This window comes from Triturus cristatus, chromosome 4_2 (genome assembly GCF_964204655.1).
Source record: "Triturus cristatus chromosome 4_2, aTriCri1.1, whole genome shotgun sequence".
In the NCBI taxonomy this organism is placed as follows: domain Eukaryota; kingdom Metazoa; phylum Chordata; class Amphibia; order Caudata; family Salamandridae; genus Triturus; species Triturus cristatus.
The window spans coordinates 340,270,295-340,545,870 of NC_140586.1; the positions used below are offsets into that span (position 1 = coordinate 340,270,295).

Consider the following 275,576-nt stretch of genomic DNA (forward strand, 5'->3'; position numbering starts at 1 on the left):
TCCTGGGCATCACACCCAAGAGTTGAGATTGCGTGCCTTCTTTTATAATGTATCTACCCGTTTTAATTTTCATCCCACATTTTATAATGTATCTACCTGTTTTAATTTTTATCCCACATGTAGCCGAGACCTTAGACTGCGTTCTTTTTTCTTGTATAATGTATCCCCTATTTTACCCAAGTGGTCCCTCCCTTCCTAACGCTTTGTATTCCACCCGTAATCCTGTAAAGCGCTCTGATACCCTCACAGGTCTGGTTCGCGCTCTATAAAATAAATAATAAATAAATACATTTTCTGGTCTTCCTGCGCCTTGACGGGCTTTTCAAGCCGTTTGCCGCCAACACAGAAGTTTGAACTCCTACTGGGAAGTGGTGTCACTCTCAAAGGACAGAGACAAAAGGCCTGGGCAGAAAGAAGGCCACTTACACCTCTGCCCTCACAGGATGGCTAGCTAATGACACATCTGGGCAATGAGCCAGCCTCAAAGGCCACACTGCTTCTAATATGTACATGACTAGTCTTCAAGTGGAGACAAAGGTCCCCCTGCCCCACAGGCACTTGTGTGTGTGTGTGTGAGCAGGCGGGAAATTAGGCATTCAGGAGATGTACAACCCGGAAAGGCTAGGTACACCTTTAGGGCAGGTTAGTTGGTCTGTACAGCCGAGGATGGCTCGTGCCATCTTGCAAAGTCTCAAGAATAGTGGGTTTCGGGCAGTTTGGTGACATACACTGCCCGAATGTGGTCACCTCAGGGGCGGATTAGCCGTAGAGCTAGCTGTATCTGCACAAGGCAGGGCTCCACAAAGAAAAGACGTGAAGCTCGGCACTTATGGCATCCACCCTGCACCCCTAGATTATGACTTGTCACGGACCAGAGACCAGTTCCAAAAGGATAGTGACTCTCTCTGCAACAGAAAGACTTCACCAGGACTCCCTAGGACTAGCGGTACTAGTGCCCTGCAGTCGGCAGGCACAAACCACTCTTCCAGAGACCAAGAAGGACTGTCCGCCGGGCACCGTCAAGGACCGGTGTAGTGAAGCATTGGGAAGTAAAGAGTAGGAGAGTTGAATACTTCAAGTAATAGGTTTATTAGCCACAGCTGCTGCAGTCCCAGAGTAACTGTGAAACATGGAATCTTTCCACTGCAGCCTCACACAGTACATTCCAATGACATAGAACCATGTCATTGGAATGTATGCTAGATCACCACAATATCTCCCTTCTTTACAATAAATAAAACAGAAACATATTACATAGAATAACATAGCGTAAATACATCAATACATACATAAACATCTGATAATTAATACAAAAGAACATTAATCACGATATCTTAAAGGTTTGATAACATTCCGCCTGCTACTTCTACGCTCGAGTTCAGGATAAGATAAGCACTTGGATTCAGAAACAACAATGTCAGTAGAGGAAGATGAAGGAACATGAGAATGCAAAAACGGTTTGGGTGAAAGACAAGAATCATGTGAAAGAGCATCGTGACAATCCACCTTCACCACCCTTCCCCTATTCCACCATTCATTTTTGCTAGTTTTCACTGCATTCCTAGTCACAACCTCAATTCTGACAGCGGGTTTAAATTTAGACATTCCCTTGGGAACATGATTGGGGTCCTTGATGCGAACCCAGTCTCCTACACATAGTTTACTTTCAACAGGTCTAACTCTGTGGGTAGTGTCGTAATGATTTTTCATTTTACTTTGAAAAACTTCAACTTTTGGTCTCACAATTTTGTCCATATTTAACAAATGATCACTTTTGTGTTGACACTCTCTCAACCAAGCAGGGCACAACTTTGAGGCAGGTGGACGTCCTCGTAACAATTCAAATGGTGTGATACCTGTGACAGCATTTGGACAACATCTATGTGACCACAGCATTTCTTCAACAGAGTTGCAAACATCAAACTTGTTTTGAATTGCCCATTGTATACACTCAACTAATGTGCGATTCATTTTTTCTACCAGACCATTGGCTTGTGGGTGGTATAAAGCAACACATTTGTGTCTGATAGCATTGTTACTAAGGAAACTCTTCATTTCCTTAGAAACAAAATTGGACACCGTTGTCCGATACAATTTCTTTAGGAAAACCTTCCCTTAAAAACAGACTTTTCAAGAACTTGACAACGCTAACAGTATTAGGTTCTTCTACAAACTTCACTTCCCACCACTTGCTGTAGTAATCTACAACTACAATGGCAAATCTTAATTTCCGTGGAAGCGAACCAAAAGGACCTATAAAATCTATGGCGATCTTTGACCAAACTGTGTTAGGTAATTCAACAGGTTGTAATGGAACTACCTTTGTTTTAAGACCTTTGTCACTAGAAGCACAGATAACACATCCCCGCACACTTGCTACAATGGCAGAGTCCATTCTGGGCCACCAATAGCTATCTCTAATTTTCCTTTTGGTTATAGTTTGTCCCAGATTACCCTCGTGACCATAGGAAATAATCCTTTCCCTTAATGATACTGGTGGAATGAATTTATCCCCCCGTACAAGCATCCCCTTTTCTTCAATGGATAGTTCATCTGCCACTTTGAAATAAGGTTGTAAATTTTGAGGCAGATTTTTTTCTTTAGGCCACCCACTCATGACATACTCCCTGACACTATCCAGTTCCATATCTTTAGAAGATTCATCCAACCATTCACGTTCATTAAAAGTGGTGTCATAACAAATATTGATACATGCAATTAAACATTCTTCATCGTTTTCCTCACAATTTTCAGGATAATCAGTGAAACTTAGGGGTGAGCGAGATAAATAGTCTGCCCTTATGTTTTTACCGCCTGGAATGTATTCAATTGAGAAGTTATACTGTAGGAGTTTTGAGCTCAATCTTGCTATTCTAGGGGTTTGATCTTTGGTAACTGTCCCACTTAGAATGCTAACCAAAGGTTTGTGGTCAGTTTTTAGTACAAATTTCCTCCCCCAAATAAAACATTTAAATCTTTCAACCGCCCAACAACAACTCAAAAGTTCTTTTTCAATAACAGAGAAAAAAAATTCATTAGACCTCAATGACCTTGATGCAAACCCAAATGTTACTTCAGTTTTCCCTTTCATCTGAGCAATGGTAGCACCAAGACCGTCATTGCTGGCATCCACAGTAATAATGCATTCTTGTGAAGGTTCAAATGGTGCAAGGACTCCGGCGGAAATGATTTCCTTCTTCAACCCTTCAAACTCAGCTTGACATTTCTCTTCCCAAGAGAATTTTATGTCTTTCTTTAACAATTCCCTCAACTTTACAGTTTTCGCTGAAAAATTCGGAATGAATTTTGAATAAAATTCACAAAGCCCTAAAAAGGAGGCCACATTCTCTTTAGACTTAGGCGTAGGTGCTTTGGTGATAGCATCTACTAAGCCAGGTCTAGGTTCTACCCCTTTCTCCGAAATTACATGACCTAGCTATTCTATTGTAGTCTTTGAAAATTCACATTTACCCTGATTGGCCACAACTCCAAATTTTTATAATCTCTCTAATACATCACTCATACGTTTGTCATGACTACTCTGATCTTTTCCCGCTATTAAAATGTCGTCCTGGAAGGTCACTACCCCATCAATACCTTTCAGTACATTCTCCAACACACGTTGAAAAACAGCCGCAGCCGATGCGAGACCGAAAGGCATTCTCTTAAATTGGTAGGAACTCATAGGAGAAACAAAAGCTGTTAAATGGCGTGATGATTCCTCAAGTACCACTTGATGATACGCAGATGCTAGGTCAATTTTCGAAAATAACCTAGCACCTGAAAATGTACTTATGATGTCGTCAATCCTGGGCAAAGGGCGTGAGTCAACCCAAATTACTTTGTTGAGACTCCTTAAGTCGACACACACTCTCAATTGCCCATTTTTTTTCCTTGTGATAACCAATGGACTTAACCATAAAGATGATTCTATTGGTTCTATTACACCATCATCACACATTCTTTTAAGAATGTTTTCCAAGTCTTCACGTACACTGAATGGTACATTCCTCAATTTGTGTTTCACAGGAGTAACACCCTCTTGGACCTTAATCTTGTGTTTGAATCCATTAATTTTACCTAACTTGTCACCAAACACTGTAGGAAACTTCTCAACCCATTTGATATTATTTCACCTCCTGCAACAACCTCTCTATTTTCCTCACCATCAGTCACTAATGAAACTTGTACATCTCTCCCAGGTCTAAGCGGCATCCCAAAAAGACCTTGGTGATACCATCCCAGAATATTTCAACCTTTCTTAGCCACGTATACCTTTCCAAAGATGCTACGATCCTTGAATTTGAGTTGACACTCAAAATATCCTGACAATTCAATTTTTCTTCCATCATACGTGACTGGGTTCCTATCTGGAGGAAACAACATGCGTTTACCCCATACTTCATCATACAACTCATCAGTAATCATCGTCATTCTAGCACCAGAATCAATGAGAAGTCTAAGATCTTTGCCATCTACCTCAATGTGTTCATACGGATCTACACAATCAGACTCCTCATCTTGTACTACAACAATCATGTCTCTGACTCCTCTTGTACAATTTTGTTCTTCATCTGAACTGTCACATACATCTCCATCTTGCATTGCATTAATTCTGTCTCTAGGCGTCTGACAGACCTTTGCAAAATGTCCACTTTTGTTACACACTTTGCACTTCACATTTTTAGCAGGCCACGGTCTGCTGTTAGGTCCATGTCTATTATTACCACATCTAAAACAAATATTCTTTTATTGGAAAAAATTATTCTTTGACTCTTTTTTCTTTGAACATTTTTTTAAATTACTATTTTGTTTAGAAACTGTACTTTCATTCATATTTTCTTTTGCAAGTATGCTTTCTTTCACCACAGACACACCATTAGTTTCTTTGCGAGTGAGTTCTCCAAGTGCTTTCCGTGAAACCTCAATCCCCTTTACTATGTCAATTGTTTCAATCAGATTTGGGTTTCTCATGGTGAGGAGTTTTTCTTGTACCTTTTTATCCCAACAACGTACTACAATTTGATCCCGTATAAGCTGGTCTGTAAAGTTTTCAAATTCACACTCAGCAGCCAACATACGTAACACTGCTGCATATGTATCTATAGATTCATCCTGCAACTGCTCTCTTGTGAAAAACTTATGTCTGTTAACAATTAAACTGGGTTGAACGTCAAATTGTTTTTCCAATTTCTTAACAGCTAATTCGAATTCATCTAAATCTTCATGACCAAGGGGAGTGACATACGGTGGAAGATGTTCATAAATAGATTGACCCTCGAATCCTAAATTGTGTTCCAATAGGAATCTCTTACGTTCTGGTCGATATCTATTACCACCTATAGCTCCTAAATATTTTGTAAATGCCCTATACCAACTTCTCCAAGGCACAGGTGGATCTCCAGGAGTTTGGAGGAAAGGAGGTGGAGCACCAACATTTTGCATAGTTGCCATTGCGTTTACATTTTTTTTACAATATCACTATCCAATTTGTGAATCAGATATAGAATTTTCCTACATTACTAGATTAAAACAATTGAAATATTTCTTAAAATGAGAATAAGAATTATACCATTTAAAAATAACAAAAAATAAACCCAAAAAAAATATTGTTAAAAACCCCAACATGTGCACATCACGGACGTGCAATTTCTTCGCAAAATGTTCTTTAGTTAATTATGCACATTAGTAAATTTTTGTTGTGTTGCTTCCGACTTTTCGTGTTTTTCCTCCCTTCTTTTTTTTTTAATAAAAAAAAATATGGATATCCTTAAGTCTTTGAAGAAAAAAGAAAGAATTGAAAAGAGTAATAAAAAATTGTTCTTGTTATTTTTCTCTTTGTTGTTGAATTTATTATGAATTTAATATAACCAGTGTATGTCTTTGAGTCTCAAAGAAAGCAACTTCCTTTTTGCTTCCCTATTAAAGACCAGTCAGCATTCTAGTTGTTGAGAAGTTTAGGTTGGTCCTTCTTCTGTGTTCACTCTCTTTTTTTGTTTTTATTAGGTTTGGACCGGTAGAACAAGATGGACACGCTTTATTATGCCCAGGTTGGTGAAAGATAAAGTGAGTAATTCTTTCCTTCAATTACTCCCAAAACACAATTTTTTCGTGTTGTACTCGCGCGCACTGCAGACAGCTTTAATTAGGCTTCCGTGTTAGCCTTAACGCGCATGAACGATTACGTTTCCTTTAGTTACGAGGCTTTCAGGTTAAATCTTTCGTTCGCACCGAGAGTTGTTTACTTAGCGTTTCCCTTCACGCTTTAGTAACCTCTGACAAGGGGCTTGATTTATTGCCACTTAAAAAAGAACCGCTTTGGATTTCCCTTCACACTTTGGTGAATCTGGATAATGGGCTTGACACAAGCGCGCGGTTACATTGAGTGAAACGAAGCCAATCTCGTGCTTGTTTAAAAGTGGTGTCAGTCTTGTGCTTCTCTCGCTACTTTAAACAATGGCAGCCTCGCGCTAGGTTGGATGTACACGGATGAAATGTTTACTTTTAAACCACCAGTTAATGACTGCCTCGTGCTTGTTAAGTTTGTCGAATTACACGTTTTTGCTAATCTCTTCGTTTCTCATAAATAATTTATATTCAGATAGATACAACGCGATGATATTTAAATTGTCTCGCCTTGCCTGAGCGCTGTCTTGGATATTACACAGATACTCAAGAATGTCAATCGCATATAACAAAGAGAAAAAAATAATTACTCTTCAATTCCACAAAAACATGAATACTTCGACACTGTTTAAATGCGGCGAGTTAATTAGCTTGGTATACTTTAAAATAGCTTTAAGTCTTTGAAATAGCTTTAAGTCTTTGAGAGAGTCTTTAATTTCTTGGTTAGCTACGCTCCTGCGCTTAGTTGAAATTGAAAATCTTGCGCTTACTTGTCAAGTATAATTTCAAATATACAAGCCTGACTTTTCTGTTGGGTGCGATGTCTATTTCTCTGGACTGACTTCTTTTTTCAGATTTCTTCTTTAAATAAATGTTGCTTGATGCATGGATCCTTTGCTGTGGCTAAATCGTCGCCAAATTGTAGTGGAGTATTGGGAAGTAAAGAGTAGGAGAGTTGAATACTTCAAGTAATAGGTTTATTAGCCACAGCTGCTGCAGTCCCAGAGTAACTGTGAAACATGGGATCTTTCCACTGCAGCCTCACACAGTACATTCTACATTCCAATGACATAGCACCATGTCATTGGAATGTATGCTAGATCACCACAACTGACCCAAAAATAACCAGCCAGATGCCTGCTGGGAAGCGTAGTCCTGAACCGCCTCAAATCTCAGCCCTCTACAGTGTTCCTCTGCATCCTAGAAAAAGATTTGCTTAATCGCTGCACTTGCCGTGGTCAAGGATTGTTGGTGGTCTTACTGACTACTTTACTCGACACTCGAAGAAGAAAGAACGTCTGCTCCGTCGACCTTCTACTTCTGAGTTGTCGAGTACTTGCATCTCAAACCTGTCTGCATTGGCACTCCTGGTAAAGTCAGCCCTGCAGCTCTCGTTCAGTACCACGGATAGCCAGGTACACCTCTACACCTAAGACGCCTGAGCTAGGTATATCTGTTCTGCCTGGTGATTACTGATCCTGGGGCCCGCACAAAGCTTAACCTCCAAAGGGCTCTCCTAAACGTAATCAGCATCCTAGTGTGTTCTCCACCTAGCTGTGTCTCTGTAAAGTCTTCGCCTCAGGCATTCTTGGACAGGGAGAAATCCTCGGGGATTCCCACCCCCTTGACAAGGTGTTAATGATCCCTCGGGATCAGCGCGGTACAACAACCAGTGTGGCACACTTTGAGAGGTAGTCATGGACCGAGAAACTAAACATGCATATTTTTGGGGCGCGCTGGTTCACGTGCCTACCACTGAAAAGTGAAGTAGACAGGGGGACAATGTCAGCCGCAGCCATCGTACGTACTGGTCATTCTAAATAAAGAAAGATGTATAGGCCTGTTCAAACTTGCGCTGTTAACGGAAAGGCAGAAATAACGCACCAGACTTCAGGAAGGGTCTGCGTGTGTGCTGCTGCTGGCTCCCGTGGCAATACTCCATGGGAGTGAACTTTTCAGAAAAGATGGGACACGCACCCACCAGTAGCCATTTACAGGCTACCATTGTTAAAGGAAAGACACACAAGCCAATCCAAAGTGTGGGAGGAGTCAGACCCCACAAAGTACAGACAACAGATCGCCTTACAGCGCAAGTGCTGTAGGCTTGACCTAAAAAAAAGAGTTAACAAATAACAGATAAGCTATCTAAGCTTAACGAGACTGTACTTGGCTAGGGCTCCTCTGGAAAAAAACAGAAGTGATGTATTGCTGCCTAAACCAGTTATGAGGCAGCAAAGAAGACCAACACTGCACTGAACAAATGGTATGCAGCAGGCGGGAGCTACGTCCTTTGCTGCATACTACAGGTCTTGCAGACAACACGTGTGCTGCCTAGGCTCGACCTAATAATAACACTTATTTTCATATATATTTTCAAACAAAGAACTTCGTTCAGAGGCAAGTACTCTTTATCTTATAAATTATCAAAGTTTGGAGAATAGTTCACGGTTGTGCGCAATTGCGCACAATGGATTCCTATGGGAGGAAAAAGCAGAAATGCATATAAAATCTGGCAGACGGTTCTAGTGGTTCGCTTTCTGGGTTCGGAGTGGTAGCAAACTAAGGTCCAATGTTCTACTAGCCGTTCGTTGGGAGAGCACCAGATTTGGCCGGGAGCAGGGTGCTCAAGGCGTTGATAGCTGGCGCTATGAAGAATGTGGGGGGGGGGGCTCATAGAAACAGGCTGCAGAGGTGGACTTGTAGGCAGGTCCGAGAGCTCCCAAACAGGGGTTCAGGTCGCAAGGGCCTAAGCAGCACAGGAGCACAGCAGACGATTTGTTGTTACCCAGGCCGGGCGGTTGGGGTGCAGAGCAGGTAAGTCGGCTGGGCTCTGTGCGCAAAGGCAGTCTTCACAGTCAGGTGCAGACAGCTGGCTGGGATAAGTTCAGGACTGCTGAGCCACTCCTGGAGTGGTCTTAGGGGTACTGATGTCCCTTGACGGGTGCTTGCTTCCTGGATAGGTGGAGTCTTTGCGGTAGGTCTTGGTGCAGGGCGTCCGGTATCCTGGGGATTGGTACTTCACAGCTCCAGTAGGCCCTGGTGCCTCCACACTAGAGGGAGAGACAGATCTGACCTTTCAAAGCAAGAGTACCTCTTCCTGGTCGGCTTCTGAGTCGGTCGGGCGGTGAACGGCTAATTGGTGCCTGCAGACTGCTGAGGAGTAACTCCTCTACTCCAAGGGAGTTCTTGGCAATCGGCAAAGGTTGACGGACCTCTGGGGTTCTTAGAGGCCACACAACAGCAGGATGAGACAGTTCACCTTGATTGTTGAGTCTTGAAGAGGCAGGCAGGGGTTCACGCCAAAACTGTACAGCAGGGTCTCAGTTCTCGGGTTCAGCAGCTCTTCTTCTTTAGGTCCATTGAATCTGAAGTTCTAGGTCGAGGGGTGCCACCTAAATACTCAATTTAGGGTGTTAAGGGGAGCACCAGGTAGTAGCCAATTGGCTACCTACCTTAGGGTGACTACACCCTCCATATGACCACTTCCTATCAGAAGTAGGCATAACCCTGACCCTCATAAGCTAAATCTCTCCAACACAAGATAGAGGGTTCTAAAAAGTGGGCTCCACATCAGCTGCCCCACCTTAGGAATTGTGCTGGCTAGGTGTGGGTCACCTCCTAATCTAACTAATTTTCTTCCCTGTCCCGCCGAAAAGTGGGGCGAGGACATGGGGGTTGGCATCTTCCACTATCTGGTGAGGCCAGGGTCGCATTTCAAAGGCTGCCTGGCCTTCAAAGCTTCCCACCTTGGAAGGCAGTTCCTGCTTGGACGAGGTGTGAACACCTTTGACCACAGCAGGCTTTGTTCCCGGCATCTGAGAGCAAAGGCTTCCACCCCAGGAAGTCAGAAAAATGTCTGGTGGTGGCAGGCTGGCTGTGTGCCATGTCGACTCTTCAGCCTTATATGCACCAAGACACGCAGCCTGCAGTGGCAGTTTTCATGATCTTGGCAGGGAGGGGTCCTTAGGGTGGCATAATTTGTGCTGCAGCCCCAGTGGACCCTCTTCAGTCCCAATGCCCTAGGTACTAGGGGTACCATTTACTAGGGGCCTGAAGTTGTGCCAATCGTGGAACAATGGTAATATTTTGGAGCAAGAACTCTGGCACTGGGGAAATGGTTAGCAGGGACCCAGTGAACTTCAGTCGAAATCACATCAGGTAAAAGGTAAGGATGACCATGTCAAAAAGGGGCACTTTCCTACACCCCTACAGTGATCTTTCCATTTAAAGATTACTGTTAGTGAATGGCGGTCCATAAGTTAATATGGACTGGCTACCGAGTGACCCCGAGCTAGCCAGTTCCATTATGGTACCACTGAATTTATTTCTGTTTGGTATCAAACACTGTGCTTTTTCACCCCGACACGATTCTCGTGTTGAGGATGAACTGGTATATACCCAGGTGGTATCCTCAGAGGTTGCCACCAAGATGCCCCAGTCTTCCTGTGCCTTGGCGGGCTTTTCAAACTGTTTGCCAATGAGACAGAAGTCTGACCTCCTATTGGGAAGTGCCATCACAAATGCCTGGGCAAGAAGGTTGTCACACCTCCTGTTAGAAATTGGGGCCTCTAGTGGCAGTGGCTTGTACCCTGTCCAAGTAGGGACCCTTGCTTCTAGTCAGGGTAAGGAGATTACACAGCTAAGATAACCCCTACTCACCTCCTTGGTAGCTTGGCATGAGCAGTCAGGCTTATCTCAGAGACAATGTGCAAAGCATTTGAACATAACACACACAGTAACACAGTGAAAACAGTACAAATGGACACCACACCAGTTCAGAAAAATAAAGTACCTTTATCTAAACAAACAATACCAAAGCAACAAAAATTCAACATATATAAGTCAAAATATCACTTTTAAAAGAGTCAAAACAGTTCATTCCATATAAGACTAGGGAGCATCACTTTTTGTGCAAAGTACCTGAGATGCGTCAAATCACCAGATGAAAACAAGCACAAGGGAGGTGAGGCACGGGAAAGCACAGCGATGTGTCTGTTCCTTACTCGCAATGAAGGTATTGCATCGGTACCTTACTGCTACGCATAGGAGGTAATGCGTCGGTTCCTTACTGGAGAGGAGATGATACGTCAGTTTCATATTGCAAGGGGAGATGATGTGTCAGTTTCTTACTGAGCGAGGAGGTGATGCGTCGATTCTCCGGACATGTGTCCTCTGTTCCTTACTGAAGCCCGGCATCGATGTAGACTTGGCGCACAGGTGCGATGCATGGAAATCCAGACAAGCTGGAGGTCGATGTGGTGACAAAAAACAGGCGCTGAGTTGATTTCTTCAGCCGAGGTCCACGATGCGTCAATCTTCTCAGCCGCACAGCAAGGCCTGCGTCAGAGTAGATGCGGTGGTCATGGACTTCAGAGACCGGTGCACTGAACGGGTAGGCGCTGCGTCGATTTCTTTGGCCACACGGTGGCAGTGCATGGAAATTTCTCCAAATAGTGGGTTTGGGTATCTTGGTGACATACACCTCCTGGATGTGGTCCTCTCAGGGGCAGATTAGCTGCAGTACAAGTTGCCCATTGGCTACTAGCCTTCACACCACTGAACACTGTCTAAATCCAGGATTTAAGGAGCATTGCCGACACCAGAACTCAAGATCTGCTCTGAAAAAGGATAAAGAAGAGACCCGTATCTTCACAAATGCAAAAACAACAGTTGATGGACAGAATTCAGAACACTGTCATACATTCACCCCAGTACAGAGATCTGGGCCTAAATCCATCGTTTTTTTGTTCACCATGCCGTTCCAGTTTGAACCCAGCCATATGCAAATCAGTCTTGACCCTGTGCCTCATGTGTACAGTCCAGCCCGAACTGCCAAGCCAGGTCCTCCCTGGACTGGAAACAAGCAGTCTCTGGATTCAAGATAGCCTGGCTGATGAGTGTTATGAACCCGAAACCGGTCCAAGGATGCTTGTTTCCGGTCCAGAGAAGTCATGGATTGGCAGTTCGGGCTGGACTCTTCCCATGACGCACTGGGTCAGACTGATTTGCATATGGCCATGTCTGAACTGGGGTGGTGGAGTGAGCTAAAGAATGATGATAGATCAAACCCAGATCAGTTGACTGGGGTGAGTGTTTGATTTGCTCAAATGCTCCGTCCATCATCCCCTTTGGTATCGCTTTGTTGACCCAAAGTTGGCAGGGTATGCCCAGACGTGGGTCCCTTGCTCACTTTGCCACTGGATTCAAGAGAGCCTGGCTTATGAGGGTTATGAACCCGAAACCGGTCCCAGGATGCTTATTTCCGGTCCAGAGAAGACATGGCTTAGCAGTTCGGGCTGGACTGTTCCCATGAGGCACAGGGTCAGACTGATTTGCATATGGCCATGTCTGAACTGGGGTGGGGAGTGAGCTAAAGAATGATGATGGATTAAACCCAGATCAGTTGACTGGGGGTGAGCGTTTGATTTGCTTAAACGCTCCGTCCATCATCCCCTTTGGTATCGCCTTTGGTATCGCCGTATCTTCACAAGGCAGGACTTGACAAAGAAAAGGCGAGAAGCTCTGCACCTGTGCCAGCCCCCCTGAACCCGTTGGATTACAACTCTTCCCGGAACCAGAGACCAGTTCCAAGAGGAAGGTGAACCCTTCTGCAATAAAAAGACTTCACCAGAAAACGCTTAGGACTAGAGGTACTAGTCCCCTGCAGTCAGCAGGCACAAACAGCACTTCCAGAGACCAAGAAGGACTGTCTACTGGGCACCGTCAAGGACCAGCCTGAAAGTAACCAGCCAGGTGCCTTCTAGAAAGCGTACACTTGAACATCCCCGAGTCTCTGCCCTGTGAGAAGTTGGCCTGGTATATGCTGTCCACTAGTTATAGTGAGCACCTTGTACCAGTCCAAACAACCCTTATTGATGATAGGTTTAAAGACAACCTTTATTGAAAGCTATCCTAGTGGTAGCTGTGGAGAGCAGCCTTTCAGGCTAAGTCTTGAAGGAGTGTAAAGCAGCTTGGTTTACCAGATTATAACCTCTTGAATCACTAAATGAAAGAAGAACCACACAAGGTATATATAAAATATAGGTATTTATTTCTAAACACTCACTACTAATCTCTTTATGAGATTAGAGTCCATGATACACAATAATACGGTTCTAAAACGACAGTAAATAGCACATTATACAATGGGCCCTAGAGCGGACCAAACCATATATTAAGAAAGTGGTATAAGAACCACGACTTGACTAGACACAGTGCCTAGAGCACATAGAATTGCTGGGACCCCAAGGAACCACCCAAGGTAGTGACACAGGAGACCCACGGGGGAAGCGTGCAGTGTGAGAACACGGGCGCGAGCCCCATACTATTCTATGGTTAAGTTGCGGTTGGAATTTTAGAAGTTAAGGACACTTAGGAGAGGACTTTGAGCAAATCCCTTTAGACTTAGGGGGTTCTTGGGCCAGCACCCACGGGAGCACTGGAGTACTCGAGTTACCTCACCCAGGGAAGCTGGGTGCATAGGTGTCAAATGGTGTCGGGAATCGTCGTTGATTTAAATGGCGATGTACTGCAAAGTGCTGCTGCCGGGAAGGAGAAAAGTATCCAGTGTGATCCAAGCCTGGATCGAAGATCAGAAGAACCTGAAAGCAGAGGGGACAGAGTCTAGGTCACTTGCCAGTGACCAGGGGCACAATAGATGAATGCCCACCCATGTCGGGTGTTTCAGGTGCAAAGAGGTGAAGTTTGACTCTGCAGCCACGAGGACCAGGAGGTGTCAATGATGACCAGCAGCTGGATTCGAGCTGTCCCATGAAGGATGTTGAGTGCTGCGGTGTCGGTGCCCAGATTGGACCCAACAAGCCTTGGCAACAGCAACCCATGCAGGAAGAGAAAAGATGCTGTGGTGCAGACCAGCAAGGTCCTGGGAACTCCCCAAGTGATGGAGAGTCAGGGCATGTCTGGAGTAACCAGGTAAGCCAAGTTAAAGTTGCCTTCACAGGGACCCACCAGTTGACGGACCAGGGATCACGAAGGCACCTCGAGAGAAAGGGCCAGCTCTCGGAACACTCGTGGAGTGTAGGCGGGCAATCTTCAGTGCAAATGCTGCTCGGGTCAGGGCTACAAGTAACCCGAAGCTCAGCTGCAGGAGTCGTTGGAAAGCTGATGCTTCTGCAAAGTGATGCGGTGTCCAGGGGTTCGGGTTGCACAGTCGCCACGAGGGATACGGGCCTCAGACTTGCTGTGGACCCTGATCGACTTCTAAGACCATGGAATCCCACCTTCTGTGTTGCAAAATTCTTCGGAATCCAGCAGGAGCTTCGGAGATGCAAACCGGTCAGATGCGTCTTTGGTGCCTGCCTTGCAGGGGAGTAACACCTTTACTCCAAGGGAGATTCTTCAGTCATCTAGTTCAATGTAGATCGTCGAAGTTCCAGGATTCAGTATCAGAGTTTCGTCCAGGTGTAATCTAAAGTCCTGTAGCCAGGGGTTCCTATCTTATACCCAAGGAAGGGGTTGGACAAACTCTAGTGACCCACCTATGGGAGGGTCAGGAAAGAGGGGTGGCTACACCCATTTCCTTTGTCCAGTTTCGTTCCAGAGCAGGGGCTGGTAGCACCTGCAACCGGTTTGAGCTGGACTATGCACAGGGACACCAAATGTGTCCCCAGGGCTGACTTCAAAGCACTTTTGAAGTGCACCCACCCAGCCTCAATACACTAAAGCCTGTCTGGGAGGTGGTGACACCTCTCTGTGACAGGAAGCCTATTGTCCAGGCCTCCCCTGCCGGAGTTTTGTCCAGAAGCAGGAGGCCAGACTTGTGTCTGTGGCTGGTAGCATCCATTTTGTGATGCAAGGGCTCTGTTAGTTGGTACCGGGTATACCGGTGCTGTCATGTCTCTCCCTCTAGAAGGGTGGGATCATACTCCCACACCAGTAACTGGTGTGGGGGTATGATTCCAAGGTGTTTGACACCAAACTCGACATGTTTCCGTGCAGCCATCCCAAAGTTAGCATTTACAGTTTGGTTATAATGCACTTCAGAGTATATGGTTTGGCTGCTTCACAAACAACCCCGGAATAAAGGTTCCGAAGGCTGCAGAGGGGCTCTGCTCATGCATGGGCACTCTCTCACATAAAACCCAGCACCCTGCCTTCAGGATTGGTAAGGCCTGCCATAGGGGTGACTGATAGGTTTATATGTGCAGTGGTATGGAGAGATATAGTGAACCCATATCTCAGTAAGGGGTGCGTGCACCACCTTACCCAAGCTGCAGTAGCAGTCCTGTGGTGTCATTTTGGAAGGCTTCCCAGGGGTGGCATAATACATGCTTCATATTATACCACAACAAGGGCACCCAAGAAAGGTCGACCAGGGACCCTGGGAGAATTATTTAATCAACAACGGTCCCTCGAAAGTTTCAAGATACGAAGGAATGAATATAGACTTAATCAGTGCTATATTGAAGGGACTTGTTCAGCCGGACAGAGGTCAAATATTTACTTGTAAGTAGATAAACAAACATTAATACATTAGTACATAAAGTGGGACACAAGCCTGTGTCCTGTTGGAACAACAAGGAAATGCAAGACAAAACGAAGCAACAGAGGGCTCAGGCAAAGCACATGGTTTGTTGTGAGGAGCCAATAAATAATTACAAGGAAACAAATCACATAGAACACCTTTACATTTTCAAATGAGATATTTTTTAGGCATATAAGGTGTTATTAAAGTGTCGACGGCATTTCGATCCATTGGGGAAATACACGGATCATCATCAGGACAACAAGTATTATGCCTGTTGGATAGAGCCTGAATAACCTGGGGTAGAAGGAAGGGGAGACGGAAGGGGGGTACAAGTTTAAACATTTAAGTTAAGGCAGGGGAGATTAACTGACAACTTAAGCAGTGGTGAAGGAGACGTGCTTAGGTACTGTGGAGTGGATGACCAAGGACAGTGATATCTAAAGTGACATGGGAGAGTGTGCGCTTAAGGGAAGGCTTATTTGTGCAAAATTGTGGGGTAGAAGCATGCGATCCAGTCGACATGCACATACAGTCATAACGCGTAGAAACGAAAGCAATTCCAGGACGGTCGCGGCGCATTTTTAAAAAAACATACAAAAAATAATTTCGGGCGGGCCCCGTGTGCGTCATGAGTGGCACAATTACATTCGGTACGGTCAGTGCCCTTAATGCATAACAATCAACATATTTGAGGAATACCAAGTGGGTATAGGTTTCGATAAAATAGTAGAGGTGAAGGACAGAGTCAGAATTGTGAAGAAAAAGGATTTAAGACCTGAAACTAAATACGGGCTTACCGGTAAGTGGGAGGCGGGAGTGATAGTCCGGCACGGGGGAGTAACAGCGTGATGCAGCAGCTGTGACTGGGGAGGGATTGGATGGAAAGTGTAAGGGAGGACGCGGTCGAAGGCCGTTAGAAACAGTGCACGGAGGGTGGCAATACATTTGAAGGGAAACTCACCGAAGGTAGCGAGTTTGATCGGAGCCGCGGCAGCGTGCTCAATGGGACACAATTTTGCATAAATATGCCAACTGCAATCTGGCAATTTGCTACACCTCACATGCATGACGATAGCCTCGCAAGCATTTACTTCCTCTTAACCCACGAGGATTTTGGCACCAACTGCCTACCGCTATATGCTCTATTGCTAGTCGAATCAACTCCTTCCCTTAAGCGCATGTAGTATTTGGGGCAACGTCAATCATACCAGGAAACAAGCTGTTTAAATCCGTTGAGTTTAATCCATAGTAGTAATGTAGAATAAAGCACAAATGAAAAGCCCGCAGAGAAAGCAGCTGATCAGTCATCCACCCAACACCAACTGAACTACATCGAATACAATGACATATAAGGAATCTACAGTAAAGGTTCTAACCACTTAAAGCTACAGTGAATAAATACACTTACAGTATACCACACCCCCCCTTATACATAAACAAAAAAAAAACATCATAAATGAGTTTAATATAATACATAATCATGAAATTTGACTGGTAATTTGCAAACACGTTGGTCACGTGATGGTAAAATTGGTGAATTAGAAATGAGCGAATCTCTGTGAAAATCAGATGAAGAAGGCATAAAATTTGATTCAGCACCGACATTTTGAGTATTAACAGTATTAGACATGTGATAATCAGGCCTAAAATTGAAATGTGAATCAGTGACATCATATTTATTAGCATATACTTTGTTAAATATGTCATGCTGTTTGTCCGTGATCTTCACTACATTGTTTTTATTCCACCAACCTCTGCCTTCCAGAAGTACAGAAGACTTAGTTGCCCTGATGACCCGAACTGGAAGAGTGAATTTAGATTGACCTTTCTGTACTTTGTGAGGTTTCTTGATCAAAACCCAATCATTAAATTCGAGGATGGGAGTAGTGAATGCATGATGACTGTCATAAGCTTTCCTCTGAATAAGCTGTTTGTCATCTACTCTGTTTCTTACCACTTGCATATCTAATACAGCATTTCTCTTATTCTGTAAAGCTGAACCTGCAGCTAAACTGGAAAACCAATGTGGTATCAATTTGGATCTAGCTTCTCTGCCTCTCAAAGCCTTGAATGGTGTGACCCCAGTGGTTGAATGAGGAGTTGTTAGATAGCTCCAAACTTTCTCTTGCAAAAAAACACCCACATCAAGATTAGCTGCTAAAGCAGTTTGCACTCCTTCCTTTAGAAACCTGTTGGCCCTCTCCACTAGACCATTAGAAGAAGGGCTATACAAAGCAACTTGCCAATGTTTGATCTCATGGTCTTCCAAAAACTTAGAAACCTGATGTGAAAGAAAAGGTTGTCCATTATCTGTGACGACACATTTAGGAAACCCTTCAACTCTAAACAACCTTTGAAGAAAAGAAACAACCATGGAAGAATTAGCTGCACTAGTGAAAGAATAATATATCCACTTAGAATGATAATCAATTGCAACCAAGCGATATTTTTTGTCATCAGGTAACATTAATGGTCCTGAAAAATCCAATGCATTTTTCCCATGGGAACTCGGGAAATGGAACCGTTATTAACGGTTTCTTACTTGTCTTCCAGTGTTTATCGGAAACAACACAGTTTGAGCAGTTATCTATAAAGGTAGCTACTTATTTATCTATGCCTGGCCACCAATATACTTCTTTCAATTTCTTGCAAGTAGCAGAGATTCCTAGATGACCTTCGTGCCCGATTTTTATGATCCTATCCCTGAGTGAAACTGGAGGAACAAACAACCCATTCCTAATGCAAACCCCATTTTCAAAATATAACTCATCACTGACTTGTGCAAAGTGTCTCAACTCATCATCCAATTTTTTACTGCAAGGCCATTTGCTGTTATTAAACATTTCTACTTTCTTCAGAGTTTCGTCAGATGACATTGCAGAAACCCACTCATCTTGAGATATGCTCCCATTACAAGAATTAACAACATCCATCAACCCAACTACACAGTCTTTGTTTGTATCATCTTCACCATCACTGCAATCAGATAAAGGAATACAGGAAAGGCAATCAGCTCTAATGTTCTTACCTCCTTGAATATATTTTATTATGAGGTTGTACTCCTGTAGTTTTGAAAGTAATCTGACTAATCTTGCAGACGATTTACCTAGCCCTTTGCCAGAAAGCAATGAAACCAGCGGTTTGTGATCAGTAAACATTTTGCATTGGTTACCCCAAATATATGTTTTAAACTTTTGGACCGCCCAGACAATAGCAAGAGCTTCACGTTCTATTGTGCTATAGTTACACTCAGTGACAGTTAAGGCCCGTGAGGCAAAAGCAATAGTGGTCTCTCTACCATTGACCCATTGTCCAAACACTGCACCAAGTCCTCTTTGGCTTGCATCCACAGAAATAAAAGATTCAGCATTAGCGACGAAAGGGTGTAAAGCAGGAGCATCAATAACTAACATTTTGGTTTTCTGAAATGTCTCATTCAAATTGTCCGACCACTCAAATTTAGCACCCTTCTTGAGAAGACACCTCAACGGTTGGACAATTTGAGCGTAACCAGGTACAAATCTTGCGTAATATTCGCACAGCCCTAAAAATGACCTTAGAGAATCCTTATCATAAGGAGGAGGAGCATTGCGTATTGCTTCTGTATTACAAAAGTTTGGTTTTATGCCCTTTGATGATATTGTGTGGCCTAAATATTCAACTTCATTGACCAATAGTTTACACTTATTGGACTTCACAGTCATCCCTCTGTCACGCAGAATAAGAAATACCTCATTAAGTACCTTTATATGTTCTTCCTTGGTTTCAGTGTGCACTAATATGTCATCCTGAAAAGCTTGTACAAGGGGAATGTTTCCAAATAAATTGTCCATAAGTTTCTGGAATACGCTGGCCGCCGAAGCTAGACCAAATGGTAATCTTAGGTATTTGAAAGCCCCAAATGGAGTCACAAACGCAGTGAGAGCTTGGCAATTAGGGGTGAGTTGAATTTGGTGGTATGCGGAATGTAAATCAATGGTTGAGAAAAATTTAGACTGTCCAATGTTGGCTAACATTTCATGTATTAATGGTAGAGGATGACAATCAACTAGGATGTTATGGTTTAAAGATCTCAGGTCCACACATAATCTCAAGTCGCCATTTTTTTTCTTCCGTAAAACAACCGGAGAAACCCATTCCGAAGAGTCAATGGGTGAAATGATACCTTCAGATTGCAAATTATTGAGAAGAGATTTTAATTCATTTCTGATGCTGAGGGGTACTGGTCTAACTCTATGTGTAATGGGAATGGCATTCTTTTTAAGTACTATAGTATGTCCATAACCTTTAACAGTGCCTACAGAATTCTTGAAAACTTCAGGAAATGTCGTACTCAAATTTTCAACTATAGAATCAGGGAAGTCCACGGTTAAAATGTCTGGTGGCAAGTCACCTAAAACAATTGGTGGGTCTTGGCCAGGCCGTAAGAGAATCCCCAATAAAGCAAGGTCTTTCCATCCAATTATGTCTCTACCTTTGATGGCTATGTAAATTTTTGTTCTAATCAAACGGCCAAGACATTGTAGACAATCCCAGAAAAACCCAATGAGATCTATGTCTTGTTCACCGAATGCTTTGGGGTTAATGTCAGGGTTAATGAGTGGTTTGTTAGTGGACCAGTGTTTGTAAAACGTTGTATCTGCTAACATTGTGACTGGCGCTCCTGAGTCAGCCATGGCTAGTATAGTGTTACCATCAATGCAAATGTCAACCAGAGGCCTTTTTAAGGTTTTCCCCAGTGCTTCTGGAAGTTCAATGGTAACCACAATATTCGAGAAATCAGAGTTTAGATCTTGCATGTCTGAGGAATCTAAAGAAACTGTGGAAATATTGACTCTGTTGGAAGATGGATTGAATGAATTACCTCTACAGACACTTTGAAAATTACCAATTTTTTTGCACTTGGTGCATTTTTTGCTTATACCTGGACAACTAGGATTATTTCCAATATGGTTCCTAGAACCACAACGGTAACAAACTAACTGAGTTCTGAAAGGTTGATTAGTGTATTGTTTTTTCCGGTATGTCTGTTTAGTGTTCGTGTTAATGGCACAAAGTGCGTTATCCTCAGATACCATACTTACGTTAGTAGATTCTGTAGGAGGGGACCCATTTACATTTTGATTAATTTGACCGGATAGTACTTTAGATGTAACTATTGATCTCTCAATACTTTTGGTAACATCAATAGTTTCAGCTAAAGTTGGATTAGGAAAGGTGAGTAAGCGTTCTTGAACTTTTTTGGAGAAGCACCAAAAAACAAACTGGTCTCTGATATAAATATCTACATTAGGTCCAAAATCGCACTTTTCTGCTAGAACTCTCAGAGTCGCAATATAGTCTTCCACAGATTCTCCAGAGGACTGCTTGCACTTTGCAAAGTTAAATCGTTCCAATAGAACACTAGTAGCATCAGAGTACCGTTTGCTCATGCGCAATTTTGCTTCTATGAATACATTCCATACTGTATCTTCTGTCGCGGGAGACGGGTAGCGTGGAAGATTATCGAACACTCTGCGACCAGCTGTACCGAGATGATTTACTAGGAGAGCCAATTTCCTGGTAGGAGAATAACCATCAGCATCAATGGCGGTGAGATAATTCTCAAAATCTTTCAGCCATTCAGACCATTTCAATTCAGGCTTACCAGGCTTAATCAGAAAAGGTGCTGGCTGAATAACTCCCTGAATAGACGCCATGACAAAGCAAATTGAATATCAAGTAACAGCAAATTAATTAGTAAGAATAAACAAAATATAAATGAAATATAAGGTGAGTTGCTGACTTAAAGAATTAACACTTGAAATATTCCCAAATTTGAATGAACAAAATAGTACGTTGTGCATATGAAATAAAATGAAGTTGTCAGCGATCTGTTTGGACTCACTGTAATAGTTAAAGTAACACGAAGGTGTGCGAATCACCGAAACTGCTTCGCACAGCACAGAAATGGCATGAGGAGTAAAAATCCTGAAGAAACGGCGTTTTGACTGTATAGATGACGCTCTGCGCGCAAATAAGCTTGAGTAGTTAGACACTTCAAAGACGCCGCTTTGTTTGTACAGCTGAAAGTGATAATCCAATATGGCCGCCGCTGCGTGTGACGTAAGCGCGCTACGCGCAGAGCTTGCAGGGAAATCAATGTGAAGGCAGTTCTGGAACGAAGGATGATGGCGGAGTAGAGCGAGCTTGGAGTGCAGGATGTGGCAGGTAAGCGATTTTCAAATGAAGCCAGCGCACATCTCGCGCTATTGTTACAGCGTAATGAGTGGTTCCAATTAGATGTTCAAAGTAAAGGATAAATCACCAACCTGACTGGCAGACAAGCAAAAGTCGTAAATTCCTTAGAGGTGTGACGGTATCAGTCCACTCCGGTGGGCTATGCGAAATCAGCAATAAGCTTGCAGGAAATTGAACGAAACCCCACTCCTGGTACCAATTGTAGTATTTGGGGCAACGTCAATCATACCAGGAAACAAGCTGTTTAAATCCGCTGAGTTTAATCCATAGTAGTAATGTAGAATAAAGCACAAATGAAAAGCCCACAGAGAAAGCAGCTGATCAGTCATCCACCCAACAGCAACTGAACTACATCGAATACAATGACATATAAGGAATCTACAGTAAAGGTTCTAACCACTTAAAGCTACAGTGAAAAAATACACTTACAGTATACCACAGCGCACACTCTCCCTTTTCACTTTAGATATCACTGACCTTGGTCATCCACTCCACAGTACCTAAGCACGTCTCCTTCACCACTGCTTAAGTTGTCAGTTAATCTCCCCTGCTTTAACTTAAATGTTTAAACTTGTACCCCACTTCCTTCTCCCCTTCCTTCTACCCCAGGTTATTCAGGCTCTATCCAACAGGCATAATACTTGTTGTCCTGATGATGATCCGTGTATTTCCCCAATGGATCGAAATGCCGTCGACACTTTAATAACACCATATATGCCTAAAAAATATCTCATTTGAAAGTGTAATGGTGTTCTATGTGATTTGTTTCCTTGTAAGTATTTATTGGCTCCTCACAACAAACCATGTGCTTTGCCTGAGCCCTCTGTTGCTTCGTTTTGTCTTGCATTTCCTTGTTGTTCCAACAGGACACAGGCTTGTGTCCCACTTTATGTACTAATGTATTAATGTTTATTTATCTACTTACAAGTAAATATTTGACCTCTGTCCGGCTGGACAAGTCCCTTCAATATAGCACTGATTGAGTCTATATTCATTCCTTCGTATCTTGAAACTTTCGAGGGACCGTTGTTGTTTAAATAATACATGCTTCAGCCCCTGGTAGGCCTCTGGGGTACCTATGCCCGGGGTACATAGTATACCATATACTAGGGACCCCAGAATCTAAAGTACTGGTAATCAATTTAGAGAGGAAGCAGCTAGGCTGGGGTCCTGGTTAGCAGGGCCCCAGCCAGACTAAAGTCGAAAAACAGTGAAACATCAGCAAAAAGTGGGCATAACTATAAGAAGCAGATCCTACTCTCCTACATGCCCTCTACAGCGTTCCCCCGCCACCTGAAAGATGTGCTTCATTGCTGCACTTGCCATGGCCAAGGTTTGTTGGTGGTCTTGCTGACTACTTTGCTCGGCACTCCAAGAAGAGGGAATAGTCTGTTCCATGGACCTTTTACTTCTGTGGCGCACTTGTCAAGTACTTGCATCCCAAACTTGTCTGCGTTGGCTCGCCTGGTAAAGTCAGCCCTACAGCTCCCGCTCAGCACCACGGATAGCCAGGTACAACTCGGCACCTGAGACACCCGAGCTAGGTAGAGCTGTTATGCCTGGTGAGTCATGGTCCTGTGGCCCCTCCAAGCTTAACCTAAAGAGGACTCCTCTGAACCTAACCTGCAAGTGACCGAGTGTCACAAGAGTGTTTTTGACAGCTGCCACGGTTCCCCGTTCAGCACCAAGGAGAGCTAAGTCAACTCTGCAACTGGATTCCCTGGGCAATGTAAAATTGTCCTGACAGCCGAAGCTTGGTCTTAGGACCTGCAAGACCTGAACTCCAAGTGGGTTCCATGGAACTCACCCCGCAAGTGACTGAGTGTCACCTGAGATTTTCCCCATTGATGGCAATGGTAAAATTTGACAGTTCTGCAAAGTACTGAGTTTATGAACACTTTATAACCGATAATTCCGGTTATCCACGTTGTATTAGCTTCATTTTGGTGTCTATGTTTATGTAAAAATAAGCCATAGTTTTATAAATGGATATCGGATTTTTTTCAAGTTGTGTCAGTTACTTATCGTCCATGTTGGTACTCTGAGATGCTTAACCATGTTCCTCTAAGTAAGCCTGACTGCTCTTTGCCACTCTACCAGGATTGAGCTAAGGATTACTAGTGTGAATCCGAGGTCCACTTTTGGGTATTGTGTCAATATTACATGTTAAGGCTTCCCAGCAATACCACATAATATTTCCACCTTTCAAAAAATATAATGACAGGTTACACCATACCATACATACTATGCGATTACGGGTCACACCATACCACTCTACACCATACAATCACAGCCTAAAACATACCATACCGTACAATCACATACCATACTATGGCAAGCTATAGCATAATATATAATGACAGGCCGTACCCTACCATACTATGCAATACCATACCATACAATATCATGACAGGTTATACCATACCATTTGATATCACAACATACCATACCATACTATACAATTACAGGTCATACCATACTATACCATCACAGACCAAAACATACCATACTTTACAATCACATACTATAGCATACAATGATAAGTCATACTATACCATACCATATCATATTCAACAATGGCAGGCTGTACCATAGCATACTATGCAATGACAGGCCATTCCATACCATACTATACTATACAATACCAGCCCATACCACATCATACCATACTACACAATAACAGGCCATATCATAGCATACTATACAATAACAAGCCATACCATTCCATACTATACAATAACAAGCTAAGCCATACCATATCATATTGTACAGTGACAAACCATACCACATCATAAAATACCAGGTCATACCATGCCATACTATACAATGACAGGCCATACCAGACCATACTTTACAACATAACTAAATATTAATAACAAAGTCATTAAATCTTGCGTATGTAAGATCTATTGGCTTTGTCAGTGTCTGTTTTCACACTGTGATTTACAATTAATATATGTGTAAAGCATATTTGTGCACCTCATCACATGTAAAATAAATGAGATTTTATATTACTTGTACTTGCTTCTTATAACATAAATTAAAAAAATAAAGCAACCCCTATAGCCACTTTTTCTGACTGTAATGCAACCAACTAAAATCTCATAGTTGGATGAAAGTCCACAGTAGACTTCTTAAGCTGTTTTCACTTAGAACTTTTTATGCTGTTTTTATTTAGCGAAGTTAAATTAAGATTAGCAATTGCAAACTTTTTTTTAATAAATGATCTTCTTTCTCTACTATTATTTTTGCCCAACTCGTTACTTTTCATTATAAAGGTCACAACTCGTGCAGCTTTAGCGTAAGACGAACACCTATTTTTCTACTGGATTTCTTTCCGAAAATCATCTTTGTCGTTATAGTTAGTTGTTCCCTTCCCAATTGTGCCTTTTCTGTAGCCTATTCCTCTGTGATTCGATCTGAAGCTTACGTCAGCTATTTTTACTACTAGTACAATTAACAGTGCCCAAAGAAATTTCACTCATAACCTAATTTCCCCATGTTATCTGCTTTAGTGCTTCACTTTCTAGCTTGTTTCACTCCTCAGCAGACCAAAAGTATAGAAAAGACACAGGTTAATGTTCATTTCTCATATTTGATGCTGTATTCACCTTTTAACAACCAGTCACATCTCTTTCCTCAGAGCCATTTACTTTATCTTAGGATCAACTTTTCCTTTGGTTCAATACATTGATCAGAGCATTTTCAAGCAGCAACCACTCATTATCTAATTGTGTGCATTTCATTCTCTTATAACCCAGCAATAACCTTAATAAGAAGTGTAATTCTTCTACCGATGCTAATCCAAGCTCATCAGACTCTAATCCCCACATCATTATTAGAACTTTTGTTTTTCTAATTGACAATATTTGAGGAATCAGAAAACATTGCACCAACCCCTTATTGCAAGTGGACCCTTAATTCCGACTACACCGGTAACGACATCAGCATTATGAGATCCCCAGAAACACTGCAGATTGGTTTACATCCACCTGGAGATTTCATCTACTAGAATCCCCAAGTGATAGTCCAGGCCAAAACTGCCAGAGCAACTGAACCTGGAAATATCAAACCGCCTTTAATTCCTCAAGTCTTAGTAGACCATCAGGATCCAACTCATAATGGGTCACATCCCCCACTTTACTGGTACTCCTGGTTTTAGTACCTCGGTGGGTGGAGACATCAGCCCATTTCCAGAGCTGTAATGAGGGGATTAAGTCTTTAATGGTAATGGAAATATAAGCTTGATTTGACAGTTAAGTATGGGTGATATTATTTGTAATCACATTTCCTTACCTAGGAACAGGGGTGGGAGCACACCGCTTCACCTCCCAGCAAGGTTCACCCCTGGCATTATGGTAAATGCAGTCTCATGTTGTTTGCTTTGCTAAAATATTTACGAGTGTTTCGCCAGAGTTGGCGCAGATGGTGCTGATCTCTAGACACGTGTTTTTGGTTCTTTAACCGTCATCAGTAGAGATTACAGGCTTCAAATTTGGGGTTTGCTGAGTAGGCTCCCAAACATCACATTCCTTACCTAACTAAGCCTTTACCTGTAAATACGAACTAGTGACCAATTGTGAGCTGTGTTCCAGTCCTACCAGTCTCATGATGTCAGGAGGAATAAGTGGAACTCAAAAGACTAAGGGCCTCATTACTAAGTGCCCAGATATAGGGGTGTTAATTCCTCACCCTCAGAATTAATGATCCCGGAGGGCGTGTGTGAACTCAAGAGAATCCCCAGAGAATTGGGAATTACTGGGACAGTTGGTAATTCACGGTCTGATTCCGCTGAGAATTCCTCATTCTCTCCTGGAGCCGTCAGTTCCTTTCCGCAGTATTCCTGGAGGATACAGCTCTGGGCAACTACAAGTTTCCATGTGTCTCCAGGCCCGCAATGAAAGGCTGCACAAACTCTGGGCCCAAAAAACTCCAAGTCTGGAGACGCCGAACCTCTGGCCTTGTGCAGAACTGCAGGGACTGCAGGCAGCTGCTGCACCTGGTCTCTGCTCACCCACATACAGCAGCATGGGGGCAGGCAGAAAAGGCGACACACAGTGAAGCTAAAGAAGCCCTGCCCTCACCCACAGTAAAGTGCAACAAGCATTTGCACTGCAATAGGTCTCACATTTACGGGAGTTTGATCTATTGGCATTTACAATATCAATAGCTCAAACTGTTGCAAATGCGAGACCTATTGCATTGCAAATATTTTTTGTGTCAAAGCGCCCCATGCTGCGCTTTTGCGTTAATGGAGGCCACGGCCCTTCCTTTAGACAAGCCTCGTCTAAGGAAAGGGGCATGGCTGACATTAAAGTGAAACCGCGGCATTGGGGCGCTTTGACAAAAGAAGCATCTGTTTGTCAAGTAGAGAAACAAATGTTTTTTTTTTGTAATAGCACCCCATGCAGTGCTTTCACTTTAATAGCGGCCGCGCACCTTTCTTTAGACACGGCTTGTCTAAAGAAAGGGGTGTGGCCCCCATTAATGTGAAAGCACTGGATGGGCGCTAGTAAACAAACAAACAAATAAATAAATAAGTGCGGCCGCTATACTTAAAACGGACCGTGCTGCAAAAACCCCAAAAAGAAATGAGGCCACTATAGTTAAAGCGGACGGCCATTAGTAATTAAAATAAAAGCGGGCAGCGTGCTGCGACTTAGTGGGTGGAACAGGGGCAAATCATTGAACAAAATAGGTCTCACAGCCAAGATAAAGCAGACCTTGTAACAAGACAAGTACAAGGTCCAGTCGTTATGGGAGATTACAAACGCAGACAAGGAGAGACTAACAAGTCTATTCAGGAATGAAACGGAAGGATTTCGGAAGGAAGGTAACAGGAGCCAATTGAAAAGATGGGCGGGACGTGGGCTGAGCTTCAAGCCCCTACCTCAATACAGCATGCCTCGCAAAGAAGCACATGCGCTGCCCAGGCCTGACCTAAAAAGCGGGTAGTCAAAAGCAAAAGTCCCTTGTGTCCTAAATGGTCAGAATCCATTTTCTACAGTTATGTTACATCGTAATTGTGCACCATAGCGTTTACAAACTACCTGGCTTTCTAGCACCTTACCCTGACGACAGCCTGCGGTTATGACTCATCTACCAGAGTTTCATTCCTGCCCAACATTGGACTGAGTGGGCAGGTGATGTTGTTTGGGGTTTTTCTTGTGAGTGTTCCACAGTGGGGAGCCTTGTGGAACAGTTAGGGGTTTGGTTTTGAGACCCGTGGCCAAATCGGAATCAGCTCTGGCAGTGTTGTTTTGTCCCGACAATGACCGTGGGCTCTTCTAAAAAACCTAGGTGATTGCCTGTCAGAGCCCTTCTAGCACAGTGTTTGTGGAGGCGATCTTCTGCTACTCACAAGGGGTGTATTGGTCTTCATCTAGGCTCTGCTCGTAACATAGTGGCTTGGGTTACTGTTCTTATGCTGCCTTGTTGTTGGAAAAGGTCGACCCCTACTTTGCACTATTTCTGCTCGTTGGTGCACCCTCTCTGTGTTATTGTGTATTATGCTTACCAGGTCAATGTCGCTCAGTTGTGAGAATAGCTATATGTCCTCTGTATCCTTGTTGCCCTGTCCCCTTGTTTTTTCTGCCGCCCAAGAGTCATTCCCAAGGCCCCTATTCCCTAACCCTCGAAAGACTTTAAAAACTTTTAGTGTCCTTAATGCTGTAGGTCCCCGCCCCTGGGGATAGATGGAAGGACATAGACAGACAGGCACACAGAATAGTCAGGGAGGCAGATGGGTTGATAACTGCGGTCAACTTTCACAATGTTTTCTTTCTCCTCGCTTATAAACTGAAATCACAAAGGACTTTAACTTTAAATGTGTATGCGTCTAAACCCCCACCCACCTTTAAACCTCTCAACGACCTTAATGCACTCCTCATGTAATGTTGTGTAAATAATTTATAATCAGACTGCTTTTGTATTGTTTGAGGAACGCGCTTGAAGGCAAAAACCATGAAGTTAACTTCACTTGACTTTAAGTTTCAATTATTTACACAGTCCTTGGCAATTCTGTAAATCTTCATGTAAGTTATAGAATGCACTCTGTTATGTCATCAATCAATTACTTTACAATATGCTCATTTGGGAAAGGTTACTGCATGCACACTTGCTCATGCTGTGCCCAACAACGCGTTTCAAACGGTTCCAAAACAAATGGAGTGTGCATTACGGTCTGAACACGTCTCACAGCAAAGAAAGAAAGTGAAGAGGAATCCTGTTTCATCCAATGTGCCATATTTTGAATCCTTTTGTTCATCTATAATGTTCCCAAAAATCAATCACATCTTTATTCATTTTTCATCTTGAGAGTTTGTGAATCGCATATTTTTCTAATGCTGAAGACTTGCCTATCCAGGCCTCAATCACTTGCAGTGGGATTACGTAGCCCTAGGCAGCCTCATTCACTATTACCCTATGCTTTTCGGGCTACAAACAGCCCTTCCTCAGTGGTTAGCTGCAATGTTAAAAACAAGCATTTGACAATGCAATAGGTCTCGCATTTACTAGAGTTTGAGCAATTGGCATTGTAAATGGCAATGCGTTTTAATATATCTATGTATGTAATCACTATGGCTACAGAAATAAACAGACATTGTTTTAGGAAATAACGGACTAAGGTTTAAACGTGTCAGGCATACGCAATTAGTAAGCGTCATACATTAAAGCGCTTAAGCTAAAAATTAATGCTCAGCATAGTATAACGCCTAAGTGGCATTTTACGAATCCTGCTACTGCACCCAAACAGGTTACAGTAATAGCCGACCTACCAAAACAACGTAAACTTTATGTTTCTGTAATATGACTAGTGGCTATATACAACAATGCTATACTTTAGGACTAATTTAGCGCTATAGGAAATGGCCCAAAAAGCAAATACATTTTTAAACCATAAAATGCTACAAAGGTAACATAAATTTCCCCCCTACAACTACGGTACAAACTGAGCCCTATCGGCACCTCTTCTAAGAACCTGCCTGGACCCGGCCAACTTAAACTCCAAACTAAAGTGTAGTAGTAATAGTAGTTTAGCATATATAAAGCATAGGCAAATAATTTTCTCCCTAAAGTAACCACTGCTTAAAGTTTGCCCTTCTGTATCATTTTTATTTTCAAAAGCTTACTCGCCCGCTTGGAGCAGATTCAGTCTCCAACAGCCACTTACTAAAAAAACAAGCAAACCTGTTTTTAGAACACTCATGTTCCAAATTACCGGACCTCTTGTTAACATGAATCTCCCTCTCGCCTATCTAATAAGGCACTTGTACATAATGTGGACGGCACTGATACTTACACAAATTATTAATCCAATGCCAGGCAAATTACAAAATACAGAAGGCCTCTCAGTGGCTCTGCATCGCTGCAGCTCATATGACAGCCGAGTCAAATAAAATAGTCACCTATTATAATAGTAAAAAAATGCACAGCCTCATTAGACCCCGTTGCAGTACCTGCTTGGACCCGGCCCACTTAAAGCAGTAAGTAAAGTGTAATGCTAACAACAATTAAATATATAGAAAGCATACGCAAATTATAGTAGCTGTTCCCACATAAATAATTAACTGCCAAATAAAGCGTTACTGTATTAATAAAAAAACGGGCTAGTCATTACGGGCAAATTTCTAGCATAAGGCAAACGTTTCCGCCTTTGAAGTTTGCAGAAAGCTGGTTCTAGTCACAGCGCTACACGTAAGCTCAAAATCAGTGTTTAGCATATCTTACCACACAAGTGACATTTTGCTGCTACTGTTAGTACCGAACTAAACGAAAATTACATCTACAAAAAGCCATAACTATTGCCTTTATAAACGTTTATGAGCATATATATATGTGGTAAAAATAAATACATTGGCCTAAATGTAAATTAATAGTTACAGTGCTTTGTGTATATGCTAAATGTCGCTGGGCAAAAGACAAACAAAATAACAAACTAAAAAAATGTGTAGTGTACCTCAAGTTAACTTACAAATTATTTCCTAGGCGTAGAAAAGCCTAAAGTGTTCCGTCTGAAAACGTGGTTTTGGGGGGCCAAAAGCAGACCGAAAGTCTCCGATAGTGTGATGTTTGAGTGAAAATCGACACTTTAGAAAGGAAACGAGGGCAGGCTAATGAAGCGCTAAGAAGCAGAGAATGACAGAATAAAATCTACTCGTAGGCAGCATCTGTGGGATGCAAAACAAGCACAGCAAGCTGGTAAAGTTGTGTTCACACCAAAGCACGCCGGAAACAATCTAAAATAAAAACATGTAATATTCAGCTCACAAATGCTAATAATCACCCAACCGCTTTAGCAAAAATGTGTTAATACATTTTTTACAAACGTACCGAGTAAAGATTTTAATTATAAAAAAACAATATCTATTTGTCACAAATTAAGCTGTAGAATATAATTCAATGCATAAAATCCCCACCTCCCCCAGCACTAACAGCTTGTGGTGTAGTAAGCTGTTAAATATACATAGCGAGCCTTATTGCCACATATTTTGTTAACAGAAGCCTTGTGTGCACCCAAAAAAAAAACTAAGGTTTAAACATGTGTAAGGCACATGTAATAAATAAACGGCATAGATTAAAAAAATAATGCTAAAATTTAATGTTCACCATAGTGTACCGCCTATGTAGCATATTGCTACTCCTATTAGTGCATACAAACAGTTTAAAGTCATAGCCTAGCTTAAAAAAAACCCTAAACGGTTTGTTTTGTGGAATGTAACTACTGGGTATGTAAAACAGTGCAATACTTTAGGGCTACGTTAGCGCTATGTACAATCGATAAAATACCATTTTAAATTTAAAAACATAAAATGCTGCAAAGGTAATATATATTTATTTATTGACAGTGAAAAATACGAGCCTGATTGGCACCAGTTGCAGCACCTGCTTGGACCCGGTCCACTTCAATCCCTAAGTAAAGTGTAGTACTAATAATAATTCTTTATATACAAAACATAAACAACTAAAAGAAATGCGTTCAAAACACCAATAACACAAAAAAAATGTATAGCATACTGTGCCGACAAACTAGCATGTTTCTACTCCCGTCACCGCAGCCGTATATATAACAAAAATAACAAGTCAGAGTGATACTTATCTCTGAATATGGAATATAATGCGGGAGAGGGGCAGGAGCTCCGCCAGAATACAGGCAAAGGAACGTCTGCTTCCCTCACTCTAAAGGGGTGTGGAGGAGGGGAAGGGAGTGGGGAATGAGAGGAGGGAGGGCGAGTGAAGGTAGAGGTGGGGGTTGTGGGGAGAGAGAGAACAGAAAAACAGCAAGGCGAGAGAACGTGAAGGGGGATATAGGAGAAGAAAGGACGAGGTAGAAGAGAGACAGGCGAGAGTTCTGAAAACTGGAGAAAAAGAGCGCGGATGGAAGAAGAAAGTAAAGATGAAATGTGAGGGGAGAAAGGAAATATTTCTAAGGGGAAGAGGAGAGGACGAAATGTAATATGGAGAAAGGAAACGCGATAAATTAAAATAATAGAGAAAATAGACAAGAAACAGGTTGGAAAAAGAGGGCTGGTGACAGAAGGAAAAAACGACAGAAGGCAGAAAAGAGAGATGGAAACAGAAACAAAGATGTATAAAACAGAAATTAAAGGGAATTGAAAAAAAAATAATAGAACTTACTTCTTTGGCGAGGCGACAGGGCATTAAATGGGTGCCTGAAGCCCAGCAGCCGGAGACGTCGTGCTGCTGAGTGCGGAAGTAGCGCAGTGTGTGTGCTCATTATACTAGGGCTCAGCTGGAGGGAGCCTCGGGTCATTGCTAATTAGGGAACCTCGAGCGCACGTGAAGTTACTTTCTTGAAACAAGCCCGGCGGAGCGTGGCGCGCGCGCGCTTGGGGGTGGGGGAGCGGACCCTTTGAAGTGCTCCCAAAAGGTGGATTGCTTGGCGGCACGATGCGCGTGATTGTGCGCGTGCTAGCCATGCAATCCGCTTTTTGGGAGCACTTTTGAAACCCGTATTCTATAGTCTCGCTTTGCAATCGCTTTCGCGATAGCAAGGCGAGACCTAACAAGCATCAATGTGACATGTATTTACCAGCAGTCGTCTACTCAGCATATTGTTTTGAATCCTGTAAATCTGGCATGGGCCTGGTTCTCCTGGGCCTACATTGAACAACACTGTTCAATGCTTTCTGGTTTCTTGAGCAAATCTAGGTGCCATGTTATCCTATGACTCCAGAATATTTAATTTCTGAGTCAGACTTGTTCAGGCTTCACCAAGTGATTTTGTGCCAAAAGTCAACTCTTAAAGTGAAGCTGGATTTTAGGCATTGATATATTGTCTTATGGAACTCTATATTAATGGTTTTTATTGTTATCACAGCTTGCGCTCATCAATGGCTGTAAAAAAATCGTGATAGAATAAACAAAACATCCGTCTTTTAGTTTTTTAATCTGCATGCATTTTCCTGGGTCTATGTTTGAAATTTTTATTTTATGGAACCATTCATTCTTTAACCACATAAATGTTGTGCGGAGTTTCTTTTGTACCTTTAACATTCATTCTGTCAGGTGGAATAGTGGTTTCATTTAGCCTCCGTAGACGACATTTTAGTTGTCCTTCCAAATAATCCATTTATGGCAAACATCTCCCTGAAATAGAAACTTGTGCGAAAACTCGATTAAACTAATTAAGCAAGCAATTTCTCGAACTCTCTCGTCTTTTTCATGCAAAGTGTGAAGTCTTACCTGTACGAAAACAGGCAGGCAAAATACATTTCCGGGGCAAACGCTCACAAAATCAAATCAACAAAGAAAAAGTCATGAATCAGAACTCCCATTACTCAACTAATATGGCACCTCCAGATGAAGTGGAAAGCTGGCATGCGTAGCACTGTCCTCTAAGGTAAAAGAGGGTGGGCTCTATGTCCCTCAGGCACTTAGAAAACCAAATTCACAATTTTGGAAGTCTGCATGGATTTGAACATTCGTTCCATCTGAATATTGTGTTAGTCTATTCTTTTAGTTTTTTAAAATCAGTTTTTCACTTTTTTATGACCAGATATATCCTGTTGTGATTTCGCTTTTTTTTTTACATTTCGTAATGATCTTTGTTAACACAAATTAACAAATCAAATAATATATATTTGGATTCTTGCACATATTTTTATCCTCCAAATTACATACAACATGTATATCTTCCCTCTATTGGCAATCCATAATAATCACCTCTGGCGCTGTGCCCCCTTTCTTCCATTATATAATCGAATAAAATATACAAGATTATATTCCAGATTTCATGGTCACTTGGACAAATAAATACACTAAGGACATCCCTGTCTCGTACAACCTTAATTATTTTAATGAGCAAAGGTATCTGGATGCCTGAAAGGGCATAAGGTGAGATGCATGCTGTATGGCATTTAAAAATGTATAGTAACAACAAAACCAGAGAATGGAGGGTCCAAGGGACTGTATTTTAAAGACCTGCAAGGAGGGTGTCCCCTATTTACAACATATTATAGCACAAAGCCTCCCTGGGTCTGAACTCGCAAAGTGTGTATGGGGTAGCAAATTAAGAAGAGGTATCGACTCTCAGTAGAGGAGAAGAATCCCTTTAGGACGATTACCCTCACTCACCAAAGGTGACATGCTTCATCATTTGGGAATCTCTCAGTGGAAAAACCTAGTTCCACTGAGGGCTACAACCCCCTCACTGTGAGGGAGGAGCTCAGGGATGTTTTTAAAGTAGAAGCTGCTACACTCTCTGGGATCCTAAAGTCCCATGGTAAGTAAGGTAACATACAAAAAACGCAGCGCAAAATAAAATAAATGTGATTTTAAAACTCCCTAGTGAGGAGCAAATTGATCTAACTTTATTAGCTTGCTCCCACTGGCAGACATAAAAAGCAGTGCAACAGCAGTATGGAAATTAGCCGGATGTCCTTTGGCGAGAGAGGGTAATCGTCCTAAAGGGATTCTTCTCCTCTACTGAGAGTCAATACCTCTTCTTAATTTGCTACTCCATACACACTTTGCGAGTTCAGACCCAGGGAGGCTTTGTGCTATAATTTAAAAATGTATCTCATGAAACATAGGATGACCATGCCCTTCTCTTTCCCACCCTCCTAGACCGTTACACTTCTCCTACTCTTGATCCATACCTCTCCAACCTTGTGAGTGGCCTTGAGTTTTCCCAGTCCCTAGTCACAGGGCCAGCTATTTCATTTGTGCTCTTCATTCTTTTTTGGTCTAGCAGGAGAGCCATTGAACAAATAAGGTGACATTTGCCTGCATGTCAGACAGGCTGATATATACTCGTACCTTATCAACTCAAATCTAATATTGCAGGAAATTCTTTCTGGTGGGTACAGACGTGATACGATTCTATATTGGGGTCAATATTATAAAACCAAATTAATACCAATTTCTGTACATCATCTAGCAGTACATCTGCAATGTAAGACTATCATTGTTATTCTCATCTCCACATATAGACTTTCCTTGTGTTGTAGCCGTTAAGTCGATAAAGTGGATGAAATATTATTGCCATACTGTATAATGCATGTGATACAGCAGCTTTTTTGGCCCTCTTTAACTTTGACATGTCACTCGCAGGTCAGAAGACAGAAGCTAACAAGCATTTGCAATGCAACAGGTCTCGCATTTTTTTTTAGAGTTACAGCTATTGGTGCTGTAATGGAAATGTTTTTTTTTTTACTTATGTGACACAGCGCGTGAGTGCGAAAGTGAAAAGTAATATAATAATAATAATCCACATTTGTAAAGCGCAAACGATCACCCGTAAGGGTCTCTAGGCGCTGGGGGCCTTCGGGAAGATTAAGCAAGCTATTGCCCAGAGTCACATGATGCTGGGCTAATCTGCTGCCGGCACCGGAGATCGAACCGTGATCCCTAGATTCCGGAGTCAGTCGCACTGGCCGCGGCGCCACACCTCCTCCTCCTCCAAAGTGAGAGATGGTATCTAGAGAAACTGTTATTTTCGTACATAAAAGAGAGGTAGAGTGAAGAAAGAAAGAATGAGAGAGAGTGAAAGAGTTAGAGAAAGTTAGAGAGAGAGAGAGAGTGTTTAGAGGTAGGTTGTTAAAGTTGGAGAGAGAATTGTGCGGTAGAGTGAAGTGAGAGAAATAGATCGTGTGGTTGTGGGCAAATCTCATAATCTCCCTGTGTAAAACTTAACTTAAACTAATGTGACCTTGTGTAACGTAACTGGTCCTTATTTTTTCTATGACAGCACGGCAGCAAGAGGGGATGATTGTCAGCCTGTTCTGTAGCGCTTGTGCAGCATACATGCAAACACCGACTCCCCAATGACTATCACACATAATGTGTATTATGTATACCTTGAAATAGCCTGTTGTAAAGTAGCTTTACACCACGTCTGTGTGAGATGAACGGAAGATGTTGTTTGGAGTGGAATTATGTGGTTTGAATTGGAATTGTTAGTTGTGGAATTGTGTGGGGGTGGATTTGTGTGATGTGTAGAGTATTTGTATAGTGGAATTATGTGACATGGTGAATAGAAATGGATGAAAGCTGCACAGAATAGATAGAAAGGAAGATAGAGAGGGCTAGGCAGTTTGTGCAGGAAGTGGTGGATGAACTCTAGGTAGGGGAGCAGAAAGAGAGAAAGAAAGGGAGAGCAGGCCATAGATGCATGACGAGGGTAGGCAGAAGAGACCCTAAGAAATGTAGGAGAGTGTGGGTTTGAGGGAAGGGAATGTTCAAAAGGCACGGGAAAGAAATTGTGCTTAAAGATCTGAAGTGAACTAATATGAGAGTGGCGGGAAGAGTGCATGAGAGAACGAGAGAGAGAGGTGTGAGAGAGGGATGAGAAGAAGGGGCACCCAGAGGGTGGGGGAGGCGAGAGGTGGACTTTCGCACAGCATGAGGTGGTACAGGAAGGTAGCATGTGTGAGCAGGCAGTATAGAGAGGAGATAGGGAGTGTGAGGGAGCGATCAAGGGTTTCAGAGTTAAGAGAGGATAATATCTCCTATTGAAAATCCGATTATAAAGGTAACTGAAAACAAATTTGTGAGCCCTCCTATAACCTTTAAATAGGCTGGTTTTGCACCACATTTGGCAAACTTTAGGATATCTTCCTTTACATTGTTCCTGTAAATCTATCAAAGGACAGGACAGAAGGTTTGATAGGTTTGCTCTTGCCCACCGCTCAATCAGCACCAATTTCCTTGCGGTCTTTAGGGTTGAAAATGTGGGCTTTATTTTTGATAATGGCCTCAAACGGTTTCCTTATTTTTCCTTTCGGGTGCAATATCTCATTTTAGAGTAACTTCGAGATGTTTCTTTTGTAAATACGCTATGAAACGTCAAAGTGCATTTATTTGCAAACACGAAAAAACAAACCAATAGCACGTGATTACCCCTAGTTCTGTCAAGAGTTCTACTTTTAACATTGGTGAAAGGTTACAAAAAAACGTCCTTGTCATTGGGATATGTATATAGACAGCCTTCAGAACTGTTCCATCTGCCCTGGGGGTTCATTACTCACGGCAGGTCGGTTGTTAATAATTCACAGTGACTGTAACAGCAGACTCATAATGCTGCTTCAATCTCTTAACCTTCCTTTACAACTCTAAAAACGTGAAACTCTTCACTTGAAGCTGTTGGATCCAGAATAACTGCATTGCTAAATAAAGCTCACTGTTCTGTGGATTTTCCTAGTACGTACAGAATTGAAAGACGTAGACTATGCTAAAGAGGTGTACACATAAGCAAAGACTCTTTAAAACTGAGACAGTAAATATTTGTTTACTGAGAATTTGTATTTCAGCTTTCACTGCACAGACCTGAAAGGGTGCGGAGCGATGGGCCAATTAAAAATTCTAAATCACCGAGATAACTCAGTGAGCTAAGCACTCATTCCTGATATCTCGTGTAATCTGCAAGTCAAAAGAGAAACTGCTGACAGAGAACTCATCTTTTCACTCCTTTCCAATGTCAACGAACTGAGAACCATTAAATTGTGGGGGAAAAATATAGTTTTCATTGCTGAAAGCGGGGCATATTTCCCTTTAAACGCAGGGTGCTGATGTTGGTCCATCCCTTCCTTCCCCCTCTCACCCCTCACCTAGGGGCTGGGTAGATGATTCAGGTAAGAGGGGAGGAGGGAATCGGACCTGTGAATGAATATAAAATGTACACCCCCTCAATAAAAGCGCTATCTTATCAAAGGCCATAATCAGGGCAACTGAAATTATGCAATACTGGGGCTGCATCGGTTTCAGCATAATCATGGTTTTGCCACACAATTCATCATCTGCAGTGTAATTAGCACATTTCAACAGAAAAATAGTTTCTAGGTCAAACGTAACAAAAGTTTCTATACACTCTGTGACACATTCCCGAGCAGTGAAAGGCACTCCGCAAAGGTTGACTGGTCACTTTCTGTGGGTCATTTCTGTATTTGGGTGGGAAAGTGGTACCAATAAGGTGAAACCTTTGCCTAGATACTGTTAACATGTGTAAAAATTCCAAAATAAAAACATTATACTCACACAAATTGTGCCGCATCACGCTGCATAATTTGCCTGATCTTGCAGCATAATTTAGTTAACCATGCCACATAATTTGGTAGTCTCGTGCCACATAATTTCAGTGTCCCTTGCTAAAATGTACTTATCCTGTGCTGCAAGCCAGAGGAGGCTGTGTGTGCGGGGTTAGAGAGGCAATGTGGTTGAAATGAGTGAAGTCAGAAGCTAATGTTCTAACACAAGCAGTGTTTGTTATAGACGTTTTTAACTTACTCCAGTTTGTGCGTCTCTTTCAGACTTGTGCATGGGTTCTGTGACATCATGGCCCAAAATCCCGTTACGACAATTTGTGGGCAAATGTGTCTTATGATTTGCATACAATCTATTAATCATACACTTCACTGCCAGCAATGCCTTTTCGGGCATTCATGCTTCCGAGGTCGATTACACCTCAGTTTCATTGCTAACATAGGCAGCATGTGCTTTAAATTTACAGCCTTTAAATGCAGTTTCTGCCTTGTACTGTATAAAGAGTGTTATTGTTGTTATCAGCCTGGCATCCTCAAACTTATTCCCTCCCAGTAAAATTGTCTAGCTGCAATCAAAATGTTACTGGCTATGTGTAGGTTTTGCTAGTTCTGGGCAAGCGGAGGCTGCTGAGAAAACGAGCACCATTGAGCTGATGGTGGTATACAAAAACGCAATGCTCTCCACCACGCTATATAGGTACAGCTGGAGACCGGAGGGAGGAAGGGTTTCGCTTTTCTGTTTGTTTACCGAGGGGGTGGAGGGGGTGAGGAGGGGGTGAGGGGGGGGGGAGGGGCTAAGCTCGGCTCGTGTTGGGCTCCAGGCTCCAAGAGGACCTCGAGCTGAGACAGAGCCAGGCCTTCAAGGGCTCGCCCACCTGTAATGCACAATCTGTGTATTTCCACTGACGGACAGTGCTCTGTTTGAGAGGGGAGGGCAGATGATAAAAGTGACTTAGGCTTCTCTGATGGAGCAAAGTCCCTAGCTCTGTTTACCAGAGGTAGGACCGGTGTCAAACATACACATGAGCCGCCTTCCCACTGCTGGCTGCTCATCCTTCTGAAGTAGGTACAGGCAGGCCCCACCAGTGCCTTGTTCAAAGCTTGCATTGATTAATCTACCCTGCGAAAGGCACAAGCATGCGCTTTGTAGCTAAAGTTAAGGGGCAGGGGTGGGGGAGAGGATGACAACTGTAAACACATTGTAAATATAAAAGCGGGCGCTGCGCTATATATGTTTTAGCACAGCACCCGCTTTTATATTTACAATGCCAATGTGCTGTAATTATTAAAGTGGGCGCCGAGCTAATCTTAAATCCGTGCCCATGTTGTAATAATGAATGCAGGCGCTGTGCTATACATAATGCACAGCGCCTGTATATGTCAAAGCTATGAAGCGTCTGCTGTGGCCAAACTGTTACCTTGAAATAAAATAAGTAGTCCTCAAAGGAACTAATAAACAAGTACAGCGTAAGTAAACTGTACTTAATCGGTGCTGTATCGGTAGAAAAGGGAAATGAGTATCGGATCGCCAGCCAACAATAAGCCAGATAAGAACAACAATGCCAGAATTACCCAATGGGAGGCGGCAGGAGAAATTACCCTCTATATGCTGTTTACTACAGGTCTTGCGACAGCGCATGCGCTGTCTAGGTTCAACCTAAAAAACTGCAAAAGTAAGGATCCCATGCTCCAGCTATGGTATGAAAGAAAAGGGGGGGCAGCGAGGCTAAACACAAAGAGATATCAAAATGACAATTAATAGAGATAGTGCAAAGAAGGAAGAGAAGAAGGAAATAAAAACAGAAAGACACTAAACAGGATGGAAATAAGGCACAAAAGAAGTATAGTAAGCAGTAAGGAAAAACGCAAAGGAGCAATGAGAAGGAAAAAGAGCAAGGAACTAGGGAAAGAAGGATAGACGAAAGTAAGAATTGAAAGAAAGGCATCAAGAAGGAAGGAACAAATATTACAAAAGAAAGGTAGAATTATAGAAAGAAGGAAAGAACAATGGAAATAAAGAATGAGATAGAAGGACAAAAAACAATGAAATTAAGGAAAAAAGAGAAAGAAAAAAGGGAAAGGATGAAACAATGATAGGAAAAGAAAAAGATGAAAAGAATAGGCAAATGAAAAGCTGAAGAATAAGAACAGAAGAAAGACAACAAGCATTTACAATGCAATGGTCTCGGCATTGGTAAAGTTAGAGCTATTGGCATTGCTCATGACAATGCCGTTTCTTTCAATGTTTTAAAAACCAAAACAAACAAAAATAATGTCATGAGCAATGCCAATAGCTCTAACTTTACCAATGCCGAGACCATTGCATTGTAAATGCTTGTTTATGTAATAGAACCAGGGGATCTTTGACATGTCGTCTAATTGTAGACAATCTTTAAGAATTAGTCTTGAGAAAGATCGTGGACACCTCGCGCCATTGTAGTACCAAGGTGACCTATCATACACATATAGCTTGTCAGTGGGAGTGGAAACTTCTGCAGAGTGTGTCAGAAGAATGGCCCAGGCAACCTCAAGTGTCCGAGTGCTGCACAATGAGGCCTTTTACATATAAGGACACTTTGCATAAGGATTCTTGTGCACCTCAGAAACGTGGATCTGTGATGCAGGTTAGAAATGACGGTTCAAAGGAAGACGGGAAGAAAAAGAAAAGAAAAAAAAAAGGCACTAAGGAGCCAAATAATCAAAGCAGTCTCCAAGATGAATGGCTCAAGGCTCCGTCCTTGACCTTTCCACTGCATATGCAGACTTCCAGCCAAGTGATTGGCTGCTTGCCTCCCTTATCTTCCCGCTTCATGCAGCTCTTTGCCGCCTGCCAGTTTCAGAAACACCTCACGCCCAATCAGGCTTTCGGAGTCCCGCTCTATCCCAGCCAATCCCCGTCGCCTCATCTTTACGGCTGTCTGCAAGGCGAGCGCGGGGCAGTTGCCTGTCAACCTGCAATGCGTTCAGACGTCAGCACGCCCTGCTGATAACAAGCCGGCCCTGACAAACAAGCCTGCCTTTGTGAAATCTGTGAGCCCTCTTATCTCCCCGAGTCAGGCTCACGCGAACTGAAAGGGATTGTAAGCCCTTTGAGTCCAATGGGTGTTGCGCGCCTGCCTCAGGCCATATCAGCAGTGCAGTGCGTGGTGAATATTTCAAATACAGTGAGGTCCCACTGGGAGTGAATAAATGCCCGATCGAGCGGAATGCTAGCTAAAGTCCATTTTTGTACCCACAGACTTCTGCACAGCTCGCTGCACACCTCCCACTGCACAGCAGGCCACGGGGAGGGCGCTTAGGTCATCATGTACCCTCTTGCCTTGTCTGAGACTCAAAGTGTCAGAGCTGTGTGCTCCTGCTATGGGACAAGTAAAAGAGAACTGAACCCATCAAAGCAACACATTACACAGGCTAGCAGCTAGGCACGACTCAAGATCATTGGGGAGCGAGTGGAAAAATGGGAACCAGAGAGCAAGAGGCAAACAACACAACTAAACCTAGGCTCGGTGCTTGCATGAGTACAAATACCCCTATCGAATGATTCAGTTAAATACAAGCCTGACAGTCATTTAGTTTTATTCAACACAATATGGAGGAACTCGTGCCTTTGGCATAGTAGACACGTCTGAAGTCTTCTTCACATAGAACCAGTGCTTTAAATGGGCCTGTACTGTCCGGTACGGAGTACTGACACTTCTTCATTTTGAGAGGGAGAGTAACGGCACTTCTCAAGAGAAATGCAATTCTTTTTAATCGGAGAGTACCGGCAATTCTGAGAAACAAGCAGGTACTCTGGTACAAAGTACCTGCTCTTCTATTTTTCCATTTCAAGCACTGAGAACATAAGTATCAGTAGAAGTGGAAAGGAACCTGCTGCGATCCTGGTAACGCACGAACAAGACTGCAGAGAATTGCTCCAAAATCGAGACTCTACGTGGTTATTCAGTTGTGTCTTTTATTCTCTCTTCACTTCTCCTTTGGACCCCGATTCCACTGATTACATAAGGAGGGTCGGGTTCTATTCGTGTGGGTGAAACCCAGCTGTACTGCTGGTTTACACCTACAACAACATCCTTTGTCTTCAAATTGAAACAGCTCGGGCTGAGCGGTCAGGCTTTGGACAGGAACTCCAGCAGGGGCCAGTTTAGGCCGTGCTGGCCTTCTTCTGATAGGTGCAGCTTGAGTCAGTCAGTGGGCATAGGACTCACGTCTTAGCATGGCCTCACCACTGATTAACGACTCATTTGGGCAGCACTGATTGACACGTGGTTGGCCCCTTTCTGTAAGGGCACAGAAAAGTTACGTAAAATGTAAGAGAAAACAATAGCACCGCGTTGCCATTCGTTCCTCTATCTAGAGGAGAGAGCCACAAAACATAGGGACAACCAAAATGTAAAAAAAAAAAAGCTTCCAACACTTCTTGCTTGGTCTGGTACAGACGTCAACTACAAAGACGACGTATAGGTGCCTGTTCCGACCCTTGTAACCAGAGCCTTCATAAGAAATAAACTAGCAGAACATAACGTCAAAAATAACCTAACTACACCCAACCCAAATAAAACTAGCGCCAGTCTCCTCGTTATAATGCTGCAGACGAGGCGACACTTCAGTGACCTTTAACCTCGTACTTTATTTCGCTTTAGCACTCATTAACATAAGTGGGATCCCGTCTGCAGGAAGCTTACATACTATTGCTCAGCAGGCAGTCATGCCTATGACCAAATGATGTACGCGTTTGTTGCGAAGGTGGACGGGAAGATAATTTCTGCGTGGAAAACACAATTAAATTCTAGGACGAGGAGTGAAAGGGCGAGAGACACAAGGAGGGGAAAGAGAACGAAAAGCAGGAGAGGGGGGTTAGTGGAGGGAAGAAGTGGAAAGAAGAAGGCAGTGATGAGACGGATGGAGAGACCCAAGCAGGGGAGAGAGGCTGCAGAGTGAACCCGAGTGGAGAGGCACCCGGAGGTGGTGGGAGGGTGAGAAGATGCAGACATGGAAGGCAAGGCGAGAAAGACGGAAGGTGGGGGCCGAGGGAGGGTTCTAGACGGACGCCGGGACACCACCGCCTTCCTCCGAGGCCAAGCAGAAATGCCTCGGAGAAACGCAGCCTCGGTTTCGGATTCGGGGGCGTGTTTCTTTTTCTCTCCTCTTGCCATTGGCTGGAGGAGAGAAAAACACGCCCTGCGAAAAGCAACGAAAAAACACGCCCCCGATCCGAAAAGGACGGGGCTTCAACGGAGTGACTGGACCTCTTCTCCAGTGGCTGGCCAGCATTTAAGAGGCCAGCCAATGGAGAACAGGAGAGGAGAGGGGCGGGTGCAAGCCCCTCTTCTCAAAGTCACTCAAAGTCATTAAATCTCGGAGCGAGACTGCGCAAGCGCAGCCTTCGCAGCCGAGACCTAAAAATGGAAGTTGGAAGAAACTATGGGAAGAAGGCAAGAAAGTGAAATAAGAATAGAAAGAAGGATGGAAAGATGGAAAAGGAGAGAAGGAATGTAAGAAGAATTGATAGAAAGAATGAAGGAATAAAAGGACAATAGAAAGAATGTACAACCAAGAATGAACGAAAAATGACAAGAAAAAAGAAAAGAATGAATGTCAAAGAGATGGAAAGAAGAAAAGAGTGAACAAAGAATAAAAAGAATGATGTAAAAAGCGAATGAAAGAAAGAAACGTCAAGACTTCTAAAAGTGTACTTTTTGGTCACATTTCTTTAAAATCATGCTGTAAAAGAAATCAGTCAGAAGCATTTTTTTCACATGTTCATAGGCGGGAACAGCTCAAATGGCCTTCATAGGAAGGGTAAAGGATAGCTCACTTTGTTTGATCATTTAGTGCCATGTGGTTTATAGAGGGGGCCGGGATGCTTTATTTTTCTGACTACTCCTTAGGACCAAGACTACGATGCACTTATACGACGAACGGGACATCCGTCATCTTGTGGTGGAGTATCCTATTCACCAAACTCAAAATAAGGCCCACTCTCTGTTCCAATGCTTAACGTCAGAGTAAGATATGGAAAGGATGTGGCATTTTGTGTATGAGGTTGTCAGTCTCTTTCCAGAAACAATGTACTTGTTCGATAATCTATAATACTAGTTTTGTGACGCCATTTTAATAATTTCCTGAGTGCTGTACCAGCTTTTGTTTGCATTTAATTTGCAACGATTATTTGTTTGTTGGAGCTGGTAGAAAAGGTGTGCTGCCTTGTTTTAGCATAAAGGAAAATAAGTCTTCATAAAACAAGAATGTGGCTGAAACATAGATCCGTTGTACTACATGAGTCTACATGCATAGAAGCTGGTCTCATGTATGTTCTGAGTTTAGAATACTTTCATTTTAGAAGTTTTTTTCGACATTTTCCGATTCGACATGCGATGTTTTATACCTTTTATTGTTATCTCTGATTAATACAATAAATATTATACTGATAGATCCGTTTTTTAGAAGCTATACACCATGTGAGACTGAGTCCTGAGCTACCTGAGGTCATGGGACCCGTGGCAAAGTTAAATCGAACTTCGTCCCACTACAATAAAGGGTTACTTACCAGCAAGTGACAGCAGAGACCTTTGTAACAGGGAGACCGGTGGCGATTGGACCTGCAGTGGACTCCTCTGGTGAACCATGGGAAATCGAGTCCTTAAACGACCCCGAACACTCAAGGACCAAAGGGGTGGCCCCAGAAAGACTTACCGGATCTCTTCAGCAACCTGTATCCCCAGCATCAGGACCACTTCTTTGCTGGACAACGATAATGTATAGAAATACAGTGGAGATCCTGAGTCTGCTGGGCCCGACTGGTAACTGCCTCCCTAGACCCAAGTGCTCCCTGTGACTAGCTCCCACTGAGGCCCACCCAAGAGAGTACTAGTTGCTGTTCTGGACAATTGGCTCAAAATCAGTAAGCCACTCGGAATGATCGCATTTTAAGGATTGAATGACAATAATTTACTTTAAGGAAAAAAACATATTTCTGGTTCCCCCTAATAGATTTAATAGATTTTTGTTGTTTTGGTGTCAATTTAAAGATAGAAATATACCCTATTTTTAGGTCTGGCATTAGCCAAGACCTTTTTGATTTTACAAAAATATGTATAATATACTTCCATATAGGGGCTTTCAACCACCTCGCTTCATCCATTGGTTTGCCGTTGTATCATTCACATTTTGCTTCCGACCATTGAGGCATACAGCAGGGGGCAATGGTTCAGCCTATTTAAGCCACTGGTTAACTTCACTTTGGGGTGAGTGCATTTTGCTCTTTCAGAAAGAGCACATCCGCACACAAGCTTGTTCATTTCAGTGCCAGTGTTTTTGTTTTTACTATATACTTACTTTAGTGTTGTCTTTGTGGTTAGAGGCTAAAGTGATAGAAGGATGCTACTGATGTGAAGACAGGGCACATTCCATTTTTATCAGATCCCATTCTCCTACCAATGCCTTTGTAAATTCCTTGTGGAGTGTTTTGCTTTTCTTGCTGCTGCTTTCGCATAGCATACCGTATTGTGTCCATTTAAAACTGTTCTGTATTAAGTTATCCTCTTTTTCCTTTTTTCCTCTCGCTCTCCTTTCTTCACTTGTTTTCCTAATTTATTTCCTTATTTCTGTCCTTCTTTCATTCTCTTTTTTCTTGCCTTCTTTCATTCTCTTCCCATCTTTCTACTTTTCTTTCTTTCATTATTTCCTTTCATTCATTCTTTTGTCTTTCATTATTGCCTTTTCATAACTTCTTTTCTTATTTCTTTTTTCTTATTTCTTCCCTTTTTTCATAATCTCCTTCCTTCCCTCATGTTTGTTTCTTTGTTTCTATCCTTCTCGTTCATTTTCTTTCACTTTCCTTCTTTCTTTACTTCTCTTTCCCTATTTTTCTCTTTCCTTCCTTCACTTCTTTATTTCCTTCTCTGTATTTCCATCTCTTTCCTTCTCTCTTTTCTCCCTTTTTCTTTCTCCCTTTTTTCTCTTTTCCCTTTTTCTTTCTCCATCCTTCTTTCTCCTTCCTTCTCTATCATTCTTTCTTGCTTGTCTTTTTACTTTCTTCCTTTCCTTCTTTTCGCTCTTTCATTAATTCTTTATTTCTCAAAGGTCCGAGACTTGCAGCCAATACCAGATTGATTTACTTTTTTCTTTTAGGAGTGTGTTAGCCAAGACCTTTTGATTTGACTAAGATTATACGTATATCATAGTTACTTATAGGGGCTTCGGCAAGTGTCATTCACATTTTTCTTCCATCCACTCCAGCATGCATTAAGGGGCAATGTTTCAGCCCACTTCAGTCATTGGCTCATTTCACTGCAAGTTATGGAATGCTGTCCTTTGACAAGGAACACATCCACACACAAAGTAGTTCCCTTCAGTGCCAGAGAGCACAGTGGCAATGTGTGTTTGAGACCAAAACACAAAAAACATTTTCTGCCTGCAGCAAATGTTTTTTTTTTTTGTAGCTTGAGGAGGGCCCGGCCTATTTCCAAACAATAAGGTTTTGCAAAACACTATGACAAAGCAAAAAAAATATTGGCAGACCTATTGTCTTTGCCAATGCTGGTTTTAAATTGGTGCTGGATTTTTATTGTGTTGTTTTTTTTATTTACTGACTGTTTTGATAATTCTAAATGCTTTACATTTGTTCCTTTGATTAGCCTGACAGCTCTGTGCCGCAGCTACCCAATGCTGAGCTAAGTATTTTATTAGAGAACATAACTGGATCTGATAGAGATTGAGACATTACATGGTGAGGTCCCACAGTCGCATCACATAATAATTAACTTTTCTACATATAAATAATTATTTGTGTTTCTTTAGTGCAGTGTTCAAAGGAGAAACCTTAGTTGGAAACAGTTTTGCATCTTAGTGAAAGAAAATATAAGGATTTCACACCTGCCCTCCGGCAGACAAATAAAAGGTAAATTGTATGTTATTGTTCTGTGTAAACAAAACAGTTCTTTTTCAAGCTCTATAGGAAGCAAGAAATGTCTTTAGGACTTGATAACCTTTTCCAACTAACAGTAAAGTCATACAGCCAAAAAAGATGACATTCATGGTAAAAGAAGGCAAACTCTAGGTCCTTGTGTGATAAAGCTAGTATCCGTCAAGTGCTTCTAAACAGAAACACATTTAAAATACTTCACACTGTTTCCAGCTCAAAATAATATTTTTAAATACTATAACACATTCCAAACATATTATAAAGCAAATAACATCAGCTAAATGGCACTCCAACAGATGAAACTCCACCACACATCAGACAATACTCTGCTGTATACGCCCCCCACCAGCTTCTCTGCCATACATTTTTGTACACTGAGTGGCAGAAAGCCAGCCTTTTAAATAATGAATCATTCCCTACTTAGTTACTACATGCAGCAACTTACTACAATCATTGTATTTGGAAATTGCATTTTTATATAGATTACCACTCTTGACAAGGTGTTGTAGCGCTTTGCGACGAGTAGCCTGCTACTTAGGACCCAAGATTAGAGTGTAATAGTTAGTAGATTTGTAACAAATGTTTTTTGTATTTTTTTCCTTTTGTGCATTAGTTGCATTAGGTTTGCGTTCTTGATTTCTTTATTGTTTAGTTGAGTTTAAAGAAGCAATAGAATGAGGGTGAATAGATTTGAAAGGAGAAGTAGTAAGTTGTTTTTGTATGTAGCAGTGAGGGTGCTTGTTAGTTGAGTGCCTTAATTAAACAAGCATTAAAAAAGCAATAGGTCTCGCCTTTCATTAAGTTAAAGCCATTTGCTTTGCTATGCAATACCATTAGCAAAGCAAATAGCTTTAACTTAATCAAAGGCGGGACCTATTGCATTTTCAATGCTTTTCTTTTTTTTTTTGTAACTTCAACAATCCAGGCATTACTGTCCCTGAGGTGTCTGTTTTTTGCTATCTTGCCAATCAATACAATCTTTAATTTGGGTACAAAAACTATAATAGATGCAGTACAACAATAAACAAATCATCTAAAATATACCCAAATGAATATGAGCAAGCACTGGACACAAAAAATCAGTCATCAATTTTAAAATGTCATTCTTTCATTATTGCTTTTATCTGATACTTATAGCCTAAGACACAAAAGATGCAAACTGGGAAACCAACTTCAGTTGAATGCAAATGATGTGAAAATAAGAGAGCTGGTCTGCAGGGTCTCAAAAAGGCTTTATTCAGCATGGGTCGAATTATACATTGTTAAACGGCGTGGTCCTGCTGTGAGATTTCGCACCACCGCATTGAAACAGAGCGCCACACTACCCGAGATTGGACTTCTTGGGGCTACAATTTATGTTTAGGGCATGGGCTGCAGCCGCTGACAGACCAGTCACATTCGGTCCGTTTTGGCTTTGAGAATTATGACGGGTAAAAGTGGAAGGTTTGGGCGAGGCTGGAAGACTGCAAATTCATACGAGTTCGTAAAGAACATTGCAAAGCCTACTGAAGGGTGAACAATATTGAAAATAAAAGTCAACTAGAGGGTGATAAAATGTAGCAATTGAAAATGATGCCATGAAAGTAAAATAAAATAGAAGTGACCACCAGGACCATCATGCCATTTGTGAGCAAGGGCTGACTGGAAGAAGAATGGGATTTCCACAAGCATAGTTAAGACGGTGGGAGGGAGGGAAAGCGAAAGAGGAGGGATGAGACAAAAGTTGAAGGGAGCATTTTCTCCATACTGTGTTGCATTGTAAGTATAGTTTTTTTTTTTTAAACTTTGAGTTTTGCTTATATACAGCCAGAGTAATTAGTACAAAACTGAATGAAACCAGTGCAGCATATTCAGAAGTGGTACACAGCATGTCAACACTCATTAACGAGGCACATAGCAGAGTACACGTAATTCTTGCTCGTTCCCACATACACCATAGTCCACGTAAAAGTCCAAAGGCTGGTAGTCTGTACCACAGACACGGATCGTTCATCGAGGCACACAAGCGCAGACAGTAATTAAATTCAGAAAAGAGGTTACGGAAAGCTACCTCCATCCCCGGCAACCCCCACGCCCATCCAAACAGGGTACAAAGAGCAACATTATCCTTAGATGATCATAGTCACATCCCCATATCATACTCCCAGACCATGAACGAGACCAGAGGGCTCTGAGTCTAAAACCTAGCCATTATCATGCAACGCGCAACACTGCATTTTATGTGGAGGTCTCAGAGGTGTGTAGCAGGAGATATTGTTTAAGTGGTCCCCATACGTCCTTGGGTCTGGAGCTACGGGGCAACGTTTCTGTGTATATGGAGCTCTGGTCCTGACTGTATATCATATCTGCCAGCCATTCCTTAAATTTGGGGGCACGTCCCCTACCCCATCTGCACGCCACTCTCCGTTTCGCCAACAAGAGCGCAAGCGCAACATACCGACGACACGCCTGCGGTAGCTGCTCAGTGTATCCCAGAAGTGCCACAAGTGGACTACATTCCACGACACCAGACGTCATCTGCGTGAGAGCTTCAAAAATTTTGTGCCAATAGTCCAAGACTCTGGGGCAGTCCCATGCAAGGTGCATGAAACCAGCCTCCGGGCTACCACAGCGGTCACAGCTGTCGCTGTCACGTAGCTTGAGTCGATATAATTTTACAGGTGTACAATAGATGCGATGGATGTACCGAAAATGGATAATCCGCAATCTACAGCAGGCCGAAATGCACGCAACTTGCCTACAACAATAACCCCATTGCTCCGGAGACAGGTCCAATCCCAGATCAATGGACCAATGGTGCAATGCGGCATGCGCAGGTTCTGGCTGAAGAGTACGGACCGTGTGATATAACGTAGAGACCATATGCCTAGGGCTATCGGCAGATAACATACGATGGAGCGGCATCAATGAGTCTGGTTCCTTGGGAAAATCCGGGAGAACACTCCGCAACCCCTGTTGGAGCCGCAAATATAAAAAGGTGTCTAACGGAGAGGGGGTCATCTGTCGGAAAAACTGATCACTCGATCTAAATCTGCCCTGTATAAAAAGATCCCCCCCAAGTGTCAATCTACATTGTAAGTATAGTTGTCATGTGGGGAAGAGCCAACTCTTAACTAATTTTCTGAAGCTAAGATGATGGTCAGAAAATCTTATGTTTGTGGGTAGCGAATTCCATAGTTAGACTACATGAAGAGAGAAATATGTTCCACCCATGTTTTCTTTTCTTCTATGTAGGACTTTTGAGGCGGTGGGCCATTCTCGAGCATAGGTTTCTTTTTTGGATGTATTTTTTTGTTTTTCTTCCTGATGAAGAGTGGTCCTTTGTCATGTATTGCTTTGTGAGTGATACAAAGCAGCTTGAAGGTGGATCTTCTGGAAACTGGTAACCAGTATAGGGCCCTCAATGCAAGTAAGATGAGTACTTGTGGCTTTATTTGTAGAAGTCTAGCTGCAGCATTTTGAATTTTCTGTATTCTTCTGCGTGTCCAGTGATGTGCGTGACATTGGGACCAAGCGGTTGTGGGTCCCAAGGCCAGTGAGGATAGTTGCGATATGTGTCATTTTAGGTTTTTCAAACCATCTGTTGAGGTCACAAAATATGCATGGATTTGAGTATATTGTAAGGAAGTTAGAGATTGTGTCTAGCAAGGTGACTGGCAATTTTGGACTACTATGTGGCGGTCTGTAGAGAAAGACAAAGTAACATGAAAAGGTTGGTGTATGGTTGCATCCGACAAGGACAGCCTCACAACCTTATAAAGAAACATCCTAAGCTTTGGTGAGATTTAGTTCTTTAAATATGACGACTAAGTCACCTCCTCTTTTGCTTACGAAATTTTGTGTTACTGTATGATATCCTTGTGGAACAGCTTCACACAATACTGGCGACATTTACCCCAGCCAAGATTCAGTTATGAAACGTAAGTCATATTCTTTCAATAGGTCAAATACGTAGTACTTGTTTTATGAAATGGAATGATTTTCAGTAGGCAGTCTATAGAATCTATTTTGTAGGTGGTGTGAGGTTGTGCTGCATGAGAGTGAGCATTGTCTTTTGAAGGTGTGGGTGGTGTGTTATTGTTGGTGGTATTAGCTATGGGAGGACCGAGAAAGAGATGTTTTTATTAATTATCTTTCTCCAAAAGGCTTGTAAGACCTTTCTTTGGTCTCGTTGTGTTGGTGGTATTGAGTCTGCTTGAAATTGAGGGGTTGAGCTCATAGTTATATTTGAAAGTTGGGCTTGTTTTACAATAGACAAGGGGATGAGAGGTTATGAAAAGTGTTGTGGAGTTGCTTTCTTTTGCATCGGATGAAGGTAGAAAGCATATTTGTCAGGGGTTGAGGAGGAGCATGAAGGTAATGTTGTAAGGCAATGAATTCAGAAATGTATAGCAGACTTGTGAATGAGTGTTGTGTGTTTTTGGACTGAGCGATTGGGTTAAATGTGTGTTATTTATGCTGTTATTCATAGAAGCAAGTATATGAGTAGGTATGTTGGGACAGTGGGGAGTTTTTAAATGTGTGAAATTTTGATACGATACATTTTGTACATTTGTTTGTTTTTGTGGGGAAATATTTGGTATTTTGGTAGTGACTTGAGTGTAGGATTTTAGTGTGAAGGACTGGTGAGTTGTATATGTTGAAGGGGATGGGATTGTGTGTGAGAGTAGAGTCTCTGTAGTGTAAGAATGGTAAAATATTTGTTTTGAAAGCTGGTTGTAGGAGGAGTAGGGGGATGATTTTCCCTTATTGGTGGAAGGAAGTGTTGAAGGAGTGTGAGATGAAGAGGATGGTTGTGAGGTAAAGCAGTAAGATAGATGGCTGAAGAAAGTGTTCAGAGGGGTGGCAAGGGCAATGCAGGGAGTAGTGAAAGTGTTTTGTTTGGAAGGGTGGGAGTTTATCAGATTAAATGTGTGTGTGTTTTATTGGTATACAAGCAAAATGTGCATTTGGTTGTACTGCAGTACAGAGTAGCGGTTTGTGTAGGAGTATGTGAATGTAGGGTCAGAAGGATATCTATGTGTGTGTTCTACAACTGGTTAGTATGGTGATTAAATAGAGTGTGGGTTGAACTTGTTTGTTGGTAGAGAGTGGTCTGTGTGAGCTTGTGTGCGTGGCTGTTTCCTGGAATGTGGTTGTATATTGTGAAATGTGCAGCATCTCTGTCCCTCAACCCTAACCGGCCCAAACAGGCAAGTGTTGTATATTGATTCTTCATGTAATATGTCTGACAGTGGTCATTAGCCCTTCCTTAGTGTTCTTACCTCCTTAGCCTCCCAGAATACCTGTGAGTGTTCTAACTTGTACACTCTGTAAAGCACGGAGGCGTATGTTGAGCTGTTCATCTTCAACTTGAAGCAGAAAATGTTAGTGGACGGAAACAGATTTGAGAGAATGGACTGTCTTTTCCTGTTTTTGTCTGTTTAGGGGGTGTAGGTAGTGGTGATGCCCATTAGTTGTTTTGAGTGTTGTGTCTCACTTCCCACTTCACTTTTACACTCTTTGCCTTCAAACTATAAATAGTTCAAGACGTCGTAGACCTCCTATCTTTCTTAATGATTATTCTTGTTGTCTCCCATACTTTAAGCTTAATTTTTATGATTTGTTTATTTATTTCTTTTTTCTGTAAAGGAGGAAGATATGTTGTATATTGATTTTTCATGTAATATGTCTGACAGTGGTCATTAGCCCTTCCTTAGTGTTCTTACCTCCTTAGCCTCCCAGAATACCTGTGAGTGTTCTAACTTGTACCTGAGTGTTCTACTCTTGCCAGTTGATGGTCTGGTCAGCTGGCGAGGTGTGCACTCAGCTGGGCCTTGAATAAACCTACATATAACTTAACTAGAAGTATCCTGTCATTTACTTACAACAGCAAGCTCTTGTCCTCTCTGTCCTTATGCATCACGCCCGACTGAGACACCCTGGTTAGAGGTCTTGTAATGGCTGTTGGGGAGGTCATCTGACCCTTTCACAGCCTCTTTGGCTCAGCTGCAGGCCCAGCTAAGTGTTGCCTAGTAACCAGCAAGCGAGAGATAGCTTTTTAAGAAACCTGTGCCCCCTAAAACGTCTCACCACTCCACCAAACATAGGACGTCTCCCTCGTCGAATCCAAATGCTGCTGGGCTTCCATTCATGGCCTGGCGAACTGAGTCATCTTAATGTCATACTGAATCCAAATGGCAACACACTGTCCCACCAGCCTCCATAATCCACCAAATGAGTACGTCCCAAACCAGATTAGTTGACGGTGTGCTGACAGTGACTCCTGGAGAGAGCCAGGAAAGGCAACACACCATGCTGGGAAGCATGATGGCACCACAAAAAACATCTATCCAAAACAAAATCCCTAAATCTGCAAGATGCTCTGCTGGCACACTTGGTGCAATCCATAAATCTGCCATCGTTCTCAGCAGTCAAACTACCTGCGCGCCATAGTTCCCAAAGTCCAAATCATGGACATATGCTCTCTAAATATAGTGAGACCCATTGGCTATTAGAAACCTCTTTTTTTTTTTTTACAAATAATAGCAAAGTCGAAAGGTCAGCTTAACAACTCAAAGCTGATGTCCAACATTGGAAGGCTCTTCCTCTTACACTCTTGGGGCAGGCAGCTCTTTATAAGATGATGGCACTCCCCCGCTTCCTATATGCACTACAGAACACACCACAACCTGTCCCGCCTCAGTATTTTACCTCCATTGAGTCTGAGGTGTGTAATCTGCTATGGAACGATGGTCCTCCCCGAATCGCACTGGCCAAGCTAACCAAGAGCTGGTATGATGGTGGAATTGCTCTGCCGGCTATCAGGTCTTATTGTTGGGTTTCACAACCGATTGTTCTCAATCATTGGATGCACCAACCCATTACTGATCCGGCATACAGAACGGACAGGCACAATATGCTGCCTGGCACTTATTTAAGAGCGCTATATGGCGGATCAAAACTAGAACCCAAATTACCCCAACCACTGTCTCCATCTGGCACTCGGCCCTCGGCTGGAGGGGCAGACTTACACAAGCGACACCAATGTTTGATCCCTGTTTCCCGAGTCTGCTTTGGCGTCAGCCCGGGTTTGATAAATGGGACTTGATTGGATTGTGAAAGGTGGGCAATATATGGGTACGGGGTACAATAATGCCTTTCAGTGACCTGCAGCGGAAATTTGACTTGCATGAGAACAAAACTTTCCGCTATCTTCAGGTGCATATTGCACTGTCTAAGGTGCTCTCCAAGGGGGACGTATTGCCAGTGTCCTCCCCTTTGGAGGACTGGCTCTTGCATGACTACCTTCTGGACAAGGCCATCCCTCTAACCTATTGTAAACTCCTTTAATAACTCACCTGACCTTTTTGTCAAAATCCGTGCAAAATGGTGTTCAGATGTGGGTGAAATTGATTATGAGGACTGGAGGGAGGCCCTTTCCTCACCTCGTGAGGTTGCGATTCGGTCCCGGTTCAAATTAATCCAACTTAAGTTGCTACATAGGACCTATTATACGAGCTCTGTCTTGGTTAAAATGGGTCTTCTGAATTCGCCTGTCTGTCCGCAGAGCTGTGGCCAGGTGGGCTCTTATCTGCATCAATGGTGGGAGTGCCCGATTCTCTAGAGGTACTGGGGGGTGATTATCACCGCTTTATCCCATGTCTGTGGGAAAGATATTGAAATTACTCCGAGATTCTTGATTCTCTTGAATATTTGGGAGGCCACTGATCTATTTAGGCCTGAGCGATTGTGAGTCTCCCTGGGGTGCATGGAGGCTAAACGTAACATCGCCAGAACTTGGAAAGGTGGAACTGAATTGAAATGCTCAGATTGGGATTCTGATATGGATTGGTGCATGCAGGCTGAGAGAGCAGTGTACGAAAACAGGGGTTGCCCGGGTAAGTGGACCAAAATCTGGGCCCCATTAAATTAAAGTATAGGATGGTTGTGCACCCCTTTGGGGATACCTCTCCGTTTGAGGTTGACAATGAACCACTGTAATCTTGTGCTCTTTGACCACAGTCCTAATGGAGACACCCGGTTTTAAGCTCTTGTAAAATGTGCCCCTTATGTACTGTGTAGGACTCGTTATTGGCCACATTTGATTTTATCCTTATTGTATATTTTCACGACTGCATTTGGTATTTGTGTTGATGTGTGTGTGTGATATTATTTGTTTTGATTTTCTCAATAAAAAGATTTCCCCCCCACCAAAAAAAACAGGGGGGGGGGGCAGGGGAATAAGGGTAGCAACATCCAAGACTGCTTAACAGGTCGCAAGGAGTGGGGTCTTCAGCAAAGAACGGTCTTGTTTCCCTGGTCCATGATTTAACATAAGTAATTAAAAAATAAATACATTTAAAAATCCGACACCCAATCCTAACCAAGCAATTTATGTGCAATGCCGTGATCCACAAACGTGGGCAACATTTTTCTGGGTTGGCAGAGCCTATTTATAGTTACACTCTAACCCCCTCCAACTGACAAAAAGGAGGGGCATAGGTGTGATAGCAAAGAACCCAAAATGCACACAGAAACACAGGGAAATCTATGCACACAACGCTGACCTCCACCCCTTATTCTGTTACATTTCTCTTTGTCAAAAATCTGCAACATTACTCTTTTACAAACACTACCAACTTTCCAAAGTTGGCTTCTGACAAGAAAATGGCTTTAACAATGAAATATGGAATAATTTCAGGCATCTCTACCTCAGTTTTCAAGGCAAGCTCCCTGGCGTAAGTTGCGCAGCTGATCGGAAAGGTGTCATGTAGCACGACAATCCTGCTAATCTATTGATAGACCTGCCCAGGGGTATAAGAGACACTAAATATCTGGGGGGATAAGGATAACCTTTTGGACTTTCCAGTGACCCTATACAAATCGCCCAATTGTCCGAGAGTCCTACGCTCCATTAAGTGAATAAAGTTGCATAGTTTTGTAGTGAAACATTAATAAAGGCAGGCATGTAGTCACAGTTTGAAAGTATGCTTTAATTGTTATTTACTTTCACAAAGTAATTAGGCTAAATGTGAAAAAACATATTTTTCAATCTTACATCTTCATGCACCAAGCAAACAAGGGTGGGATGAAAAAAAAGTAAGAATAAACTGAATGCTCTTCATGACATTCCTAAACCTCAAAATGCAATTGGACGAATATTGGAGTGTTTTGGAGACAGGCTGCAAGCACACACCGCTATAAGAGCAGAGAAATGTCTTCTTTCTAAAAGTGGCATATCTAAAATAGTAATATGAAACCCAACCTTAGCAGTAAAGAGGATTTATCATTACCATTCCAAAGTTATAAAATATAACACAGCTACTCCTTTCTAACCAGGAATTGCAGCTTAAAAGAGTGTATTAAGGAATTTCCAATGTTAATCTATGAGAGGAGTAGGGCAGTAATGAAAAATAAATGTAGGTGTTTTTCACTACAAGCACATGCAAAACTTAAAAATCATTCATTCATGAACTTTATTTCGGCCACGAGGGCCATAAAAGCAACAATACATTACAGCAATGCAAGTAAAAAAAAAAGATAAAAGATAAAAAGAAAAAAAAAACAAGTCAAAAAGCAGAACACGTTTTAACCACCAAAATGAAATAGAATAGTTAGGTTGAAATATTCGAATAATTAACAATTGGTGGAAAATTTCCTGCGCTGCAACCATACAGCATTTAGAAAACGTGATACTGCGAAGACAATTGGGGGGTGGGTGTCATATTTTAAAACTCGCAGGGCATTAGCACAGTCTCTGAAGCCAAGATTTCTGCAGATAGGCTTTACCCAGCGTTTCCTATGGGAAAGGTACGTTGGGCAAAAGAAGAACACATGGTTTTCGTCCTCCAGTTTGTAGCCACATGCTGGACATGAAGTGTTTTTGTTAGTGTCCCATCTAGAAGTGAAAGACCTAATTGGTAGGGTGCCCATTCTTAATTGGACATATAACTTCCTAGCAACAGGGGGGAAAATCAAATCCAGAAAAAACTCCCTCCCGTAGTTCGGTTTAATCTGAAGAAACTGGGCAGTCAACCTACCTAATTTTGAATTCATGTGCAAGCATGATAAATGAAAATGTCTAAACTGTTCGGCCAAGTTGGTTTTTGAAACAGCCAGACAAGAACTTTCTGGAGTGTCCCAGAGTTCCTGGTAGCCAATATTGGCACAAGTGTGCCTAACATAGATTAACCAGGGAATATTTATATTTTTGATTGTAGGCCAGAGCCCCAAAAATTCATTTCTATAGGTTTCCAGGTCCGGATTGGACCAAAGTCTCTTCCAATAGTAAACAGGCCGCACAGCCACCACCTCTTCAATGGGGAGCAGACCCAGGTCGAACCTAATAGGGACCAGCGGAGAACTAGAGGGTAGGCTCAACAAGTTCCTTATAAAGGAGTTTACGACCCTTGATAAGCTGTCGATTTTGGAGTGGCCCCAAAGTTCCGCTCCATAGATTGAAGCAGCTCTGGCCTGGGTTTTGAAAATTTCTACCACTGGTGCAGCTGGTTTAAAGACCGAACCTTTGAACAATCTAGCCATACCTCCTGTGGTTTGGGTCAGCTAAAGAGTGGAGTTGACAACCTGACCACCCCATCCCAGATCTTCTTGGAGTGTAATCCCCAAGTAACCAAACGTTTTCACCCGTTCAAGGGGGATACCATTCAATACTGGGTTGGGGCGAGTGTGTTTGGGAGGGTTAAGAATCATAAATTTCGTTTTGGCTAAGTTGATCTCAAGGCCCCTATCACTGCAAAAGTCTACAAAGCCATCTAAAATACGCTGGATTCCCATGTGGGTGCGTGACAACAACAAGGTGTCGTCAGCAAACATTAGGGCTGGTACCTTGCCCGAGGCCAACCTAGGGACATCAGTATCTTTTATGGCTAGGAGATGTTTTATGAGCCCATTAATATATAGGCAGAACAACGTGGGCGCTAGCACACATCCTTGTCGGACTCCTCGATTGACAAGGAAGCGTTCGGAGAGTTCGCCATGCTTTCCACATCTAACCTGGGCGAAATTGCCCTTGTGAAGACTCTTCAGAACATCTAGGAGATAGGTGGGAACATTAAGCGTTTGCAGGACTGCCCAGAGCTTTTCTCTCGGGACCAGATCAAATGCTGATCTTAGATCAACGAAAATGAGGTAGAGGCTGCCACCCTCCACACTCACAGACTTCCAGTATATGACCTGGAGACGTTAGATCTGGTCGAGGGTTGAAATACCCTTCCTGAAGCCAGCCTGTAAGGTGCTTAAAATGTTGTTTGCTTCTTCCCAAGCCTGTAGTCTGTCCAAGATTATACGCCCGAATAGCTTTTGGGTCGTGTCAATTAGGCTTATCGGGCGATAATTCGAGGGCTGTAAAGGACAGCCTTTTTTGTGAATTGGCACTATCTCAGCGCCTCGCCAGGTTACTGGTGGTTCTGCGCCGAGTAAGATGGAATTGAACAGGACACATAGATATGGTGCCCATATCATGGGTTCAGACCTGAAAAGGTCACCTGGGATTTTGTCCAAACCCGGCGCTTTGTTCGGTATGAGCATGCGGATGGCATTTTCAACCTCTTTGATCTTAATTGTATGGGTGTACTGAGCACAACAAGCTATGTTAGGGAGAGAATCAGTTAAAAAGGGTGGGTCACAGTTCGTTACAGAATATAAACCCCCAAAATGCCCTTCCCATACTGCAGGAGCTATGTTAGAACCAGTGATGGTATTAGGATCTTTCTTGCCATTGCTAACAATGGCCCAAAAGGTCTTAAAATCCTTATTCTGTAATGCTATTCTTAGCTCCTCCCACTTATCAACTTCCCAGGACTTCCTTGCCCTGTCGATCAGTTGTTTGTACTGGGCTCGAAATAGTTTAGTCCTAAGTTTATCCTTGGCTTTAATTGCCAATATCAATTCAGCTTTTAATTTCCTACACTCGGGGGTGTACCAAGATTGTTTATTGGCCACATGAGTCTTAGGGGCCTCTGCCCGGGAGAAAACATCAAAAAGTTGAATGGATAGCTGGGTATGGATATTAACAGGACTAGATACGCTCTCAGTAGAAGAGCAATTTAACACAACTCCGGCCATTTCATGAAGACAGGGCAATGCCAATCTATAAGTTTCTGCCAGTTTCTCAGGGCACACAAGAATGCTGGACCATCTAACTCTACGTCTGTTATTGTGCAGAATTAAGGGTTGCGGAGATGGAAGCACCACAGTGCCATTAGTTAAGAGACCCCAGCTACCTGATTTTAATTTCATAGTGAGGGCGTTGTGGTCGCTATCATCGCGGGCGACCACCCTGAAATCTAGCACCTTGTCCCAAGATACTATATCGATCAGGATATAATCCAAAATCGACAGTTGTTCAACTCTATTGAAGGTAGTTTGTCCGGGCTGATCAGATTTGAATCTGCCATTGCAAGCCCTCAGGGATAAGGAAAGGGTAAGAGAGAGAATTTGTAGCACTAGTGGGGTCCAGGCTTTGACCATAGGAATCATAGGCTCAGGGATATTCGAATGTGTATCTTCCGCCACAGGGTCATTTTGATCTATCAGACTGAGTGGCTCATATTGACAATTAAAGTCGCCACCTACTATGACAGAATATTCAGGATCTAGGGTCAGGATAAAATAATTCAAAGCTGTAATGACCTTAGATTCTCTACCACCTGGGGAGGGTCTTGAGTAAACATTCAAAAGAACTAGATGTTCATTCCCAGGCAGGTCTAATAGAACACATAGGATATCGTCACAGCCCGTTTGAAGTTGCCTGGCTGTAGCACCCAGGTAAGTTGCAACCCATGTGCTGAGACCTCCAGAAGGTCTCCCCCTACCACTAGATAGAGCAAGAATGTCAAAAGAAGCGAACCCCTCCCGTTGGTGATTTTCCAAAGCCCAAGTCTCTTGCAGTAGACAGATATCGAAGGTGTCCATAAAATTACCCCACTCTTCGCAGATCTGTTTATTCTTTAAGCCCGCTACATTCCAAGAAATAAAGTTGATATCGATCTTGGGCTCTCGTTTAGTAGAAAGGACACTTGGGAGGGTACATTCCCTGTCTAGATTTACCCGGACATGTTCATGTTCCAACCCCCCCGGCAGTGGTAGAATGGGAAGATCTTCCAAAGGTGTAGTAAAACATCCCGTAGATTTGGCTACCTTGGAGTTAGGTGTGAACAGGGGGAAAGATGGCTCAAACCTGAGATGGTTGAGCCCCCTGGCTACCTTATTGTTGTATAACCCATTCTGGGCTCCAGTCAAGGTGGTAGAAACACTGGGGTCCAAGCGTCAGTCCACCTGATCTAAAACACTATAGCTGTTGAAATGATGGAAAGTTTCAAGAGTAGGTGGGCAAAATTGAGTATTAAACTTGGGTTTCATTGAATCGGTGGGGAGGGAAACCCACCTCGGCCCTTCCTGGACCAGTCACCCAGCCCCTCCCAAGAGCTTCACAGCCTACTAAAGGTGGACCCGGGTAGAAATATGTGAGTGGAAGGGCTTTGATAGATGTTTCAGAGCAGCAAAAGGTACATGACTGCGTATTACAGATATAACTGACTGTTCTAGAATTTCTGAAATTGATTACAATGCAGTCTCCCTGTACATCTTTAGTTCTATGACCCACCCAATCTAGCCGTCTTACGAAAAGGCTTTCGCTCCTGCATCTATTGGGAAGGGGTTTGTGACGATTCAGCCAGTGAATACACTTATTTTTAAGCTTACTTAAGTCCTCCTTTATACCCTTGTCTAAGGTAGGAACCCCAGAGAGAACCACCACATAAGGAACTGATTCAGGGGGGAGGTCCAAACAAGTTAGCTTGTGTGTTGCTTGAGTGTCAGTGTTTGGGTGACTAAGGGTATTTTGTGGTGCGTTATGAATGCTCAGATCAACAGGTGAATTTGTGGTGGCAAGATTTCCCTTGCTCGGAGCATTCTCGGTTACAGATAGTAAGGTTGGGCCATCAGGTGCTATTTGGGCAGTGGTTCCTGGCCTATCACACTGCAGGGTGGAATGAACTACTACTTCTAGCCTTGGGTTAGGTGGTTTGAGTGCAAAGGCAATTGGTCCGGCTGAGTTTTTAGCAGAGAGAGAAAAATTAGTGTTAGTGCCCTCCCACCTACTAGGCTCAGTGACCCCCAAGGCACCGGCAAACCATAGTTCAAAAGCGGAGAGCTTTTTTTCAATTAGATCAAGTCTATTACACATTGGGAGGCATATGGCAGTAAATAGCTGCTCCAACTTAGTCCAGAATTCTCCTCCAAGATCCGTACCCAGGTCACACTCAGTACTTTGCGTCGCCAGATTGACAGATTCTGTATTAACTGCGCAGTCTAAAACTCCGGGTTTAAGCCGCTTAGAATATTTCGATCTTTTGTTAGGCGGAACTGTGCCACTCCGCTTACGTCTAGCAGTCTGCTTTATCAAAGTAGCATTAGAAGCTTCCAAGCGGATTGGTAGGCCAGATCCAGTTATCCCCACAGAGGTTACAGGAAGAGTTGGAGCTTGATCAGTAGACTCTTCAAGCTCGGTAAAGCTGTTGGTATTATGGATCACAGCTGAAGATATAGATAGGCTGTCATGGGAATTTACAATATGCGCTTGGCTGGAAGTGCGATGGTTAGTTGGTGACTGCACTGTAGCAATGTTCCCCAGTGAGGACCGTTTGGTAAAGATTTGGTCCAAAGAGAGCCTTTTTTCAGTTAGCTCAATTTCCCTCTGTAACACAGAGCTGGCCCTGGTGATAAAGTTATCTAGTGTGCCAACAACTCCTGAACCAGTAAGGGACTTCCTCCCCTTCCCCACACCTCCAGTTGCCATAGCCAAAACACCAGTGATATTGACGGACAGCAAGAGCAGTAATTCTAGGAGCCCAGCAGACCGGTGTTTCAAAGGCAACACAGGCAACCAGTGACTTGATGTAGCAAATGTAGATCCACATACCCTAGGGGCCGAGAGTTATGCCCCGTCCCGTCCTCTACCGTGCTCGGACGGGCTCAGACGGGCCCGCCCTTTGCCCGGGCTTCGCGCCGGGCTTCGTTCCGCGCGCGTACCGCTAGCGCGAATGATGTGGGCAGTATATATTTGATAAACCTCGGCAGTGGGAGTGGCTGGGAAGAGGACCCAGCTGCGCCGATGGTGCTCCGGGAGCTGGTCCTCGCAGTCCCGCCCTCCTCAGGATACAATGGCTATGTCCGGCGTGAAGGCAGCAAGCAGCAGTCAGGGCACACAAAGTTCTGCTGTAAATGGGTGTTTATAACTCCGAGCGGCTCCCGTGAAGCGGGGGCCGCGAGTCGCTGCACTGGTCAGGGGGAGTGGCTGGGAAGAGGACCCAGCTGCGCCGATGGTGCTCCGGGCGCTGGGGGAGCTGGTCCTCGCAGTCCCGCCCTCCTCAGGATACAATGGCTATGTCCGGCGTGAAGGCAGCAAGCAGCAGTCAGGGCACACACTTAACTTAAAAATACATCTCCTACCTTTTAGTAACTTAGCACCCTGCCCGATGGGCTATCTAGAGCCTACTTTAGGGGTGACTTATGTGAAATAAAAGGGAAGTTTAAAGGCTTGACAAGAGGATTTTAATGCCATGTCGACATGGCAGTAAAACTGCATACAGCCTCTGCAGTGGCAGGCAAGAGACATGTTTAAAGGGCTACTTGTGTGGGTGCAACAATCAGCGCTGCAGGCCCACTAGTAGCATTTAATTTACAGGCCTGTGGTGTATGGTATACCACTGTACAAGGTACTTACAAGTACATTAAATATGCAATTGTGTATATACCAATGTTAACATGTTTAGAGGAGAAGCACATGCAGCTTAGCATTGGTCAGCAGTGGTAAAGTGCTCAGAGTCCTAAGGCCAACAAAAAGAATCAGCAAAAAGAGGAGGTAAGCAGGCAAAAAGTTTGGGGGAAGACCACCCTAAGCCTGGCAGGTCTAATAGTTTGGTATAGGAATCTGTGTGTCTGTTTGAATATTGAAGTCAGTCGGATCCCTTTTGGAAGCCCTTGGTTTATCAGGGCACAAGAAGGAGAGCGAGAATAATTTCTCAAACACTGGAAGTTATCGCCTGCATTCCTGTGACTGGAGGGTGGAGAAATCCTTAATGTATCACAAAGTATACAACACAATACAGAAAATGTTATTGTCTAATCTATGAGAAGCGTTATTGCACATGGATGATATGAGTGTAGAGTGCACTCAAACTGCATTATCTTGCACAAAAATATAAGAAGTCCTATATGATAAATTTGCAATTAGAATTGGCCTCTTGTGGTATGCTCGCAAAAATGAGATGTACAGGGTTTGTGTGGAAGAGAGATGCTTACCAATGTAAAAAATCCTGCTGCGCGAGACACATGAGATGCTCAGAGTATAGGTATAGTGACATCTGCAAAATGTGGTGTGTGGGCAAAGCTCAGATATGAGGTGTTTGTGATGAACACCAGAAACAGTGTTGGTGCACGAAGCTTATAAAAGAATACAGTGAGTGGAAGGCCAATCCGTGATGCCCTTAAACCCCTCCCAAATAATAAATACAAACAATCTGGGAGGAAAGAATCACTTTCCAACATTGCAGCGCAGGAATATTCAGTGAATGAAAGAGCAAGGCAAAAATGCGGGCCTGGTAGCAGGGCATTGTTAGGAGTAGAGACAGACAGCACAAAAAAGTTGACTGTTAAAAAAAAAAAAAAAAATGCCCACTGAGGTCTGAAGATAATGCTACATTGTGAAGTGTTTTAGCAACACCCAACACGATGCTGGTATAACTTTAATTACTGGGTTCAGTGTGCTGAAATGTGAGATTGTGATTTTTTGAAGTGATGTCAATAAAACAAGTTCCCCTGCTTTTATTAATAACACTCGCTAGTTAAAACACAGTGAAACAGCAACACTGAACTATCAATCCACCCACTCACAGTTATATGGCCTTCACCTTTCTACCTGCAAGCAGCCATCCATGCTATCCTGCTTAGCTTACAGCCCCAAACATCCATCCACGCACACCCAGTCTTTATCTACCGTCACCCATGCATATATTTACAAAAACAACACATGCACCCACAACCAAGCGTTCAACTATCCCTCAATTACACTGTTTTCAGTTTCTATTTTTGGTAAATTCTGGTGGGTTTTTTTCAGTGTTTTCAAGTGATTTCAATACCTAAAAAAAAAACAGTGGTTATCAGTGGTTACACATTTTCACGCCATTAAAAACAACAGAAACAGTGTTTTTCCGGTGTTTATGGAACGTTTGGTTTTTATTATTGCTTGCTTTCTGCACTGATAGTGCATGGTATATAGACCATGTACGTACAGTGTATATGAAGTCAAAGTACATTTTTGCACATCAAACCTATTGTAGTGCACCATACAATACTTCTTCAGGGAGTCTTTGGTCATGCGTGCTCGCTCTTTTGTTCCCATGTAAACTTTTTTTATGTGAAAAGGCCCCCTCAGCATTGGCACTTGAGACGGGCAAGGCCAAAACAGCCAGTACACAATTTTCTAACTATGGCCGCTGACATAGCTTTCCATGCCAATACTGGTGCACTTGAAGATCGCAATTCTCTGGGCAGGTCATGGTCAGGTTGCTTTGAACTGGGCGCTTATGCCCTCAGAGTGACTGAAGAGGTCAGAAATGAAGCAGCACTTTTGAAACTATGAAGAAGACTCCCCTTTATGGAAGGAATCTAGAACTTGTACAGAGTACCACAGTGAGCTTTCATTGACTTCAAATACCACGGTTGGTGAAGGTACATTTCTTTGCATCATTGCAAGCCATTTCTCATACATTGTAAAATAAAAGTTCCTGAATCGCTCTTCAACACTGCTTTGCTTACCAAGTGGCAAGCACTCTTAACATGGAACATTTTGAATTGCAAGTCACTAAAGGTGTTGCCCAGCCTACTCTCAAGGTGATGTTTCACATATACACCAATTATGCCGAACACTTGGCAGACAAGGGTGTTTTCAAACTCTAGTTTTTTATTATGTCTACTACAGCAGATATGTTTTCCTGTAAAGATCTAAGAATGCATTAGAGTGTACTTTTTTCACACCACTATCAATATGCGACCAAAGAGCCTCACATTTCTTGCCTTTGGCATCATCACTCAGCAAAAATTCTGTAAACGGTTGGCACATGGATAATATAGCAATCACACCTCTAGGACTGAGAATGACCAGCTAATGACACATTTGGGATGACACTTTCTTTGATGGCATGGAAAGCACAAAATGAAAAATATTTGTGTTTTAGTTCCAACGCATAACAAAACGGTGCACCAGAATGGACTGAAAAGTCAATAGCATTCTTCATTCACTCTAATGATTGTAAAGATGCTTTCAGCATGCCATCTAGCAAGTGGCAAGGATCTCTCAGAGGGAAGCACTTCAGCTCAGGTATCGATTTTGACAAGTCATCACTAGGCGTGGGCGGAGTACTCCGCTCCGCCAGTGGTGTCTGCAGAGATTTCACAACTCCGCTGAGAACGCGGAGTAGGGAAAAAATCTCCAACTTTGCAGCGTAGCGGAGCTAGCCAGCACCCCCCCCCCACTAAATTGGACCCCGCCTACACCCTACATGAATTCAGATACTAGTACAACATAATTTAAAAAGAATAAGACGCCGTAATAAGGTAGGTTACTTTTACTCTTTTAAAATTATGTTGTACTAGTATTTTAATTTATGCGGGGTGAAAGAGGGTGGCAGAACGGAGCGGAGTTCCACGGAGTTTCACCCCAACTCTGTGGAACTCTGCGTAGCTGCACTCCGCAAGCCCTGCCCGAGGTTAGTCATCATACAAATTTTTTATATACGTAGCTGAATCACTGGAAACATGAACACTATAACTCGAATCTTTGTTGAACTTGGAAAGAACCTTCTTGCAACAGCATTCCAACTGACAGGGCCTTCCATGTTTTCCAAATGTCTGGTGTCATGTTTTCACCACTATCCCAGATGCTTGGTGATAGCACTCTTTTCACATATACTTGTTAATATAACTTGCATTGAATGTTTAAAGCGGAGATGTTGGCAATTCATCTACTATAAATACGGACTTACTAGGAACTGGGGCTGATGCATCAAGGGTTTTTACCCATTTTTTGTGGGTAAATGATGCCACATATTGGGAAAGATTCTTATGAAACCAGCCATTTTACGTATCAGTGAAAGAATCAAATGCAGCCAAAATATAAAATGTTTTTGATATTTCCTGATTCACACAGTTTATAAAATAATTAAACAAGACCTAAAACATTCTTCTAAACCCTGCATCTTTAGACCAAAGACCACACAATTGAAAAAGCAAAAGGAAGAAGAAACAATTTTTTAGTGACATCCCCAAACAACAAAACTCAAGCAGAATAAAGTTAGCCCAGTTTACCTTGCTGCTAGCTTGTATAACAAAGTTACATTGGATTAGCCCCTTCAGGAAGAAAATACATGACTCTTTCACTCTCCTTTCCTTTCTTTGAATGGCATTTAGTTTGTGGTTGTGCAGGTGTTTTTTTCAGTGTTTATATGTTTACACAGGTGAGGGCTATTTCCCTTTTGATGGGGTTTTATCAGTTATTATAGGTTTAAACCTAAAACCAGACAGCCTACCTATACACGATTGAATGCACCCACAGCCATCAAACCATCTATGCGTCCAGGTATACAGCAACCAATCCATCCATCCATCCATCCAACATTCACCTGTGCCTGCAAAAATCCATATGTCTGTTGTATGACTGTGCAAGTGATTTCTATGGGTGGTGAAAGCATATGTGCCTCTTTGTATTGTATGAATTTTATAGGTGAATTTTTTTGATATTGCAGCATCCAAACATCACAAAACTACCAGTCACTACAAAAAAGGACACATGCAGTGAAAATAAGCCAGATCTATTATCTTTGTCTGTGATGTAATTGTAGGTGTTCTGTAGATCTCACATGGATGTGACATTCCCACCCTGTGGACTGCAATGCTATATTAATCCTATCTTACTGCAAATTGATCTCTGAGCCTCACCAACAAATTACATAGGAAGTAAAGTCATTTAAGAACAGCCTTGGTATGGCTCAGTAAGCAAACAGTTAAAAAAGTAAAACAGTAGAAGCAATCCAGTAGACAAGATAAGACATCCATCCCTCTATGCCGATGAGGTCTTGTTGTTTGTCACATGTCCAAGTTGGCCGATTGTAGATGTAAACCCATGACAAGTTCTGACAATGCTCGGGGTTCAAGATAAACTGGCAAACGCCTGTGGGGTTCAGGACACAAGAGTGGCTAGACAGACTCCATTACTAGGAGATTGAGTGTCAGAAAAGGTGGGTTTAGTTACTTGGGTATCGATCTACCAAGATACAAGGCCTCTTTTGTATCTAAAAACCTGGGAGGGACTGTGATTAAATTTAAGAGGAAGTAAAGCACTGGCAGAAACAGTTGCTGTCAGTACCAGGGAAAGCAGCGCTATTGAAAATTATTTCCTTACTGCGCTTCCAGTATATCACACAAAACCTCAATACTACCTGTCGGACTTCTTTTTCAAACTAGAGGGGGAACTGAGGCACCTACTATTGGATAGGACAAGCACATGCATAATAATCTCAACCCTGTACAGATCACCCTTCACAGGTGGTATCACACTCCCAAATATTCAATACTGCTATTGCCCCTCAGCTTTTAAGGAGCAGGTCAACCTGGCATTTGAAATGGAGGAAATGGAAGAGGAGTAATTTGTAGAACCATGGCTGAACAAACTCCCTTCAGTTACCAGAGCTGTGGTACAAGTATGGAAGATGGCTTTAACAACTCTGGGATTACGTAATATTAGAACTCGAAAGATGCCACTGTAGATGGGAGGTGGCAACCCTGAAGGGCTTCAGAAATTGCGACACAACAGGCATAAGTGAACTGGGCAATATAATAGGCGCAGACAGTAATTTGAGCACCTCCACAAAAATAAGTCACATCCAAGAAACAATAATAGGCTTGGGTAGAGCTGCAGGAACAAAACACTAGACGAAAAAAAGGTTCCAAAAATTGGCCCTAGGAGTAAAGCTGGGCAAAGGAGTGATTTCATTGACTTATCAAACACTTATCAATAACACTTCTGAAAACCTGCAACATCTTAGAGACAAGTGGGCGAGAGAAGTCTAAGAATCAGAAGATGAGGATTGGTATAAAGCACTTCAACACCCAAGGGAGGGTACGATTACATTTAATTTCAGGCTCATTCAGCTCAAAATATTGTAAATACTGTAGCATCCTCCTAATCATGAAGGGCCTTGCGTCAAACTATTGATCGTCTTAAAAGCACAGAAGAGATGGGGAACCATCAAATATGGGCACTGGGAATTTTGCTGCAAGGGAAAAGTCAGAAATTGAGAGAAGCCGTACAACTCACACCTAACCAGATTGCACTGGTTTTATCAGGGAAGACTAGGCTTTCTAAACACAAAGCAATGTTCTGCTCTCTGGAGAATATGGAGAAAGGAGAAATTATGAAACACTAGGGAGCTCAAACAGCAGCCACGCTCGAACAGTGGCAGAAGGAATGGATAGTTGCACAGAAGCAAAAAAAACGATTTATGAGGAAAGCGGTTGCCTGCAAAAGTTCCCAAAAATATGGGCCCACTGGAGAGATCAAATGGGACTGATGAACGACGTACAGTCAAAGACCTGAACACAATTCCCAGTAGACCAGACCTACATACGTGAGAGAGGGGAGGAAACAAGCACTGGGAGATAGTCTAGATTTACATATGCCACTTTTGGACACTAGAATGTGCGTTAAACTGTGATGTCGAAATGTTTTGAGAGCAATACAATAAAAAAAATTAGAACAGTCAAAATTGCATTGCCAGAAGATACACATTTCACTGTGAGATAGGTTTAGGAGGCTCAAGTTGAGAGAAATTGTTTTGATAAGCTGACTGATTGCAAAACAGAAATATTTATAGACAATATATAAATTGTCCTTTGTCATTTTACGGGTAATTATCCCAGACAACCACCAGACAAACCACTGTCTGTGGCATATATTCTTAAAATGTACGCAGGTAAACCAGACCACCACTCCCTCCCAGACAAGATCCGAGTACTCCTGAGCCGAATCCCTGATGTTGAGAAAGCACGACTGCTCCTTCCTGCGGACAGTTGAAACAACATTTTGTCTACTGAGCACTGCAGATCAGTTAAAAAAAACCCTGAGGAAACTTATACATTGTTCCTGCGTTATTCACCCAGGATACAATTTTTTTCTGCCCATGGGTAAGGTCAGTGACATGCACCTTTACGTATATTGGGGGTTGCTTAGTCCCCAGTAAAACACAAAGGTATAAATTAACTATAATTCGGGCAGTGGAGCAAGAAACTCTTGTACTCGATGGACAACCTCCAGTTCAATTTTCTATCCACAGATAACGGCCTATGGGTAAATTTCATATGTGTAATATTTAAATAATTACATTTTAGGAAATGCATCTTTTTGTATGATCAACTACAAAGCTTTGGCCTGATGCTGCTGGTTTTTCGACTCTGAATGCATTAGGTTCTGCCTACCAGGCCTCAATGCCAGTGCTCTGACCCTTAAAACATATGTCTGACTGGCTTACCCACAATTGGCATGCTAACGTAATCATAAGTCTCTAGTATATGGTATGAGGAGTACCTAGGGCCTGTAAGTTAAGGTGTCCCTTGTGGACTACAGCACTTATTGTGACACCATTGGTGTGACAAAGTAAAACACTACTCCCAGCCTGCCACTGCAGACTGGTAGAGAAGTTTATGAATGGTCAACTTGACTTTGCCATTCAAAGTAATGGCAAAGCCCAAACCTCCTAACGCCTCAACACTCTCTGCCACTGCACCTCACCTCCCTCCATGGTAGGGCTTTTTACTTGCACTCACTGCTCATTCACCTGCAACCCACCCACAAATACTGCATCCACCACCAAACACATCACCCCAGCACACACATGCAGCTCACATGCATCCCGCTCAACACACAATTGCTCAACAAACATGCCACTGAGATATGGGACCTCATCACTGCCCTCTCACCAGACATCGTCTTTCTCACTGAAAAATTGCTCATCCTTTTGTTGGCCCTCGACATTGCCACAGTGACACCAGAGGGAAACAAGATCACACACCAGGACAGCATCAACAAACCCGTAGGAGGGATCACCATCATCGACAAGGAAACCATCCAGTGCACCACCACAACAAACAATGTCACCCCAACGTTAGAATACCTCAATTTCAAACTCCAAACCAACGGAATATCCACCATCAGGGGCACCCTCACACCTCTGAGACCCCGCCCCAGTTTGGGCAACAGCATTGCAGGCTTCATTGCCCCCCTTGCCCCAGACTCAAATGACTTCATCTTCTAAATCTTATACAATAACATGTGGACCCCTATACATGAAATCCAGGCATTTTAGCATGGGGGGAGGGTGGGAGACTGGAAGCATGCTTAGTACAACCAACGTTTTTAATTATCTGGGGATTACTTTTAGTTCCAACTTAAGATGGAAGGCACATTTCCAAATGAAATCCCAAAAGATAGGAAGAAACACAGAAGCCATTTTCTGTTTTTGAAGGATACTGAACTAAAAACCATTGCCAGAGATGATTATTTAAAACAAAATGCATTTCAGCCGCTATTTATGAATATTGGGTATTATAACTCAGACACTCTCCAGCATATCAAAAACGGCTTTGCACATAAGCTGCCCCCAAAAATGTAGCAAATTTAATTTGTCATGTCGAAGTGGGCCTTTCATTTTAAGAGTACCAAATAAAATTGGATCCACTTTTGCTCTGGCTGAGATGTTGGCTAAATCTTGAGGCGGGTTGGACAAGACAGTGTATAACTGATTGATTGCCTCTCCAACACATATCTAAGATACCATGGCTGGCATATGTAAAAACATGCTTCGACAATTTAGGCCTCCAGGACATGTTAACTGAACCATCTCTAATTAACGTCCATGCAAAAGTCACTGTGAAGTAACACTTCCAGGAATTTTGTGACAATGAAAGATTATGCAAGATGTTGATTTTGAGACTGTGGAAACTTGCATCCTCATTGTTGTCGTACTTTAATATTCGGGACCGCGTAGGGGACAGGGCCCTACCCCTGTCTATCTTGGTATTAGCGAACCGCAAATGGTAAATGCGGCATGTACGAGTGCTTTATATATCGTTCTAGCTATGAATGCACTGTGTACACGTTATTCAGCTTCACTACGCGGGTTCCATTTTGGAAGCAGTGGCCATCTTGTCATTGCCCTCACATAGGCTATAATGGAGTAAATACGGGCCTCACAGTACATGGGCTTTCCCTCTGACTTCTCTGTGACCTGGGCAGCTGGCTCTGCTGCCCCAGGCCAAACCGGTCTCACGAGCTCCCCTTCCTCCGTCCACCTGTGATTAGCATCAGGGCTTGACCCGTCATAAAACCCCTTCATTCTACACAATCCCCCGGCTAATCTCTTCCACACCTGCTTGTTCCTGCTTTATGACTTGTTTCCCAAAACAGGAGATGCTCATGTTTATTGGGGGGTCTATTTACATCAAATGTGGGATCTGAACCTTACTGTGTAAATCATTGTGGGCTGGCCGAACTGGAATGTGGGATGGTCATCATGACTCTGCTTTTTCGTTTGTAATGTATACTTATAATGGCCATATCGTAAACCAAGGAATGTGTGCCTGGAGCATGATATTTTGTACTTAAGGAGAAGTCCGTTCCTATGATTTTCAGCAGTCTCCTGAGAACATACACGCTGTTGTACTTCTAGGATACCTGTAATTGGTCTGCAGCCAATAAACGAATCTTTGACTTCACCCAGAAGACTCTGTGTTTCTGTAGGTCTGGAACAGGGTGAACCCAGAAGTCATAGGGTGTGTGCCCCTGCACCGCTGGGTCTAAAATACCCAGTACTTCAGTTTGGCGCCCAACTCGGGACGATTTCAGCGGTACCAGTCCAAGCCAGAGGTTCGTGAGGAGCTTCGTGTGGAAATTCCGGAGGAAGGCCGCCACTTCATCGACCCCTGCATGTCGACGTGGTCCGAAAGTCTTTTCTGCGAGGTTCTCCGCGTCCCGACGGCTACGAAGGACTGCTGCCCTGATTAATCGACCTGTTTTGGACCCTTGACGAGTTTTGAGAGAGCGAAACAATCGAGAGAGTCTTCTGGTGACGCCATCGATCAGCAATATTCAGTTAAGTATAAGTGGAGCGTCTCCTATTTGTTTTTGGTATCCTTCGGGATCGTTTGATTTGGTAATTTGGTACTTTGGAGTTTGCAAACGCCAAAACCAGAGGACTCGTGTATTCACGAGGCTATCGTAATCGATAATCCTTTGATGTTTGGATCTAGACTAGTGAGCGAAGATGCCTGGTTCTGGAATATTTGGTAGATTATCCTGTTTGGGTTGTGGAAAAGATTTCCAGCTAGAGGAATCATGTTCAGTTCCTCCGGTTGGAACTCCAACTTATGAGCTCTATGTAAAACATGGCGTAGGCCCCATTGCATATAACGAAGTGTGGATCCACTACACCAGGAAAGATGGTGTTTTAAAATGGCCCCAAAATGGTAGTTTTGATACCGATATTTTAGATAATTTGGAAATTAAATTGTTTAAGAAGAAAGCCCGGCCGGCGATGTTTGACTCTTTCCGCTTATGGCGAAAGGAAGCCAAACAAAAGGAAATTAAGTTAGCGAAAAGGAATAAGAGAGAGAGAGGTATGTCAGTAATGCAAGCAGCTGTACAATTTAAAGACAATGAAGAGGAGCAAATGAATGAGCAATTGCACAGGCAGCATAAGTTAGGGATTGACAAATGTTACCCAGCTTTACCACATTCTAAGCAGAATGAGTCCGAAGAAAAGGAGAAAGATCCCCTGATGTCACATTTGTTGAGTTCGCCACCCCCGTATGCTCAAACTGCCACGGCGCCTCCCCAGCTTGTAAATATGCCGCCTCCAGTGCATATACTGCAAGCCTTGCCGCAACCGCCAGTTGCTTTGCAGCCAGTTCCTATTCCTGTAGCGCAGCCCTCTCAAGCGCCGCCAGTTGTGCTTCCAACTGCCCCCGCACTTCCTGCGACTTTGCCTAATTCAGCAACTGCCTCCCCCAACACTCTTCCTTCCACCACTCCAGTACCCGTCTCTACATCCTCTTTTCTTCCCTCTGTTTTTCCCCCTGTTCTCGCCTCAGCTTCTCCTTCAGCGCGACAGCGCTTAGCTAATGTGGTTACTACATTAATGTCTCCTCTCTTCGAGTCATCTGGTGCGACTCCTGGTTTACAGCGTAAGCAGTTGCGCAGCCAATTGCCTAACCCCGATGAGAAAAAGGTAATAGATAACATGGCGCGTAGATGGATCGTTTTTCCTTCACTGTATAATGTGGAATCAGTAGTCAACGTTTTCCATCAATGGGATGCCCCAAAACAGAGATATGTGTTTGAGAAAATGTGCGAAATTCTCTGTGAAGAATTGGAGGATAGTGGTAAAAATCCGAACCCGCAGGAGTTGTGTAGAGTGAGGTTCGATTTTGGAACTGGTATAATTGTGGACCGCGAAGTAGATAAAGCAGTTGCGGTTGTATTGTCCTTTAGGAATGATGATTGCCAACAGTCATTGTTTGAACAAGAGGTCCTTGTGGGGAAAAAGGCAAAAGCGCGCCAATACCCTATGAGAGAAGTTCCCCCGGTATGGAAGGAAGCGGTTGCAGCTGCCGGTGGTAACCCCGCTGTGGCAGCGCATTTCCAGCGTGTTTGGGTGCATGTTCCATGGAAGCGCTCTGAGGTGTTAGCGCTTAAGCAGTCCTTGCCTGATCCCCGTAAAAACCCAGCAGGTTATTATAAAGAGTTGTCACAGACGGCAGGGTCATGCATTATGAATCTGGCCGACATAGACATGTTGTTTGGTAATGTTGTTCCACAGCCTCTATGGGGATCAATTCGTAATGTAGATCACAATGCAGAACTAGGGGATACATGGGCTAACATTGTTGCTGCTGATGCTAGACAAACTGGTGGCGCGAAACCAGAACCTTTAGTAGCTGAACTGCCTGGTAGAATCATCACGTATTTGAAGACAATAATGCCTGCGATGCGCGTAAATTGGGACAAGTTATCTGCATGCAAGCAGAAGAAAGATGAGACAGTGTCAGACTTCTTTACTAGGTTTGAAGAAACGTTTATTGACCACAGTGGGCAGGATATGAGTACTGAGGGTGGCCAACGGCTGTTTGTGGATAAGTTTGTGCAGAATTTACTTCCTGACCTGTGTAAAAAGTTAAAAGATTCAGAAAGTTCTTGGGCTGTTTCTTCTTCAGCGCAAATACTGGCTACTGCACAGTATTATGAAAATAGAGATAAGGACGAGAAAGATAGAACAGAAAAGAAAACAAAGGAACTAAAGACAAAGGTCCTTTTACAGCAGGCCTATCCGCCACGTGGAGGTCAGAATAATTATAGGCAACCCCAAGGTGTCTATCACCAACCCCAACAGTTTCAGAACAATCAGCAAATGAATGGGTATTACCAACCACGTGTCCCTGTAGGTCCCAACCAATGTTCATACTGCAAAGAGGAAGGTCATTTTAAATACAGTTGCCCTAAATTAATGCAGCGGAACGGTAATGCGTATGGCGCAAGAGGAAGGGGTGGTCAGCAAGCTCCTAGAGGCAGAGGGCGTGGAAGTGTTCCTCAGAACGCGCGTCCTCTGCCGCCTCAAAATACCATCAATAGCTTTGATCAGCAAGCTAACGCGATTAGTAATACGGCCCAGTATTATAATAATGATTATTATGCAGAGGACGGTGATGCAGAGAATAATGATTACTAGGACAGCCGTAGACAGAGAGAGGGAGTTGTTTCAGTGCCAGTGGATCAGAGTGGACCGTATGTTGAGGTGACTACAGCAAATGTAACGGAGCCTTTTCTGCTAGACACTGGTGCTGCAAAGAGTTCAATCATGCATTCAAAACTCCCTGGCGCACCTTTGTCTGGCGATATAAATGTTTCAGTAGGTTTTTCTGGCGCCCCGGTTAGGAACCCGATTTCCAGTCCCATGTCACTTTCTGTTGGACCTTGCGAGCTGAAAGCACCCCTGATTCTGACAACAGGTTGTGGTGAGAATTTGCTAGGATTAGATTTGTTGAAAAGATTGCACGCTACACTGTACTGTTCTCCTTCAGGAGTACAACTTACATTAGGTAAGAAAGTGATTTCCCCAATGTACTTGTCTAAAAACACAATGCCACCTGAATTGTCATCCCTTCCGGATGCCCTTTGGGCTACTGGTCCCAATGATGTGGGCCTCTTGGAGATACCGCCATATGTGGTGACTTTAAAGGCTAATGTCAGACTGCCACGTATTCCCCAGTACAAGATCTCTAATGAAGGGCAGAAAGCATTGTTAGACATTGTCAGCGACTTGATTAATAAGGGTGTGATAGAAGAGACAAGAGGCAACGTTTGCAATAGCCCGATTTTACCTGTCTTAAAACGAACGGACCCTTCACAGCCACCTGTTTACAGATTTGTGATTGATCTTAGAGAGGTTAATAAGATTGTTGTGCCACAGTTTCCGGTTGTCCCCGATATAACTGCCTTGTTAACGATGATTCCAGCCTCTGCTGCATGGTTTTCAGTGATCGATTTAAAGAATGCTTTCTTTAGTATCCCAATTGCAGAAGAGAGCAGGGACATTTTTGGTTTTAGTCTGGGAGGCCGAAGCTTCCGCTTCAAACGCGCTCCCCAGGGCTACTGTGAGAGTCCATCCATATACAGTCAAGCTTTGAAAGCTCAGCTTGATGCACTTGTTTTACCTAGTGGCGCTATTCTGATTCAGTACGTGGACGATTTACTGATCGCCGCGGATACTGAAAAGATTTGTAAAGAAGCCACATTGTCACCGTTGCGCCATTTATCCGTTTTCCATCACAAAGTGTCTCTCTCTAAGCTGCAATATTGTCGACATGAAGTGACTTACTTAGGTCATCTCTTATCGAAGGAGGGAAGGAAACTGACCCCAGAAAGAATTCAAGCCATTGCACAGTTGAGTGTGCCAAGAACACAGAGAGAAGTACGTGCTTTCTTGGGCATCACTTCATACTGTAGGCATTGGATACCAAGTTTTTCCTTGTTGGCAAAACCTTTGGTAGCCTTAACATGCAAAGACACACCGAATCCTATCCCATGGTCTGAAGAGTGCCAGAAAAGTTTTGTGGAATTGCGTAATGCATTATGTTCAGCACCTGTGTTGGGTACCCCCGACTACAGTAAGCCTTTTACATTGTATGTTCACGAGAAAGATGGATGTGCGTTGTCAGTGTTAACACAGCCTTTTGGCGACAGACCGCGCCCATGCGCATATTTTTCATCTACCTTGGACCCTGTAGCGAGGGCATTGCCAAGCTGTCTGAGAGCGACAGCTGCTGCAGCGATGTCTATCCGACAATCTGCTGGTTTGGTAATGGACAACACATTGATTGTTATGGTTCCACACGCTGTAGACACATTATTAAATAGGACCAAGACACAACACTTGACTAGTGCGCGGCTATCAGGTTATGAACTTACACTGTTAGCTAATCACATACACATAAAGAGATGCAATACGCTGAATCCAGCTACATTGTTGCCAATTCCAGCAGATTCAGATGAGATTGAGCAACATGATTGTCTGTTCAGAACGGAAGAAGAGACGAAAGGGAGAGTAGATCTAAAAGATACTCCCCTGACTGAGTGTGATGGCACTTTATGGGTGGATGGGTCATGTTTCAAGCTCCCTAATGGTGACACGACTGCTGCATATGCTATCACGACTTTGCACACGGTTGTGGAAACTGCACGTGTGCCACATAATTCGGCCCAAGCAGCGGAATTAATCGCCCTCACGAGAGCATGTGTGTTGTCTGAAGGAATGAGAGTGAACATATACACAGATAGCCAGTACGCCTTTGGCGTGGCTCATAATTTTGGGCGACTGTGGAAAGAGCGTGGGTTCCTGACGTCACATGGAGCTAAAATTCAGAATGGCAAGCTGGTAAATGATCTCCTTGAGTCACTGACCCTACCGTTGCAAGTTGCGATCATGAAATGCAGTGCGCACAGGAAAGTTACAGATGATGTTGGACGTGGGAATGCGTTTGCTGATGAGACCACGAAAGAAACGGCACAGAATGTGAAGACTAGAATGTATGTTGCAGGCCCTGCAAGATGGGTTATTGATGTTGGGATGTGTGAAAACACAATAGAGAGTGTGAAGTCGCTTCAAGCTGAAGCCACAGAGGAAGAGTTAAGCAAGTGGAGAGAAAGTATGGGTAAGTTGGATGAGAATGGTTGCTGGATTGATCTGACAGAACATAAGCGATGGTTATTGCCTGATGCATATGTACTTCCAGTGGTTACTATGGCACATGGAATGGCACATATTAGTACGAAAGGTATTTGTAAGTTGTTGGCTCCAGTATGGCAGAATGCTGGGATTCCCAAGTGTGCAGAGAATGTGGTCAAGAATTGCATAGTATGCTTGAAGTACAACCCTGGTAGGGGAACCCCAACTCCGGCTGGTCACTTTGCACCCCCATCATGTCCATTTGAAGTTTTGCAGCTGGACTTTATTCACATGGAAAGATGCAACAACCTGAAATATGTATTGGTGGTTGTTTGTGCTTTCTCAAAATGGATAGAGGCTTATCCTCTGAAAGATAACACTGCCCTATCCACAGCCAAAGCCCTTGTGAAGGAATTTTTCCCTAGGTTTGGGATGCCAAGAATGGTGTGGTGTGATAACGGAAGTGAGTTTGTGGGTAAAGTGATGAAGAATGTATGTGAAGGGCTAGGGATAAAGCAGAAGTTCCATGCTGCAAATCACCCCCAATCAGCTGGATTAGTAGAGCGCTACAATGGAGCCTTAAAGCTCAAGCTGGCCAAAATCCAGGCGAGCACCGGTCTTAAATGGCCTGACGCTCTGCCTCTAGCACTCCTGTCCACCAGAATGACCATACACTCACGAGTGGGGCTTAGCCCTTATGAGGTCGTCTTTGGCCGCCCGGCTAATGTATGGGGCGTGCCAAGACCGGCGAAATTTAGTGAGATAGAACATCCAGTACTGCTCGATTACCTGTATGATTTGACTGTTAAACTGCGTGTTTTGCACCAACAGGTACATGATACTCTTCCCCAAGCTTCTGAACCTCCTGGACACCCTATCAACCCTGGTACGTGGGTGCTAGTCCGAAATTTTCAGCGCAAAAGCAACGACGAGCCTCGCTGGATCGGCCCTCATCTTGTTCTTCTTTCGACAAGATCAGCAGTGCGAGTGAAAGGGAAGAAGCACTGGATTCATGGTACCCACTGCAAAGTAGTCCCCTTGCCTCTGCCATATGACCAGTGGGTCAAGGAGGGTATCGCCGACTCTGAGACAGACACTGTACCTCGTTCTGTACCATTCAGTGACGCACGCATAAAAGGCACAGTTTCAGACCAAGAGAGTGACAATATTCTACAGGAAGCTGTGCCACCATCAAATCGACTGGACACCACTGAGCCTGAACTTTTGTTTCAAGACCAAACAGCACCTGGCCGTCTCCGCTATAATTTGAGACCTAGGCCCATGGACAAATAAAGATTTCCTTACGATTTCCCTTTTGACATTTTTTGCTCTCCCATCTGAAGGACTTTCTTGATTTTTGTTTTTCGAACCACCATCCGGGTTCTGCCGCAGGGTCGCGGTGCCAAGACTTTGGGGTACAGGCCGAAGACGCTAGGTCAACGGTTCTGGTTGGTCTAGGGCGTTTCCCTGGACTGACAGGCGTGCCCCTCAGCAGAAGAAACTCATCCACCGCGAGCGGCCCGAGTAGAGGATGGAGTTTTTTAAGATGGAGAGACCGATTGAGGAAATGAACTCTAACGCAAGGATGTGTAGAATTGTAAAAAGTAAATGTTTTGTCTTTTTGTGTCTTTTTATACTGTGTAGTATCATAATGTTTATTGTAGGATTTGTGTTTTTCTCCGCTCAAAAGCCCATTGCACCCACTGAACAGCCTATATCTCCTTCTACTGCCTCCTCTCACTCTTTTCACCCTTTGCCTGAGCATGAACAGACCAGATGATCAGAGTTTGTAAATAACTCATTTATCCAGCTCTTGCACCAGCACCAACTAGTAATGAATACGACCAATTGCTGGGTGTGTGGGTTAATGCCACATACCATTAACAAGGGTATTCCCTACCTGGTGCTGCCGTACAGTTACAATGGATCGTCATGGGCATTCCAAACCATGTTTCTCTATGCTCTAGATACATACTCCCCTCGCCAACCGCGTTCCATCAGACCTATCACCAATAATAAGGCTTTGATGAAAGGAGTTGCCGATATGAGTAGGGATATCGATGCATACTCATCCATTCCCAAAGAAGAGTTGAGACCTTATGTAGGATGGAACGCGACGGGGTATAGTATTAGTCTGGGTGAAAGACAGCGAAAAATCTCATCTCCAATCTGGGTCGTACCCCACATGGGTCGGTTCTGCTTACAGGGTAATGGTCAGAATCCTAGAGCTCAACTGGGAAGAAGTGACTGTACCGAAACGTACACCTTCCCGTCACAGTTTTCCCCTGCGTTTTTGGCTGCCAAGGGCACATATTTCATCTGTCATGACCGAGCATATACATGGCTGCCCCCTGATTTCTCGGGCACATGTTATATTGCGAACTTGCTACCGCCGACATTTACTGCTGCCTCTGACTATCACAAGACCAGAGTTGTGAGAGGTGTGATTAGTAAAGAGGACACTGCCGGTCAGGAAGCAGGAGATTTCTTCTTGGGTTTCCTGCCGTTTTGGGGACCTATGGTCAATAGTAGGAACCTGAGACAACTGACTCGTGTGGTTGAATCCACTGTCAATGTAACGGCTGGTGCCCTTAGTAATCTGACAGCTGAGCTCCAAGCGGATCACCTTATGACTTTGCAGAACCGCATGGTTCTAGACGTTAGTCTTGCAGACCGCGGTGGGGTATGCAAGGTCATCCAATCCAGTTGCTGCATTTTCATACCAGATAATGCTCCAACAGTGTATCAAGCCATCTCCAAACTCCATAAAATATCTGAAGCCATACACGTGGATAAGGGAGATTGGTCACTGGTGGGGTGGTTCTGGGAATTGATATCTGCCTGGGGTTGGAAAGTTCTGATGGTCATTGGAATGATCTTAGCCATTCTTTTCCTGTTCTGTCTGTGTATACAGTGTGCTCCTGCGATATGTGGTCTCTGTGCTACCTTATGTGTAAGGAAACCTGTATCAAGGGACGAGCTAAGTAATAGGATGATGCTACAGCAACATCTCCATGACTTTGTGAACATTGACCTAGACTCGGATTAAGATGAGTATAGTGATTGCCTATGTAAGGGCAAAAGGAGGGTCTGTCGTACTTTAATATTCAGGACCGCGTAGGGGACAGGGCCCTACCCCTGTCTATCTTGGTATTAGCGAACCGCAAATGGTAAATGCGGCATGTACGAGTGCTTTATATATCGTTCTAGCTATGAATGCACTGTGTACACGTTATTCAGCTTCACTACGCGGGTTCCATTTTGGAAGCAGTGGCCATCTTGTCATTGCCCTCACATAGGCTATAATGGAGTAAATACGGGCCTCACAGTACATGGGCTTTCCCTCTGACTTCTCTGTGACCTGGGCAGCTGGCTCTGCTGCCCCAGGCCAAACCGGTCTCACGAGCTCCCCTTCCTCCGTCCACCTGTGATTAGCATCAGGGCTTGACCCGTCATAAAACCCCTTCATTCTACACAATCCCCCGGCTAATCTCTTCCACACCTGCTTGTTCCTGCTTTATGACTTGTTTCCCAAAACAGGAGATGCTCATGTTTATTGGGGGGTCTATTTACATCAAATGTGGGATCTGAACCTTACTGTGTAAATCATTGTGGGCTGGCCGAACTGGAATGTGGGATGGTCATCATGACTCTGCTTTTTCGTTTGTAATGTATACTTATAATGGCCATATCGTAAACCAAGGAATGTGTGCCTGGAGCATGATATTTTGTACTTAAGGAGAAGTCCGTTCCTATGATTTTCAGCAGTCTCCTGAGAACATACACGCTGTTGTACTTCTAGGATACCTGTAATTGGTCTGCAGCCAATAAACGAATCTTTGACTTCACCCAGAAGACTCTGTGTTTCTGTAGGTCTGGAACAGGGTGAACCCAGAAGTCATAGGGTGTGTGCCCCTGCACCGCTGGGTCTAAAATACCCAGTACTTCATTGTGACAGTTGAAAACCTTGAACCATACTTGTGCTGGCTAAAACACCCTTTTAATTGCTTTTAAATGTAATCTTATACATTTTAAAGTGGCTTTCCCCATTCAATGTACTTGGAAATACGATTTGCCACCATGTCATTGTAATCATGTATGTAAACAATGCACATTTCATTTTATTCTGTTTTGCCGCCTGTATGCAAGCCCCAGATCCATTTTCCTAAAATCTTTACTGTGCCAAGTTGGTTGTAAAAAATATATGCTCACTATGGAGTTTTTACAAATGCTACCCTCTTTCGAGATATGCACTGGAACCTGAACTATATAAAGGGTGCTCTGAAAATAAGAAACCGTTATGAACAGCTTAATTCCTAACAGATCTTCTAGCTCTTTGCGCCGGGCTTTACCGTTCTGCTTTTAAAATTTTAATGGAATTGAGTTTAAAATTATTTTGATATTTTATTGGCTATGTTTCACGTATGTATGTATTTTATCAATGCACACTTTTCTGGCATTTTAAGTGTTGAAAAAAAATAATTTGTATTATGACTAGTAATCTTCGTAACTTCCAAGTTGATTTATTTATAACACCCACCAGCTGTACATCTATTCCTGCTGGCTCCGTGAACAACGAACAGACCGACCTTTTCTCTTCCGTCCGTTCCTGTATTGACACGCCGGGTTCTTTGGTGGGTGTTCCTTCATCAATCGTCGCCAGTATTAGGACTAGTAATCTTCGTAACTTCCAGGTTGATTTATTTATAACACCCACCAGCTGTACATCTATTCCTGCTGGCTCCGTGAACATAACCGTCTCATCTCTCCAGTACATTCTTATTGATGTCATCACATTCTCAATGCTTAAAGGGGAAGTTACAACAATTTGATTGATTGAATCTTTCTCAGCGACCTAAACTCCCACCTTGACCACCCCAGCGACCACAACACCACCAACCTCTTCAAAATCATGAACAACTTGGCCTCACCCAACTCGTCAACGAACCCACTCACATTGCAGGACATACACTAGACCCCATCTTCACCTCTAGCAAACAAGTCAAATACAGCCATGTCACGGACCTCACCTGGACACTTAACCATCTCCAACCCCCACACCTCCACCACCATGACTTCCAAAACCACCCACTGCAGCTAGAGCAAAGTCACACAGACCCAATGTACCGACACCCTCAACACATACCAGACACTGCAACAAACCTTGATCAGAATGTCAAGAACTTTAAAACCTTGATAACCAACAGTTCGACCACATCGCCCCATCAATGCCAAAATGCACATCAGATCCACCACACCAAGCAATCAAGATGGTACACTGAATAACTAAAAACAGCAAAACACGACGACTGCAAATAACTAGAGAAGATGGCAGGCAAGCAAAAACACCCTTGAGAGGACCGCCTACAAATCATCCCTCAGCCACCACCACAGAATGATGAGAGGAAGAAGCATCCTACCGATCGGATCAACGCCAGCTCCAACCACAGCAAAGAACCTTTCAAGATGGTTAGGGAGTTCTCCAACCGCACGGTCACAGAAACCAGCATAACCCCCTCTCAAGAACTTTACGACAACCTGACCAATTCTTTCCACCAGATCAACACCATCTACAGAAACTTTGATCCTCAGCCCACGCCAACAGACCACCCCCCCCTCACCACCTCTTGCTCTGACCACATGGAACCTGCTCACCCCCTGGACCCTGCCACCACCATGAGCACCGTCCACTCAGGAACTCACATGGACCCCTGCCCACACCACATCTTCAATCTCGGAAACCACATAATCAACCACAAACTCACCACTCTATTCAATACCTCTTACCACACTCACTTTCCATGAAGACTGTAAACACACCATGGTCAAGCCACTATTCAAGCAGCCATCAGCCAACACCAGCAAATTCAAAAACTACAGCTCCAACTTCCTGCTCCCCTTACCGGCCAAAGTCCTGGAGAAAGCCATCAACAGGTATCTCACAAGACACCTGGAACAGTACCACCTCCTCGACACCTCTGTGTCTGGATTCTGCAGCAACCATAGCACCAAGATCACCCTGTAGATGACATAAGAAACCTCCTCGATCGAGGAGAGACGGCCGCACTCATCCTCATCGACCTCTCCACGGCCTTTGGTATTGTATCTCACCACACACTGTTCACAAGACTACACAAAATTGGAATTCAAGAGAAACCCACCCATATGGATCACCTCGTTCCTCACCGGAAGAATTCAAAATGTCCGCCTGAACCCTTTCAATCCCAAATCCAAAGATATCTGTGGCATTCCCAAAGGATCATCCCTCAGGCCCACCCTCTAACATCTACATGCCACCACTGGCAAACAGTCAGATCCCACAGACTCATCATCATATCCTACGATGATGACACCCAACTCATCCTCTCCCTCTCCAACGACACCACCACCACCATAACCAAGTGCCTCAGATGCATGAGGAGCATTGCGATGTGGAACAAAGACAAATATCTGAAGCTTAACTCTGACAAAAATTAAGTGCTCATCTTCAGCAACATAGCCTCAGCTTGGAACGACGTTTGGTGGCCCACAGATCTAGGAACCTCAGCCACTCCTGCGGAACATGCTAGAAACCTCATCATCATCCTAGACAGTCAGCTGACCATGAGATCCCAGATCAACACAGTTTACTCTGCGTGCTTCTTCACCCTACGTATGTTACGAAGAATCTTCAAGTGGCTCCCCCAGGACACAAGGCATACTGGCACATAGGCCCTCATCATCAGCCGATTCAACTACAACTCTCTATGCAGAGATCCTCAATAACCTCCTACAAAGACTTCAAATCCTACAGAACGCTGCTGCCAGACTTATCCTCGACATCCCTCAGCGAACATCCATCACCCCCACCTCAGAGGCATCCACTGAGTCCCCATACAGAAAAGATGTCAATTCAAACTGCTGATCCATGTATACAGGCTCTATTCAACCAGGGACCCGTATACATCAATCAACACCTGTGAAGACATCCATGCTCCGCATTCCTCTCCCTCGCCTACGCACCCCTTATCCACTGCAGCAAAAGTGGTGGGTGCTTCTTCTCATAGCTGGCGGCCAAGACTTGAAACAACCTGCCCCTACAGTTACAGACCTCCGGCTCGGTACTGGAATTCCGAAGGGCTCTGAAGACCTGGCTATTCGACTGAGCCCTCTAGCCCCAGCGCCTGGATACCTCACCAGGTCATTAGCCACACTATTTAAATCCACTGATTAATACCTCAATTTTTTTGTCACCCCTCAGGCAGGCCTATCGAGTTCTAAGGCAGGGTGCAGTATATTAAGAAGCAGAACATATGTTTTACATGTTCTGACAATAAAAATTGTTTTTACAGTGAATAGGGCTAGTAGCCCCAGTGGCGAGTGAAGAGTTACACGGTGACAACGTAGCCATGCTAACTTCTGAATGGGGCTACTAAAAAGAATACGTCAAGGTATCAAAAGAATTGTGACATTAAGTCCGACATAATGCTTGAGTCGAATCTAATTTTACTTGTTCAGTAAAAGCCAACTTTAGAAAGTTGCCACTCTGTTGCCCAAGTTTCCAGTGCCCATATACAGTCGCTAGCTACAATATGGCTTTCTTCTCTACTGGAGATTAATGTGAACAAGTCCCAGGAAGGAACATGGGACTGCCACAGGAAGAGGTGTACATTTCTTCCCGACTAAAAAGCAAACTGGGTATGAGCAAAAAGGTTGAACTTTAAAGGCAAAGTTAACTTTAAAGGGCAGAGAGTGTACACATATGGGATGGGTAGCCCTTTGTTTTAGTAGAAAATTTAGCGTCAGGGACAGAGCGGGGGGAAACTGTCGCCAACCTGTTTTTTTTGTGGGCATGTATCATCCAGGTAATCACACCTCTAGGGTGGGCTTTCAAGCTCCTCACACAGAAAAGGGTTCCGCCATCTTGGGAGTTGACGGAATATTGCTTCCTGGGATCCCTAAATGCCACACATTATAAGAAATTGTCATCAGACGAAAGGGAACCAAGTATTGGTAAATGACTACTGCATCTTCATGGGCACTTTCTGGACAGAACTATGGTACTCAGATCACACCTGGACTGGAGAGAGGACCAAAGAAGGACTGCCTCCTGTTCCCTGGACTCTACCTGTTGATCCTTGGGCTAGCAGAAAGAGGACTATGCCTGTGAAGCCTGGCTCAAGGAAAAATAATCCTTGAGCCCCAGACAGAAGAGGTGATTATAAGAGTCAGTTGGCTGACTTCTGTTCTCAGTTAAAGGGCCACGGAAACTGAGAAAGCTCACCTTGGCTAGAGAGAAACCACAATTGCTTGATCACAAGTGACCGCCAACATGCAGCCTGGAAGATAGAGTCCAAACACTCATAAGTTGCACGTGTGTCCAATGGACCTAGGAGAGTCGCTGGAGTAAAGTTTGGTCACCAAAGGGCAGTAGCCTCCACCAAAGGGAAGAAAACAAGTTACTTACCTGTAACTACAGTTATCCAGTATTGGTATCTTTCATAGATTCACATGCCTGAATCATTCCCCGTCGCCGAGGCGGGAGTCTCGGTAGATAAAAAAGTAGTGCCAAAACATAATTAGTAGTAGTAGTAGTAGTAGTAGTAGTAGGCCCAAAGAAAAAAGGCCCTAAGGCCTATATCTTAGAAGCCTATCTACTTCGTTATGTAAAACAACCCAAGAATTGGTAACAACCAATCAGACATCAGCACCCCTCTAGAACCCTCTCAGCAGAGCCAGCTCTCCTCAGATTTTCCTAGCACGAGTGGGAAGCTTATATCCCAAACATAGAGAACTAACTCTGCGGGGAGGAGGGTGGGTGCATGTGAATCTATGAAAGATACCAATACTGGATAACTGTAGTTACAGGTAAGTAACTTGTTTTCTTATCCAGTATTGGGGTATCTTTCATAGATTCACATGCCTGAATCAGAGTAGCAAGAAGTATGCCAAGCATACAGTCGTTTGCGGATGGTGGGAGACTGTTGCTGATACACTCCCAATTACGCCCGCAATTTGATAAGTAGAAGGCATAAGATGTCCCCTCTTAAAATCCAAACATGTATCTTACACAAAGAAAAGACAATGTAGCTTAAAATATAGCAATTATAAACAGTAAATTGAAAAACAAATATCTTACCTTAGTTTAAAAGATGTTGAAGGACGGCCTGTCCTACCGCTGTATCTTCCTGCAGAGTAGATTGCAGACAGTAGTGCTTTGTGAATGTGTAAACATTCCTCCACGTTGTAGCATGACAAATATTTTCCAAGGATACTCCTGCGAACAATGCAGTAGATGCTGCCATAGTTCTAGTAGAATGCGCCTTGACCTTCCTTTGTAACGGTTTATTGGCTTTATCATGACAAAAATGAATTGTAGAAGCCAACCATCTGGCTATAGTCGCTTTAGTCACAGCAGACCCAAGTGTAGCTTGACCATAAGCTATGAGCAATTGATTGGACCGCCTGATGTCCTTAGTCCTTTGCAAGTAAAATTTCAGACAGCGTTTTACATCCAGTGAATGCAACGCTCGCTCAGATGGAGTGGCTGGATTTGGGAAGAAAACTTTTAGTTTTACTGGCTCATTTAAGTGGAACTGAGTCGGAACTTTAGGGATGAATCGTGGATTTGTCCTGAGAGTAACAAAGTCTTTAGAGAACTGCAAAAAGGGCTCTAAGATGGTGAACGCTTGAATCTCACTGACTCTTCGAGCCGATGTAAGAGCCAAAAGAATAGCCACCTTCCATGTTAAAAATTTTAGCTCAGCCTTGTGGATAGGCTCAAACGGTCTTTTCATCAATTGAGCTAGAACTGTGTTCAACTCCCACTCTGGAGGAGGTGCACGAATTGGTGGATAAACACGGAATAGCCCCTTCATAAATTGTTTTATTAATGAAGAGGAACAGAGCGAAGGCTTAGAAGTACTCTTCCTGAATCTTGATAGAGCCGCAAGATGAACTTTAATTGATGAGAATGCAAGCCCAGATTTGGCTAGGGATAACAAATAAGGAAGGATTTGCTCTACTGGAGCTTGTAAAGGATGGACATCCTTCCCCTCGCACCAATGACAAAATCGTTTCCACTTCAAACGATAAGTTTTTAAAGTACTTTGCGCGCGTGATTTAGATAGAATCTCACGGCATTCCTGTGAAATGGTTAGATCTTTGTATTCTAGGAAATCAGGAGCCATGCGTGCAAGTGCAGCGACTGTGGATCTGGATGGAGTATTTGACCCCTTTCCCTTGTCAACATTGTCATTGTTGGTATTAGACGGATGGAGCTGTGAGCTAGAAGAAGCAGCTCCTGGAACCAATATTGCCTTGGCCAACGGGGTGCAATCAGGATGAGGCGGCAATGTTCCATCTTCACTTTGCGGATCACTTTCGCAATTAGTGGTATCGGGGGAAAAGCGTACGCACAAAGCCCTGACCATCTCATGGACAGGGCATTTCCTCTTGATCCCTGTTGAGGGAATCTGCTTGCGTAATAGCGGCATTTCTTGTTTTCCTTTGTAGCAAACAAATCCAGTGCCGGCTTGCCCCATGATTGAAAAATTTCGTCTAGTTGCTTCTGCTCTATCTCCCATTCGTGACAGCCTGCCAGAGATCTGCTTAGGGTGTCGGCCAACGTGTTGTGAAGGCCCCTGACGTGCTCCGCTCGTAAGGTTATCTTGTGTGTTGTAAGCCATTCCCATAGTTCCTGAGCTTCCTGCGAAAGGGACAGTGACCTCGTTCCTCCCTGTTTGTTGACGTAATACATGCTGGTCGTGTTGTCCGTCCGGACCAGCACTGAGGCCCCTGCAATTCTCGGGAGGAACGCCTGCAAAGTGAGAAAAATGGCGCGAAGCTCCAGTCTGTTGATATGCTGTTGGCGGTATTCCTGGGACCATCGTCCCTGAATTTGTAAATCTTGGAGATGTCCTCCCCACCCCTCCATGGAGGCGTCTGTTACCACGAATTCTGGAGGAGATGTTAGAAAAGAAAGGCCCGGAGCCAGGTTTTCCATCTGTGACCACCAATGCAGAGAGACCATCATGTGAGGTGTTATCATGATGGAGTCGTTGAACGACCCCACGGCCTGTTTCCATTGTAGATGTAACTGTTCCTGCAGGGGTCTCATTCGGAGCCGTGCTAAAGGTACAAGATTTATAGTTGATGAACACATCCCCAGAAGAGACGCAAACCTCCTAACAGAAACTGACTTTCTTCTTGCGATTGAAAGTGCTAGCTTTTGTAAACGAAGCTGACGTTCCTCTGACAAGAATGCCTTGCATTGTTTGGTGTCCAGCATTGCTCCCAGAAACTGAATCCTTTGACGAGGGAGCAGTTGAGATTTGCTTTTGTTGAGAGTGAGGCCTAAGTTTGAGAATAGACTTAGGCATGCTGAAACTGCCTCTACGGTAGTCTGCTTCGAAGGGCCTTTGAGCAGCCAGTCGTCCAGGTACAGGAATACTTGTATTCCCTGTGATCTTAGAGTCGCTGCTACTGGTGCAAGACACTTTGTAAAAATTCTTGGAGCAGATTTCAGCCCAAACGGAAGGACTTTGAACTGATAGTGGACGCCAGCCACTACAAATCGCAGGTACTTGCGATGCTTGGGAAGGATAGGAATGTGGAAGTACGCGTCCTCCAGGTCCAGAGAAGCCATAAAATCTCCTTTGTTCAGGCAGCTCAAAACTTCGGCCAGTGTAACCATCCGAAAACTCTGCTTCTTTAGAAATTTGTTGAGCTTGCGGAGATCCAGAATCGGGCGCCACTCCCCTGACTTTTTCTTTATGAGGAAAAATCGAGAATAGAACCCGGTTCCCTTCTGGGGCGAAGGAACCTTCTCTATTGCGTTCTTGCGGAGCATTATTAAAGCTTCTTTGAACAATAAGTGAAGACGAGGGGGAGGGGGACCCCTGGGCGGGGCAGTAGGAGGTTGTTTTAAGAACTCCAGGGTGTGACCGTGTCTGACTAGGTCGATGACCCAACGATCCGAGGTGATCTCCTCCCAATTGTGTGCAAAAGTTGTTATCTTTGCTCCCACTGGGAGGGAAGGAGGGATGACTGGCGTCCAGCGTAAATCATTGCTTCTTGTTGGCGTCGCGACCCTGATTGTTCGATCGCCTTCTTCCTCCCTGACGAGAGAAACTATTCGAGGAAGATTGCCTGTATGATGATCGTCCATAAGGCTGTCTATATTGAGACTGATATTGTCTGTTTTGCTGACTTTGATAATTTCCCCTTGATACAAAGCCTCGACCTCTTGCACCACGGAAAGATCCCCGTTTGTATTGGAGAGCAGCTAGTGACTTAGCTGTATCCGTATCAGTCTTGATCGCTAGGAGGGCCTCGTCTATATGCTTCCCAAACAAGGATTCTCCATCATAGGCCATATCAATGATTTTGGCTTGAACCTCTGGCCTAAAAGACGTTGCCTTAAGCCATCCTTGACGCCTAAGGACTGCAGCCCCCGCAAGTTGCCTAAAGTTGGTATTTGCAATATCCGGAGCACAGTCTATGATCTCTGATGCGGCTCGTTCTCCCTCTTAAAGTATCTTTCTTGCCTCTTGTTGACGATCTTCAGGAATGAGGTCTATAAATTCAGAGAATTCTGACCACATCTGGCGGTCATAGCGACCAAGTATGGCCAAGGAGTTTGCAGCTTTGATAGAAGTTGCCGCCATAGTAGAGAACTTCTTACCGATCAGATCCAATCTTCGCCCTTCCCTATCCGGCGGCGTTGAAATCGGCATAGCCGGATTTTTGGACCTTTGTTGAGCAGCCTGTGATATAACGGAATCAGGTCGGGGATGACCGATTAGACAAGAGGGCGTTTCTGGAGGAGCACGATATTTCTTATCAATACGAGGGAGGACCGCAGGTACGGAAGCAGGTGTCTTCATAATTTTTAACCCCTCATTCCAAATAAAATCGATGATGGGAATTGCTCTGGTAATTTTCCTTTGCTCCTCTTTAAAATCATGGAGGAAACAATCCGTATGCTCCACAGTGACAGGTAGTTGAAACCTGACTGCTGCACGTTGCATTAAATTGTGAAAGCCACCTATATCCTCAGGAGGAGAATCCGATGGCTGCGGAATAGGTGGAGAAGGCATGGGAATGATGTAATCATCCCAAGGATCCAGAGTGGTGTCTTTATCCGGTACTTAACCTTCTTCGATATCTTCCTCATCAGAGGAAATGGTATCATGGTGCGATTGTGTCCCCGAACCAGCAGGGTGAAGCGGCGAATTTGGAATGTCCGTATGTGACTCTTCCATCGGTTGTAAATTAGGAAGAGGTTGTTGTGGAGGAAAGCGTTGGCGGTAATCCGCCAGCATAGCCTGAAGATCTTGAATCAGTGTAGGCGGGAGATGACTCGTTTCTCTACGATCCCAATCCCTTGAGGGATGCCTGTAAACTGGTGTAGCAAGGCCTTCCTGGTAATCATGCTCATGATAGTCTTCTTCCTCATCCACCTCTTGACACTTTATAAGTAACTCCGAGGGGTGTCTAGCTATTCCGAAAGGACCCTCATCATCCTCCTCTTCAAAATCATCCCCTTCCACATATGAGTCCAAGATATGCGAAGGCAGCAAAGGAGAAATATTACTGTAATCCTGTTTATGAAAAGTTTTTAACTGAATATGCGTGTACGCAATAGGCGTAACATGAGTAGTTGGTGGAATCACTTTAAGGAAACCTCTCGTTGACGGGCTTCCCCTCGTCGACGGACTTGCTGCCTTCTGAGGCGTCGACGGGATTGTCATCGTCGATGGGATTGTCATCGTCGTCGACGGGAACGTCTTCGTCGACGGGCTTGCCGTCGTCGTCGAGGTTTTCGCCGTCGACGAGGTCTTCGCCGTCGACGGGGTCTTCGCCGTCGACGGGGTCTTCGCCGTCGTCGACGGGGTCTTCGCCGTCGTCGACGGGGTCTTCGCCGTCGTCGACGGGGTTTTCATCGTCGATGTTCTCATCGACGATGCCGTTGACAGAATTTCCTTCAAGCTCGACGTCGACGCAATTGTCAACGGAGTCTTAGACGTCCTAAGAGACATGATAGGTGACGAAATCGAAGTAGTGGAGACTGTAGCCGTCGACAGAGGAGCAGCAGAAGTCACAGAGATAGTATAAGATGATCCCACTGACAAAGTCTTAACCTGAGATTTACTCACGGTTTTAGTAGTTGAAGACTTTTTAGATCTGTCAGAGTCTTGTGACTTCTGTGAATGGTCAGAAGTTACATGAGAGGCCTTATGATGTTTTCTCCCTTCACTGGAAGAACTATCAATTGATCTAGCTCTCTTGCTAGATGTCGAGGCCCTGTCATCCTCCTCAGCCGAGGAAGATTTCAACCATAACAATACTCTTGCCTCTCTGTCCCTTAAGGTCTTAGGAGGGAAAGTCCGGCAAATTCTACAGTCCTTAGCAACATGCTTAGGATGAAGACAGTAAATACACTCCTCATGCTGGTCATCTACATGGACCCTCTTATCACAGGTCCTGCAGGGTCTAAACAAAGCTTTTTTGTCAGACATTACTGAAGAAAAGAAGAAACTGAGTAGGCACTCAGGGAGGCTCCCTTCCACACGACGTGCGGTGAAAATCTGAGGAGAGCTGGCTCTGCTGAGAGGGTTCTAGAGGGGTGCTGATGTCTGATTGGTTGTTACCAATTCTTGGGTTGTTTTACATAACGAAGTAGATAGGCTTCTAAGATATAGGCCCTAGGGCCTTTTTTCTTTGGGCCTACTACTACTACTAATTATTTTTTGGCACTACTTTTTTATCTACCGAGACTCCCGCCTCGGCGACGGGGAATGATTCAGGCATGTGAATCTATGAAAGATACCCCAATACTGGATAACTGCCGATTTCATTGTGACCGTAGTCCAGTGGCAATTGCTGTTGATGTCTATTGCTGTTTGCACATAGAGCTTGGAACTGAAACTGAGACTGCTTTAGTGACAAGGTAACTGTTCTACAATTCCTCACTGGCCCCCTTAACTGGCTCCCTGTAGGAGTTGGTCACCCAAAGTGGGCCAGAGTACCCAAACACAAGTTAGCAAGAGTTTTCCAAAGTTTCCACTTACCGCATTTGCCAATGGTTGTTTGCATTTCGCGTGAAAAGCTGGGATTTATTATTTGCTTTAATATTTATCTTTGGAACCCTCTGGAGGATTTTGTTTTGGTGTCTAAAAATTCATAAAAATAAAAGCTATTTTAATAAATTGGTGATTGATTTCTTTTGTGTAGCGTGACTTTCTCATTTAGTTGCTTGGGTACTTTTTCTTTGCTCTTGTTTCTTTGTTTAAGCCAGACTACTCGGAGCCACAGCTACACAGGGCTGAGCTGAGGTTTTACAAACAAACCTAACTGGACCCAAGGCGGTATTTAAGTGTATTACACAGTGAGGTCACACAGCCTCACCACATAATACACCACTCTCCTCAGATACGTTTTATGAATAATAACGTAATAACGTAAAACAGAGTTTGTTTTACGTTGCGTTTCCCCATCTTATTGACAAGTTAAACACATCAACCATTTCTTTTTATTCAATTTGAGATTAACTGGGAAGTACATTTGATAATTGGCTGACCTGTAAATTCTGAACTTTTCTTTCAAATTCACAATATTTCTGCACCCTTAAGTAAACAACGAATCAGTATTTGCTGAAATGTTACATTCAGATATCGTACATGTTGGACTTACAGAAGAGGAAACTTCAACTGTATGTAAGATAGTCAACTGTCATTAGTTTAGCGTTGGCAGAAAGAAAGCGAGGGATGATTATTTAAAAGATTGGAAACGTTTAAAATGACAATTTTGTAGATACTCACATAAATTTGCAAGGGAGTTTCTAGACAGTTTACACACCTAAACCTACTCCCAGAATGCAAAGGTTTTTCCAAAACCCGATTTTTATGTCGATCCCTGAGCCAGCGCGCAAGCGCTGCTCTGGGGTAGCTGAGCATGGGAGAGAAGCCACACCCACTTCCCCGCCCATTTTGTTTTTGGGTTGTGTCTGTCGTTCCTGAATGCTGCCTTCCGATTGGTTTATAGGCTTGTTAGTCCCTCCTTATGACGGGCATGTCGTCATTTGTATCCTTCCAAGGCTACTGGCCCCTTTACTTTGAGTGTTGCACGGTAACTATTTTCTCCTGTGCCTTCTCCCTCACCCCCCTCCCGCTGTCCGTGCGTTCACGCCCCCCGCACTCGCGTTGTTCGTGCCTTCTCACTCCCGTTTTTAATGCAATAGGCCTAGCATAAATGAGTCCTATTGCATTACAAATGCTTGTTTCAGAAGGTTTCTCAACAAGAAAAAATATTTTCCCTAGGGATGAAAAAATAAACAGCAAAATGTGCTAATGCACATTTCCGTCTTTCTTATTCAAATCAGTAAATATTGTAATAGAATTCAAAAAGTACCTGTCAGGTGTCTGTGAATCCCAAAAAGTTGGAATTCTATTCCAAGTGTAGAAGGAAATCTATGGGATTCCAATTCCAATTTTTGAAGCACAGTTTTTAAAAAGCACGCTTTTGAAAGAGAAAGACTGCTGCTCCCCTTATATTGGCATATGGAAGTGGGGTCACAGAGGAAGTCTATGGAGGCTTTCACACCTCAATGCTGAAATTGTTGATTTCTGGTCCCATTTAGAGTGTGCTACTAAAAGGCATATTAGACAAGTCTCCAGTCAGTGCCTAGCTGGACAGACTAGATTGTCTAGGGGTATATGGCTCTCAGTCTCCACCGGACACACCATCACTCAAGCCCTCATCACCAGCCGCTTGGACTACGACAATGCACTCTACGCAATAATTACCACACCTCCTGAAGAGACTGTAGACCATCCAGAACTCAGCGGCCAGACTTATCTTCAACATCCCCAGATGGACCCACATCACCACTCACCTGAAGAAACTCCACTGGCTCCCCGCCAGTAGAGATGTCAATTCATGATGCTGACCTACGCCTATAAAGCCCCGCACAACCTAGGACAAACTTACATCAACCACCCCCTGAGCATCCACCAACTATCCAGACTCCTGCGCTTCGCCTCCCTCTCCTTCACGCACACCCGCACATCCGTCAAAACAGTGGAGGATGCTCCTTTTCCTACCTCGCTACAAACTCCTGGAACAGCCTCCCTCTCCATCTCCAGACCACACCCTCTCTTCGGGTATTCAGGAGGGGACTCAAGACCTGCCTATTCAACTGATGCCATCCGTGCAGCTTGGCTCTCAGAGCCTGGATACCCTTGAGGGCGATTAGATGCTCATTATAAATCCTAATTGTATATAAGAGAACAAGATACCCCACTCTTAATACAGCTGGAGTACCCACCACATGTCCGCAGTATATGACATTTTTTCACACAAGTATTTGCAGGATCCTGTTCCATCGATGATCTTGAGTAACTTTACTTGAAAGATCTTCCTGAGCTCTATGCTCAGGTATCTTTAATATTACCTCAAAACTTGAGGCCTGATTCATATCACGAGTTCCATTATATCCAATGGAATATAATGAGACTCGTAATAAGGCGGACGGGATATCCGTCACGTTTGTGATGGAGTAACCCATCCACCAAACTCATAATCAGGCCCTAAGATTTTATCTCTTCAAAATAGAAGATTTCGAACGTTACATTTCTCAAAAAAAGAATTTCAAAGACCTATTACTTCATGCAAGTAAGCTTTTGTTAATGCAGACAACATTAATGACCCCACATAAAAAAGAGCCTAAAAGCATCACTTGGGCTTCATTAATGGGTTTTCATTCAGTGCATAAGAGAGGGAAGTCCCTGCTTCTAAACGCTGCCTCATTTATCATACATGGGAAGCAAGTCAGAAAGATAAAGTAAGTCAAAATAAAGTAATAGCACGCAATTTGGTAAGACAGATGATGCGGGTGGCTTGCACACTTTCAGAAACAACATTTTTTAAACAGTTCCAGAACTCAAGTACACGGTTCGCCAACACAAAGTGTGTTGTGTCATTCAGGCAGGTCTTTGGTTGCCAAGATCAATTACAAGCAAAAGAGTAAAAACACAGGACAGGTCACAACACTGTTCCTCCAGTTTAACTCGAGATTTATTCATGATCACCACCAAAATATGTGCAATAAAGCACAAGATTATACACCACGACAGACCCTCATCCACTGTTCCTATACCGCCATTTTGCTTCTCTCAGGGGGTGAAAGACCACGTTTTATTTCATCCTTGAACGATATTTAGATTCCCATTCCGTTCCTGAATGACTGGGGCCACAAGTGGTGAAGGACACTAAAGGACACTTGGGACAACTGATCTTTGATTACTTTATTAAAGTGTTAATGCGAGTGTTCTTCCTGGTAAGGTGCAGTTAAGAAAGAGAACAGCGTAGCTTCCTTTGACAGATCCTCCAGAGGACTGAATCGGCTGACAGCACCACAAGACAGTCCGGAAAGGAGCAGTCAAATAGCACACGACTTCTTGTTGCAAGGGGTCACCGTAAAATCTGCAGGCTGGTAACAGGCAGTCCAGGTCTCATGGAGTTGAGGAGGTTTTGGGGGCGTGAGGAGTCACGTACAGTCCCAGTGCCTTCATTTTATCTAGTGCGCTAGCAAGGTTGGCGGTCTCGTTTATCTGCAGTGGGAGCCGTGGAAGGCCCAGGTCAATGCCGGAGACTAAGGACATGATTCTTTTAAAGTCTGCTAAACCCAGACCTACAACAAGAAAGGATAAACGAAGACTCAATTTACAAAGTACAATAATACAATCGGTTGAAGAAATTATCCACCACATACTCTCAACATTCTCAATCTTGGTCTTGCATCAGGGAGACCATTGTAAAAGTGATGTATAATGATAGCCAGAAGTAGTTACAGAAACAACGTTGATTTACTCTCCTTAATTACAGGACCGCGCTACAGTAAATGAACACGCACTCCATCAAGCGACATCCTCTTATTTCAAGCCTTAGCAACTCTGCAGTATACAGTGCACTCACTCACACTACAGTGTACCGCATCACAGCTTACATTACAACAAATGAAGAAAGAGGTACACCTGCGATACCAACACAAGAAAGATACCTTACCAATGACAAGTCACTACACACATAATAGTATGCTACTCAGCAACACATGTCCGGAACGACACAAGACAATGCAGGGACACACTATACACAAAGGACAGCGTGTTCCACCTTAAAGGGAGACTGGAGCAACACTCGTCACGCCAAGAATTGTAAAAAAAACACGAACGAAAAACACAGCGCAAGAGCTCAGCTGATCACCAATGCACTGCAGTCTTTGTGGTGGGTGGACGGTGAGATTGAAATCCATCATTTCACATCTTGAAGCGAGATGGCCCTGAGGCATAGCCAAATCTTAAACATACGGATGGTGAGGCAGCTCAACAAAGTAGGCTTTTTAAGGGGGAGGGGTATTGGGAGGCAAGAACATGAACTGACCTGTGTAGATTTGAACTAGAAACCCCCACCACCCCCAAGCTGCAGGACCTGAGATGCAACATACATTATAAGTATGCACTTTCTGCTCACTGAGGAACGCATTGTTCTCTTAATCTTTTCTTGAACAGATGCATCACTGACTAGATCCTGTCAGAGAAAATTAGGAACTTAAAGCCTCCTTGGCAGTCGAAGACAAAAGGAAGTAGGATTTTAATGGCAAAGGGATCCACGGACACCTGCTAGAGTTTCTGATGGGTTGAAAGATAAGCTAAATACAATTTGGTCTAGTGGTGGTTTTAAATGTTAGATTTACCTGGCAAGGACTGAACAGGCCTGTAGATAGTGTGGGAATGCGGCACTGGATGTTCTTATCCATGTGACATTTTATTGGAGGGAACAAAACTATCAAGATTTAGGACAAGTCAACAGTGCAATGCACCGTCCGTTCTACCAAACTCAACATACTTTAAACTTGTGTAAGTTTGAATCCATTTTTATGAAATGTAAATATTCTATTATGAAGAAGGATGGCACCCTCAGGTTTTAAGTAACTTTTGGAAGTGTAAATACAAATTAATGTACGTGCACCATTTGCTAAAAGAGAGGGATAGAAGCAAACTTCTGGCTATAGTTAAGGAGTAGAAGGGACCTCTAGACTAAAAAATAGTGATCCAGCCAAGCCATGGTTAGCGAGTAGTTGTGTAGGCACCCACCCTCACTAACAGAATAGTGTACGGAGGCTTCTGTTCTGTAGACAAGGAGTAGCAGTGTACTGCTGCTGCATAGGAGGGGGTTTGGTGGAAGGGGAGATAGTAATTAAAGTGGCAGAGTGGGTAACTGCGGTGGCGAAAAGGCATGCACAACTTCTTACCTTGGTGGAATAAGTAGCTTATGAACTCCTGAATCAGGAACTAGGAAAGAAGGAGACACGTGGTTACCACAAATCCAAAAACAGGAGTAGACGCCTTACCACTCCAAGACAGCCATCTCTCAGTCTCACTCATCTCTTCTTCAACCTTCATTTCAATATCTATGTTCTTTCTACATCTAACTCACCTGGCTGCTATCAGTCTGTATTCCAATTTAGCAAGTTTTACTTCCTCTACTACCCCTCCTTCACTCACATCCATCTTCCTTTTACCTTCACATTCCTCCTGTATCTCCCTAAATGTACAAGGCAGTTTGCAAAGAGTTTTGAGGAGGGGAGGACCAGAGTTAGAATCCTTTGTCTCCCACTCTTTATACCTCTGCTATTCCCTCCATTTATGGCGCCCCCAATCAAAGTTTCTGCCTTTTTTGTTTCTCTTTTTATCTCTCCAGTGTTCACCTCCCATTTTTTCATTGATCTTACTCACGCTCTCCTCTTTTTGTATAACCATTCATCCTTTGTGTCTCAATTACATTATTTCTCCCTGTTTTGGTACGGTCCCTCCATTTTGCCTGTCCTAAGTTCCCCCTCCCAAGAGAGGAAAAAGCTTATCACCACCTTATTTCTGACTCCATATGGTGAGCTAAAAGTCTCATCCATATTTTGGAAAAGCTGTGTGTTTCGACCTATGAATTGTTTTCTTTTTAGTAATGTCTTTCTCCAGAGAACTCCGCAATCACGCCGGTCCATTTTAGTTGCTTCATTAGGTCTCACCTGACCCAGTGCATGCGCTGGTCTGGCGAGACTTATTGAGAGGGCTCAAAAAAGTGCTACCAGGCCAGCGTAGAGCTACAGTGCATGTGCGCGTGCCTCGCTTGACCGCGATTACTTACACTTTCGCGGCCGCACGTCCGCTTTGATGTTTGATCACGATCACTTTCACGGCCGCAGGACCGCTTGGCATAGCCAATAGGTCTCGCTTTTGGGACCTTACAAGTATTTAGTTATGCAACTGTTGCATGGCTAAACACTTATAAGGTCCCAAAGGCGAGACCTATTGGCTATACCAATGCTTGTTTTTACTTTCCTATTGATCATCAGAACTGTGCTGTAATGACTAGTGGCGGTAAGCTACTAACATGTTTCCCCCCGCGTTTAGATGGAGGGTGGCTACAGCCCCATCATCCCAGGCTGTAACTAGTTCAGGAGAACAGCCAATGTTCCCTGTGATCTTGTGGGGGAAAGACCAGCGAGCAGGTATCCCTGCTCAGGAAGCCCCTCGCTGAAACTGGTTGGAAGTCCTTTCTCTGGGGACCTGAAGAACTTCGAGGACACGGGGACTAACACTGTCCGGCTAGTGTTGTTTTCGACTGGTGTCTCAGGGCCACAATACTGGTGCACTACAACTCGAGCAGTGAAGACTTACTCCTGAAGGTTGAGAGCTTAGAGTCAGTGTGACACAATATATAACAACTAATGGCTTTAGGGCCAAAGTTACTGGCTGGTTCCAAATGAAATCCAATTAATCCGTTGTGAACACACTTTGCGCTTGTGGTCGGCGGAAGAAGCGCTCTTCAGAAGGCTGGAAGTGTTTGCCCATCCTATCCGTGTCAGCAGGATAGATTGATTGACATGGTAGGGCCTGGGCTGATGCGTCCAATGCTGCTGGGTGAGTATGTACAGCTTTGCTTGGAGATTTACCCCCAAAACGAACAGGACTGCAGCCCCTAAAGCCTCTGGAATAACCTGGGGTTATTTTTCATAAAAATATATTCTCTCACTGGGGAAGGGAGGACCTTTCATTATCTGGAAGTGAGAATGGCCCCAAAGAACTCGGTCCGCCTATGGGTAACGAGGGTCAAATGCTGCAATCAGCAAATGGCCTGGACCCTTACTGCTACTGTAGAAACACCTCTACCTCAGACAAGAGGAACTTAAAAGAACAGTCTTGAGAAAAAAGAGCCGTTACAGAACTACTGCCCATCAGAGAAACAGATTCCATTCCACACCAATGGCTGGAAAAGGTAGAGAAGAAGGGGGTCTCCATATATGGTGCACAGTTGTGTCCATGGTGTTGGCCACGCATTGCTTTACTTTCACACTTTCAGAAGCAGTTTCCTTTTCTGCCACAAGGTATATCTGTCCCTTATAATTGAGAATAGGAGATGGCGAGGTTGACGAGTTACCAGTTAGATGGGGTCGAAACTGCTTTAAATGGGCAGGTATTGCATATCTGCACTTCTTTAATTTGGAAGGGATAGTACCGGCACTTCTCAGCACTGTTCCAATGCTTTTAATGTGAAAGTACCAGCACTTCTCAACAGCAAACGGGTACTCTGGGACAAAGAGTACCTGCACTTTTAGATTTCCATTTCAAGCACTGGGTTGAAATTAGCTCGTAAGAAAGTCTTGGTCCTGTATGCACGCCATAACCGATTTTTGCAATGCTCTAGCGTTGGGACAGAAGTCTTCTGGATGGCTTTGTAAAACTGCGACACGCTGTCCAGTTGGTTTTCCTGTGTATGCAATATTGTCATCCACCAGCAGACCAAAGCATGTAGAGCGAGTGTGAATTCTGATCTCCCATACCAGACCTTGACATGATTGATGCTTTGCCTCTGTACTTGAGAAATTGTTTTCGATCCAACTATTTGGATTGTTGTCTGAAAATTAAGTCCGCGAGGGAGCAGGCCATGCACGGGGCTTTTCATTGAGCGTGTGAACAGCATCATTCTACCTGGGGGGCGGGAGGTTGAGCACCAGAATCCTCACAGTAGCCCTCGATCCCTCCCATGACCAGAACAGGTGGGGTAGGACTAGGTCTCACCGCTCTGTTCTTCTCAGTGTCTCTTCCTCAATTCCCCTTCCTTTTCTTTTCCATGACGCTGGATATTAAATTAGGAGATCTTGAACTAACTTTGTCAACACAAGAACACAAGTTCTATTGAAGTACCTGTTTGTCCTGAGCACTGCGGAGGTCTCCCTTCTGGAAGTCGGACAGCATTGCACCGACACCTTTCCCCAGGAAGTTGTAAGTGCTGTTATGGTATGGCGGCAGGAAAAATAAGAGATGCAGTAAGCCTTCAAAAAGGAGAATTCTGCATGCAAGTGCCTCATTTCTCATAGACAAAAGTCCACTTCTAGTTCCACACAGGGAAAGGGAGACTCCTTCTCACAGGGCAGACACAGGCAACGTTAGTCTCATTCATTCAGAAATTAAAAGAGCAGATAAGAGTGCGTCTGTCTCCCAAGGCAGTGACAGCACACCAGAGCGTCACACTCCAGAAATGCATAACAGGAAAAGCTTTATTCTAACAGCACACTGGCTTACACATAGGATCTCATTCTCTGAGAAGAGGGATAAAACGAGAATAACAGAATCATTCCTACAGAGCAGATATACAACTGGAAATTGGAGCTCAGTGTTGTAGACCAACCCAGCAACACAAGCAAACACGAAAATGACCTCCTCAGTCTCACAAAGCAGAGGTACATATGGAATTGGTCTAATTCTCATAGGGGTAAAAACATACAAGGAAAACATCTGATCACCAAGACTAAACACACACATACACAAAATCCTCGCATTTTTGTCACAAAGAAGACACATAAAATACCAAAGCATCTCTTTTGACAGAAAACAGACAGGAAGACATAAAAAAGAGAGCATCTATTGCCACAGAAAGGAGAAGCACAAGGAACTGGATCTCCTCAGAGGTAGAACATCAGTCAATCACATCTGTTGTAGTTTGGACACTGTCATACAAATCAAGTTTCCACAATTTTGTTTAAACTTCTAACTATTCAGTCATTACATCATCATCACAACGTCATTTAAATCAAACTAATGAAATTTGCCTTACCTTCCAACAGCTCCATTTGCTCGCAATACCACAGCGCTGAGAAGTTGCTAATTAAAATGAAAATAAAGTGTTACTCTTACAGTCTTACTTGCTGAGAGAAATAAAAGTTCATCATGCAGATCACTCATCACTATAAAACTAGAGTGCTGCAAGGGCAGATTAGCTGTCAATAGCATTTGGAACCCTAGGTGTAAAAGCTCTCTTGTTTAAATCTACCTGTGCATGGGTATGGCCCTGATGCTTGGAGGGTCAAAGGCATTTTCATGCATTACATGAGGGTCACATTTAGCCGTTTAGTGCCCCTAAAACCACTGCCTTGAGAAAAACTGGGGAGAGTGGATTAAGGATCCCTACATCTCATGCATTCCAATTACCTGGACTGTGTGCCTCCTGGCAGCCACCTTTCTTTTAACTCTATGAAAATAAAGATTCTCACATACCCTTAGACCTCTCACACTGCCATGCTTTCACTTTCTGAGCAGCTGCAACAGTGACCGACAGTCACTCACATTGTTTCAGAGATCAGCTTCGTCAGAGTCATTTAAATCCTTGATTTTGATTTTTGAAATGGAGTTGGCTGAAATAATGCTGCTCTACATAAAAGTTGGTGTGTAGAACATGACAAGACCCCAGTCTCTTGTCAGAAAAAGCCTTAATATTAGCAATGTTTGCCCATTAAAATACTGCATTTAAATGTTCTGATATCTTGAGGCACAGTTCTTTAATAGATTTACAATAATCTTTTTATAGCTTGATAATAAAAAGTTACTACACCTTGCTTCCGTTCAAATGGGACTCTGATAAAGTAATATTTGGGATCACTTTGTCTAGAATTGTACAACCCATAATTAGTACCAAATTGTGTTTTCCACAGTGGGCTTTGATTTTTCACATTTGATGAAATATCACCTTACATAGAATATACACCTTATTAGAAGGTCAGCATTATCTTTCAAATTCTACATCTGAAACCAAAAGAAGGGTTCACTTTAAAATAAAAAACAAAAACGAATAATATACACTGGTCTTGAATTATCATTCTTTTTATAAAGGTTTTTTTTCCTTGCTTGAACACACTCAAAGCCTTTATCGGTCACCTAGACCCTCAAGAAGGCACAATCTTTACTTATACACAAATAGAAGGAAAAAACTAACTGAACTTGATTAGCAAATAGTGGGCTACCATCAGCTACTTACTTTGTGTATAACCCTGCACAATACATACCACCTACCAATTGCTGAACATGCAAAATATAACCCGCTAAAACAATGCCTTTCTGTAGTTCTATCAGCTACAATATCAGAAGATCTTTCTTATGGCAAACTAACAAATTTGAGTGACTCAAGTTTCATAGTTTATAAGTTAATGATAAATAATGGTCTTCCTTTATTGTACAAAGAGAAATGATCGGGAAAATGATGTCATCTACTCCATCTTCTAAACACCTGTTGTACAAATCTAAAGAGGAGCATCAATAGGCAAACAATATACACCCAAAAACAAACGAGAGCCTGATGGCCACCAAGTAAAATGGACAAGCTGGATCTTTCAATGTCAACAATGATTTTAAATGGAGGATTACAAATGCCGTATGTGTGGGGAAATGTAAAAAAAAAAAAAAAAAAAAATTGATTATGATTCGAATGGTTAAAAAAAGAACAATCTTTGAGACTTACAAATGTGCCTCATCCATCAAAATATCATCCTTGATTTAGGAAGAGGCCGATCGACATTTAGGAAATGCTTCCTAAAATGGGTGACAGCATCAATACTTTCCATTAAATATTGACCCGTTATTTGGATCTACTTGAATGAAGCATGAATTAATTACACCATTTTTCTTGATAATCTGAGCGAAGATGTTTTAGAACATTTAAATCGTCAGCAATTTTAGTACGACTTACTAAACTTACTTCTCACTTACAGTGCACACTGTTTGATTAGAGAACAGCTTTGTCACCTACAGTTACTACTATTTTCAGTTTCCCTTTAGTAATATTGTGCAGGCTTAAAATGCAGTTTCTCAAATAATCAAAGTTTGTTTTACAATATTTAAATTTTGTTTTGTTTGTTAGATTAAAGTGTTTAATATGCATTATCTTAAAACATTCCTTGGACAGACACTCCTACATTCTGCAATAATAATTTTTAAACATAATATGGGTCTCCATCATTGTCACTTTTGTTGTGGTGAACAAAATATTAGGAGCTACGAATAATATATATTAGAATATGCCTAACAAAAGGCAGAGTCAAGATATCAGAAGAATCACTCACCTTACAAAAAATATTTAAGTGAAAAATATATGGATGCTTTTGGTTTCTTCATATATTTAGAAAGCTTTGAAAGGATAAGTTTAACCTTTTTATGAGAAATTATACATAAGAAGAGAGTAAAAGCAATTCTTTCACAACTGGATACCACCCAACTACGCATATCCACCAACCAGAATAAACCTTAATCTACACCAGCTGGAGAATTTACCTTTACATTGAGAAACACAGGAATCAAGTTTCTCATTCTTCTTTTGTACTCGAAGACACTCCACTTGATGATACTCCAATCTACTTCACCCTACTTTACTCAAACACTCTACTCTAGGACAGTCTACAACACCCTAATCCACTGTACAACACACCAGTCTACTGTACAACTCACCGTTCCAGTCTACTTGACTCCACTATATGAGACTGCCACTACACAATAGAACACTTTACTACACTGTATGATACACCACTCCACTCTATTCTATTCCACTCAACAATACTCGACTCTACAACAATAGATTTTACAACACTTACATACATAGTTCTTATTCAATGGCTGTTTATGCAGCATTTATAGCATGGTTCTTGGCGTTATATGGTTTAAAAGTAGTGGTAATTTACCGTGCACTGCCAAGATTGCTCCCACTTTTCCCACTGGACATGCCACACCAGGACTGCATTCCACCCTCTTGCCCTACAGACGTTCCAAGACCCAAGGTTACGCACACTCATCCCACACGCATTCAACAGCAGAGAAACACAGTACATATCGGAGGTACCCGTCGCCCTTATTATGTGGAGTCCCTTGTAAGGCCATCCTTTTTACTCTGCCCGACCACCTAGTAAGGAAGGTGCACAGGTGCTCCTATTACCCAGCAATGACAACCCCAAGACATTCCTGATCATAAAACATTCAGATGTGACATATACGTGTGTGTTTATTTGTTTTCATTTGATCCTTTTTTTATTTTGGTTCATGTAGAGTTTGGTTGGAGTTACAATTACCCTAAAAGAAAAATTGAGTCAAATCATAGTTAATTATTTTATCAGTTAGAAAACAGAAGGGGAGCATCTTTTACCTCATCCACTCCATAGAAGAAGGAAAGTTCCTGGCCATATCGATGTATACACTGTCCGAAGTCCAAGAGGTCAAGGCCAGTGAACTTAACGCCCCGGAAGTTCGGATTTAAAAAACGTTTGTTTGTGCTGCGTTTTTTCATCTCATCCAAAATATCTTCCACGCGGACTGTCGGGGAACAAAACCAAAAATACAGAGCTCCTTTGGGCTTGCCTATTATCAGTATCAAACTTGCAAGAGCGTACGCACCCCAAACAGTCTCCCTCTCCCTCTCCAGTACGCTCCTATAGCCCCATATCAGGACCCACTTAGCAAAGGAACCACAACAGAGTTCCCTGGCTTGCCCCTAAAAGCCTCAACTCTGCCAGGGACATCCCATCACAAGTACCAACCTTTTTAATGACACACCAGCCAATATTCCAGTCCGCTGAGGCAATTCCAGAGGAGAACTACCTGGCACCAGGGGAGAAACGTGGGGTCCGACACAAACGTCCCAAATTATCCAGTCTGCCAGTTGCAGCGGTGCTGAAGCCATGGCCTGCTGCAGTCACCCTGCAGAACCACTGGCCTGATACTTGCCAGCACGTGGTCTCAGCCTGGCACTGATGCCCAACATAATGCCTTGACCCAAATCTCAAACCTAACACAAAGCTTCAGAGTCTGTCATGCACCAGCTGAGGCCCAAGACTGTTACTAACCCCAGGTCCCAAGTACTTAGCATTCGTTTGCTACCCCAACCAATCCCTTATCCCTGCATTCACATCCAACCGTGTGGTAAACTAGATCCATCTCAGAAGTTCTCAGACAACCATCCGTGCTGTTTTCACTTCTGGGCACCCCCTCAGATGCAATGCTTACAGTTCAATCCAGTGAGGCTTGGGATGTGGTAGTAGTAAAAAGGAACTTCGGGGACAGCCGATGCCACTTCATTCAAGTAAGCGACGAGTGCACCTGCAAGAATTATTGAAAGTCATCAGGGAAAATCATGATCTTTTGTTATCCTTCTTAACTTTGTGTTTAAGATAAACTCCATTCACAAAAACCTCCCAAGTGTGAATGATTCCAACATATTAGATTAGTATTCACTTGTCTAGTACCAGCTCTACTGCCAGGGTCGCTCCTGGGCTCATGAGATCACTTACTGTCCAGCAGCGGCCACTTAAGACAATCCTACACTTGTCTACACCTTGAACCTGCTTCCTTAAAAAAACAAAAGGTCAGGCTCTGGCATTTGGCGGGTGAAAGTGCTTTTCAATGATCTATCTTCCTCTTGGCCATTTCTGAAGGCTCCAGTTGAGCTTGGTCTGGTTAACTCTATGCTTATTGTAGCCTGAGTGTATTAACTTTGCGCCCCCTCCTACCAGTCATATTCCCACGTTCCCAAAAACTCCCCAGAAGCATTATTTATGCCCCCAATAATTCCATGAAATAATTTCGGCATCAGAACAGGTTTTAGCCGAACTACTACTGGTGTCCCTGAAGCTGTAAATATCTGCATTTGAAACAAGCATTTACAATGCACTAGGTCTCGCAACTGCGAGTTTTGGAGCTATTGGCATTGTAAATGGCAAAGCCTTTTAAAAAAAATTAAAAGGCATGGCCATTTACAATACCAAAAGCAGCACCTATTGCATTGCAGAGTGCAGTGTCCCTGAAGCGGGCGCTGCACTCATGACTAAAGTTCATTTAAAAAAAATAAACCCAAGCGCGGTGTCCCTGAAGCGGGCGCCGCGCTCTGCATTAAATTAAAAACAATTATAATAATAATATTAAACTGAGCAGGGTGTCCCTGAAGCTGGCGCCGCACTCCGTATTAAAGTTTGAAATAAAAAAAAAAATAAATGAAAACTAAATGGAAATTAGGTTAGGAAGCGGCCGCCATTACCGAAGCTATATATTTGAAAAGACACAAGGGTACCCAGAAGAGGTAAACAAGGACCTTGGGTAATTAGGTTTTTAAACAATAAACAGTGGTCCTTAGAAGGAGGGGAAGGTACAATTGGGATAAATATAGTCCAGAATCGAAACTATATTATGGGATGTCCAGCCGGACAAACCTATTTATTTCTACAATGTAATAATCACATACAATATACGTACTATTGTGGGACACAGTCCTGTATCCTTTGGGGGAAAAAAACAGACAATACATGTAAAACAATTACATACAAGGGGGCATTTCAGGCAAGACGGAGAGAGCTTATATGCAAATCCAATGTTAGAAGCTTTTTTGTAACAGCACATGCACTTTAACACAATGGCTTAATGTGCACGTTGTTAGCTTGGGTCGACGACGTTTCGATCCAGTCTTAGAATACTAGGATCATCATCAGGACAAAATAAAATTGCTGGCCTAAGCATAAGAAATTGCCTGTGAAAGTAAAGGAAAGAGGGTTGATATAGAGAGGGGAGATTCAAAAATGATTTAATTAAGCATGCCGAACAGTAAGCATGCGACTGGTGATGAAAAGAGACACTGAGGAGAGTGCTATTGGAGAATTGCGACGAACCCGTGATACAAATCAGTCGCGAGGAGGGAACTAACATGCAAGGGAGAAGGTGGTGGAATTGCGGGCGTGAATCAACGAGCAAGTGCCGCGGGGCTCGAGGAACGAAATGTGACCGACCAATCGAAGGAAGTTGAGCTACTGACATGCTTGGAAATAGACAGACGGTTATTTCGAATTTGATGATAAAGAAAGTATCGTGCGTGGACTGAGTAAGGACTGAGGGCGATGTGAAGTAAATTTCTGAAACATAAGGTGACTACATAGAACGACGTGAACCGGTGATCGCGTCTATATACATAGTGAAAGATTTGCGGCGTGCTTGTGAGACCTAAGAAACAGTTCACAAAGTTAATTAAAAGCTCACCCACTGGAAGCGGGAAATTGGTCAGAGGAGGCAGGGTACGGAGACCGCGTGAACAGCTAATTTAAGCTGAGCACAAACAAGGGTACAACCAGGGAAGATGACCTAGGGAATAAACAATCAGACATAACTACAATGAAGTGGGAGGGGAGAAGATAGAAATTAATAAGGAAGGGGGAATGGTTACCTGTATGAACATAGGCTGGGAATACTTGTCCAAAGGTTGGTAATCCAGGGGAAGCTCGCTGGCAATGCAGGAGAGCGTAGCCACGCCAGGGATATCGGTGCCGGAGAGGAAATCCAATCGAATGGGCGGCACGGAGGCAAGGCAATTGGGCGGTACCGGGCTAGGGGTTCCGGTGCGGGGGAAGGAATTCCACCGGTTTGTTCAGGGCAGGGTGACAATTAACTTTGTGAACTGTTTCTTAGGTCTCACAAGCATGCCGCAAATCTTTCACTATGTATATAGACGCGATCACCGGTTCACGTCGTTCTATGTAGTCACCTTATGTTTCAGATATTTACTTCACATCGCCCTCAGTCCTTACTCAGTCCACGCACGATACTTTCTTTATCATCAAATTCGAAATAACCGTCTGTCTATTTCCAAGCAGGTCAGTAGCTCAACTTCCTTCGATTGGTCGGTCACATTTCGTTCCTCGAGCCCCGCGGCACTTGCTCGTTGATTCACGCCCGCAATTCCACCACCTTCTCCCTTGCATGTTAGTTCTCTCCTCGCGACTGATTTGTATCCCGGGTTTGTCGCAATTCTCCAATAGCACTCTCCTCAGGGTCTCTTTTCATCACCAGTCGCATGCTTACTGTTCGGCATGCTTAATTAAATCATTTTCGAATCTCCACTCTCTCTATATCAACCCTCTTTCCTTTACTTTCACAGGCAATTTCTTATGCTCAGGCCAGCAATTTTATTTTTTCCTGATGATGATCCTAGTATTCTAAGACAGGATCGAAACGTCGTCGACCCAAGCTAACAACGTGCACATTAAGCCATTGTGTTAAAAAAGTGCATATGCTGTTACAAAAAAGCTTCTAACATTGGATTTGCATATAAGCTCTCTCCGTCTTGCCTGAAATGCCCCCTTGTATGTAATTGTTTTACATGTATTGTCTGTTTTTTTCCCCCAAAGGATACAGGACTGTGTCCCACAATAGTATGTATATTGTATATGTGATTATTACATTGTAGAAATAAATAGGTTTGTCCGGCTGGACATCCCATAATATAGTTTCGATTCTGGACTATATTTATCCCAATTGTACCTTCCCCTCCTTCTAAGGACCACTGTTTCTTGTTTAAAAGCCATTACCAAAGCTGGCACCCCATGCAAGCTGTGTCCCTTAATGAAGTAAATAGTTCTCGGAGCTGGTAATGAAAGCTCCCGAGTTAGCATACAGTAAAGGATGGAGTCCTCATGGGTGGTAACAAATGGAGACAAGACAGTAACAAGGAGGGACTAACAAGCCTCATAATGAATCAGAAGCCAACATTTATGAAGGACAATTACACCAGCCAATGAAAAGTATGGGCGGAGTGCGTGAGGCTTACACAGCATACTCTATTACTGCATGCCTCACAGAGCAAGCAGCGAATGCACGCTGTCGCTAGGTTCGACCTAAAAAGGCAACGTCACCAGATCATTCCATGTCAGGGGCCTTTACCGAATAATAAAGCAATGCATTCTGGGAGTGAGATGCACCTTCCTTGACTTCATGTGAACCAACTTATCTTTGAAAGTAGGAAGTGTAGGGTTTGACACAGGATCTCTTTGGACATGAAGCTGATTGGTTGTTTGAAAAAGTAGCACAGACACTGCACTCTTCCAGTCTTTGGCTCCAGTGATGGGAATCCCACCAATGAGGACGGTATGCAAATTGCTCTACAAGTATTTCTTTGCAACTTAGAAATAGAGATCCTGGGCTAAATTCAGATGTGTTACCAAACAAGTGTTCTGCACCCGACAGCCAGTTAATCCAAGGAGTTAAAAGCTCACTGCTGACATCAGCGTATCACGAGCCAGTCTTGGCAAGACACGCTCAGCCTTCCAAGGATTGCAAACTCAGAGTTAGTTCAGAATCAGCGACCCACAGCTGAAAACTGCTCCGCAACCCTTCGCTGAACCCTCGTGCACTGAATACCATGAATTCAGTAATAACCCAACAGATTTATGCACAAGGTGGAAGACGGTCTGCTGCTGTGCGATCAGCAACTCGTAAACAGTGAGAGCTAATTACACAGAATGTGGAAAAAAATAGATTTCTAGTCACAGGCTTCTTTTTCTGAGCCATAGAAAGTCGCTATATTAGCTCCCTTTTTATAACCTACTTTGAAAAAGTTCGGCACTGCAGTTGGATCCAATTCAAATTGTTTAAAAAATAAATCATGTCAAATAAATTGAAATCAAGGTGGAAATTGAAAACATCCTCTAGACCTCTGCACTGGGCTCCTGTGTCCGAATAGGCAATAACACTGCTAAAGGAACACTGATTAAATCACCCAGAAACAAACAATGAAATGCGGAGACTCATGATAATATGCACCGGAGTTGAAAAATGTTTTTATGATAGGGTGCATAGAATAATTTTGCAGACCTATGCAGCGTTACATTTTGGCTCCTTCCTCCCTGACCCGTGGGAATAGGGCCACAGTTGATGCTTCTATGGACAATCTGGCAGCAGCATCCTGTAAGCGCACCTCTGGCCTGATGAAGGCCGAGAATGGAAACCTGGGGGTCCCAGGTGACACGGAGTCAGCTGGTGACCTGAAGAGGCCGGGTTCTGATCTCCGGGGGAACTCATCTCGGGCCTACCGGGGCTCCATTTCACTGTACGTCAATGGAGAGCGTCGAGGCCCAAGCCAAGGCGGCCCAGGAGCTCGTGCTCCTCGCAGCTACCTTCGCCGGGCCGCCTCACAGGCAGCTCCCGGAGCAGCTTCAATATGAGGGGGCCCCCGAAGAGCCGGAGTTTACATTTCACTCGCAGCCTTTCACTTAGCTACACATGAAAGTCTCCTTCTACGGAGAGAAGGGGAACCCCCCCAAAAAGACAGCAGTTTCCCCTCAGGTTCGCAGCTGCCGCGTGCCCCCTGCCAGCTCTGCATGAAAAAGTCAGCCTTTTCACGACTCTGCTCGAAATATGAGAAGGAGCCTTCACATCACAGAAATCCGGCCCCAGGAGTTTACACCTGCTTTTGTGAAATGATCTTTTCGGCACTTTGGAAACCCTAAAAAGTCACATACATATATATTTTAATCAAGCACTCTTATTATTTCTGCAGGCCAATTTATTATAGTGCTGTCTGAGCAGGCTTATCCCAATCAAAGCCGCCGAAAACGAGGACAACACGCTGACAAATTTGTTGCTCAGGAGCTGGGCGACATTCCACGCCAGACATTAAATATGGAATATGGGTTCCTGTAATGGCGCCCTGATCCAGATCTCTGTCAAACATAGTGTCGCTCAGAGCCAGATGGGCTGACTCCAGAGAGACTCGCAATAAAAGGGACAAAATGCTTCAATTGTCACTCTATAAAGCTGGCCTTTGAATCGCCGGCTCCCAAACTCATGGTTCATCTGCTAGGGAAATTAGATTAAAAACGAGGGAAGGGGCATCTTTGAAATAACGGTCTCTAACTCGAAATTAAGACTTGTAAAAAAACATGACTCCAATAACAAGCAGCATGCACTGCCCGCCCCTCGCGCACACAGGCTCCTGCCGCAGCCTTGCGCATGCGCCGCTGCCATGTTTACGTCAGGCAGAGATGCGCGACAACAACAAAAAAAGTGCGATCTGGCGGACGAAAAGGAATATGCTACTTACCAGTATGCATCTGTTCTTGGCATGTAGAGCTGCAGAGTTGTACACTTAGCATAGGTCGCCATCTGGTGTTGGGCCCGGATGTTTGCAGTTTGTTTTTCTTCTTGGACCGTCTTTGGAAGTCACGAGTTTGGTGACTCCTCCTTCGGTCCGTACTGCGCATGGGCTTCGGCTCCATCCTCAGATTGTTTTTCGCCAACAGGGAAATGATGGAGCGTAGTAATAACAGTGAGAAACCCATGTGTGTTGTATCTAAATAAGATGGACTGGAACGGATACAGGTAGCCGGGGAGGCGGGTGGGCGTGTACAACTCTGCAGCTCTACATGCCAAGAACAGATGCATACTGGTAAGTAGCATATTCCGTTCGAGGCATATGAGCTGCAGATTGTACACTTAGCATAGATTATATAGCAGTACCCAACCTTAGCGGCGACCACCGGTATCCGTTGCAGCTGTTTGAAAGAGTGTTTTTAGTACAGCCTGGCCCACCCTAGCTTGCTGCTGGGAATGCACATCTACACAGTAGTGTTTTGTGAATGTGTGCGGTGTAGACCATGTGGCTGCCTTGCATATGTCATCTAAGGGTATATTCCCTAGAAAAGCCATAGAAGCCCCTAACTTTCTTGTAGAGTGGGCTTTAGGGGGAACAGATAATGTTCTCTTTGCCTTCTGATAGCAAATTTGTATGCATTTTACAATCCACCTAGCTATCCCTGATTTTGAGATGGGGTTGCCTTTATGTGGTGGAGAAAAGGAAACGAACAACTGTTTGGTCTTCCTGAAGGGTTGCGTTCTTTGTATGTAATATAGCAACGCTCTTTTCACATCTAGTGTGTGTAAGGCCCTTTCCGCAACAGATTGGGGTTGCGAAAAGAAGACAGGTAATTCCACTGATTGATTGAGGTGGAAGGGGGTAATGACTTTGGGCAGGAACTTCGGATTAGTTCGAAGTATGACCTTGCTGTGATGCATTTGTATGTAAGGTTCCTGTATGGTGAACGCTTGTATTTCACCAACCCTTCTAAGGGAAGTGATAGCTACAAGGAAAGCTGTTTTCCAGGTGAGAAATTGTAGCTCACATTTGTGCATTGGTTCGAAGGGCGGACCCATTAGTCGTGTAAGGACCAAATTTAGATTCCATACAGGGGAGGGTGGTGCCCTGGGAGGAATTACTCGTTTGAGGCCTTCCATGAAGGCTTTAATAGCGGGCACTCTGAAGAGTGACAAATGCTGTCTGTTTTGTAGATAGGCAGCGATCGCTGCTAGGTGTAGGCGTATGGATGAATACGCCAGGTTACACCTGTGAAGATGGAGCAGATAGCATATGATGTGTTGTATGGATGCATCTAGAGGGTTGATTGTATTGTTACGGCAGTACATTACAAATCTTTTCCACTTTGCGGCATAGCATGCTCTAGTGGTAGGACGTCTGGCTTCCATGATGATGTTCATGCAATCAGGGGGAAGGTTAAGGTACCCGAATTCTAAGATTTCAGGAGCCAGATCGCCAGGTTGAGCTGAGCTGGGTCCGGGTGCCTGATTTCTCCATGGTTCTGGGTTAGGAGGCATGGGGAAAGGTGCAGTTTTTGATGTGGTACCACTGATAGTTGTAGTAGCGTGGTGTACCACGGCTGTCTGGCCCACGTCGGAGCTACCAGAATGAGTGTGAGGGAGTGCTGTTGTAGTTTCCTGACCACTAATGGAATTAGTGGGAGAGGTGGAAAGGCGTATGCAAATCTGCCTGACCAGTTCATCCATATCGCATTGCCCTTGGACAATGGGTGTGGGTATCTGGCGGCGAAGCTTGGGCATTTTTTGTTTTCGTGGGTGGCGAAGAGGTCTATTTGAGGATGCCCCCACTGTCGGAAGAATGGGTGAAGAACTTGTGGATGCAGTTCCCATTCGTGTAGTTGTTGAGTCTGTCTGCTGAGCAGATCTGCTATGGTGTTTTGTACGCCTGGAACATGTTGTGCCAGGAGAAAAATGTTTTGGGGAATTGCCCATCTCCATATGCTCTGGGCTAAGCGGGAGAGCTGGGGAGAGTGTGTCCCCCCCTGTTTCTGTATATAATACATCGCAGTCATGTTGTCTGTGCGAATGAGGACTGCTTTGCCTGAAATCTGCTTTTGGAAAGATTTTAGGGCTAGAAAGATCGCCAAAAGCTCCAGATGGTTGATGTGGAGCGTTTTTTGCTGTGGCGTCCATAGACCTTGCATTGTGAGGTGTAAGAGGTGCGCTCCCCAGCCGGAGAGCGATGCGTCCGCTGTTAGAGTCACTTGGGGAACCGGGTCCAGGAACGGCCGTCCCTTGGAAAGGTTTGTGGTGTTCCACCACTGCAGAGAGTGATGTGTGCGGCCGTCCACCAACACCAGATCCGTCAGCTGACCCTGGGCCTGGTTCCACTGTTGTGCTAGGCACTCCTGAAGTGGACGCATGTGGAGTCTTGCATGGGGCACTATGAAGATGCAAGACGCCATCATCCCTATGAGCTTCATAAACACTCTTGCTGGTAGAGAGTGTTGAGGAAGGAATATTTTGCGTAAGGCTAGAATGCTGGTGATTCTGGCTGAGTTTGGATAGGCAATACCTTTTGAGGTGTCTATGGTGGCCCCGAGATATTGCTTTGTGTGAGATGGTATGAGGTGGGACTTTTGGTAGTTCACCGTGAAGCCTAGCTGATGAAGCAGTTGGATGGTGCTGTTTGTATGTTGCACGCATTGGTGGTAGGACGCGGCTTTTATGAGCCAGTCGTCTAAGTAAGGGAAGACGTGAACATGTTGACGTCTGAGGTGTGCTGCTACTACTGCTAGGCATTTGGTAAACACCCGTGGTGCAGTGGTGACCCCGAAGGGGAGAACCTTGAATTGGTAATGTTGCCCGTCCACCACGAACCTGAGGTATTTTCTGTGAGAGGGGTGTATTGGAATGTGAAAGTACGCGTCTTTCAGATCCAGTGTTGTGAGAAAGTCTCCCTGGCAGAGGAGTGGGAGGACTTGTTGTAAGGTGACCATGTGAAAGTGGTCTGAATGTATGTAGGCATTTAGAGGCCGGAGATCCAGAATGGGTCTGAGGGTCTCGTCTTTCTTTGGGATTAAGAAATATAGGGAGTAGACCCCTAGATTTCGTTGATTGTCGGGTACCTGCTCTATGGCGTGTTTCTGGAGGAGCGAGAGTACCTCTTGTTTGAGCAGTGTGGAATGCTCTTGGGACATTGGACGGTGCTTTGGTGGGATATTGGGTGGGGTAGATGTTAGCTCGAGGCAGTACCCTGACCGAATGATTTGGGTCACCCATTTGTCCGATGTTATGGACTCCCATACGTGGATAAAATCTTGTAGTCTGCCCCCGACCGGAGTGGAATGGTCTGGGGGGAGCGAAGGGGAGTCATTGTGCGGGTGGGGTGGCAGAACGGGTATTGTTGGTTTTGCCCCTGCCCTTATTGTTGTTGCCTCTGTAACCACCTCTTTGGTTGCCCTTTGAAAAGGTATTTTGAGGAGGGGATTTGTAGGAGGTAGAGGCATTATCGGTGGAGGAGCCTCTACCTGTGCCACGAAAGGACGAGCGTCGAAAGGAACGCTTAGAGGCTTGGGTCTGGAGCGCTCCCATAGACTTCGCTGTGTCTGTATCTTTCTTCATTTTTTCGAGCGCTTCGTCTACCTTTGGGCCAAAGAGTGTTTGCTGGTCAAAGGTGTGATTAAGTATTGATGTCTGGACCTCAGGCTTGAACCCTGATATCCTGAGCCAGGCATGGCGGCGAAGCAGGACACTGGTGTTTATGGCTCTAGAAGCAGTGTCTGCTGCATCGAGGGCACACTTAATGGAGGTGTTTGTGATTAGTTTGCCCTCCTGTATCAGGTCATGAGCTTGGCGTTTGTATTTCTCTGGAAGGTGCTGCATAAGAGCCTCTAATTCATCATAGTGTGCTCTATCATATCGCGCAAGCAGTGCTTGTGTATTTGCAATGCGCCACATGTTTGCAGCCTGGTAGGCGGTGCGTTTACCAGACGCGTCCAGAAGTTTAGATTCCTTGTCTGGTGGTGGGGCATCTCCTGAGGATTGGGAGTTAGCCCGCTTTCTAGCTGTGGAGACAACTAGGGAATCTAGAGGAGCAGGGCCCTTGATGTATGCAGGGTCTGTGGGTGCCGCCTTGTACTTCTTCTCTATTCTAGGGTTTAGTACTCTGGCTCTGACAGGGTCTTTGAATACCTCTGTAGCGTGCTTGGTGACACCCTTAAGCATGGGTAAAATAGCAGTGGAACGATCTTGTAAATCAAATGTATCCAGTAGGAAGTCTTCTTCCACTGGTTCCGTGTGCATGTCCACCCCATGGTAGTGTGCTGCTCTCTGCACTAAATGGTGAAACCCTAAAGAGTCCTCTGGAGGAGACGGCCTTGATGGGTATAGGTCGTCTTGAGGTACATTGGGTACATCAGGGTTATTATAATCCTCCCATGGATCTGGGGTCCCTGGTGGAGTGGGATCCATTGGGGCGTCCCCTGGGTCATTGTCCGGGTCCCCGTCATCCGGGTCTGGGGATGGGGCCGGATCGTAGTGAGGTAAAAGTGGAGGGGGTGGTGGTGGGAGGGGGGGTGGCAGTGGGGAGGGTACTCTAAGGGGAGAAGTAGCTGAGTCCCTCTTTTTGGGTGGAGGAGGAGGAGCCGGAGCCTCAAGGCGACGCTTCTTAGTAATCACAGTCAAAAGGCCAGTCTTTGGATCTCTGGACAAAGTCTTTTGTAAAGGGTCTGGTGTAAACAGGGCCAATGGCGCCGAGTCGTCTGTCGGCACCGGCGATTTCGGAACCGGAGGTTTCGATGTTCTGTGTACGCCCTGCTTTTTGGAGGTCTCCGTGTGTTTCGGCGTCGAATGCTGTTTCGGCGCCGGAGCGTCGGTGCCGACCGATTTCTGTTTGTGTTTGGTCGGCGCCGAGTGTCCAGGCTTCGGCACCGGTGGTTTCGGAGTCGAGCTGGATTTTGCAGGCTTCGGTGCCGAGTGGTGTTTATCGGCACCGGGCGTCGGCTGGCTCGATCCCGAGCTGCCGTGAGACTTTGAGTGCTTCGACACCGGGCCCGAAGGTGGGGTGATCGAGGCTTTGGTTTTGGTTTTGCCCAGGCCGGCAGGCGAGGGAGTAACCGGAGTCTCTTTGGTTTTCGGTGCGGGGCTGGGGGGGGGCATTGTACTCACGGCCCGCTGTCCTGGTGTTACGTCCTCCAGGTCGGAGTCGTCGGCCTCGGAAGCGCTGACGATGTCTTCTCCCAGTTCGGTGTGTGTCTGCCCCGAAGCTTCGGCGTCGTCTCCGAAGATGTCCGGTGGAGCTGTCGAGGATGAGTGCGCCATGGTGCGTCGAGCCCTTCGATCTCGGATCGTTTTCTTCGATCGAAAAGACTTGCAGGCGGGGCAGTCTCGAGCCTCGTGTTCCGGAGAGAGGCAAAGGTTACACACCTGATGGAGGTCGGTGTGGGGAAATTTAGACCCACATTTTGGGCACTTTTTAAACGGAGTCCTTTCCATCGGCCGGGACCGGAGTCGCGGAGGGCCCGAAGGCCGGTGTCGATGTACGGGATGGAAAAAGTGCCGCTTCGAGAGATGAAGATGATGAAGGAACTCGAAGAATCGAGGATTTTCCGTCGAGGCTGGAACCGTAGAAGTTCGAAGCCGGAGTACGAAGTATCACATCCGAGCCCGATGGCGGAAAAAAACAATCTGAGGATGGAGCCGAAGCCCATGCGCAGTACGGACCGAAGGAGGAGTCACCAAACTCGTGACTTCCAAAGACGGTCCAAGAAGAAAAACAAACTGCAAACATCCGGGCCCAACACCAGATGGCGACCTATGCTAAGTGTACAATCTGCAGCTCATATGCCTCGAACCTGTAGTTAGTGACAGCTGCTTCCAGACTACACGGAAGTCAGTTTGACATAAAAAGCCAGCTAACAGGAGCTGTGCCAACATTCACCAAATGGCAAGCTGCAGTAGAAACTACTGGTCGCTTGCCAACAAATACAGATTACTTGATGCCTCGTAGAGGCAGCGCTTGCGCTGCCTGTGCGGGACCTAAAAATGATGAAAATGCTTCACAATTTTATTTCCATTCACAATTAAGTCTTAGTGTACACATGTGAATAAACCTCAGGACCCTTAGTCCACAATCACACTATGGAATTGGAGGGTGGTCTCACCCAGATTACACTACGAGAGATGAAGTGGTGTGTCCCAAGTAGCTCCATGGGTCTGTCACCAATTAGTGTGAGCAGTAAGGGTCGTGTTTCAGAATACAGGTTGGGGACAGAGAGCTCTGTCACTCAAAACCATTTTTTAGGTTTAGATGTGCAGCCCTAAAGTTATACAATCTATGGTCACTTCAAGAAACGAACATGACAAAACACTCACAGGTCTCCAGAAGACCAGACCTGCACCCTTCAGAGCAGCCCAAAACCCTTCTGCTAGGCTCCTCTCTTTCACTAAAACAATCTACTGCATTACAATGGGCTTGGCCTCAATTACATGGATAGCTCTAGAAGTAAGCAGTACAAGCAAGACAGCAAATTTCACTAATAATCCACTACATTTCACTCTCAAAAATACTTTACAAAAAAGCTCACCATCTTTGATGAAAACGGAGGACTAAGAAACAAATCTTTCTTCCAAATATTTTCAGGTCACTAAGTTAAACAAAAGGTCCACTATAAAGCGCTTGTTCTCACGCAACAACATTAACCCTAGTACTACTGAGGTGTTTGCACAACCCTGTGCCAGACATTTTGTTTTAATGATGTTAAGGTGTCCAAACACATGTACCTCTCTAGTCTTTTTGTGCATCCATGAAAACCAATTTTATGAGCACATTCAGAGAAATGTATTGGTGTATCCGCTGCATCAGTGCCACATTGTACCCCAACAATATAGTGCAATAATGTGGAGATGTGCTTTTAATTTTTTTAAACAAATGTGCTTATTATTTTGTTTCATTTCTCAAATAGACCAGCATGAATTCTAGAATGATAGCCAAGAACAGGCTGCCCTCAGTGTCTGGTGTTTGGAAATACTAACTGTATATGGGTTTTCCTAGGGTATGTGGTGTGCACAGTCATTTGTGTAACATCACAGGCTACTGATCTGTGGAGGGGTCAGTTTATGTGCACTGTCAATTTGATGATAGATCTCAAGCCCATTACTACATGGAAAGTATAAACGTACATGCTTTCTAATTCCCTGCAACCTAAGGTAGCTATTGGTGTGAGCCTGAGCTCCCTCACCCTGACTGGCTAGTGGGAGAACTCGCTGAACACGAGGTTTCATATATTCGCAGTACTTTATCCCCAAAAGATAGTAATTCTTTCCAATACTTCTCACACAGAAACGTATCCTACCCTGAGTGTGGAACGACACAAGACATGTGGGTTTTCATTAGGTTTGGGGTGCCCACAGGCAATAAACTGGGAGGAGTGTACTGAGGAAATGAAGAAGAAAGAAGTGTGGAAGGGAATGGATAAGGAACAATCTTAGCTCCTTCCCTTACACTCTCCACATCCTGGTTAATTTCCACTGTTGGTGGAGTGGGAGTGATGGTCGGAGCTGCTGATCTGCTCCTCCTATCTTCCCTCTTTCCCTACCTACAAAGTAGATATGGCCAGTGGACATTGCTAAGGAGAAGCTGGATGCAGGGGCAGCTATGGAAGGCCTCCGTTCTTGTATATGTTTGAATTATACACACAAGCACATTAATGACGCCCGTTGTAAGATACACATGGCCACTTCATTTGGGAGTTTACTAGGTCCCAGAGGGGAATGGGCACCACTAAATCATATATCATGACTAAAAAGAGATCACCCCGAATCAGTAAGATGGCAGTGGGTGTACAGTAAAAAAAAAAAAAAAAAAAAAAAAAAAAAAAATATGTGCTGGTCCTGGAGGCACAAATTGATTTGATAACTATAAACATCATAAGTGCCGATTTTAGCAAACATTCCAAAACGTTATTTGCCTTGCTGCTTATATAAAGAATAAGATGTGCTTAAAGAGCAACCTACTAACTACTGGTGACAGCAGTCAGAGGTCATAAACCTGAGCAATTTATCTGTAATTGATAGCTGGAGGTCTTTTGTTCTGCCAATTACATTTAATAGAGAAATTCCCTTGGGGAAACGGCATTTAGAGCGCAAGCGGAACCACGTGTTCCGGTACCCGCAAGCGTTAACACACTTGCCTTAACCACACATATGCATAGTAAAGGCAGTCAGTGCTCTAGTTATAGATTGGATGGGCGGGGAGAATGGAAGGAGAAACAGGAAGGATCGGGACAGGAAAGATCGGGATGCAGCTTGGTATGAATAGCTGGAGGCCAAGTGTTGGGTTCAGGGCATGGGGGTTGGAGGGAGAGGTCGTGGCAGTTTTTAGGGCTGGGGTCGGTGTGAGGGCTCAGGGCAGGGGGCTGGGGTCAGGTACTTTTTAGAGCTTGGGCCAGGTTTTAGGGCTCAGGGTGGGAGGTTGGGGTAGTATTCAGGGCGGGGTGGTTTGCAGGGCTGGTGGCCGGGTTTTAGGGCTCGGGGGGAGGGGGGCTGGAGTGTGATCTTTACCACACATATGCCTTTATCAATCACGCCTTTTCAACGAAATTCATGGTAAAGGCATGAGTGATAAAGACGCAGTAATGGTAAAGACTGAGTTGTTAAGGCATGCGAAATAATCACTTGTGTGATTCCTTCATACAACCATTCCCAAGCGCTATCAGCGTGAAACAAAGCACATTTGTGTGCAGGGTAATTTATGGCCTGAAGCACATTCTTTTTTGTAAATTGAATACGACCTGTTTTTATACCAGTTAGGATATTCGCTTTTACCTATTGTTGTTTCCCATGTTCCGATTCTGTAAAGTGTTCTTACGCCCCACAGAGGGCAGGGACATTTTAAGGATTTTGGGGGCCCTGGGCCAAGCGTAATTTGGGGGCCCTTGCTCGGGATAGCTTTGAATTTATGATCTAATTTCAGCTATTTCATGCACTGTTTGGCCTGGTCACTGACAGTGCACAGGCAAACTCATCCAAATTTTAAATGTGTTTTACATCTAAAATGCAAGGATACAGATGTGTAATATTGCTGCCAATAATCTCTGTGACTCCCTCCTATTTCTCAAATGAGAGGTCCTGTTTTGAGCTAAATGAAATTTTCTGGATGTTGCATTGTTATGTAAGAAACCAGAACTCCAACAAAGTAAATATGTAGATTTATTGTAATACACAGCACCAGATGACATGCGCATACGACCCAGGCAAGCTAGTAACTGCTCTCCAAGAACCCCCACGGCTCGGACCCAAAACTCTAGAACATCAATAGAGTCTAAACAGCGTCTGTGCCAACAATATGTTTACTTTTGTACATGTTTACTTTTGCACAGCCAACCACATTATACATAACACATCTTCCTCCCTCAAACAAAAGAAGAAGAAAAAAAAAAAAAAATTATGAGTAAATTTTTTTGGGGATAAGAGTTACAAAATCAGATAACCATGCAGGTTTTTTACGTAAGCGTTTAGTCTCTGAAAAACTTCCATTGTTTTGACTGACCTCAGAGCTAATAGAGTTGGAGGGTAACACAACATCATCACAAATGTTCTGATGTGAAGTATCGCTACTATCAACACTACTATTGTTGTAACTATCAACTCTACACTCTTCTGGGATATCCTCCAAAACATGGCTTTTTTTAGGAGAAGAATGAACCTCTTTATACAACTTTCTATCACCTTTAAGTACAGCAATTTTGTTCAAATTCCACACCTTGCCATTAGAAAGTCTGACAGCAATTTTCAAAATTTCTTTGACAACAAAGGGACCCATGAACTGACTTTCACCTTTAGATACCTTCCATTGTTTCTTAACTTTCACAAACATACCTACTTCTATGTTAGGATCTGATTTAAAACTTCTACTAAGGTTAAACCTATGTTTGTTCACAAAATGGGACTTCTCTAACCTCTTCCTCACCTTATCAAGATCTATACGGCATTTGGTGGAAGAAATAAACCAAGAAGGATTGACTTTTGTCCTTGGTAATCTGCCTCTCATAATCTAAAAAGGAGCACAATTAGTCATATCATTGGGAGTGATCCTGTACTTCCACATGGTCTTCATTACCTGACACTCCCACTTCCCATCACTAACACCAACAATTTGAATTGCAGCATTAAGTACTCTGTTGAACCTCTCAATTATTCCATTACCACTCGGATTATATAGTGAAGTGGTACAATGAATAACACCAGTCTTTCTAAAGTATTCTTTCGCCTTATTGGAAAAGAATTGTACACCGTTATCAGTAATTACACGTATAGGCAAGCCTTCCTCTGTAAACACCTCATCTAAGAATAGCAAAACAGTGTCAGTATTAACCTTATCAACTAATTTTACAACAGGCCATTTAGAAAACAAGTCAATGGCAGCAACAATGTATTTGCTAAATGAACCGATAGGACCCATAATGTCCATAGCAATGCTTTCCCAAGGGCCATTAGGAATATGATGTCCTTGCATAATAGGTTTTAAAGTCTTCAAAGACTTGTCAGCATTTGCACAATGGACACATTCTCTGACAATTCGTTCAACAAAAATGTCTAATCCAGGCCACCAGAACGTCCTTTTAACAGACTGTTTAGTTCTGATAATGCCATTGTGGGCCTCATGACCATGTTTGACAATAATATCCCTCAAACCGGAGGGAGGGACGGCTTTATCACCTCTCCAGATTGTATAATCTGAAGACAATTCATCTTTCACCTCCCAAAAATGTCTCAACTCAGAAGAAAGATTCTTTTTAATGGGCCAACCTCCAATTAAATACTTTTGAACTTCTTGTAATACTTTATCTTTGGAATACTCCATGTTCCAATCTTCAACCTTAATAGGCAGCGCACCCTCATCATGAACCAAGGCAATCCGAAAACCATCCCAAGTATTCCGAATGCACTCTTTCAGGGGTAAATGGAGTCTGGATAAAAATCAGCTGTGACATTGTCTCGACCAGGAACATAAACCATCTTATAAATGAAATCTTGTAATCTCATGGACATACATGCAATCCTAGCAGATGCTTTCATTAAACCATCAGTAGTGAGTAATCGTACAAGAGGTTTATGGTCAGATCTGATCTCACATTCTTTTCACCAAACAAATACCCTAAAGTGTTCAAGTGCCCACATCACAGCTAACGTTTCTCTTTCGATTGTGGAATATTTCTCTTCAGATGGGGTTAAAGCTCTTGACGCATATGCAATGGTGGATTCACTACCATCCTCTCTTTTCTGAGACAGAACGGCTCCCAAACCCTTCGAACTAGCATCAGTGGTGACAATACAAAGGAGCTGAGGATCAAAGTTATTCAGTGCAGCAGCATTACGAATAGCTGATTTGACATCCATAAACTCTTTTTCACATTCTGTGTCCCATGAAAATTTGCTTTTATTTTTTAAAAGCTGTATAATGTTAATCATCCTACAAGAAACATTTCATACATATTTGGAACAAAAATTCTGTCAACCCTAAGAAGGATCGGATGTCATCTTTAGATCTAGGAGAAGGGGCAAGTTGAATGGCTTCCACAAGGTCAGGTTTAGGTTTGACGCCATCAGCACATAGAATATGCCCTAGGTATGTAACAGAGTTAACTCCAAATTTACACTTACAATGTTTAACCGTAAGTCCATTAATGGATAATCTACTGAGGACTACCTCAAGAGCTTGATCATGAGTAGATTTGTGTCGCCAAACACAAGTATATCATCTTGGAAACAAACTGCATTCTTACAATCACTAAAAATATTGTGCATGACCCGTTGAAACACAGCAGCAGCTAAAGCAAGACCGAATGGCATTCTCTTAAATTGAAAACACCCAAATGGTGTGATAAAAGCAGTGTACTTCCTACAATTTTCATCTAAGACAATTTGGTGGTATGCAGATGACAAATCGATACATGAGAAAAACTTAGCCCCAGCAACCAAAGCTAGCATATCAGAAATACGGGTAAGAGGGAATTGGTCGACTACAATATTGTTGTTAAGATGGCGCAGATCAATATATAACCTGATATTTCCATTTGAACGTCTGGCCACAACAATGGGAGAACCCCATTCAGAGGAATCAACTCTCTATAATGTCACTCTCTACCAATTTATCAAGTTCTTTTTTGACTTCATCCCTAACTGTAATAGGAATATTTCTTGCTTTGTAAATTTTGGGGCATGCATTGTCCTTTAAAATGATTTTATGTTTGAAATTAATCAACTCCCCAATACGGTCTTTAAATACATTAGGGAACTTACTCGATATGACGCTACCACATTGGTTAGGTTCCCCAATAACCATGACAGGGTCTGGACTATTGGGATTGAGAATAATGTCAAGTTTTCCTTGTTCAAACCACCCTAGAATGGAAGGTCCGTGTTTGGATATATATATAATTTAGCAGTACATTTACGACCTTTAAATTTGAATACTAGTACTCTAAAACCAAGAATGTCAATTTTCTCACCTGAATACCCTTGCGGGTTAATGTCCCCAGGGTACAACATGGGACCAAGTTTATCTATAAATTTAGACTTCTATACTCTCTCGTTAATTATCGAATAAGGAGAACCAGAATCTGCATAAATTTGTAGCTGTACTCCCCCAATCGTCATCTAACAGATAGGTTTTTTTTGGATCAAATTATTGTCAATATTCAAAATGATACTGTCCTTCTGTAATATTTAACATGTACGACTTTTCAAAATCGCCCTCTTTAGTGTCAAGGTCATTCTCACTGAATTCACCATCCTCAACACACCTTACTTTTTTATTTTTACTTTTTCTACAAGCCTTGGCAATATGGCCTAAGACACCGCAGACAGAACATCTCTGTTTAATTGCTGGGCAACCCTTAAAATTTGTTAAATGTGAACCACTGTCGCACCTGTAGCACCTGAACTTGTTGGGGTCCATCGGGTATTCTTTAACAGAATTTTTATTTTTATAATTAAATTTGATTTTGGTATTATCAACCTTAGCTACGACATTGCTAAATTTATTATTTTCATCAACTTTAACCTCTTTTGCACTTCTGCTAAACATTTCTGCCTTTCTAACAATCGCTAGAATATCTTCTAATTTCGAGTCTCCATTCACCCACAATCTATCCTGAATAGAAGTGTCTTTAATGTGCATGACGACCTGATCCCTAATAAAATCTTCTTGTAGATTCCCAAATTGACAATCCAGAGAAAGTTTTCTTAAAGCAGATACATAGTTATCCACAGATTCGTCAGCATTCTGTTTTCTCTGGAAAAACTTGTATCTTAAAATACCAATGCACACTTTGGGCGAAAAGTAACGGTCAAAGTCGTTGACAGCCACTATAAAAACCATTCGGATCACTGCCACCGCTAATTTTAGTCATTTGATTGTAGGTTTTAAGACCGTCAGGCCCTACAGAATGCAGAAAAATCCCTATTTTTCCGCTAGAGTCATTTTGCCTTTCACATCGAATGTCTCTATGTAGTTGATGAAATATGCTTTCCACTCTGTCCATTCCATGCAGGGATTACCACCAGCCGGCCAGAAGCATTGAGGAGGTGCCAAGTTATAATTTTGAGCACTCGCCATCCTAATTAGAAGAAATGCTTAAATAATAAAAAAAAAACGAGTGGGGAATCTTTTGCTGACAAATACAGATAAAGGGCTCACTTTCTAATAAAAATACAAACTGAAAGAATAATTTTGAAAGATAGGTATGGAATACCTCGTAGGAGATCAGCGCGTAATGCTCGGTCCACAATGCGGACTACTCGTTGCTAGGCAACCATGTAAATACCAAGAGAATAAGAGAAGCAAAATTGCGGCACGTTGCGTACGTACGCGCAGGCAACCATAGAGATGCACGTTGAAGGCAGGAGAGTCCGTGTATCCCTGGCGCTGTTCAGGAAACACTACTCCGAGCCTTGTAGAATGCGTAGAAGATCGGCGGAAGACGTCACGCCGAGCTCATAAAGCGCCGCAGGAACCATGGAACCTCGAAGAGGTCAGCAGTTGCAGTAAGCGTATTTTTCAAAAGAAATGATGAATTTGTTCAAAATCCGTAAAAATAGAATGAACACAAGTAGAAAATCCTGGTTAAAAATTTCGAGTATATCCCGATGTGTAGACGTCAAAGCACACACCTGCAAGCGGGGATAGTATTCTTTAAACGCATACGCGAGTTCGTCCTGAACGGTGGTGACGCTGATATAAGTTCTCCGATCGTCGCCAAGTTTGTTATGTAAGAAGCCAGAACTCGAACGAAGTAAATATGTAGATTTATTGTAATACGCAGCACCACCAGATGACATCCGCATATGACCCAGACAAGCTAGTAACTGCTCTCCAAGAACCCCCACGGCATGGACCCAAAACTCTAGAACATCAATAGAGTCTAAACAGGGTCCGTGCCAACAACATGTTTACATTTGTACATGTTTACTTTTGCACAGCCAACCACATTATACATAACATGCATTAAACATAAACACACCTTTCTCTGCAAAATGTTTGTAATAGCCTCTCGCACATCAAAAATAAATTAAAGGAAAACAGTATTTAAAACACTCTGTTTAAGAATTATTCGAGGTCACAACGGTAAGATTCTCTGCAGAAGAGAGTTGGCTCTATCAGGGGCCGCCCTGAAAAGCTGGGGCCCTGGGCCAGAGCCCACTTTGCCCATGCCTTAAAACGTCTCTGACTGAGGGATCAAGTTTGTGATACACAAAACTTTATAAATAGATAAATCCAAGTACTACGAGATCTTTGCTCAGGATTCATGCAAGGGTAAATGTGTGGCAATCTGAGACGGCGGCCAGACAAAGACTTTCTTTAAGCCTTTCTTTCTGTGCCAGGTGAACCGCCCATGAAGTGGTCTGAATGGACTGTGTTTTAAAAAAAAATATATATTTCCACAATTGAAGAAGACACATCAAGAGGAACTCACTTCCATCAGAAAGAAGAAAAATCCACTGGACCTAGAGTGTGCATAAGAGTTAAGATTTAAGAATTTACAATCAAATAGAGAAACAAGTATGAATAATGGAAGAAACAAAGGTCTTTCAGAAGGCTTCGGATAATCTGGACACTCATTTCCAACCGACTGTTTTCACCGCAATTGGTAGATTAACTTTTTTTTTACCACAAGCAGGGTAACTCAAAACCGAATTAGGAAGACAATAGTAATTTCCGGTAAATGTGAAAATCTGCATGATGAACTTATTATTATCAGATACTCATACACACCAATGATTCACAAGTACAGGAAAGGTTATGGATCACAGAAAATCTTAGCTTGAGGAAAGAAGTAGCAATGTTTAAGAATACTAACCTTTCTAGGAGGTGTACCAGAGCCGCTTTCTGCAGCGCTACTACCAAGGACACAGAAAGCAAAATTTCTTAAGAAAGCACGTATTCTGCCTGGGAAGGCACCAAACGCCTAGTAGGACTGTGGGGGAAGGGGCAATTTAAAAATGCAATTGTCTGAAGTCTATGAGAGATTAATATAACCGTTCTGTGTGTTATTGATGCAGAAGTAAAGACGAGTCAGCTCAGTATAAATGTTGTCTAGTGGATAAAGAAAAGTGTGTGCTCTGTGGCATTACAGGTTATTTTGTCAGTATCTGTCAGAAAAAAGCAGGTGAATTCCAATGTGACGTTTAATGTGAAGTGAGTCATAGATAGTTAAGATTCTCAGTCTACATGCACTGAAGAAAACAGTTGAATAGAATAAGTGTAGAGTGTGGCGATTTGGGTCTGAATATGAATACTAGGAATAAGCAGTATGCGAGATGGAAATTGGCAGAATTTCAGTAGCGATTCTCACAGACTATGGTACACTTTTTACTATTGTTGACAAGAATGTATGGGCAGATAAGTTTGTATGCATTACTGAAAATGAATAACTGCCTTCAGACATATCTCCGTAAAGCTTTACTGGGGATTTGAACCTTATGCTGCGTTAGAGGACCTTGTCCTTTGATTTTAAAGGAAGGAAAGCATTAGGGATGTTATATGTAGCAGAGAATGATCCGGCTGTCCTAGCGTAGATAGATCAGAAAGCTTTAGGCATCACATTATATCCTAATAGGAAGGAACAAGTGTTATTACTAGATTACAAGAGGGATTTTGGACGTGTTGTGTGCAACGTATGTCTCAATATCTTGCCAGGATGAGTTGGGAAGCTACAAGGATTTTGTCACAAGATCATTCTTAGGAAGGACTTCACTCCATTAACTCAAAGTCAGGAATATACCCCTGGGAATCAGTGATGAAGTAGTTGCAGAATTAGACAAACTTGACAAAGCTGGAATAATTGTATGAATCTACTGATCGGTTGGCTCCCCTGGTCATAGCTTGAGGGCCAATGGGATAGTGAGATTGAGCGCAGATTTAAGATATATAAATCAAAACCTATTTGTTAACAAATATTTGTCACCAAAACACAACAAACTTTAGCTAAGACCAAGCGAGGAGAAGTGGCTTTCCATTAACCTAAATTCTGCATACCATCAGGTATCACTTCATTCTGATAGTAGGAGTTTGATAGCATTTATAACGCCCTTTTGGTTTTCTCAGTTTGTTAATATGTCGTTTGGTTTGCAGTATTGTAGCATTTAATCGATCAGCTTTTTAGGTCTCCCCTATGCAGCGCGTATGCGCTGCATAGGTGGGGACCTTTTGGAATCAAAAGCATTTTGGCCAAAAACGTGCACGTTTTGCATTGCTTTTTATTGTAACGCGTGCACGTTTGGCGTTTCCCTTGCGGGAGCGAGCAACAGCACCATGTGTTAGCAATTATCGCGCTTGCTCCCGCAAGATAAACGCTGCGTGTCCCTGCTCTCGACCGCACTCCCCCCCACCCCTCCCACTTGTTTATTATTGTAGGCGGCCCCTCCCCTTCCTGTATGCGACGCTCGCCAGGGCCGCGCTTGTTTTTCTAATGAGCTTTCATGCGCGCGCTTGTTTACATTCAGCGGCATGCGTCATCGCTCCTGGTTTCGTTTCTTTGGATGTGCTCTGGGCCGGCATCTTTTCGTAGGCAGGCCCACTTCATTGCTCTTCTGCTCCAGTGCTGGCCCGTCTCTGCAGCAAGCAGTCAGCCTCTCCCGTTACTGTGTTGCTAGATGGTTCCCATGGGCTCTCACTGCGATGGCTTCTGCTTGTTTTTAAGAGGTTCCTAGCGTGTTTAGTTATGGCAATACAGCGTGCACATTTCATTTTTTTGTGACATTTGGTCGCTGAGGATTTAAAAAATAATGTTTCAATTTGGGGCTGCATGTATTGTTCGCTTGATATATAAAGCCACTTTTTACTGTAGCCGCATGGCCATAACCTAGTCTAAGTATGTGATATATTTTAAAGAAGAGCAAACATGCATTTTAACCCCTCAAAAGTCTGACAGCATTACACGGCGTTGTAACTGCGCACGTCTGCACATGTTCACAGGTATGTGCGCACACTGACGCAGGGACAGGATGTGGCTTGGAGATGCTAGTGTGCTACGTGCTGCCACGCTCCCACACATATATGTCGAGTCCATGATGCGGTCATTAGCACAATGTCTTTCATGGGTCTGTGGGAACTCTAGGGCCTGTCTCGGCACCAGCACGGTTCGGACACCCTGCTTCTGCGGCGCCGCACCCTGAAAACGAAATCTGTCACGTGACGCGTGATTTCAGAACTGTCCATGCACACCCCTCCCCCGTACACTATCCACAGCCACACCGCACGTAGGCCACCAGCACAGAGGTCAGGCACCACCTCACGTAAAGCGCACTCCATTCCTGCACAACAGAAATCCTCCAGGCTGGGACTGCCTATTTATTCTTAATATCAGCACCACTTCACCCGTGCAGGGGCAACAGTCAACATGTCACACGCACGGCCAGCATTTTATAGGGACGGTCAACATGTCACACACAGGGCCAGCATGTCACGGGTGCAGAGACAGCATTTTATAGGGACAGTCAACATGTCACACGCACAGCCAGCATCTTACAAGTGCCACGAAGCCCGCATCTCACAAGTGCCGCGAAGCCAGCATCCGCGAAGTATGTGAAGGGAAAACATCCCTCGCTAGTGCAAAGGCAAGCAACAGTACAAGGACATTTTGCCAGCAAGTCACAAGCACTTATAACCAGAGCGACAGGTCTCTACTCACCAGTGCAAGGACTGTGAGCATCCAACAAAAGCATGTTCACCCTGTTCACTAATGCACGGGCTGTTAGTATCCAACAAACGCAAGGTCTCTCTACTCCCTAGTGCAAGGGCTGTGATCATCCAACAAATGGACAATCTTTGTTCACTACTGGAGGAGCTGTAAGAATATAACAGATGCAAGGTCTCTGTGCTGCAGGGGCTGTTAGTACCCAAAAGCCCGTGGGTATTAGTGTGCGTTATAAATCATTATTTCATTTCAATTCATTTACAAATGCACTGCAGGCGTTGTGCACAGGTAACAAACACAAGGTCTCTCTACTCACTAGTGCAAGGGCTGTGAGTGAGTGTCCGACGAAAGCACGGTCTCTCTGCTCACTACTGCACCGGCTATTAGTATCCAACAAATGCAAGGTCTCAACTCACAAGTGCAAGGGCTGTGAGCAGTCAAAACAAGCATTGGCATAGCCAATAGGTCTCGCCTTTGGGACCGTATAAGTGTTTAGCCATGCAACAGCTGATGTTGTTACACCAAAGATATTATGCTGCATAACTAAATACTTATAAGGTCCCAAAGGCGAGACCTATTGGCTATGCCAATGCTTGTTAATGATGGTATTGTTTTTTTTTCCAGATTATATATTAGCTATGGTCATGGAAAGAGCAAAGCATGACAAACGACTGAGAATGCTTGTGAGTGTACTGAGTTTTAAGGGCCTAACTGCAAACTTCGCTAAATGCAAATTTGCAGTTATTTCTGAAAACTACATAGGCCATAAATTCTGTGAACATGGTATTGTACCAAACTAAAAAAAGAAAAAAAAAAGAAAAAAAAAAGAGTCAGGATTTTATAAAATATGCACCTGCTCCTACTTCCAAGGGTGAAGTGAGATCTTAATTTGCAATGATATTAGATCTAAAAAAAAATATTTTTATCATTCTGCAGGCAACGCAACAGAAAACTTTAACTGCCATCATGAGAATTATTCAAATGGCCAATAGTAACTGGAAATGCTGGGAGAATGAACTCAAAAAATGGATGTGTGCATGTATGGTTACACCAACCCTTATAGGATTCAGTCCCTTCAGGATTTTACATGGTAAGAGCCTTTTATCAAAGACAATGTGGCCTGGATGTTCATGGAACAACATGAAGTATGGTCTCCAACTGAAGTGAGAGAAAATTATGAAGAAAGTGCAGAGGGTTTATTTATTATTACTATTATTGTAGATGTAGAGTTAAGAATGTAAGTTTTGAAATAGGAGAGGGGATGCATGTTAGGAATTCAACCAGAACAAGGAGGGATGTACTAAATATTAAAGACCTCTCAAAATAGGACAAGTCTTTACAAATTCAACCAGATTCAGTGATGGGAAATTATGGCATTTCATCAAATTGACTTGATGCAATAAGATCTTCAATTGGAGTGAGGACTTTGGATTTAAAAATTGTTTTTCTACATGGTTGTGGAATGATGACTGTGGACAGGGCTATCTGATTCTGTGCTAAACTGCAATGGGAGGAGCAGGAGTCAAAGTGATCCCGGGGAGACTGCAATGGGAGGAGTGCGAGTCAAAGTCAACAGACCACATAATTTACTTGCCAGGAAGACTGAATTGTGGTTTCTTAACTTCCCATGGTTGCCAATATTATTTTTTTCTTTTCTTTCACCTCGTTATTTTGCAAGTTTGAACATAGCTTCATATTCTTATGTATTCATTTTTCATATTAGAATAGTCATTTGAGAGGGAAGGGATTTGTAGTGTTGTATAGTAGGTATGTGATTATTCTTTCTGGTGTAATAGTGTTCCATTACAGAGTGTTAGTTGTGAAGGTTCTGTCTTCAGCAATTGCTGACTGGCTTGTAATTATGCAGACCTATCTGGAGTTGCTTAATTCATTTGCAACTTTTCCTGTGTTCGTGTGTCATGCTTCACAGATTACTATTTTATCTCAATACCTGATTATTTGTTTCACTGTCTATCAACCAAGCCACTCTTGCAACAGCCAACAGTCCTCACAATAGTAAAACTGCTCTAGATTTCTGCTAATTATTGTTTGTGTGTTTTGATGAGCTAGGAAAAAAGATGAACCTCCGTGTAGTCGCACCAGTGTGGAAAATGATGGGTTTCTAGCTGGATCCCAGATCAGCAGCTATTAATGAGTTTGATCAGGAATAGACGTGGCCCCAGTGAAATGTGCGGAATATGCCCAGTATCATTCGCCGACACCAGGCAACATTCTGCAGTGGCTGCACTTGGTCTGTTTTCAGTTCAGAGCAGCAGCGTGCAAGTGGTAAATTTATGATTCCAGAAGACCCAAACAAAGGCCGAATTTAAGGGGCCATCAGTCCTCCATTTGTTCAAGTATGCTCCTTGCTCCGAGTAACCTGGAGCCTGTCAACTAAGGTGCCAATGCAATGGAGGGGAAACACAGGCACACAGCTGGTTATCAATTTACAAGTACTTAAGAGAAAGCATGATTAGGAGGCAGGCTAGCATGCACTGGAGGAATGTCAGGATTTAAATGTAACTGTGCTTAGGGTAACCTGTACTCATACGACTTTATTACTACTCAAAGAAACCCTTTTAGCAGACTAATAAATAATGACAGATGGAGGGAAAAAAAGAAAAGTTCTAGACCCCTGCTTTGCAGTTTGAATGCAGGTCCTTGATACCGGTTCACCGCTTACTGTACAATATTAGAAGGAATGTCACTTATGACCTGCAAGTAACAAAATGAAGATAAAAAGCCAGTCATCTGCATGTTACGTAATGCACTTTGCAGGAGACACATTAAAACACTATGCTTCTTTAGGACTCAAAACTGTGACTAGATAAAAACACAGATCTCTCCAGGAAGTGCATTAGCCACCAGAGTTCTCTTACCATAATTAGTATTGCCTGTGTGCACAAAGAGGCGCTTTAACTCAAAATATTTTAAAATGTAGCCTTTTCTACCAATTAATGCACAACAATTTTACTGTCGCTTTGTGGGTGCCAATTTCATTGTGGCAGAGTTAAAAAATATAAAATATGCCTGCGCTGACTGGCAGACTCAGCTCTTTAGGACTCTGTCCGTCGTGACTCCACCCCTTTTCCTTTGCTACACTAATACCCCCAAATTAATGGGTCCCCAAAGTAATTTTCCCAGCACTGAGTAAGACCCTATAAAACTGCCTGTCCTTTTTCACCTTGGTAGTAAAATCGCTGCTACGTGGAAGCATTTTTACCCCACCACTTTTCAGAAAAATACATGCTAGCCAAGTCCTTCTATATTTTGCCGCATGTCTCTCAATTAAGAGGTGAAGTCAAGCAAACATATTACATGTGTTGTGAGCCTTTAACTTACGATTTAGCGCAGCACCCTTATCAATGGCATATGTTTTATCCATTTCTTATTTATCTTATATCCTTTATTTCCATTATTGTGCCCAGTCCTTGTCACTTCTCGAATAGGTATCCAACTATTACCAGGTCTACTAGGACACCTATTTACTGGATACTGAGCAAAATAATTGACTTTTCTGGAAGCGTGATGCAGCCATTTTTGTCGAGTGAAGTTAATTAATTTTAGGACCTACATAAGGCAGTGATGATGTGACTTATTGCAACCTGATCAGTCAACTGGAAGAGATAACCAACTTCGAAGTACTGAAAATACAAGTGCTGCGATCACAATATCTTCAATTTGAGGTTACTAAAGGAAAATGGGCTCAGGTCAATGAAAGTTCTTCATATATCTTATTAAGGCTTGTGCAAGTCTGTTTAATGTTTTAGCATATCTATCTGCACTCAACTCTACCATGCACCACCCCACACTGAAACAATCTACTCTGGGCTACTCTACTCTGGGCTACGCCACTGCAGTCTAGACCAATTTACTCAAAACCAATGCCCTCTGTGCCACTATACTAAACTATGCAATACTTTATGCCACTGCACTCTATGTGACTACTCTACACCGCTTACCTCTACAACACTGTACGTCACGCCAATGCATTCTACGCCACTCTACTATACACCAGTGCACTCCATGACAGTCTAGTCTGTAACACTACATTCTCTGTCACTGAACTCTATGCAACTCCTTTCTATGCCACTGCACTCGACTCTGCGCCATTTTAATCTAAGCCACTTAACGCCACTGCACTCTCACCATTCCGCTCTACACTACTCTCCACGTCACTTCGCTCAACACCACTTTACTCTTCACTCACCGCCAATGTAGATCACTCTTCTCTGCACCCTATGGCATATCACTCTACGCCAATGCACTGTACACCACTACACTCTGTCACTCTACATTGCTCCACTCTATGCCACTGCATGCCACACCAATCCACTCTAAGTCACTCTAATCTACTCTGCGCCACTGCACTTTACTCTTCACCACTCCACACACTGCCACTGAACTCTACACCACTCTTCTCTGCATCAATGTAATCAAAGCCACTGCACTCTACTCTGCACTACTCTACGGCAATGCAATGGACGCCTCTACACTCCATCCTGTACCACTCCACTCCACTCTACGCCACTTCACTCTGCAATACCGCACTGTCACCGAATTCTACGCCACTCTTCTCTGCATCACTGCACTTCACTCTGCACCACTCAATGCCACTACAATGCGACTCTACTCTGCGTTTATCCAATCTATGCCACTGCACTCTATGCTAATCTATTCCACTCTGCGCCACTGGAATCTACCTAGTGCAACGCCACTCTATTCTATGCCACTGCACTTCACTTTACTCAAAACCAATATACACTATTCCACAACAATCTACACTGCACTGTATGCCACTATACTCTACGTCACTGCGGTCTACACACCACTGCACTCTACATTGCTCTACTCCATTGCACTCTACACCACTGCACTCTCCGCCACTCTACTCTGCACCACTGCAATCTACTCAGCACTACTGTACCCTATGCACCTCTATGCCAATGTGCTCTACTCCACTCTGCACCACTGACCTCTACGCCACTGTAGTCTACCTTGCACCACTCCACTCTGAAACAATCTACTCTACACCACTGCACTCTACATCACTCTAATCCTCTGCACCACTGCACTCTATGCCACTTTACTCAAACCCAATGCACTCTATGCAAACTACTCTGCACTATTGCACCATACACCATTACTCTACTCTCCAACACTCTACTCTGCAAGACTGCACTCTCCGCCACTGAACTTAATGCCACTTTACACTGCACTCTACACCATTGCACTCTACACCATTGCACTCTACATCACTACACTCTCCTCTGCACCACCCTCCTCTACGCCAATACATTCTGTGCCACTGCACTCTACTCTGCCCGCTCAGCTTTACACCAATCTACTCTATACCATTACACTCTGCATCACTCCACGCCTCTCTAATCTATTCTGCACCACTGCACTACATGCCACTGCATTCTACACCACTCTACACCTCTGCACTCTAACCAGCACCACTCCACTCTGTCACTTTAATCTACTCTGAAACAATCTACTCTAAGGCACTGCACTCTACGCCAAACCACTCTGCACCATTGTACTTCACGCCACTTTACTCTAGGCCACTACTCCACTCTACAATACTGAACTCTATGATGCTCTCCTTAAATAAACTCTACTCTATGACACTCTACTATGCTTTATGCCACTCCACTCTACAACACTACTACACTCTACCCAACTCCCACTATGCCACCCCATGCCACTTTACGCGACTATTCTACAACACACTACTCCACTCTATGTTTCTCTACTCTATGCCACTCCACTTGACTCTACAACACTCTACTCTATGCAATTCTGCTCCCCTAGACTACTCCACTATGCCAATCTACTCTACGCCACTCCACGACACTATGGCACTTCACTCTACTCTACTTCATTCTGACAACCTACTCCACTCTATGCCACTCCACTCTACACCACTCTACTCCCTCCACGACACTCTACACCACTGCATGACACTCCACACCAATCAACTCTAAACCACTCCATAACCATCCACTCTACTTTATGACGCTCCACTCTATGTCACTCTCCTTTACCTCAATAACTTTTAGCCATGCTGAACACCAGCCACACTGGTGTACAACATGGCTAAAATAGATTGGCAAAGCCAATTGCCCTTGCATAGGCAAGACTTAATTGCTTTGCCAAAGCTGGTTATCAAAGCGTTTTGTCCGGAATGCAACAGATTAGGTCTGCTTTTTTCATTTTTCTAGAGGAGTCATTTTGCAGAGCATGCCAAAGTCACTCTCTGTAGTTATATCTGATCTGTTGTGCAAAATGAAAGAAAGTAAAACAAAAAACCGAGGAACCACCTCCGCTTACTAACGATTTCCTAGTAATAAACATTTCTATGCTTAGTCAGGATTAATGTTATACCCTTTCCTACTTCTTCCTCCCAAACAGATTATTTGCGCGTTGTCTTGAGTAGGTTCTTACCCACACTGGCTGGTTTCAGGAATGAAGGACTTATGGCACAGATAGCATCAGCTTGGATTGTTGCTGCATGACGAGCCTGGAAAGAAAAAAAGTCAGCATTTTAATCAAGGCCCCCTTCGATTCACAGCCAGGAGAGAACAAGCATTAGGAAAGCCAACAGGTCTTGACTGAAATACCTGTTGGCTCTGCCTGTGTCTTTTCCTCATGCTGTACAGCAACAAAGCAGATGTTTTACAGCTTATAAAACATATTTAAAAAAATAAGCAAAATGATGTGGCCTCTGAGCCATGTCATTTTGTAGGCGTGTGCATATGTCAAACAAGCATATTCACGTATACAAAATGACAGACTAGTGGCTGCGTCATTTATTATTTTATTATTTTTAAGTTATTTGGGCCGGGTCTGGGGTAACAGGAGGGACAGAGAAATTAGAGAAGCACACAGGCGAGAGAAAGAAATGTAGAGTGGAAGCAGGGGAATAACATGAATGAGTGAGAGTGAAAGCAACATTGAGGAGAGCAGGAAAGGAACAGAAGAATAAAAGCAATTCACCAACGAGAGCAACACTGGGGGCGGTCACAGAGGCACACCAGCGAGAGAGGGCAACTTAAAAATGAGCGAGACTACTGGAATACACATGCACACTTATGGAGTATAAAAAGAAAAAAACGTAGCTTCAAAAACGTGAGCAGTGGAAGGCCACAAGTACTTTGGCCACGCCGCAGGGGAGGTAAAGAAAGTAAAGGGGACATATGCTGGTAATAACAAAAATAAACATAGCAACGAGTGTCAGTGGTTTGTACATAGTAGATCCTTATGTTAAAAGTCCCAACATGGCTGCCACTTTTAAAACCAATATGTTGGCAGTCTTGGAACGGTAAAACAATGAGACATTGTGGTCAACAGTATTCCCTAATGGTAGTCTGGTCTAGAGGAAGTGGCCCTGTGGAATGCAGCTCACTGCACATGAAATTAGTGGCAAGCAAGAAGCCAGTCAGTACTGCCTGGGGATCTGTAGAAGCCACTTAGGGAAAATTAATATAAAAAAAGAGACAGATAAAAGAATGAAGAGAAGAAAAGAGAAGAGAAGAGAAGGAAAAATAAATGGAGAAGCAAAGAAATAAAAGGGGAACTATAAAATGAGAACATTTAAAGCTAAAAGGACTAGCCAACCAGCCCTGACACTGAAGCACACCCATTTTAAGGTGAATTTTCACATGTGAACAGAACATGCGGTCATTCACAGAGACCCAATTGCTAATGTAGAATGAACTCATACAGATGTAGTGTAGTACTTGGTCATGGACGGAAGCAGATTTTAAATGACACTCAGACAGACCAATGGCAAAAGAAAAAGGGCTGACTGAAAGGGGCCTCTGTGTAAAACATACATGCATCGTTCTGCAGGGCGCAGTCGCCCATAGGAGATATATATATATATATGACTGAAAAAAAACAAAGGTTACAGGGACATTCTAGTTAAGCTCAGATTTCACTCGTACAAAACCAGTAAAAATCAGCAGTTCTAGTTACCTGAGCTAACCATAACTTGCGCCTCCCCAATGCACTGCTTACGACCTCACATATTATATCACTCATGACATGGTCAGTGACATATGATGTTGCTTGTGGGAATGTACATATGAAGGTGGGGAAGTTAGTATATAATGTAGTTAAAGATGTTTCATATCGAGTAGCATGTTACTTTTGTTTGAAAATGTATTAGACATTGTGAACACTGCATGCTGGAATGTCCTGTAAGGCTGACTTACCTTCAGCTTGTGTTCCAACCCCATAGTAGTAAGACCTTAATGCATTAATTTCATTACTTTTTAGATTTACTGTTGACATATTAGTCAATCTTAAATTAATTTAAGCTTGAGTTATTTACACTTCTCTGTTTTTAAGTTATGTGGAAGTATGTTGATAGGTGTGTTCGGAGCATGATGTTGGTTGTGTGGAAATATAGTGGTGGATATGTTGGTGTATTATCGCCATTGGTGGACATATGACGTTAGTTTTCATATTACTTTGCATATGTTGCCATGGGATTTGGGTTGTTTGCACATAGGATGTTGGCTCTAATTGCACATAATTGTGTGTTGGTGTTTGTGATGGCGTATGATGGTGGGTATGTCCTCTGCCTCCTGCTGGCGCTATGTATGTTCCCCACTTCCTCTGCATTCCTGCTTTATGCTCTCCACCGCCTGCAGTCCCTATGTGTGCCCATGTCCTCACTTCAGGCAGTTTTTGCCCTATGTATAGGCCCAGCTACAGTGGCGGCCGGCACAGGAAAGCATGGTGCGGCGGAGCAGGGCGGGAAGCAGACAGGCAACAGTATAGGTATTATTTATTTAATTATACCAATTCCGTCGTCTGTCAACTCCCCCCTACCACCCTGCCATCGCCTCACCGGGTTTACCTGCGCCGGCCGCCACTGCCCGGCTAACGCTATGTCCCCCCCATCCTCCTACAGTCCATCTGTGTGTCCTCCCCTTCCATCTCCTCTGTATCAACGCTTAGGGCTAAGTGCAGCCAATGTGCTTCCCTGACCGTCCCAGGCAGGAGCTCAAGTGTATCCATGTCCCTCTCAATTCCTCCATGTGCCATCCTGCCATGTCTCTGCAAACTTCTCAATGTGCCCTCCACACACCTGCAACCCTGTTGGTTGTGAATATATACGATGCATGTTGGTTTTACAGGCCTTAGATGATGGTTGCGTTGGCATGTGATGGTGTGCTGGAGTATGTGCTGGTGTAAAATGGTGGGTGTGTACCTGCAACCCCACACATTGTGGCCCTTCCGCGTGCTTCTGCACATCATGCGTGTCAACCTTCCTTGCTGCAATGCTGCTCTTTGTGATCCTACCCGCCTAGCAGCCTCTCTTCTTGGGGGGAATCTTAGGAAGCCGCGAGGTGTTGCTTTAAAACCTTCCAATCTGCTGGCTCACTATTTTAATTAAAAAACTCTTTCCCAATAGTTATAGAACATATCAAGACATTTTGGAAATGTTGTTAGGGAGAACTGGGTTTAATATAAAACTATCATCGGAGAGGGGGTGGGGGCAGAGGCCTCCAACATCCGCTTTCCCAGGTGTCAGGGGGTGTTTGATAATTCGTTCCCAAACCTTGACCAAAGACTGGGGTAATATTTGGTACCAACTCCACTCCCACGCATTGCCTAAGGGTGGGTGGAGTTTGCTACCTAATTACCCCATATTACCTAAAGGCAAAAGTAGAACCTGCACCACGCCTCCCATTTGCGTTGGCCTGGGGTAGTGAAGCTTTTCTCTCCTCACCCTTTGACAAGGAGACGAGGGCAGGGACACACAGCAAGGTAGCTGTAGCTGCCCCGGTGCAACTTAAATTATCCTTCAGCCCTTGTGAAAAAGGATGGGCGTCAAAGGAAAGGTCAGGGATGGAAATAACTAACTTCCCCAGGTGAGTGGAAGTAGGTTGTGTATAGCTACTCTGGTCCGCCTTACAATGTCAACGAACATTGAGAGGAAACCACGAAGGGACAGATTTATAAAAACTCACGCATCGCAGCAGCCAGAAATTGCTGCTTTAAGTTTCATCAGGAGAGCACCGTAATCTACAGAGATATGGCTTTCTCCTTCCCTCTCCTTAGCACCTGTGCAGAATTTTGCTGCTGAGAGCCACACACACACACATCTTTACGCCTCAGTGCAAGGGTGTGTGCCCAAGTCGAATATAGATTTTATACTTACAGTACAAAATACTATGCCTAGATTGCTTTTTCCCTTTTAAGGCCTGCTTCCAAATGGCGATAATATTGGACGCAAAACCCGGGCTAAAATTTTTGGTGCATAGTGTTTTGCATCAAACAGCATGGGTACACCCATATACCACTAATGTAACACTCCTTGGACGCAAAGTAACGCAAAGCCGCACTTCACGCTGCTTTGAATTACTTATAGGTAATTTCCAGCGAATAAACAAGTTTTGCACTGGAAAGGGACTACAATTTTACAAAAATTGTGCTGGTTTGCGTCAAAACCACCAAATGTTTGTAAATCTGACCCTTTGTGCCTTGTGTAGACCTACAGTCCATGCATGCCCAGAGTGCCCCCCCCCCCCTCCAGAAAATAACACAATTGACATACTTTCACATATACCTTATATCTCCAAAACGGCTGAATACATTTTACACAAACCAAGAAAGGGCACCGAATCACCGTTTTGCCATAAAAAATTTGAGTCCCATCTGTTCAACAGTTTCGCAGTTAACCATGTGCGAAACCTTCCCATGCGAACTCCCATTATATTTGGGACTGAAAAATCACATTGGGAACCCCCTCTTCCCAAGAACTTCTGAACCATCTCTCCGATGTGCATCCGTAGCCACCCTCTTCTAAGATGCCTTCAATGGCTCTTATACAGGGCATCACCCCTATGCCCAGGCATGCAGAGTAACCCCCGGGATTAAAAACACCTAACTTGGACGGAGGTCAAGTTACCTAAATAAAATGCTTTTATCGAGGAGTACATCAACCTCGAATGAAAGGGCTTGGTTTGTAGCACAGTGTTTCCTCAGGCTAATTCTCATCAAGACAGAGGTCACGCGGTATGACGCAAGGTGGAAATGGAAAGGCTGCCTGGTAAATTTAACCCTCTGCCCTCACTTCAAAAACTCCAGCCGTTCATCAGGCAACCATACTTCACGTTTTGCATCAAACCTATATTATTTATGAACCCCAAGGCTTTAAAGGGAGGGAAAGTATGCAAACAATTATCAAAAGAGATGGGAAAGCAAAGACCTTCCCAAAGACAGGAAGGAAGGAACCAGGAAATGAATATAGCGCTCACATACCAGTTCCTGAGATTCTCTCAAAGATGACGATCCAACGTGAACTATCACTTCATCCATCCTGCGGAGAAAGGGAAACAGTAAAAATTCAAAAATAGAATTCGGGACAGAAGTAGAGATGGTGGGGGTAACAGAACCCACCTCGCGTTGTCATTTGTGAATGGGAAACTGAAGCATGTGGGGGCGTTTTAGGACCACACATACTTCACACCTCTGTGAAACATCAATTAGGCACATATTCTGGGCAGGACTTGGGTCCGAAGTCAGCCCTGGCCAAAATGTTCAAACCAGCTCCACCTTGCCAGTGTATGCGCGAGGCAAATGGGTAAACTCAGCCCTCTCCACTGTGGTATACTTTGTTTCAAATAGATTAATTAGCTAACGATTCCTAGGAGGTACAGAGTTCTGTACGTTCTGAATGTGTAACAATGAACAATCCTGTTCTTCTGTCAGTATTCAACAGAACTATTTAGCCAAGCCAGATGTATGCCAGATACAAAATAATATACAAAGAAAAATACACACGTGTTACATTTTACGCTAGAGTGTAATGCTTGTCAAAAGTTCAAATAAACTTTCTCAGCTGCCAATATTCGATTGCTAAACATGCCAGTGTGTCGGATGTGCCACTCGCATATAGAAGACTTTTCGAAATGGGAGCCAGCCAGACGTGCTCGCTGATGCTCAAAGTCAGTGGAGTGCCGTTCATCAGGTGGAGGAGACACGTTGTCAGGGAGCTGTTCTCGTGGTGCTAAAGGTGGTGAAGGTTATATATGATGCGGGCGGCATACCTCATCCTTGGACTTCAACGTAGTACTCACATAACCTGGAGTTTGCATTGCTTTAGTATTAAAACCACACACTTGTATGGCTGTTTCTAAATTGCCCTAATACTTACAACACCCCTGCCGTGCCAGCATGTGTGGGCTGTGTATGTAAAGCAGGAGTGGAATGCCAAAACCCACATTACTTTAGCATGCAAAGCACAGACAGTCTCATGCAAAAGACCACACGATGTGTCCTGGCAGGCAGGAATCAAACTGTCCTGCCATGTAAAGCAGCACTGCAGTGCAGACACGCACACTGCGCTGGTTCGTGCCGCTGTCTAAAGCTCCATTTCGGCGCAAGTGTCATTGCCAGCATGCTATCCCATCTGCCCTCGTTGCCACCTCTCCTCACAGGGGAGCGGTTTGCAACAAGTACAAGGGGCACCTGGGATTGAGTTTGATGTAAGAGACTAAGCACTCAAAAATAGCTCCAGGGTTAGGCGATTCAATATGCTGATTCTGGCACAGATGGAAATCCATGTTGGACTCTTCCTCTGTGGTTCCTTTCATTTTTGCTCAAGCACTATGGTATAGTGAGCTTTCAGCCCCAGGTGCCGGCTCCTGCTCCGGTCCCCTAAAGGTTAAACAGTTTAAGCACAAACAAATGCCATGTAGCACAATTTTACACGTTGTCTGCTTCTTAAGAATGTAAAATCAAGCTTCCAGTTAGAAGTGTGGTTTTCAGTCAGGACAGCGAGAGGGCTGCTCAAATGGGTGCAGGCACTGGCTGAAGTTGGGTATATGGGTCTAACAGGGCTGGATCATGGCAGCACACTATACTAAATTTGCAACAAACAAGAGGTGACCCATTAGTCCTAGGGAACCATGAGCAGTAGAAACACAGCAGTTCCCTCGGACTCACTTAATAGTTGCATACTCTCTCGTTCACATAAATATTTGTGCTGCATTGCTCCCTTGCCATATCTAACTATTCTATGGACAAGGTAAGGGGTTTCTAATCTAATAATTGGATGTATTAACAGTATCACACCTCTGAGCGAACTTGGATTTATTTGCCCATTCTGGTTCTCAAAGGGCTACGTAAATATCGGTCCTGATGAAGACCCAGGTGAAATGAGCAACTGCAGGGGTTGAAACGTCGATAAATACTTTTTGGACTGTTGATAATACATTTTTAACACTTGTGGAGCCCTCACTTAAGAATATCATTGACGACAGCTCTATTCTAAACTAAAAGCCAAAATATTTGTTATAGTGTGATGTGTGTTTCATCAACTTACTTAGTCACTGTCAACATGCATGCATCATCACGTTATATGTAGCACTGTTTTTGAACCATGTTTATTACCATCTGTTCTTCCATGTCATGAATTAACTTATGGTTGCACAAATTATTGAAAAGTATATTGTTCATCATATTATTTTTGCGTAAGCTTTTGATCCTTGCATGCAAGAATAATATACTACTAATTGATACTGGAGGACCCAACGTGTTGCTATTATTCGGCATACATTAAAAGCAGCCCACTGGAAAAATACCAAGGCACTGAAGGACCAGTCCAGCCCTGTCAGTTTAAGCAGGGTTGGTATACCAAAGCTTGCAGTGGCATGTAACACCTCTTTTCACACAGAGGATCGTCTACTCACTTCCCCTTCCCTTGCTTTATCCACTCCTCCGCCAGAAGCTTCCTCTCCTGGACGCTCAGGGATATACCCTCGCCTGTCGTGCCATTGACTGCAAGAAAAATATATAATCCAAATTAATCAAGGTCCCTACTGGAGAGAAAAAAATAAAAACAACAAAAAAAAAACAAACAAAAAAAAAGGAGGTTGACAGCAACATCCACCTGGAAAAAGGATAGTTATGAAGGGCTGTGGCAATGGCGAGCTAGAGTGATACAACTCCCCATGGAACAAGAAGAGCATCAGTATTTTACACCTCCAGTTACTTTAGGGCGAGATGAGGTTACATGTGTAAAAATGTTACAAGTTGAGGGGTGTGGCCAAGATGGCGGCGAGGTAAGACGGGTCTTACCGCCTCTCCTCCGACCGCCGATTTATAGCACTGGCCTCTGGCCCTGTACAGCACAAAAGGTGGCCAAACTATCACTATTATCACCCAGGCACAGTCTGCCATATCCCGGGAGCGATTCCGGAGCCTGGTAGCTGTGTGCCGTAACCCTAATCCCCTGCCGGGTCGGGCGGCAGAGCTGTGACGCGGGTTGCCAGCGGTGCTACCGCAGTGGCGGTAGCTGGAATCCTGTAATTTCAGCAACTGAGCAGTGCCGGTCTGACGAGAGCCCCGGCTGGAGCCCGGGGTCTTTTCCGCCGCATAGGACCTGTAAGCGGAGTGCTTGTGGCAGCAACGGACCGCAATGGAACAGTGGGCGCCATCTTGCATCGCGCGGAGAGCTCTCTGGTCCGAGACTCGATCGGCCAGCGGTCGTCCACACATACCCAAGGACCGGCAGAGAGCGGGCCTGCCTGAGACGTTCCTACCCTCAGATCAAGGGGGACGGCAGAGATCAAGGATATCCGCAAAGATGTGAATGTCATATGGGAGAAAGTGGCGTCTCTGGAGGACAGGGACGACACCCGGGACACCGAACTGGCTACCATGCAGAAGGAGGTACTCCGCATACATGAGCGACAAGTGGACGTTCAATCTCGCCTAGAGGATCTTGAGAATCACTCACGCCACCATAACATCAGAATCCGGAGGGTGAGCACCAATGAAGAGGCTGACGACATTTTCACATATGCGAGAGAGCTCTTTAATCATATACTGGGCAATCTTAAGCTGGACCGAGAACATAGGGTGCACCACCGGCGGACATACTGGTCTGCGTTCAGGATTTCCGCTCTAAAGAGGAGATTATGCGCAAAGCCAGATCGCTCCATTCGATCACCTTCCGAAACCAGTCACCCATCCTCTACCAAGACTTAGTCACCATCACGCTCCAGAAACGCAAGACCTTCAGGCCCATCATGGAGGCTCTGCGCCAACGCAATATCTCTTACTCCTGGGGGTACCCGTTCCACCTCATCTTCCGGCATGATGGCAAGCTGTACCAACTCCGTTCCCTGTTGGAAGCAAGTAGAATATTGGGGGTTGCTATCCTGGATGATACTGATGACGGTGAGCGCTCTGACCAGGGGTCGGGTGATGGTTGACCGAGATGGAGGCAGCAGCGGCGACGGCGCACTAACCGACCGGACCCCATGGCGGTCAAGAGGGAGCAGCAAGCCGCCCTTGAGGCTCTGCCAGAAGCCCTGGCCAAGACTTCGACCATGTGACTGAGCCTGGTTTCCATGGCATATTCTTCCTTTGATGCCTGGGGGGGGGGGGGGGGGGCAGGGGGCTTTACTTGGTCACACAACAACCCAATGGACTTTAGATCTGCTCATCTTTGGATGACCAACTGATGGCCGAATTTAAGACTTCTTCCAGTGCCTGTTGTGCCTTTTTTTCTCCTTTACTCTTTGCGGGTCTGTCATTCCCCCTTTCTCTTTGCTTACCTTCTTCTTTTCTCTCTTTCAGGCGAGGCCCTCCGTCCATTGAGTTTAGCTGCTTTCATATTTTCGTGCTAGCGCTGAGGGTCTTTCATCGCAGGCCTTGCCTGGGTTCATGCCCCTCAGGTCTTCCTGGTCCACGACACATCCACCTCTGGAACCTAGATGCCACTGTCCTCAATTAAAATTCTCACACTTAATGTGAGGGCTCAATAATCCCATCAAACGCAGGACACTCTTTTCCTATCTGGAGAGCACGGGGGCGGACAGCTGCCTTCTTCAAGAGACACATTTGCTCCCGAAAGACTGTCACTGGCTTAGGTCCCGCGCCTTCCCGATACAATTTTTCTTTTCTCGACCCTCTAAGACCGCAGGGGTGGTGATTTTGGTCTCAAGGGCTTTTCGGGAGAAGGTAGTGCAGAAGGAGGCGGAGATAAAGGGCAGACTGCTCACTTACCATTGGAGGATACACTCTGATTGTGGGGTCTATCTATGCACCGAACGAGGGCCAGGAAAGATTTTTACACGAGGCCCTCACAGAGGTGACGGCAACTCAGGAGCGCCACATACTGATAGGGGGGGGGAGACCATAATCTGGTGTTCGACAATGACCTAGACAGATCTGCACAGCGCACAGGCCAGGTTGGTGCCCTTTTGCACTCACTGCTCTCTAGGCTCCACGATCTCGGACTGGTGGACTTGTGGAGACAGCATCACCCTCAATCACGAGAATTCTCATTCTACTCCAACGCTTACAAAACATATGCCAGGCTAGATTATTTTTTAGGCTCGAAGGCCCTCCATGACATTGCACTCTCGGCTGACATACTAGTAGCAGTCCTGTCCGATCACGCTCCCGTGGTAGTTACACTGGCCCTGCCACAGATTCAACGACCGACCAGACATTGGCGCTTCCGTGACACACTCCTACACCGTCCGGACTCAGTTGCTCAGATTCAGCGCACACTGGATTATTATCGGTCACACAACGATAACCCAGACAGCGCTTTCCACCAGATGGGAAGCTCTAAAAGCAGTTGTTAGAGGCAAAATCATCGCTATCTCCTCCGCAGACAATGCACAACATTAAAAAAAAAAAAAAAAGGAGAGGACCCGACACAAAAAGTGCGAGAGTTGGAGCACATGCACCACCGTATTTGGCGACAGTTGACCGCAGCTCGGGCTCAACTGCCTGCCATTGACCGTGACAAGCACAATGCGGCGTATTCCGCTTTGAGACATTCCTTCTATGTTGGAGGTGACAAGTGTGGGCGACTATTAGCGCACAAGCTCAGGGAGGTTCGACAGCGCGAGGGAGCGCAGGACATTAAGGACCACACAGGAGCACTATCCTCAGATAACGGGGCTATCGCCGAGACCTTCTGCAACTTTTACGCTCAACTTTACGATGAGCAACATCAAGAGAGGGCGGACACAGATGCCTATCCGACTCAGGCTCGCCTTTCTGCTCTGACGCCAGAGCAGGCGGCTCACATGGAGAGGGAAATAAGACCGGAGGAAGTTATAGAGGCCATAGCTCGTTTGAAGTTTGGCAAATCCCCTGGCCCAGACGGCTACATGGCAGCTTTCTACAAGCAATTTTGCTCTGCACTCACCCCCTGCTCACTCGGCTCTTTAATTCTTTCGCGACATCTGGGGAAATTCTCTCCTCCATGTTGGAGGCGGAGATAGCCATCATCCCCAAACCAGGGAAGGACAGGACCAACTGCGGGTCCTACCAGCCTATTTAATTCCTGAACATTGATCTGAAGCTGTACACTGGAATATTAGCAACCCGGCTCGCACCTTATATGCCGGGGCTTATAGACCCGGATCAGGCCGGATTTATTCCGCAGAGTGACAATACAAAGAGGGTGAAGCACCTCATGGAAAAGGCCTCCCGCATCCCAGGAGAATATATGCTCCTAACCATAGATGCGGAGAAGGCCTTCCATCAGTTCCACTGGCCTTACCTTGAACAAGCAATGGTCCACATTGGCAGAGGGGACAAGATGCCGACACATTCTTAACTGCTACCGCTTCCCCACGGCTACGGTGCGGGTTAACGGACACACGTCCACCCCATTCCCTATCAGCAGAGGCACGAGGCTGCATTGCCCCTTATCGCCTCTACTCTTTACCCTCTATATGGAACCGATGGCACAAAGAGTCACGGGCATTCGCTTTAGAGGGGATACGCACACTTTTCGCTCATATGCCGACGAGGTCTTGGTAACTCTAGCGAACCCCTAGACTGCTCTGGGGGCCTTCCTGGAGGAACTGGATTCCTTCGCGGGCGCTTACGGGTTTAAGGTCAATCTCACAAAATCCACGGCATTGAATCTCTCCCTGCCGCCGTAGGTGGGAGCAGACCTTCAGGCCCGGCATCCCCTGCAGTAGTCCGATGATGTTGTCCCCTACTTGGGCATACAGCTGGCACAGACCTTGCAGGCTATGAGGACGGCAAACTACTCCCAACTCCATACGCAAATCTGCACTGAGCTGCGAAGATGGAAACACTATCCAATCTCGTGGCTAGGGCATACTGCGACTATCAAGATGACGATCCTCCCTAAAATCCTATACCTCTTTCAGACACTCCCCTTTCAGGCCCCTATGGGCTGGCTGAACAGGGTGCAGTCGGAACTCTTTTTTATCTGGAAAGGGCGCAAACAGAGAATGAAAAGGATAGTCCGCTTTCTCCCACCTAACGAAGGGGGCCTTGGGATTCCGGATCTCACGCTCTATTACAAAGCTGCAGAGCTTCGACACTTGGTCGAATGGAGCCAGGCTGAGTCCGACAAACACTGGCTCTTTCAGGATCATGCGGTTGCCGGTACGTCTCATATGAAGATTCCCTGTCTCCGGAAATCCAAACTTCTGCCCAATATATACGCTTCACAGGTGACACGCACCACCCTTAAGGTCTGGGATCAGACCAGTAAACGGCATGATCTAACGACTTTCCCCTCCCCGCTCACATCTCTCTTCAATAACACAGACTTTGGCCCCGGGATGAGCTCGCCATCCTTCCCGTTGTGGAGAGAGGCCGGGTGCCGAGCCTTAGGCATCTTATTTGATAAAGGGGATATCATTCCCTTCCCGCAACTCAGAGCAGACTACGGCCTCCCAGAATTCGAACGGCTGCACTACCTACAGGTGCGACATTGGGCTATGCATCCTGATAACTGAGCGCAGGCGACCAGGCTCCTCACCCCCTATGGACGATGGCTCATTACATGGTCTTCAGACAAGAAGCTGATTTCTGATCTGCATAGGATGCTCCTGTCTCGCTACACCCACACTTACCACGCGGGACACACGTGCTGGGAGAGAGATCTTGGCCGTAGTCTTAGCCCCAAAGAGTGGGAAGGTGCATGTTATAGGGCACGTCACACAGCAACTTACGTAGGCCTCACTGAAACATTTACCAAGCTTGTATGCTATTGGTACCATACTCCGGAGAGACTCCACCACGTTGACACTACACAGAGTCCTGACTGTTGGAGGGGATGTGGGAGGAGGGGCACACTGGTCCACCTCTTGAGGTAATGCGAACATTTACAGATATACTGGACACAAATACTCAACGATTTTGACAAGCACCTTGACACAGAGCTTCCCCGGCTTCCTGCATATGTCCTGCTGGGTGTACCAAACCCGCTCACCTACCTTCTGAAATCTAGGAGACGGAAGCTGATTGCAATAGCACTAGGCATGGCCATCCAGAACATACTGATACACTGGAGATCTCCCCGAATTCCAGGGCATACAGGGTGGCTTCAGCGATTGTGACATGTCCTGGGCATGGAAAATATTTCCCTTTCTCTGGCTGGGAAGGGCTCCACTTTTAGCGATCTTTGGCATACATTTTTAACCCTGCTTGCTCAAGATTTCCGGGAGCTGGCCTGCCCCAGGTACCTATGCCTCCTGCTTTTAACTACATCAGATCCCTCTACATAGGCCAGCCTGGTTTCACCAATGAGACCCAGTACGGCGCAGCAACGCATAGTAGCTAATGGACCGGGGGTGGGGGCAGTGTGGTTCTATTTGCGGTTTACTTCTTTCTTTTCTTCCTTTTCCTTGGGACTGTACTGGTTATTTTTTTGTCATGTCAATGCAACTGCTAGTACATGCGGTGGGGTTCTGTGTGGCCCGTACTAATGCACACCCGTTTCTTGCATTGCTTAATAAAAAGACTTCAAGCGTAACATTTTTAAAGTTAATACATTCTTCAAGAAGTCTAAGAACTATGTTTAAAATTTCGGAAGTGAAGCACTTATGTGACAACAAAATGTAAGCTAATAATTAGGAGGGGTTTCAGATAGAATCCCAATGTTTTAGGATTTTACACTAAATACCTTGCAATAGCCTCCATTGACCCAATATATCATCCCATTACCTGCTCTTTAGCAACCAGTTAGAGTAAACATTCTGGAAAAAATGCATCAAACAATGCCCAATCAGCCAATGAATCACCACAGCCGGCAATTAAGTTTTAAAAACACTGCAATCTATAGATATTTTTTTATTTCCTGGGTCATCAAATGTTGGTTTTTGTTGGAAATAAGAACATCCAAAAGTGTCTCAACTGAAACTTTGCCTCCACAGGAGTGATCTAATGTGGAATTAAGATGTTGAAAAAAGAATGCACACATTTTTCCTTTCTCATGCTTAAATTTAGGTTTTCACACCATCATGAGAGGAATGCTCATAAGCAACAGGTTCCATTAAAAAACAAAAAAAGGTCACCAAAGCCATTATGATGCTAGGGTTCCCATTGAGCTCATCCAAGTCTCATCATGGACACTCATTCAAATGACTAACAACTATTTTGAGTTTTCAATCCACCTAATGAATGGCAGAAGCTAGCATATGAAACTAGAAAAAATAAATCAAGAAGGCAAAAGCTACACTATTAATGTGTCTTGGGCCTCAGAGAGGCTTCACTATTTTGACCTTGCGCGAATTACATTTTCCAACTACCTCAGCACATACCACTTTTATCCTAAAGGCAGGACTTTTTGCATGTGTATTCTGAGCAGAAACACTGGTCTGTAAGAGGCTGGCCCCAGACCACTGATTTTCATACCTGTTCATTAGATGAAAGCCTAGAATTGTACCATATGCTGACAACGGCATGGAGCAATCTATGTCAAAGCATTACTGCATGGACTGCGAGTACCACCTCGACTGGACCCAGAGTAAAGCCACCAACCGTCCCCAACAGCTCCCCTTTACATAATCTTATATCATAGGATGATCAAGTTTCTACTTGCTATTTCAGTGAAAGTGTCCTCTGTCCACCATAACTGAACCAAGGCCACCAGGAGTGTGGATAGGAAATGTCTGGCTTAATGCATTGACGCACAAGCCGGGCAGGACCAGGGAAAACATGCCCTGCAAGAACGAATTAACAGTGGACATGATAATCTGAGAGCACAGCCTCACTGTAATTGAGAACAGGAACGTGCATGGATAGCAGCCAGAATACACACCGTCCTGGTGTTACTGTATGGTCAGAGGTTTCTGGCTAGCATCAGAAATGTGAACAAGTTAAAATTACAATCACCTGAAACTTACCAAAAATTTTCTTTACACCTTGGGTATGAATGAGATAATCAACATATCGGCCAATCACGGAGAGGTTTATTTCACTGGAAAATTAACAAAATCAGTCAGTTATATCCTGCCCTACATCAGGTTTCTAAACATAGTTTCATTTTCAGGTCGGAACAACATGTCCTTAAATGGTCATGTGCACATATTCAGGGAACCCCTATGTTGACACAGAAGGAAGGAGCCTTTTACAATGTAAATCTCCACACTGGATGCGCTCAATTCACCATGTATGCTTTTATGGAATAAGATTTAATTTGCTTGTGAAACGGGTTTGTGTCCTGTGCGATCTTCTGGTAGATTGGCCGATTCATGCATTACGGGTAGGGAAAGACAAGCTTGCTACACTTTAGAATAGATGATAAATTCTTTCTAAACTTTATTCAATCACAACTTTAGAATAGATGATAAATTCTTTCTAAACAGTATCCAATCACCATGGTGGCAGATGCTCAAAGCACCAAAATACAGTATGATGGTCACTCTAAATATTGACAAATCCTCCCACAGAATGCCTCGACAGATCCTGGCACCTCCACAATTTTTAAGCTATTAGGTTAGCCCATCTCTGGTGGGCGGGCTCGGTTTAAAGAGCCATGCTAATCCCATTAGAGAAAACAGGGTCACTATATAACCCTGTGGTGATTGGGGCATACATTAACCTCAATCAAAAGTCGCCACAGATATTACAATCTCTGCCAAGTATATTGGTCTGGTATTTTCAGTGGAATGAGTAAAAAGCACCTTTAATTGATAACAGTGGCAATAATCTCAATTTCAGGGAGTATTTTGTGTGCGTCATCAACTGGCATATCACGAATGTGCATAATAAAATGACCTCATGATAAACAAGATAGATTGGCAACGTTTTGTAATACAGTATGTGTACATTTATCAGTGCCATTACAAAGTGCCAAACAGTAAAAATCCAATCTACAGTGGTTTCGACCCTCCAACGAAGTTCTGGCGTGTTTCTCAGGACCCCCAATGTAAACACTATCACAGTACTAAAAACACAAGGTCAACATCAATTGTATAATGTACGGGCTCAGTGTGTTTCAATAGGTACTTATGCAGACAAGAGCAAATTTCATAATCCACATAATGGGCTGTATAGTTACATCATTCAGTCAATAGTGATTAATTAACATTGTCAGGCTGCAGTTGTATTGGATCTCAAAGGTGACCAGTCCCGGTGTCTGAATTGCAAGGGGAACCACTTCTCTTGCAAAGAGGAGCGCCGAGCTGAACCTGCATCTCTAGACTGATTTTGCAGTCTCCTTACAAGCAAACTGGTGCTTTTATAATTGAGACACTTGTAACTGTTGGGTAAAAACTTAGTAGAGTCTTTATTTGCCTTTTCCCATATGCTGTTCATTGCAGACAAATATTCTATATTTGTAAGACCTCAAGCTTTAAAAGCCCTTTTCAGTTTGCATTGGGGCACATAGTTCTGCTGGCTACTTTATCAGTGTTTTGGAACTCGAACATGGTTACATCAGGCAGCACATAAAGCACAAAAAGTATTTCATAACACATCTCTCTTCAAAATGTAGTTTTTTTTTTTTTTAACTTCCGATTGTCACAATTTATATACGAAAAATGAGACGGAAGTTTGCAGGTGGACAGCATTACACATACAAGCATTCCATTATAGTTATCACTTCCATTGATGACCAAGAATAAAAACACAGTATTCTGCAGGGAATTCAACCATAGAAGACTGGGAGGAATCAAATCAGTGGACATTTCAACAAATTCGAGAAATAGCTGCCACGTGGCAGGAAACAACCCGCCAGTTCCTCAATGAGGCCCTTTGCAGGTTGGATATTTCATTTTACAGGTGCTCGTTTGGTTGGACATCACAGCCAAAAGCCAGAGGATCGGTTAGGTAATCCATGGATGGCACAGCTACAATCTTCCTTGATAAAATGCTTTGCCTGCCCTTCTTTTAAATAGCAAAATGCCTCGTAAGTACAGTTCAGTTTATATGCGTTTTTAAAGCCTGCCAGAGAATTTAGCTAAATACTTCATTACTTCCACCCAAAATACTTCTATTTTGAACGCAGGAGGAGCGCATCCATGAGAGAGCTTGTCCCGCACACAGATCGAATATACTCTGGATCCATACAATGCTACATACCACAAGCTATCGGCAGAACGACAACATTTCAAATATAGAATGTTTAAGGCGGTCTTCTGCGACACCCCTTATGTCCGTCCTTGAAGGTCTTCACTTGGACTCTTAAAAACAGGTGTCAAAATAGGTCAACCTTATGCCAGTATGTTTGGGTTGGTGTAGGATTTCTTCGAGAAGGTTGCATCAATGGCATGTTTCCTCTTCTATGGTACTACTAACCAGCAGGGCCTACAACTGGCAGGCTGAGGCAGATGACTTCGGCTTGTCAGAAGGGGGGGGGCTCTTAAGCTTTGTTGAGAAGTGACATAATCCCCACAACTGACAGGCTGAGGCAGATGACTTCGGCTTGTGAGGGGTGAGGGGGGGGGGGGGATGGTGGTCTTAAGCTTTGTTGAGAAGTGACATAATCTTGCCCAAGGCTAGTAAGTCTTTATCAGGAGCAAACCAGAAGTGAAGGAGGGGGCCTTGTTAGGCTGTGAGATATGGGCCTTAGACATGCTCTCTGTGCCGTTAGGGCTTTATAAGAAATAATGCTTTGTTTATTGGCCTCAAGGCAGTGATGATGCTTCTAAAATCTAGTACTATGGTATTACAGATGTTTTAAAAAAGGGCTGGCGAGTGAAAAACAATTTTGGGGTGGAGTTCTAAGTTCATATTAAATTCTGGAGCGATTTAATGGCTTCACACAGAACATCCAGTCGGCTGCTTCATACTGCACACTGTTATCTGCATGCACCCTGTAGTGTTGTGCGAGTTTGTAATGAAGGAACCCTTCGGGCTCCTGATCGACTCTGTAGAACTTTGACGCAAGCATTAGAGTGTAGTGAAGTGAATACAGGTTTAGAATGTTGAGTTCGCGGGTACACCAGAAGAATAAAGACGTGTTTTACTAAGCTCTGTGTGGCGTAGTCATTGGCAAGTACCCAGGTTGAGGAGGACACTACCCACCCTGAAATGCAATGAGAACAAGTAGTCATTATGGGACAAATGTTTCTTGCAACATTGTTATCTTAAATCAACTTCTTTTCAAATATAGTGAGTCCTATATAATATGGCTATAGACCTCCCCATATAACTCGGCACAACTCCACGATCAGAAAACGGTGTGTTTGCACATGTGCATTAACTTGTAAAATACTTGCCCTTCGTAACATAGTTGCTACTATTTTAATTACTAAAACTCTGAAAACCAATAGGGTTAGAGCAGGCTTCTTCCCCTTCCACCATGACTACACCCAGCCTAGAAAAACAACCATTATTAAAGTTCAGCCCAACTCAATCAGTAGTATTTTGCACATGCAGAGTACCCAAAAGCATAGTTCTCAATGAAAGAACAAGCGTTGGCAAAGTCGATATATCTGGGCATGATGGAATGTTTTTATGGCAAGCATGTGCCATAAAAGTAAGGGAAAAAAACATCCTGCCAATCAAACCAGCGCCACATAATCTTAATAAACATGCTAGACTAAAATACAGGTCAGTTGAACGGACCAATGGATGAAGACAGCTCATCCAAAGCCCATTTATGTAAATAATTATACACTTTATTTATTAAAAAAAATTATTACCCGAGGCTGGCAACCCTACTTAAGAGTTCTGTACTCCAGACCTAAAAGAAGAACCTGGTTACTCCAAAAGGATTGAACATGTTTAGGAGCCATTTAAAACATCAACCATGACTGAATCACACATCTTTCGTTTTTTTACAGCCACTCTTGCCACACGATACCATTATAGAACTGCACATGTCGAATATTGTTGTGATGCATCATGATTCTGTGTGTTTCTCTAATATTCTTTAAGCACTTATTCTGTGATTCATAAAGGTGTCGTAAGGGTGCTATGGCAGCAATCGACTGGAAGACAAAGTGAGTGAGAGTAGAGGTGATCGGTCTAAAGAACTAGCACCGAATGGTTGCAAGTGCATTTATAACCATAGCGAATGGTTACCTTACCCGTCTTTGGTCATTGGAGTGAAGGTGGCAGCCACCAGGCCCAGAAACTCTTGAGCAGCCATGTTGCAACTGGAATGAAAAACATAAGATGTGATTCATGAATAGGAAGGAATAGATAGCATGTCACTCTCCTGTTACTAAACACCGAGGTCTCCTATCACAAATTTCACAACCTAGACACGCATCTTAGGAGTGGATCCCCTACCACTCACACATCACATTCATTAATAACTTGCCTGCCTGCCATTCATTGATCTACTGGTTTTGTAAAGGCTGTTGGCACTTACATACTTACCTGCACATATTACACATATCTCTCCTTAATCACACATGCCACATGAGAATTTACTCACTTTCAAACGCCGATGAGTGGCATCAACCTTATCCACTGATCTTCTGCCACAAACACGCTACAAGCATTGTTCACCTGAGCTAAAACACCTTGTTCGTGGAACGACTGACTGACACATACCACACCTACCTCATTCCTGACACATGCACACCACAAGCATCATTCTCCTGGCCCATTTATGCCACATTTGTATATGGTTGAACACACCACACATCCTCTGACCCAGTTCCTGCAAGCATTATACAGCCTCGATAAGCGAGCACCTCCACAACTCAAAGCTATTTGTCATCCCCTCAGATTTATCCAGATGGTTAGTCTTAATGCCTGCTTTTCCAAGTCTTCACTGTCACTACCACTGATGCTCTTTACAACTCAATCGTAGTGCTACCCAGGGCTCTCCAGATATGTGAACCTATGTGGTAACCTTGATGCCCCGGGTTTCACACAACACAAATGCACCCGGCTCTCAATGCCTTGCAGCCGCTCCTCATCACTGCTTTGGTGGTCACTGATCTCAAGTTGTTTTTACTGTCCTCAAATCAGTTTGACAGCATCCCAAGTTGGTCATTCAGCAGCCTGAAGTGCTCTCTGGCACTGTGTAGAGCTTAAGCTCACCCAATACCACGAACTAGTTTAAGTTTCATTGTATTGCAACGTTTTCAGATACACCGGCCATGAGATTAATGAGATCCTGGAGTTCATTGGGACAGTGAGTCGCTATAGATATGTACAGTGGTTGTAACCATCCGAGGTTGAAGCAGAGTTTATCATTGTAAAAACACAAAAAATATGTCCTGTGGTGGAATAAAAATGTTTTACTGAATTCAGCACATCTGTGCCTTTGCAAGGAATAAATAAGGCTTTCAAAAAAGAGCCCTTAAAGAGGAAGGGACACGTATAATTTTTTAGCACCTTAAAAACTTTGAAACCAGCCGTGTTAAAGGGAAAGAGTCTAGCTAGAGGAAAGGGAAGACTTAAATCACAAAGCTGGAACAAAGCTTAATATGGTGAATTTCTTGAGGTACGGATGAAGCAGTGATTCTGTTCCAAATTTTAGTCTTCTAGTTCTCACATTCATGCATTCGACTTTTAAACATTTACAGTACATGGAAATGCAATGCAAGGAGGATTTTCTGTAATCTCTTGGGGTCCTGCGTGCCCTTAGCACACAGAAATGGAAATAGATCAGATCAGACCAGGAACACTGTGGAATGGTTGAGGTCTTTAAGAGAGTAGGGAACTGAATAATTCTGAAAGGGGTAACTATCAACCCAAAGCAAATTGGCTATTGCCTAATAATTCAGAATCCTGGATTGTAACTCAAGCCATGTGTCAAACCTCTGCTACCCTAGTAGATCATCCTATTGGTAGGCGCGGTACGCCAGAGTCCCGGAAGTTTCTCTTTATCAGCTCCTCAAGACCCAACCCCATCCATTTATCTGTCGCCGTGAGGTCTTCAAGGTCCGTCACTGTGCTAGAAATCAATTGTTCCTTAGTACAGGCTGCAAAGGGCAGCTCAAAGCTTCATTCCGAAATTTTAAAATATATATTTTTATGACGTTTCTATGCATTATACCCACATAGAAAATCCCCATACTCTTTCCCCCCACCAGCGGTTCTTCTTATTCTCTTATCAACCTAAGCTGTAAGTCACTATAGTAACTCCCACTATCCGGAATGCCCAACTGTGTGTACTTTGCAGAGTTTTTTGTGTTAAATATTCAAGCCAGCTTCCTTCGACAGACAAAATAGAGAAAGGCGTTCTGTATATTCTGTAATGTACTTGGGTCTATTGTGATGGGCCAGGCCTGAAATACAGATAACGACCCTGGAGTTACTGTCATTTCAAGTGTTAATTTTCCCTAGCCACGATATGTATTGAGTGGCCTATTTGCATAGGTCCTTTTTAGGTCTTCTATCTTGTGGGTGTTCAGCTTTAAAGAGATCCTTTATGGTCTTGGTAAGTAAGACACACCCTCAAATATTTAATGATGTGGGAATTTACCCACAATTGGACAGCTCCTATATTATTATCAGGCGAGAGAAATGAGTCCATCCAACAGGTCCCTAACATACAATAGGAAAAGCCATGGCGAAATGCGATATTTTATGGAGAACCCCGGTAAAGCCCATTCCCTTCACCCAATGGACCCACATAGCTGGTGCTAAAGGCTCAACGGCCATTGCAAAGGATAATGGCGACATCATGCACCCTTATTGAGTGCCTTGTTTAATTTTCATCTCTCCTCACAAAATCCTGCTAAGCAAAAAAATTTCTGTTGGATTCGTGTAGGGTGCCATAGACCTGCATACACAATCTAGCACCAGTCTATTTAAGCATTACTTTCCGTACAAATTAACAAACGACCCTGTTGAACGCTTTCTCTGCATCTAAACCTAAAATAAATCTTTTTAAGTGCTTTTTCAATGATGTAGCCTGTCCTCCTTCCATTGTAAAGCGTCGACTTTTCCCTATAAAACCAGATTGGTTATTATGGATTATTTGCAGAAGGATGCTGGCAATCTATTAACAAATATTGTCATGTACAGCTTATGGTCAATAGTCAATGAGGCTAAAGGCCTCTATGAAGTGCTAAGTGTGCTATCTTTTCCAAGTTTCAGTATGAATATCACTTCTGCATGGTTCATAGTTGTGGATACATGTCCTTTGGCTGGTATTTTTGATACAGCTTTCTCAGTGTTGAGATTAGGTGGGTTTGAAATCGTTCATAACATTCCCCTGTGAAGCCATCAGGGACTAGGGTCTTTTCTATTTTTTTTTTTTAATGGCTTCCTTAACTTTTGTCCTCCATCAGAGCTATCAGAAACTCCCTATGTTCCTCATTAATTTATGGAGATCTATATGTGCTAAGAACTAATCCTGAAGAGTGTGATCTCCGGATTCTGTGTATACAACGAAGTATAGAAAGCCTTTACTGTTACCCTGTTTCCCCTGACACTGAATTTTAAGTGACCACTTCTGGCTCTCAATCAAAGAATCCGGGATCTGTGTGGTTTTACATTCAATGGTCGCACCGGGAGGTTGAGTGCTTTATTTCCAGATGTGTATGTCCTCCGATGAAAGGGCCAGTTAAGCTTTCTCTGATCTGTTCACCAGCAACGTGTTCAGTTGTCCTCTTAGTTACCTTGAACAGGTGTGCTCTCATTCCGGATTGCTTATGTCTTTCTTAAAATGGTTTTCAAGACAGTCTCTAGCTTGTTTTGGAAGTGTTCTGTTCCTTGCATCCACTAGATCAAAAGCTATAATTCCCTTTTTAGGTCTCGCCTAGACAGTACATGCGCGGTTGCAAGACCTATAGTAAACACAAATATGGAGGGTAATTTTTCCTGTCGCTTGCCATTGGTTGGTTCTGGCACTGCCCGTTTTATCTGGCTTAACCCCTTCGCTGCCAGGCCTTTTCCCCCTCCTGTGCCACGCCCTTTTTTGGTTATTTGGGATAGTGCGCGCTGAGGCCCCTGTAACTTTTTGACCACATAAGGTATCCACGCCAAATTTGCGTCCTTTTCTTCCAACATCATGGGGATTCTGAGGGTACTCAGGGTTTGTGGATTCCCCTGGAGGGGTCACAGAAATGAGCCAAAATACAGCAAACTTTAGTTTTTTGGGGGGAAAATGGGAAAAACTGGCTGCAAATGAAAGCATCTGGGTTTTTCCCTGCAAGTGTTATCAAGAAAGGGTTTGTGGGGCTGTAATCACCATTTTCTCAGCTTTTAGGGGATACCAGACTTTTGTCAGAAACCCAACATTTTTTACACAATTTTGGCATTTTTCTGGGACATAGCCTATTTTTGCTATTTTATGTGCTTTTGACCTCCTTCCAGTTAATGGTAGAAATGGGTACAAAAGCAATAATGGATCCTGGAAAGCTATACATTTTAGAGAAGTAGACAAAATTCTGAATTCAGCAAGGGGTCATTTGTGTAGATCCATCAAGGTTTCTTTATAGAAACTAACAGTTAAATATAGGATAAATTGAAATTTGTTGAAAAAAAGCGCCTTTTGTGTCAACGTTTTCACCTGTAACTTCTTCTAATTTTGACAGCTCTTTGAAAGCAATATACCGTTACATCCGCTGGACATTTCTGGTTGTGGGGATATATAGGACTTGTATGTTCACCAAGAACCCGACTAACCCAGAGCCAAAAACTGAGCAGCAACTTGCAATGGTTTTTTATTATGTACCGGGTATATAGTAATTATTCTGTAAAAATGTGTACATGGAAAAATCGGTATGAAAGACATCTATGTATTTCTGAAATGGGAACAAGATATAGAGTTTAGAAACAGTAGATATTTGCACATTTCGGAAATTGGGAATCAGTCATTTTTTAGAATGACTTGTTTTTTACACAATGTCTTTCATTTGGAAGGCAGAAATGCATCGAAAGTCAATAGGTAATAACAGTTCCTTTACAAATCTGAATTACCCTAAGTCTCCCGATAAAAATGGTACCTCACTTGTAGGGGTAGGCATAGTGCCAACGACAGAAAATGGCTCAAAACCCAACGTGAACACACCACATTTTCACAATGCAAAATTACCCTTTTTTAGCAAAGTGCCTAGCTGTAGTTTTTGAACCATAGCTCTGCCGGCACCTAGGGAAACCTAGCAAACCTATACATTTTTGAAAACTAGACACCCAGGGGAATCCAGGATGGGATGACTTGACTGCCTCCCACCAGGTTCTGCTACGCAGAATCCCTTGCAAACCTAAACAAATTGCCAAAAAAAAAACGCATTTTCCCCACATTTCTCTGGTGGAAAGTTCTGGAATCTGCGTGGATCCACAAATTTCCACCAACCCCGCGTTCCCCAAAGTCTTCCGAGAAAAACGGTACCTCACTTGTGTGGGTCAGCCTAGTGCCCGCGACAGGAAACGGCGCAAAACGTAACGGACACACCTCAATTTTGTAGCGAAAAATGACCCTTTTTAGGCAAAGTGCCTAGCTGTAGTTTTTGAACCATAGCTCTGCCGGCACCTAGGGAAACCTAGCAAACCTATACATTTTTGAAAACCAGACACCCAGGGGAATCCAGGATGGGTTGACTTGACTGCCTCCCACCAGGTTCTGTTACCCAGAATCCCTTGTAAAGCTAAAAAATTGCCAAAAAAAACACATTTTCCCCACATTTCTGTGGTGGAAAGTTCTGGAATCTGCGTGGATCCACAAATTTCCACCCACCCCGTGTTCCCCAAAGTCTTCCGATAAAAATGGTACCTCTTGGCTCATTTCAGTTTCACTTTCACTGTAATGACGTCAGCGCGACGTGCGCGCCGATCGTCATTACAGTGAAAGGGGGGAGGGGGGCCTCGGGAGCTGGGGGGAAGCTCTTCCCCAGCTCCCGAGGCTATTTTGGCAGAAAGGGAATCCCAGAGGGATTCCCCAGTGAATGCCTCATGACGTGCTGGACACGTCCTGGGCACTGCGCGACTGTGCTCCATGACGTGTCCAGCACGTCATGGGCACACAAGGGGTTAAGGCTGGCTTTTGTTCCGATACGTCCCTTCCGTTTTGCAGGGAGCAGCACCGACCAACTACTGTTTAGTTGCACTGCTGGCTGTTCTCTATTCATTTAGGGAATACTTGTTTTCTTTGCTGCTCCCGAAGTTTGCATACTGTCGCCGAAACCAGGTATTAGAGGCTCAACATGAGCACAAGTTTTGTTATAGATGGATACATTCAATTTTGTTAGGCACTGGGAGATTACGTTATTTTTCCAGAATCACCGGAAGTTAAACGTCCCTGCCGAGTCGAACCCGGTTCCCCAGCTATTCCCCAGCTTCGAGGTCGCTCAATCCTCTCCCCCTCTTGTCCTATAACAAGCACATATGGGCAACCAAACAAAACCCATGTGCATTTAAAAAGCACACAGCCATTGTCATGCACACAGAAGTGTATAAAAAGTCACAGCCACAGCAGCCCCCTTCTGTTTTCACAGTGGGAGATGATACCGAGTGGGAACTACGGGTACCCTGCTTTCCAATTGGAGCAGTGAGTGATTCACTGATTCCCATTTCCGCAATAACCACTTTTGGCTTTTTGTTGGTAGCAATGGTAGCACACGATACCACAGCGCTGCCTTCCTCCACTGTGCTCCTGGGGGAAGTGGTGGCTGTCTCCACCACATTGTCACCATAGCATATTAATTTATTATAATATTGCGTGTAATAGCTATTGGCATTGTAAGTGACAATGCCTTTTGTTTATGTTTATGTTTTTGTTTTTAAAACATAAATAAAAGGCATAATCATTTACAATGCCAATTGCTTAAACTCTTGCAAATGCGAGACCGATTGCATTGCAAATGCTTGTTAACCATGTAAATTAATCAAGTCATGTGAAGGGATACTTTTCTTAGTTTTCACTTGGTTACCCAAGCTATAATGCTACGCAGTTGTAGGACCTCGCCTTGATTGTCGGTAAACTCTCCGAAAATCCAGAGTAAGTTCTTTGTTCATGGTGTCTAGGGCATCAGTTTGTAGCCTCTCCTATGTCATGTGTCATCAACTTAAGTGAGCCTTGGTCTTAGGTCTTGTTTTTCTCTGTATTTCTTGCTTTGGATTGGTCTCTTAAAGAGCTTCCTCTTGCAATCCTGTTTCTTTGTGCCTGTCATTTCGCTCTTTATCATTTACTTGCTGGTGCAGATCTTTGCCATTTCTATATTTCCATACAGTCCTACCTTCAGCCCTCCTGAATATTAATTATATAGTTATACATGCATTAAAACACTGAAAAAGTATGCTAAATGAGCAAGTCTATAGAAAACTGCGATCTCGTTTAGCCAGCTTGTCGGCTACAAATCAGAGCCATTCTGTTTTTATTAGCATTGTTGGTGCTAAGCCCTGCAGATTACGTAGGGAGTTTCATCTTCCTTTGCAAATCAAGGTATCCCGTTTTTGGAAAGATGTCAATTTGGTCACAATGTCTCATGGTCAAGCAGAAACGCTTCTGAGGCTTTGGGCCCACTCTGTGGCCTCTTTCTGTGCTTATTGATTGCCCTTACAGATTATACTTTGTGCGAACATTGGGTGTACATTGCCCGTGAAACTTGTTCCTTCTGCAACGGTTCTAATCCTTAAATTGTCTCTCCTGGCACTGTTTACAAAATGCTCACATTTCTCTAAAAAATACATTGTTGGTTTCCATCGCTACCATTTTGTCGCTGCTGGCTTGCCCTGCTGCCTCTATGTTTCCTACTCTTTCATCTATCTTGTGCACTCTTTAAGTCATGTGCTCCATGCCCAGTTTGATGGCATTTGTAGTCTCAGTAACTGTTTTGCTGACGGTTTGTAATTTTTGCTTACAGTCTTCTGCCAGTATGCTCAAACTCTGTAGCATGGCTCTAAAGCAATCTTTTGTCATCATGGCTTCCTCTCTTGCTAGCTATATCCCCGATTGAGTGACTGCCATCAGAAAGAATGCGGTCTTCAGTAAACCTGGATTCTAGTATGTCATCTAATACGGCCTCTAGTGATTAACATGGCACCATGGCCTTGCATTTTGGGACCAGATTTCAGACTTCACGTGGAGCAGGCCACAGACTGCACCACTCTTCCCAACAGCTAATCTGTATCCATCTCCTCACAATCCAAGCTATAAGTCAACTCACTTCCCCAGCCTGCTGGATGCGGTTGGGCCAGAGGAAAGTGCTACCAGGCAGCAAACCCTGGAAATCAGATAGTGTTAGGATACACAACCACTTCTCTGGGATCCTAAATCCTGCCAGTCCCCCAGGTGCCCTTCTGTCTGTTTGGGCTACATAAAACTCAATGGGGCAGCAGCTGGAGCTTCCCTACCTCACACGATCGGCGGTGCTCTCCCAGAGGATCCCTATGGTCATTGTGAGTCATCTGCTCCTTTTCACTTTTTACTCTCCTTAACCCATCTCTTCTGGGCGCTCTGGTTACCAACCTTGGTGCGTGCAGTGGGCCAACTCAGGCTCCAAGGCCTTTGTTCTCTTCCCAGCGTCTTAAGCTAGGTGAGCCTCTCCTTGATCTCGGCTACCTGCCTGCCAGATTTAGATATGCACGAATTCGCCAGTTTATATCAGACTGCTTAAAAAGCGCAAACTGACGAGACGAGCATTGGCATAGCCAAAAGGTCTCACCTTTGTGACCTTATAAGTATTTAGCCATGCAGCGCATTATCCTGGTTGTTACAACATATACGGTTACTTCACGTGCCACTGGTGAACAGCCACACACACCCAAGAATGGGCTTCTATGTTATTTAATGAAAATATGATAGTCTTTTCAAAATAAGTCATTTCTCTGACAAAGATGCTTTGCCACTAATAGGCACAGTATAGTACTGCATTGAGAAGTACTTATATAAAGTGTTTTTTTGGTACAACTAATAGCCTGAACTTCTAGATCTGGAAGTGCTTTTATATGCGATAAGGACAAAAAAGGAGTTTTAGTGAAATAAGATATAACCAAGTGTTGGAGATGGCCCTTTTTGCAGGGTTATCCCCAAACCTTTTGCTTCATCCTTCCGTTTTTCTTGACCTGCTGTTGTTGGTGGTTTTAGAAGTCTGGGCACTTTACCACTGCTATTCAGTGCTAGAGTGCATATGCTCTCTGTGAAATTTGTATTTTGGATTGGTGTTTCCATGATTGGCATATTTGATTTACTAGTCAGTCCCTTGTACAGTGCACTGTGTGTGCCTAGGGCCTGTAATTCAAATGCTACTAGTGGGCCTGCAGCACTGATTGTGCCACCCACATGAGTAGCCCTGAAAAGGTAACTCAGACCTGCCACTGCCACTTTTAGAAAGTAGGTATTTTCTTGCTTAGACATCCTGTGTGCCTCTGCAAGGATGTGTACTGACTGTCTGGCTATGGAGTGACAGGGGTTGGGGAGGTGCATTCTCTCAGAGGGACACCATGGGCATGATGTGTGTCCTGCCTTTCCTGAATGAGTCAAGGCTTGGCTGAATAGACCTGGGCTGCATTCAGAGTAGTGGGAGGAGTTGTCACTAGCACCTGAATAGGCCCAGTCAGCCTTGAACAATGCTGCCTCACTCCCTGCCAGGAAGCTGGGCCAGAGAGGACAGAACTGGTTTGGACTAAGCACAGACACTCTCTGTCTGAGAGGACAAAGGATTTTGGGGTATAAATATCGGGGCCAAGACCCCAGAACTTTAGAACTCTTTTGGACCAAGAAGACTGCCAAGAATAAGAGCTGGAGAAGCTGAGGAGGAACCACCACTTTGCTGTGTTGGACTGCAGTGGCTGCTTCTGTCTTGGGCAGTGAAAGGACTGGACTTGAACTTTCTGCAATCTATTTTTGTGAGTTTCTACAAGGGCTTGATTGAGGTAAAGATTGCCCCCTAATCAAGAAATCTCAGGAACAGCAAAGACTTCACGTCCTTCTGCCCTCAGCATTGGGGACTGTGTGTTTTGTGATGAAACAGAAGAAAAAGCAACCCAACACTGTCTACGACGCCTCTGCAGACTCCTTGTCCTGAAGGCACCGCCACAATGCCGCACCACAACCCTGGTCTCGCCAACTACACCACCTGACACTGCCATCGAGCCGCTACTTGCAACACTACCTGTGGGCCCCATACTCCGCACTGCCTCGCTTCATGCCGTCGCCCCGGTAATTCCGACAACACTCCACGCAGACATCAATGCAGCTGCTTGCACCCTGGTTCGAGGGCACCACTCGTAAGTTACACAACGCACTCTCCTCATCCCAGACCGCAGCTTTGGCCTACTGACTCCGGCGCCATCGACTCCAGTTTGTCAGCCGACGACAGCGCTTCAGCAAGGAAGACGTTGCGGTTTGCACCGTAACCTGCCAGCACGGTGACGAGCACCGCATCACTTCACACTGCAGCCTTGGTCTCACCGACATCGCTGGACGACTGTCACCAAGCCGCTTTCTGCACCGCGACCTGAGGGCACTTCACACCGCAGCACCCACTGACGCTCCTAACTTCAATCGCCGTGAGTTCGATCCGAAACGCGCGTGACTTCAAGGGCCCGACAACTCCTGCACCGAACTCCAGAACCAACACCTGCGACGCAGTGCTTCCAGAGCGCATAGAAAGGTTGCAGGCGCCCTGCATTTCTAAAGGTATTGTTTTGCGGGTCTTCCAGACACTGTAGCAAGCCCGCGACACCGCGGTCAGCCAGAACTATTTTAAATTTGTTGTTCAAGACGTAGTGATCGCCCCGGACAGAGATATCGACTTCAAGGAACTTTATTTTTATAACTGACGATTTCTAAAGTACTGTATTGTGGATTTTTTATCGTTCTGGGTCTTGTCTTAAGTATATAAAAATATTGGATATTTTTATAAACTGGTGTGGGGTCCTTTCGTAGTGCTTTCACTGCGTTACTGTTGGTTATGTACAAATGCTTAACACACTGCCTCTAAGATAAGCCTGACTGCTCGTGCCAAGCTCCCAATGGGGTGAGAAGGGGTTATTTTAGGAGTGTAACTCCTAAATCCTGAGTAGAAGGAAGGGTCCCTACTCGGACAAGGTGCAAACCATTGCCAACTAAAGACCCCCATTTCTAACACTGAGGCACGTTAAAGCAGGACATATTAAATACACAAAACCCTAAAGTATTAAAGACTAATCATATTGATTAAGCTCTTTAAAGAAATTCAGCAAATAAAACACCTCGAAAACATATTTAAAATGCACAAAATGGAGAAAAACTGTTGATACTGTATTTTAAACCGTAAAGTTACATAGAAGATGTGCACATGCAAATTAAGAGGAGTTGGTCCTTTCACTGCAAAACAAACACTGCTGAAAAACTAGAGCTAAAACTGCTATTCACAAAAGAAAAAAGCACTTACAAGCCAGCACACACAACTGGAGTACAAAAGGAAGCATTGGTTTTCTTGTAGCTCTACTCACAAACGTCCTTCCACCTGTGGACTACTATTACACAATGGAATCCATCTTCCACCACCATGGAGCTCCACAACTTACACAAGAAAACTAATTAAATCAAACGACATTACAGTAGCAAACACCACTGATAAAGCATATGACACTTCATGTCTGGCAAAGCGAGACCTGCAGACACCATCTGCTGTAGAAAAGCCAAAGAGAAAAGGAACAAGAATCCCTGGTGGCGGCCTTACGTTCTGACTGCATGCTGACTCGTTGAGGCTCTGAACTCATAGGATCTTTAAAGGTGACCGAGCTAACATGCATATATTTGCGTATACATGCATATATTAGCATCTACATGAACCTCACATGAAGGTATTGAAATACAGTATTATTAAGGGACATAGGCTCCCCAGAAAAGCGGTTGGTTACACTCTCAGACAGGCAACCAATGAACTATGCTCCTCAACATGTAAAGTTGATGGATGTAGTCATTGCACAACCTTTGCAGAAGGAAATGTGAAACCTTAATCTATGTAGCGCCCACAGGCCACAGAGAAATGTGGATCCTAGACACGCGGCGAGCCATGATGAACTGGTTTTCAGTTTTTATTGGAAGGTCTGACAATTACTCTTTGGAGTTGTGTTAGACAAGATTTACTTGTTTTATGTAAAGAGGTGCAAGAAAGGAGCCTTAAGTCAATATTTGCTTCCCCGCCTTCTATGTCTGAAGAAAAAAATACTAAATCAAGTGAGCAGTGATTGGTAGAGTTAGGGCTCCGAGCAGTGGAACAGACTGCGGCCCAACACTACTCACAGAAGAGCACCCTCGTCACTCCTGCCCTCTGTGAAAGCTTTAGGCGCTATTCCCGATGCGAGAGAATCATGGGAGCTCCCTTTGCTGATGCATGTATAGAGGTGATTTACTCTGCATTGTTGCACAACACACAACCGAATAGACAGATAGTTAGGCTGAACTAAATTAAAATCATAACTAATACATTTTGTCCAGAATAAATAATTGATACCTTATAAAACTTTGGTCAATAAATGTGAATTTCGGTGAAAGATTTTATCAACAATCAAAGCTGGGAAGGTGGATTAGGGAACACATGGTGTCACGCTTACTTCAGAAACTCATGTGAAATTACTGGCCAAAGCAACACTCTAGCAATCCAGGTCTTCTTGGCTGTAATTTTTATTATCCACCGTAACACAAATTCACTTCATAATCCACACTCCAAGCTAGCTGTGGCCTGTAACTATAAGGCACCTGCGCTGAACCGACCACATCCTCTGGCCAGCTTTAGGCTGTATAAAAGCCAATGGCAGCTGGTCAAAAAAAAACCATCTCTGGCAGTCCACCATCGGCAATCAATGACAAGTGGGTCCCCAGCAGACTCGCTTCAATAAATCCCAGCCGATTTCCCTAGGGAAAATAGTGCAATGGCCGTGCCTGGGATGCACGGCGCCCGCAGCCCACCAGCCCTTCCCAGAGCTTGCTGCATTGCTTCAGCTTCCGAGCTAGGCGGTTGTTGTGTTATGTCAACTGTTGGGCAGTGCTTAAAACAAAAGTCTTCAGCTGCCCGGGGTCAGAGGCACAAACAAAGGCCCAACAACGCAAATAGACTCGCTATAGTAATGAAATGGATATACGCGCAGTGTTTCTAAAATACAAAATTAACTAAAAATGCAGTGCATTTTACATACCAGTGAAAAAAGTTTAGCTATGTGGATTTATTCAGAGTACGGGTTGGCTTACATCTCATACAAATACACAGAAAACATGCTCTCATAATTAACTAAAAAATAATGTAAGCCTGTGTGGTTTATAGCCCCCTCGTCTTAGGAATTCATGTGCTTTGCAATGGCCAACCAAAATGATCCCTGTGCCAGCCAGAATTCCGCGACGAGACTGCGATGCCCAGACGGGAGGAGGGGCCATTGCACTCTGTGTGAGGAGGAAACGTATGATGATCAACCAAAACCATCACTTAGAGAAATCACCTGGCCTGAATAAAAGCACCCAAAGGAGGGACAATTCAAAGCAATGAACCAAAAGAAAACCAGCATTTCTAAATGGCACAACAAAAACCAATGGTATTACATGGGCGTGCTTACAGCCCACAGACTGACTACAACATTTCTCACATACAGTGCAAGAGCTGCCTAGGCTGGACCTAAAAATTAAACAGATGTGTGTGTTTGGTTTGCTCGGAGCTAAAAAAACGAAAAGGCATATCTTGGGAAGCTCCATTTTCTTTTGCGTGTTCGCCGTCATTGGCGGCAAAGCCACGTTACCCTGCTGTGATAAGAGGCAGGGGCTGTAGATAAATTATTGGGACTAGGAGAAATGCTGGGGCTTTGGATAGAAATGACAGTAAAGGGATGCAGGATATTTGGAGAGATGTGGCAGTGAAGTGTTGCAAAGGATGTGAAAGTTAAGAGATATAAAAACTGTGAAGAGATGAGGCAATGAATAAAAACGGTAAGTGTAGGGAGGGTAAGAACAGAAGTGATAAGTCAGAATGATGGCGAAGTGAAAAGAGGCAGGAACAGAGGTGGCCATATAAAAAAAATAAACAGCAGCACAATACTTGTTGTGAGGTTTTGTATAATGAGGCCCACAACTGACCAAAGCAAATCTAAGGCTAACACAATCGGCTGGAGGAATTCTGAAAGTGCAAAAGAACTGCACACATAAAATAATCAGTGCCCCCCTTGAAATTTTTAAAGTCCAAGCCAGGGCATCTTCCCTGTATGGGGCAGAACTTTGGGGACACATATCAGTTAGTAATCTATCACTAACTGAAAACAACTTTATAAGACAGCTGTTGGACTTGTCTCAAAGCACACCTTTGGTCCCCCTAAGGCTAGATCTAAATATTTATCCAATCGCAGAAATCATTGCTCTTCGGCCCTTACTTTACTGGAAGCGCTTGTGGAGCACCCCAGAATTGGTGCACTACAAGGAGGAGCTTAAATTTGTGCTAGCCACAATAGGATCCGGTAAGATTCCGTGGTTGGCCTTTGTAAAAAAATCACTTATCTTGACTGGGCTCGAGGAACTCTGGCTTAATCCTGAAATCTCCTGCCCAGCCATTTCTAAACAAACTATGATAAGTAAGATTAAAGAAAAAAATTTAATGAATCTCTTTAGCTCCACAAAAAGCTCAAGTCTGACCGATAATTTCTTGGATATCAAGCTTTCTTATAGCTTTGAGCCTGTGATTGACCAAATTCAACCCACACTGGCGAAGAAATTGTATTTACAATTTAGATATGGTACTCTACCTCTCTTTCAGAAAATTGACAGGTGGAAAGGGGGCCCCGCACGACCTTGCCCAGGCTGTCTACAAGAGAATGAATCTCCGGTACATGTTATGCTCTTTTGTCCAGCTTATTCCTATATTAGGAAAAAATGGATAATTCAGCTATGTAAGAACTTGGGCATGAGGCAATACTTGGCTTTTTTCAGGGTTCTGAAAACAGATACTGACGCACTGATCGCTTTTACAGTAGCTAAATATTTACACTATGTGGATAACACGAAGGAAGTTGATAAATGACACTGTAGCACTTTAATAACAAGTATATGACCATCAAGTCCTTAGACCTTCCTTTTTATATTTTTAATGATCTGTTTCTTATTAATTTTACTATCTTCTAACTTATTTAAATTATTTTAAACAAAATGTCTAATAATCATCCAGGAATATGAGATTCATGTATCGAAATGTATTAATTGACTTGTGATATGTTTGTTTTCTTTTTTCTGTATATGCTTTTATGGTAAATCTAACCGCAATAAAGCTGATTTGACTTGACTTGATAATGAGGATTTTACATTTTGTATAATGGAGGATTTTACATTTTGTAATCTACTCATGTTTGACTTCAAACATTTAAGTTCTTACTACAATGTGACTTCCACCCCAGCCCAAAAATGTTATCACTTCCATTACAAGATCACCAGCGGACCTTATGTCAAAAAAGTCACAATGGTCCAATCCGCAGTCTTCTTTTTACACACCCATGTAATTTAGTGCCTATTCACAGCGATCAAGACTAAAACCATCACAAGGCATTATGTTGTGAAATAAAAGACCAGTACTGGAGCAAAGCACTGCATTCTTAGCGGCATGGAGCCATCTTTTCACCTTAATAATGAATGGGGTGCTTGTGTCATTAAAATGCATTTAAATGTTAGTACAGTACACATCTACATTTTCCGATTTGTGACACCTTGGTATTCAGAAGCATATTTTTTGCTCAGATCTAGAAAATGAAAAAAAGCAGCATTGGCAAAGCCAATAGGTCTCGCCTATGCGAAACCTCTTGGCTTTGTCAATGTGTTTTAGCTATGTTACAACATTGTGGCTAAAAGTAAAGGGAAAAAACACTGACGCGGTCAATGCTAGCCACATCACACACTATTTTTTTCTTTACGTTCAGCCATGCTGCACAGCAGCACCACTGTTGTCCAACATGGCTAAACAAAGCATTAAAAAAAAGCCAATCGCTCTTGCTGAGGCGGGACCTATTGACTTTGCCAATGCAGGTTGAGTTGTGGCGGAAGGCAACCTGGACCCAATATGAGTCAGCAGCATCCTTGCTGATGGAGTCAGATTTTTATAAAGTTAAAACATGCCGTTTTGTAACAGTGAAAATGAAGCTCAATGAACACTAGCACTCTTGTCCTATTCCAGTGCTCGCAGCAGTCCTGGGATATTGCTTCAAGTTCCAAAGAAACAACCGAGGCCACATACTGCGGCCAACACTTACCTGGAATGACCACACACTGCTGCTTTCCTGAAGTTCCCATCAGCGGTTAGTTGCTTCATGAAGGAATATACTCGATTCCGAAATAATGAACGTTTGCTCATGCACTAGTGAACAAATCAAATCATCTACTGTGCCTAACAAAAAGTAAAGTAAATATAGAAGATGGGCAAACGTAAATTATTTAACAAACAAAAACTGGTTGACCTCAGTCTAAAACAAAGGGAGTGTGGTTATAGCTGCGTAAAAATTAAAGCCACAAGCTAGCAAAATGTATGTTTTTTCAAAATCTTAAGACACGTAAATGCTTCATCTTTCAGTTACATTGTACAAGTTAAACAACAGAGTTAAAACAAATAGGGGCGGGCCAAAATCACTTCACACTATAAAGGCAGTCATTTTGTAGCGTAAGGTGCATCTACGCTGCGGTCTGTTTACGCAATCTGTTTCTGAGACACTAACTGTTGTCTGCCTTGTATGTATTGTGTGCATGCAAGGGAGGGCTGCCCTGCTACTATTCACGATGCATGCGTACTGCTTGGGAACAGCCTAAATGGAAAGGAGTGTCTTAACAGCTCCATAATAAATAACAGCGCTGTGCTGCCAAAAAAGGCATTGTTCCAAAGCTGCCAATGTTTATTTTATTTTTTTAACAGAAACCTAAATCCACCCAAAGCCTACTAAACAAGCCATACTGGCTGACGAATAATAGCAAGAAAAAATAAGCCGTTCGGATGCGAGGGTCATCGGGCTGGAGTTGGGATGAGGGATGGGTTGGAGGGGGTAAGAGGCAACAGGAGACAGAGGACAGAGTGAAAACATGAGCACTTGTGTGGAGTGTTCAAACAGAAAGAAACAAGCATTTGCAATGCAATAGGTCTCGCAGTTACGAGAGTTTAAGCTACTGGCATTGTAAATTACACAATGCCTTTTATTTATGTTTTTTAAAAAGATAACAAAAATAAAAGACATTGTTATTTGCAATGCCAATAGCTCAAACTCGCGACCTATTGCATTGTAAATGCTTGTTTTTAAATTGGAGCCACAGAAAACGTGCATTAAAACTTGACTAACAAGTTATATTGTTCACATTGACAAGTTTTTTTCATTTTTTTCCTCATTTGCCTTTTAATTCTCTTGACCATTATTGTTTCAAAATATTGGCCATCAAGGAGGAAGAACGGTCTCCTGTAAATTGTCCTTGTATGACCTTTACGCTCTATGCGTCAAGACCCCCTGGAGAGGGCGAGACTGCTCTAACTCCTGTTGAAGGAGAGCCACCAACAGACTGCGCCCTCGGCTCTGGACGGTCATGATGAACCAGAGCATGGCATGGGCTAGAAGGCTGATCATTTCACGATGCTTTTGTGAATCCAGGGAACACACACCTTTGAGATCTGGGCCTATGGCTTCTGAATCAGACCTGTCTCGAAATAGTTTGATACAAAACAAATCTCTAGATTGCGAAACCAATTTAAACCTCTTTATTAAGGCCTGAGACGGACTCGACATGGAAAGATTATGAAAGGTTTTTCGGGTTTGGCGGCTTGAACATTGGACACGAGTTGCTGGGCTAAAGAGCGGCTGCCGCCTGGCACCTTGAGATTGGTGAGCTTCCGTAATTTGATCCTCTGTGAAAATTCAAGATGCTCACTTTAACCTCTCGTATATTTGTGAATAATAACCCAGAATAAAAAAAAAATTTTAAAACATTTTTAAATAGCGCTTCTCACAGAGCTCCGGTCATTTTTAAGTGCTCTAAATAACAGCTGTTCGTTAGTATTTCCTATTCAGTGGTACTTCCACCTGCGGGGGTTAAACTAGGATGCAATATGGTTTTCGCACCAGCTTCCATATGAGCTTGAGAGGGATCACGAGGTGAAGAAAGGCACGGTGACCCAGGGAATATAATGGCAGCCGCAATGCATGCCAAAATACATCAGAGGGCAGCGAGTGGCAAAGAGGCAGCCTTACACCCTTGATGAAGTGAGTAAACGCAGGGTATGAACAGAAGGGGTAGCAATGGACTTATTAGGTATAGCGGGACCCCGAACATTTGATGAGAGTACGGTGGACTTGAGAATGTTATATCCCATTCCAGATACCCGATTAGGCTGGGAGATGCGAAAGGGGTGACGCATTACAAACAAGCGGCCGCGAAAGTGATCGCGATCAAACATCAAAGCGGTCGTGCGGCGGCGAAAGTGATTAAGTCAAGCACCGCGTGCGCCCGCCCGTGCACATGCACTGTAGTTCTAGGCTGGCCTGGTAGCACTTTTTGGAGCCCCCTCAAAAAGTCTCGCCAGACCAGCGCATGCGCTGGGTCAGGCGAGACCTAAAAATAAGCTCCTAAAACGGGAGTAGTGCATGGACACAGTTACTTGGTCCATTCCCTGGAGAGGGCTAAAAACAAGAATAGGCATGAGGTGTGCATGCCTTGGACAAATGAGGTCAAAGTATACGAGAGTGATGATGGAGAGAGCAAATGGTAAGCCTGTGAGCGGGCTGAAGCCCACAGATTGAAAACATGTTTCTGCTGGACAGCGCAGAGACCTAAAACTGGCTGCCACAAGGCACTATGTCACAAAGGTTACAACACGCAGGTCTGGTGTTTGCACACACTTGTACACCCCCTTATTGTAATGTGAAAATTGAAAATACATGGCACAGCGTGCAAAGCGCTGATAATGTACGCACAGAATGTTACAACTTCCCTTCATAGGTAGACCAACCAGTTTCATAAGTGGGCCCTTGAGTGCCCTCGCCCTCAAAAATCATGTCTAGGGACGCCACTGACACTGAAATCTTATGAGGCTTTGACAAGCTCAAGGACCTGCTCCTTGGTGAGCGGCGATCTTCACCAGTGGATGGCCCTAAAAGGCTGCCCGAGTGTCACAGTTCTTGTTCTGTACTCTGAACCTGGACTTAAGAAGATTAGATTTTTAGCATGGATCACATTGCCACTCTTCCAGTGAGAAGAAACCCTAATCTACCATAACTTTCTACATTTACCTACTGAATTAAAAAAAAAAAAAAATGTCATCTCTGTACTCAGTAATGTTTCAGCAGTTCTCTGTTAAATTGTGCTTCGATATTTATAGCGAAACTACAACTGATCTCTTTATACTGTGATTAAAACTGCGGTTATTCAAGTGGTTTAACAAAGACGTTACCATTACTCACTTGATGGCAGTATTTTATTGCCCATGAAATATTGAGGTAGCTCTTCAGATATGTTAACATGTGACTAGTGGTTTCTGAACTTAAGAGCTATTTCCCAGACTAAGATGTTTAGGACAATGTTGTGTATGGTCCCCTGGTGAGTTACACTAGAGCTACAGACCTAACACGTGGCTACAGCTGCTTCTTCAGATTTGCAGACTCTTCACAGTGGGGCAAACATCGATGCACTCTTTGCGGGGGTGTTTGCCCTGCGGTGATTCTGCCTTTTTTTGCACTAGAGGGAGATGAGGATGTTATCCCAGACCGTGGGAGTGCACAGCTGACATTTCTTAAGCGGGAGGGAGGAGACCTAGACAATGAAGTGCTGAGAAATGTGATTAGTACTTTTACTTACAGGAACTGCTAATTGGTCTTTCTGTAGCACGGACATTTGGTAGATGGTGGGGTGAATGCTGGGACTGTAGTCTCAGTTGTTCAAGGTAAAAGGGACCCCTTAGCCGATGGCAGCCTGGTGTACTTTCCCAGATCACTCTTCAGTGTGGTTTATTACAGTCGGGTGCAAAAAAACTCACCCCTCTTTGTGCTTGTGTATGGGTGCTTCACGCTGGAGACTACCCTACTGTGAGGTATATCAATCTACACAAAGGCTAGCCCGGAGAGCAGCCTGGAGGGGACACTTGAAAGGAGAACCACACAAAACCGGTTCTGAATGCAAAGACAGTGACTCCACATTGTATGCCTTAAATGTATAAAAATGAGACCCATTTACACACTTGTCATTAGAGTTCATAATTCTGTTACCAACGATGGCAGTAGTCCGCAGAGTACTCGGAGGCCTGCTGTGCAACCACAGCTGGTGCATGCCGGACAGCCAGCTTCCCCAAGTTGAGGGGATATCGCATAAGTCTATCCCTTGCTGCCAGAGCAGATCGCCTATCTAGAAGCACCTAAAATCCAGTCTCCCTGCTGAGCAAGAGAAGGAGCCCGTGAACCCTGCAGGAGTAGTGACTGTCCAGGAGGAGCAAGATGCAATGTGACTCCAGTGCAGGGGGGGCCTGCAAGAGAAGAGGACAATAAAGGGCGAGCTGTGCACCCTATTGTTGGTGGTCTCCAGACTCAGTCCTAAGATTCTCATCAGGAATGGTGAAGACATGGGGCTGTCTGAGCTGATGCACCTGAAGTAATCAACTGTGTCATTGCCTGAGAAGCTGACAAAAAGCTATTGCCTGAAGCGTAACAAGAGTTGCTGCACAAGAGGCAATAGACCATGACGTGACCAGAATCCAGGCCTCCCACCCACCTGGTGAGGCACACCAGGCTTGCACATGGCTGCTACCATCCAGTCACACACAGCACAAGCATGGCTGCACCACATGCCATTGAATCGCCCAAGACCCAGGACACTCCTTAAATGCCACTAACAACCAGAGACGCAAGCATGGAGAAGTTCCACAAGGATGACCGTCTCGGGCTCAGCTCAGAAGTGGGGGAGTGGCTGAGCGGGCAAGAGGCAGGGTGGCTAATGATAATTAGCCCCATCTACACACTTGCATACTCATTTGCTGAGAAACTTTGCAACAGACTAGCAGGCTGTGGGCCATCTTGAAAGCATTTTGGGTAACACTGCGCCTGCAACAATTCTCACTACACTGTGCCCAAATAGGGAAGAATCCATCTGAGCCAAAGTAGGGAGGTGGTATGGGCCAGGACAATAAGTTGCATTATATTATACAGGACAATCTTTAATAAAACGTACACTGGAGTTTCCCTCAGGGTATGATGAAATGGTGTACAGCATGGAGGCTCTGTGTCTTCAGTCTGTAGACACAGAACCTAACAGTGCGTGGGCTTTTACTAGCCTAGGTGGTGTATAATCTGCCCCCCAGGAGGCGCTCTCCCTTTCCTGGTCTAGCGGGTGCAGCCTGAAGCCCCTTTTTCGGTAGTCGGGGTAGCGAATCACATGAAACCTCCCTTTATTTAGGATGGGGCTGTGTATAGCTAGGAGCCCCCTTTCGCTCGTCTGTGACATCGTACAACATGAAGAGTCCATTTCTCTAGTCTGTGCAGTCACAATTTGAAGCCGCCCTTTCTTCAGTGTGCACTGGAACGAGGCAGGCTCCAGGCCATAATATACTTCGCTGCCCTGCATAAAGGGAGGCCGCGGACAGGAGAAAGGGCTTCTTCATGTCATTTGCCGCCCCCAGACAAGAGGAAGGCGACTCCGGGCTACACACTGTCTAGATGTGCTCTAGCCTTTATCTGACTGGGTAAAGGTGGTCCAGGGTTAAAGAAAGTGCTCCACTATTGACACGAAAAACACGCATCATCATTGTTGCCGTGAACGGAGGGTTCCTTGGTGCGTGCCACCGGGCATATGCCGAGGATCAGGGCTGCCTCAATGTACCCGCTGACGCAGTGCGCGCATTACCTTTTCGTCGAGACGATTCCAATAAATAATACAGTGAATCCCACTGTTGAATCAAAACAGTGCGGACCTTGAGCCTCTTGTGACAGAGGAAGGCTGGAGTCAACGGCAGCTCGGCGTGCGTCTCCAAGTAGAGCCTCATTCACTCGTCGCCGCTCGGAGCACAGAGCACTCCAGCCCAAACCCAATGGCCCCATTAGGCACAGAATCGCACCGTAAAGGTGGCACTGCTCTGAGGCAAGACAGGAATAGGACCCTGCTTGGGTAATAACAAAGAAAGTCATAGCTTGTGCAGTGGGCATCCTACCACTCTGGGGCCGGTGCCACTGCACTTGCTGCACTATTGAAAGTTACGCCTCAGTAACCACAAGACTACACAATCCAGGGAAAGTAAGTTCACATTTAGGTTTCAAAGTTAACTTTTCACCCAGAGTCTTCAAACCCCCCTACCGTGGACTCTTGGACCGGAGATCTCTGCGTCAGCTCCCCTCAGCCTTCGGCGCGCAAAAGAATCAGGAAGGCAATGGTCAGCAGAGGAAGTCATGCGGCGCGGGCCCTCTCAAAAGTGCAGAGTCAGCGTCACGGTCCCAGAGAAGACAGAGGCGCAGCTCCCATTGGTCCAGTAGGACTGGGGCCCACTGAACCCGGCGTAGTGCTCGATAACTCGACAGAGGCCAGGGAGCGATTTCCTTCCTTTCACTACAACCAAAAACATATTGCTACGTAGTGGTAGTACAGAATGAGAGTTTTGTGGAAAGGAAGACCAACCTACGACCCCCTCCCCCCGTCGCCGAAAACTGCCATTCGCCTCAAAATATTGTGGAAATAGGTGGGCTAGGGGCTCGCGCAACAACACTAGATCGCTGGTGACAAATACTAACATAATTTTGGTTAAAGACAGGAGAAGGTATGCCGTGAGCGACACAAAGCGTACAGACTAAACATCACATACCTCACTTATCCAGGGCTTTAAGTGGGCCGGGTCCTACCGGTGCCGAGTATCGGCTGTTTTAAAAAACAGGTGCCGAGACAGGTCTCTATCGGGCTCTGCATCTTTGCCCTCAGGGTGGATTTTTGTAATTTTTTTTTTTTTAACTCTGCAGCAGTACCACCCTTCATTGCCTTTGAAGTAACTTTAAAGAGACTTGCTATTATAGATCTTTCAGTCTCATCATTTCAGAACTGAAGCATTTTCAGTATTTATACAAACAAGCCATAGTTTTTTTTAATTTTTTTTATCTTACACAACTAATAACCATTTCAAAGTCAATAGCCATGACTTGTAGGTGTAAAGTTACTTGTTGTATTTTATATCTGTATGCAATGACAGAAGCAGCAAAATACCAGTGGGGCGGCACACTATGCTAAGTACAGATTTTTACCTTGCGTATTTAAGCCACGCCCTTAATTATATCGGCCGCGCCCCTTTGGGAGACCCCCAAGTCCTTTCATCCCACTTAAAGCCCTGCACTTATCCCTCAAGTTACCTAGACATCGCACTCATTCGTATTTAAACTTCAGGCTTATCTAACCGGCTTCAGAAACTCACGGACTCCGGCCTGCCCCGCAGAGCCAGCCCTGAAGGACAGACCTGGGCGCCTGTAGCTTGGCACAAACGAGCTAACCGCCAGGTAACAACATACATCTTACAGTCGATTATCCCGCAGGTGACACACACGACAGACTTCGGTAATGGACAGAATAACTATCATACTATACATAATGTATAGGTTCAGGGCAGACACGGAGCTGTAACCAGGTTACACAAATCTAGAAAACATGGGGATTAGTCGGGTGACAGAACTTTTAAACTCAAACCTTCAACAGGATCACCACAACTCAGTTTAAATTCGTGTTGTTACATGGCTTACCAAACTTGGAAGAAAAAAAATATTGAGCCAGTTGTTCTGTGTCACCAATAAACTGGGGCAAGCTTCCCCGAAGCACGTTCCTTGAATCGTCTGTCCGGTCTTCATCACTCCTTGCCAATAGTAGGCATATAACGTGCAATTCGTCCCACCCCACTTGCCCCCTCTTTTCCCACCATAAAAGGCACCATACCAGTGGATGGTTTTCACTGCGTAGTCTTTATTAATTCTCAGATAACGCCATCTTTAATTATAGATGCACGCACTGTCAACATTAGACCAACTTTTATTAATCCAATCCAACACACATTGCTAACATTGGGTTGCACAGTATTCGTTTGAACCACAGGTTACAGTTGCAATTGTATTTACAGTTCGGGATCGCCCGAGACACACGGTATGCGGGTTGTACCAGCAGGACACAACCCATCTCCATTGCTTCCATTTCAGGCAACTACCCGTCGTCTACCCCCTAGACGCGGCCACCAAAACACTGCTTTGCGCCTTTCCTTGCGCACCAGCTTTTACCAAGTTGCTTCCTCCAAGCACCGGCATCTCGGGTAGGGCCGGAGAGTCCAGGGCCACCAGCAGGACGGCCCCCTCTCCCGCCAGCCCGGAGCCCCATTGACTGCCCTCTTTGTTCCAGTATGGGCCAGTCCCCATCAAACCGGAGTTCCCGCCATTTTCCTGGCCCAGGACCCCGCCACAGGGCGAGGAGCCTACTGGTGCTCTCGCCCTCCCCCCAAAAACAGCCTCACCTTCAGATATAGCGCTCACGCTCCCCCCATATAACGTGGATGAATAATTCCAACCCTGCGCTGGACAGCTGGAACCCAATCTGGTAAGTACCATTCAGATTATTGCCTGTATCGTCGCATGCCTGATGGAACATACCTGCATATCTCCACCCTCGAAAACACTTTATGAAAAGTCACAGAATATATAAAGTAAAACGGCACGGCTACGTCGCCGCTGCCCCCCCTGCCACGTTTACTAACTGCAGTCTGACCTACTGTTCCCAACTAGAAGACCGCCACCTGCCCACCTCTTGATCATTTCCATCCTTGAAGGGGCAACGACCCTGCTTCACGACCTGAGTAAAACCGAACCTAACAACCATTCCCGTTTGTCCACTGAAGTGACTAACTAACGGCGTTAAACCCATTGATCTGGGTGCCACAGGATTCCGTGCGCCATCCCGGGAAACTTGTGTTTCGCAGCCTATCTTCGTCTATTATTCCCAATACCCCGTAGGAAGCATACCCGCTTGGATATATCGCAACTTATTCACATCTCCCTTTTTCCACCAAGTCCACCTATAAAAGGCAGCAAGAGAATTCAGTCAAGACAAAGCATTTCATCTTCAGTGTACCCCTACTCTTGCACTTGTCCGTACTCATGACCTTAGCTGTACCCCTGAAAGTCGGCCGTACTCCTGAAACCCGGCCTGAAACCCGGTCGGAACCTGAAACCCGGCCGTAATCCTGAACCCAGGCCGTAATCCTGAACCCAGGCCGTAATCCTGAAACCCGGCCGTAATCCTGAAACCCGGCCGTAATCCTGAAACCCGGCCGTAATCCTGAAACCCGGCCGTAATCCTAACCCGACTGTCATCCTGAAGACCGCCCGTAATCCTGAACTTGGCCGACTCGGCCTATCAAGTACCCCCTCTGCTGCGTTAAGTGCGCCAGCAGGCCCCAACGGTCTCCAGCCAACAGTGGCACCCCTTAAAAACCAGGGCACTGCATCCCGCATCTGCCCCCAGGGTACCTGCCCCCCTGCAGGCCCCCCCCCCCCAATATTGTACTCCAGTCCACCGAGTCGATTTAAAGCAGAAAAACCAGGACCGCCCGCAGGACGGTCCAATCCTCACCTACCTTCTGCACACGTGGAAAAAAGCACTCGTGGAACACCACCCCTTCCTGGGATCCTACAATAGTTGCCAACACCATAGTTAGGCATCCCCCTTGTCCCCAAGAAAACTGAACCAGCCCCCCCCAACCTTCAACTCTCGTCCATGTTGGGTTAGGGCAGAAGAGCACAATACTTCACGTCGAAAAAACCACTCCCTCCTGAGGTCTTTCAATTAGGTATAAAAACACCTCACTGTTTGGCATCTCCCTTGCCCCCAAGAGAACTGAAACAGCTTCCCCAATATTTTACTCCAGACCTTCTGTGTTGAGTTAAGGCAGCAGAGTGCAGGACCACCAGCAGGACAACCCTCTCCCTGCCTACCTTCTGCACACGTGGTATCTACCCCTTCCTGGGGTCCATTCCGTATACGTAAGCACACTTGTTGGGCATCCCCCTTGCCCCCAATAAACTGACGAAGCCCCTCCATTATTCTGCTGGGCGCCCGAGGCAAGAGGACAAAGAGGGCTTCTCCCTCGTGAACCGCATTCTTATCCCTTTTTCCCTGGAGGGGCCGCCTGGGTACCTAAGTGACGCACTATGTTTCCGCCTACCTCCTAATGTTTCCTAGCGGCCCCTCCCACTCTCCCTGACCAGATGTGCACTGGCCCAGCCTCTCTGCGGCCTCTTGCACGAAATGCCACTAAGCGCCCCCCTCCCCTAGGCGCGGTGGGGGCCTCTCATTCTCTCATGGCTACTAAATCAAGGATTTTCCCTGGTCAGGTCCCTTTGGTTATTTTCATTACTTGTCTTCGTCCCAGGTGTGCATAAACACTGGTTATTGCATAGTGCAATAATACTTATGGGTCAATTAAGTACTAGTACAATACAGTACAGGTATCCTGCACCCGGAAGTAGCAACGGAGGTATGATGAGTACTTCCAGGTTGCAAGAATACCGGACAATCACAAGCTTTCCCCCAGGAATGAGGAATTTAACACATGACTCGGAAGTCCTGCAAATATTTCCTATTTGCAGGCGTTTCTTCACTAAAAGTTTTGCCTGCTCTGGGTCTGCGAAACTCGTGTATCGCAGTCACTATGCATCACTTGCAAGCCCGGTGTGGACGTGTAACAAAGGTGGATTCCATCCGAAACTCGAAGAGGTAGTTTTAAAGGGGTTATTTTAGTATAACAGATTGGAGACCACAGCATGTGCCACCTGAGCCTCAGGCAGCCACTGTAAACTGACTCAACTGAAAAACAGGCGACACGCAGCAAGGCTAGCATACTTCAAATAATGACAGGTAGTTGCCCGAAAACAACAACTTAAAAATGTAACAATCAGGGCCGGCTTTAGCGCTGGTTGCGCTTGGTGCCACAATTATTTTTGGCGTGATCACACCCCAACGATCGCCTCCTCATATTCTCTCACTACCACCGGGCAAAAGTGCCCCTCATCTCTCCAATCATAAATTATTGCTATGCCACCTAAAGTTCAGCGCCCCCTTCACAGGTCAGCGCCCCAGTGCGGCCGCACCAGTCGCACTACCCTAAAGCTGGCACAGATAAAAATTCGATACAGGAATGTTTAACATCAGGCTGCTCTCGAGTGCCACGCAGCGACTGAGCGCACACAGTCTCAAAAGCAGTGCTTACAACAGCATACATTCTATAGTACAACACCTTTCCCTTTAAAATACACAAAAAGTAGGCACATAACCACAGATTAAAAGAAAAACTAAATGCCAAATATTACTATGATACCAAATAATCTTGGAACTTCACAGGCATGCCTACATTATGAGACACCTTATTTAGTGGAGGGCTGAACCTCTGCAATGTTTGGCTGTATCTTAATACACAGGAGAATACAGATTATAATCTGAAAACTCACATTCTCCAACATCCACCTGAACTACTGCATCCCTGGAGCTTGAAAGCTAGTCTGGGCAGGTGCATAATCTTGATCCCCCCCCCAAAAAAATCATAGCCGTCATCAGGGTGTCGCCCTTTGACCACCATAATTCTGTGTGCTTGATCTGTGATTCTCAGAACATCTCTCCTGCTCTACTACCCCTTACCTTGTAAGGGAAGCAAACCTTTAGATACTTTTTCCACTAAGGATGGTGAAGACCATTTAGATTGCCCTTCTTTACTCTTGTGGGAATTCTTAATAACACCCAATCACCTTTTATTACAACACATGTTTTAACTTTGTGTTTCACGTCATCAAGTTCCTTTGCATGAATTTGCTTCACAGCTACTTTGGCTGAAATTCAATCAGAATCTTTACTTTTTCCCTTCTGTAATTCCCTTATCCAATCTGGACAAATTGAACGCCTGGGAAGTCTTTTGCGCAACAAAAGAAAAGGACAAACCCCAGTGGTGCTATGAGGCATGACAAAACAAGACCACATTTTCTTACTCCAAAATCCCTCGACCTCGTAATTCATGGCTAATGCAGTTTGTACTCCATCTTTCAAGAACCTATTCACGCTCTCCATAAAACCAATAGATGACAGTGAGAAGAGTAACACTTTAATGTGTGCAATTTGATGATTTTCCCAAAACTTTTCAACTGTTTGAGAAACAAAAAATGTGTGCCATTATCGGTGACAATTTCCTTAGGTGCACCTTCTGCCAAGAAAATGTTCTGCAAAAGTTTAACAATGGATTCAGTATTGGGATTAAAAAGAAAATCCATATACCCCTACTTTAAAAAATAATCTATTAGCACCATCATGTATCTCTGACTGGCCTGAAGTAACTCAAATGGCCCAACAAAGTCTAGGGCTACCTTTTGCCAAGACTCCTCTGGAACAGGTACAGGAAGAAGAGGTGTTTCACTTGTTTTCCAGTGCCTGTCAGAAACCAAGCATGCAGGACAACTATCAACACAAGAAGCTACTTGGGTCTCCAGTGATGGCCACCAATAAAACTGCTAAGAGCCTTAGAGTGCTGCTGACACCCAAGTGTCCCTATGGGATTCTTCAATAAGAAGTTCTCAATGAAGAGGGTGGTACAAAATTGACAGACCATTATAAAACACCATTAATTAAAGATAATTCCTCTGAAACATGCACTTAAGGTCATAATACAGCTTCCACACTCCTTTGCTTAGGCCACCCATTCTTTACAAAAGAAGCAACTCTTGTTGAAACTGGATCAGAAGAAACAGCTTCTAACCACCTCTAATGCAAAATGGGGCCAGAGTTATGCAAAATGTCATCCACTAATGCCACTACAAATCCAGGTTCACAAACCTCACTCCAGGTGTCATCAGAAACAGGTAACCTTGGCAGGCAATTTGTGCAGTCATTTTTGCCACCAGGAATATACTTAAAAATAAAATTGGATTCTTGCTACTTGGACACAATTCTGACTGGGCATGCAGAGGCTCTACCAGAACCCTTACTGTTGAACAGATGTATTAGGGGTTTGTGATCCGAGAAGATCTCAAAATGTGTTCCCATAAGAAATATTTAAATCTTTCCACCGCCCAGGAGCAAGCTAATGCCTCACGTTCAATCGTGCTGTAATGCGACTCAGTGCATCTTCAATTACTCCCAGTTTCCATTGCCTAATATTGGGTGACTGACCCCGAATTGGACCTCTGCACCCTGCCACTTCTGTGCTGTTGGTGGTGCATTCTTGTTACCAATTGGAATTTTGCCTGGTGTTGACATGAAACTCTGAAGACAAGAGCTGTAAATTGTGTACTTACCTGAAAAACTACATTCTTATTTTCCTCCATAGGTCAACATTGCACAGCCTGAAAAGTGCTTTGTGACCACTTTTTAAAGTGTAAAGTATTTTTCCTGAAGAACTTACTTACCTTTCTACGTACACCTTGGTCTCAAAATAAAACTTATAAAAAGCTCATTTTTATAAAATTGGAGCGCATCTCCTTTTCGAGTCATGCGTCATTTATTAGGCACTACGTACATTACAAAGGTCTAACACTCCTCTGTGTTAGGCCTAAGGCTGCTCGCCCATACTTCCACAAACAGAGTACATTGGTTTTACATTGAGCCCTGTACACTTCTGGGGGGGAACCTCTATACCATATATAGATCCAGCTTCTCACATCTTGGTCACATTATGCAAAACAGAGCCCAAAGTGGCTTCTTTGCACCATAACCTTTATTCACGTATACTAACTTTGTAAACTTTATGCACACGTTGTACACAGAGGTGGCTTGTGCCACTTTTGGTGGCCCAGATAACAAGAGCTCTTGAGCCAGACTAAAACCTTTTGAACTCCATCTCTTTCACACCTTGGGGTAGAAAATAGCCCACGATTGCTTCTCTATGCATTGTTATATTTCTAGGTTTGATATGTAACGACGCTTGCTCCATTTATGGAGAACACATGCATACTCTAAGAGGCATTAGATTATTCTCTTTCAGCCACTGACTTTTTTGGCTCTGGTAAATTCAGCCATTGGCTTCAGACATTGCCAGTCACATCATGGATCAGACATTCTCGTCTTTACCCCCTTTTTTGGTATACACAGCACCCCGGGTCCCTCTGGCAAGATTGATGCAGTGTAGCTGCCTATATATTCAAGTCCTGCTCCCCCAAACTGGACTATTTAAAATACAGACCATCTAGGTAGATAACCCGACTCCTTCTCCTTTCCTCCTCCCATTCTGCGCCTAACTATCACACTTCCTACTCCATCAAACTCCTGGACACTGCACCCCAAGACAAGATAACAGCACCTCCCTGGTCACTAACGCACAACCTTGAAACCAAGGAGAGGGGCCCTGAAACCCAAAGGGATGGAGCTCCAAAGTAACTTAGAGGTTAAAAATAAATGTTCTCTTTGGTAAGAACTGCAACTACATTCACACTACACACACCTTAACTCTCCACTCAGGATATTTAAAGCACTAATATTCACACAGGTAGATAGACATATAAAAAAATCCTTTTCATAAATAAAAATGTACACATTTAGAATCCACATGAATAATATCATACAAACATTAAAAACATTGGTTCCTAGATGAAGTTTTACCTATATCTAAGATGGAGAATTGATCAAGAATCAAAATTTGTCTTAAATATGTTAATTTGGACAGAATATAGACCGCACAAAGCATGGATGTAAATTCCCTGTCTAGGATTTGCTGCTGACTTTGCCAAATTTAACAAAAACCAAGGGTCGACACGTTTCGGTGGTATAATCACAGTGGGACCACCTTCTTCAGGACACAACTATTTTCTCCTTAGTGAATTTGATCTCATTTCAATCATTAGTCACACCGGTGCAGCCACACTCAAGTGGGTGATTCTGCAGATCAAGGGGAGTAAATTGATAGTGCTTCAAAGATTACTTTAAAAAAATGTTGGTAGACAATCTTTTTTTGTATATTTTTCAGGGTCCAATAAGGATTCAGTCTCTCTTGTCCTTTCAGAGTGATTTTAATTGGAAGGTCACTCCTATGTTTTTAATTTGCCATACGGCCGGCACCCGTCTCGGTCTCTCGTGCATTATGAATTGCGGATCTCAATGTCCCTCGTATTATTGGCACCAGGATCACGTATCCGTAGCTTTTTATTCTCACGGAATCCGCTACTCCCGATGCATGCTTTCAGTCGTCGTGCTTCAAGCAGTTCTTACCAAAGGGAACATTTATTTTTAACCACTAACACACAACACACATAGCTCAAATTAAATACTACACCGCCTGCCTCACACTCCCCTACAGTGCAGTGGCTGTTCAATAATGCACTTGGGCGCCCCATAATGCAGTAGGACTATATAAATTGTTTAGTACAGAAGAGACCAGTCCACCCACACTACTCACAACATTACAAATCAACATTTAAGTTCTCCCCCTCCAAAATCCAACATACCCATGTTAGTGAATGGACTCACATATACATTTACAGCTGTGAGGGAATAGTGAAAAAGTGCAGTTAATGGAGTATCGCAGATTACTACTCACAAAGATTTAGGCCGTAATTTGGTGTGTTTAGCTTAATTCCAACACCCGTGCAAACTAGTCTGAGTGGATGTCAGAATTACGGGTTTGTCGATTATTTCGCAACCGGTAATTACCGGATGTAATAAGTGACATTCAGAAATTTTCTCTAGGTAAACATCAGCAAATTAAACCTGCTGAAGGGAGCAGCCAGCAAATTAGAACAAACCCCACTTTGAACTAAAGCTATGATGGCAAAAATCAAGCAAAGCAAGTGAGCCCAAGCCTCACTAGAAAACCTCCCTGGTCTCTTCCATCCAAGCTTTTATTCCTTCTTCCTTCCATCCACAAGCTGATATCCACCATTTCACTTTACATTCCGACATCCATTTATTCGTTCATCCATCAATCAATATTTTACCATTACATCCATCGGCCCTTCCATACATCCATAATTTGACGTATCCAGCCGTCAAAGCCTTTCACCCATTAATTTACCCTTTGGCCAATTCATCGATCCTCCGATTTCCATTTTTTCTGCCATCCATCTTTCCAGATTTCCATTTAATCTATCATTCATGCACTCACCCACCAAACCATGCTCTCAGATTTCCATATACTCTGCCATTCACATTCATCTTCCCTCCTATGTTTCCATTTATCCATCCATCCAATTTTCATTTATTCTGCCATCCTTTCACCTACCAATCCATCCTACCACCTGCTCATCCAACCATTCTCACCCACTTATCCACCCATACGCTCAACCACACATCCATCCTCTCGCTCATCCATCCATTCATTCTTTAATCCATTGACCCACCTTTCCATTCCGCCTTTCAGCCACACATGCTTCCGTTTACCCATCCATCCTTTTACACACTCATCCATCAATCTCTAAAAATTGCAGAAAGAAGAGGCCCATAAAGAACCCAAAGTCCGCTGTAGCTACTAAAGTGGGAGGATAGGTATAGTTCACAATGACCCTGAACCTGCTCGTATTTACTGGGGACAAAAAAGGGCCCAGAAAACACCAGGAATTTCAGACTTTGGTGGAGAAAGCATCAACATTTGCATGATACTCCCATTTTCGCAAGGAAAATTGTCATTGCAGATTTTTATTGGATCTGAGAAATAATAACCAGGGTGTAATAATTTATTGGGTGCATTCAATATCGCACCAACATCATAGAACTAGTTATCAAGACACATACATTTCATGACAGCTTACCGACGATGGAAGGTGATGAGATCACCAATCATGTAGTCTGTGACGTTTCTGAACAATAACAATGGTAAGACCAATAGCAACATTACAGGTCTCACCAGAGAGCCCATCTCTTAATATCTGGAGCTATAAAATGGTAGCAAGGTCTTCATCACAGACATGAAAGAGGGGTGGTGGCATGGTGGGGTCATTCGTGTCTTATATGAAGTGTCCTTTGAATTCAGAAGGCGACCTCAGAACACATGCCCAAGCCATAAAGGCGGCTGTGACGTCAAAGAAATACTCCTGAGCCTTGCAATAACTGTACAGACCTGAAACCCTCATCCAAAGGAACCACAGAACATTCTGGTCTTCAGCAGGCTTCTAAATTTCAGACCATCTTCTTCCTGGACTATAGAGAAGAAATATTTCTACAGACCGGAGCTGTAAGGAGCTAACTGCAGCCTCTTGGCTTTGTATTTATGGATTTCCTGCCACGACAAGATTACTCCATGCAGATCCATGAGATATTTATGGGTGTATATGAAACTGCAGACCACGGACTTCATCAGAAGCGAACTATATCCGCGAGAGAGCATGGGACAAAAGTAAGGTGTGTAGAGCAAACATTTGAACACTTAGGTCTTTACTTTTCTATGTCGATAACATACAGTTATATCAAACTGTAGCATACACTGTATGGCACGTTGTTTCTTGGCTAACAGTGCACAGTCTCAACAGCCTTTTGCAGCTTGGACAGTATATGAAAATAAATCTGCAATGAATGCATCCCCTTTTAAGAGAAAATTGCAACTGAAAAAGCATCATGGGGACCTGCATATAATCACCAAAGTGAAAAACCAGGACACTTCATACCATGGGTCAAATAGTGAAGGCAGATAAAACAACAACAAAAGTAAATCAAACGGCTTGGAATTTTCAGACATGTAGCTGATAAAAACGGAGTTACGTGGTGAATTTTGTAACACATACTTTGAACCACAAAGCCATAAGTTTTAGAGGAAGTTTCAAAGAAGGACTCGTCAATCTTCTGAGGTCTACCAAGGTACACAAAATGTTTCTCCTGTGACGAACACATATACTTATGTGCCTAGCGTACTGTTCTAACTGGATGTTTGTGCTGCAGTAAATAAAAACCTTTCTGACAGTGTGCCCTAGCTAGAATACTCAAACTGTATCACCTTTCATGTACCAGTATGAAAAATAATTTGAGCTGCTGCTGCCGCCTTATCCTGGGTCCTAATATTTTAGGAAAAATTATATCCCGGGCAAAGTTGTCTGCTGACTCTTTTGGTACAATCTGTGCCATTACCCAAAGCTGGAACCTTTCCTTCATCCCTCCCAGAATGTGCACTATGTGGTTAAGTGTACAATGATTTGCTTGAAGACTTATGAAATATGAATCAGGCAAGGCTGTCTTCTCAGTGTCTTGGAGCACCCTCTGGGTCTTGTGGCTCATGGACCACATCATCAAAATACTTTATTCGGTTGCCATAACTATCAAAGTGTACAATAAAACATCAAGACAAAATATCAAAAATCAGTTAATAAAAAAACACGGTTGTAAAATTCAATTCTCACAGCAATAATCATCACAAAGGACTTCACAGCGAATAATCACAGTGTGTCACAAAAAGAGAAAGTACTATGTCCGCTACGGATGTACAAGGTGATCCTCAAAAAATATACAATCAAATTTGACTAGTTAACAATCTAGCGTGGCACATCCAAATAAAGTGAAAAGTTCAAAAAGTGAAGAGATATCAGGTAATCTGCGGGACCTGAAAGTCTAAACAAGGTAGACAATATAACAGAACAAAATTGATAATTGCAAGTGCTTATGTAATTATCTCAAACCTAATTGTGCAGGTTGCTGGAGGTGGTGTAAATGGTATCCGCGTATAATTAAAAATACGGGCTTGTTCTAAAATCATGACACTGTTTGGTTAGCGGCCAATGTGTCCCCATCGTAGCTGGTTGATTATACATGTAAGCCCAGTATATTGATTCCAAAAGGGCAATCTCTGACTTGCAGATCTTTCCAGAGTCCTCCCATAGTCTAATTAGGCCTAGCTAAAAAAAAAGTACAGCCAAGGAACCTTAATGGGACTGCCCAGTTTCATCAGATCCCTTAAGAAGTCCCTATAGTCTACAAGCCCAGGGGTGTACCAGATACAATTCTAGTGTATTTGTGGTTTCAGCTGGGCCACATCTGAGATGCCTTTTATTCCTAAATCAAGGCAAAGTGGAATAAGGGGAGTGCTGGTCGGGAAAGACATAAGTGACCGTATAAAATTATTCACAGCTACCGCCAACTTCTGGGTGTCAGTATAACCCCAAACTTCGGCTCCAAAGAGTGCGGTACTTTGAGCTTTAGCAAGGTATGCCTCTAGAGCTAGTGAAATTGTGGGGGGATGTCCTCTTGTGCAGTTGGAGTATGGTGTTCGCTCTATAGCTGTTAGGAGGGAGCTTTTAATAATTTGGAATTCACATTTGAACCGTTTGACTCCCAGATAGTCAAAAAAGAAAACCTTTGGAGGGGGTTCTCTAGCAACCCTTACAGTACTGCTTCTGGTTGTGCCTTTACCAAAAACCATATATTTAGTTTTTGATGCATTTAATTCAAGACCCTTTGCCATGCAGAATTCAAGAAACTAATCAGGTTTTGGAGACCCATAGAAGTTTTGAAGATAAGAAGCGAATGGTCTGCAGGGTATAGGAAATTTTTTCTTAGTTTAAAACGGGAGAATCATTTGTGCATGAAACCACTTAATTAATATACAGGGTGGGGGCAAGGACACACCATTGACAAACCCCGCGAAGAATGGGAATGTGAGTTGTCACTTAGCCCCCGATACGCAAACGCACCCGGGCATAATTTTTGTTGTTTAATCTAGCGATGAGACAGACCAAGCTATCAGGGGCCCACATTTCAGCGAACACTCTCCAAAGATTCTCATAGGGAACAAGATCAAAAGTAACCCGCAAATCAATAAATGCCACATATAATCTTTTATTTGCAGAACAGCACATATTTCCAATATACAAGAGCAAACCTAAACACTTCGTCTGAGGTTTATCCTTAAGCTCAGAAGTCTGCTTGGAGTGGGGGACAGGACCTATTCATTATCAATCCAGCAAGGATCTGTCTTCAAAAAAACTTTCTGCAAGTTCTCTATTAGGCTTATGGCCCTATGGACGGACTGCATGTGTCACCCTTCTTAAAAACTGGGATTATTTCCGCTCGCCTCCAGGTGTCTGGTATTTTTTCCCCTGCAGTTATTGTATTTGATAGAAGGATAACATAACTAGCCCATATCTGCGGTGTGTATTTACACAAGTCACCTGGTACTCTATCTGGCCCATGAGCTTTTGCTGACTCAAGTCTAATAGTAGTGGAGAGGATGCTTTCTAGACAAGACAAAAAAAAAAAAAAAATACATACCTCAGTAGTCTTCCAGTGGGTTTTATTTAATGTAACTACAGTAATGCCTCCAGATTCCAAGCAGGCAGGTTGGGTGTTTGAGATTTTATGGGTATATAACACAGCATAGTGGTCCACCCACTTCTCATGCTCAACATAACAGCGGTAGATATTCCTGCTATCTAGGCTCCCATGTGAAATTATGTGCCAGAAGGATCTACGATCATTTATTTTAACGACCTGTAGCAAATCCTGCCAGTTCCTTTCCTCTCAATCTGCTCATTAATGCATGTATAGATGAGGGATCGAAGGATACATTTAATCTCCCACAGCTATTTGTTTTGCTTGCGACTGATCCCTCTCAATGTACTCATCAAGTATCGCCAGTACAGGTGATTAAAGGTCTACAAACTGGTACTGAATCAGCATAGACATTAAATAGTGCCATAACCAGTCCAGAGGGAAATTAAAGCAAGAGCTCCATTAGATCAGAAGAAGCTATTGCAAATAATATGTGAACATGCAATATTATTGCTTACCAAAACCAACAGCCTCCCCAACCACTCGGCCAGATGTTATTTGCCTCCACACTGTGCGAGACAAAACCATTTACAAACACTTTTCCCAATGCCCACGTCTCTTGGAATAAACAAACATCATGCTTCCCTAAAAAAGGAGGTCCATTCAAAATTAATACATTTGGGAGTGATCCCAGCTAAATTCCAAGAGATTATGGAAAGACACTCCTGCTGGTCAAGTATCTGTTGTGGTTGGTGTTATTCAGCCTGCAGCTCACTAGGTGCTACTTCAGTGCAAGTAAAATTAGGAGCTTCTTTGGCCTTTTGTACCTCTAGGCTGGTTATCACCATGAGGGAGCTGTCAGTCGTAGTCTGGCAAGCCGGAGAGAGGAGTAAACGGTTTACTACCGCAGGAGAGTGTGGGCGGTAGAAAAACCCCAAAGGAAGTGCATGGATCCCGTTCCCATTATGTAATACAGGATTCATCCACTGTAGAAGAGATCTCACCAGATCTGGGTCTCTGAAGTTGACCCCAATGCAGTCTCCATGCGAAGTTTTGGGAGAAGGACTAAGCAAGTCCACTCTGCAAACCATTATGATGTCGTCCACGAGGTCACTTGGGCAGTTTCAGTTCTTCCTCCACCAGTGGGATGCCTTGAACCTTAAGCTATTCCAATCCTCTGAAGCGCCTGCATCCAGCGAGGGTGCGCCCTTCAAAATGAGGACTTATGGTGTGCAGGGGAGATGAAAATGCTTATGCCAGCCCCCATATGGGGAATCCTTCGTCCGGGTATGGCAATCAGAATGTGGGTAGCCAGACTGCCCCCCAGTATCAGCCGCGGTACATGGGCGCAAAATGTAAATGGGTGCTGGAGGAACCTGATCAGACTCTGGTCTTGAAGGCATTGGCGGGTTCGTTTGAGAGAAGAGTGTTGGACCAGGAGCTGAAGTTGGCAACCCAAGATTCTGATTGGGGCGTTAACCTTACACAGCTCAGCATCGATGAACGCCAGGTGATTGTAAATAGGCTCCAATTTGCTCAACATGGCCTCAATAAAGCTAAAGCAAGATCTCGAACAGACTCCAAAGGTTTGTTCTTGAGCCCAGCATCTAAAATCCACCGTCAGTAGGACCTACAATGCTTTGCTTCTTAGACCTAGGAGGAGGCTCAGTCCTTTTCCTTTTTCCCCATGGAGGCCCTGGCTATGTCGCTACCGGGATCACTACTGGGCTGAGACTGCGTTCAGGGGCCACCAGCCTCCTCTAAAGACTCTGTACTTGTAATGGGCCCTGGTTGAGTAATGCCACGCTCTACTGGACCCTGACAGCCCTCGGTGGTACTATCAACTTTGGAGGGCAATGAAGTTAGGTCTAGAGCACGAAGAGCAAGGCGGTGAAGACAATGGTGTAGGGTGCGATTGAAGCGGCACCACGACGCTCCGCCAGTTTATTTTTTTTGCCAATTACACTGACAGCTCCCTGTAGGAATCCCTTGATGGTAACAGCAGGGGTGGATTTAGCACCATCCCCTGGAGGCCTCCGTTTCCCCATGAGGCCTACACTGGTAGGCAAACAGCAAAGATAAGAGAAAACACAGTAATCACAGAACCTGCCTTGTGCCATATGTGATAAAGGGCCATCTTTCTTGCATGGTATGCCCCCACTTTTTACTGAATTGCTGATGTACTTTGACTGAGTGTGCCCTGGGCTCCTGACAATCAGTACCCAGTGCCTGTGTTCCTTCCCTAAACCTGCATGACAGCCTAAACCCAATTGGCATCTCTGGCCACATGTCAGCCCCTGGTAAATGGTACCCTAGGTACCCAGGGCCTTGTGCCCAGAGAAGGCCCCTAAGGGCTGCAGCACTTATTGTGCTACCCTTAGAGGCCCTGTACCCTGACACACACACACTGCCTTTGCAGGCTGAGTGTCTGGGTGCAGAACCAAAACAGAGAGTCGACATGGCACACATGCCATGCCCACAACACACACTGCCCTGGCATACCTCAGTCACCCCTCTAGCTGGGTGCCCTATGCCAGTGGTGTGGGCAAAGGTGCATGAGCCCTGTGCCCCTACAGTACCCAGGTTCATTCGTGGGCACTGTAAGACCAGTGCGGCCATTAAGAGTATATGGTGCTGGGAAGTCGTCAACACTAACTCCACAGCACCATGATGGCAACACTGAAGACTGAGAAGTTTGGTATCAAACTTCTCAGCACATTAAACCCGCACTGATGCCAGTGTGGGATTTAATATACAATGCACGACAGAGGGCAACTTAGAGTTGCCCCCTGAACCTAACCTACAATCCACGTCTTGTCTGAGGGGCTGCCACACAGCTGACATGTTGCTGGACCCCTGGGTAGAGAGCCATCCGCTCTCCTGGGCCTGCAACAATGCACATCCTGGGCGAGGTACTAGGTCTCCTCCCCCAGGATGGGCAGGGGAAGCTTCAAAGTCATGCCGCCTTTGTGAGCTTCTCCAGGCCACTTGCTGCACTCAGCAACTGGCCCCCACCGGTTCGAACCCCACTCTGGCGGGAAGACTGGCGGGAAACACCAAGGAAGGAAAGAGGGTGTGCCAGCCTCTGCCAACCACACCCCTCAGGTGGGGGAGGCGAGGTGAAGCACATCTCCGCGCTCTCGCCTTCTTGAAGATGGGGAGCCCTGCCCAATCAGGATTAGGCTACTGCCCCCTTCCCACAGGAGAGTGGTAGGATAGGGGGGTGTACCCACCCCAAGGAAGGGACCCATTGGTCCCTGCCCTTTACCTACCTGTCATGCCCCTAAATTCAGTATTTAGGGGCTCCCTGAACCTTCCTTCCTCAGATCCCGAATCCGAAACACGCAAGAAGATCAAGAAGACCTGTCGTGCAGCTGCTAACAAGAGGAAGACACCAACTGATTTGGCCCCAGCCCTACAGGCCTGTCGACCCTTGAACCTGCTCCTGCTGAACCCCGGCGTCTCCAGTGGTCAGCAACCTCAAAAACCCCGGAGGACCTGCCTGCCTTGTGACTCTTAAAGACTGGGACTCCCATGAGCAGTGGTTCTGCTCAAAGCAAGTAACAAGACCCTGGTGCCAACCAGGACCCGCGATTCCTGCACACTCTGCACCCGCCAATCCTGGCCTGTGCCGGAGTGGACAAAGACCACGAAGACGTCTCCCCGAATCCAGCACCCAAGGACCCCCCCCCCTCGACACATCTGACGACACCTGCAGCCTCAGAACCAGGGACCCCTCCAACCGCGATCAGCAGAGGGTAAGATTTCCCGATGCCAAAAGGCACCCCTGCACCTGGCGCACTGCGGCCCCCTGTGCCCAACTCCTGGGTACCTACCTATCCTACAGCTTCCCAACTTACCTCTCGAAGTGGTGGTCGCACCTAAAGAATCTTCGTCACCGAGCTTGCAGCCTTTGTTCGTCACTGAGCTTCTCCATTGAGCGCCCAACGGCTCAAAAGCACCCTGCACCCAGCCGCCCGAGTGCCCCTGGGAGTGCTACCTCTACCCTAATATACTTACCCACTTGCCCTGAGCAAGTGACCAGGAGCCCAGCTCCCACAGCCGCGTGGCCTGCTTGCCAGCAGCCACCAACCAAAGGCCCCCTGCCCGCCATAGGCTAACATTGGGCCTAACTCTCTCTGCACCCAGCTGCCCCTGTGCCGCTGAGGGTGTAACAACTGTACCTACCTGACCCTGGAGACCCCCGAGTCTATGCCCAGAACCTTAACTCTGCCAGTCGAGTACTTACCCAAAAGCCGATGACTCACTTTTGACTGGTTTCACTTGGAAATTCTTCTAAGTGTCGAGTTTTGAAACTTTAAAATATTCACTAAAAATCAGCCGAGCAACGAAATTTGAATTTACTCACCTGCTATCAGGAGATATCCCAGTGCTGGATCTGGGTGCCCAGCACGGACCCTGAAAAGTAATTACAACTGTACTTACCGCTAACTTGATTTTCCTCCATAGGATAACATTGTCTGGTTTTCACCAGAAATTCTGCTGTCGATTTTTTTAAATTTACAAATATTCGTTAAAAATCATCTGTATAATAAAAACGTATTCTTTCAACTGTTTACAGGAGATGCACCAGTGCTGGATCCAGGATCCAACACGGAGTAAGAAAAAGTAACGATAACCCTACTTACCTGCTAAGTGAATTTCCTCCCATAGGATAACATTGGTGATTCTATGTGAAAAAGTTTGTGTCAACTTAAAATACAATAATATTCCTTATGAATCATACCTGTAACCAAAATGTTTTTACTCAACCTTTTACAGGAGATGTCCCGGGACTGAATCTAGGAACCAGTCATGTGGTAAGAAAAGTAATCCAAAAAATAATCCATGTATAATTGTGTTTGAAATTGTGTTGCCCATTGCAACAACTATCGATGGGCGTCTGCAAGGGGAAGGGGAAGGGGGGGGGGGGGGGGGTCAAGGAGGGGCGCTTGCCCCCCCCCCCAGCAACCCGCCTTGCCCCCCCCCCCTCCTTGCAGACACCCTTGCTTTTACGGACGCCTTTTGTCCGTAATTCTGAGCCCTGCAGGGAGCAGAGCTGTTCCCTGCCAGAGGCCTCAACTCCCTGATGGGGTGCCTTGCTGTTCCCTGCCAGAGGCCTCAACTCCCTGATGGGGTGCCTTGCACGCCTCCTCGCAGCCTCTCCCGCCCATTGTCATTCTGTCTGTGGCTGATTATCACATACAGAATGACAATGGCCAGTTTGAGCTGCTAAAGCATACATCCCACCCTGAACCAATGAGGCAGCTCAGCGGGTTGGGTATGCGCCGCCGAGACCAGCGGACACAGAGCAGTGTTGTGTGTGCCATGATCGGGTTTTTCTCCCTAAGGCCATGAAACAGAACAGGCTCTGCCTCGAGTGCCACTTGACATCACCACTGCTAGAGGTGGTGCAGAAATACACCCACCCCATTCAAACTCGTGCTCAATGGCATTCTGTTTCGTGCAGTCCTTTCCTTAATCAGCCATAGGTGAAAGTGCAGGCTGCATTCTAAGGGGAAGTGGCAAACTAGGTCTGGACACCAAGACCTCCTTTTAACACTGTGTAGCCTGAGAGCAAGGGGTCTTCTGAATGAAGTTCGGGGGAGAGGGATCCGGGGGGGGGGGGGGGGGGGGGACCTAGATCGATGCATTATCCTCCCAAGTCAAAATTTGAGGCTGCAGCGTAGCCAAGATTTCAGATCCCACTAAAACGTACACAGTCTCGTGTCAATAACATATCTATCTGCCAGTATGCACCCCATCATGTCTGGCAGGACGTCCCGACGCCGTGTTTCGCTGCCTTATATCCCTCTGTACCCCACTCCCCGCGCTCACTGCCTAAAATCCCTCTGTACCGCACACCTCTCGCTCACTGCCTTATTTCCCTCTGTACCCCACACCTGGCGCTCACTGCCTTGTATCCCTCTGTACCCCAGACCTCGCGCTCACTGCCACATATCCCTCTGTATCACACTCACACTCACTGCCTGATCGCTCACTTTACCCTGCCATTCATCTTCTTCGTGTTCTCTCCCCTTCCACTCGTTCTACCTCTGTCCACCCCCTTACTTCTTTTACTACCTTACTCCTTTCTCAATAACTCTACTTCTTTTCCTCTTCAGTAACATCTCTTGGACACATCTCTGCACTGCCTTTATATCAACGCACCCCTCTACCTCACCTGTCTACCTCAGTCTTTATTATTCCCTCTTCCTCAGCTGTCTCTACCCGTCTCTGACACACCTCACCCTCTCTCTACCTGGCCCTCTCACGTTCTACGACTGCGTTATTCTCCCCACTCCATCTTTGATTTACCTGTCTCTGCTCCTGAATCTTTTTCTTCTACACCTCACTACTTTGTCTACCCTTCACCCCTCGCTACCCTTCTGTTTGCCTCACTACGGTCTTTACCTGACCCACCTTTCAGTTACTCTTCCCATTTTGCCTCCCTCCCTCACAGCGCTCTCCTAGCATGCATCTGTTTCTCCCCTCACCGCCATGCCTGCCTCTACCCATCCTTACCTTTCTAACCAGCCTAACTTTCTACCTTCCCGTTAGTGAACCTTTCATTTCTCGCCTCCGGTTGTATTACCTACGCATTCAAATTGAGTAGGTCATTGCTGTGCTCCCAACCCGACATCGAGACCCAGTCCCCTAGCCTCTCAACATGCCCAGATAGAACAAGCATTGGCATAGCCAATAGGTCTCGCCTCTGGGACCTGCTGCATAACTAAATACTTATAAAGGTCTCAAAGGCGAGACCTATTGGCTATGCCAATGCTCGTTTTTCTCAGCTTGGCCTGAGCATTACCCGATCCTAATTGTCTGCCATTTTAGCCCCGCCCCTATTGATTAACATTAGCCACGCCCCTTCATTTGCCAGGCTACCCCCTCCCCCCCCGGAAGAATTTATGCGGACGCCCATGCAACTATCTTTTGCTTATTGAAAGTATTTATCTAAAGCATCTCATTCTGAGAAAGTATATTTTGATACCTATTAGTTATAAAATAAAACAACCATATATTTTTATATACAAACCATTGGCCTAGAGTTCAGTTCTTGAGTGTGTGAGACCATTTGCTGACTGTGTGTGTACAACAAATGCTTTACACTGTCCTCTGATACTGCCTTACTGCTCGGCCAAGCTACAACTTTAGAGAGTAAGGTTATATCTAACTTTAGCCTCTGCCAAACCTCTGGGGACTGTGGACTCTGTACAACCTGTACCTATTTGGTAACAGTATATACAGAGCCACTTTCTTACACCATATGAAAGTGACTTGGCCCGGCCCAGCTCAAGCTTTTACGGGCACAGAAGGGCCCTCCCTAGGCCCCGTTTTTGCCCAGGTGTGTCTCTCATGGCGGGAAGCGGAGCTCGAGCTTTATAGTGCTAACAGGGCACAGGTGTTGCTGTGAGCGGGGCTCCTCCTGGAGTCCCCGATGCCCCATCGCCTGAAAAACCACCCACACAGCAGGAAGCGGACATCACACTTTATATTGATAACAGGGGACAGATGTTGAACCCCTCAAAGGAAAAAACGGCCCACCGTGGACCACATAATAGTTTCACTGTTTCTAGTCTACAGTCCATAACGACACCACCCTAGATCTGTTCTAGGATAAGCTAATAAACAGTAGTTCTGTTTCTTGTGCAGCCCCCTTCTCCAGATCTGCCCAGCAACTGTTTTACCAAACATAAATCGGTCCACCCGAGCTTGCGCCAAACGTCCCTCTGCAACCATTGCTTTCCATTCCTCTTTTGTGCTGGGAACTGTTCAACTACCCCGGGGCCCTTTCCAAAATAAATTGCCTTTTTGTGAAGAAAAAACATCTACATTGGTACCCAGGCAAAACAGCGCCGTCAGGAGACCTCAATAACTTTCCGTGCCACTTCCAACAAACAATCGAGCAAAACCCAAGGAAGTGTACTGAAGGTGTATTTGGGTAAGACCGTGAAGAGTATTCACCAGGGGCAAAGTTATTGGCAATGGAGTCTCTTCTATTGAAATCAAGACTTAACTACAGGGAAGTGAATGCAGTCCTTGCAAAATATACGTGTACTTCACTGAAAAAACCCACGTTGAGGTGGTCGTTAATTAAGAACATATAATAACCTACATCCTAAAAAAAGAATAGAAATTTCTTTTGAAAACAAGTTAAGAAGTGACGTAGTCGTCATTGTTTAAAACATAAAAAGCTGAAAAGGTCCGTTATTATTAGCTACTTAGCTATTCAATCCAATACCCCGTCCAACACAAGTGATACTCAGAGCTTCAGATGACATGTAGTGCATTATTGAAGATTGCGTGGAGAACATAACTGGAGCTTCGTACAGAGTGTACAGCAAAGATGGAATTGCCTGTGGCCATGAACTACCTATTGCATGCAGAGTCCTTCCTATTATTCCTTTTGTGAGGACCGTCCAAAGCCACACCTATAAGAGTGTGTTGGGCACAGAGGGCATGGCCATGACTAATGCCAGGAACCCAGGCACCAGCAGTACAGGGCATGGGGAGATGGGATCAGCCTGTGCTCAAGTGCCTATGGTAACCAAAAGGACCTAGCAAATCTAAATACCTTCCAGGCACACAAAGTACGAAAGGGACACTAATAGACGCCCCTGCGTAGACACGACACATCAACTGGCATGAAGATCAGGTCACAAAGTCACACATGCCCAGACACACAATGACACAGACACCATTACATGTCACGTTGACACAGACGCATGCAGGCAATGACAAACACACCCAGAAATAAGCCTGTTCCATAGTCAGAACAACAATAGGTAAGAAAGGATTTTTTTACTTGGCCTCCGATCTTGCTATCTACAATGGGCAACGTTCCAGTCCATCTCTTTCGTCACTGGGTCGTAATAGGCAAGGGCGTGTTTTAATTGGAGCAGGCCCAAGGATGATTTGCAAGGGTTGATGTGCATCTGTAGTGGCAGTCGGCAGAAAAGGAAAACAAATATCGACTGTAACGCACCCCAGAGTTATTCCGAGCAACTAAAGTTAATTCAAGCATTAATGCATCCTTTATTGTTTTTCAGAGTTCCATAGTCACACAGATACCGTTCCACTACAACACGGATGCCGTCATAAATACACACTGCCACAAAACCAAGGAAGTGTAAAAGGACTGTTGTTCGAATGTGAGGGGGGGGGGGGGGGGTTCATTTCATGTGCGTCATTGTTATCGAATGCACTTTTAACATTGGTCCTATTTCAATCAGATACATACGAGTAAGGAGGTTTAATGTACTTTATTAGAAATCAGAATTTTTGCTGCTTTAACCCCAAGACAAAAACTTGATCCTCACTTACTCTTGAAGACTGAGTATTTAGAGCTTGACTGATGCTCCGTCCACCTGCCCAGGTAAGAAGAGGTGGGCAATGCTCCAGGTTTCTGTAGGGGGGATCAGCTACATATGTCGCATGAAACCTTCGCCTGACGGCCTGTTGGCTAAGAATATATATCAAAACATTTTGCAGAGAGGGCACATCAATCATAGTGATCGTTCGGAAAGTATCTGAGCCTTCAGTGGAGTTCCACTCAACACACTGCGTTCCCTGCCAAGCACTCCGGGATCCCTAGATCTGGCAGGCGCCCTTATTCAGGGCAGAAGAGGCTATGGTCTCTGCTAACCTGGTGAGCCAGTTAGCCACCAGTCATTTCTAGATTCATCTCAAAAGTAGGTATCTATAGCACTGCTCTCCTATGAAGATCGTCTCTCCAGCTCAGCATCCACCTCACTCACTGCCCATTGGTATTTCACCCTTTATCTTTTCCAACAACCCCATTCTGCAGCTTGGAACAAATATTATTAGCAAATGCTAAATCTTCTCACTAAAAGATTCCCTTCAAAATGGCATTGCCTCTGCATTTATTACTGAACGAGAACTAGCTTTCGGCAAGTCTTTCTTACTCGTAAAACAGCTTTTCAGATTAAAATTACAAATCTAAAATGGAAGTGTTGGACGGGGGCACCCCGCTATTTGCAAGTCGCAATGGCATTTATCAAAGTTTTAGGACTGCAATTGCAAACAAAGGGTCAGTTACCAACACCTGAGCTGGAGTGGTAACTGATTTGCAAAAGCGAAGAAATCAAAGGAAAGGCAAGATGTTAAAGGATTTGCAAGTGAGAAGCTGTCAAAGGGGGAACAGCTTCTCCTTTGGGAATCCTTCCTGGCTTCCCCTGGGAAAGTGGGTTGGAAATCTTTTGTGGCGGTCTTGGGAAAGAGGGTTGGTTGGGTGGAGGGGGGGTTGGAGACGGTGGTGCGGGGGAATCACTGCGTACTCTCACCCACGTCTTCAATGAGAACTTTTTCTTGTTTTTTAAAGTGCATCTATGCCAATAAAAAAAGATTATCCAAAGGAATACCTACAGAAGGTTGGATGCCTTCTGTTCATTGAAGGCATCCATCCCTGTGTTTACAGGGATTAACAGGGGGTGGAAATCCCTTCTGTTTGTATTAATATTCATGAGGCAGGGGGACTTGTGACCTCCTGCAAATATCCATTCTGTGATGCAACTTATTAGTATGTTAGTTGTATTGCGAAATCATGGGCAGGTCACATACACTTGATATGCAAACTGCACAAGCTGGATTGGGATATGCTTAATGATACATCTGGCCGACTATTGCTAAAAAAGCACCCAAGTCCTTCATAATAACAGGTTTCAAAGTTTGTCAAAGCAGACAAGTATGCTTCCATACATATATTAACAACTTACACTGATTAATCACTTAATTGCCTCTCTGCTCTGAACAATCTCAAACCAATGCTTGGGCAAGTACTGTGACGAATCAGGCATCACTTTCTACAAAGGTAAAGTTGATTACAGCTTTACTGAAATCCAATAAACAATCCAGCTGCAAATCTCAATGATTGCTTGATAGATTATATCTTGGGTGGCCATTTTTGAAGTTATTTAACCTTTTTACTTCGCATGTCCAATGCCCGCATCTCTTCTGCAATACAACACTTAAATTACTTTCATGTTTCACTATACTAATTCACCACTAATCCTTTATGGGTTCCGGAGTAGCGTGCTTCTCACCGAAAAAGTGCTTCAATACCTCATCAGGGGTAGTAAGCGCTATATAAATGCAAAACCTTTTCCTATCCCTCCGCTATCCCGCTCAATCCTAAAAACTGACTAACAAATCCACCACACAAATTACTTTCATATTTCACTACACTAATTCACCACTAATCCTTTATGGGTTCTAGAGTAGCGTGCTACTCACAGAAAAAGCACTTTGATGCCTCATCAGGGGTAGTAAGTGCTATATAAATGTGCAATTACAATACAATACATAGTGACAGATGCACTGCAGCCGAATGCACACGCAGTGCGTTTTCTATGGTTGGCGAGTACTTAATGCTTGTGCACACTAGCATTTAGCACGCTTATTTAGTTCTAACGTGACACCTGCGCTGCTTCCAAGAACTTGTGATCAATAGATAAGAGCATTCAGAAGCACTACCTATTTATTCTGAGTAGAGTATGTTAACTTCAATAGGTCTTTAATGTTAGATTGGAGTACAGTGTGTTAAGGTCTCTAGAGAGACATTTTGAATGGGCTCAGAAAGATCATAATACTAGTCAAGATTTGTGGCATTGGTTATCCACTCTAATATACTCTGGGTTTGCACTCTGATAAATCTCCATTAGGCCCTCTTAGGAGGATTATATTTTATTTTACAGACTGTATTTTTGCTAACTATTTATAACTGTATCAGGCCTCAGAAATTCTAAGCGCCCATTCGATATGGAAAGCTGATTTATTTTAGGATGATAACTTTCAGGTCTTCTTGTCCTGCTTGGTGAGAAGTGCCAGCAGCTGTGTTGAGTAGATCTTATGGAGCGTGGAAGCCCAGTTGTTGCTAAAAGTAAGCACTAGCTTGCACTGCTTGCGCCATTTAAAATGCAGGCGGATAATCAGATTGTCATTAGCAATCAAACTGCACTCTGGATTGAAGATGCCTGGGTCTGCCAAGACAGGTGGTGGGGTGCACACATTTACAAATTTCATTTTGACTTAAGCTTGCCACATGCCCTTTGTCACCATGAAGACCCTTGCAGACCTAGAGTGTGTTGCGTCTTCGCCAGCCCTGGATCATGTAAGCAGATTACACCCCACACACGGGAGCTGCAGTTGAACATGTCTTTATTCTCCAACAGTCATACATACTCTGCCCATTACGTCATACTTCCCAAACTACACCCCAACACCTCCACCATAGATCATATAGTTTCTGTTCAGGGTCTGCCAGGAACCTCAAGGGTCTTAGTGTGCGATGCATAGATATGCTATATCTCCCACTTTGGTAAATGAAAAGTGGCATCACTTGAATCGCATTTCCTCAAACAGTCTGCAAGGAGCTCAAACTTGTATGCCAGCTCGGGTTATCCCAGGTGATCGAGGCCTACCGTCATCAGGCAAGGGAAGCTCAGTCTCGAGAGCCAGACCTGAAGGTGTGGTTGCCTCCAAAGAAGTTTCAGCATCTGGCAAGTGGTAGATGTTTAACGTCTGATGTGTCCCAAGTGATGGACTTTCGAGTACAATGTGCTGTCACCATACATCCCTTGCACAACACCACCTGTAAAGGATCAATGGCTAATGGGGTGTCTGTCTTTCGTTTCTGTATCTGCTTTACCAGTACCCAGTCTCCTTTGTCAAAGACTGTTTCCTGTCATGTTATGTTATTCTTCCAAGTAGTCAGTGTCACGAAGTTTGTCAGTGTTCACTGACCGATCTGATATCCATGGAGTTAGTTTTGTTCTGATGGGTCTCCTAAACAGCAATGTAGCCGGGCACTTGCCCATTGTAGAATGAAGTTGATCAATAGGCCAGGAGGGCCTGGCAAATAGATTGGTTCAAGTTGATTTCTTTCATGGAAGCTCATTGGATTACCCTTTTGAGGGTGCCCATAACTCTTTCGACTACACCATTGGTTGGGGCGTCCTAAGACATAGACAGCTTCTTACAGACTGTCGCACACAGTGGCGAGTGATTGATACGGAACCCCCCACGCACCCGGTCATCCACGCGATATTGCAGATGGGGCCCGGACGACACTTAGTTACTTGGATATACAAGGCCGTACGAACCCTAAGGCAGCCCACACTTGCACCCCTCAGGGAAAAATGGGAACAGGACTTTCGCAGGCCATTACACGACAGAGAATGGGTCAGGGCCCTGGAATACACAAAAAAGGTGTCCCGTAATTACCGCTTCAAGAACATACAGTTACATATTCTACACAGAGCGTACCTCACTCCTGAAAAACTGCAGAAATACTTTCCTGATACACCGTTCGCCTGCCCTAGGTGTCTCGAGCCGGCTGCCTCTTCCATGCACATGCTATGGGATTGTCCGACACTTTATAATTATTGGGAAACAGTGCATACTACGATTCGTACAGTTACGGGGTTGCAGGACCTATACACATGGGAGGCCAGCGCCTTAGGCATACATGGGCGACACAAAAATAAGAAGGTGGAGCGGCGTTTTGCTTTCTTGGGACTTATCCTGGCTAAAAGATGCATCACTATGCACTGGAAGGCACCGGAGGGACCTCCCTTGGCGGCCTGGGTGGGGGCAGTTAAGAAATGGGGGAAGGCGGAGGAAACGCTGCTTCGGACGGAGGAAGCCCGGGGACACCGTAAGCACCCGATTTCCCTATCCTGGGCGATGCTGATGCACTCCTTCACACAAGAAGCACCACCGGCGGCGGGCCCGCGCATAGCTGGCTCTCAGGAAGCCTCCGCGACTCCGGAGGGCGGTGACCAGGAGGCTCGGATACCCGGTGGGCCCTAACCTGAAACTGTAATTGGTACCCTGGTCGGCCCCTACACAAACAGTGCTCTATACTCCCGCCATCAACCCCTACACCTCTCCTCCCCCGACTCTTTCCAGCGCCAGCGAAAACTTACCACGACGATAAGTTGGGACATTGCTCTCCGAGTTTAGTCTCACAAGGTCTATAATCCCAGATATGGTGCACTCCCCAGTTTACATGTCCCCAGTTCATTAATAGTAATTAGTTGGCCGCGCTTCAACGACCTGAGGGGCAACTCACTCAGGGAAGATGGATCCACATAGCAGCCCTCATATGATGCGTCATCCACAGTGCGCGTCAGCGGGGGTGGGCCCGGATACAGGATAGGGCAGGGCCCTGGACCCTCTAAGCCTGTGCGATCCGCGGACTATACTAGTCACATCTGTATACGATGATCCAAGGGTATATGTTTATTGTAAGTCCATAAGTGCATATATTTGCTATGTGTTTACTACAAATGCCAATAAAAAGTTTCATTAAAAAAAAAAAAAAAAAAAAACAAACAAACAAACAAAAAACCACATTGGTTGGGGCGTTGTGAGACCGGCCTCACGGCGTATGCCCTCCCGATCATCCCGCCAACCTGCAACCACCCCCAAGACACGGCATCTCCGACTCCGGCCGCCCCAGCCACACAGATCCGAGGGCCGGCCAGAGTCCCCGACAGACTCGACACCCTACCACGCATGTCCGACCGAGCGAGCGGGAACCCCCGAGCCAGACCAAGAGGCGCCAGCCCAGTCGCACCTCGGATCGCCTTCCCCCGGGAGGGCTCGATCGGCCACCAGGCCCCTGGGGAGCAGGCGCCTCGCCTGCCGAGCATCTGGGGACCCTCCCAGACCCACCTGAAAAGACCAAAGAAACGAGCGGCAGGAAATCCCGCCGAACCCCCTCAGTCACCAAAGACCCCTCTCTGCGAGGACTCCGGACTTCAAAGGGCAGGGGGAGTATAATAGGGGGTGCCGGAGGGACGAATGGCAGAGAAGACCTGGAACTATCGAAGCCTGCTGACGCTGTCGCGGCCCCCGAATACCGAACCACCTAGGCCTGCTGAGTGACTCGCGGCCCCCAGCCATTGAACCATCTGAGCCCTGCTGACGAGATCGCGGTTCCCGAACTCCGAACCACCTGGGCCTGCTGAGTGACTCGCGGCCCCCAGCCATTGAACCATCTGAGCCCTGCTGACGAGATTGCGGCTCCCGAACTCCGAACCACCTGGGCCTGCCGAGTGACTCGCGGCCCCCAGCCATTGAACCACCTGAGCCCTGCTGACGAGATCGCGGCTCCCGAACTCTGACTATCTGTGCCTGCTGAGTAACTCACGGCGCTCCCCTCGAGGACGACTTGGCAAGAGATCGCCCAGAGAAACGACACCCTCCAGCTCGAGGATTGTGAGCTATCCGCAGGGTACTTTGCAGAGACACTACCTTCAAAGACTGTCCCGCTACCCCCATTCCCCTACCACCGATTTGTAGTATCTTGTGCCGCTGATGTACTACTTACTCCTTGGATCATAAAGATCCCTTGAACCCTTCGATAAAAGAAACTATCGTCCTACGAAGAATACGTGTGGTGTCTCTCTGTTCGTAGTGTCAGTTCAGGGTGTGCGCGCCTGGCTCGGCCTACTTGGGAAAGGTGGGTCAAAGGGGTGGGCAAGACGTGTACCGAACCCCCCTCCGGCGAACGCCTTTCCAACATTTGGTGGCAGCGGTGGGATACGAGCCGACACCGAAAGAGTGTGCAGAGAACGACTGACGCACTACCAAACAGAGATGGAAGGAGAAACATCCCTGGGTGCCGCAGGTACCGAAATGAGCTCACCGTTCCGAGAGGATCAATTGGACTATTATACGCATAGAGAATTAAAGTAATTTTGCAAAGACCTTGGAATCGCTACCACCGGATTAAGCACAAAGGAAGACTTCCAGAAAGTATTGAAGACCTGGGTCGAGACGGGGGCGCCCCCGACCCAAACGGAAGGAGACTCCGCCCATGAACCACGGAGCATCCCGGTGAGAAACAACGGGACAGAGGGGAACCTGTCCCCCGAGGAACTAGCAGACCGAGAGAGAAACCGCAACCACGAACTTGAACTGGCCAAGCTGAAAATCGAGGGAGAAATAAAACTGGCCGAGAAAAAGTTAGCCGTCGAGCAGTTACGGCTACAAGGGGAACTCGAGGAGAAGAGACGCCAAAGAGAGCACGACGAAAAGAAACTCCAGCTGGAACATGAACGCAGCCTGAAAGAGATCGAGTTGAGGGCTAAAAGCGAAGAGTCCCGACCTTCCGGGAATCTACCATCGGCTTCCACCGTAGAAGCCAAAGTCCACATCCCCAAGGATGTGGTAAAGGAGTATTACAAGAACGACGATATCCAGCAGTGGTTTAAGGCCTACAAAGTCGCCATGACCTCTCACCGAGTCCCGCAGAAGGATTGGGGGGCTGGCCTGTGGGGCCGGTTCTTAAGCGAAGGAAGAGATACCCTGCTGGATCTGCCCTCCACGGTCATGAACTCCTACAGCCACATGAAAGAAGCCCTTGTGGGCCGGTATGGACTCACTCCCGAGATGTACCGGCAACGGTTCCGAGATTGCAAAAAGATACCGGGCACCACATGGGTAGAATACGTGAACTTTTACAGCCGGGCCTTGGACGGGTGGATCAAGGGTAGCAAGGTCTCCACCTTCGAAGAGCTGTTTGATTTGATCGCCTGGGAACATTTAGCATCCAATTGCTTTGTAGAACTGCGCCAACATCTCTTGGACAGTAAACTCACCGACCCTCGAAAGCTGGCCGCCGAGGCTGACCGTTGGGTGAACACCCGGGCCACCCGAGGCCCCGTGGGAGACTACGGTCGCCACAGTCAAGGACCCCCCCGCCAGAGGGGCGGAGGCAACCACGGCAGACCAAGAGACTTCCCAGGGGGGCCCCCGCACAGCCCTCCCAGCAGCCCGCCAGCGGCAGGTCCAGCTCCGTCCCCAGCCAGCACCGGAGCCCCGGGGCGGCTAGGGCCTCGAACCAGGATCACCTGCTTCCGCTGCCAACAGCCCGGACACTACGCCAATGACCCCCAGTGTCCCCAGTATCAACGAACCGCAACGACCAACCCCCCCGGCCCGGCAGATGGCCTCTATGGCCCTGGGGGAAGAGATAGAGGACTCTGAAGAGTGGGAACCAGCTGCCATGGCCCTGGTCTCCCTTGGTGATCGAGAGATGGTCCCCGGGACACCCTTGCCCGCCAACACGAAGAAGTACCGACAGCAGGTGACCATCAACGGCCACCGAGTCGAGGGCCTCCGCGATACCGGAGCAAGTGTCACCGCGGTCCACCGCAACCTAATCTCTGCAGACCAGATCCTACCTGGTGCCCTCTGTCCGGTCATATCCTCCGACAATTCTGAGAGCCTCTGCCAGATGGCTCTGGTGCCTTTCGAGTGGGGAGGAGTCTCCGGAGAATTGAAGGTAGCCGTCCGAACATCACAGCCCGTAGACTGCCTCCTGGGCAACGACCTTGAGAGTTCCCCATGGGGGCAAGTGGAACGAAGAGCCCATCTCGGGATGATGGGCCTACCCGAATGGGTCTGCGCCACCACGCGCTCCATGACCGCGCGATTGCCTCCCTCCGAGGGCGGTGAGGCCCTCCCACCGAACACTGTCCCCGAGAACCGGGACACCCTACCGGAAACAGACAACCCTCCTTCGGAGGGAGAAGAAGACCCTAACCCAGGAGAAGGGCCGGAGCCTTCCGCCCCCGAGACACTGACTGAGCTCGGAGAACTGCCCGAGATGGCCCAGTGGCGCTGTGAGGGAGGGCCCTCCCATGAAGAGTTCTGCCAGGAACAGGCCACCTGCCCTTCCCTCGTGGGACTCCGACAACAAGCAGAAGCCCAGACCGCCGGTGACCGGACCGGGACCCACTGGGTCTATTGGGACAATGGCCTCCTATACAGTGAACAAAAGTCAGCCGAGCTAGGCGCAGCCCGAGTACTGGTGGTACCCCTGCGCTTCAGAAGCCTCCTCCTGGGCCTGGCCCACGATGTACCCTTGGCAGGACACCTGGGCCAAGACAAAACATATCAGCGATTAGTTACACACTTCTATTGGCCCAAGATGCGAGCAAATGTAGAAGTCCACTGTAAATCCTGCCTCACGTGCCAGGGCAGTGGGAAAAGTGGCGGAAAGCGCAAGGCTCCATTACAACCCTTCCCCGTTGTGAGTACCCCGTTTGAGAGGGTCGGCATCGACATCGTGGGACCCCTGGATCTGAAGACCGCCCAGGGCCACAGATTCATCCTCGTCCTGGTGGACCATGCCACCCGCTACCCCGAGGCCATTCCCCTCCGCACTGTGACGGCTCCCGTGGTGGGCCGGGCTCTCATGGGGATTTTCTCCCGTGTCGGATTCCCTCGCGAGGTTGTGAGTGATCGCGGCACTAACTTCATATCCCGCTACATGAAGTCCCTGTGGCAGCAGTGCGGAGTAACATATAAATTCACGACCCCCTACCACCCCCAGGGCAACGGCCTGGTGGAACGCTTCAACCGAACCCTGAAGGGGATGATCCTGGGCCTCGAGGAGCCCCTACGCCGAAGATGGGACGTCCTCCTCCCTTGCCTCCTGTTCGCGTACCGGGAAGTTCCCCAAAAGTCCCTGGGGTTCAGCCCATTCGAACTACTATACGGACACCCCATCCGGGGGCCCCTGAGCCTGGTCAAAGAGGGCTGGGAGACAAGCCCCTGGGGGACCCCCCCTGATGTGTTCCGCTACATCCTGGCGCTCCGCAACCAGACCCGGAAGTTCAGAGAACTCGCTGAGGCTAACCTCGAGGCCAGCCAAGAAGAGATGAAGCGCTGGTATGACCAAAACGCAACTCTGGTCGAGTTCCAGCCGGGCCAGCAGGTTTGGGTCATGGCCCCGGTGAAGCCCTGCGCCCTACAGGACAAATGGACTGGCCCCTTCAAGGTGATCGAGCGGAAGAGTCAGGTCACGTACCTGATCGATGTACAGTCCCCGCGGAACCCCCTCCGGGTTCTCCACGTGAACCGTCTCAAGCCCCACTTTGTGAGAACGGAGTTGAGTTTGTTACTGGCCACCGATGACGGGGCGGAAGAAGACACTGAACCCCTGCCCGACCCCCTGTGCGCGAAAGAACTGGATGGTTCCGTGGAGGGAGTGAAGCTGTCAACCACCCTCACTCCCCAACAGTCCGACGACTGTCGCCAGCTGCTCAGACAATTCGCAGACCTCTTCTCCCTCATCCCAAGAGTCACCGACTGGTGTGTCCACGACGTCGACACCGGCGACAGCCCACCTGTGAGACACCGACCCTACCGGGTGCCTGACCGGGTCCGCACCTGTATCAAGACCGAGGTACAGAAGATGTTAACCCTTGGAGTGATCGAACCCTCCGATAGCCCCTGGGCCAGCCCGGTAGTCCTGGTCCCGAAAGCGGCCGCCCCTGGGGTCGCCCCCGAACTAAGATTCTGTGTGGACTACCGGGGGCTCAATGCGGTCACCCGGGCGGACGCTCACCCTATTCCCCGCGCTGACGAGCTCATTGACCGCCTTGGGGCCGCACGTTTCCTCAGCACCTTCGACCTGACCTGCGGTTACTGGCAGATTGCGCTCACGGAGGGGGCGAAAGAACGTTCCGCCTTCTCCACACCCGATGGACACTACCGTTTCAGGGTCATGCCGTTCGGGATGAAAAATGCCCCGGCCACTTTCCAGCGGTTGGTAAACAAGGTCCTGGCTGGACTCGAGGAGTTCAGCGCAGCGTACCTTGACGACATAGCCGTATTCAGCTCTCAATGGCACGAGCATCTCCAGCACCTCCGACAAGTACTGCTGGCCCTGCGCCGAGCCGGCCTAACAGTGAAGGCCAGCAAATGCCAGCTCGGGCAAGGCTCCGTGGTCTACCTGGGGCATCAGGTGGGCAGCGGGCAGGTCGCCCCCCTCCAACCAAAGATCGACGCCATCAAGTCCTGGGAGCCCCCCACCACTCAGACGGAAGTCCGGGCCTTCCTGGGCCTCACAGGATACTACCAGCGGTTCATTAAAAACTATGGTAGCCTCGCGGGGCCTCTCACAGAGTTGACCTCCAAAAAACTCCCGAAGAAGGTGCAGTGGACCCCCCCCCCCCCCCCCGTGCCAGCAGGCGTTCGACGCCTTGAAAACCGCCATGTGCACCGCCCCAGTACTCAAGGCCCCCGACTACTCCCAGGAGTTTGTGGTCCAGACCGACGCGTCCGAACACGGCATCGGAGCCGTCCTTTTGCAGTTCAACGACAAGGGCATAGATCAGCCCATAGCCTTCATCAGCCGAAGGCTGCTGCCTCGAGAACAACGTTGGAGTACCATAGAGCGAGAGACATTCGCCGTAGTCTGGGCCCTTAAGAAACTACGACCCTATCTGTTCGGAACCCACTTCCGAGTGCAGACGGACCACCGGCCCTTGCGGTGGCTGATGCAGATGCGGGGAGAGAACCCCAAGCTATTACGATGGTCAATCTCCCTCCAAGGGATGGACTTCACTGTCGAGCATCGCCCCGGGACGGATCATGCCAACGCCGACGGCCTGTTCTTCTGCTTCGGCGAGGAGAACCCCCCAGTGGATGGGTAGTTCTCCACGCCTTTCAGCTGGGGGGGGGGGGGACACGCGTGTGAGACCGGCCTCACGGCGTATGCTATGCCCTCCCGATCATCCCGCCAACCTGCAACCACCCCCAAGACACGGCATCTCCGACTCCGGCCGCCCCAGCCACACAGATCCGAGGGCCGGCCAGAGTCCCCGACAGACTCGACACCCTACCACGCATGTCCGACCGAGGGAGCGGGAACCCCCGAGCCAGACCAAGAGGCGCCAGCCCAGTCGCACCTCGGATCGCCTTCCCCCGGGAGGGCTCGATCGGCCACCAGGCCCCTGGGGAGCAGGCGCCTCGCCTGCCGAGCGTCTGGGGACCCTCCCTGACCCACCTGAAAAGACCAAAGAATCGAGCAGCAGGAAATCCCGCCGAACCCCCTCAGTCACCAAAGACCCCTCTCTGCGAGGACTCCGGACTTCAAAGGGCAGGGGGGAGTATAATAGGGGGTGCCGGAGGGACGAATGGCAGAGAAGACCTGGAACTATCGAAGCCTGCTGACGCTGTCGCGGCCCCCGAATACCGAACCACCTAGGCCTGCTGAGTGACTCGCGGCCCCCAGCCATTGAACCATCTGAGCCCTGCTGACGAGATCGCGGCTCCCGAACTCCGAACCACCTGGGCCTGCTGAGTGACTCGCGGCGCTCCCCTCGAGGACGACTTGGCAAGAGATCGCCCAGAGAAACAACACCCTCCAGCTCGAGGATTGTGAGCTATCCGCAGGGTACTTTGCAGAGACACTACCTTCAAAGACTGTCCCGCTACCCCCATTCCCCTACCACCGATTTGTAGTATCTTGTGCCGCTGATGTACTACTTACTCCTTGGATCATAAAGATCCCTTGAACCCTTCGATAAAAGAAACTATCGTCCTACGAAGAATACGTGTGGTGTCTCTCTGTTCGTAGTGTCAGTTCAGGGTGTGCGCGCCTGGTTCGGCCTACTTGGGAAAGGTGGGTCAAAGGGGTGGGCAAGACGTGTACCGAACCCCTCTCCGGCGAACGCCTTTCCAACAGGCGTACTCTTTTGGTGTTTAACGTTGAGTTGTGCAAGACACTAAACTCTTTACCGTTGAAAGGCAGGCCATTATTGGGCTTGAGAATCTCGGGGCTACCACAGGTTGAAAAGAGGTCATCAAGCCTTCCTATGACTTTATCATGATTTGACAGTGTTTCCAACAAAGGGACATGTGAAAATTTGTCTATGACTAGCATTAAATGCTGTCCATTTCCTAATAGTCTGAAGATGTCAACTATGATTCACTCCCACGCATGGACAGGAAGGTCAGACATTGTCACTGGGTGCGGAGTCAACTGACGAGACAGGCAATTGCAGATGTGGCATGTTTTCAATTCCTTTTCTACTCGCTTATATCGAGGGAACCATACTGTCTCAGTGCTCTTTTGGTAGCTACAATGCCACGGTGTCCTTCATGAGCTAACTATGATCCGCTGCCGCAGGCTCCCGGGTACGACGATCCTCGAGCCTCTCAGTATAATGCCTTCTTGTGTGACTGTTAACCCATCCTGTATGTTTTGGAACTTTGGGAATTCAGTATCATCAGCCAGAGGCCATATGCTTGGTCTCCATGAGTGTGTCTCATTGAGTACTTTGACGAAAGTCATGTCTTTGTTGGTGGCAACAATGATCTGATTCGCACACAGAGCTGCTGGAGTACTGGACAGCACAATAAAATTGAGATTCTTTAGCCATCATGGATGTTGAGCTAGGACAAAGTAGAGTGCTTGTGAAAAGTAATCCGTTGGGTTCTGATCCTCCAATGTTTGTTTACAATCTCTTAGTCGTACTATTGCATCCTCAACCCCCACCTTTCAATGCAAGGGGGCATCTTAGTACTTGGGTTTCCAAAAACAGTGAGCAATGCCTGATGGTCCATGAGGACACAATCGCTTTCCATGGAGGAATATATCAAAATGTTCGCACTGCTACACCACAGCCAAACTCTCCTTGACAGGCTGAAAGTAGGCACGTTCTGTTTCAGACAGGCTTTGACTGGCATAGACCACAATATGTCTCTGAGCATTCAGGTGGCAACTGTGTTGAGCAAGGATGCAGTTCGGGCTGGACTGTTCCCATGAGGCACAGGGTCAGACTGATTTGCATATGGCCATGTCTGAACTGGGGTGGTAGAGTGGGCTAAAGAACGGTGGTGGATTAAACCCAGATCAGTTCACTGGGGGTGAGTGCTTGCAATGTTCAACACTCCGTCCATCATTTCCTTTGGTTTTGCTGAGCAAGGATGGTCCCCAGCCACACCAGGTTTGAATGTACCGTGACTTCAGTGTGTAGCCTGGGGTCCAAGTAGGCCATTTCGGCTGCATTCTCAATTGCATATTTTATTTCTTTGACACTTTGATCGTCCTCAGGAGAGCGCTGAAAAGGAACATTCTGCTTTTTCAAATCGCTCAACGGGGCACTCACCGTGGCAAAATTGCAAATGTATCGTGGGCGTTAACTGGCAATGCCAAGACAGGATCAAAACATGTTAACGTCTCGGGGAGGGCAAGTGGATGACAGTGCTTTTAGGGCGAGTAAATAATTCAGGTCACTCAACCTCCAGGTACAGCAACATATTTTAGATGTTTTTTAGGCCTGTGTATCACTTATTAGTTCACTGAGAAAAGTTCTCAGGTGCCATAAGTCTGATCTGTGTATTGTCAACAGTTATAACAAATGCAATAGCAATCCTTAGCACACGTTATAATATTTCAATGTCCATACATATAGCGTGTCTCCACATAAGCTTCAAACAAATAGACAAGAGAAATGAATTTGTCTTTCTTCTTCTTTTATTAATTGCAAGTCTTCTTAATTATTCAAAACAGCCACAAGCCAACACGTGTTTTGTCGCTACTGGGGAGTGACGTCCCGCGACTTTTTCAAGGCTGTGTTTACATAAGAGAATAAAGACTGGTATATATATATATTGTGAAAATATATATGTTGAAAACAGTATTATATCACAGCACCCAGGTGGTGGAAAAGAAACCAATGCGGGGTGTAAACAAAGTTTACAACCAGTTGAATGTATATCTTAGGAAGCATTTGCCATAGTAAACACATAGTGTACCTCTGTGAATAAGATACAGAAGGTCTTTGATCCTAATCAAGATGGAGAGAGCTGCCAAGAGTGCTTTAGGTGAAATTAACCGTTCTTAATCAACTTAAGTTGGGTGGTTCTTCTCACCTTTTAGCACCGTCGATTACTGAGTTTTGGTCAACTATATATGTGAATATTCTCTGTGGCGCCTTTACCTAAAATAAATACCACTGGTATTAACTATTCAATTTCATACGTCTAGGTGGCAGCCAGGGAAGCATTATGACTACCTTTTCCAATGACATAGGAAAGAGAGACAAAGAGGCTGAGGACCTCTTCAACAACATAGCCAATCAGGGACCCAACACCACGCCACTACAAAGTGGTCAATCCTCCAAAAAGGAGGGTATGAAAGAAAAATTCATCAGATTAGAAAAACTGAGACTTAATGAAATGTCCAGGTGGTGGGATGCAGCAACCTTGAAACAATATATAAAAGTAAAACGGGTACCCAGGGAATTAAGATCTCAAATTATACCAACCTATGAAGATCTTGAGGCAGACTTACTAGCAGACTGGGAGAAAGAACTTAATAACAACTCCAATAGACTAATGGAAATATTAATAGAGAATTGTGAGAGGAAGGTCGCACAGTTTCAGAAAGAAATAGAGAAGCTAGAATCTGAAATTAAAGACTTCAATTTACCGGAAGTCATGGACAAAAACTATATAATTCTAAATGATATCATACAAAGACATGTGGCAGATATTAAGCAACGTAAGATGAGGAAAATAAGGAGGGACGAACGCGATTACTCTAGTGGTAGGGTATTCACTTTTGCCAAAAAGTATGATCACCTGGTGCCCAAAACAATGCCTCCTAAAACAGGAGAGGGTAAATCTGTGGACTCTAGCACTACCTCATTAGACACTGAGCACACTAGTGACAGTGATGTAGAAAGGACAGAGGGCATTAGTAATGTCAACAACAATGAAAGCAGTTTTTTATTGGAGGTCAGAAGAATAAAAAAGGGAAACCGGGAGAACCGCAGACCAGTCCAGGTAGAAAAACAAGGAGGGGGAAAACGAGGGTGCAAAGGAAACAGAGCGCCCTGGGGTGAGGACAAGATCTTGGAATATGAGAAAATGAACGATGTATCTGTTATAAATATAACGGATGTTGAGCTTGATGATGATGATATGCTGTCAGTATTGTCTAAAGGGATGAGCTTCTGTCCAAGTAGTGTTGGCGACATTTGTGAAACTAAAATTGACCTCTTCAAATTTGTTAGACTCATCAAACTAAAGAAACATTTTGAATTGAATAAATTTGTGAATAAAGATATGCAGCAAAATCTTGGTTTATTAATATCTAACGAACAATCAATACAAGATGTATTAGATACCAGGCTATTAATGTCTTTGACAGACTGTGAAGATGAGGTTGTTTCATCAGATATGATCATGAGAGATCTAAACATCAACATAGATTATAGTATCTCAAGTAACCTAAAAGAAAAATCTAAATGGACTCCGACACTCACAGCAGGTAACAATATAAATCTTTTTTACTAACTGGTTACCTCAGAGTTAGACAAACATGACAGCAGGAACACTGCTTCCCGTATGAAAAAAGATAACATTACATACAAAGAAAGAGCGGCACTCAGAACACTCAGTGACAATAGGGACTTAACCATCAGAGAGGCTGACAAAGGAGGAAATATGGTGATCATGCGGAGCGTAGATTATGAACAAGAGATCCAGACTCAATTGAATGATGGTGAATGTTATGAGACCTTACTAGGAAACCCCATTTGGGCACTAACTAACCATATCAATAACCAACTGAAACGATGGCATGGACAGGGACTACTTGACGATAACGAACTCACTTATTTGAAGGTTGACCGACCAAGATATCCCTGTATTTACACGGTACCAAAGGTGCATAAAAACCTTCCGTTTCCTCCAGGTAGGCCCATCATATCTGGAATAGGTGGGCCCACTGAAAGGATATCGGAATATGTAGATATCTTCCTGAAACCTTTAGTGATCAATTTGGCATCTTACATCAGGGACACTAAACACATCTTGGGTACTCTAGCTGATTTGAACTGGGATGACAGCATGACAATAGTTACATTGGACGTAACAGCATTATACACCAGCATCAAAAGGGACATTGGCCTTTCAGCAGTGAGGAGCATGCTCAACAGAAGGGCAGCTCGCTCCTGGAATCACACTGAGATGTTAATTGAAATGGTAGAACTAATACTGGACAATAATGTGTTCCTTTTTAAGGAACAATGGTACAGACAAACACAGGGAGTTGCAATGGGCTCCAGATTTTCTCCCTCGTATGCCAACCTCTTCATGGGTTGGTTCGAGGAGATGAGAATCTGGGGCCCAGAGGGCTCAAAATGGAATGACTCAATACTATTTTGGGGTCGATACATAGACGATTGCATAATGATCTGGACAGGTACCCAATCAAAACTGTTACGTTTTTTTGAATTTCTTAATGAAAATGAATTTAACATTAGATTTACTATGGAATTTAGCAAAACCAACATCTCTTTTCTAGATGTTGAGTTTTATATACACGACAATAAAATACACAGTAGACTATACCGTAAGGCAACAGCATGTAACTCTCTGTTACATGCGAGCAGTGCACATCCTTTTCACCAAATACGCTCAATCCCATACGGCGAGCTAACTAGAACTAGACATAATTGCAGCAGGGATGAAGAATTTCTAACTCACAAAAAAGGTGTATTAACAAGATGTGAGAAGAGGGGTTACAGCAAGTCACTATTGACCAAAGCAGAGCAGAGAATAGACAAGGTTACACGGATGGACACATTGAAAGAGAAACCCAAACGCAGGGATCAAGATCAAAAAAATCCGACTAATTACTGGTTACAACAACTGGTCAGGAATCCTGAAAAAGTGCCTTAACAAACACTGGCGCCTACTCATGACAGACAATACTCTCAGGAAGTTTATAACGGACAAACCTAACATCACATTCAGAAGAGGGGTCGCACTCAGAAACTTACTTAGCCCTAGTTACCCCAAACCAGTTACAAAAAAGAACTGGTTAAGTAAACACACAGAGGGCTTCTATATATGTGGCCATTGTAGTTCATGCAAATGGGCAGAAGACAGAAAAACTGATTTTGTAGGACCAGGAGGCAGAAAATTTAAAATTCATACTAACATCAACTGCCTAACAAAATTTGTAGTGTACGTAATTGAATGTAAATGTAAGAAACAATACATTGGCAGTACGATCAGAACACTACGTGAACGAATAGGAGAACACACGAGAGCAGTCAAACAGGGCGACATGAGATACCCTCTTGCTGCACACATGTCAATCTGCTCAGCCCAATCAACTAATCGTGTTTTCAAATTTTACGGAATAGAGCATGTCCCAAGAAACCCGAGGGGGGGGGGGGGGGGGGGGAACAGGGAACTCACATTACGACAGAAAGAGGCACACTAGATTTTGAAATTGCATAGTGTGGAACAGGGTCTTAATATAGACCATGAACTACACTATTTTCTAGGCAAGTAATACCATATCTGATCATTTTTTATCGGACTTGATTTGATCAGGTGACACTTGTACTCCTAAGAAAGCATACCACTACTAAATATGAATAGGTAACACTTGGACTTATAAATAAGAACAGATACTGTAACTCCGGACACTATGAATAGAACACTAACAAGTACTGAAGATAGACTTAATGTGTTTACACTATGAACTTGTTGAACATGAGTGTTTTTCTACTGTGCAATCTGTATTGTTTTTTCCTTTTTCCCTTTTCCAGATGAATTAAATTTGGTTGATACTGTGTAATAATGTTACTCATTTATCATGTTGCGAATGAGTCATAGGAATTAATTCAATGAAATGACAAGTCTTAGGCTCTTTAATGTACTGAGTCTAACAGATGGAGAGACCATTTGATTTTAAATATATGCCTATTTTCGCAAAGCGGACCAATTACGACATACTTAGCCATAATCATATTTAAAAACCGGAACATTGATTATTAAGGTGATACCTAGTCACGTCTTAAAATGGCCGCCGGATTAGACACACACCCTTTGTACTACCTTTATTTTCCCTTGGGAGTTGGAACGGGATTCACAAACTAACGAGAACACACGGTTCCGGTTTCCAACTTTAAATATGGGAAGGAAACTGCCTGCATGAGCGCACTCGGCACTGATTTTTGACAGGCGTCACGCAAGGACTACCGTACCAGTCGAATAAGGTGAGCACTCATAAGTCGAGACCAAGACTCTCATGGGCTTGAATAGTGGTTATACATAACGATCGAAGGCTGTTAGAAAGGCATACCGTGTTAATTTACGTACGGAACTTGTTACCCTTGGTTAGATGGTTGAGGAATGACAGAAGATAATGTTCGACGTGTGGATAAAGAGCCGACCAGTTGTAGTTATGGGTATTTCAAGTGAGACTATATGTTTTTCCCGCTTGGGACATACGCGCTAGTTTTTAAGGCATCTGTATGGACATACTTACCTATGTATAGTCAGATACCAGTATTTTGTTTCAGATGAGACTCGTATCTGGTATGAGCATCATATCATAGATTGTACTAGCAGATGGATATCTGTAGTGTTATTGTAAGTTATGTTACTAGCAACAGCCTAAAATGTGGAATTCACTTAATATTTACAGTACTGAAAGGTAAACTACATATACAAGAACAGGACTACAGATTCTTGAGGTCACGTGTGACGCCGCCACACCAGAAACCATTGGCGGTTTGGAATTATCACCGCCTACAATGTAGGTCTCAGTTTTATATTACTGCTGTTTACTAATAAATGTTAGAGTAAATGGTTCTACTGACGTTAGTCTGACTATGTGACATTAATCTTTCCAGATGCTACAATCAAGCAGGAAATAGGTAGCTATATTCTAACCTAATTAAGCTTGAATCACAGCAATTGCACTATTGTACAGCACGAGTATTTTCACTAAGTCAAGGACCGCTAATTCACTCTATTGGACTGTTCGAACACCTTGAGTTTTTTCACTTCACATCACATTGTTAAAACGAACAGGCCAACTTTCAGCACCTATTTAAGTTGATTAAGAACGGTTAATTTCACCTAAAGCACTCTTGGCAGCTCTCTCCATCTTGATTAGGATCATAGACCTTCTGTATTTTATTCACAGAGGTACACTATGAGTTTACTATGGCAAATTCTTCCTAAGATATACATTCAACTGGTTGTTAACTTTGTTTACACCCTGCATTGGTTTCTTTTCCACCACCTGGGTGTTGTGATATCAATACTGTTTTCAACATATATATTTTCACAATATATATACCAGTCTTTATTCTCTTATGTAAACACAGCCTTGAAAAATTCGCGGGATGTCACTCCCCAGTAGCGACGAAACACGTGTTTGCTTGTGGCTGTTTTGAATAATTAAGAAGACTTGCAATTAATAAAAGAACAACCATGAAGAAGAAAGACAAATTCATTTCTCTTGTCTATTTGTTTGAAGCTTATGTGGAGACACGCTATATGTATGGACATTGAAATATTATAACGTGTGCTAAGGATTGCTATTACATTGTACAGGGTCAAGGCCCATGATTCTGGGAAGTTGGGTGGTTCTTCTCACCTTTTAGCACCGATTACTGAGTTCTGGTCAACTATATATGTGAATATTCTCTGTGGCGCCTTTACCTAAAATAAATACCACTGGTATTAACTATTCAGTTATAACAAATGCAGTAAGGCTGTCATATTTCTTGTGAAAAGCATTTAGCCAATAGGCATCTAAAGGTGGATGTTTATTACACTGCTTTAAATGCTGTAAACTGGTATTTAGTTACATTGAATCTCACAAATTACTGTAGTAGTGCACACTGTGTCACTGGAGCAAAGCTGTACCTGGTTGCTGAGCCCATAACTAGGGCGAAACCGGTGATGGGTTGATTGTGTTCCGTTTCAAGGATGACCTGGCTTGGCAGTTCAGTCTGGACTGTTCCAATTGGAGCAGGGTCAAGATTGATTTGCATATAGCTGGGTCCCAACTGAGGGGCCATGGTGTGCAAAATAACATTGAATTGGGATGCAACCAGGAGTAATTACCAGTGGCTGAGATCAATTCAAGCATCTGTTACTTTTTTTGTCACTGAATGAAACACTGTTACAAAGCAGTTTGAACTATTTTACCAAACTCTACTTGGATTTGCCTTACTAGGCTTTCCAACACAGTAAAAGTAAGAGCCTTACACTTTTTCAATCGAGGCCCGTTATTCTTCCTTGGGCTTGCTTAGTGTGCACCATTGATCCTGATAGGAATTTGTGAGAAAGTGGCTCTGTATATACTGTTCCCTAATAGGTACAGGGTGTACAGAGTCCACAGTCCCCCAGAGGCTGATAGAGGTCAAAGTTAGGTATGACCTTACTCTCAAAAGTGGTAGCTTGGTCGAGCAGTAAGGCAGTACCAGAGGACAGTGTAAAGCATTTATTGTACACACTCAGTCAGCAAATGGTTTCACACACTCAATAACTGAACTCTAGGCCAATGACTTGTATATATAAAATATATGCTTGTTTTATTTTTAGAACCACAAGGGGGTAAAAATATACTTTCTCAGAATGAGAGGTTGAATATAAATACTTTTGTTTCAAGCAATAAATTTGTGTAAACAGTCACAGTTGGTTGCAATAAACAATCCTATTTCCTAAACATAACAATGCATTGAGCTCAATGGTAAATTCAGGTTATTTGTAATAAATTACTTTTCAGATTACTTTTGGAATTCCAGGTCTGGATCCTAGAACCAGCCTGGGGTCAGTATTCAGAATCAAGTGATGAAAGTCGACTTAATAACTGTAATGATTTTTAAATAATATTTAGCTATTTCAAAAGTTAGCACAGAAAACATTCAATGGATCTCTATGGCAAGAAATTCAAATTGCAGGTAGAGTACTTTATCGTTACTTTAGTAATCCAGGACTGGGTGCCTAGACCCAGGACTGGGGTCCTTATCAAATGCAGGTAAGTAATTTCGTTTGCAGAAATGGTACGATTTTAAAAGAATATTTCAAATTTGCAAAAATAGACACTTAGAAGAAATTTCACAGAAAAGCAGACAATTGTTTCCTATGGGAGAAAAATGAGTTAGAAGTAAGTATAGTTGTGAACACTTTTCAGAGTCAGGGCTGGGCACCAAGATCCAGCACTGGGAGCTCACCTAGGAGCAGGTGAGTAAAGTCGTTTTTGTCACTTGGCTGATTTTTGGTGAATTTTTGCAGTTTTGAAAAGTTCACACTTAGAAGATTTTTGAGGAAAAAGCCAGTCAATGTTACCCTATGAGGAAAATGAAGTTAGCGGTTTAAGGGTAAGTACTCGACTGGTAGTGTTGAAATTCCGGGCATGGACTAAGGGGTCCCCCAGTGTCAGGTAGGTACAGTTGGTTCACCCTCAGCGGTTTCAGGACGGCCGGGTGCAGAGAGAGTTGGGCCCAATGTTAACCTATGAGGGATAGGGGGGCCTTGGTTGGTGGCTGCTGTCTGGCAAGCCACGCGGCTGGGGGAGCTGGGCTCCTGGTCACTTACTCAGGGCAAGTGGGGAAGTAGGTTAGTGTAGAGAGGGCACTGCCAGGGCCACTCGGGCGGCTGGGTGCAGGGTGCTTTTGAGCCTTAGGGCGCTCAATGGAAATCAATGGGAATGTTCCGGTTTGGAAAGAGGCTGCAGGCTCGGGGACGAGGATGTTTCAGGTGCCACCACCACTTCGAGAGGTAAGTTGGGTAGTTGTAGGTTAGGTGGGTACCCCGGGATTGGGCACAGGGGGTCGCAGGGCGCCGGGTGCAGGGGTGCCTTTTGACGTCGGGAATCTTACCCTCTGGTTGATCGCGGCTGGGGTGGCACTTGGTTCTGAGGCTGCAGGCTTCTTCCGGGATGTCGAGGGGGCTCCTTGGGTGCCGGACTCTGGGTCACAGTCGCCGTGGGGTCGTCCTCTGGGTCTTTGTCCACTCCGGCACTGGCCAGGCTTGGCTGGTGCAGAGTGTGTTGGGTCCGGGGTCCCGGGCTGGTGCCAGGGATAGCAAGTAGGTTTCTTGAGTAGAGCCTCTACTCGTGGGAGTCCCAGGGGCTTAGAGCTAAAAGGTAGCCAGGTCCTCCGGGGTTGGTGAGGTTGCTGGCCACGTGGGATGCCGCGCTGGTGCAGGTTCGAGAGTCGACAGGCCGGTAGGGCTGGGGCCAAAGCAGTTGGTGTCTTCTTCTCTTTTTAGCAGCTGCAGGGCAGGTCTTTGTTCTTCTTGCTCTTCTTGTCGTTTTTCTATCTGGAATCTGAGGAAGGAAGGTTCAGGGGGCCCCTAAATACTAGATTTAGGGGCGTTACAGGTAGGTGAAGGCCAGGGACCAATGGGTCCTTGTCCTGGGGTGGGTACACCCCCTATCCTGCCTCTCTCCTGTGGGAGGGGGGCAGTAGCCTGATCCTGATTGGGCAGGGCTCCCCATCTTCAAGATGGCGAGAGCCCGGAGATGTGCTTCACCTCGCCTCCCCCACCTGAGGGGTGGGGTGGGCAGGCTGGCACATCCCCTGTCCTTGTATGGGGTTTCCGGCCAAGCTTCCCGCCAGAGTGGGGGGGTTGCAGTGGCCTGGGGAAACTCCAACTGGCGGCATGCCTTTGAAGCTTCCCTTTGCTCATCCTGGGGGAGGAGATTTCTCACCTCACCCAGGATGTGCATTGTTGCAGGCCCGGGAGAGCAGGGGCTCTCCCACCCAGGGGTCCAGCAACGTGTCTGCTGTGTGGCAGCCTGGGCAGCCTCAGAGCAGACGTGGATTGCAAGTTAGCTGTAAGGGGGCATCTTCTAAGATGCCCTCTGGGGTGCTTAGTACATTAAATCCTACACTGGCATCAGTGTGGGTTCAATGTGCTGAGAAGTTTGATACCAAACTTCCCAGGCTTCAGTGTTGCCAATATGGTGCTGTGGAGCTCGTGTTTGACAAGCTCTCAGCACCATGTATTCTTAAATGACAGCACTGCACTTACAGTGCCCAGGAATGGACCTGGGTACTGTAGGGGCACAGGGCTCCTGCTCCTGTGCCCACACCATAGGCGTAATGCACCCAGCTAGAGGGGTGGCTGACATATGCCTTGGCAGTGTAGGTGATGGGCATGGTACACAGTGATGTGTGCCATGTCGACTCTTTGTTTTGTCCTGCACCCAGACACTCAGCCTGCAAGGGCAGTGTGTGTGTGTAAGGGTACAGGGCCTCTGAGGGTGGCACAATGAGTGCTGCAGCCCTTAGAGGCCTTCCCTGGTCACAAGGCCCTGGGTACCATTTACTAGGGGCGGACATGTGGCTAGGGTTTGCCAATTTGGGGTTTGTGTGGTTTAAGGAAGGAACATAGGCCCTGGGCACCCGATTGGCAGGAACCCAGGGTACACTCAATCGAAGTACATTCAGCAATTTAGCAAAAAGTGGGGGCATACCATGCAAGAAAGATGGCACTTTCTCACAGAATTGCTCTCAAAATTGTTCAAATCCTTTCACAGCATTTCACACTGCACCTCACCTCCTTACCGTTTGTGCATGCCATCACCCATGCTCAGACCTTCACTCTGTAAATCAAATACCCACGACTGCCCTGCCACACAATATATTTTCTCTCTCACCGCCCCGAGACTTAAATAACCTCATCTAAATGAGATGGGTCACCTTCCTGAGCATTTTAAATAAAATAAAAAATCTCAAAAGAATGTTTTTCAACTAGAGAGTTGGTGGGGTACCGTTAAACAGAAATGCATTACATCATGTTCTTCATACATTCAGACCCATAACTTCCCTGAATCATCGTAGAATTAAATAGGTCACTGGTGCTCATGCTAGGGAGTATCCAGAGTCTGGAAGGCAGGTCCAAATTGTCAAGGTATGAAACTACTATATGCAGACATTAAGAACCGGCCTCATGAATAGAAACAAAAAGGGATTAACAACAAAAATCTACAATGAAACATTTGTAAAGTCTCCAAACGCTCTTGTTTTGCATTTCTGTTCAAGTAAAGGGGGAAGTAGGGTGTGGCAAGTAAACAAGGAGGGAAAAGGTTGGGTTTATTTCTTTAGTGCAGATCCCGTGCCACACAGAAGTGGCGCAAAATAACTACAATATTCAAACCTACAAAAGTTCGGACCATTCCACTTCTACCCATTAAGAAGGAGAAAAGTGGGGAGGAGCCTAGCGCGCATCCAAGATGGTCGCGTGAGCACAGGGCTCCCCGGACCCTTTCTGCTCCTCGGAATTTATCCTGAGAATATCCTGATGTGGTTTATGGAATCTGGGAGATGAAGACCAGCTGAGCACATATCTCTTTTCAAAAATCAACTCGGACCTGGGAATCCTGAGTTGTCGTCGTCGGAACTTTTGGGACCCACCCGACGGAGGTGACCGGGGTGAAGGTGACCCGTGGGGCCGGGCTGCAATTGAACAACAGCGGCTTCAGCGCGGTGCCAGTTGCCGATCCACCACTTTCGGTTTCGGTTTTGGACTTCAGGAGACCAGCTGGCGGGTGCGCTCGGGGTGGCGAGGTGCTTCCTGGGCCTCTGTACGAGGTTTTCCTCCACCTGCCACTAGAGTGCCTATCGCCTCGGACCCCCTATACCGACATTTTGAGGTCTTCTTGCTGGTGCCCTTACACCTCTTGATTGGAGGTCCCCTTGAGTGACCGTGTTCACATGGGGGGCAAAGGGGGTCCCGAGGGGCGCAAGACCAAGGCCTCCCTCCGCGGGGGAGCGGTCCAGAGCAACAACATGGACCGCTACACCCAGGGCAGAGGGTCCCCTGGCGCTGCTGGCCTCCCCCCGGACGCTGCAGGGGGAGGCACGAACGTCTCTACGGAACTTTCCCTGCAGGACATTATGGGCGCCATTGCTGGCATCAGGGAAACCATCGCCACGCAATACGAGGCCCTGGCCCGTAAGATCGACACCGTCGCGATTGATGTCACCCTGATCCGGGCCGACCTCTCCAAAACTAACGAGAGGGTCCAGGCCCTCGATACACGGACCTCCACCCTCGGTGCGGAGGTGTCGGATCTGCGGGCCGCGCTTGGAGACATCAGGGTGGTCAACGATCATATGGCCGGGCGGCTTGAGGACTTCGAGGGACGGGCCCGACGCAACAACATCCGCGTCATAGGTGTACCGGAGTCCTCCGACGGCCGCCCGGTTGACCTCGTGGTCGAGGAACTTATCCTGCAACAGTTGTCCCCGGCTGGCCTAAGTAAGTTCTTTGCCGTGGAGCGGGCCCATCGAGTTCCGGGCGGTCGGCCACGGCCGGGGGCCCCCCCGAGGCCTATCGTGGCCAAACTATTCCACTACAGGGACCGCGACGCTATTCTGCAGGCCTCACGGACCCACGGCCCGGTTCGTCACGAGAACTCGACCATCAATTTTTACCCGGACTTCACGCAACTGGTCCAGAAACAGCGGATGGGATTCCAAGGGGTGAAGCGTCGTCTCCGCGAGCTGGGCCTAAAGTATTCGATGCTCTACCCTGCAAAACTCCGAGTGGAACATGGGGATCGGACAGCCTTTTTTGACTCTCCTGTGACCGCAAGTGACTGGCTGGACTCGCTGCCGGACGGAGGTGGCCGTCCCGGACCCTCTGCGGGCACCGCAGGTGATGGGTCCCCTTTAGAATGACTTTTGGTCCTTGATTTTGCCGTTTTGCACTGTTCAGTTGGGTCTTACTTCTTTTGTATATTGTGTTTCACCAGGACCTGTGAGGGGGGCGGGCGGGGACGGGTCCCTTTCCTCCTCCGGGGTCTTTTCGTAGAATGGGGTTAGTGGGGCGACAGGCACACTGCAAGTTGGGGGGGTTTTTTGGCCCGCAGGGGTGCAGGGTGGGGGGAGTTGGACTTGGGGTGGGGTTGGGGGGGGGAGGAGGGGTTGTTTTGTTGTGTGTTTTTTGTTTACAGGGCGAGGTATTGATTTTTGTCCACATCTGGGAACTGTGCTGCAGGCTGGGGGACCCTTGATCTATTGGAGGGGATGGGGGGGGACGGGTTGAGGCTTATGTCATGGAACGTCAATGGGTTGGGGGACCGTATCAAGCGGGGTGTAGTGCTGCAATATTTGCGTCGCTTGACTCCTGATGTGGTGTTTCTCCAGGAGACGCATCTGGTTGGTAATGTTTGTCATGCAATGAACAGGGGGGGATATCGCCTCGTAGCCCATTCTGGTTTCACAACTGGTTCCAGGGGGGTGGGCATTCTCCTCCGAACCTCCCTTCCGGTGGAGATCACTAAGATAGTCTCGGATGACAGAGGGCGCTATGTGTGTTTGATTGGGAGGTGGGAGGGGCAGCCCCTTACCCTGGTTTCAGTCTACGTCCCCCCGGGCCTCCAGAACTCCACCTTCACTGACTTGGGTCGAATGCTGCTTGACCTACCGGACAGCCTCCTGCTCATGGGCGGGGACTTTAATTCTGTGGTTTCGGGTGAACTGGATCGTCACCCACCAAGGACCCTCCCCGCTGCCCAGGCATGGCTGGGTGGGATGTTGGAGACCTTCGGCCTGGTGGATAGCTGGAGATTAATGCATCCGACCCAAATGTCAGTTCAACTTTCACTCGGGGGCGCATGGGAGTCTCTCTAGGTTAGACTACTTCCTTATGCCCGCGGCGCAGACTGGTCGGATTAGAGAGGTCAGGCACCTGGCACGGGGTATCTCCGACCATTCTCCGCTGTGGCTTCTTTTTGACACCGGGTCGCGGTCTGCAGGGCGGATCGCTCCCATTAACCCATGGTATCTGCGAGACCCTACGACTCGCGACAGCCTGGTTAAGGCTATGGACCAATACTTCCTTGATAACGAGGGGTCGGTGTCGTCTGCAATGTCCCTGTGGGAAGCCTTTAAAACCGTGATCCGCGGACACGCCCTCTCCCAGATAGTGGTGGCTAAGAGGGTTAAGAGTGAGGCAGTGGTGAGGCTGGAGACTGACATCTCGGGGCTGGAGTCGGCCTTGGAGGCGAATGTCACTCCGGACGGGCTCCATGCCCTTAGCCTGAAACAGTTTGAATATAGGTCCCTGGTCACTGACGCGGCCAAAACTATGTATAGGGAGCAGCAGGGTCGACTGTACGACGCCGGGGACAAGGCGGGAAAGTTGATTGCGTGGCTGGACAAAAAGGAGAGAGAGTGAATCGTGTGGTCCCGGAGTTGCGTGCTGCGGATGGTGTGTGTGTGACTGAGCCGGATGAGATTGTGGAATGTTTCGCCGACCACCTCCGGGCTGTGTACTCCCCAGTGACTGACAGAGATGAGGACGACTCTCGCCTTCTACTGAGGGATATTGCCTTGCCCGGCCTGTCCGTTGAGGACCGTGAGCGGCTGGACGCCCCCTTGTCGGCGGATGAAATAGCGACCGCGATCCGCTCCCTTCGCTCGGGCAAGGCTATGGGTCCCAACGGTCTGCCCATTGAGCTATATAAATTGCGCCCTGATAAGCTTGCGCCCTTCCTCAGTCGCATGTTCCGTGAGTCTCTTGCGGCGGGTTCCCTTCCGGCTGACCAGCGTTTGGCCACGATAGTCGTGATCCCCAAGGAGGGCAAGCCGCGAGACCGCTGTACTTCTTACCGGCCTATTTCACTGCTAAATGCAGAGCCTAAAATCCTGGCGAAAGTCCTTGCCAATCGTTTGTTGAGCGTCGTGTGCGATCTTATTCATCCGGACCAATGCGGCTTCATCCCGCACCGCAACACCGCTCTTAACTTGCGGCGTCTTCATGGCGCCCTGGCCAGGGCGGAGCTCCTCTCCGAACCGGCCGTGCTGGTTTCTTTGGATGCCACGATGGCTTTTGACACCATCGAGTGGCCATTCCTCTGGGCTGTTTTGGCTAAATTTGGCTTTGGGGACGGATTTATTGGCTGGGTGAAGCTTCTTTACACGGGGCCCATGGCTCAGGTGGTGGTGAATGGGCGGGTCTCTCGGCCCTTTGCCCTTGGCAGGGGCACGAGGCAGGGGTGCCCGTTGTCCCCTTTGCTCTTTGCTCTCGCCCTGGAGCCACTCGCTGCTTGGCTCCGCTGGGAGCCCTCGCTTAGAGGGATCCGGTGGGCCCCGGGCTTCGAAGATCGGGTCTCGCTGTATGCGGACGATATTCTCCTGTATCTCGCCTCACCGCGGCAGTCGCTCAACGTCCTCTTTGACGTTCTGACTTCCTTTGGGAACAATTCGGGTCTCACGATCAATTGGTCTAAATCCTGCGTCTATCCTATCTCTGGTGGTCCTCCTCTCCTGCCGCCTCGGCTTCCGATCCAAATATCTCTGAGCGGCTTTAAGTACCTGGGGATATACGTTTCGCTGGACCCGGTGGCTCGCTATGAGCAGAATCTCCTGCGTCCACTCCGGCGATTGCGAGAGGACACGGCCCGGTGGTGCAGGCTGCCCCTGTCCCCGCTGGGTCGGGCCGCGCTGTTCAAAATGATGTCCCTTCCCAGGTTCCTCTATGCACTCCAGAACTCCTTCGACGTTATCCCAGTGGCCTACTTTCGGGAGGTGGAGAGCCTGCAGAGGAGACTGGTGTGGGACGGGCGGGCGCGTATTGCTCTTGCTAAGCTTACTCTCCCCTGGTACGACGGGGGCATCGCGCATCCTGACATTCGCAGGTACTATTGGGCCTCGCAGCTATCGGCCATTAACCATGCCACGTATGCGCCTGGCTTGAATCCGGCGTATGAGATGGACAAGTTCCTGCTTCCCGGCGGGAACTATAACAGGGCACTTTACTCCCGCTCGGCTGGCCGGACCCTTACGGGTCCTACTAAGATTGCGGTGCGGACCTGGAGGGCTGCCACTGCGGCCACGGGCTGGAGTGAGCGACTAACATGTGCTACTCCTTTGTTTGCCTCCGACCGCCTGGGCAGCCTCTGGACTACGAAGGGGTTTGACCAGTGGGATACGATTGGTATCAGCAAAGTGGGAGACCTGTGGCATAAGGGCACGGTTAAGACTTTCGCGGTGCTCCAGGCCGAATACGAGCTTACGGACAGGGAGTTCTTCCGCTATGCCCAGGTTCGACACGCCCTGCTCTCGGTCTTTGGGGAGGGGACCAAGATCCCGGTTTCCTCGCCCCTCGAGGACCGCATACTTGACGGACATGTCCCTGACAGTACTATTTCTTTAACTTATAAAAAACTGATTAATCATCGGGCTGACCTCTTTGTGCGCCTCCGGGAGGCTTGGACGGGGGATGGGGTGGAATTGGACGACGAGGACTGGCAGTCTGCACTGTCGTCCCCCAAGGAGGTCGCCATTCCAGCCCGTCTCCGGTTGGTACAGCTTAAGATTCTTCACCGGGTGTATGTGACGGGTCCTCGCTTGGTCTCGATGGGATTTTCCGACGACGGGCTCTGTAGGCGGGGTTGTGGGCTCAGCGCCACCTTTCTCCATATCCTGTGGGAGTGCCGCGAGGTGGCGGACTACTGGCGCCGGGTCCATACGGTTATGGGACAGGTCACTGGGGTTGTGCTGCTGCCGGAGGTGCGTCGCTGTGTCCTGAATGTGTGGGAGCCCAATGATTACAGCGCGGCTCAGACTCGGTGGGCGGCCCTGGGGAACATGATTGCCAAGAGAGATATAGCGCAGCTTTGGGGCGCCCAACGGCCGCCCACCGTGTCAGTATGGAAGGAGAATATGGACTGGTGTATGTTCAGGGAGAAGACTGTGTATGTGGCCCGTGGTAAGCCGGGGGCATGGGGTAGAATCTGGGGGCAATGGAATGCGTATCGCGGGGGTATCTATACGCCCCCCCTGGTGGACACCGATATCGCCATGTCCCCCTGACCCTTGATGGTTCCTGGCACCTTTTGGAATAACTACATATGGACGTTCATCTCCCTTGACCCCCCCCCCCCCCCCCCCCCCGTCCCCAGCCTCCCGGTACTCCTTCCTTTTGCCGGCTGCTTAATGGTCTGCACTGGAGTTCCCCGGAGGAAGCCTGACCCGCACGGTTTGCCCTTATGCCTCGCCTTTTGTTTTTCTTTTAGTTTTTGTGTCTGTTGGACTTAAGTCTCCTGTTCCTCTAGAACTATCCGGAGCCACTACGGGGCTGCGCCCCGGGACTTGACTGCAGCCTTGATCCATGTATATCTCATTCTGTACCTAGCGGCCGGCCCTGGTGGTTGTAGGCCCGTGCTTGTAACCGAATTATTGTTCAATAAAAATTTAAAAAAAAAAAAAAAAAAAAAAAAAAAAAAAAAAAAATGTTGCAACTTCGAGGAAGGAGGGGCGAGGACTGTCATGTGAATAGTTGTTTAAAAACGTGTTTTAATGTGATTACCCTGTTGGCGTGCTGTTATACCTATAAGTTATTAAAATGTTATAATTATAAAAAAAAAAAAAAGAAGGAGAAAAGTTCTGACCATTTCACTTCTACCCATTAAGAAGCAGATTATATTAATTCATTCTTAAAGCCAGCCACATCACTATGGACCCAACTCCATCTTTTATTTTTAATATAAACACGTGTTATTTTTTGTATTTCTGTCTTTTAGAAGGAAATTGTGATTGGGTTCAATTGTCCCACCCTAAAGGGGACATAACTAGGGTACTTGTACACTAAAATGTTGTTCTACTTTAAAAGTACTGAATAATCAAAATATTTCTCTCCAGTTTGTGAATGATATAACATGAAATGCAAAATAAATTAATAGATGTATTTGATGCACAAGGAGCACTTTTGTTGGTTTTGATATAAACTATATGTGCCACCAATTCTGGTAATGTCACTTCAAGCGATCATCTAAGTCAAAAATCGTGGCTCACACCTCAACCCCTTCCCCCCTTTCGAAATGTAGAAGTTGGCTCCCCTGGCATCCCAGGATGAGTGTTTGTAAATAAAAAAAACTGTTCCACGCCCTTTCAGGGTCTTGTGGGCATGCTAAAACTACAGCAACTGTGTTTGTGGCATTTATTCTCCTGAAGGTTGCAAGGCCCAAATCTGCTGCACCCAGAACCAATTGTTCAAGCCTCACTTGTTGCTTGCAAGTTGTGCAGGACTGTTTATCTCCAAGTGTCCCGTCTGTCTCACTGATGGACTGGCATGCTCCTGGTCGTACCAGGGCTTGGACGCCCAACTCAGTCCTAAAATATCTGTCCTTGACCTAAGTGCAGGGTGACTTGAATTATACGATTCCGCGGCAGCTTCGTTTAAGCAGAATTATGAATTAGCCGACCTTGCCACATAATCCATCATTTACTGCATAATCTGCAGATTTTGACCCCCAAAAATATTTCTAGTTTAAACAGATTAAAGTTACTAAAATATCACTGACCTGTGTTGTCGCGCTACGGAAGGCCCTAAGCAAAAGTTGACTGGTCATCTTTCCGTGGCTTACTACTGTATTTGCAACTTAAACTGGTACTAATGAGATGAAACCTTAGCCCAGACAGTGTTAACGTGAAAAAATGACAGTCATTAAAGTAAAAATATTACAAAAAAATGCCACTTTTGGTGTAGAATGTGGCTTTTTGCCGCATAATTGATTTAACTCTGCCGCATAATTCCAGAGGGACTGGATATGTGTCTGGCTTAATGCTTTACAGCCGGGTTCCTGTCTCAGTGCTGCATTGCCTACTTCCGAAGTCGCCCGCATGGCTGTGAGCTTCAGGTGTAATTCCTTTCGAGCTTCTTGGGCTCAGATTGACTGGCTATTGTTCATTAAAGTCATTTTCTGGATTCTTTGCTTCAAATGACCATTTGCCTGCTTCTGGTTTCTCCTGTCCGCCTCGGGACGAATTTTACTGAACCAGGGCAATACTATACTTTTATTTTACATCTTTATATAGCGCGAACTACTCGACCCGAAGGTATTGGAGCGCTGTACATGAGCACCGTATTTACACATTCAGGCACGGGTAGATCAAGTGATTTGCCCAGAATCACAAGATGTGGACGCGACCTCGAGGCTCGAACCCTTGTTTCCTGCACTACAGTCTGCAGCGCAGCCGACGGACCACATCTTCCTGCTCCTAGGCTCATCCTGAGTTTTGCATTTCTGCTTCCTGTTCAGAGGCTCTGTACCGGATAGTTGGCTCACCTGTCGTCTCAGCGTTGAGCTTCCTGCTCCGGCGTCGCACTGCCTGTTGCGGAGGAGCTTTAGAGAGCAGCCTGACAGCGCACTCCTTCACAGCGAGTACCGGGCCCGCACTGCTGCCGGATCAGCCAGAGGTTGTTGATTGGACGGACGCATACCGGTCTGATGCAGACTTCACTGGAACAGAACCTCACGTGACAAACCCGTGGAAGGTCACGTGGCCTCTTTTCTGTTTTAGCATTCAGTGATTTGTTTTTGCTTCTCTACTGCCATTCGCCTGCACCGACACAACGAGGGAATTTTAAAAGAATCTCCGCGCAATAGCACTGCTTTAATTTGAAAGGGAGGGTTGTGTTGTGATCTGTAGTTAGAATACTCTCCACAGGCGGGCAACTAGAGCAAAATTTCGGGGGGGGCTGAAAAAGATTTCGGGGGGGCTGAAAAAGATTTCGGGGGGCTAAGTCTTCCAGCCATAGGCAGAGTGGCTGTAAGAAGCGGTGAACACACAACAAAAGCCTCATTAACGAGTAAAAGGTCTTTTAAAGACCTGTTAAGTACTCGGGTGCGGCTGCAATCAGACGGACGCCAGCCCGCGAGGCTGTCTCAGCCGGGCTGACGCACATGACGGGGGGGGGGCTGAAGCCCGGTGAGCCCAATGGGTGTTGCGCGCCTGACTCTCCATGTCATGGAATGGAGTGATGCATCGGATGATGCAGATGCATTCCAGGGGGAGAGAGAGCAACGGAAGAAGTGTTGGTGCTGTGTTATGGATCGTACAATACCGTCAATAAATCATTGACTACAAGCCTTCCTGGTGGACTGTTTCATCATTACACGTACCTGCACTTTAATACATTGAATGGGAGAGTACATACATGCCAACCCTCCTGATTCAGGCGGGACACTACCCATTTCAAGGCTAATCTCCCACCTCTGGATTCCTGCATGCAAAAACCTGATTCCTCGGTGCTCTCCAGGCTGCAGGGACTGTTCTTGTGTGACTCGAATTATGCACTGTCACTAACTTGCACCTGCAGGCAAGTGCACACCATTTTTGTCACGCTCTCACTGCCTGCCATAGCGATTTCTCTGTGCTCCTGATAGGTAAGGAAAAAACGTACATTTGCATTTTTGATATCCGATCCTGCAGCTGCACACTTGTAAGACCCATACATGCCAATAGACCTGATGCAAGCCGTAACAGAAGTTTATGGGAGAATACATTCTCCTGATTATTTAAAAAAAATCTCCCACTTTCCTCTTCCAAAATGTTGGCATTTTATTTATTTCATTTTATTTTAAAAGTTTTATATAGCGCTAGCTTGACCCGTAGGTATCAAGAGTGCTTTACATACATACTGTAAAGAAAAACAGACAGAAATTGCATTACAAAGTAGGCAGGCAGTAAGGAAGCAAAAACCAGGGATAGAAAAAATACAGCATGGAAGATAAGGTGGTTAACACAGTCCGGTCACCAACTATCCTTGAATGTCAAGAGAGAGGAGTAAACTCGGATATTGAAGTCTAGGTTAGTTGACGTTGGTCAGGAGATGGATTTTCAGGTCCCTTTTGAAACAGGAGAAGGGGGGGTTGCATCTGAGGACTCTAGGAAGAGCGTTCCACATCCTGGGAGCGTTGCCAGAGAACGATCGGTATTGTGTAGTTTTCTTTTTCAGTTTCGGAGGAATAAGAAGGAGTGAGTTGGAGCTTCTCAGCGTTCTGGATTGACCTGCTCTTACCAGTTTATTGTTCAGGTAGTTAGGGGCCGGAGAGTGAAGGGTTTTGTGTGTGATGCAGGCCAGTTTGTAAATACACCTCCCTTCCATGGGGAGCCACTTGAGGGAGTTGAGAGCTGGAGTGACGTGTTCAAATCTTTTTACTCCGGAAACGAGTCAAGCGGCCATGTTCAACACTGCCCTCAAAGGGGCTAGGTGAGCTTTTGGAGTCCCTGTTAGGATGGCGTTCCCGTAGTCGATTTTAGAGAGAACTAGGGATTGGACTACTGTCTTGAGGTCATTATGGGGAAGAAAAGGTTTCAATTTCTTGAGGTTTTTTAGAGAGAAAAGAGCACTTTTTGCAGAGTTTTTGATGTGGGCCTCCATAGATAAGTTCTTGTCAAGGGTGATGCCTAGAGACTTAACTGAGTCGGATAGGACGATGGGGCAGTTTAGGGCGACCAGATTCTTGAGCCACTCTTGGATTGGACGATGGCGGCTTTTTGGAGAGAATAGGATTAGTTCTGTTTTATCTGGGTTGAGCTTTAAGTGGTTAGCGTTGAACCAAGTTTGGATCTCAGTTAGAGTGGCATTGAGGTGTTAGATGTCTCTGGGAGACTTGATTTTTAAATAGATTTGGGTGTCATCAGCGTAAAGGTGGTAATTCACCCCAGCTTTTTTCAAGATGATTGTGAGAGGCTCCATGAAAAGATTGAAGCGGGCCAGGGAGAGGATCGAGCCTTGCGGGACCCCAAGTGTGACTTTTGTTGGCTTCGAGAGACAGGAATTGATTTTAATTTGTTGCGAGCGGTGTTGAAGGAAGTAGGTGAACCATCTTAGTACTGTGCCATTGATGCCGGAGCGCTTCGACAAGGTCTCCAGAAGCGCTGGATGATTTACTGTGTCGAATACCGCAGATAGGTCAATAAGGATGAGTAGGTAGGCATCACCTTCATCTAAAGCCTTGTGAATATCGTCAGAGACGTTGAGCATAGCTGTTTCCGTGCTACAGCCTTTCCTGAATCCTGATTGAAAGGTGTCGAGGAGGTCAAACTCATCAATGTGTTTGTTGAGTTGGTGGAGAACGCATTTCTCCAATGTTTTTGCAAGGAATGGGAGGTTGGAGATAGGTCTGAGGTTGTTGAGATCATTATGGTCGGCCCCTGGTTTTTTGAGAATGGGTGTGATTTGTCCAAGTTGAAGGGAGTCTGGGACACAGCCTGAGGTGAGAGAGGCGTTGATGATTTTTGTCCAGAAAGGGGAAATGGTGTGGTTAAGTTCTTTAATGATTGTGGATGGAATGGGGTCCATAGTGTGGGAGGAAGGTTTTAGGTTAGAAATTATACTGAATACCTCATTTTCCGACATTAGCTCAAAGTCGGACCAATGCGCATTGTTTTTTAGCTGGAGGCAGACCTGATTGTCCTTGGTAAACACTCTTTCTGAATGATCAGGGGTGGTTAGAGTGGGGCAGGTTAAGAGGGAAGGAGGGTTAGAGGTTTGGATGAAGGATTGATCAATTTTCGAGACTTTATTAGTGAAGAAGGTGGCAATTTCTTCACAACGCTCATTGGTGGCTTTGATTTCTTGAGAGGGAGTGCAGTTAGTTTGGCTTTTGACAATGTTGAAGAGTTCTCTCGGTCTGTTTTTCGCCAGATCAAGTTGGCTGCGGAAGAAAGACGCCTTTTCATTGAAAATGTGTTTTTTGTATGCTTGCCGAGCAGATCTAAGTTGCGCTAGGTGTAAGGTCGAGGGGTTTAGTCTCCAAGACCTTTCCGTTTGTCTGAGTTGACGCCTTTCCTCATTCAGATCCACGTTAAACCAGGGTTTAGATTTGGTTCGCCTCAATTGTTTGAGTTTGAGAGGAGCTACTTGGTCTAGAACCTCTGTCATTTTTTAGTTAAAGTGTGTAGTGAGGTCATCAGCCGTCGATGATACGGGTTGGAGTTGAAGATGGGCATGAATCCTGGATTCAAGTTCGGATAAAGGGATTGCTTTGATATTTCTGGTCCAGTGTTTAGGTTTGTCATCACGAATAGGTTGGTGGAAGACAAGTGCATCAATCTTGAACAGAATGAGGTGGTGGTCGGACCAGTCAATGGGAGAAATCGCTCTCAGAGAGACCAGATCATTGTTGGTAATGATTGCATCCAGTGTTGCACCTTTGATGTGAGTTGATTTATTGCAGAGTTGTTTGAGGTTATATATTTCAAGTAGGTTGGATAGGTTCTGGGCAGTGGAGTCTTCTGAGTCGTTCCAGTGGATATTGAGGTCATCCAGGAACACGTCTTAGTGTCTGTCATAGAGAACCGTGATATTAGGTCTGTTAGTTCTTCAGGGAAAAGGGTACGCTCTCCAGGAGGATGGTAGATGGTGTGGAATTTGATGGGTGAGGTGCCCTTGGCAGTGAGTTCGACACCCAGGTATTCAAACAATAGGTATTCTACAAGTTTAAGTTTGGTAATCTTTTTTCATGCCTTGTGGATGATGGCTAGTCCTCCCCCGTTTTGATCGGTCTGTCTTGTCTGACGATGGTGTACCCTTGAGGGATGAGAATGTCAAGAGTGGGGGTGGAGTGGACATTGAGCCACGATTCAGTGAGGAAAGCGATGTCAATTTCTTCAGCGAGTAGAGCTTCAGCAATGTCTGTGGCGTGTTGTACTGCTGGTCTGCAGTTGAGGAGCATGCAAGAGAGAGGACGGGGAGCCTCGATGATGGGGGGAGTAAGGTGGATAGAGGAGTATTGAGCAGGAGGTCTAGGCAAGTGGACATTTTTAGGGATTCTGTTAGTGCCGATAATAACAGGGATGGGGAAAGGGGCTGACTTCTGGCTCAAAGCGAGGTAAGAGTCGTTGATCTCATCAGGTTTAGGTATCGAAAAGGGTTGGCGATCCCGGTTGGGTCGAAGTGCCTGACTCGCTGACGGACTGGAGGGACGAGGGGTGCACTGTGGGGCCATGGGAGCGGTATTGAGTGGGGTGGGAGGAAATCTACCCGGGGAGAGGGAGCACGGCGGCTTGGTCCTATTGAGAAGATCTTGTTGTAAGTATAGGAAATAAGCAGCAAGGGGGTTAATTTTCAGCTCCATTCTGTTTAGTTGCTGTGCTATTGAGCTGAAAAAGTTTAAGGTTTTAGGCAGAGGTCGAGAGTGACTTGGGTCTTTGGAGGGAGAGTGGGCAGGGGTCGGGGATTGGACTGAATCAGTGGGATTAGGAGAGGGGAGAGGTTGGACGCGGGGAGCCGGATTAGTAATGCTCCCATTCAAGGAGATCAAAGGAGGAGTAGAGGGTCTACTGTCCAAGTGAGGAGGGAGAGAAATTCTAGGTAAGAAGTCAGAGTTCCGGGGAATGTCAATGAGGTTAGCGGTGGAGGCAGGTTGTGTATGTGGGTGAGCAACGGCGGAGGGGGAGCGTGTAGTGATAATAGGGGGGAACGAGTTTATAGGATTGGTGATGACGTTGGCCATGGGGATGTCACGGGGGTTGCCAGTGAGGTAATCGGTGGAGACCGGTTGTGTCTGTGGATGTGGGACATCGGAGGGGGAGTGTGCAGTGGTAGTAGGGGGGAGAGTGACCACTGGATTGGAGATGACGTTGGACATGGGGGAAGTATGGGTCGGGGGGAAAGGGTCTGTGTTAGAGGAAGAGGTAACTTGTGAGGGAGGGTTCAGATTATCAGGGGTCGAGTGGAGAGTGCCTGTGGGGATTTCGGTCGTGGGAGGACAGAGGTTAGAGTCCGAGCTGTCAAGATCTAGATCGGTCTTGTGGTGTTTGTTAATTGTGAGTTTGTTGTTCCTGGTGTGCTCAGTAGATGTCCTAGTTGTGGGTGTTTGGCGGCGGAGAGTAATGATAGGGGTAGTGTGATTATAGTGAGTGATGGTGGATGTCCATGAGTTGAAGAGAGGTTCTTCAGGGCAGGGAGATTGGATCAGTTCCACGTTATTAGTAAGGGTGATGGTGGGTTGGGGAGATATGGTTTGACGGCTCAGTTGAGTTAACGATGAAAGAAGTGTGGGGAAGTGGCGGTCAAAAGTGGTGAGGTGCGGGTCGGTGGCCTGTATGAGAATGGTTCCAGTTCTGTAGATGGAGATGGTGAGTTCCCCTTTGAAGGTCGGGGAGATGGTAGTGGAGATTTTTTCACCATAGGGAATGATTACTGAATTGGCGACTTGAAGGTGAAGAGAGAAGGTGGTTTTCCATTTAGCCGGGCGATTTGTGTAGAAAATAAAGTTAGTTTTCGTGTTGCCGTTGGACGCTGTGTGGTAGTTATCTACAATGAGTGTTTCCGGGTGTTGGTATGTATGCCGTGTACCATGTATGGTACCGGCATTTATCAGGAGAAAACAGGTACTCTAAATATTGAGTACCTGTTCTTCTATATTTCCATTTAAAGCACTGGGTGTGGCAAATAACGAGACTGGTAGCCTTAAAGCCAACTCATGCCTCTTTAACCCCTTAGCCAACCTGTACATTTTTGTAAAATAGACACCTATGGGTATACAGGGTGGGCTAATTTGAGTTGATCTCAACACATTTTTTTACCCAGAACCCCTTGCAAACCTCAAACTTTGACAAAAAAACCCATTTTCCTCACATTTCTGTGATGAAAGTTCTGGAATCTGCAGGGAGCCACAGACGTCCATCCACAGGCATTCCCCTAAGTTTCCCATTAAAAATAGTACCTTACTTGTGAGGGTAGCAGCGCTAACAACAGGAAACGGCCCAAACACAACATGGACGCTTCACATTTTTCCATAGAAAACTGATCTGGGTAGGTCTAGATTTTGGACTGTAGCCCAGCTGGCACCTAGGGATATGCTGGAAAGCAGGATCTGCTTTCATGGTTACCGCCACTTTTTGCTGGTGTTATTCTGTTTTCTGACTAGTCTGACTAGGATCCTGCTAATCCAGACCCCAGTCACTGTGCTATCTGCCTAAATTGGACTATGGCAAGTACTTTGGTACTTTCCTAATAGGCTACTGGTGTACCCCGCTAAGTCCCTAATATATGGTACAGAGGTACCCAGGGCATAGGTTCACCGGTGGTCTCCCATGGTCTGGAGCATATATTATGTCACCCATGAGGGACCACTCAAACTGTGACTACAGCCATGCCAGTGCTGCCTGTATGAGCTGGTGCTCAATCAATCAATCAGGGAATTGTAAGCGCGCTACTCACCCGTGAGGGTCTCAAGGCGCGGGGGGGAAGGGGGTATGCTGCTCCGCTCAGCCAAAGAGCCAGGTCTCGAGGGTCATCCCGAAGGTGTTCATGGAGGGGGCGTGTCTTATGTCTGCCAGTAGCTCGTTCCAGGTCTTGGCTGCGATGTGGGAGAACGCTCTTCCGCCTGCTCTGGCTCTGTGGATGCGTGGGTTTCCGCCAGTGCGAGGTTGGATGATCGCAGGTTTCTTTTGGGTACGTGGAAGTTTATTCTGTGGTTGAGGTATTTGGGTCCGTTGTTGTGCAGGCATTTGTAGGCGTGAGTGAGGATTTTGAAGGTGACTCGCTTTTCCACAGGGAGCCAGTGGAGTCACCGCAGGTGTTGGCTGATGTGTTCGTGCCGGGGTATGCCGAGGATGAGTCTGGCTGCGGTGTTCTGTATTGTTTGCAGTTTGCGGAGTAGGGATTTGTTGATGCCGGCATAGAGTCTGCTTGTGATGAGTGAGTGGGTGACTGTTTTTCTTGATTGGGGGGGTGCTAGCATCACTCACAACAGATATGTTTCCTTATATCTGAGGTCACTGCACTTAAAATATATGTCACCCCTTAGGTAGGCCTTTCAATCCTGAAGGCAGGGTGCTTGGTTCTAAGTGTGAGGGTGCCCTGCATGAGCAGGACACCCCTACAAACCCAGAATTTGATTCTCCAGGCTTCGCAAGTGCGGTCAGCGATTTTATATATAGTGGACATCAAGTCAATTACGAGATGTCCAACTATATATTGGCTATGCCGAAACCGGTTATGTTTGGTATCATACATGTTAAAATCCTACCTCAACACCGATTCCAGTGTTGAATGTAGGATCCCTCGTACTGGGGGCAGTGGCAGCTTGCAGAGGTAACGCTGTGGGGCGGTGCGGCTGGGCAGGGCTGGGTGGGAGGGTAGTGGAGTCCGACATACGACCGGAGATATTTGTTTATTTACGTTCACCTTTGCCGTCGTATGTCGGACTCCACTACCCTCCCACCCAGCCCTGCCCAGCCGCACCACACCACAGTGTTACCTCTGCGAGCAGCCACTGACTGGGGGCTCCCCTAGGGAGCCCCCCTGTATTCCCAGAACCAGCCTTTCAGGGTCTAACAGCAAGTTAGTGCTGCTTCCAACCACAGACACAATTCTGCCCTCCTGTCGCTGAGCCAGGCTTGAGCAGGGGAAGGTAGAACAATAGGTTTCCTGTCACAGGGAGGTGTGACCACCTTCCAGACAAGGCTTAGTGTATTGGGATGGGGTGGGGGCGCTTGCTCCAGCGCCACCAGATTGCTTTGAAGGGCACATTTAGTGCCCTCTGTGCATACTCCAGTTGGAACCAGTTCAGGGAGACATTGGCTCCCACTCTGGCAAGAAACTGGAGAAAGGACATGGAAGTATCCTCCCCTCTTTCCAGCCCCTCCTCTGGGAGGGACCCCTGCATCTTCACAACCCTTTCCTTTGAGTACTTAAGGGCTTACCTATGGGTGGCTCTTCACATTCGTCGTGGGACAAGATTCAGATCCGAAACCACTTCAACTTCAACCGTCTGGGCACTTTGAACTTCATTGGACTTCGCTTTGGGAACCAAGACTGCATCTGGAAGTCTCCTGCTGCTCCTGGTCTCGTCGTCCTGCCAGTCTTGTGCATTGTCTGCTTGTGCTCCATCTAGGTTCTTCTCCAGGCCTGTGGACATCAAAGACACCCAAAGTAATCTCCCTTGGAGTAAAGGAGTCATTCCCCTGCAACTTCAGGCACTGCAACAAAGCTGACAGGTCTGCTGCTCCTGACGTCCTCCAGATTTTGAAAGGCCCAGCAAGACAGGTGATGGTTACGCAACTCCCTTGAGGCCTGCATTGTTTTCTCAGCAAGTTTGCAGCCAGTATCCATCATCGGAACCGATGGAGCAGCACCCCTGTGTACCTCGTCCACTTAGCGTTGCCAAGGCTTGTTGACTCTGTTCTCCGGTGATCTTCGGGCTCCAAGAAACTCCAGCCTTCAGCATCTCTTACTACCAAGATCTTTGACCTCACCGCATCCTCTGCACTGTGGGCCTGCATCCTTGGTGAGCTGCTCGAGGTCCTTTTGCGACGCCTGTGCCTTTGGCCTGTGGGTCCTCTTGATGGTCTTCTTTGGCTCCAGTGGGCTCCCCTGCTTGCTCTGGCCAGCTCTGACTCTCCTGCACTTGGTGAGTCCCTCGGACCTTGCTGGTCCCGACACTGCACGTTCTTCATTTTCCTCGTCTGTTGCTGCTACCAAGGCTTGTTGGTGCTCCCTCCAGACACCAACCCCCTGATTTTCGACTTCTGACGTGGGCAAGCTCGCGAACGTCTCCTGGTCTTCCACAGCATCAACTGACCGTTACAGCTGCAGCGACAAGGTCACCGTCAACTCTCCTGCATCTTCATTATCGGTGGTCATTGGTCTCCCGTGCCTCCTGGTCACTCTCTCCCCTCTGCTTGCAGGTACTCCTCTTCAAGAATCCACCTTTGGATTCCTCCAGACTCTTTCACCTTCTTCGCCAGCGGCGTCTTTACTGAAGTCCTTCATCGTGGTCTATGGCAGTTTCCGACCTCACTTCGCCCCTTTGCACCCCACTTCCCCGATATAGGTATCCTGGTTCCTGGGGTATCCACGGGTGGGGTGAGTCCCCAACTTTCATCTTCCACAGGGTTTCTTCAGGGTCCTCTGGGAAGGGTCCTTTTTCTTGAAAACTGCAACCACGACTTCCCCATTGACTAGATTTGAGTACGCGGCTGTGTCTCCACTCTGCACACGGCCTCCGTGGGGTTCCTGGGTACTTAACTTGGGTGGTTCTTTGGGTCCCGGGCTCTTCTAAGTCTTCTGGGTCAAGTCACGACTTTCTAAGTATATGGTTTGGGCTCCCCCCTGAGACCACTGTGTATTTGTGCTACTTACCTGTTCTCCTTTTGAAATATTGTGTGTATTGTGTTTATATCTCTGGGTAGGAGATATACCAAGGTGTTAGTGAGTGTGTATAATAAATATTACTATTTTTATAACTACACTGTGTGGTTCTTTTTCGTTTAACCTACACTATATGGTTAGTACTGGTAAAACAAGCTGCTTAACACTCCTTCTGGACTATGCCTGAAGGCTGCTCTCCACAGCTACCACTTAGAGAGCTTTCTATGGTTGTCTAAGACCACTAAAATCACCATAAGGGATGTCTTGATTAGTGCAGGGTGGTTCACTTAAAAAAGTGTGCACCATATACTAAGATAGCCTCCTACAGGATACCTAGCCAACCTGTACATTTTTGAAAAGTAGACAGCCAGGGTGGGCTGATTTGTGTAGCTCTCAAGTTTTTTTTTAACCAGAATCCATAGCAAACCTCAAACTTTGACTAAAAAAAAACATTTTCCTCACATGTCTGTGATGGAAAAATTAGAATCTGTAGGCCACAAACTTCTGTCCACCCGGCATTCCACCAAGTCTCCCATAAAAATGGTACCTCGTGTGTGTGTGGGCCTAGTGCTGAATGTGATAATGTGATTGTTAGACCTGGCACATTGGCGTGGGTCTCCCTTCCATTTTTCCGCTGTTGCCTCATGTATTTTTTGCTGGTGTTAGTTGCTCAGGGCACTGTGCCACTGCTGTCCAGTGCCACAGTGCAAGTGCTCCCTATTGTAAATTGATGTATGATTTGTGATTCCATGATTGGTTAGTTTGCTTTACTTGTCAGACCCTAGTACAGTGCACCAGGAGTGCCCATGGCTTGTAATCCAAATACTGCTGGTGGGCTTGCAGCACTGGTTGTGCCACTCACAGAAGCAGCCTGTAAACATGTGTCTTAGGTCTGCCATTGCAGAGCCTGCGTGCAGTCTGGTACTGTCATGCTGACTGGGCAAGTGCACCCACTTGCCAGTCCCTAAACCTTCCCTTTTCTTCATATCAGACACCCCTATGGTAGGCCCAAGGGCAGGGTGCATTGTAAGGATAAGGTAGGACATGCCCTGGTGTGTGTGGCATGTTCTAATAGTGAATTGCAGCCATTTTCGTTTTTCACTATTGCAAGGCTACCTGTTCTCCATAGGCCAGAACGGGCAGTTTGGTCATTACATTTTATAATCTTAACTGACTCAGAGAACATGGTGAAAATTCGAATTTAGCATGCCTGAACTCAGAATGATAAAATACATCTTTTAGGGAAGTTGGCTTTAACATCCTGTGTTTGAAAATGCCACTTTTAGAAAGTAGGCATTTTCTTGTCTAACCATTCAAACCTGCCTCTGCTAGGCTGTGTATTCCTTTGTCTGGGTTCTTTGAGTGACAGGGCTGGAGAATTCCAGGAGACAGGGTGAGGTGTCCCAGTGGTGAATAGAGAGATCTGCATCTAGATGGGTGGGAAGAGTTGCACCTGGGACCTGAATAGGGCTGTGCCTGCCTTCCACAATGCTGGCTCCACCTCCTGGCGAGCGGCTGATGTCTCTGCCCTGCACAGTGAATGAAGAAAAGGAATCCTGTCAACAATGTGCTCCAGGGCTGTACTTGCCTTCCACAATGCTGGCTCCACCTCCTGTGGGGCGTCTAATGTTTCTGCCCTACACTATGAAAGGAAAGGAGAAGTCTGGTAAACAGAGTGCTCAGGAAATTGTTTGGACTGGGCAAAGGCCCCTCTGCCCTCAGAGGACAAAGGATTTTGGAATATAAGTATTGGGACCCTGATCCCAAGAATTTAGATCACTTTGGGAAAAGAAGAAGAACCTCTGCTGAGGGAGGAACCAGAAGAAGCTGAGGAGGAAACTATCCCTGAAACTGGGGGATTGGCCTGCAGTGGTTGCCTTACTGCCAAAGAGAGGAGAAAGGAAGTTTGTGTGTACTTTTGCTCAACTTGTGAAGGATCTCCAAGGGCTTGGAAAAGAGCTTGCCTCCTGCTGAAGTCTCAGGAACAACAGACTTCACCCCCCAGCTCCCCAGAGTTCTTTGGAAGTGCCTGCTGCTGTTGTTGGGCCTTCTGAGGGACTGCGTGTCGCAAGGAGCTGGAAGCGCGACTCAAGAAGGAGAAGCGTGCCGCCGTCGGAGCTGTTATTGTCACATCTCGTAAAGTGTGTCGCCGCTGCAGCATCGCATCAAGCGGAAGCGTCTCGCATCATCCAGGAAGTGTCTCGCAACGCTGAAGAAGCGTGTCGCCATCACAGCCATCGTAGCTGACGCATTGCACCGCATCAAGAGAAGAGTCTCGCATCGAGGAAGAAGCGTGTCGCCATCGCAACCATCGTAGTTGTCGCATTGCACCGCATCAAGAAAAGCGCCACACATCCACGGAGAAGCGTGCCGCTGTCGGAGCTGCTTTCATCGCATCGCGTAAAGGGGTGTCGCTGCTGCAACATCGCATCGAGCGGAAGCGTCTCGCAAACATCGGAGAAGAGTGTCGCTGCCAAGGCCGCTGTCGTCGCATCGCGTAAAGTGTGTCGCCACTGCAGCTGAAGCATCGAGTCGAGTCTTCTCACAACATTGGAGAAGCGTGCCGCATCTGGAAGATCTTCACGTCTTTATTTCTTTGCACCAAAAACTTAATCGCATCAACATCGTTGCTACACTTTCGTTGCCCTGCGTGTCGCATCTAAAAGGTACATTGACTTAAAGTGTCGCATCTAAGAACTTAAGAGAACTAAGCAAAATTCTACCATCTAAAGTAACAGTATTGGGTGTTTTTGTCGTTTAATGGTCTTGTGGTAAATCTATATAAAAAATACTTATTTTTTATATAAAACCTGTGTGGTGTCCATCTGCAGTGTTGTCACTTGGTTACTGTATGTGTTCACAAATGCTTTACACACTGCCTCTGAGATAAGCCTGTCTTCTCGTGCCAAGCTACCAAGGGGGTGAGCAGGGGTTATTTTAGGAGTGTACCCCCTTACCCTGACTAGAGGAGAGGGTCTCTATTTGTCACAAGTGCATACCTGTGCCAACTAGAGACCCCCAAGTCTAACATTGGTGGTCAGCGGTGAGGATTCTAGACTTGCATTTGTGACTCATGTACAGTGATTGGTGAACACTACTTAGTGAGTGCAGACCTTAACGCAACCAATACTTGTTGGTAGATTTCATTTTGGGACTTTCTATTTTTGAGTACTACCAAGCTTAACCATGGTGGAGAAAGCAGCATCCAGCTGAAATTCTTTTGCAAAAAAGTGAATGTTTGCACTACTAGATGCAAAAATAAGGCAGAGTTCTACAAGGCGCTGAGGGCCTGGGTAGAAGCAAGGAATGCCACTGATAATGATAATGCAGAGGAGCAGCTGGATGGGCCAGTGGGTCCAAGAGGAAGGAGAACCCCTTCCCCTGCCGGTAGCAGTGTTTCTGGTAAAAGTCTATCTCCAGTGGAGTTGGCAGATAGAAAAGAGTGTAGGATGCATGAAATTGAGCTGACCAAGCTCAAGTTAAGTGAGCAGTTAGAATTTGAAATGCAAAGTAGAAAGTTAGCCCTAGAAGAAAAGAAGCTACAGTTTGAACATGAACAGATTTTGAGGGAGTTGGAGTTCAAAGCCCAGAGCTTAGGGAGTACTCCCTCTGGTGGCAGCACACCGTCAAGGCCTGTGGAATCTAGAGTATATATCCCTAAAGATGTGGCGAAGGAATTTTTTTTAAATGATGATATTGGGCAGTGGTTCAAGGCCTATGAGGTAGCCATGTCTTTCCACCGGGTCCCTAAGAAGGATTGGGGAGCGGGGTTGTGAGGGCGGTTCCTTAGTGAGGGGCGGGACACACTGCTAGACTTGCCTTCTGATGTCTATAATTCCTATCCCCACATGAAAGATGCATTGATGCATTGATGTCTAGATATGGTTTGACTCCTGAGATGTACAGACAGAGGTTCAGGGGTTGCACAAAGATAGCAAACAGTACCTATGTTGAATATGTCACTTTTGTTCTGCAGAGCATTGGATGGTTGGGTGAAGGGTAGGAAAGTCAATGATTTTCAGGGACTGCTTGATTTGCTTGCATGGGAACACTTGTCAAGTAACTGTTTTCCTGATCTACACCAGCACCTGATTGATAGTAGGCTGACTAATCCTAGGAAGCTTGCTGAGGAGGCGGACCACTGGGTCAGTACCAGGGTCCACAAGGGTCACGTGGGAGACTCAGCCAAGAGTGGGCAGGGTCCCCAGCAGAAGAGTGGGGGGGACAAGGGTAAACAGAGGGAGTTCAATAAGAAGCCCCAAAGTAAGCCCCAAGGGAACCAAGGGAAAAGTTCTCAACCTCCCCCCCCCCCCCAGAAACCGTCAGGGGCCCCGACAGGTCCACCTCGTCAAAGAGGGCCCCGAGATGCTACAAATGTGGAGAACTGGGTCATTTTGCCAATGATCCCAAGTGTCGCCTGTCTGGAAAACCAGCACCCACTGGTGCAGCCCCCCGGCAGATGGCTAGTGTAGCCCTGGGTGAGGAGATGGGTGCCCAAGGTGGGTGGGGTCCCGCAGATATGTCCCTTGTCTCTTTAGAAGAATGTGAGGTGGTCCCCAGGACCCAGCTGCCTGATAACACTAAAAAATACAGGCAGTGCGTGACCATCAATGGCCATAGAGTGGAGGCTCTGAGAGACACAGGGGCCAGTGTGACATCTGTCAAGTGTCACCTGTTGTCTCAAGAGCAGGTTGTCCCTGGAGCATTCTACCCCGTTGTTGCCGCTGACAACACAGAGAGTCACTGCAAGGTGGCTCAGGTTCCATTTGAGTGGGGGGGTTCTCTGGTACTCTTCAGGTAGCTATGAGGCCCGCCATGCCTGTTGACTGTTTGTGTTATAATGACTTGAAGAGCTCACCTTGGGCGAAGGTGGAGTGGAATGCACATTTAGAAATGTTGGGTATGCCTGACCGGGCCTGTGTGACCACCCGGTCAATGGCAGCGAGTAAAGGTGCTCAAGAGGACCTGGAGCCTGAGAGGGAGGGCCAGGTACCTGCCGTCAAGAGTAGAGGCAGGGGGCACTGGAAACCGGCCCCCGAAGTTCCCATGGTCCAGGAGGGAGCAGACCCTGTGGGGGATGCCCTGGAGCCTACAGGGGAACAGGTAGCAGAACTGGGGGACCTGCCTGTGCTGACCCATTGGCAGCAAAAAGGAGGCCCCTCCAGGGAGGAATTCTGCAAGGAGCAGAAAGAATGCCCTTCTCTTGTGGGTCTGCGGCAACAGGCTGCAGACCAGGCAGCAGGTGATCAGTCTGGGTCACATTGGATCTACTGGGAGAATGACCTCCTGTATACAGAGCCTAAGGTTGCTGAGCCTGGGTCAGCCCGTGTGCTGGTGGTACCCCAGCACTTCAGAGCCTTCCTACTGGGGCTGGCTCATGATGTTCCATTGGCAGGACATTTGGGGCAGGACAAGACCTTTGAAAGGCTTGTCATCCATTTGTATTGGCCCCAAATGCGCAGGAGTTCAGACACTCACTGCAGGACGTGTCAGACTTGCCAGGCAAGTGGAAAGAGTGGGAAGAAGCTCAAGGCTCCTCTCCAGCCATTCCCTGTAGTCAGCACCCCCTTTGAACGTGTGGGTATTGACATTGTGGGGCCACTGGACCCCAAGACAGCCATGGGCAACAGGTTCATCCTGGTCTTGGTGGACCATGCCATCCGGTACACGGAAGCCATACCTCTGAGGACAGTGACGGCCCCCGAGGTGGGACAAGCACTGATGGGAATTTTCTCCAGAGTGGGATTCCCTCGCGAGGTAGTGTCTGACCGGGGTACCAACTTCATATCCAAGTATATAAAGTCCCTGTGGCAGGACTGTGGTGTAACCTATAAGTTCACCACTCCTCACCACCCCCAAGGAAACGGGTTGGTTGAGAGATTCAACTGAACCCTTAAAGGCATGATAATGGGTCTTGAGGAACCTATGAGGCGTAAGTGGGACGTCCTCTTACCATGTCTACTCTTTGCTTACCGTGAGGTGCCACAGAAATCTCTAGGGTTCAGTCCCTTTGAGCTTCTCTATGGACACCCCATAAGAGGACCTCTAAGTCTGGTCGAAGAAGGCTGGGAGCAATCTCCCAGGAAACCTCCCCAGGATGTATATAGCTACATGCTGGCCTATAGGAACCAGACTAGGCGTTTCAGACAACTCGCTGAGGCGAATCTGGAAGCCAGCCAGGAGGAGATGAAGCGGTGGTACGACCAGAATGCCACTCAGGTTGAGCTTCAGCCTGGACAGAAGGGGTGGGTCATGGCCCCAGTGGAGCCCTGTGCGCTCCAGGATAAGTGGACCGGCCCCTTTGAGGTTGTGGAGCGCAAGAGTCCGGTTACCTACTTGGTGGACTTGCGGTCTCCCAGGAACCCCTTGAGGGTCCTGCATGTCAACCGCTTGAAGCCCCACTTGGAGAGGTCCCAAGTGGGCATGCTCTTGGCAACAGATGCTGGGATGGAGGAGGAGACCGAGCCTCTTCCTGACCTCCTGTCAGCCAGAGAGCAAGATGGGTCAGTGGATGGTGTCAACCTCTCTTCCACCCTGACCCCTGAGCAACAGAATGACTGCCACCAGTTGCTGGGACAGTTCTCTGATCTGTTCTCCCTGGTTCCTGGTGTCACTGATTGGTGCGTCCATGAGGTGGACACTGGGGACAGTACACCTGTGAGGCACAAGGCCTACAGAGTGACTGACAGGGTAAGGGCTTGCATCAAGGAGGAGGTCTCCAAGATGCTTGCGCTAGGGGTAATTGAGTCCTCTAGCAGTGCTTGGGCCAGCCCAGTGGTCTTGGTCCCAAAGGCTGCCGCGCCGGGTGCCACACCCGAACTCCGGTTTTGTGTGGACCACCGAGGGCTCAATGCAGTCACCAGGACTGATGCACACCCCATCCCCAGAGCTGATGAGCTCATAGATCGGCTAGGGGCTGCGCGGTACCTCAGCACGTTTGACTTAACGTCTGAGTACTGGCAGATCGCCTTGACCGATGGGGCAAAGGAGAGGTCCGCATTCTCCACACCAGATGGGCACTACCAGTTCCGGGTGATGCCCTTTGGGATGAAGAATGCCCCTGCCACCTTTCAGAGGTTGGTCAACCAGGTGTTGGCTGGACTGGAGTCGTTCAGTGCCACCTACCTGGATGACATCGCAGTGTGCAGCGCCAGTTGGGAAGAACATCTGCGCCACCTCTGGGAAGTGTTGATGACGCTGCGGAGGGCAGGCCTCACGATCAAGGCGAGTAAGTGCCAGATCGGGCAGGGTTCCGTGGTGTACTTGGGACACCAGGTAGGGAGCAGCCAGGTGGCGCCCCTACAGCCCAAGATTGAAACCATCCTGGCTTGGGAGCTGCACAAAACCCAGACAGAGGTGAGAGCCTTCTTTGGACTCACGGGTTACTACAGGAGGTTTGTCAAGGGGTATGGCAACATTGTTGCACCCTTGACAGCGCTGACTACCAGGAAGCAGCCCAAGAAAGTGATTTGGACTGACACCTGTCAGGAAGCTTTTGAGGCCTTAAAAACTGCTATGTGCACAGCCCTTGGCACCCAACTTCTCCAAGGAGTTCATAGCAGTAATATGTGACCAGTGTGTCAGAGAAAGGCAAAGCACTCTGCTGCTGTTTTATTCTAAACATTGTTTTTAAACTTGATTAGTTTTTTGTATTTTGCCTTCCTTGTTTGACGTGTTTATTGTACATGGGCAAATTAATGAGAAGACCTTATTGACTGTGGGAATTGGGGGAAGTGGTAAAAATAACAGAAATTGGTGCTGTATCTCCCTAAAACCTCAAAAATAAAAAGAACAATCCGGCGCTTATTGGGGTCAGTCTTTTTGGCCTCTCTGCCTTATTTGCGGGGAACTTTCCATTGCCGTTTCGGCGAAGGACAGACCGCCATTACTGAGGTTAGCAGTGCAGCCTACGGGGCTATAAAGCTAAGAGCGGAAGCGGCCGCGCCAAAGGCCCGCCCAAGGCAAGCTCGTCTGCGCTCGTCCGCGCCTCGTACGCCTCGTACGCTGCCGGCTGCTGGGAAAAATGGAGACTATTACTGCTCAGGTATTTCCTGTCCGGAGGATAGTCTATTCTCGAGAACAATTGTCATGTCTAGGTCAGAGGGTCGCAAAATGGGGGGGGGGGGAGAAACTTATAACTGGCACTGCTGCGATCACTCAGGAGAGTGACCTATTGCGTTACAGCCGGCCTTTCCCTGTTGTTCCCCCAGATATCAGTACGCCTAAAAATGATCGGTCAGATCACCGGGAGGAACCCTCTGTTGGTGAGGAGGAGGAAAATCAGCCGGGGGGGAATCATCTGCCATTCAAGCCCACTATTTAAATGTACGCTCATTGTCAAAACATGCTACAGAAATTTGGGATCTGCTAGATAGCGTCAAGCTGGATCTGTGTTTATTCACAGAAACTTGGCTTAACGATGAAAATATCTCCTCGTTAAAAACGGCTTTCCCTGATGAATATTCGGTTACACGTTTGGATAGAGTCGGAAAGAGGGGTGGAGGACTGGCTATTGCAATTCGCTGTCCGTATCATATAACAATTTTGGATAGGGTTTCCTCCCCTTCCCTTGAGTTATTGATATTTCGAATACAACAAGCTCACACTATTGAGCTGACAGGAGCCTTGGTATATCACCCTCCAAACAGTGAAAAAAATAGTTTCTGCACTGATCTTTCTGAACGATTGGCCCCTTTCATACTGCGGTCAACCAGATTCCTACTGTTGGGGGACTTTAAGTATCACTTGGAAGTCCTCCCAAACAGGGATTCAGTAAGCTTGCATGCAAGTATGGAAGCAGATGTTGAGCATTGTGGTGATGGGGACTAAACCCCCCCTCATCACAGTGACCAAAAGGTAAGTGTCATCATGGTCAAAGCTGCAAATATCAAACAGCATGTATGATCCCTGCTCCCAACACATTAAACACTTCTGGGGCAAACTAGTGGTTGTGTCCCATTCCCACAGAGAGTTGGTGAGGCTTACAGTGCTGTGAAAACATAACACACTCTCGGCCATGTGCAGACAGGCACCACACACGGGGGCTGACAATGCATACAGTGTACAATGACACAAGAGCAGAAGTGACCATCACCAAGCATGCACACATCTCGAAAATAGACACACTAATCAAAACAACATGTGTAGACTGTAGGTGTTAGCTCACAAACTCACATTCCATGACAGCAATGGCACCTAACAACCAGGATGAATGTGCACAATTATGTGATATGACTCACAGGGACAGCAGGCAAAATCACAGAAACAACATCCAGACAAAGGCCCACAACAGCAATACCAATGCACTGGTGCAGATGCGCAAACACAAACAGGCAACCTCACACTGCACATCTGACACAGCATGTGTGTGTGTGTGTGTGTGTCACAGTATCCCCAGGCAACTACACAACACATGAGGGGAGCTGAACCACAGTGACACAGATGTGGACACAGTGCCATACAAAAGTAAACCATCATTGGGACACCCTTAGTGTGCAATCAGGCATTGGGAGATGAGAGGGAGCACAACAGACACATGTGACACAAGCTGGAATGAACACCAACTAACACTGCAAGAGACTGACACACATCAGCACTACCCCAGGGACCAGACATTGGGGTGACACAAGCATGCATGACACCTCCACTGTGATGACAAAGGCAGATGTCGTACAAACTGGGAAACCCAGACATGTGTCCTGTTCCACAAACGTACATCACACATACACAAACACAAATCACTCAGCATGGCCCCTCATCCATGGACAAACGGGAGCTAGGGGACCATCCATGCAAACATTTACATCAGTCCACCCTCAACACCACACACCCTGATCTGCAACAATGTGTATCTGTGAAGCCCACATGGACAGGTGACATTGCACATGCACCCATGACAAACACAGGAATGTTGGGAGAAACTAAGGTGTAAAGACACATCACACAAGGACAGTTTACAACCCTGGGGAATGACAGACATACTGCACAGTATGCGGTACATGGCCATGACCTTAAAGCTCACGTAACCTTCAGAATCCCTACCACTGTCCCAGGACAATCCAGAAGCAAAGGAGAACCACAAGGCACACATGCTGACACCTGCCAGCATTGCAGCCATGAATCTGACAAGTGGGAGTAGTCACACACACATACAAATGTCTCAATCACTGAAAGGTACCACCTAGGGACAACTACATGATTTAGCTAATAAACAGGTGCCTTGGGAAACCCTGACTGTGTCCCATCTGTGTCTGACAACATCATCACCACTCAGAACTGACAAATCCCAATGATGATACACCAATTAACAGTAGTGTGGCATGCACCCACACATCTGGTAGCCCACTGGAAAAGTAGTGGGATGAACCCAGTACCACTCAGCAACCATCAACAACAGGAACATATCAAGGAAACACTGTCTGTGTGTGAACAGGGATATGGACACACACACATGCTCATACAACACTTGTCCGTCAGCCATCAGTTACCACACAATGAAGGCTCTGGTCACAACAGCCTGGGTATGTGAGTCTCCCCTAAGTCCTCTGCACATACCCAAAACATATGTCTAGCAAGTTGCACAGAGGACCCAGTTGCTCTTATACCAATGATGCCCACACCTGTAGGTCTAGTGTTGATGCGCACAAAGTCTGTGGAAGTGACAAATTGGACAATGGGAAGTACATCATATGTGCATGGGTGCAAGCCAGAGATGTGACCATGCAAATTAAATGTTCACAGAGATGTCCACAAATAGTTGATCATGACACACCTAGGTAGCTGCAAAGGATGACATGGATACCCACCAGAATAGGATACATATCTCATGGACCACAGGGAGTACCTCACAGCAACACATCAGTATTCAACATTGGAAACCAAGCATCACAGGTCCAAGGGCATGTTAAACATCATCAACATAATGTACAGCTAAATCTAGTTCACAGGGATAAAGAAAAAATCTTTATTCAGCATATTAAAAGTTAAACATCTGTTCAAACAAAAAGCCAATGGCCAGTCCATGTCCAAATGGCAAGGAGTGAAGTAGGGTGACAACAGTCACACCTTGCTTGCCTGCACTGCTAAGGACTGGGGTCATCCCCTCGGAGGGGCATACATGATGGCAGGCCAGGCACCGCAGGGATAGGATCAGGGCGCAGCAGAAGGAGGCAGTGAAGAGGTGGTGGATGCAGGCGAGACACTTGCAACTGCAGTGGAGCTGACTGAAGTGGTGGGTGCTGTCACAACTGTGGGGCACGAGTCAGATGGGGTGGGTGCCGGCACAACTCCAGTGGGCAGGTCAGATGGAGTGGATTGGGTCACCACTGCAGTGCTCAAGTCAGATGGGGTGGTCGTGGACCCCACTGCAGTGCCTACATCCATGGGAGCCGAATGGGGGGCAGGTGAGGTCGACAGGGCAGGGGGGGGACACGGTCCCCACATCAGTGGCACTAACCGTCTGACCAGGTGTGGAGGAGCAAGTGCTAGGGGGGTGGCCTTAGCATTTTGGGGATGGTGTATCTGTGGGTGGGGGAACCCGGGGCAGGGAGTGGCGGGGGAACCTCTGAGTGGTGGCCTGGGGGATGGAGGACGGAGACTTTGCCATGGAGCTGCGTGGTGGCGGGGGGGTCTTGCTCTTCCAGCGCCAGGGGGACTTGAGGGTGGGGGTCTCAGTCTGACTGTGCCTGGGGGAGGGTGTCCGGGTGTGAGGGGCACTCCCCTCTGTGTGTGGAGACTTCCTCTTCCCCTTGTAATCAGGATCTGCTGGGTCGGTGGGGAAGAGGCCAAGGTCACAGAGGAAGAGCTTCTGGGGAGATGGGGATGCAGGTGATGCAAGGGGGCTGGAAGGGAGAGGTCTCGGAGGACAGCGGAGTGGTTGTGGATGACTGTGTGTGTGTCTGCAAACCAGCCCCTGTGAGTGTGGTATCAGTCCCCTGCGCCTGCTTGTGTGCACGTCTAAACCTTGGTTTGGGTGTTTGTGTGCTTGGGACAGGTAGGCTGCTGAGAATCGTGGGTGGTGCAGGGGTAGGAGGGGTGCAGGACTGTTGGAGGAGGGACACTGCTGTCGTCAGGGAGGAGGCCACGGACTGATAGGTCCTCTGTAGGGCAGACATGCCCGAGGAAATGCCCTCCATGAATGACACCAGTTGTGTCAACAGACTTGTGTGTGCATGGAGGACCTTCAGCATCGACGTCTGCCCTACATGGATCTGTCTAAGTAAGTCCACAGACTCCTCACCCAGGGCAGCAGGGGACACAGGGGCAGGGGGTGCGGTGCCTGGCACAAAGGAGACATGCTCACGAACACGGGAGCCCACAGGGACCTCTGGGATGGGAGCCGATGGGAGGGTGGTGGTGGTGATGGTGGTGGCGGGGACAGCCTCACTAGCTGGGGTTTGGTGGCTGCTGACACCCGCCTCCACAAGGGAGTCATCCTCAGAGCTGCTGTGGCCCTCAGCTGGGGGGGATGGTGCTGACGACTCCTCTGTGTGGCTCCACTCGCCCTCCGTGCCACTGGGTCCCCCGACTCCTCCCCTTCTGTCCCTGTAAGGCTCTGTGGCTCCTCCTGGTCCGTGGAGCTGTCCCCTCCTGTGGCCGTGGATGTTTCTGGATAAGAATAGGAAGTAAGATAACAACATCAGTCACCTGCACCAACTGCACACACCACAGTGAGTACATCACATCACAGGACAAGCCCTGGCATCATCAGCTGAACACAGCTCAAAGTGCCAACACTGTTTAGAATAAGCCAATTGTCATTCTCAACATCAACCATAGGGTAGTACTGCTAACTAGTTTTTGTGTATGTGTCTTGCAACATGTTTTGTGCATATGTATTGCAGTTCTCTCCTGTTCTTCTGTGCTTTTGACTTTGTCTGTCCTTCCCAGGGTACTTTGCCTGTTGTTTGGTCAACACTGACCCCTAACACCCAGAAGCCAACACCAGTATGGAAGTTGACAATTCCCATCAACTGATGTACCACACATCCCTGGACTTCCATTCTCCAACACATTGTGAGCATGTGTCCACTGTTATGTAGAATTACTGTGCAACTATTGTGGAATAAACGTGTTGCTGATGTGTAATTAGGCTTTCCTGTTTTCAGTTTCTATTTTTGGTAAATTCTGGTGGGGTTTTGTCAGTGTTTTCAAGTGATTTCAATACCTTAAAAAAACAGTCGTTATCAGTGATTACACATTTTCGCGCCACTAAAAACAACAGAAAAAGTGTTTTTCCGGTGTTTATGGAACGTTTTGCTTTTAATATTGCTTGCTTTCTGCACTGATCGAACATGGTATATAGACAGTGTACGTATAGTGTATATGAGCTCCAAATAGATTTTTGCAAATTAAACTTATTGTAGTACACCATACAATACTTCTTCAGTGAGTCTTTGGTCATGTTCGCTCGCTCTTTCCTTCCTGTGTAAACTTCTGTGAAAAGGCCCTCTCAACATTGGCACTTGAGAAGGGCAATACCAAAAGAGCCAGCACACAATTTGTTAACTCTGGCAACTGACATAGCTTTCCATGCAAATACTGGTGAACTTGAAGACTTTGATTCTCAGGGCAGGACTGAGAACCATCAGCTAAAGGACACAGTTGGGGTGACTCTTTCTTTGATGCCACGCAAAGCACGAAATGATCAATATTTGCGTTTTAGTTCCTGCACATAAGAAAACAGTGCATCAGAATAGATTAAAAAGTCAATAGCATTCCTCATTAACTCTGAAGATTGTAAAGATGCTTTCAGCATACCATCTAGGAAGTGGCAAGGATCTCCTACAGGGAATCACTTCAGTTCGGGTATCAATTTTGACAGGTCATCACCAACTTTTTCATATACGTAGCTGAATCACTGCAAATACAAACAATATCACTCCAATCTTTGTTGAACTCAGAAAGAACCTTTCACTAGCCCAGATGCTTGGAGATAGCGCTCTTTATACTTATACTTGTCACTATACCTTGCATTGAATGTTTACAGCATGAAGTGTTGGCCATTCACCTACTATCAATACTGACCCACTAGAAACTGTGGGTTGATGTATTAAGGGTTTTTACCCATTCTCTGCGGGTAAATGTGATGACAAATATTAGGAAAGATTCTAATGAAACCAGCCATTTTATCAGTGAGAGAATCAAACACAGCCAAAACATCAAATATGATTTTGATATTTCTTGATTTTCTACAGTTTATAAAATAATTAAACAAGACCTAAACATGCTTCTAAACCCTGCATATTTAGATCAAAGACCACAAAACTGAAAAAAGCAAAAGGAAGAAGAAACAATATTTTAGTGACATCCCTAAATTACAAAACTCAAGCAGAATAATGTTAGCCCAGTCTTATTTACTGCTAGCTTGTATAACAAAGTTACATTGTATTGGCCCCTTCTGGAAGAAAAAGAAAAAAATGACTCTTTCACTCTATTTTTCCTTTCTTTGAATGGTATTTAGTTTGGGGTTGTGCAGGTGTTTTTTCAGTGTTTATATGTTTTCACTGGTGAGGGCTATTTCTCTTTCAGTGGGGTTTTATCAGTTATTCTAGGTTTAAACCTAAAACCCCACCGCCTAACTGTGTAATGAACCTGTGCTACGCTTTCTTATGTGCGTTGTCTGTCTTCCCCCATCTGAGTGACATCTGCTTACTTCACTTGTGGACTTGTTACCACTGACTGGGGTTGGTGTTGTGTCTGTGCATGCCAATGTGTTTCAGGTCAACATCATTGAGTGGGATGAGTAACATGGCCATGGTGAGTATGTGTTGTGGTGCCATAGTGGTGTGTCTCCCTCACATGTGTCACATCACCATGACTCACCTTACGTTGGTCACATTGTTGCAGTATTTGGCATGCAATGTGTTGTGTAGCAGATCGACATCTCCCTGAACATGACAAGTTTGAATCACAACAGAGGCAAGTATGGTGTACTGGTGAGTTTATTTTCAAACATGTGTGAGGGAAGTGCACAGGATGGTGGGTGCTGTACATTGGTTTGGGAATCCAAAGTTCTCATTAGAGTTGGTAGATGAAATGTCCTGAGTAAAGTCCACAGTCATCTGCTACATTGGCCCAACATGGACCCTCCATGTCATGTGGGCGAGTTATGTGCGATTGGACAAGGTGAACGGGTTGCGCACAAAGGACATTGTCCAGAACAGGTTTAGAGTCCCTGGGGGATGTGCTGGGACATCTGCCTCTCACATGTCCTTCTTCGGATGACCCTTCTTCTTCCGGGGGGGATCCTCATGTGCAGGCCTCTGCGGTGCAGGGGACTCTCCGCCAGAGTCCTCCTCCCTCCCTGTGGCGCTGGCAGATGGTGTTGCGACAGATGTTGTGGTCACACAGGGAGGTGTGGACAGGTTGGTGTTGATCTGGCGGAGGCATTGGAGGTTGTCCCAATGCACTGCAGTAATGTCATCCCACTTGGCCTCCATGCGGGCATGGTGGGCAACCTGCTCGTGTTGCATGTCCTTGAGGATCCCCACTACCTGGCCAAATCCTCCGGTGCTATCCTGGTACGCATCTAAGATGCGTGCCAGGTGGGGGTCATCATGCAGTCCAGGCCCCTCTGCAAGGCGCGCCCTCTGCCTCCCACCCCTCCCAGCACCCCTTTCCACACAGGCAGGACCAGAGGCGGGACGCACAGGTGACACTGGGACCCCTTGGGTGGTGTTGCTGATGGTGTTTGCTGTAGCTTCCGGGGGTCCTGTGTCCCTGTGCTGTGGGTATTGATTGGCCTTGGTCTGTCCTTGTTGGCGGGGGTGCCCTGTCGGTGTCCAGATGCTGGAGGCATGGGTACAGGGGGTGCAGATGTTGATGCTGATGGTGCTGCATGATGGCTCACACCAGAGGAGCCAGGTTGGTCGTCGTCATCCGAAGAGGACAGAGAGAGAGTCAGACCAGAGAGCTCAGTGTCTGCCAGCGTCTGGGACTGGGTATCCTCATCATTTGGTGCTGGGTGCCCAGCACCACCTGTGTTTGGAAGAGACACACAATGTGAGTTATGTTTCTACATGCATCGATGGTTCACAAACATGATATTTTCTACTTTTCAAACAGATGCCTGCCTGTACACTGCTTTTTCCCAGCTTGTCACGGACAGAGTTTGATATTGTTGTTGGCCATTTCCCAGCATGGCCTTGTGATCCCCACGACAGAGCCCAGTGTCAGACATCTTGGCAGTCCCTTCCATCTCCCTGTGAGGCGAGTATGGTTCAGTTTGAGCTTTCTGGGCCATGTGGGTGGGTGTAGATTGTCTGTGACTGCAACTCCCATCATACTCTTGGCTACACCCCCTTCCCAGCATGCCCATACTTCCTCCCTCTTGATTCTGCTTCCCTGTGAGGGGGTGTGACAGCAATGGCAAGATGGCTGACTGTGTAGTCCTGGTGTTTGTTGTTGGCCATTTCCCAGCATGGCCTTGTGATCCCCACGACAGAGCCCAGTGTCAGACATCTTGGCAGTCCCTTCCATCTCCCTGTGAGGCGAGTATGGTTCAGTTTGATCTTGCTGGGCCATGTGGGTGGGTGTACATTGTCTGTGACTGTGACTCCCATCATACTCTTGGCTACACCCCCCTTCCCAGCATGCCCATACTTCCTCCCTCTTGACTCTGCTTCCCTGTGAGGGGGTGTGAGAGCAATGGCAAGATGGCTGACTGTGAAATCCTGGTGTTTGTTTGGCTACAAGTCCAAAGTGAGCTCCTGTGCTTCACACAGCAGCACCCAGTACGGGGTATCTTTTGCTGATATTTCAATGAGGTGTGTGTCAATGCATTCTACCCGGTGAGTTGTGTGGAGTTTGTGTTAAGGGGGGGTGTGTCTCCACATGCTGGTAAGTATGGTGAGGGCTGTCAGTCCTCCTTCCCATCATGAAACGTGCTTCCATTGTAGGGCGTGCAAGTTGTCTTTCAGGATGTCAGTCAGTGGTGTCCTGCTTCTGATTTGCACACAACCCCGAGCAGTGCCTTGTGCTCCCCACAGCAGGACCCAGTGTCAGCCATCTTGTCAGTCATTTTCCACTCCCTGTGATGTGGGAATGTTTCTGAGAGGTCTTGATGGGCCAATCAGGAGGGGGAGCATTATCTGTGACTACAACCCCCATCATGCTTTTGGATACACTCACTTCACCCGCATCCCCACTATTCCTTCCTGTCAGTCAGCTGCACTGTGAGGTGGTGTGTTTGTGGTGGCAAACTGTCTGGCAGGGTCTATTTGGCCTTGTGCCACAGGCTTGCTCTATTTGTTTGTAGGTTGGTGCATGTCATGACACAGTTACCAGTCACTATGAGATGGCAGGTAGTGTGTTTGTCTGACTGGCATAGAAATCTAGATATGATTATCTATCGGTTACTGTAGCTTTGCTTGCGGTGCATGGTTTCACTGTCCCCTTGCCACACAATCTTGGGTATGTTGTTTGTGTACTCACCAGGCTCTGGGATGTCTGTTAGGCCATGGATGCTGTCTGGTGGTAGTATGTCCCGCACCTTCTCCTCCCAGGTCCTAAAGTAGACTGGTTTAGCAGGAGGGCCACCGCTGGTGCACTGACTCAAGGCGTGATCTTTCTCGATGAGTTTCTTGACCCTCCTGTGCATGTCATACCACCTGTTCTGGATATCGTCCTTTGTGCGCCTTGCTGGTGCTTGAGCGTTCACCTTGTCCACAATCCTCGCCCACATCTTTGTTTTCTGTGAGATGGGGGTCCTTTGGAACAATGTACCAAACAAATGTGGCTCTACTCTGATGATCCTGTCTACCAGCACTTCTAACTCACTATCTGTGAACTTTGGATTCTTCTTTGAGGGCATGGTGATGGGTGGTGGTGGTGAGGGATGTGTGTGTGAGGGTGCAAGTGAGGGTGGTTTGGTGTTGGTTTTGCTGGGTGTATGTGTGTGTGCTTTTGGATGGGGTGCTGATGGTGTGTGAGTTGTGTGATGGGTGAGTTGTGAGTGTGTCTGTGGTTGCTGTGTAATGGTGTTTGCTGCTGGCTGTGTCTCCTGTTTGCAAGGGATGATAGTAGTGATTGTAGTCCTTTATATATTTGGAGTTGTGGGTGTGTCTTTGTCCCATGTTTTTTTATTTGCTATTTATTGGCTTTGTCATTGCTTGCTTGGTCCTTTTTTTTGTCTTTTTTCCTTTGGGGTTTGTAGGCATGAAGGAGACGTTCATGTGACGGAAACGGATGCTGCTGTTGTCTTGTGCAGGCTTCTCCGCCTCGTTCACGCTGCCTATCTTCTGTGTTTGATACGCGTCGGTCGCGGCGGTCTCTATTGCTTGTGTGCCCGGTTGTCTGTGCGTGTCGGTCGTGCGGCTTGGTCTCCGTGCAAGTCGGTCTGGTTTTACACGCATTGCATCGTACTGCGCGGATCGGACATCGTGGGTACGGGTTCATTCCGAGTTCGTGTCGGTCGTTGAAAATTGTGTCGGTTTCCCGGCCAGATCACTATTTTCCCTACGGCTCGGTCGTACGGCTTGCATTCCCTACGTGTCGGTTGTAATTCACTCGCGTTGCATCGTACTGCATGGGTCGTACGGCGCTGGTCCGTGTCGGTCGGTATTCGGTCTGGGTCCGTGTCGGTCTGTTCGTTTTGTGGCCGGAATCGGAATCGGCCCCAGAGTGTGAGCCTCCCCACCATTTCATTGTGTGACACTATGCTTTGTGATGCTGAACTGTATATAGGACCAATGTGCCACTCAGGACAGTTTCCCAATTAGTTATGTGTTATTTTCTTCTACTGATTTGCTGTCCTGGTTGTTCATGTGCAGTGCATTGCTTTGGGCAGCACAGTCCTCTAGTCTGGTTGTTTGCCTCTGGGTTTCCCTTAGTTGTGCATCTGTGGGTGTTGGGTAAGCAGTATGTGTGTTTGCTGAGGTACCGCTACCCTTCCTGAGTGTGATGTTCTCTGTGTGCTGTGATGATTTTTGTTGTGGAAGTTCATGGTGTTGCACTCAGATGTGTGTGCTACAGATTTGGTTGGTGTTCACACACTGCTTGATGTGCATGCAGTGTTGTCAGTGTATGTTGCCTTATACTTGCTTGGTGTGCATCCCCCTGATGTCCAGCTGAGTTTCAATCTGATGGATTGGTATGAGCATCTGGTGTGTTTTTGTTGTGAATGTATGCAGTGTCTGGCCTTTGTTGGCTCTTTCTACTGACATATGCTATGTGTCTGTGATGTTATATTTGCATGACATTGTGTGTGTGTGTAGTTGTTGCAGTGTGATACATTCAGATGTGTGTTGCAGGTGTAGTGTGCATTACTTGTGTGTCTGTCACACGAAGCAAGGTGCATTCTTGTTACTGGGCTTGTTTTGAGTGCACATTGGTGGTTTGTCCTCCTATGTTTGACCTGTCACTTGTCAGGATTGTTCATGTGCATGCTTGTGGTACATTATGGCACTTTGTTCACTTTATGAGTGGTGTGGTGTCTCTGTCTGTGTTAGCTGATTGTCCCATTGATCTCAGTTAGTGTTCATGATTGATTTTTGAGGATGCACTTCTTGTTTGTATTGAGGTATGGTGTCTGTGCATTGGCCCTGAGTGACAATGTTGTGTACTCCTGTTCTGTCTAGGGTCACATTGCCTTTCCACTGTTTGGCTGCCCATGTGTGGGCTTGTTGGACTTCTGTGGATGTTATTTGTGAGCTTTGTGTTTGGCTAGTGTTTCTGTGTCTGCATTGGTTCAGGTATCCCTGAGTGTGAGTGTGGATGCACCACAGGGAGTGTGACTGGTTGTCATTAAACTCACAGGACACCATTTTGACCATTATGTGTTGTTCTCACAGTTGTTCAGTGTTGCTGGTGTGAGGTGGGTAGAGGATGGGTATATGTGAAGGTCCTACTTGTGTTTGACAGTCAAGGAGTGTGACAATGGGCTATGTGTGTTGTACTGATGACATATACATGCCAAGTAAGTTGAGACAGATGTGTGGCTGGTCGCTGTATGACTTCAGGCACTTCCTGTCATTCCTGTGCCTTTGCATGGCTTGCCTTGATATATCTCTGAGTTATTTCACAGAGGTCACTTTGGTTTAATTTCACTGATTGTGCCACCCATGTCTGATTTGATGGCCTAAGGGTGGTGTGATATGTTCCTTCTCTTGCATTTGATGTACAGATGCTATGTGGCTTGCTCCATGGTTTTCCAGCACTGTACACTTCCCTTTTGGCTGGCCCATTTCTTGTCCTCCATTGCTGCTGACCTATGGTATGAGTATGTGTCTGGGTGTCAGTGTTGGGTGTTTGTGTGTGACTTGACAGGCAGTGTGAATTGTTCGGTAGATGTTCATAGGCAGTGTGAGTCTTCATTTTGTGATCATACTCAGTTTGTTTCACATGAGTGGGAGGTAGGTGTGAGGAGGAGGGCTGTCCAGCCCCTGAGCTTCTGTACAGGGTGTTAATCTTCACCCCCCTTCCAAGTCAGGCTTCCTTGTCCTTTGGTGTGTGAGATGCAAGGTCTGCCTACACCTGGCAGATTAAGGTGCCAATTACGATCCTGTAAAAACCTGGTACGAACCGTGGGACGGAGCATATTCTCCGTCCGACGCGTACCAGGTCGTCAAAATATACAAACATGGAAGTACGATTCGCACGGAAACACCATTTCCGTACGAATCGTACAAAACCCCGACCGACTAAAATAAACATACAAATGTGATCCGGGAAAGCGCCGGCGTGACGTCGGGACGCACGCAGCCTGCCATTCACGAACCAGGAATTACGATTCGCACCGACGTCATCCCGCACGGTGAATATTTTCCGGCTGCCAAAAACTGCCGGGAAATCAGGACGACGCGAACAAGGAGGACCTGTACGCGACGGACAGACAGGACGATTCGAACAAGGAGTACCTGTACGCGACGGACAGACATGGACCCGAACCTACGTGTCATCCCGGCCCTCATAGCAGTCGACCTCCTCTACAGGTACCGACGCAGACGCCGCAGAAGGTCAGAACAACAAAGGGAGGGGGGAAAGGGGGGGGTGGCAGGACCAGGGCAGGCCACAAAACCCCCACCAAAGTCACACAGCACACATGCCCTGGACATACCTGACCCTCAGGCCCTGGTCACTACGAGGGGGTGGGGGCGTGTCCAGCTAAGCCAGCGACCGCCACAACGGAAGTCCTTGACGACGCGAACCGGCAACACAACCATACAGGTACGTCCCGTACCCACGCCTTAAGAGCGTGGGTACGAGTCGTACCACGCCTACACCTACGTCACCCCAACAATGGCGGGACGGCTCGTACCCACGTGGCAAAGGCCTGGGTACGGCCCGCACAAGCATTCCACAGCATGGGTACGGATATGTACGGACCGTACCCCCACCCGCGTATGCATGGAGCGTACCCCCCACCCCAACAGTGTAAGTACGAGCCGTACCCTCACCCGCGTATGCATGGAGCGTACCCCCCACCCCAACAGTGTAAGTACGACACGTACCCCCACCCGCGTACGTATGGAGCGTACCCACCACCAACAGTGTAAGTACGACACGTACCCCCACCCGCGTACGTATGGAGCGTACCCCCCACCCCAACAGTTTAAGTACGACACGTACCCCCACCCGCGTACGTATGGAGCGTACCCCCCACCCCAACAGTGTAAGTACGAGCCGTACCCTCACCCGCGTATGCATGGAGCATACCCCCCCCAACAGTGTAAGTACGGCACGTATCCCCACCCGCGTATGCATGGAGCGTACCCCCCACCCCAACAGTGTAAGTACGACACGTACCCCCACCCGCGTACGTATGGAGCGTACCCACCCCCAACAGTGTAAGTACGACACGTACCCCCACCCGTGTACGTATGGAGCGTACCCACGCCCAACAGTGTAAGTACGACACGTATCCCCACCCGCGTACGCATGGAGCGTACCCCCCACCCCAACAGTGTAAGTACGACACGTACCCCACCCGCGTACGTATGGAGCGTACCCACCCCCAACAGTGTAAGTGCGACACGTACCCCCACCCGCTTACGTATGGAGCGTACCCACCCCCAACAGTGTAAGTACGACACGTACCCCCACCCGCGTACGTATGGAGCGTACCCCCCACCCCAACAGTGTAAGTACAATACGTACCCCCACCCGCGTACGTATGGAGCGTACCCCCCACCCCAACAGTGTAAGTACGAGCCGTACCCTCACCCGCGTATGCATGGAGCGAACCCACACCCGTGTATGTTCGAAGCGTACATATTGTGAAATAGGAGGGGTGTGTGCAGAGTCCTCCCAGCAGTGCCCAGAGACAGGAGGGGTGGGTGACTAACACTCCCAGCAGTGCCCAGACATGAGAGGGGGGGGGCAGAGTCCTCCCAGCAGTGCCCAGAGACAGGAGGGGTATGTGCAGAGTCCTCCCAGCAGTGCCCAGAGACAGGAGGGGTGTGTGCAGAGTCCTCCCAGCAGTGCCCAGACACAGGAGGGGTGTGTGCAGAGTCCTCCAGCAGTGCCCAGAGACAGGAGGGGTGTGTGCAGAGTCCTCCCAGCAGTGCCCAGACACATGAGGGGTGTGTGCAGAGTCCTCCCAGCAGTGCCCAGAGACAGGAGGGGTGGGTGCCTAACACTCCCAGCAGTGCCCAGGGACAGGAGGGGTGGGTGCCTAACACTCCCAGCAGTGCCCAGACATGAGAGGGGTGGGTGCAGAGTCCTCCCAGCAGTGCCCAGAGACAGGAGGGGTATGTGCAGAGTCCTCCCAGCAGTGCCCAGAGACAGGAGGGGTGGGTGCAGAGTCCTCCCAGCAGTGCCCAGAGACAGGAGGGGTGGGTGCCTAACACTCCCAGCAGTGCCCAGAGACAGGAGGGGTGGGTGCCTAACACTCCCAGCAGTGCCCAGGGACAGGAGGGGTGGGTGCCTAACACTCCCAGCAGTGCCCAGACATGAGAGGGGTGGGTGCAGAGTCCTCCCAGCAGTGCCCAGAGACAGGAGGGGTATGTGCAGAGTCCTCCCAGCAGTGCCCAGACACAGGAGGGGTGTGTGCAGAGTGCTCCCAGCAGTGCCCAGACACAGGAGGGGTGGGTGCAGAGTCCTCCCAGCAGTGCCCAGAGACAGGAGGGGTGGGTGCAGAGTCCTCCCAGCAGTGCCCAGAGACAGAAGGGGTGGGTGCCTAACACTCCCAGCAGTGCCCAGAGACAGGAGGGGTGGGTGCAGAGTCCTCCCAGCAGTGCCCAGAGACAGGAGGGGTGGGTGCCTAACACTCCCAGCAGTGCCCATGGAACGCAAAGGGTGGAGTAGCCACAGATACCATGCCCACAAATGTCAGTCAGGTGCACAAAGACCCTGCAGTACATGTACCACATGTGTGCGAGGCTGGGAGTATACGCATGCATAGGGCCGAAAAGAAAACATGTCCACATGAAGTCATGTCAATAGTCCACATACACAAGTACAATGACTACCAAGGATGGCACGAATGATGCAGGTGGAGAATCGCTCAGCATGCATGTGCAAAGTTGAAGGAGTCCGTCACACACCCAGCTAATGTACACACAGCTCAGCGCTAAAATTTGGGAACACCCTGCAGGGAAGATGTCAGGGTACACAGAGGAAGGAATACACCTTGGGACAATTGCACCATGCAGCAACTGCTTACATGAACGGAGAAAGCTAGCTAACACCGTGTGATGGCACACAGATCCCAGGGTCCCCCCTATGAGCAGCACACTACTACATTTCCCACACACCCAACACATGAACACCACCCACAACCATGTAGCAGCCCCACCAACAGCAATACCAGCAAAGCAGTAGTGTTCAAAGGAAACAAAAATGGCTTTAATCAGCATGATCTTAAATAGTGTGTTCGTAGAAAGTTCAATATTTACAAAGCCCATAGGGCAGTCCAGAAGTCACAGCTGGATGGGGGACACAGTGGGATGCGTGTCCCCTAGCTTGCCTGCACAGTTACATACCGTCGTATTCCACAGGGGTGAGGGCATCATGTGGGGGGGAAGGAACAGGCACCGCAGGGACAGGAGGGCGAAGGGTAGGCGTTGTGGGTGCAGGGATGGAGGACTCCACCACAGGGGGTGGGGCAGGGCCAAAGGTGGACTCTAGGAGCTCGCTGCACACCTTAGCAAGGTCCTCCAGGGAATCCCCTGCACCCGAAGGAACCACAGGCCCCAAGGAGGGGTGGGGTCAGAGGGATGGGTCGCAGCACCACTGGGGGAGGGTGTAGACAGGGGGGGGGACTCAACCACCCTGACCGGGGACTCCCTTGACCACTTGCGGGGTGGTGTCACTGTGGGGCTCAGGGACAGAGCGGCCATGAAGGAGTCTTTGTGTGATATGTGGCCAGGAGAGCTGAGGGGAGGGGATTTGGAGGGAGTGGATTTGTTGGAATGCGGACTCCCACTCTGGCTGCGTGTCTTACGTTTGCCCCCTGACCCAGTGGGTGTGCCTACTTCACCCTGTGTGTGCGTGCCAGGAGGTGTGCGGGTGACCTTCCCTGCTGGTGTGGTGCCTGTGTCCGTCGTGGTGTGTGCATGCTGACGTCTGGGTGTACGTGGGACAGGCATGGGAGTGGGAAGTGTGGATGGGACAGGGGTAGGGGGTTGGATGAAGCGCTGCAGGAGACCCACTGCTGCAGTCAGTGTCGAGTCTATCGACCTCAGCAAGCTGCGTTGGTCAGCCTGCGATGAGTGAATGCCCTCCAAGTATGCCTCCATGTTGTTGAGGACCTGGCTGTGGCCATGGAGGACATTAAGGATCGCAGTCTGACCAATCTGCAACTGCCGCTGGATGTCCACAGACTCGGCATTGGCGGCAGCAGTGGAGACAGGGGCAGGGGGTGCGGTGCCTGGCATGAAGGAGACATGCGGTGACTGGGCACGCTGGGAAGGGACACGAGCACGTGGGAGGCGGCTGATGGCAATGGAGGGGGCGGGGCGAGATGTTGTGCTGCTGTCAGATGGTGGTGCAGCCTCCGCCCACTCGGAGAGATCATCCTCGGACCCGTCAGCTTCATACTCTGTTGTGCCAGTCGACAGGTCCCCGGCTTCACTCTCCTCCGCCTCAGTCCCACTCGATGTGCCAGCCACGATGTCACCGCTGGCACTGGTGCTTCCGTCCCTCTGCTCCGTCTGTGCCCATGTCTCCCTCCGTGTCCCCCGACGATGCTGTGGGCAGGGTGAAGAGACAGAAATTAATCATACACCTGTATACATATGTCACATGAGTCCAATCTACATAGGTCACAGTGCATAGCCTGAAACAAAAGAAGAGTTACATCTACAAAACAAGGTACATATGTAGGGCATGCAAGACACAGTTGTTTGACCCACCATGCCACTGAAAAACTATGGAGAGCATGACACAAAAGCAAATGAGATGAAATGGAATTTTGACTGAGGAGCAAGGCCCTGGGGACAATCCAGCACTGCATCTGCACCACACAGCGTGGCAGGAAATAGGGATGAGCAGGGACCATATCCAGGAACTAGAGGCACATGCAGCATAGGTAATACTGAAAACATGCCAACCCTGACTGGCTCACTGCACCTTGAGTGTATGTCCAGACAAACATCACACACTGGCCAGTCCTAGCAAGGAGATTTCAGGTTCTGACATGTAGGCCATGCCCGCACCACCCACCCCCTACATGAGACAATTCTTTGGAGACACAGGAAGCACTTACATCTCTCAGTCTGGGTGAAATACACATGGGATGCAAAAATTCAATATTGCACACAAAATACCCAAGGTGCGCCTGTCCAAATAATCATGTACAAATGGGCAGCATCAGATGATTGTAACAAGACACACAGGAAATGGCCACCGTGAGTATGAACAAGGAAAACAGGTCAGGCTGTACAGTGGACACTTGTACTACATTTCACGTCAATATACATTGGGCCAGGGGACAATGGCACAGAGCACAACCTATGCTGTAGACACAGAGATTGTCGACATTTTCGGATTACACACATGATACCTAGGAAAATATGCCCCTGGGGACAGTAGTGGCCACACAACTCCATGCTCCTGAATGGGAATGACTGCAACACACGCTACCATCCCTGCACTATGCGTGCCGCACACTCATGCACATCATGTCACAGGCCACCACATAGGACATGCGTGCTGTAAGGCCTCACACTTGAGAGACTAACTCCCATGTCTGGACTCAGCATTAGTGCCAACTGACATGGAACCCACAAGTCCAGAACTGGACAGGGCACAGGCAAGGCCCCAAACCTGTTACACACCACCCCCACACATGATGCTGCAGGCATAGTACACGTGGAGAAGGTGCCAGGCTACATAACCTTGTGACGGAGTGACTACACACAGACCAGGGAACACATTGCAAGGAGGGGAAGGGAGGCAGGAGAGCACTGCAATACTGTGGGTAACAGGATCTGCACAGCACCATTAAACCCTGGCAGTGTATCCATGGAACAGTGCACTTACAAATGCTGGTGAAACACAACAAACACACATGTACCTACCCCCTTCCTGCTGCTGCATCTCCTGTAAGCGCCTGTCCAAATCTGAAAATACCACCGCCAGCACACGCTTGTGGATGTGGGAGAGACGGCGGCGCCCGCGGTTCTTATGGCTCTCAGGTGAGTCCCCCAGCAGGACCCGTGCGATCCTCCGCGTCCAGCACCGGATATCCTGCCAGCGTTTCCTCACCTGGGACAGGCGCCGCTTCCGACCATCCGCACTCCTCACGGCGCTGACGGCGGTCAGCCATATCTGCTCCTTGGCAGAGGCGCCTACCTGTGAGGATGAACAAGTGACACTACATCAATACACCTGCAACATGTCACAGAGACACAGATGAGAAGAAATTAGCTGGTTACAACAAGGCATGTCATGCAGCCAACGCATTGCACCTTTGCCATAGGGACATTCTCCTCTGGGGAAGGGCAAAAGCAGTACGTGCCAGTGAAAGGACACAGGTGGAATGAGGGCAAAGACACAAGCAATGATCAAAGCTCACACTGTGCATCACACCCACCCCTCCTGCGTCTGGGCACTGCTGGGAGGACTCTGCACACACCCCTCTCATGTCTGGGCACTGCTGGGAGTGTTAGGCACCCACCCCTCCTGTCTCTGGGCACTGCTGGGAGGACTCTGCACCCACCCCTCTCATGTCTGGGCACTGCTGGGAGTGTTAGGCACCCACCCCTCCTGTCTCTGGGCACTGCTGGGAGGACTCGGAACCCACCCCTCCTGTCTCTGGGCACTGCTGGGAGGACTCTGCACATACCCCTCCTGTCTCTGGGCACTGCTGGGAGGACTCTGCACCCACCCCTCTCATGTCTGGGCACTGCTGGGAGTGTTAGGCACCCACCCCTCCTGTCTCTGGGCACTGCTGGGAGGACTCTGCACATACCCCTCCTGTCTCTGGGCACTGCTGGGAGGACTCTGCACCCACCCCTCCTGTCTCTGGGCACTGCTGGGAGAACTCTGCACACACCCCTCTCATGTCTGGGCACTGCTGGGAGTGTTAGGCACCCACCCCTCCTGTCTCTGGGCACTGCTGGGAGGACTCTGCACTCACCCCTCCTGTCTCTGGGCACTGCTGGGAGGACTCTGCACATACCCCTCCTGTCTCTGGGCACTGCTGGGAGGACTCTGCACACACCCCTCCTGCGTCTGGGCACTGCTGGGAGGACTCTGCACCCACCCCTCCTGTCTCTGGGCACTGCTGGGAGGACTCTGCACATACCCCTCCTGTCTCTGGGCACTGCTGGGAGGACTCTGCACCCACCCCTCTCATGTCTGGGCACTGCTGGGAGTGTTAGGCACCCACCCCTCCTGTCTCTGGGCACTGCTGGGAGGACTCTGCACATACCCCTCCTGTCTCTGGGCACTGCTGGGAGGACTCTGCACACACCCCTCCTGCGTCTGGGCACTGCTGGGAGGACTCTGCACCCACCCCTCCTGTCTCTGGGCACTGCTGGGAGGACTCTGCACATACCCCTCCTGTCTCTGGGCACTGCTGGGAGGACTCTGCACCCACCCCTCTCATGTCTGGGCACTGCTGGGAGTGGTAGGCACCCACCCCTCCTGTCTCTGGGCACTGCTGGGAGGACTCTGCACATACCCCTCCTGTCTCTGGGCACTGCTGGGAGGACTCTGCACCCACCCCTCCTGTCTCTGGGCACTGCTGGGAGGACTCTGCACATACCCCTCCTGTCTCTGGGCACTGCTGGGAGGACTCTGCACCCACCCCTCCTGTCTCTGGGCACTGCTGGGAGGACTCTGCACACACCCCTCTCATGTCTGGGCACTGCTGGGAGTGTTAGGCACCCACCCCTCCTGTCTCTGGGCACTGCTGGGAGGACTCTGCACCTACCCCTCTCATGTCAGGGCACTGCTGGGAGGACTCTGCACACACCCCTCCTGTCTCTGGGCACTGCTGGGAGACATCAGGCATTCCCCCCCCTGGGACCCCCCCTACAGTACATAGCATGTGTGTCACACCTGGACACAATGGCAGAAGTCACAGTCACAAAAAATGGACACAGTCTGTGCTAGTGGACTCTGCACTCACCTGATAACCTGCTCGCCCATACAGCATGGGGTACAGTGGGAGGATCACATCCAGCAAAGCCAGGTTCTCCTCCAGGGTGAATGGCTGTGACCTCTCCACAGCCCTTGACATGGTTGCAGGGAATCAGTAGCAGCAGCTGGGTCGTGGAATACAAAGATGTGCAGGCAAGTGCTCCCTCATGGGACCTGGCTGCCTTATATCTGCCTTGCTGGCCTATTTCATGCACAGGAGTACAGAGTGATTGGTCACTCACATTTGCATCATATGTTTCCTCCAATCCCTTCAAACCTAGCAGTCAGTGGGTTCTTAATCTGTTTTTTTCTTGAGCATGATGTCAACTCCAGAACCACATTGCAACAAAGTAGATTCATTCCAACTGACTTCTGCTGTGCACCTTCCTGAAAAAATTCAACATTCAAACTTGGTCTCCATGACAACCAGCATGCATGTAGGCCTTTATACTTGTCCCTCATGTGTCCCCCATGTAATTTTGAGCTACACACACAGGTACGGTGCGTTCCGGGGCCCTAGGGCACCCCAAATGCATAGCAACGGCCCGTACAGGCGTGTGTACGCTCCGTACCACTATGGTTGTTCTCGCGTATGCGTACTCATAGTGATAGTGAGCGTACAGGCGTGTGTACGCTCCGTACCACCATGAGTACGCATACACGAGTACACCCATAGTGGTACGGAGCGTACACACGCGTGTACGGCCCGTCTCACTATGGGTGTTCTCGCGTATGCGTTCTCATGGTGGTACGGAGTGTACACGCGTGCGTACGCTCACTATCCCTAGGGGTACACATACGGCAGCACTCCCATAGTGATACGGGAAGGTACACCGGCCCTCTTTGCGAAAGTACGGTGCTTTTCACACATCACAGTGGTGACAGGCAGCACACAGGAAGGAATAGGGCTGACATACTTGTCCATGGATGGACATCAAGGCATTGTCTGGGCAGTAGTACATGTGTGGGGCACAGGTGTGAATGGCTGTGATGTGGCACATTACTCCTGAGTCTAGAAGTCACCAGATGTATGATGAGATGTGTACACATGTAATGTGTGACGGTGCAATGTGTGCCAGGCATGCGCATGACTCCTTTGACATGTGTGCATGTCGTACTGCACACTTGGGTTGAGCGTCACTGGCACGGCACGGACAACAACACACGCAAGTGTCCCCTGAGGCCCGGTACAGGGGTTACCACGCCTAACATGTCACTACCCACGGTGCACGATGTGACTATGTCATGTATGTGTGGGGGGTTCCCATTAGGTTGATGTTGGAGCTCCCTCAGAAGCAGCAGCTGTTGCAGCAACCAACATGTGTCTGTGTGTAGATTGACATGGCACACTGTTCCGCACACCATGCCACATGTGGTATTGGATGTGAGGTGCGTATGTATGCATGGGACACGGAGTAGCCTAACAAGGACATGTCTGCATCCTGTCCATGAATGTGTGGTGAGTCATCACATGTACACCTTCATGGCAAGGTGTGTGGGCTGTCCTAGTGTAATGTCATGTGACTTGTGGCTCTAGTGTTCCGCTACCAGTCTCTGCAATCGACATCCTACTTCTGCTGATGTGTGGATGTATGTCACTCCTGTGTGGCGTCTGGCTGTTCACTTACACTGGGACACAGCTAATCCCATGCCATGGCATGTGGAGGTTCACAAGCTCCGTGTGTATCTGGGTCTTGGTAGGGGTGTCACCTGGCAGCCATACGTGTCCAGGGCATGTGGCACATACCTGACTCCGTATGTAGCATATGTGTATTGACAAATAAATTGCTGTTGTGGTGCACTCACTCTTCCTTGTCACTTCCAAATTACTGCAGAGCGCCGCCTCTTGCCTGACCAATTCCGGACTTGGCTGCCATACGGGAGAATGACTGTATCCGGTGCTACCGCTTCCCCAACGGTTGATTCTGGAGTTGACGGCGAGACTGGCACCACACCTGCAACCGCTGCACAGGTATCCTACGGCACTGACACCCAAGCTGAAGGTAATGGCAGCCCTACATTTTCTTGCCACGGGTACCTTTCAAAATACCATAGCTCATGTTGGTGGCATGTCCCAGAGCATGTTCTGCCGTGTGCTGCATGATTTCTTAGAGGCCATGTTGATTCACCTGGATGACTTCATCCATTTCCCAACCCCTGCAATGTTGACTGGGGTCAAGCGTGGATTCTATGCCCTGGGAGGGATGCCCCATGTCATTGGGTCCATAGATGGGACACATGTGGCTTTGGTACCACCACAGGCACAGGAGGTAGCGTACAGGAATCGCAAACACTACCACTCCATCAATGCCCTTGTGGTGTGTCTGTCCAACATGGTGATTTCACATGTCTGTGCCCGTTTTCCAGGATCAGCACACGATGCCTACATCATGAGGCGTAGCAGGATGCCTGAAATGATGACGCAGCTGCGCAACGAACGAGCATGTGTTGTTGGTGGGTACAGTCTGTCTGTCCTGTATTTAGCGTAGACTTCCAGCACGACCGCTTCTCCTGTCCTACTTATGTCCATGTGTTTTCCATGTAGGGGACGCTGGCTATCCCAACATGCCATGGCTGATCACACCTCTCCGCAACCCCATCACACCGGCCCAGCTCCGCTACAACACCGCCCATGGCCGGACAAGGCGAGTGATAGAGAGGACGTTTGGCCTCCTGAAGAGCCGATTCCGATGCCTCCACAAGACCGGCGGCGCCCTCCCATATGCCCCGGCGAAGGTCTGCAAAATCTTCATGGTCTGCTGCATGCTGCACAACATGGCAGTTGAGAAAGCTGTGCCACTCATCCTGGATCAAGATGACCAGGACCATCCACCCGTGGAGGACGAAGGGCTTGGCAATGGGGCTAGTGATGTGGAGGATGTGGAGCCGCAAGAGGACATCCGGACTCGGCTCATACGCGACTTCTTTGCTTAGTGGTGAGCACCTGTGTCTGAGTGTGCACGCATTGGTCCCCGTGTGGCATGTGTTGCGATGTGTGTCTCCACCTGCATGTATGGCACGTGAGTCAGAGGTGTGTGTGGATGTGTCACTGGAGTGATGGTGGCAGTGATGTGTATTTCCCTAGTCCTAATTGTGACCTAGCATGTTGTCATCCATACATGTGTCGAGTACATGCACATGCAAGTGGCTGTGCTTTTTGTGGCTGACTTCTTGTGTGTCTCTCTTCCCCAGGTACTTGCGCATGCCGTCTGCTGGTTGCATTGTTGTGGCACTGCTATTCCTCATGGACACGTCATCGTGTGCTGACTCAGCGTTACAGGCACGGACACGTTTGGAAGTCTCCTTAGGGTAAGGGATGCATCAGGGGTGTATTGGGTGTGGCAGTTGTTCATGATGTATGCACACTGCCCCTGTCGATGTTTGGTTCCTCTGCAGACATGTTGCATCACCATGGTACACATTACATGCAGCTGGGTACACCTGAATAGATGGTCAGACTTGTTGACAGTCATCAGTGATGGGATTGTGGAATGTGATGATGGCATCAATGTGTGTAACACTGCCCTCGGACACATACGGTTTGCATTGGCTTGACATGCTGTGGGACTTCCACATCAGTGGATCAATGGTGTATGGCAGGCTCTCCGTGAGCAGCAGGGGGTGTTTAGCTGTTAGCCGACACTTGTGTGCCAGTTCCATGGCTATCACGCATTTGTGCTGCAGAAGGGGGGTGCCAGTGTTGGACCCACATGTTACTCCACATGAACTGTTCATGTGTACTCCGAGTTGCCTCTTTAATCCTGAATACATGACTAATAAAAGGGGTCCCTATGCCTCCAAGGTGCCTCTTCTCAGTCAATGCTGGTGTGTTGCCACGGTGCATCCGGCATGTCTGGCATGGTTTTCCGTGATAGTTGCTATGTGTCTATGTGTCGATTAGCAAGATGCAAGCTGTTTGTGTGGGATTTGACTGTGTATTGTGCATGATGTCCATGACTGTGTGGGTATTGTGACATGTGCCATCCCCATGCATCCAACGTTGGCCAGGCCACCATTCTCTGCATCCACCTGACTCAAGCTTGCAGGACATGGTTCTGCCACCTGTCTACACATACCTGGGTGCCCCCCAGGACACTCGACATGATCCCTGACCTCTGCGCATGACTGTTGCTGTACTCAATATGTCTGTCGGCACGGTTGTGCGGCCACCCCCTCAGCTGGTTGGGCCCATCACGGGTGTGTATGGTGCTCCATGTCTGTCTTGCCTAATACACTGTGACCCGTGTGTCCTGTGCCAGA

The 275,576-nt window shown here is 46.0% G+C and overlaps 1 protein-coding gene across 2 annotated transcripts; it reads right to left on the minus strand.

Moving 5' to 3' along the window:
- Positions 1-95,652: 95,652 nt before the first annotated feature.
- Positions 95,653-233,167, minus strand: NPL (N-acetylneuraminate pyruvate lyase). Of its 2 annotated transcripts, none has more exons than XM_085601736.1 (12): positions 232,966-233,167; positions 155,329-155,397; positions 151,198-151,271; positions 143,749-143,836; positions 141,317-141,374; positions 136,484-136,559; positions 105,972-106,064; positions 105,115-105,281; positions 101,767-101,813; positions 100,857-100,941; positions 97,907-97,946; positions 95,653-96,286 (listed from the first exon to the last, which is right to left on the minus strand). In XM_085601736.1, the coding sequence occupies exons 2-12, from the start codon at positions 155,388-155,390 to the stop codon at positions 96,108-96,110; spliced, it is 969 nt and encodes a 322-aa protein (XP_085457862.1). In that variant the 5' UTR covers positions 155,391-155,397; positions 232,966-233,167; the 3' UTR covers positions 95,653-96,107. The 2 variants fall into 2 exon arrangements, with proteins under 2 accessions (XP_085457862.1, XP_085457863.1); XM_085601737.1 differs by lacking the exon at positions 232,966-233,167 and adding an exon at positions 177,405-177,472.
- Positions 233,168-275,576: the final 42,409 nt, after the last annotated feature.

What these genes read in the sequence shown, in the direction of transcription:
- NPL (XM_085601736.1), bottom strand. Translation starts at nt 155,390, where the DNA reads ATGGCTGCTCAAGAGTTTCTGGGCCTGGTGGCTGCCACCTTCACTCCA. An exon ending in TCTTCTATGGAGTGGATGAG is followed by an intron (nt 101,814 to 105,114) that starts GTAAAAGATGCT and finishes CATTTTAATTAG; the next exon opens with CAACTTCTCAGCGCTGTGGT. An exon ending in GCAGTGCTCAGGACAAACAG is followed by an intron (nt 97,947 to 100,856) that starts GTACTTCAATAG and finishes CTTCTTTCCTAG; the next exon opens with TTCCTGATTCAGGAGTTCAT.